Source organism: Bemisia tabaci, chromosome 9 (genome assembly GCF_918797505.1).
Source record: "Bemisia tabaci chromosome 9, PGI_BMITA_v3".
Classification (NCBI taxonomy): Eukaryota; Metazoa; Arthropoda; class Insecta; order Hemiptera; family Aleyrodidae; genus Bemisia; species Bemisia tabaci.
In genome coordinates, this window is record NC_092801.1 from 4,772,744 (window position 1) to 5,044,829 (window position 272,086).

General features: G+C 38.9%; 8 protein-coding genes across 11 annotated transcripts; 3 read left to right on the top strand and 5 right to left on the bottom strand.

Moving 5' to 3' along the window:
- The first annotated feature begins 30,960 nt into the window (after positions 1 to 30,960).
- LOC140225467 (uncharacterized) lies at positions 30,961 to 34,659 on the top strand. The gene is made up of 2 exons (XM_072304490.1): positions 30,961 to 31,114; positions 34,328 to 34,659. The coding sequence occupies exons 1-2, from the start codon at positions 31,009 to 31,011 to the stop codon at positions 34,525 to 34,527; spliced, it is 306 nt and encodes a 101-aa protein (XP_072160591.1). The 5' UTR covers positions 30,961 to 31,008; the 3' UTR covers positions 34,528 to 34,659.
- Positions 34,660 to 76,418: 41,759 nt separating this feature from the next.
- Positions 76,419 to 116,067, bottom strand: kon (chondroitin sulfate proteoglycan 4-like protein). The gene is given in 24 exon segments (XM_019051204.2): positions 76,419 to 80,464; positions 82,216 to 82,619; positions 83,858 to 84,013; positions 84,697 to 84,889; positions 85,149 to 85,397; positions 86,173 to 86,412; positions 87,600 to 87,903; positions 88,383 to 88,624; positions 89,181 to 89,423; positions 90,222 to 90,497; positions 92,008 to 92,233; positions 93,134 to 93,366; positions 94,371 to 94,529; positions 95,576 to 95,758; positions 97,114 to 97,344; positions 100,139 to 100,336; positions 101,815 to 102,075; positions 105,471 to 105,767; positions 106,471 to 106,777; positions 107,555 to 107,840; positions 107,843 to 107,859; positions 112,651 to 112,793; positions 113,380 to 113,543; positions 115,628 to 116,067. Coding segments are annotated over 24 exon segments (7,014 nt in total). The 5' UTR covers positions 115,704 to 116,067; the 3' UTR covers positions 76,419 to 78,538.
- Positions 116,068 to 118,716: 2,649 nt separating this feature from the next.
- Positions 118,717 to 133,167, bottom strand: LOC109036826 (uncharacterized). Of its 3 annotated transcripts, XR_011900580.1 has the most exons (9): positions 132,941 to 133,167; positions 131,685 to 131,797; positions 130,561 to 130,717; positions 128,157 to 128,198; positions 127,454 to 127,582; positions 125,998 to 126,173; positions 125,382 to 125,417; positions 123,743 to 124,078; positions 120,485 to 120,622 (listed from the first exon to the last, which is right to left on the bottom strand). XR_011900580.1 is itself a non-coding variant. In XM_019051202.2 (8 exons), exons 1-8 carry the CDS (start codon positions 132,953 to 132,955, stop codon positions 120,496 to 120,498), a joined length of 795 nt encoding a protein of 264 aa, XP_018906747.1. In that variant the 5' UTR covers positions 132,956 to 133,167; the 3' UTR covers positions 118,717 to 120,495. The 3 variants fall into 3 exon arrangements, 2 of the variants coding, with proteins under 2 accessions (XP_018906747.1, XP_018906748.1); XM_019051202.2 differs by lacking the exon at positions 123,743 to 124,078 and having other exon boundaries at positions 118,717 to 120,622; XM_019051203.2 differs by lacking the exons at positions 123,743 to 124,078; positions 128,157 to 128,198 and having other exon boundaries at positions 118,717 to 120,622.
- A 316-nt stretch (positions 133,168 to 133,483) lies between these two features.
- Positions 133,484 to 147,468, top strand: KLHL18 (Kelch like family member 18). The gene is made up of 10 exons (XM_019051201.2): positions 133,484 to 134,031; positions 134,702 to 134,832; positions 135,632 to 135,772; positions 136,687 to 136,885; positions 137,478 to 137,638; positions 138,385 to 138,521; positions 140,125 to 140,347; positions 140,832 to 141,048; positions 142,733 to 142,902; positions 143,730 to 147,468. The coding sequence occupies exons 1-10, from the start codon at positions 133,777 to 133,779 to the stop codon at positions 143,959 to 143,961; spliced, it is 1,866 nt and encodes a 621-aa protein (XP_018906746.1). The 5' UTR covers positions 133,484 to 133,776; the 3' UTR covers positions 143,962 to 147,468.
- A 2,902-nt stretch (positions 147,469 to 150,370) lies between these two features.
- LOC109036824 (E3 ubiquitin-protein ligase COP1) lies at positions 150,371 to 180,118 on the bottom strand. Of its 2 annotated transcripts, XM_019051200.2 has the most exons (11): positions 179,865 to 180,118; positions 177,614 to 177,726; positions 164,241 to 164,401; positions 162,972 to 163,146; positions 162,080 to 162,182; positions 160,530 to 160,710; positions 159,194 to 159,340; positions 157,573 to 157,764; positions 154,332 to 154,481; positions 153,547 to 153,623; positions 150,371 to 152,172 (listed from the first exon to the last, which is right to left on the bottom strand). In XM_019051200.2, the coding sequence occupies exons 1-11, from the start codon at positions 179,961 to 179,963 to the stop codon at positions 152,023 to 152,025; spliced, it is 1,548 nt and encodes a 515-aa protein (XP_018906745.2). In that variant the 5' UTR covers positions 179,964 to 180,118; the 3' UTR covers positions 150,371 to 152,022. The 2 variants fall into 2 exon arrangements, with proteins under 2 accessions (XP_018906745.2, XP_018906743.1); XM_019051198.2 differs by lacking the exons at positions 150,371 to 152,172; positions 153,547 to 153,623; positions 154,332 to 154,481; ... (5 more) ...; positions 164,241 to 164,401; positions 179,865 to 180,118 and adding an exon at positions 167,216 to 173,947.
- A 984-nt stretch (positions 180,119 to 181,102) lies between these two features.
- On the bottom strand, positions 181,103 to 203,532 carry smo (smoothened, frizzled class receptor). The gene is given in 16 exon segments (XM_019049806.2): positions 181,103 to 186,015; positions 187,565 to 187,736; positions 189,699 to 189,769; positions 189,772 to 189,872; positions 190,335 to 190,468; positions 191,200 to 191,379; positions 192,377 to 192,578; positions 194,340 to 194,564; positions 195,472 to 195,590; positions 196,262 to 196,434; positions 197,099 to 197,308; positions 199,242 to 199,349; positions 200,431 to 200,553; positions 201,450 to 201,585; positions 202,074 to 202,143; positions 203,394 to 203,532. Coding segments are annotated over 16 exon segments (2,235 nt in total). The 5' UTR covers positions 203,404 to 203,532; the 3' UTR covers positions 181,103 to 185,814.
- A 58-nt stretch (positions 203,533 to 203,590) lies between these two features.
- LOC109035949 (lipid droplet-regulating VLDL assembly factor AUP1) lies at positions 203,591 to 218,110 on the top strand. The gene is made up of 9 exons (XM_019049810.2): positions 203,591 to 203,819; positions 204,723 to 204,863; positions 209,948 to 210,101; positions 210,653 to 210,834; positions 212,313 to 212,474; positions 214,068 to 214,188; positions 214,649 to 214,799; positions 215,508 to 215,629; positions 216,329 to 218,110. The coding sequence occupies exons 1-9, from the start codon at positions 203,773 to 203,775 to the stop codon at positions 216,464 to 216,466; spliced, it is 1,218 nt and encodes a 405-aa protein (XP_018905355.1). The 5' UTR covers positions 203,591 to 203,772; the 3' UTR covers positions 216,467 to 218,110.
- Positions 218,111 to 219,096: 986 nt separating this feature from the next.
- On the bottom strand, positions 219,097 to 223,125 carry LOC109035971 (AN1-type zinc finger protein 1). Its single transcript, XM_019049843.2, has 4 exons — positions 222,897 to 223,125; positions 221,548 to 221,721; positions 220,603 to 220,833; positions 219,097 to 219,669 (listed from the first exon to the last, which is right to left on the bottom strand). The coding sequence occupies exons 2-4, from the start codon at positions 221,713 to 221,715 to the stop codon at positions 219,193 to 219,195; spliced, it is 876 nt and encodes a 291-aa protein (XP_018905388.2). The 5' UTR covers positions 221,716 to 221,721; positions 222,897 to 223,125; the 3' UTR covers positions 219,097 to 219,192.
- Between the last annotated feature and the right edge of the window lie 48,961 nt (positions 223,126 to 272,086).

The following is a 272,086-nucleotide window of genomic DNA, read 5'->3' on the forward strand; positions in this document are numbered from 1 at the left end:
TGCAGTTGCTTTCTCATTTTCTCGTTTTCATTTTCAAAGTTTTAGCTTTTGTTTCAGTTGAGGATGGGCATGTAATTGGTCCAAAATGTCCTGGTTGTGGTCATTCTATTTTCTTAGCCTTGTAAGAATTTAATGTGTTTTTAACGTTCAAAGGTTTTTACACTATATGAACGTCCCGAATTCAGTGTTCGAAACTCACAGGCGCCAAGGCGCCAAATGCGCCTAAAAATGAGTGCTCTGCGCCAACGTGGCCCCTAAAAATTGCCCCTTGAAATTTGGATTTTCAAAGGAAGTCACATAAAGAAAGAAAAACAAGTCTATTTGAATTGAAAAAACTCAGAATTTTCAGCACTTCAAGTGAAAACTTGCTTTTTCTATTCTTTACGATTTCAATCTCGGTGCTTTTGTCTTTCCCAAGTTACAGCTACTTACTACTTCTGATACAAAAACATCTTGCGTCTAACTTTTCACTAAAGGTGCCGTAATATATGGGCAAAAAGTCAATTTGGCTCCTAGAAAAGCTTCAATGGCGCCTAAAAATCGGGATTGATGCGCCACATGGCTCCTAAAACTCAAAGGTGAGTTTCGAACACTGATTCTGATAACATATTTCCAATCCAGAATTTTCCGTTTTGTACATGGTGTCCAGTTTTCTTGGCAAAGCTCATTCCCTGATTTTTCCCTGATTTTCAGGAGCTCATTCCCTGATGAGAAACCGAAGTTTTCTTCCACTTTCCTGGGATTTTCTTGGGGAAAAGAATACACTTTTCCAGAGTTTCAGAAATGCATATCGATTTTAATTCATCTTACAGCCATTTCTTTGGCGCACGTCAGATTAGACCGCCAAATGGACGTATTTCTACCAAACAGACCTATGTGCAAGTGATAAATATGGGGTGTGCTCGGTAGTTCTCTTTGCGAATGAGTGAATGAGAATAATAAAGCGCCAGTGACGTCACGGCAATTCGAGTCGCGGCTCGACGGGGGATCTCGTTATTGGAGGGAGTCTTTAACTCATGAGCCCTGTCCACAACGCTCTCTTGCCATGCCCGCGGCTCATGAGTTCCGCATTCAGTTGGCACATAGGTCTGTTTAATAGAATGTAATATTCCGCTTTTCCAATTCTATAGAAGGAATCACGCCCACTTTTACATTGCTTCTTATGCAGCTTTCTAGAGCACACCCCATATTTCTCACCTTCACATAGGTCTGTTGGGTAGAAATACGTCCAAATGTGAGAACGAAATGATTCCTGGGTGGTTGGAGAAGAGATTCCCGGTTTCTGGAACAGATTCCCTGATTTTCCCGGTCAATTCTCATTCCCTGATGAATCCCGGTTCTTAACAAACTAGACACCATGGTTTCATATCAACGTGGACTCCTTGGGGCCTTCCTGGATTTAAAGAGAAACACGTCTTTAAAAATAAGAAACTGGAACCTTCACGGACGTGAAGAAGGAGTGGGTCTTCTGGATGACGGAGAGGTAGTGGTTTCAAATATGAATATAGATTTGAACTAATCTTACAGCCATTTCTTTAGCGCACGTTCAAAATTTTAATTCAAAAATGTTCTTGGTGTTGATATTATCTGGTCAATGAAAGCTTCTACATTATTCCCGGTTGCTGGAACAAATTCCCTGATTTTCCCGGTTACTGGAACAAATTCTTTGATTTCCCCGGTTTCTGGAACAAATTCTTTGATTTCCCCGGTTTCTCGAACAGATTACCTGATTTTCCCGGTAAATTCTCATTCCCTGATGAATCCCGGTTCTTAACAAACTAGACACCATGGTTTCATATCAACGTGGACTCCTTGGGGCCTTCCTAGATTTCAAGAGAGACACGTCTTTAAAAATGTGAAACTCAAACCTTCAAGGAGGTGAAGAAGGAGTGGGTCTTCTGGATGACGGAGAGGTGATGGGCTGCGGAGGGGGTGCTGCGCTCTCGCTCGGCGGCGCGGGCCGTCTCCAGGCGGACGTCCCCGCGGTGGCTCAGCTCCGAGGCCGACTTGGAGAGGTGCCGCCCCATCAGCGAGGGGCTCTCCTTGATTCGACATCTTAGACCTGCACAGATCAACAAACGGCCCCGCTTGGATTATCCCACAACTCCAACATACACACTGAAAAAGAATTCTCGGCGTTTTTACCAAGGTCCGTTGGTACCTATGCCATCTCACTTTATTTTACCGATTATTGGTAATTTTACCAAGACAGACTGGTAAGCTTACCTAAAAAACGGTATTTTTACTGTTTCAAATTTTCAGGAACTTTAGATCAAAATACAAACAAGATTTTCTGAAAACTTGAAAGAAAAATATTCAAGAGTTGACAAGGGAATTCGTGTTTTATCAAAGACAATTTGGAAACGCCTGAAGGTTCATACGGCGTTTTTCTTTAGCACGACCGTCTAGTGGTCCAGTGTAGGATGACAGCGAGATAGTGCACTGAAAAAAAAATCACGGTGTATTTACTGAGAGAAGGGTAAAATAACCAAGAATTCAGGGTTGTATTTGATCCCAGTTTTTTCTTGATAAAATTACCATTTATGGAATTTGTAATTCACCGAGAAATCTTCGTGAATTCATTGAACTTTTTCGGTAATTTTACTGGACCTTGGTAAAAACGCCAATATTTATTATCGACTGTGGTGGATTACCGAAATAAAATGGAAAAGTTTTTTGAGTTTAGAAAGGATCATACGGCGTTATTCCTGAGCATGGCAGAATACACTTGAGTTTAGAAAGGCTCATACGGCGTTTTCGAGCAGGCAGAATACACTGAGTTTAAAGGAGTACGAGGATCCGGCACGTACCGTCTTGACGGGCAGGGTGTCGACCAGGATGGCAAAATGTTATGAAAAATAAAATGTTGAAATTTCACGTGAAATATTTCGTGTAAGTTCGGAGATTTTTGAAAGATATTCAGAATTACTGGTTCCTCTTCATGTTTCGCAAAATGACAGAATAGTGAATTTCTTCTTGAATGGTGTGTTAAGTGCGGGTTACGAAGTCGAGTCCCTCGAAAATTGAAAATATATCACTGAAATTTCCGATCTTTCATTTCTTGCCCCTTACGTTTCATGCCACCCTGGTCTGGTGTCGACTGCTGCCGCGACTCTCCGAAAGCTGCGGTGAGAATTAAAGAAAAATCTTGTAATAGAATGGGGCCATATCACTTACGTTTTAGGGCCACATTCCATTATGCTTTCTAGCTCATTCGGGCCGAAAGCCATCGATTTCGCAAGTGCAGGCTCAGACGAGCATTTGGATGTTTATTGTATCCGTCTCGGAGCGCCGATTTATCTCGCAATCACGTCTTCGACGTCATCGCTCGATCGGCTGCTACGAGATGTATGTTCTCGAGATTCGCGGCGGATTCATTCGTATCTTCGAGGCAGCGAGTATAGGAGCATCTAGCCAGTGCATCTTGTGTATACCGTTGTATTTTGTATCGAGATATAGATCAGCTCTACCGTTTGACTACGAGCGTTGGATTATTTCATCCCCCCCCCCCCCCATTACAATCTATCGACGACTATCTTGACAGTTTTGTGAAGATAGCAATTGGGACGAAATCAATAAATAAAGTTGACACTGTTTTAAGAGAATATCGTGTTGAATTACGAAAATGTAATACTAATTGCCCTGTGATGCTTCTCCCAGAGCGTTTGGGGCATACAGTTTCGAGAAATGGAAAAACAGCAACGCTTCTGATCTTGTGTGTTCAAAATCTGGAATAGCGCCTCTAACGTACACAACAATACCACGATTAGAGCTGCGTGGTGCTGTGCTACTAGCACAATCGATTGCAAAAGTTCGGGAAACTTTAAACGTAAAAGTCTTTAACTTAAAGGATAAAATATTCTGTTGGTCTGATTCAGTAATTGTACTCTCATGGGTTGCATCCTCAATTGAAAATAAAGACAAATATGATGCAAAAAGAGTTACTGAAATTCATTCATTATCAAAAATGCGGGATTGGCACTGCGTCCCGTCAGCAAAAAATCCAGCAGATGTGTTAACAAAGGGAAAACCTCCCACTGGGGAAAAAACTTCCTATTGGCTGATCCTGTAGTTCAACCTGCTACTCCTACGACGTCTAGCGAATCGGTTAAACGTAACGTCCACCTGTGGAGGAGGTTACTGCACCCCAGCCTGCGAGGAGAGGTAAGGTATAGTCGTACTCCGAGACACTGTTCGAGCCACCCGTCCGCTCCAGGCTACGATAGGAATGCGCGAATTGAGGGGATTAGGTACCTTTGAAGCGTGCCAGTAGGGCTCGCTTTTTGAAATCACTCGGATGTACCATAGTACAGCACACAGATCAACCAATGCTATTCAACGGGTCGTCCAAATACTTTTTTCCTCGCACCCGTTTCTTTGTCTTTGAACCATTACACTGTCAAGCCCTGATGGTCTTTTACCAAATAATCTAATGAACTGCTAATTGGAAACCCTTGAGAACATTTTTCTGTCAAAACCGTATTATTCAATTTGACAGAAACCTCATAGGAGCTCTCTTACGCTCGGAGGACTCAACTCTAGAACCTTCTTTCCCGCCAAAACTCTATAGCCAATGAGCGTCTTGCACTGTAAGTGCAATCTGTGATGAGCCTCGTGACTCATTATACTATGTACTAACCATGGCCCCTGCCGAAATCCACTAAAACCACTACAGTTATCTCGCGATATAGCTTTGGGTGTCCGGTTTCGAGCAAGGCAATAAAAGACGGCGAGGCGATTAACCGATTAACCATTCACCGTGATGCCAGGATCCACCAAATTTTCTCAAAAATTGTTTTCCGTCTATTTAGCGAGTTTTTCCTTACTTTCCGTTAAAGTACAAATAAAAAGAGACCTCATTTGTACAAATCGGCCGAATAGGAGAGAAGTTACAGTTCGAAATCCAAAGAGATTAACTGAACGCGATTTCGATGCACGGCAGTTCGCCCAAATCACGGTCGTGCGCAAATGCCGCATATCAGCTTAAAATCAAGATAATTGGACGGAATCTTTAAAATTAATTTACATTCAACGTTCATGAATCAATATTTTCTCCCAAATTTAGCAAAAAGTACCAATTGATGCAAAAAGCAAAGACGTGAAAATAAGAGGTATTTGTCCAACATTTCAGTTATTCGGCACGCTTTTCCAACATACTCATGTTGGATTTTTTCTTCTTGTTTTTTTTTAGAAGGATTGCGCGAACGACACAGAGACCGATCGGTCATCAATATTAGACTCCAATCGTGGAAGGCGCTATTGATACAACTATTTCACCACGGGGGATGTCCACACTGCAGCTTGCTAGATTGAAGGCGTTCTGCACTGTGGTGACGGCTCGGTCTCACCGCGCCTACGCGGTGCTGGCAGCGGAACAAAACTAGAACATCGCTTCGACATTCTCCACCTGCTTTCTGTTTCTATCATAGTTTACCGACAATAATGAGTCATACTTGCAAAATTTTGAATCATCGCTGATGCTTTTTTTTTTGGCAAGGATTGCGCGAATGGCAAAGACGGTATTTCTGTTAATTTTATTCATGTGGCGTCAACGCAGCAGACTCGCCCGAATATTTGAATCTCTCTTATCAGGAGCTCTTTTTTACTGTACATTCCTTATTGGCATCATTGTATTTCAGTCTGTGAGCCACGTATTTAAGTGTTTCAAAAAAAATTAAAAAAGGAAAAAGAAAAAAGAATATAAAAGAACGATTAATTTTTCAAACCCGCCCGTTTATTTTGTAAGCATGCGACGCGTTCTTCTTCCTTCGTGATGAAAGACCGCGATTACTTTCTTGCTGAGAATTATCTGAGACACTCACTTCACTCTGATTTTTGGCTGGCTATTAGGAATGTTACCACTTGTGACAGAGAAATATAAATATTTCGCACACCATTAGCGTATTCCTAATGTTACGCATTCGCGCAATCCTGTTTCACCGCCGTCCCACTCCTGCACGCTCTGGCTACATCGAAGACAGCTCTAACCAATTATCCACTCCCTATCCCGTTGTTGATTCCATCTATGTTACGATTGACACCGCAGACACAGAGAATTTCTTCACCCTCCTCCGTGAGATTTACCTTCACTGAAAAAAAAAAAAAAAACAATGGATCTAGAGTCCAGACTCTTGAAAACATTGACAAGAAGATTGACTCTTGATTCAATCAGATTTAGGCTTTAATCAAAAGGAAATCCGCTCAAATTAAGAGGCTTGGTTCTTGATTTAAGCTTAAATCTGATTGAATCAAGAGTATTTTTTCTTACCGATGTTTTTAAGAGTCTGGACTCTAGATCCAATGTGTTCCCCCCCCCCCCCCCCCAGTGTTGGTGTGTAATATCCGGACGAGCGCTATCGGGCGGTCGGCGTTATTTCAGCTGAGAATTAAGTTCTAATATGTAGATTCATTATGAAATCTCGTAGAGATCACGGCGGGGTCACCACATTTTATGAACGTAATTATACTATAAAGAAAAAGGGAAAGGATAACAGGGAAAATAAGGTGATGAATGACAGATATATGTAGGAGCGACCATAGGAGACAAATATACCGGTACAAATATATAGGTATAATATAGGAGGATAGTTGTTGGTATGATTATGCGTGTGTGGAGTTTTTTTTTTTTTAGTTTATATTGACTATGTGTGGTATTCGCACTAAAAATTTATAATACGAGATATTATAATAGTTTGTATTTCTGATATGTTGTTGCAGTTCTACTGTACAATCGTCAAACCGATCTTCTACGCCGTTGGCAACCCGATCGTCTACTGGTGCTCGTGGAGCTATCTCGCGCTCGTCTCGTCAACAAAGGATCTCTTCGAGCGGGTCCAGTACAAAAATTGAAGATCCAGAGGAAGCTCGTGATAACCCGACACCCAAGGGGTAATTTGGAAAATTATATCAGCTACCTTTTTTTTTTTTTTTTTTTCCACATTCATAATACGAAATTTTTCCCGTTTTTCGTATGTAGCGTTGTAATCGAACAGTTACGAAAATCGCCTATCATAATCGACTTAGTTGCGTATAAGCAACGCTCTCGTTTTATATTTTGCGCTATTTCGTTAGGAATGTTACAAGGGATCTGCTACGACGATCGTATATCGTAATCAACATCATTTCTTATAAGCGATGTTGCCACTTCATATTTAAATTTCCAGTGGTCGGGTAATGCAGCAATCGGGGGTCCGGATACAAGTAAAGGTCATATTAGGAGCGGTAGTAACCGACCAGTCGTGATTATAAATTTAAAATAACACTGAATTTTTTATTTTTAAATTTAATATAATGGTAAATTTAACTATTCATAGTGGGAACCGCTAATTTAAGACTGAATCCGTACTTAACTACATTAATCCACAATAATATGTTTGTGTTAATGATCATGGGATTTATTTACGCGTCAAGAGTGAGCTGTTACAAACATTCCGGGTTATTACCCGGGATCTGACAACCAACCTTCGTGCGAGTAACGTAATTAGTGAAACATAATTTTACAGTGTGGACTTCTATCTAATTATATTTAATTTCATTTTCGCGACAGGAACCTCGGACAATATTCTGCATCGTCACCCAGAGGATCGTACTCGGAAGCATTGTCCCCCAGAAATTCTAGAGAGTCATCGCCGACTGGAGACGTCGTTGAGGAGTCCTCCCATGTTGCTTCTCGGCTATCTCAGGCTGCAGGAGACCCGAATATGTAAGTTTGCAACAATTTTATTCGTGGATCGATTTGAAGTATATCTCACTTAGATACAGTAGTTCTTAGCATATAACTTAACCTGAGCTGTTGTCATTCTAATATGTGATTCTTATTCAATCGCAGCTTAACTCAGATACCCGGTTTGTCGTCGAGTGCCACAAACACAGGGGCGGATCACCTTCTGTCAGATGACTCCTCGGACGGAATTTTTGTAAATTTACAAGTATCGAGTGACAACCATCCGGTTGACGGCTCACCGGCACCCCGTCAAAACGAAAGTTCTCGCGATGCCACTGCTCCAAACGTCTCGCCTTCACCACTTCCTAATAGGTAAATAGACAACACGTTACTTCCTTACTGTTCCTTCTTTCATTTCTAATATATAGATCCACACAGTTAATTTCACAGTTAAAATCACAGATCCCCGACGCGATCGTGGTAGCCGCGGCCCCCCCTCGTTCCTCCATTCCTGTTTATTCCACATGGCGCCGTACTTTGGGCGTGTTTGCCCGCATCTTGAGATGGCGTCATAACGCGCACCCCACCCGAGAGAAGTTGAAAGGTCCGCTTTCACTGGAATAATTTGCCGCTGCTGAAATTTGGATTATTAAGATCATCCAAAATGATGCATTTTCCGAAGACATCGCTCGAGTAAAAGCGGGCGAAATCTGTGCCAAACCCCTGAGATATTTGACCCCGTTTCTAGACCCGGAAGGCGTTCTGCGCGTAGGCGGACGCTTGCAGCGCGCGGCAGCCGCCTTTGAGTTTATTCATCCCGCTGTATTGTCATCGCGTCATCCAGTGACGTCACTGATCGTGAAACATTATCATTTTTCTACTTTGCACCCAGCGCCGACCGCCTTGCATTCCTTGATAAGCCAACGATTTTGGATCGTCGCTGGGCGACGCCTGATCCGCAAAGTAGTCCACGAGTGTATCCGTTGCTTCCGTTTCAAGCCCACGAATCAAGCTCCGTTGATGGGCGATCTTCCTACCCCCGCGTCATTCCTAATCCGCCATTTTGGCACTGCGGGGTAGATTATTGCGGCCCTTTCTTGGTGAAAGAGTCTTTTATGAAATTTGCTCCCAATTTGAAGTTGTATCTGGCAATTTTTGTGTGTTTCACGACGAAAGCTGTCCATATAGAGGTCGCCGGGGATCTCTCGACTGAGGAGTTCATAGCGGCATTGCATCGTTTCACATCGCGCCGTAATGTACCCAACACAATTTATTCAGATTGCGGCACCAATTTTGTTGGCGCGGATAATTTGTTCGCAGAAAATATCGACCTGAAACACCCGAGAATTACTGAGTTTTCCCGAGAATATAATGTACGTTTTATGACTAACCCGCCAGGCGCCCCTCACATGGGCGGTCTGGGAATCAGCCGTCAAGTCCGCCAAATATCTCCTCAAGCGCGAGATCTACTTGCGTACTCTCCTGCGACCCGAATTCGAGACCCTCTGTTGCCGAGTTGAAGCGATTCTCAATTCGCGTCCCCTGTCACCCCGCTCATCCGATCCGAATGATTTGAATCCGTTAACCCCAGGGCATTTTTTGACTGGGCGACCCTTGCGTTGCATCGCTCAGCCGGCCATAGACCCCAGAGAGTTCAACCGTGTCCAACATTGGTCGTTGGTGGAACTTATGACGCAAGAATTTTGGAAACGTTGGAGGGAAGAATATCTGATTTCACTTCACTCCAGGAAAAAATGGTTCAAAGACCATCCTAACCTTGTCGTCGGAAAGATCGTAATTATCAACGATCCGGATGCCCCCCCCCCCCCCCCAAGTCTGGAAAATGGGCCGAGTCGTTGCAGTTTTCCCGGGTCAGGACGGGGTAGTGCGTTGCGCTGAAGTAAGAACTGCCAATGGCTCTGTTCTGAAACGGCCCGTCCACAAATTATTCCCGCTCCCCGAGCAGGAATAAGCGCTTCAACTCTGAGTTTTCCGTCGTGTCTCCCCCCCCCCGTTCAAAACAACCCCCCTTTTTTTTTCTTTCTTCCTTCGTGTACTTTTCCGATGTTTAGTTGCGTATTTTCCGTTAGGTAGTTGTTCGGATGTCTGTGTTTACCGCTTTTCAGGTTTTCTTTTCTCATGTTTAACGTATCTCTGTCCGTACTGTAATTTTGATCCCGTGTCCTTTATGTTTGAAATCCGTGAATTTTGCCGTCACGCCCGTAAGCCGTAACGCGGATTCTGAGTTCCTTGGATTCTTTCCTAGTTTTTTTCTGTAATCTTTGCATCGGTGTAAATGTAAACTTCAAGATCGTGCTCGGCTCACGTCCGCGTTCTCAAGTGTTTTTTTTCTTTACTTTTTACTTATTTTTGTTTAAGTCTGTTCTGTATCTTGATCGCTCATCATTTCTCCGAGGGGAATGATGATTTTTCCGAAGAAGTTGTTTCAGGCGAGGTGGTGATTCCGTTTGGTTGTTTATTTCAGATTCGTCCTAAGAAAATGGATTCTCGTGCTTCTGGCTCTCGCCCGCTGTCTCCACCCCCAGGTCTTCCGGCTATCCCGCTCCGCCCCGCTCCCCCGTATCTCCCCCCTGACCTTGGTTTAACTCTGGATTTTTCTCGGCCCCCGCCCGGATTTGCCCCTTTAGCCTCCGCCCCCGGTTTTCGCCCTGCAGCCCCCTCGTCACAGGTGTCCCTCCAGCCCTTCCCGTCGTCCGTGCGGTTTATCCCAATCTTCCTCGTTCCGGACGGCGAGGGGGACTGGCGGGTACACCAGGGCCCCCCGTTCACCTCCCCGGCGGTCCCGTCGGCGGGTCGGACGGTGTTGCCCTCGGTTGCCGTCCCTACCTTGGCCCCTTCCGTTGCTCCGTTCGCCGTCGCACTATGGTCCACAGACTGGATTTAACGGAACTTTATTCGAAAATGCACTGCACCGTTATAAAAGGTGTTGGATCATATGTTTTTTGGGTCGCTGATTTCATTTTACATCTTAGTTTAACAAAATATTAACATCCTGACCGAGAAACTTAACCTCAAATGTGATTTCTGGCGCTTTTAAGACTGAAGATTTTTTCCACCCTATTTTGACATGTATAAAAATAATAACAAAAGTGTCTCTCTGTCGAGATCAGACTATTCTCATTTATTTTTAGGCGGTAAATCCGAATATGACCTCCGTTTTGGTCCATCACCCTTAAATTTTCCGGAAAAGCCGATTTTACCCGGAAAAATGGACATTTTTGGTGTTTTTGCGACTGTTGACCTCTGCAACATGTAGGTAAAATTTTTTCCAGGTACTAAATAGTACTAGTTCGATGTATTTTGATCTACTGAGTCCGAAAATGACCTTTGTTTTTTCTTATCACCTCTCTTTTTTCCGAAAAAGCGACTTTTTCCCGGGAAAATGAGCAATTTTGACGTATTTTTGTCATAATTGCAATTCATGTTGATAAATTATACTGGACCCGTGGTAAAGCGATTCTGTCATGTATATTAAGCTGCTAAATCCGAATATGACATAGGTTTTGGTTTATCACCCTCCAGTTCTCCGATAATGCCGATTTTTCCGCGCCTTTTGAGTAAAACCTTTCCCGGACTCTTGTGTTAAAAATACGGTTTAAATTGATTTCGATGTTTGATATATCGATTCTTATGTATTTTGACTTGCTAAACCCAAATATGACCTTAGATTTTTCCTATCACCCCTCATTATCCCGGAAAATTCAATTTTCCTCGGAGAACGAGCTTTTTCGGTATTTTTGCGCCAATTTTCCTATTCTATGGAGTTGTAGCGATTTTCCAAGTTCCTCTTTAGGTCTTCTCTGACGTCTTAAGAAACATTCAACCGGAGTTCGACCTCAAATTGCCTCTTACAACCCCCCGTTTTCCTCAGAATACGGAAAATCGTCGCAAAAATACCAAAAAAGCTCGTTCTCCGAGGAAAATTGAATTTTCCGGGATAATGAGGGGTGATAGGAAAAATCTAAGGTCATATTCGGGTTTAGCAAGTCAAAATACATAAGAATCGATATATCAAACATCGAAATCAATTTTAAACCGTATTTTTAACACACTTAGAGTCCGGGAAAGGTTTTACCCAAAAGGCGCGGAAAAATCGGCATTATCGGAGAACTGGAGGGTGATTAACCAAAACCTATGTCATATTCGGATTTAGCAGCTTAATATACATGACAGAATCTCTTTATCACGGGTCCAGTATAATTTATCAACATGAATTGCAATTATGACAAAAATACGTCAAAATTGCTCATTTTCCCGGGAAAAAGTTGCTTTTTCGGAAAAGTGAGAGGTGATAAGAAAAAACAAAGGTCATTTTCGGACTCAGTAGATCAAAATACATCGGAATACTTTTATTTTGTACCTAGAAAAAATTTAACAGTCGCAAAAACGCCAAAAATGCATGGAATATTCCACATTTTGATGTACGGAGGTGCACTCCGAAAAAAATTAATTTCGACCGTTAGGCGCAAAAAGGCGCAATTTAAATTGGCATCATTTTAAAGTCAAGGATATGTTGAACAAGATTTTTCAATCCGCAAAGCATTAACTAGAATTAAAAAAAAGTTAGAGCTTCCTAAAAATTACGAATTTCACTGATTTCTAGCATTTTTTGGCGTATGTTTGGAGCGTTCAAAAGCATACAAATTTCGGTTCAAAATTAATGAAACGGGGTGAAAAGGAAGTCACTTGCCATCAGGTGGATCCATGTTGCCCAAAAATTTACATAGATGAGGCGTAACTCGGTAAAATAAACACCCTGTAACGCACCACCGAATGCGGCTCACAATCAGCTAATGAAGACCTACCGCGCGCTCTGTTGTTAGGGTCCGTCACAATCTTATAAATCATTATTAGTCGATGAAAACTTAGGTGACGATCCATGAGAGTATGTATGATAAAACTGTAGTGCCAAACTTTAATTTTTTCCACCCTCAAAATTTGACTAAAGTTCCGTTAAATAGGGTCTGTGGACCATAGTGCGTCGCCCAGCCCCCTGTGTACCCCTCAGTTGCCTCTTCCGCCGTCGCCCAGCCCCCTGTGTACCCCTCAGTTGCCTCTTCCGCCGTCGCCCAGCCCCCTGTGTACCCCTCAGTTGCCTCTTCCTCCGTTGCCCAGCCCCCCGCAGTTTCTCCGTTCGCAGTTGCCCCCCCGGTTAGATCTCAGCCCCCCGCCGGTTTCTTGTCCTCCGTTTGCCCCCCCTTCGTTTCTCAGTCCTCCGTGTGCCCCCCCTTCGTTTCTCAGTCCTCCGTGTGCCCCCCCTTCGTTTCTCAGTCCTCCGTGTGCCCCCCCTCCGTTTCTCAGTCCTCCGTGTGCCCCCCCTCCGTCTCTCAGTTCTCCGTCGCCCCCCCGTCGTATCTCAGTCTTCCACCCCCGCCGCGCCCCCTCGTTATCGTCCTCCTCGCTCCTCCCGCTCCCGTAGTTCTCAGCCCCCCGCGAACCCTCCTCCCACCCTTCGTCCGTCGCCGTGTCCTCCCGGTCCCCCGCCGTTCTCTTGGGACTTCCCCTCGTCCTCTTCCGCGGTCTGTGCGGCCGGCGAGCAGGGGCCCGTCCCGGCCCCGCCTGAGGAGTGGTCGTTGTCGCCGGTCTCGTCCGAAGAGGACTGGACCGTCGGCAACTCCAGCGCCTTCAGTGTGGGGTCGGGGGGGGACCGCTGTCCGCACGTTCCCCGGGATTCTGGTCCGAGATCCCCCGACCCTTGGCGGTGGCCAGTCGTGGTCGGACGCCCTGGTGCACCCTGTGCCGAAATGCGCACAGTGTGTTCTGTGAGGAGACGCCCAATTTTCCCAGACAATTCATCATTTCAGGGGGAAATTGGCAACGTCAGGAGGAGCACCGACTTTAGGAAAAATGCTGATGTCCGCTGGGAAATGCGCATGCGCGCCGCCGGCCGACCCGAGCGTAGGGAGCTGGGCCACTTGCTCCGACGCTCGAGGAAAGCCAGTCTTCGCAACGTGGTCGTCTTGTGCAAGTGCTCAGGGCTCCGGTCTGCACTCGTACGTCATTGACGAACCGCAAAAATCAGACGAACGACTCCGGCTCGCTTTTCAGCACCGGATATTCCTTTCCGAGTCTCTTCCCTTTTAGCTGTCCTATTTCAGTCTTGTCGGGCTCTTGTCCATCGGAATAGGATTGTTCAACTCCAAACAAAGGAATACATTTGAAAGATCGTCAAGGATAGATTTTGTCTTCTTCATTGACTTCTTCATTTTTGGGAGGGTCACCGACTGCCCCCCCCCCCCCCAAGAGCCCCCACTGTTGTGTTGCGTCGGTGGTCTGCACGAGATCTCTCTCTATAGAGAGACCACGGGCGACCGCTGTCCGACACAACAGTCCCCCCCTGGAGTCCTGCGACGTCAGCTCGAGATATCTCTCTTTAGAGACGTCCCGTCGGCTGACGTCGCGACGCTCCAGAAAACGACCCCCTTTCGACCCTAATCAGGGTCACCACAGTTCGACTGCGGCTGGCTCACCGGCTTGTCTCCCGTAGGTCGAGTAGCGTACGTCCAGGAGTTGGGGCGCTGCCTCAACTGCCTGGGCGATCACCCCGTTGTCATTTGCCAGAGCCCTCGGGACTGCCTGAAGTGCTGGGCGCTGGGGATGAGCGCGAGGCACCACACCCTCCTCCACGAGGGTCTGGGTCACCCTCCCGTCTCAGACCTGGCGCCCTTCCTGGCAGTCCCGACCCCTTCAGAGCCGTGCGAGTCCAGAGCCGTGCGCAAGCGGGCGTGCCCCGCCGAGGCCGGCGAGGGCGCGGCGCCCAAGGTGGCCCGTGCGCCCTGTGGCCGTCAGGGATTGCGGGCGGCCATGGAGCATCACGGGCGGCTACGCTTCCCGGGTTCGCCCCGGGCAAGCGAGGGGTCCGCGCCCCCGGCGGCCGAGGCGGAGCCCGTCCCTGAGCAGTTCGCGGACGCTGTGCCGCGTGCGGAGTCCCCCGGTGTCCGCCCGGAGTTGCCGTCTCCCGTCCGACCGATCAGCCCTCCCGCCGCCCTTCCGTCCCCCTCATTGCATCGGGCCGGGATGCTTTGAGATTTGGGTCCGCGCCGGGCACTTGTCGGACCCAAGACAAGAAAAGAAAAAGGCATTGTGCAGACGATTTTGTTCATCCTCCGTGTTACTTGTATCCCCTCTTATTTCTTTGTTGGAGGAGCAAATCAGAACTTTTCGCGAGTCTAATTTCTTTGTCATCAACTTAAGAGAAGAACCGTTAACGGATGAAATATTTATTCTAAGCGTAAAGCGATGTTTATTGTCGAAAAGACCGTTTGTCTTAATAACCACACCCGAAAAGTTGTTTTATGATACTGGTGTCGCGAACTTCATAGTTAATATGTTTGGCAGGGTTCGAAATTTGAACGTGATAATAGATGAAGTGCATGTAATTCCTACGTGGGGTTTGGGGTTCAGGGCTGTATACCCTATTTTCTTGCGAAAGCTAAGCTCTTTGCAGAATGTTTCATTCGTTCTGTGTTCCGCTACTTTTCCTTATTATTTTCACGCACCATTGACGCATTCTAAATATAGAAAAATTACTGGTATTTGATTTCGTAGTATTGAAACCATCTGTGACGTTTTCTTGTTTCGATTCCAACATCCTCCCTGAAACAGGAGAGTCCACGGATTTCAGTGCTATAGCTCATATTCCCGATAAATTTATCGACTTCTTTATTACGGAATTCTTGCAGAAGTACCTAAAGGATGGAGTTATTATTGTATTTCTAAATAATAGGCTAGGCGTCGAGTCATTTTGTCTTAAGTTGCAGGACAAAGGGATCGAATGCTATTTTTATCATTCGAAACTTAGTCCGGTGGTAAAGAAGGATAGGGTTCTCCGTTGGAACCCGGGGACTCCTCCAGTTATGATAGCAACATCGGCACTAAGTTTAGGAATTAACAATAAGTTGTTAACTGCTGTTATTCATGTTGGGTACTCTTCTGCCGCTTCTCTGATTGAATTTGTCCAAGAGATAGGGAGATGTTGTCGGGCTACATCCATGATCGGAGATTCTATTTTATTATCGTCCGGCAATAATGATTATTTCAATATGATGAAAAAGATTGACAATAAAGATATCGTATCCGTGATATGTAATAACGAGCTACTTATTTTATACGGATTCTGGTCCCAAAATTTTGGATGCCAACATTATTTATTATATAGTTACTTTTCCCAGAAATCGACGGAGAAAACGCTTCACGATTTTCTGACAATCAATTGTAAGAGTTGTTCTCCTTGTAAAAGAAGAAGTTACCCTTAACATATTTACACAGAAATTTATCTACGTGACGTATACTCGAGTAACATCAATATCGATGTAAGACATTATAACAGAGGGTATGCAGGTTGTTGTTACTTTCGAGTTTCATCCTAAGTTCCTCGGTTATAATTTCCTCAACTTTATCACAACATGTAAAAAGAAACAGAGAACAATCTATATATGTGTCAATAATTTTAGGAGAACCATCTACCCAATGTGTACGAGTTTCGAGTGTTACGGGACCCGCCCCCTGGATGTTCGGGCACATTTTTATATAGGTAGTATCACAAAAATGTCACGCACGATACACAACAGCATGATTGCGTACAAGCAATTTCATCTGAAGCGATCAGCAGAGATGGTGTCGGTGGTTTTCGTAGGTCCCCTGCAGTGATGAATAGATAAAATCCATCGTTCATTCGATACATACTATTGCCGGACATGCGTAAAATATATAATTCCATTTAGTTTACCATCGGTTCTCTAAATTAGAAAATGGATCCGCCCAATATTACCGACTTTTTAACTTGTACAATGGGTAGTGTTAAACATGGGCGAATATATTATAAGCGATGTACGCATTATATAACAGGTATCATGGAAGAATTATATTTTATCCGAGCCATCGTATTAAACTAATATAATGTTTACTCGGTTTTTTCCGAAACCAAAGAGCCGGAAAGAGCGTCCGTGAGCATAATATTGTAAGTAGTCGGCAAATATTGCGGCATAATATTACAGCGGTGCCACCACCTCTACCGGTTCTCTGCCGAGGTATAGTTCCTCTTGTAAGGAGACCTCTCTTATGAGGAGACCTCTCTTGTGAGGAGACCTTTCTTGTGAGGAGACCTTTCTTGTGAGGAGACCTCTCTTGTGAGGAGACCTCACCTGCTCCGACCCGTTTCCCGGACCTGGACGACCTCCTGCACTGGGACGTGGATACGGAGCGGCTGTTACTCGGCTCCCCAGAGGAGGACAACCAGTTCGACTCTGATATCTCCCTATGAGATATCAGGACGCCTTCTTGAATGATTACGCCACGCCATTGTAACGCCTTTTAAACGACATTTTAACGCCTTTCATGATGCCTTTTACACCAGCAGCCACCGGGCAGCTGCCTCAGCCGCAGCGCCGGATCAGTCGGCGGTCGACGGACCTGGACCGGCCCTCCACCAGCCCACACCAGTAACGCTTTAACGCTATACGCTATAACGCTGTATAATAGATACGTTGTTAAGTATTTTTTTCGGATTTTTAGTCTTGACAGGAAAAGCCGAGGCGAATGATCATGACAGGATGGCCGTCACAATAATAATGTCTTGGCTAGAAGTTCTCAATTTTATTTATTTCTTTTTTTACAAGTTTTTCTCACTTAACTACTCCTAATATTTTTTAAGGAAACATAAATTAAGAAAAATCATTCTTCGATTGGTTTTCCGGTGATACTATCTCTGTCTATAATAAGTAAGAATCGTTTCTTTGAATTTTGGAAGGTTACACATCCAACCGCAGAATTGCACCGAGAATCATCATAGGAACCTACGAACTTCTCGGACGATGATGGCGGTGATGGGAACCGTGTTAAATAAATTAAAGGACCGAAAAAAAGAGACCGTTCACAACCCTCTGGAAAGGCAAGCATACTGCCGACGTGGTTGTCCCGCAGACAAACTATCCCAAAATGAACGTTCAGGTGGACGAAGAAACTGTGATGATTTACTTATACAACGCAAAGCTGCGAAACGTAACTTGTGGAAGAACGCTAAGGTCCATGCTCCCGGCAGACGTATTTGACTTAATATTGCCGAAATTATCGACGAACGCAGGATACATGTTCGACGGTAAACGGTACTCCGTTCGCTCGACGGGTGCCAGATCTTCATTCGAAGAGGTGAGGTATACAATTTCATCTCGTTTTATTAAAAATGTTTCATTCTTTAAGATTTGCAGGTGAGACATGGAAAATGGAAAAAACGGTTCAACAAAACGTACAGAAAACAGAAAGGAGAGAGAGGAGCAGAGGATTATTATGAGAACATTACAGAATTATCGCCGATTAGTATCAAGAAACTGAAAAAAATGAAAACCCGATCATTCCAACGTCGGCTACGCAAAATGGAATTAAAAAGGAGAATGGTGTTCGACAGAAGACATGTACCGTCGCCACAACCGAGCACATCGATGAGAAGGACCGCCCGTAGGATCCTATCATCCTCATCTGATGAGGAGGATGATAGTCAGAAAACCGTTCCAGAAATGCAATTCAGAATATTTGAAAATATTCAGTATTTATTGTTTCCGATTTAAAAATCGTTATATGTTTTGTTGTATATATTCAATTTTTTTTTCGCAAAAAAGTTGAATACATTTAATTTTTTGCAAGAAATTGAATACTCGAATCACAGGAGATATTAAATATTTTGCCAATCTGTTTCTGTCGTATTTTTTTTATCATAATACCTCTTTTTGTGTCCTCTTGTGTTCTTTATAAATTTATTTTTGACCCAATCAGGTTAATCCGCAAACGGGACGCCTCGAGCAGGCTGAGGAAGAAGGAAGGATTTCCCCTGAGAGCGGTATACCAATATTTGATGAATATCAAGTGTCGCCTGATGATATGTTTGATGTAGGATACGTATCAGTAGAGGATCTTCTCGAGGAGTTATCGTTGGATTGTTCCCTCGCCTTCCTTTCGTCCGGCCAGTCGAAGTATTTGACTAGTTTTTTCGAGGACCTTCTAAAGGGGAAAGAATTCTTAACTTCCTCCTGAAATTCTTAACTCTTATTATGTAGAGGATTGTAATGGCCCCAGTGGAGCAATTTTATTAAACCCATTCAACGAGAATTTCGGTACTCTTAATGTTGCTCATAAACACAGGATATTTTTTTTCCGATTTAGATCCGAGGAGAGAAATCCTACGCACATCAAAAGAAGCGTTCCAACACTTAATACTTAAAACCAAAATCGTGAGGACGATTAAAAACTCTCTGCATAATTGCAAAAAATATAAAACACCTTACACCCCCCCCACCCCACACGAACCGCTAACTGTCATCCTGCCCTCTCAGCTACGTTAAAAATAAAAGTAAAAAAAAAGAAAAAAGAAAAAATCAGCCGAATATCATAACTGGACTAACTAATTCTGAAATTTTCTGTCTTTTAGTATTGCTTTGCAAATTTTTAAAACATTTTAAATTGTGTAGTTCCCTTATGGTATTAAAAGTATTGCTTTGCTTTACGCCACCCTCGTCGTCCCCATCCCTGCCGTCCCTCTCGCCTACCCCACCTGGTTCTAGTCTAAAGGCTGTTCTGCGTCTTCGTCTAGAGGCTGTTAGCACCTCCAATTACTTCCCGCTTCTTTTTCAAATTTCACACTTCCGAATCTCTCCGCGCACAGCGCCACAATCGACGTTCGCGCAGAAGCATAACAAGCGCCTCCTGCAGTGGCATTACATCAGGGAGGGGGGCGTAGTTCACATTTGCGAAAAAAGAAAAATTAAAAAATATAGAAAAAAAAGAAGTAAGAAATAAAAAAAAAAATAAAACAATACTAAATTCCAGAAATAATTTAGTAGAAGAGATGTTGTCCTTCATTTCTAAACTATAAAAATCAACCTAAAAATCATTAGGAGAGAGGAGGACCGGCCATTTCTGGGAGAAGGACATTCCTTTTCCGGAAGTTGCGTGACGCACATTGAGAGCTTCTTTTCCTCCTTTTCAAAATTCTTAGTTTTTGCTGAGTTTTATTTTGTGCACTATTTTTATTTCATTTCGATCAATATACGCAAAGTTCCACGAGACTTCTTCTTCGTTATTTTTGTTCTCTGCTCTCCAACAGCCACGGCTTCACCGAGCAGCCCACTAACCTAACAGAGGCCAGGGGCCAAATTCAACGAAGTAGTAAGACTAGCTAGGCCAAGGAGACGCGTTGTAACAGTGATAATTGCAGGGGGGAATGATGTAGACATGCAACGTAGCTCGAAAGAGATTGTGGATTCAATGGAAATCGAGGAGATTAAGGCGGAGGCAACTCGCAGGAATGGATTCGTTGTTTGGGTAGAACTGTTCCCGCAGTTCGATCAGGGGGAGGCTTTTAATAGGAAGGTTAGGGAGGTCAGCAAAAGGATGGGGAAAAAATTTATTAGGAGAAGAACCGCGGGAAGAAACGTTGCGATATTAAGAAGCAAGCACCTGGGGAGGGAAAACTTTGGCAATGATGGAATCCATCTCAACGACACACGAAAATCCAGGTTGGCAGACAAGCTGTACTGGCTGAACGACCAGTGACGAAAAATGTCAGTATTATGAATGTATTATGTTATTGTGTTTGTATTGTGTTTATTGTGTCAGTATTATGTTAGTATGTCAGTGTTCAACAACTCTGACAATGAAGTACGGAAATTTAAAATTTATTGATAGCTTAAATTTTTTCGCTGCCCCTCTCTCGAAATTACCTAAGATGATGTGCATCGATGGTGATGTTGCAAAAGGTTACTTTTCCTCATCTATTTATTTCCCCGGAACATCAGCAGTATGTAGGAAGTTTTTTTTTTTTTTTTCCTTTTTCTGGTGGGTTGCCCCATGCACTGCGACCTCTCGATCTATTGTGCCCAGTTGTTGGTTCCTGGTTAGTCCCAGAAGCCCTCCCCTTCAACAAGTTGGAGGAGAGTGCCCGCAACTAACTCAGGTGCTAGACAGTCATCCCAGGAGTTATCTCCTCGGATGTCCTGTCTTTTCTTTTCCAGAGCTTCACAGTCGAAGATGATATGCTCTGCAGTTTCCTCTTCTACCTCACACAGCCTACACTTTGGTTCATCCTTGAAGATACCCATCCTGTGCATGTGTTTCCACAGGAGATTGTGTCCTGTCAGTAATCCCGACAGTATACCTAGCTGCTCCCTGCTACGATGCAACAGGTTTGCAGTCATTTTCCTTGAGTAGCCTTCCAGCATTTGCTTGGAATGTCTCATGCCTTCGGCATTCTGCCACTCTTTGTTCGCCTCTTCCATCACCCAGTCCCTCACTGTTGTTCTGAATCCTTTTTTGGTCAGTCCAAACACTGGTTCTGGTCCGATGTAATTTTCCTCTGATGCCTCCTTAGCTAAGCGGTCAGCAGTTTCGTTCCCCCTCACACCTGTGTGCCCACGAACCCACACCAATGTGACGTGGTTGTCGTTGGCCAGTCTTGTGAGCCTCTGTATGCCCTCCATGGTCAATTTTGAATTGACCTTGAAGTTTGATACCGCTTTTAGAGTTGCTTGGCTGTCCGAGAAAAAGGTGATCCTTTTGTCTCTCCAGCCTTTGTCTATAGCGTTATTCGCTGCCATCATTATGGTGGTGATGCTAGGTCTGCCACCCCTGCACCTAGCAGTGAAGGGGGAGGCAGTAGCAGGAGCCTTTAGGCTGAAAACCAACAGCTTAGATGGCAAACTGCGGCCAAGACACCAGTCACTCTGTGCGAGTCCAAGCTTCCCTCCGGCTTTACACATGGTCTCTGATCAAATGAAAACAACGTACAACTTCGACATTCCATACAGGCTCCGCATCAGCGAAGGCGAGGGGAACCAGAAAATGGTAGACGATGCCCTGGCTGCCTCGGAAGTTAGCTACTTCACTGACGGATCTAAGTCAGGAGATAAGACAGGAGCAGCGGTGTACGGAAACAAAAACTGCAAACTGAAGGCGAGTCTTGGCAGGAGCACCACGGTGAACCAGGCGGAGCTATACGCCATAATGATGTAGGAAGTTTACCTGAAATAAAATTCTATTCACCCAATAATACTAATTCTGCTGAAAGAGAGGTTTTCATCAAGTGGTATGATGATAAGATAAAGAAAAAGGCTACTTTCTTCATCTCTTTAGTTCTCCAGAAAATCAGCAGTATGTAGGAGGGAGGTTAACCTGCATTAAAATTCTATTCACCCGACGGTATGAATTCTTCTGAAAGAGAGGTTGTCATCATGTGGTATGATGATAGGATAAAAGAAAATAATAAGTTCGACTTTCAAAGGAAATAGAGTTATATTGCAGACTCGATGTTGAAATTTTAGCTAAGGCATATCTTAAATTTGGAGAATTATTTCTCGACTAAACTGGAGTAGATCCCTTTTCTTCAATAACTGTTTCTGCAAGTTGTATGAAAACCTCTCATAAAAACTTCTGACAGACAGATTCAATAGGAATAATACCACGTGATGGTTATCGATCCTTCGACAACCATCATTAATGATCCCCAAGAACGGTACCTAACTTACTACTTGCCGCCGTGCTATTAGAGCATGATCGAAAAGGACCCTTTAGAGGGAAGTACATCTCCTCTCCGCATTCGGATACTCTCTGCTGGGAAACTTTTTTACTTATCAAATATGCGAACAAATAAAATTTCCCAGGAGAAATTAAATCATTTCCGTCTTTATTTTCAGTTTTTTCATTTCAGTCAGAATTCAAATGAATGTAAATGGTTAATTTTATATTTGACTCTTCCAGGATCCGGAAAGAGGCTGCACGCAAAAATCTTTTGTTTGTAAATGTCTTCGTCACACAAAATTCGAAGACCCAAATGGTTGCGCCAATTGAAGACGGCTTCACGCATGTAATATTCTACAACTCCATCACAATGCGAGTACCATCACTCCTGTATAACTTGGCGTCGGTAGTACCTCGGACCGTTATGAAAGACTACGCCCCGATTCTCGAGGACCCAATAACAGCAGCCAAAAAAGAAAGAGAGAGAGTAGGAAAGAGAGTATACAGGGAAAAGAAAGCAAATGCCGCTGCTGCGGCAGATGCTGATGCAAGCACGGATGCTAATGCTAGCACGGATGCTGCGACTACTAAAATGTGCAAGGTTTGCTACGCAAGTTCCCAAAATTTATCATTTTCGATGTAGGCACCATGTGCTTGAACTAGTAATGAAAAGCGCAATATTTTAATGTAGCATTTAAGGTAGCTTGAAGTGACTCAAGACTAAATGCAACTACAACAACCCATACAGATGTTCGAGAAAGGGCTATTAAAATAGCTTTAGCAGTAAGTTAGAAAAGCTACGGAAAGGTTTCCAGTGAATTTTGGTGGATCATTTGAAAATGCGGCGGGTATGTTCAACTTGGGTGCCGCTTTTACTCAGGAAAGAGCAAACGGATTTTCGCGGCGAAGTGTGCAATAAGTGGCTAAAGATGACACTGGAAGATCCTGATTTTCGGAAGAACTTTGTCAGAGAGCTGGGTGCGGCATTCCGAATTCCTTCTCCAACAAAAAAGCTCATTCGGAGACCCTGACTTTGCCAAGGAAGAAAGAAGTGCGAAAATTTTACCCTCCAAAATTCAAATATGATGACTTTTGCAACTTCTGAAAAAATTCTGCGTGTTAATGATGCATCCTCCCCATGCTTCTTTTTTTTGGTTTCTTATTTATCTTAAGTTCCCTATGATTTCATGGATAGTTTAGTTACTAGCTATGAACAATAAAGGATAACAAGAGAACAGAGTATCAGCCCAAACATAAGGAAAAACAATCTCCATTATGTCATCAGTAGCCCTCTGCTCTGGTGCTAGACAACTAGCTGCCTCTATAGTCAACCCGGTTTCTGACAACTACTTATCATGTGAGGTAGACATAGCAGCCGCCCCTGCTTTGGTGTCCAACATATTTTATCATATTGTACGATCAGATGGACAGACCGAGAAGAATTTTTTCGAAGAGTTAACGTACCTTCAAAAGTGCGCAGCAACGGTGCCCGGTATCTCGTTATCAGTAGCTAGAGTACCTGTATTGAGAGAGTATGGCCACTGGGCCCCATGGAGAGGCTTAGGACCCAAAAATGACGGTGCTTTGTTTTGGTTTTTGTGGATGGGAGGGGGGTCATTGCCAACTTTTGACGGTTATCACCAACCGCACTTGCTGCCAACCTTACTACATCTAAGATAATTTTTCTCAAAAATTGCACACGATTAGCCTAAAAATATGTAAAGTTGTCGCAATAGTGCATTTGAGTAAATTTCTCGTTAAGATAAGCAAAGAAAACTACATTTTGAGTCATTTTGCATTACATTAATTTATGGCGTCCGCCATTTTTGGGTCCTAAGGGCTCCATTTAGCCTAAGATGGCTGAGCCAATCAGAGAGGTAACCCCAGTGGCCATACTCTCTCAATATAGGTACTCTATCAGTAGCTGTAGCGATGCTGGAAACCATAGATTATAAATCATGGGAAAGAATCAGAAATGAACTCATCGCGGCAGAATCAATCATTGAAAACATATCGATTGATGATTTAGTTACATTGTTCCCTGCTTATGATGGCTTGATCGACCCCCAACACACAGCCTCCTCAGAGTGTATTGAATCGCATTACGTGTTCGGGCTGAGTTTGTACTTAACCATCATTGGCAATAATTTGTCAACAGCGAATTATCGTCACTGGATGAAGCGACGACGAAAATCCTTTGCAAACCCTTTGGGCCTTCCGGCTGATGATCCCCGACTCACGCATTTCGAGCCCACCATCCAAATCTGCCAACATTTCAACCGAGAAGTCCGGGGCATGTGGCAATTGAGAAGAGAGATCTTCTGCGAGATTTGGACGCAGTCCAAAGGAAGTTCTTTGTTGGCTCGTGGATTGCAAGTGACATTGGTGCTGCTTCGTTTCGCAGAGTTTACTAACTTCCAGTTCCCTTGGAACTGGATTGTCGTTCTGAACCCAGTTCTGCTCATGTGGGCGGAACTGAACCGGGACTTGCAATTCGAGCCCACCATCCAAATCTGCCAACATTTCAACCGAGAAGTCCGGGGCATGTGGCAATTGAGAAGAGAGATCTTCTGCGAGATTTGGACGCAGTCCAAAGGAAGTTCTTTGTTGGCTCGTGGATTGCAAGTGACATTGGTGCTGCTTCGTTTCGCAGAGTTTACTAACTTCCAGTTCCCTTGGAACTAGATTGTCGTTCTGAACCCAGTTCTGCTCATGTGGGCGGAACTGAACCGGGACTTGCAATTCGAGCCCACCATCCAAATCTGCCAACATTTCAACCGAGAAGTCCGGGGCATGTGGCAATTGAGAAGAGAGATCTTCTGCGAGATTTGGACGCAGTCCAAAGGAAGTTCTTTGTTGGCTCGTGGATTGCAAGTGACATTGGTGCTGCTTCGTTTCGCAGAGTTTACTAACTTCCAGTTCCCTTGGAACTAGATTGTCGTTCTGAACCCAGTTCTGCTCATGTGGGCGGAACTGAACCGGGACTTGCAATTCGAGCCCACCATCCAAATCTGCCAACATTTCAACCGAGAAGTCCGGGGCATGTGGCAATTGAGAAGAGAGATCTTCTGCGAGATTTGGACGCAGTCCAAAGGAAGTTCTTTGTTGGCTCGTGGATTGCAAGTGACATTGGTGCTGCTTCGTTTCGCAGAGTTTACTAACTTCCAGTTCCCTTGGAACTAGATTGTCGTTCTGAACCCAGTTCTGCTCATGTGGGCGGAACTGAACCGGGACTTGCAATTCGAGCCCACCATCCAAATCTGCCAACATTTCAACCGAGAAGTCCGGGGCATGTGGCAATTGAGAAGAGAGATCTTCTGCGAGATTTGGACGCAGTCCAAAGGAAGTTCTTTGTTGGCTCGTGGATTGCAAGTGACATTGGTGCTGCTTCGTTTCGCAGAGTTTACTAACTTCCAGTTCCCTTGGAACTAGATTGTCGTTCTGAACCCAGTTCTGCTCATGTGGGCGGAACTGAACCGGGACTTGCAATTCGAGCCCACCATCCAAATCTGCCAACATTTCAACCGAGAAGTCCGGGGCATGTGGCAATTGAGAAGAGAGATCTTCTGCGAGATTTGGACGCAGTCCAAAGGAAGTTCTTTGTTGGCTCGTGGATTGCAAGTGACATTGGTGCTGCTTCGTTTCGCAGAGTTTACTAACTTCCAGTTCCCTTGGAACTAGATTGTCGTTCTGAACCCAGTTCTGCTCATGTGGGCGGAACTGAACCGGGACTTGCAATTCGAGCCCACCATCCAAATCTGCCAACATTTCAACCGAGAAGTCCGGGGCATGTGGCAATTGAGAAGAGAGATCTTCTGCGAGATTTGGACGCAGTCCAAAGGAAGTTCTTTGTTGGCTCGTGGATTGCAAGTGACATTGGTGCTGCTTCGTTTCGCAGAGTTTACTAACTTCCAGTTCCCTTGGAACTAGATTGTCGTTCTGAACCCAGTTCTGCTCATGTGGGCGGAACTGAACCGGGACTTGCAATTCGAGCCCACCATCCAAATCTGCCAACATTTCAACCGAGAAGTCCGGGGCATGTGGCAATTGAGAAGAGAGATCTTCTGCGAGATTTGGACGCAGTCCAAAGGAAGTTCTTTGTTGGCTCGTGGATTGCAAGTGACATTGGTGCTGCTTCGTTTCGCAGAGTTTACTAACTTCCAGTTCCCTTGGAACTAGATTGTCGTTCTGAACCCAGTTCTGCTCATGTGGGCGGAACTGAACCGGGACTTGCAATTCGAGCCCACCATCCAAATCTGCCAACATTTCAACCGAGAAGTCCGGGGCATGTGGCAATTGAGAAGAGAGATCTTCTGCGAGATTTGGACGCAGTCCAAAGGAAGTTCTTTGTTGGCTCGTGGATTGCAAGTGACATTGGTGCTGCTTCGTTTCGCAGAGTTTACTAACTTCCAGTTCCCTTGGAACTAGATTGTCGTTCTGAACCCAGTTCTGCTCATGTGGGCGGAACTGAACCGGGACTTGCAATTCGAGCCCACCATCCAAATCTGCCAACATTTCAACCGAGAAGTCCGGGGCATGTGGCAATTGAGAAGAGAGATCTTCTGCGAGATTTGGACGCAGTCCAAAGGAAGTTCTTTGTTGGCTCGTGGATTGCAAGTGACATTGGTGCTGCTTCGTTTCGCAGAGTTTACTAACTTCCAGTTCCCTTGGAACTGGATTGTCGTTCTGAACCCAGTTCTGCTCATGTGGGCGGAACTGAACCGGGACTTACCATACCTCACGGCGGCCTTCGCCAAATATTACTCGTTGAAAGGAATGGGGCCATGGGCTAAACTCATTCTACCTCAGGACCAACTTGAGGAGTTCTCTGCTCCAAAATTGAACAACTTGTATCGAGTTGCAAAAGCGATTGCGGCTGAATACGGGCCGCAAAGCATCACTCAGATTGCAAGCGGAGCGCGTACCGCATACGTTCAGAACTTATGCAATAAAGCCTTAGTGCTTGTGCACGCAGCAGGGGCTGCAAGAACTGTTGATTCCTCAGCCTTGATCCGTTGGCAATATGGGAACAACGATAACAAAGAATTGATGCAAGAACTGACCACTAGCATGAGAAGTGGATCCTCTCATTGTAGTGAAATCGAGGATGACCTGTCAAAAGAGGGAGGACCAGAATTAGTTCAGCTCATCCGGGTGCCACTAATCTGTCACTTTTCCTCCTATGTACATACATTTTATCTCTACACTGGTTGCATTTATTAAAAAAAAAAAAAAAAAAAAAAAAAAAAAAAAAAAAAACCCGTTTGGGGGACTGTTGTCACAGGTATAGCAATCACCATAAAAGCGACTCATATGTATGTATTTATCTTGAACTTTTTTCGGTTTGATTTTTGGATTCTCGCCTGGGCCCGATTTTCCCCTGAGTAAGTTAATAAAATAAAATAAAAATTTAATACAGTAAGTTAATAGTGGATAATTTTTATTTGGATTTTTACGTTTATTTTATTTTAAATTATGTTTCTTTGGTGTTACCAACACTCCCCGCCCTAGGCCTCCTATGACCCATTTTCATTTCAATATGACGTGACTCAAAACTTTTTCAGAGAGAGATGTAAGTACTAAGACATATTCTTCGTGTGCTTTTTGACTGTAATGGTCTCAATTATCAGCACTTTGTTCCCGAGAAAACAACTGTTGATATTGCGTTTTATTGTGAAGTCTTGAAAGAATTAGATGCGAGTCTCCCGCTAACGACCGCAACTGAAAGCCACATGGTTGCTTCACCAGGATAACGCAAGACCCCGCACCTCAAATTTCACTGTTAATTTCATGTGCCAAAACGGAGTGGAAACAATTCGTCATCCCCCACCTACAGCCTCGATCTAGCCCTTATGATTTTTGTTTCAATTTTGGTATTTAATTTTTTCAATTTTTCAATCAAATCGGATCGAGTGAATTATCCTCGCAAAGAAATCCGGGATCAAAACGCCGAGGTGGAAAGCTTGCGGAATTTCATACAAGTGCATGCTAAAAACCATATAAAATCGTTTATGGTACATAAAGAATATGGGCTATTGATATTTTTGCTAATGTCAAAAAATCAAAGTTGGAAAAAAGAATTGATTTTAAGTAAAAAAAAGGGTTAAAATATTATTCATTATTTATTATTTATATTTTTTACGGCGTCGATATAAAAAATAGTATTAATCACCAAGGGTGCTTGAATTCCAAGTGTGCCAGCCAATTATACGATCCCAGTTACGTCCGCCCCAACTTGACAACTGAACATCCATTTTTTTGCCAACCCAACTCGAGGATTCATTCTTCGAAAATGTAAGTGTCGGTGTTTTACTAGACTTATCTTCGAATTTAAAAAAAAAAAAAAAAAAAAAAAAAAAAAAAAAAACCCTATACAGGATGAGTTCCGAACTTGTTTTACTCGAGTGTCGCGTAACGTGGGACACTTCACATCCCGAATTTCCTTCATCAATTTAAATTTAAGAAGGTGGAGAAGTGGTGCTGGGTCCACACCATTTCGCGGGGAAACAAAGCCAAGAAATTAAGTAATTAAAAATGAAAAATTAAAATTGAAATTAATTAATTAATTTAAATTTAAGTATTCGACTTTTTTAAAACTTTTTAACACGAGTGACGCGGGACGTGGGGTGATTTATCGTTGACTTCGTATCCTATTCCTTTCATTGAAGAATCATAGAACGAAGAGTCCTTGCGAGAGAAAGTTGGTGAAAGGCGATCAGTTTTTAAGCCGATCTTTTACACCCGTTGGCAAAAAAAATAAAAATTACCAACTTTCTGTGGAAAATTAACTAGTTAAACGTGCCGTGATCAGTTTTTAAGCCGATCTTTGACACCCGTTGGCAAGAAAAAAAAATCCACCAACTTTCTGTGGAAAATTAACTAGCTAAACGTGCCGTGATCAGTTTTTAAGCCGATCTTTTACACCCGTTGGCAAGAAAAAAAAAAAATCCACCAACTTTCTAAGGAAAGTTAACTAGTTAAACGTGCCGTGATCAGTTTTTAAACTGATTACTTACACTCGTTGGCTGTTCCCGCCATTAAGACTTATCAGCCGGAACGGTTTGGGCCACGGTAGAAGGGGTTGCCATGGTTGTGGATGAATAGATTTGAATTACTTTGGCGGTCGAAGCAGAGAAAAAAGTTGTTGATCGTTACAATCCCTGTTATAACCCTTTTATAAACCTTCATGATCTTTAGTGAAGAAAAGCTTTATTCCTTCAAAAAAAGTGAGTCCTTTATTGGTATTATTCATTGGCCAAAACAAAAATCCACCGACTTTCTGTGGAAAATTAACTAGTTAAACGTGCCACGAATGGGAGCGAGGAGCCATTCGTTGACTCAGGCAGCAGAAACCATACCCTTGCGATTAGAATAGTTAAAGAAAGGAACTGCCGACTGAGACAGGATGCCACAGAGCGTATCTACAAACAGATCTGTGAAAAACGACGCTTGATCCGAGCGAACACAACATCAGATACGCGTTTTTCCAGAGTGACGTCATCGGATAGACCCCTTCTACTTAATTACGTCCGATTGTTTGTCTCGACCAAATATTTAGACACCGTGCAACCAAGTGTGGTCGCCCGATGGTGTTGACGTGCTTGCAACCTGCGCATATTTAAACTAAAAGGAACTGTGTATAAATTAGTCAAAGCGAAAGGAACTATAGGCTCGGGATTCGCGTGCCTCATAGTTCCTTTTGATTCGATTAATTGGACCGAGTTAAACAGAAAGGAACCAAGCCACATTAGCTATTGCCAAATGTAATGGACCACTAGACAAGGTACGAATTTCAGCATTCTGATACATGTTTCTCAATCAAAATTTCACGTACAACACGATGCGGACAACGAAAATTACCGAAAGCAACTCCTTACGATGATATTTAATGATTCTTGATGCGTAAATTCAAACCACCCGCTCATGAAAACTCAATGCTCTACGTGATTCACATCACGCGCTAAACGTTTATCATGACAGTCTCTGCGATATAAAAATCTGGCAATCTCAATCTTGACGCTTTGGCTCAGCTATAGCAAATTGCTCATAGTTTGAACAACACATGGTGGGAAATGAACATTGCTCGATTGAGAAGCTTGCCGAAACCGTTCTAGTGCACGATTTGACTCACGTAGAGCTTTGAGTTTCTTGTGAGCGGGCAGTTCAAATTCATCGTAACCAATTTGAAATACATACATACGAGTCGCTGTTATAGCGCTCTTTGGCGCTTTGCGACACCTAATCGCCACAAAGCTCGGTCTTCCCACAGGTTATCAGGGAGTTGACACTCCCTCATCTCACTTAACACCCCCTGTCGCCAACCTCTCACTGGGCGTCCCCTACGCCTCCTCCCAGGAGGAACCCAATCAATGATAAATTGACCAATGACCAATTTGAAATAAACACGTTGATATCTTCGTTAAGAGTTGGATTCAGTAATTTTCGTTGCGTGAATCGTGTTCTACGCGAAATTCTGGTTAAGAAACATGTATCAGATTGCTTTAATTCATACCTTGTCAAGTGGTCCATTGTGCAATTTAATTTTTGACATGAGAACGGTTGTGCGGATTTTTGTGCAAATTTCAGTGAATTTTCCCCACAGTACAAAGTAAATTCCTGAAACATTTCAAAGATATCTGCACACACGTTCTCTCGCAAAAAATTAAATTTACCACTTAAATTTTGCAACAGCTGGTGTGGCTTGGTTCCTTTCTGTTAAACGCGGTCCAATTTGCGCATAATTCTTTTGGGCGTACATGCATCCACCTGGTCGTGAGCTTCGGGGAAAAAAAGCTCGCCGCGTTGAGGACCGAGGTATTAAAATGGCGTCGCAGCGCCCCGCCGAGCGCAGAGATCAAACGACGCTGTTGAACCGTGGTCGAGCCTTGCATCAGTCCAGAATGAATTTCTTCCGCCTCGGCCCCCTGGGTAATTGTGTTCAATTAATCATCCCTCTTCCCTCTTCCCTCTGCACCCCCTCAGCGGCGTTCGCGGTTGTTGTGCTGTCGTGAAGTGGCGTCGCGTGCTCAGCGATAAATCGATTGATCTGCCGTTTATACCTACGGAAAAGGATCGATAGACAGCTGGGAAAAAACAACTTGGTGCCAAGCCCTAAACGGAGAAAAATCTACATATGTCTTTAGTGGATCATATGGAACACCACAAAAAGTCGTTAATGAATAAATGATTCGTGGTCTGTGAACCATATTAAGGTATCTCGTACCATACTAAGATGTACATACATACCATGACTAAAGGAATACGTGATGTTATTATAAGTTGCCTTACTTACTATTAGTGGTGTTCACATGAACCACTAATAGCTTTTTCTCAGGGTAGGTAACTGATTAGATAAAATGGACCGCGTTAAACAGAAAGGACCCAAACTAACTTGTGCAATTTAATTTTTTTCATGAAACCGGTTGGGCGGATTTTATGTACAAATTTTAGTGAATTATCTGCATAGTGTGATCTGCATCAAAATGAACATTTTATCGAAGGAAATATGGCAACTCTTGCAGGCTTATACGGCGTTCTTCATTACACGGCAGTGCTGTCGTGCTAACTCAAGTAGCAGTGATCTCGATGAAGCGATTTCATTGGCGAATGCACCACGATTTTATCGATGTCGATGCATTGCAATATTGTCGGATGAAAAATTGCGATTTCAACTCATAGCCTCGATTAAAATCGCGATTTTAACGATGGCGATTTGACGTGATATTATCGAACAAAAATCGTGATGATTGATATCGAATTTCCATTTTATCGCACGCGATTTTATAGAGATAATATTGAGACGAGATCAAAGGAAATCGCTGGGATAATGATGATCACAGCGATTTCGCCGCCAAAAGATCGTAAAAAAATTCCCAACCTCAGTTCTGAACATCGCAATTTTACAGTTCAAAAATGCCACTTGAGGAAAACATGTATGGTAATTCGAAGATTGCCAAGTACTCCTTAATAATTTCGTATTTCTGAGGATCGTCGAGAATATTTATCCTTGAAATTTTCGGATATTTCGACAAAAACTGCAAATAAAAGATCTAAAAAATTGGAAGGATTACGTGCGTGAGTTTCCTAGAAAATCCGTGGTTAATCAAGGTAAATTTGGGAACATCCAAAGAAGGCTCATACACGGCGTTTTTCACAATCAGTGGTAAGACTATGTGTAGATGGAGAGCCTCGCGCGCTACGGGATTACCAATGCATGCGGCTTTTCTTTCCGTTTCAAACCTGGCAACTTCATTACGCGCAAAATTGCTTTTAATTATGAAGTACATAAGCTCTTCTGTCTGTCAGTTTTTCGGGGCTAGTGAAATAATGAAATTTAGAGGCATTAGCATTGAATAATACTTGGTAGAGTGTAACTGTCTCATCTCATCAACTTGATTACACGCAAAATTGCTTTTAATTATGAAATACATAAGCTTTTCTATCCGTCGGTTTTTTTGGTCTAGTGAAATAATGAAATTAAGAGGCATTAGAATTGAATAATACTTGGTAGAGTGTCACTGTCTCATCTCATCAAATTCATTACGCGAGAAATCGCTTTTAATTATGAAATAACAAAGCTTTTCTGTAACTTTCCTCAGATTAAACAGCAATAATCGAACAACGATGATGTGTAGGACGCTCCGCTAATTTCTTTTAATTTTTGTAGGCACTTCATCAGATTCTACACTATGTAATGTAGTTAACTTTCTTTTCCTATACAATATTCAATCCTACTTCAATTGCCTACTTCCGATTTACTCGCGCCGAATTTTAAGGGTAGCAACATGGTGTCAATATGCGAAATCCAAGAAGAAACATTGAAATGAAGATTAACCTTCGAATCATTCACTTGTATAAAGAAAAAATTACAGAAATCATGAAAATACATTGCTCAAGTGAAATTCGACTGAATTACAGGCGGAAAACTCCCTGAAAACTGAATAGTCGTACGTGTTTTCGAGGCTTGCAGCCAATAGTTCGTGCTACGCCGTTTGAAGCGCCTTCAACATTTAGTTACACCTCACGCACTACATCCAAGCTGGTTTAGTTGTATCATCGATTTACGTTCTACTTTCGTTGATATCTGTTTCTATCTATCTGTAACTGTTTCGTTGATATCTATTTTCTATCCCTCGTAATTTCTTGTGACTGACAATTTACGTAATTTAGCACTCTCGCAGCTTAGAGTATTTTGTCACTGCCAGACATTAAAATAACGCATATTAGGTATATACTTTTAACTCAATTTTTCTCGATGTTGAAAATTTTGAGCTCGGCTAGTATTGATCGGTTGACTCGTCGTTGGCCTGGTCTCCTGTTCATTTCATAAAAAGGATTACATTTTGCAATAAGAAACCACTATTTCTGACCCATTGTAGAAACAACAAACATGTCATTGGTTTCCCCGTGCAGATATGTGCTTTTATGAGAGAACCAGAGACATAGGTTCCTTATTGCAGAATGTAATCCACATAATCATACAACAATGGTGTACAATCACTTGCCCAACACCGGAAATTTAGAAATGTACATTACGTTGAGGTGAATTAGACAGATAGAGTAACAGTAAGTAATAAGTCGGTTATAAAGGCTACAGAAGGAGCTCTTTAAACCTTACTTTAAGGTGATTCGATGGACGCCATATTTTGAGTCAGAACGGCATGCGATATATCGCATCAATTGGTTCCATTTTTTCAGCTACTCGTCATTTTTCTCCAATTTTGAGATCGCAATTCTGTTGTCAGGAGACTAAAGCACTCACTCACCAATTTTAACAAAGAAATTCAACTTAAAAAAGGCGTGGTTTTTTAGAGAGAAATCATCGCATTCGATACTGATATCGAAACTGCACTCGAATGCGATATTTTCTCTCTAAAAAACCACGCCTTTGTTACGTTGAATTTCTTTGTCAAAATTGGTGAGTTCTTTTAGTCTCCTGACAACAGAATTGCGATCTCAAAATTGGAGGGAAATGACGAGTAGCTGAAAAATGGAACCAATTGATGCGATATATCGCATGTAGCTCTGACACAAAATATGGCGTCCATCGAATCACATCAACGTTCACCTTGCGATATTTAGCAAAACTTCAAAGTGTCATTTATCGTTATCAAGGAATGTCTGTTTCTTTGTCTGTTCAAGCCTTCGTAGTTTCGATGCTCATGATCTTGGGACTCTTCGGGATGCTGTCGGCGCAAGATCCGGGCCAGGCAGGAGGCCCGGCGGTGTCCGACCATGTGCGATCGGGCGTCGACAGCGCCGGGAAGGCGACCACGGGCACGGTCAACGCGGCCGCCCAGGGAATCAACACCGCTGTCAAAGGCGTCACCGGCAAGAAATAGGAGAGCTCACACCAATTAATCATAACCAGTTCATGAGCTTGAGGCTCAAAATGTGTATTATGATGGTGGCTTGTTAAGCGTGTCAAGCTGGAAGAGACATAAGTTTCAAATTAAACACGCGTTTTTACTTTAGTCTGTCTTCAATGTATTGTCAAATTCTGCATACGTACCTCGGTTGCTATTTTTCATGAAAAAAATCTTGAAATTTCACGTGAAATATTTCACGAAATTTCAGAAAAATATGACAAATATTTTCCGAATTCACCGGGAAGTGTCACCGGGGAAGAAATAGGAGAGCTCCAACGCTCACAGCAATTAATTATAACCAGTTCATGAGCTTGAGGCTCAAAATGTGTGATATGATGGTGACTTGTTAAGCATGTCAAGCTGGGAAAGACATACGTTTCAAATTAAACACGTGTTTTTACTTCAGTCTGTCTTCAATATATTGTGAAATTCTGCATACCTACCTCGGTTGCTATTTTTCCATGAATAGAATGTTGAAATTTCAGAAAAATATGACAAATATTTTACGAAATTAAATGCAAAATTAAATGAAAGGCGCCTGGTTTTTGCTCTTCGATATTTCTCAGGGCGTGTTACATACCCAGTCTCTGAAAATATGTTTCATATTTTTCACCGCTCAGTGAAATTTTATGAAATTTATCACGGAAATTTTCAATATTTCAGATTCTCACCCGTGCAACCCTGAACTATGTACCGTCCCCAACTTCAAACTAGATTTTAAAGTGTAAAACCCTGATTGGATCGGAGGTGTTCAAAGGGGAACGAGTCAAAAAAATAGAAAATTGACTTTCTTGCACAATGCTAATCTATTTTAAGAGGGGTGATACACCGACTGGCAAAATATCATTCTCTACACCGAAAAAACAAAGGCCTGGGAGTGTCGCAAAAGTTGCTTTACTTTCTAATGTCTTCGACAAGCTCTCCTTTGAAAATAGGACTTGTTCTATTATGGAAACTAACAATTTCGAAGTAGAAGATGCTCGTCTTTCAGATTCAAGATGATACCTGAAATCATGAGATATTTTGAATGGACAGGTGACACGGAAATTTGAAAAGAAAGCACCTCATTGTGGTGCACGGTGTTACGGTGTTATGCTGAATGAAACTGCACTGCTGAGCTGAAGGATCGACTACCTATCCGTTGTATGGCAGCATTTCTCAAAATCTATGGGTATTCGGCCAAAAAATGTTACAGACTTACACACCTCCAGCAGGCTGATTGATGAAATTGATGGACAAAGTTATGGACAAAGAAGACAAAAGGGGTATGAAGTCCTGTTGGTGGAAAAGGGTGGTTGCGATGGACAAAGGAGGTAGGTGACTACTATACTGACGGTGAACCCACGAGAGACCCTGAAGTTAGGCGATCATTTTCTCCCTTAGTCTGTAGGAACCAACCATTTCAACCAATAGAATCGTTTCATGCTCCCTATGTCTTCTTTGTCTATAGCTTAGTCTATCAATTTCAACAATCAACCCGCTGCAATTGCAAAGAGCCCCCTATGAAACTCATGGTGGTCCTAAACGCGAGCGCATATCGACGGTGAAACTACCAAACCACGTATCTCGGTTTGCGACGTCTCAGACTTCCTGTCATACTTTATTTTTTAAATGAAAAACTACTTAACGTCCAGTCTTGAAAATTTCTGCGATTTTTCCTCCTCGTGCGGAGAAAATTCTGTGAAAATTTCAAGGAATGATATTGATTTGGTCTACCTCAAAAAAATAAAATGAGAGCGTAGATTTTTAAACACCGCAAACGAGATACGTGGTTTGGTAGTTTCACCGTCGATATCCGAAGTTTTCCAACTCGACAGGCGCAATCAGTGAACTCCACCCAGGTCAAATTGTACCTATCTGCTAATTTTACCAGTTCAAATCAATAATATTTCAGCGATGCAGAAGAAACCTTTAAAAAATCCCGAGTTTCTCAAGTACGGCATTCCATTTCTTAATCTTCAGATGATAATTTCCAATATTAGGAGTAGGAATAGTGCAAGTGGCCCTTTAAGCCTCAGCCGCTAAGTGCTGAAGCCCGGTCAAATTGAGTGGAGACCGGCTTAAAAAACGCGCCACGCGAGCTGTAAGGGGTCGGTACATACGAGCCGTAGATGTAGGTTTGTAAATACATTAAAAAAAGTCAATTAAACTTGAAATTGAAAAAAAAGGAATAAAATTAGGGAACAACAGAGTCGAGACGTGATCGGGTCTAGTTTTGTAAATTAATCTCTCGAATCTAAGTGACAACTCACTGGCAGCACAGAACGGACCATTGCGCGTTCACGCCTAGCGCCATCGCGCCTTCAATTTTGTAGATTCAACGTGGACATCCATCATGTACGAATAGCTGTATCTCTGCGCCGTCATCAACGCGCCTCCTTTTACTTTGACACATGGCAAGCATGGAGCAGGCAACGAAGTCAGTTCTCAGAAGATTTCCGTTTAGAAACTTTCTTTCCAACTGGCGATCAATCGTCGCAAATCTCCCTCCTGACTGTCGAATCTCAAGCAGTTGAGATCTCCAGAATAAGACGAACTTTCTACGGAAAACGAGTCACAACTTATTTCACCTCTACTCAAGTTAAGGAAAGAAGGAGTGCACAAAAGCCATTTCATCGTGCATGCATCAATCACCAGTTGGCCGGTTGCTAGACATCTGGTTCGATTCAAGATTAATTAATTCATGAATCGAATGTCTTCCGATGCGATTAATCAGTTCTCAAAACTTCGATTAGACGTTTAATCTATTGCTTACTACCGATTTGGTGGAAAATAGAAACTTGCTATTTTAACCGACAATATATAGAAAATAAATAATAACTGTGCCAAAATTTCTTAAAATATCATAAAAAATGTTCGATACACGTAATTTTTACTTCAACTGGGAGCCAGAGATACCAATTGGAATCTCATGTAACATTCATTTCCAACAATTTTTCAGGGGCTGTCTATGCAACCAGCAATATTTATCCAAGAATTCGTTTTGGAACATAAACATTTGAATTACGATATGTTTTCTCAAACTGTAGATTTTACTGTTGGGTACCGTGAAAGTTCATGAAACATTATATTCAGTTTTATACGATGTTGAACATCTGCTGAAAACCCTTACAGGCATTATTCTTTAGTTGTTTATCTTCTTCATGGGATGTTGGAGTTTTTTAGCCAACGTGCGTAAAAAGTTCAGCTTAAAGCTGAAATCTCATTAGAGAAGAAAAAAGTTGGTGTTAATCGGAAAATTGTGCTTGTGTGTGAGAGTTTCCCCTATGAGATTTCAGCTTTAAGCTGAACTTTTTACGCACGTTGGCTAAAAACTAAAAAATTTAACCAATTTTGAGAAATTGATCAATCTCTTGCATCAGAGAAACCTGATCCGCTGCGCACAGCTCCCTACTGTCACAGAGGGAACAGCCTGGTGGCTGCTAGCCGTAGTGAAGTCGACCGATCCGTCAACGATAGCGGTCAACGAAACCGAATGTCCGAATCCTCGCAACATTCAAGGAATGGACTCCAGCTGACTGTATCATAGCTGCAATCGTACAGCGGCAGAACACTGGTGTTGAAGACATCGTATCTGGCTCACTGAAATGGGCAACCGATGATATCTTCGGCGTTCCTATCATCAGAAACGCTTTTAATGTTAGATCGTAAAACATTGTAAATAATATTAAGCATCTGACACATGTAATAATCTAGACCACTTCTTCAACTGTTCGTATTTTTTTTTAAATTTAATAAACATCCCGTCTTACGACACGTGCGTTCACCGCAATCGGTTTTATATCTTATTCATCTTATTTTGCTACATCTGACAGAGGGGCGCGTCTTTGATGCGTCAAGGGGGCGTATCTGACGATGGCAAATTGGCCTTTTGGCCAGTCTGACTCAGCTATTTGTACTAAAACGAAAATAAATTTGAATTGAATTGAAAGCAGATCCATTTAGTGACGAGGCGTGAATGATCGACTATGGGTTTTTCCCCATTTGAAGCTATGGCAAAAAATCGATTATGAAGGTGCTCCTTCACTGGAAAAAAAAACACATTGGATCTAGAGTCCAGACTCTTAGAAACATCGACAAGAAAAAATACTATTGATTCAATCGGATTTAAGCTTAAATCAAGAACCAAGCCTCTTAATTTGAGCGGATTTCCTGTTAATTTAAGCTTAAATCTGATTGAATCAAGAATCCTTTTTCTTGTCAATGTTTTCAAGAGTCTGGACTCTAGATCCAATGTGTTTTTTTTTCCAGTGTTGCAAACGCCGTCTATAGATCCTTTTCCATAGGTTCAAACGGCAGAACGATCTGTACATCGCAGAGCATGCCACGCCGCTGTTTAGAACCGATCCACCAGTGGCGTGGCGTGAATGATGGATTATCGATATTTCCCCATTCGAAGCTGTGGTAAAGAATCGATTATTAGGGTGTTCGTTGAGAACGCCCTGTATATCGATCCTTTTTCATAGGTTTGAATGACAGATCAATCGATAAATCGCAAAGCACGCCACGCCACTGCGATCCACCGTACCACCTGCGTGTAACATAAATATGTAGATGAAAATTCGATGAGCTTTCGATGCCGGCCGAGATCGCTCATTTCCGCGTTGAGCTGAGCTTTCTGACTGCTGCCTGCGGAATTCAAACCGCGAATCTCGGTTACCGCGTGTTTGCTCAGCTGCGCTAACGCGGCCACGAATCGTCGAATCAGACGTCATGTCGGAGTATTCGCTCCGGTTTCTGACGATGACTCGACGAGCTGCGATCCGGAGGGCAAAAAGGAGGGCCGACATGTAGGGAGCATTGCTTAATGGTTTGTCCGAGAAGGCAAAAGGACAGATCCAAATTAGTAGAGGATTGCATCCGACACTGGAAAAAAAAACACATTGGATCTAGAGTCCAGACTCTTGAAAACATTGACAGGAAAAAGGACTCTTGATTCAATCAGAGTTAAGCTTAAATCAAAAGGAAATCCGCTCAAATTAAGAGGCCTGCGGCCTGATTATTGAAATTGATAGACAAAGCTATAGACAAAGAAGACATAGGGAGTATGGAGCGATCCTATTGGTTGAAACGGGTGGTTCCTATAGACAAAGGGAGAAAATGATAGACTAACTGTCGGGTCTCTCGTGGGTTGCCGTTAGTTAGTCGATTACCTACCTCCTTTGTCCATTGCAACCACCCGCTTCCACCATTAGGATCTCTCCATATCTCTTTTGTCTCCTTCGTCTATGGCTTTGTCTATCAATTTCAATAATCGGCCCGCTGGTTCTTGAATTAAGCTTAAATCTGATTGAATCAAGAGTATTTTTTCTTGTCGATGATTTTAAGAGTCTGGAAACTAGATCCAATGTGTTTTTTTTTCCAGTGTTGCGTGGTTGTCTTTAAGGGTATGGATTCGGTCGACATGAATCGATCGAAACATGAAAACACGAATTGATCGACGTGAATCGATAAACAAATCATTACAAAACCGGTTTCGATTCGATCGACGCATCGATCGAAAAATGAATACGAAAATTATTCGACGTGAATCGATCGCTGGTAAATTTAAACACACCCCTGTCGATTCGATCGACATGAATCGATCGAAGAGCCAAAACGTGAACCGATCGCCGTGATTCGATCGACAAACATGTGAGTCGGTCGCATTTTGTCGATCGATTCTATTCCCTCCGTTGTCTAAGTCCTTTCCAGTGTAGGAAAAGTCAACACAATCAATCACACAAATCAACCTTTTTGTGATGATTTTGGTACAGTTTGCGGTGAATTCAGCGCAAAAAACACATTAGATCTAGATCCAATGAGTTTTTTTTTTTTCCAGTGGACGACAATCGTTAAATCACTTGCAGGAAGATTTCCACAACATCATTCTAAATTTTGGACTAGTGCCATAGTAAATTAATTATGGGACAGCGAAAAATTTCCGATTCAGATTTTAACCTGCATTGAGGGCGGAAATTTTCTCAAGAAAGATCTTATAACGCTTGCTCCTGAGCAGTGGCTCAGTGAAACGACCATCATGCTTGTTGCTAACCTCACGCCATTTCAAGCCGATTGAAATGGCATGGACCTGGTTGAAGCAGTGCGACAAAAATCGTAACTCGACCCAGAAACTGACCGACGTTAAAACTCTCTTATTAGAAACAGTCGAGCAATTCACCCAGTTTTTATTCAATAGTTTATTTGAAAATGAAAAATTAATTACGAGTGTTATTAGTTTCCAATCGCCACCACTGCGTAACAGCAGTCAGAAGTGGGATCTTGTTATTACCTCTCACTGGTAAGTCGGGATTCTTACAAGCGAAAGAACTCATGGCAAAACAAGGTTGGCCTAGTTTTCTGGCTATTTTATTGCTTATGAATTATGGCCGCGGTAGTTCGGCATTACTCCTCGGCGGATTCAATATTTTCAACGATTTTTGGAGCAATGCCATATTGAAGCATCGTTGGGTGAGGCAGCGGATCGATTCTCTGCGGGTATTTGTTGTCCAGTGTCAGCAGATACGCTAGAAATCTGCTCAAGATGCATTCTGTCTAGAAGGATTCAGCAAGTTCAATCATTCCATTACCTTTACCATCAGCTTTACCATTATATTTGCCTTTAGGCACCTTAAAGGTTTATACGCATTGTACAAACTTTACCTTAAGGTGAATCGAAATGACCAGGGGACGAGGCCTCACTACATCGTCGGTGTGTGCGAGAAATATTAACTGTCCTGATATACGTGTAATATTGTGTGTATTGACTTGTGTATTGGTACTTAAACTTAACGTTATTTTTAAGTTATATGATATGTAAGTACGTGTTGGTGAAGACGAAAACAACGATAATCCTCACGAGGAGCCGATAACAGGATATTAATGCACATGCAAATCTGGAGATTGATATACGAGCTTGCACTCGAAGGAGCTTGTTTTTCGTACCAAATAAAACTGAGTCCGTATACTGACTACACGTAAGAAGCAAGAAGTTGCAGAAGTTCCAGACAAGAAAGAAAGAAAGAAGAAAGAAGAAAGAAAGAAGCAGAGGTTAGCTAAATTTATAGTGATTTTATTTTTGGGAGCCCCGGATAGGTTCGGCCTATTCATGAAGTACACTTCGTGGTCATCATAAAAGACTCAATTAAAATGATTCAGGGGAGTTAACTGTTCTGGTTCGGATGGCACCCGTTAGGCGCGCCCATTGAGTAGCGTGTCGAAGCGCGATTTAGTTTTAGTATACTTTTCTATCTCGTGAGTGAGAAATCGAATTTTTCGTAACCAGTGCTGAATATAAACGTAAATATCTTAGTTAAAAGTTGATTTCAGTAACTTTTGGTGCGTAAGTCGTATTTTACGTGAGATTTTGCAGTAAAAACACAAATCACACGTAATAAAAGTTTAAGGGGTTATCCCATAAACTCGTGGTACTACCCCAATTGGTTGGATGATATGGACTATGTACCACTGAATAAGGTACGAAGTTGAGCTTTCTGATACATGTCCCCCGACCAAAATTTTACGTGGAACACGATTTGCGCGACGAAAATTGCTGAAATTAATTCCCAACTAAGATATTTGATGTTTCATGACGCGTGAATTCAAACATCCTGCTCATGAAAACAAAATAGCCTACGTGAGTCAAATCGCACACTAAATTAACTTTACAATGAAAATCCCTGCTATATGAAAATCCGGCGACCTCAATCTAGACGCTGTAGCTCAGCTACACCAAATTTTTCAAACTTTGAACGATAGAGGTAGGGAAAGGAACGATTCTCGGTGCATTTTGACTCACGTGGAGAATTGTGTTTGCACCACGCCAGGGTGTTTACTAAAACAGGCTGGTCAAAAATAAGTGTTTTTACAGTGCTTTTTCAGTACATTCTCGACAAATCCAGTACCTCCTCCAACAGAGAAATGCCATACTTTTTCAGTACCTCTATTTGACGAAATAAGAAAAATTTCAAAAATTTGAAATTGCGTCGAAAAACTGAAAAAAATTCCGGACCTTTCAGCGGAATTTCCGCACTTTATCAGTACTTCTAGACCGCCCTTAAAAAATCAGTATTATTTCCGGACTTTTAGTCACCCTGCTCGCCTAGAGGTCCATTCCGGTTTCTAATGGCATGCCTCATTATACAGATGAATCTTTCGTTGATTCGGGAGAATCCGCGGAGTAAATTAAAAAAAAATGCTGTACCTTTTTTGGGTGACCCTCCGACAGACTCCGGGTCGGTATAAGACGTCATCCTCTACATACTGAGTCACCTAGCTGGTGATCCTGACGTGGAGATTCATGATGAGTTCTGCGCATTCTGAGACTTCACTCCCTGAAACTTCCGGTCGAGACTCGTTGAAATACACGGAACGAAGAGACTCGTTGCAATACACGGAACGAAGAAACCGCACTCAGGGAAATGTGAATTGAATAGCATGGTCGTAGACTGAGCCTTTGGTCAGAACTAAGGACGAAATACAGAAGTCATATTTCTAGTCAGTGAGCTGATTTTCTAGGGCGAAATACAGGATTCATATTCCTGGTCAGGTCGAGACTCGTTGAAATACACGGAACTAAGAGACTCGTTGCAATACACGGAACGAAGAAACCGCACTCAGGGAAATGTGAATTGGATAGCATGGTCGTAGACTTAGCCAATGGTCAGAACTAAGGACGAAATACAGAAGTCATATTTCTAGTCAGTGAGCTGATTTTCTAGGGCGAAATACAGGATTCATATTCCTGGTCAGTGAGCTGCTTTACGGAGAAGACACAAAGGACGAAATACAGGAGTCATATTTCTGGTCAGTAAGCTGATTTTCTAGGGCGAAATACAGGATTCGTATTCCTGTTCAGTGGGCTGCTTTACGGAGAAGACACAGAAATAAGAGCGTTGTAGGTATTTAACGGCTCACCGTAGCGCTTTGGGTTTTTTGATTTCGTACAAATTTAGAAAAATATGACCCAAAGATTCGGTTAACATCGGAAGTGGAACACGAAATGACTCGAGTATTTCGGTTGATTCTCGGCTATCCCGTTCTTCCCATTGTTCTACGTACCAAATAAAACGGATTCTGTACTGAAATCAACCTAAACATTAGGTTCGACTAGGTTCCACTTCCCATATTGACCGAAAGTAACCCAAAAATTGAAATATTTATCTCGGTACGTGCCTAGCTTGCTGACCTACCCAATTAAAAAATCGAGAAGTAAGATAAATTCACATCAAACTGAAAATCTAACTCCGTTTCGAGCACTCAACTAGCTAATTGGCACGATCGAACCGGTTTACGGAGGAGACAACAGCGAGGACGTAGAGCTTCTAACCATGCCCCATCGGGCTTGCGAGATATATTCACAACATACGGAAACAGATTCGAGCACTTGACTAATTGACACGATAGCACCGCATTGCTATTGCTTTACGGAGGCGACACAACGGTGAGATCGTAGAACTAGTATGCCCGGTCTACGACTCATTCAACTTGCCAAGTCGGAAATTGAAATAAATTGACATCACACGGAAAGCGAACGAGCCGCATTTCTATTGCTTTACGAAGGAGACAAAACGTTAAGGACGTCGAACTTTCAACCATGCCTCGTCCACTAACCCACTTAATCGCAAGTTGAGAGTAGAACAAATTCACACCACGCGAGAACACTAAATTCGCTTCGACTAATTGACACGATCAAGCGGCATTGCCATTGCTTAACGGAAAGGCCCCACGACGGACGAAGAACGTTGAACTTTCAACCATGCCTCGTCCCACTTAGTCCCAAGTTGAGAGTGAAACAGATTCGAACACACGAAACACTAAGTATGCTTCGACTCATTGACACGATCGAGCTAAATTCGCTATGACTTATTGACACGATCGAACCGCATTGCTATTGCTTTACGGACGGAGACATACTGTTAAGGACGTCCAACTTTCAACCATGCCTCGTCTACTAACCCACTTAATCGCAAGGCGAGAGTAAAACAGATTCGCACCACACGAGAACACTGAATTCGCTTCGACTAATTGACACGATCAAGCGGCATTGCTATTGCTTTACGGGATTTACTGGGGAGACATACTGTTAAGGACGTCGAACTTTCAACCATGCCTCGTCTACTAACCCACTTAATCAAAAGTCGAGAGTAAAACAGATTCGCACCACACGAGAACACTAAATTCGCTTCGACTAATTGACACGATCAAATTGCTTTACCGAAAGGCCCCACGACGGACGACGAAGGAAAACAACATAACCTCAACGTATGAGGGCTTCGGGTGCGGGTTCCCGCGGAAACTCTCGGCTTGCGGGCCGTGCGACGGCACACTGAGGGAGCGAATCGGGGTTGAACGACGAGGGCTTCCCGCGACGTCGAATCGATACGGGGAGCGCGGGCACCCTCGCGCGGCGGCCGACACGAAAGCACTGGGATCGGGCGGCGCGGCGCGGCGACTCCCGAGGGCGGGCAGCGGGGATCCGCCGCGCCGGGCGCCGAGGCGGAAGCGCGTATCCGCGCCGGGCCGAGGGCGGCACTTGCGCGCTTCTGCCCGGCCGGGCGCTATCGACCCGGGAACGTGAGCCGAGCCCGCTATGCAGATACACTGACCTCACCACCCCTCGCCCGCGGGAGCGGGTCCGGAGCGCGGAATCGTCTTTTGATGGCGAATCGTGCTTCCACGCCTGTTCTAAATGAGGGATTTCGTCCGTATTCTCATGCCTCGAATGAGATCGTTGTTTTAGTTGTTCAGAAGCAGGTAAGTAGAATATTTTACTGTTGGCTTTACCATTGGCGTAAGGGGCGTGGAATCGTCTTTTGATGGCGAATCGTGCTTCCACGCCCGTTCTTAATGAGGAATTTCGTCCGTATTCTGAAATGAAGGAGATTCTCATCCTTGAAGGAGATCGTTGTTTCAGTTAGTCAGAAACAGGTAAGTACAATACTTTACTATTGGCCGCGGGAGCGTGGAATCGTTTCTGAATGGCGAATCGTGGGAGCGTTGAATCGTCTTTTGATGGTGATTCGTACTTTCACGTCCATTCTCAATGAGGAATTTGATCCGTATTCTGATGCCTCGAATGAGATCGTTGTTTTAGTTAGTCAGAAGCAGGTGAGTACAATATTTTACTATAGGCCGCGGGAGCGTTGAATCGTTTTTTAATGGCGAATCGTGGGAGCGTGGATTCGTCTTTGGATGGTGATTCGTACTTTCACGTCCAATCTCAATGAGGAATTTCATCCGTATTCTGATGCCTCGAATGAGATCGTTGTTTCAGTTAGTCAGAAGCAGGTAAGTAGAATATTTTACTTTTGGCTTTACCATTGGCGTAGGGGGCGTGGAATCGTATTTTGATGGCGAATCGTGCTTCCACGCCCATTCTTAATGAGGAATTTCATCCGTATTCTGATGCCTCGAATGAGATCGTTGTTTTAGTTAGTCAGAAGCAGGTAAGGAGAATGTTTTACTTTTGGCTTTACCATTGGCCGCGGGAGCGTGGAATCGTTTTTTAATGGCGAATCGTGGGAGCGTGGAATCGTCTTTCGATGGTGATTCGTACTTTCACGTCCGTTCTTGATGAGGCATTTGATCCGTATTCTGGTGCCTCGAATGAGATCGTTGTTTTGGTTAACGAGCAGAAAGTTAAGTGGAATGTTACACCTTTAGTTTTGATTTTGGCCGCGGCAGCGCGGAATCGTCTTTTGGTGGCGGAATCGTACCAGTGGCGTGGCGTGAATTGCGAAATATCGATTGATATGTAATTTAACTCTACGGTAGAGAATCGATTGTTAAGGTGTTCGCTGCGAACACCCGGTTTATCGTTCCTTTTCCACACTGGATAAAAAACACATTGGATCTAGAGTCCGGACTCTTAAAACCTCGACTAGAAATATACTCTTGGTTCAATCAGATTTAAGCTTAAATCAAGAACCAAGCCTCTTAATTTGAGCGGATTTCCTTTTGATTTAAGCTTAAATCTGATTGAATCAAGCATCCTTTTTCTTGTCGATGTTTTCAAGAGTCTGGACTCTACATCCAATGTGTTTTTTACTAGTGAAGGGAAATAAGGATTGGGTTATGCAAAAAATGTAGTTTAAAGTAAGCAGCAAAATTCGTGATTTAAGAAAAGATGCTTCTTGCTGGCAAATTTAAGATTCTTCCTTTATCAGTGTGCCTTGAAAAGTATTGAGGTAATCGCGCAGATGGATTTGCGAAACGGCGAAAATCAGAGACGAAAGTCGGAGATGTTTCCCGTGGATATTGGTCCACTCTCTTCGTCCAGAATTTTGGTATTCTGATTTCAGCTAAATTTTTCTTGATACAAGGAAAATAAGGCTTGGTTATGCAAAAAATGTGGTCTAAATTAAGCAGCAAAATTCGTGATTTAAGAAAAGATACTTCTTGGGGCAGATTTAAGATTCTTCCTGTATCAGTGTGTCCTGAAAAGTATTGAGGTAATCGCGCGGATGGATTTGCGAAACGGCGAAAATCAGAGACGAAAATTGGAGATGTTTCCCGTGGTTATCGGTCCACTCTCTTCGTCCGCAGACCCGCTCTATCACTGCGTGATCCCGAAGATAACGGTGGAAACATCCTCATTTCATCTTATCACCCAATTTGCACAGAGCACTCGACTCCGACCAATTGGCCGTATGCAGCCCGACAATCCTTTAATCCAGCGGGTCAGTCTTACTGGAGATGCTGGCTTAACGTGTTAAAAACCCGATTTGTCTAGTGGCTTCATTTGTTTGCCATCACAGAGGAAATTTCTGACTCTCTACTTGTTGGTTTTTACCGTACAGTTTTGCACATTTCTTACTGAAAAAGTGTCCTCTACTCCTCCTTAAAACCACCACAATTCTCCTCATACTTGAAGTTCTTCGATGACCCACATGTTTTGCATGTTAGAACTATGAATTCTGGCCCGATTTAAAAACAACGTATGTGCCATTAGTACCCCTATGCACATAAGTGTTTTTTTCAGATGAGCCAGAATTAATAAGAATGTCAATTTTCATACGTAAATGCGCCTTCAATTACATTGGATACTGTGCAATACTTTCGTGGTGGAATAGTTGTTTCGGCACCTACAAACCTAACAGGGTTACTTCACTCATTGCGCAATGCATACAGTATTCCTGTTAGGTTTGTAGGCGCCAATGCAACTATTCCAGCACGAAAGTATTGCACGGTATCAAATGTAATTGAAGGCGCACTAACGTATGAAACTTGACTGTTACCGTCATGGTGTCAGGAGGTATTTTTTAACGAGGGACTTGAATCTCAACTCAAATTTTTAAAATTCGGAAATCCAAAATGGCAGAATTGCGAAAAATGTTATCTTGAGACTTTCGAAATCTGGGACGGTTGACTGCCTGACCGGTCAGGCAGTAAGGTAACTTCACGCCGAGTAAAACATTTTACAGGGTCCAAATTTTCAAAAAAGATACTCATAGTATAATCACCGTGTTTTAGCGCACTTTTTCGATGGCTCCTGAGTTTTTTTTTTAGGTCTAGAGAGATGATATTGAAATAAGTTGACTTTTCACGATTTTGCTCAGAAAAATGGCAACGTCGCAGCGTGTCAAAATTATCAGAAGGGGAGCATTGGGAGCATCTTAGCTACTAATTTCACACTCTGATTACAATTTAGGCATCTGTAACGTTAATTTATCGAGGGGGAAAAATCATCAAAAACGGTCAAGAATCCGCTATTTTCATGCGTGAAAATGGCAACTGCGCGTCGGGTCAAAATCATGGAGGGGGTTCAAAACTTCACTAGGGTGTAGTTTATGAACTAATTTTGCCTTCTGTTTAATTTGCAGACCCCTCCGACTTTATTTTGTGCGAGCGAAAAATTACTGAAAAACAGTAAAAATTCGGTATTATCGCGGGGATGAATCACAACTGCGCGTCGGGTTTATCTTGTCCGATTGACCTCAAATTTCATTTTCCGTGTTTTGGAACATGCTGTAACCGATTCAGGGGGTTACGGCTATAAATTTCCGAAATTCATTTTTTGTAGGCCACCGTAATAGGTTATGCTGCTGAGGCCTCGGTAAACTATGACGAAGCTATGCGTAGGGCCGTGATAAGAACTTGTGCAGGGAGAAATCAGACGCCTGATTTTATCCGTCGAAAGTTAAGAGAATATAGTTTCAGGTACCATCTTCAGTGTAAGTGTTCAAAACGAGATGCATCCCGTGGGTTGCGATTTTGAAAAAGGGTGCAAGTACGGCGACGACGACGGCACCGGATGAAGAACGGAGACTCCCAGATGCAGAGAAAAAACCAACCCTGAGGTTGAACTTTCCGCTCAAAATTAAATTGTTTTGCGTTTGGTATTTTGATTTCTTGCGATATTGTGCGCTGCACAGTCTGCCGGAAACCCCGAAGCGTTTCCGACTGCTCCTAGGACGTCCCCCTGACGCCCAGGGGCACAGTGGAGTATACGCAAAGCGAAATTCGCGATGCCTGAACTGTCCGGGAGACCACGATTTAGAGCTATGTGACAGCTTTAAGGGATGGCTCAAATGCAACGCGGTGGGGAAAGTCTCCCCTGGGGTGTGACCTGTATTTTACCTTCTTTGCGAATCTTTGAGACAATAAAAACTTTATAAATGTCGAGAAACCGTGTGGATGGGAGCAATTCGCCCTTGAATTGTAGGTAATGGATAGCGACACATAAGTTTAACATTATTCTATAATAAATGACATAGGATACAATAACATGTTAGTGAATTGAGGCTATTCTTAATGTGAGAAATTTCAAAACCTGACAGAAACTACTAGGACCCCAGCTACCAGCTGGGGTCCGCAGGATTGTCTATATACCTGCGCGACAACAGTTCCCCCTGAGTTTTTGAAATTGGCGCCTCAAAACAAGTGGCGCTCTCCGGTCACGCAGCCACTAGTTGAGCGAGACATACTCGAATTCGGTTCTATTTCATTAGAACGGTGAACCGATCCAAACCTTGACAGAGCTATCAGTCATGCTCGTAAGTGTTTTCGCTTACCCCAAAGGATAAAGCCATACACTCTAGACAAACTGTTGGCAGCAGACGTAGATATATGGAATAAGTCGCCGGGGCTTCCTTGGAATCTATAGAAGAATGAAGGAAACAAACCAATTTCCAAGAACAAAAGGTCAGTGGTTGACGATCCCATAGCGTTGAACTATCTGAAACGTCAAATCTCAAAAGTAAAACACGGAGAAGCCTACCAACCACCAGATTGCCAAGCGTTCGTGCGTGCCCGCATGAGCGAAGTCAATGACACAAAGGTACGAGCCGTTTGGGGCTACCCGCTTGAAGTCATTTTAATGGAAGCACAATTAGCGGTACCATTGATTTCAGCCTACCAGAAGTTACCACCTTCCACCCCGATCGCTTACGGTTTAGAAACGGCTACCGGTGGGGCCATGAAAGTGTTGAAACGCATGACGAAACCCGACCATTGGTTTTATGGCCTGGATTTAAGTAGATTTGATAAAACCGTGCCAGCTTCGCTAATCAGATTAGCCTATGATCAAACACTGGAAAACATAGATCGTACGGCCTACGCTGACGGCAGCATTCGCAGTGCCGTCAACGACTGTTAATCTTTTTAATTTCACACGTGAATATATGATACACACGTCCATAAGGACGGCTACGGGCCAGCGATATCGTAAACACTCCGGCATCGCTAGTGGCACATATTTCACCAACTGATAGGCAGCATCTTTAACTTCATTCTCATTTCTTGGATGATCGTCTCCATAGTTCACCCAACTGATAGGCAGCATCTTTAACTTCATTCTCATTTCTTGGATGATCGTCTCCATAATCGACACACTACCCGAAGATTCGCTCGTGTTCGATGATGACTCTTTGTTCCCTCTCTCAAGGTTACTAAACCGAGCCGGGGTATAGCCGAGAATAGATCTCTGTAGAACCATTCCTCCCATAGGATATTGAATTGCAAATTCTATTGTTGAAAAGTATATGTGGTGGTTTTTAATATAATAGGGACGGGTGAAAGAGCCTGATTTTAATTTAAAATCAGAGAAGGGAACCCTCGTAATTATGTTTCTATTTACAATGATTTTTAAATATAGGATTTCCACGAAGGATTGAATGCACCAGCGCCATCTTGCGGTACAAGTATTCGCTCACCCCTAGCTATTAACAATTGAATATATTCTATTGCAAAAAATATATATATTTGCCTTTATCCGTTCATCCTAAACGTCCTGGGATAAGCGTCTTTTCGATATTTCATAAACTCGTGGAGTTTCGTGATTTTTTTCCCCCCCTTAAGTGGGCAAATTTCTTAAGTGGGGGAAAAAGTGGGGAAAGAAGTAATTGATTTTTTTTTTAATGGCGGAATCATTTCATCTAACTGAAATTCTACAATGGGGAATTTTTTGCATGCCGAAAGATCATTACCAAAGAATAAAGAATTACCTAGAACAAATGTCAGACGGCGAAATATGGTCAATCGGTGGACGGATTTACGTCAAAATTCAGAGTCTGTCAGCAAAAACACTCAAGGAGGTGAGTTTTTTTTCACTTATTAATTCAAATTGCAATTTGAATATGAATTAATTTTTCGATATGAATTGTTGGCTTGTTTAATTTTCCAGGAAGGCCCGAAGATTTTAACGAAACGAGCGTCTTTCGTTTAGACTACTTAATCGACCAGGCCACAGCTTTACGACAGTATGTATTGACCCGAGATCTAAGGCGCTTCCTCGATGCAAGGCTCGCCTTTCGAGCATTTTCAATGATCGGTATGGCGGTATGGTGGTTGGAATGCTCCTGATTTTGTTTCTTCTTCGCTACCCCCCCCCCCCCCCCAGTAGTAATGTTGCCGATGCGAAAAAAGCATCCGAAGGCCCGGCAGCGCTGCCCCCCCCCCCCCCACAAGGAAAGCCCTGTACTGCGGAGGAATTTTTACGGGCGTAATGGGCCTGTTGCATGTAAGAGATACAGCCGTGCGAATAGACTTTTTAGAGGTTAAATGACACGAAAATTACGATGGTCACATTTAAAAAGTCTGAAATACACTCCTTACTGCGCAATTTGCGTTGTTAGTAACGCGCTTTTTCAAATTTCCCGCGTCTGGGGGCAGTTTTCTGCAGTTTTGGGGGCATTTTAACATAGTGCTGCAAACCAAGAACAAAACCCGCGGCAACGCACGACGACTTCAACATGATCCATGTCGAAGAATCAGTAACGTTCTATCCGTACGTTACGGAATTTTATGAGTAATAAAACTTTCAGTTTTTAGTATTGGATTCGAGCATTAAACGAAAAATAATTAAGATTCCGCCGGGTAGCTAATTTCAAGCAGCACGGCCATGCTTATTTCAAGCTATACGTTTCTTGGCGGCAAATTTAAGATTTTTTCCAGCTTGCTTCAAGCTGATTTTGATTTGTTTCAAAAAAAAAGTATGGTAAGTAGTAGTTGTTCAAATTAGTATATGGTTTTTTCTGATGCATTTTATTTTGTATTTTCTTTGCAGGTAGATCCGTCTTTCGGTACCAACATTTATCCGAGGTTATTGGCAGTATCTTGAAGCACGGCATGGAGGGAAGATTGAATATAGTAGAGATTCTTGAACCAGTTTCTTCACCAGGATCTGCAGTTTTTTTGTGGGATATCTATTTGCAGTAGGTACTTTTGAACATCTCAGGTATAATTGTTTTATTTTCATACTTTACAGAATGAGCGTAGACGGTGCCAGCAATCAAGCCACCGGTCAGGGGACCTCACTGCCCATCATTAATTTTAGTATTTCCCCTTTGCTGGACACACCTGCCAGTGCCAGTGGCCAGTCGCCGCCCTTTCGTGTTGCAGAAGGAGAAGGAAAGGCATACTGGAGGAGTCACCTGTGTAAGTAATGTTCCATTGTTGAAGCAACGATAGCGTTCTTGAAAGAGCTACAGCCGTGTGTTTTGAAGTGGCCAACATGAAGTAGTTGCCACAGTGTATGTTTGAGGAAGAAGCCGAAAGACTCGTGTATTCGTCTTGTTCATGGGCCACGCGAAATGGAGTATTTGGAATCCCATAATGCACTCCCTGACTCCTTCGTCTGGTCAGGGGATCTCACTCCCCAACATTGACTTTACTTTTTCCCCAATGCTGGATGGGATGTGTTTACCGGCAGGAGTGAGTTTACTCGAGGCCCTATTATTTTTACGTCACTGGCCGCATATCATTCGAACCTTGGGTTTGTTTTATGGTTTTGCCATTTTCCCGACTGGTGGGACGAGGTAGCTCGGCAACGGGCTCTCGATGCCTTCGACCTTTAGGAGGTATGTATATTTTATTTTATACTCTAATTAAAATTACTGAATTTAACAAATAGAAAATATGGAGAGTCATGATTTTGCGAGAGAAGTTCTGTAAGATTATTCTGTTCTCTTAGTGTCGCTCCGCGCAACCTTATGGGGAATCCTAATTACGTTTTCGCTTTTGAGGTTCATTCGTCGATAAAAGTCGTGGTTAGTATGTTTCTGCATCTCAGTCTCAAAGGTTCTCTTCGCTCGTTTCCTTCGTTTCTCTTCGGTCATGGACGTAGTTGCCCTTTGTCAGTTGGTTAGTTTGGCTCTCCCCGGTTCTGTTGTAATGACTTGTCAAAATAGCTACATTGCTATTTTCTGTCCCCCGGGCCGTGCTGCATCAGTTCGCGAATTATTTTCCTACATGTCCGCGACCCTTCGCTTTGTGGGGGCTCTGGTGTCCACTTCTAGCGCGGTTTACGCCTCCGGAGAGGTTTTTCGTTTGATCGCTGTTCTCCAAGAACCGTTTTCTGTGTTTGTATTTTCTGTCCCGGGACATATTGACTTCCTCGTTCAAGACGACTGTTGTCGGCAATACGGCTTGTTGAGGTAAAATTTCAAATTTTTCTTGATTTTTCATTTCGTGGAACTTTTTTTTTTTTTTTTCTATTTGGCAACTGTCTCCTTTTTTCTTTCTCACGGGGGTAGTGTGTTATTTAAATGTACTGAATGAAAAACGTCTGCAGAATGTGATGATATGACGAATTGCTACAGCTGTTTGAAAATAGAATCATAGATCAATACTGCAAAAATATAGTATGGTACACATCGTCGTTCGTGTTCGGAATAAACGTCCCTTTGAAATTTAAACATGCGTTTCGACGAAATTATCGAGTTGTTAATCAATTTATTGTTTTGTTTGTTGCAGACATTCCGGAGGTTGTTGACATTTATGGCCGCTAAGAAGATGATTAATAATTTATATTATATTGATCGTGGCAATAGGGCCGAATTCCGGCCAGAAAATTTCATCTCCTTCCCGATTCAAATAGCTTATTGAGCACCAAACATTTGTGTTCTAGTGATGGTACGAATTTACGTACCACTTTTTTAGGTACCTTCTTCAGTGGGAGTTGTTCACACAAAATGCGTCCCGCGGCTTGCGGTTTGAAAAGAGAGTCCTACCTCACAAACTGAAGCTTCGGTTGCACCCATCATGCTTTCAAGAAACTTGAATGCACCGAAACCTTGCAACGGAACGAGACTATGCATGAAAGCTCTGCATGAATACCTTATCGAGGCAATTATTTTAACAGGAGGAAGAGGTGAGAGTGTACTCATTCGGCGTGTTCCGCTCATTCCGTCCAACTACCCATTTAAATTCAGCGCCTTCGATTCCCTATTACACTCTGCTACGGCATGACAATCAATAAATCGCAGGGGCAAACATTCAGTATAGCTTAAGGTCACGAATCTGTTTAAAGTCCTCCGAGGGGACTTTTTCAGAGACACCTCCTCACGCAAACATCGCCAACGACGGACCGATTTCATTGGCTCCCGTCTTCAGCCCAGACCCACACAGCGCACCATAGGCGTTTTCTTTTTTTGATCGGTAGATCTGCCTAAATCCACCGGTGGAAATCCATCGGCGCATACACTGGAAAAAAAAAGAAGTCTGCTACGGTCAAGCCGTTTCGGTATCTTGAGAAAAAATCAGCTTGATTCAAGAATTTTTATCTTAATACAGGCAATTTATTGCTAAATTCAAGATTCGAGATCCTAAATTGCAGCTACCTTATAGCTTGGATCACCTGCTAGCTTGATTTCAGCAGCACAAAAATCTTGAGTCAAACCTGCAGAGTCTTACATCAAGCCACCATGGCTGCTAATTCTAAGAAGTTGTTTCTTGATTCAAGCTAATGTATACTCGATTCAAGATTCCTGGTTTCAAGCATGACAAGAATCTTGGGAACTAGCTGAAAAAATTAGACTTAAATTAAGTTTTCAGCCAACTTCTTGAATTATGGTTCCATTGAATTGTAACCACTCCGCCTTCATTTTCGACACGGGTATTAAGTTATACATTCCCACATTTTCAAAGATCTCCAAAAGCCGCGCATTTTAACATAGTGCTGCAAACCAAGAACAAAACCCGCGGCAACGCACGACGACTTCAACATGATCCATGTCGAAGAATCAGTAACGTTCTATCCGTACGTTACGGAATTTTATGAGTAATAAAACTTTCAATTTTTAGTATTGGATTCGAGCATTAAACGAAAAATAATTAAGATTCCGCCGGGTAGCTAATTTCAAGCAGCACGGCCATGCTTATTTCAAGCTATACGTTTCTTGGCGGCAAATTTAAGATTTTTTCCAGCTTGCTTCAAGCTGATTTTGATTTGTTTCAAAAAAAAAGTATGGTGAGTAGTAGTTGTTCAAATTAGTATATGGTTTTTTCTGATGCATTTTATTTTGTATTTCCTTTGCAGGTAGATCCGTCTTTCGGTACCAACATTTATCCGAGGTTATTGGCAGTATCTTGAAGCACGGCATGGAGGGAAGATTGAATATAGTAGAGATTCTTGAACAAGTTTCTTCACCAGGATCTGCAGTTTTCTTGTGGGATATCTATTTGCAGTAGGTACTTTAGAACATCTCAGGTATAATTGTTTGATATTCATACTTTACAGAATGAGCGTAGACGGTGCCAGCAATCAAGCCACCGGTCAGGGGATCTCACTCCCCAACATTGATTTTAGCATTTCCCCACTGCTGAACACACCTGCCAGTGGCCAGTCGCCGCCCTTTCGTGTTGCAGAAGGAGCAGCAAAGGCATACTGCACTGTTAGAAATAAAAGGGGTCGGAGTGATTTGGAGTGAACCGGAGTGAAAGACTTCGGAACTTCAAAATTACCAAATGAAAAATGACGTTTGCTCGAGTGAATTCTGCAGATGTTAGTCTGAAATGGACTTATCATCAAAATTTCACTCTTATTTTAGCATAATCTTGAACTATTTTAATACACAAGCAGGACTTTTGTTGACATGACGATAAAAATCACCCTTTGGACGAGTGATTGTCAAAGTAACCTACGTTTGACTTAATTCTGTCCATGGATTGGTAAATGTTTCTCAACTTAACACGTAGAATAGAAAAACAACTATATAATTCCTGGATTATCATACCCGACTTCTGGAAATTCACCGTTAACTACGAAGAGTTTTCATACGTCCCAGAGAGCTATTTCTTTGGCAGCGTTCGGATAATTAACTTAAAATGTTGCGAATTCCACTCCATTCTGAGACTATAAATTGAAAGGCATTCAGCCGCTGTTGTAAGACTACGATAAAGGGATAACATGAAATGAGACAGAATAATAACTCCCATCGTGCGGTGAAAAAGGGACACTTTTGCCGAGCTTGGAGTGAATATTCTGGCAGCGAGAAGAAAGAGCCCGCGGGTGAGAGACTTTGCACTCTCAGCCGATCGCGAATGAGATTTTCGCGCCAAATTTCGTGACCGTTACTATCTTAGTCCTCCGCTGATCTTCTCGCGAGTCGCACGCGTGAATGAATTCAATGTGTGTGATTTTCATTTTTTTTAAAATTAAATTAAGGTTTATTTTCATTTAAATACATTGTTTCTCTGTTTACTTCTAAATGTTTTGGTATTTTTTAGATAGACTGTCTATACCTACTTCTGTCGACTTAGCGACGCAAAACGAATTCCAGAAATTTTAAAAAAGTGATTACTTATACCAAAGTTGAGGTGAGGAAACGAGCCTTCCCTCTATCTTTGTCTAATGTATTTTTCAGTTATAATGTAAAGGAATGGATTGATTTGTATGTTGATTTGATGTTGTTAGTTGTTGTTGTTTGTCTATGGGTCTTTGAACTCATGTGCTGGTAGACGACTTTATTGGTACTAACAAAAAAGGGAAATCCGGGCAACACTTACACCTGGTATCTACGTCACTTAGAGTGTTGGGGGCGTTGGTAAAGCCGGGATGATGACCCTTGGAACACTTAAATTAATTTTTACACACCCCCTACGGAGCGTTCCATCGAAGCTTGTTTATAGACAAGCGTACAGTGGTGTATGTACAAGGTGTAACTTCGGCTCCGCGTTCGACACTCGAGTGTAGCAGCAAGGATCGGGCAGTAAGAAGGATACAGGCTTTTGCTGACCCTTCAATACTTGCTACAAAGAAGACCCTCTTGGAGATCGCTAAAATGTTTCATGTGGCGGAGTCAACAGCGTGTTCCATTGTTGAAGCAACGATAGCATTCTTGAAAGAGCTACAGCCGTGTGTTTGGAAGTGGCCAACATGAAGTAGTTGCCACAGCGTATGTTTGAGGAAGAAGCCGAAAGACTCGTGTATTCGTCTTGTTCATGGGCCACGCGAAATAGAGTATTTGGAATCCCATAATGCACTCCCTGACTCCTTCGTCTGGTCAGGGGATCTCACTCCCCAACATTGACTTTACTTTTTCCCCAATGCTGAACACACCTGCAAGTGGCCAGTCGCCGCCCCCTCATGTTGCAGAAGGAGAAGGAAAGGCATACTGGAGGAGTCACCCGTGTAAATAATGTTCCATTGTTGAAGCAACGATAGCGTTCTTGAAAGAGCTACAGCCGTGTGTTTTGAAGTGGCCAACATGAAGTAGTTGCCACAGTGTATGTTTGAGGAAGAAGCCGAAAGACTCGTGTATTCGTCTTGTTCATGGGCCACGCGAAATGGAGTATTTGGAATCCCATAATGCACTCCCTGACTCCTGCGTTATTTCGAGAAATGAAAAGATTTCGTTTCACGTAATTTCTTTGCAGAAAACTTACTTTGTGAGTATGGCTGCACTTAGAAAATGCGTAACGACGTTTTTCACTTTTTGGAATCGCGCAGGGGGGCAGCCGACCCAGAGGCCAATACGGATAAATTCTTCCCCAAAGGTAAATGTATGTTGGACATTTCCGTGTATAAGAGTCGACAGAACTTCCGACTACCGTTGTGCTCTAAATTCAAAGAACCCTTGCGTCGGATGCGTTTTGTCGAGGGTGTATCTTCGCTTATAAGGCGCATCAGAGCTCTGCGTCATCCCGTCGCCGCCACAAGTGCCGACGTAACGATCACAGAACGTCAGGTGAATGAATGGGCCATCAAAAATTGTCCGGCTCCACGAATGGTTTCTGCATCAAGGGACGTTCCACCCCTCCATCAGCGTGTCCAAGTGAATGACCGCCCGCCCCAAGGAACAACATCTCGGGGGCCATCCGTGGTGGCAGGATTGAGTTGGGAGGGCACACGTGGCGCCACGGAGAGAGCCGACATCTCCGCTGCGCACCGTTCTTGTCAAATTGACCCACCCACTTATCTTCCACCTCAATGCTACCTTATAGACGATCGCAACCGTGTCGTCCAAAACGCTCCCATGCATCGATACGAGCCGACAACGTCCACTGGCCGGTCTTCGAATGTAGAGGTATCGCCAATCGGCAACGATCCTGATTTGACACGGGCCGTCTATACAGTCATTGATAGGAACCTCATCTACAAAGTGAACGCGTCTCCTTAACACGGCAATGATATGACGTTTTACGTCGAAACCGTCTCCCGAAAATGTCGGCTTGTCGGCCGACAACATACCCGCAACAACATATCATTGTCGGTGAACGTGAGGTACAGGACGATCCATCAGATTTGTCATAGTGCCGGATGTGCCGGGCGTAAAGTTTTGGTAGCGAACCTTTCCCTGGCGGACCCGGGGGGTCAACTTGGCTAGGGGCCAAAACTTATGTTTGATGCGAGAGACATGTTCCATGTTATGGAGGACATGTTGGATGAAGAGGAGATATACTAGTGGCACCTCCTTAGGATGAGAAATTCCTCTCCAATTTTGAATTGCAGGATCTCCCCCATCAATCCATCGTTTAACCAATGGTGTAATTAAATATTTCGAGGGCCCAGTCTTGTGTTCGGAGTGATACTTTTGGGCATCGGCGTGGCCTTCCGCCATTAGATGCTCCGAAATGGGATTTTCCCTAAATGTCTTTTCCCCCATAGATAATTTACAGCTCCATTTCCTGTATATACTTCAAATTTTATGTGAATCAAGCCCCCCAGTTCAACATGACTCTCGAATCAAATGACTAATATGTTATGACCTTATTGTTTCCACATATGCACTTTCCGATGGAGGTACTAATTTGACCCTCCCCCTTGCACGAAAAAATTAAATTTTTCTGTCCAAAGAAATCCTTTTGTAAAACGGAGATTTTGCAAAAAAACGATGTTTTTTCTCGGAATTTTTATTTCCCCCACCCACTTCCCGGATCACGGGTTCGCATCAAATTTTTAATATGTCGTATTGTCAGTTACTTCTAAGGCTTCGCTTAAAATTAATGTTTACAGACTCAAGCGCCTGGAAGTGATCTTCACTGTGTGATGAAGCTTGTCAAAGCGTTGGACTCGAAACTTCAAATGAGAAGCATGTTGTTGGACGTAGCAGATTTGCAAGCCAACTTCGAGAGCGGAAACGTAAAGTTCCTCGTTGCGATCCATTATTACAGGGGGTCAGAACTTTACGTTTCCCCTCTAGAAAGTGGATTGCAAAAATATATCCCCCTCCAATTTATAAGTCCCTCGGGCTTCGATGTCTTCAATCCTTACGCTAAACGCGTAGGTAATATTATAGGGGGATATGACGAATTGCTACAGCTGTTTGAAAACAGAATCATAAATCAACACTGCAAAAATATAGTATGGTACCCATCGTCGTTCGTGTTCCGAATAAACGTCCCTTTGAAATTTAAACATGCGTTTCGACGAAATTATCAAGTTGTTAATCAATTTATTGTTTTGTTTGTTGCAGACATTCCGGAGGTTGTTGACATTTATGGCCGCTAAGAAGATGACAAATAATTTATATTATATTAATTGTGGCAATAGGGCCGAATTCCGGCCGGAAAATTTCATCTCCTTCCCGATTCAAATAGCTTATTGAACGCCAAACATTAAAGTTCTAGTGATGGTACGAATTTACGTAACACTTTTTTAGGTACCTTATTCAGTGGGAGTTGTTAACACAAAATGCGTCCCGCGGCTTGCGATTTTAAGAAAGAGTCCTACCTCACAAACTGAAGCTCCAGTTGCACCCATCATGCTTTCAAGAAACTGAATGCACCGAAACCTTGCAACGGAACGAGACTATGCATCAAAGCTCTGCATGAATACCTTATCGAGGCAATTATTTTAACAGGAGGAAAAGGTGAGAGTGTACTAATTCCGCGTGTTACGGTCATTCCGTCCAACTTCCCATTTCAATTCAAGCGCCTTCGATTCCCTATTACACTCTGCTACGCCATGACAATCAATAAATCGCAGGGGCAAACATTCAGTATAGTTTAAGGTCACGAATCTGTTTAAAGTCCTCCGAGGGGACTTTTTCAGAGACACCTCCTCACGCAAACATCGCCAACGACGGACCGATTTCATTGGCTCCCGTCTTCAGCCCAGACCCACACAGCGCACCATAGGCGTTTTCTTTTTTTGATCGGTAGATCTGCCTAAATCCACCGGTGGAAATCCATCGGCCGCATACACTGGAAAAAAAAAAGTCTGCTACGGTCAAGCCGTTTCGGTATCTTGAGAAAAAATCAGCTTGATTCAAGAATTTTTATCTTAATACAGGCAATTTATTGCTAAATTCAAGATTCGAGATCCTTAATTGCAGCTACCTTATAGCTTGGATCACCTGCTAGCTTGATTTAAGCAGCACAAAAATCTTGAGTCAAACCTGCAGAGTCTTACATCAAGCCACCATGGCTGCTAATTCTAAGAAGTTGTTTCTTGATTCAAGCTAATGTATACTCGATTCAAGATTCCTGGTTTCAAGCATGACAAGAATCTTGGAACTAGCCGAAAAAATTAGACTTAAATTAAGTTTTCAGCCAACTTCTTGAATTATGTTTCCATTGAATTGTAACCACTCCGCCTTCATTTTCGACACGGGTATTAAGTTATACATTCCCACATTTTCAAAGATCTCCAAAAGCCGCGCATTTTAACATAGTGCTGCAAACCAAGAACAAAACCCGCGGCAACGCACGACGACTTCAACATGATCCATGTCGAAGAATCAGTAACGTTCTATCCGTACGTTACGGAATTTTATGAGTAATAAAACTTTCAATTTTTAGTATTGGATTCGAGCATTAAACGAAAAATAATTAAGATTCCGCCGGGTAGCTAATTTCAAGCAGCACGGCCATGCTTATTTCAAGCTATACGTTTCTTGGCGGCAAATTTAAGATTTTTTCCAGCTTGCTTCAAGCTGATTTTGATTTGTTTAAAAAAAAAGTATGGTAAGTAGTGGTTGTTCAAATTAGTATATGGTTTTTTCTGATGAATTTTATTTTGTATTTTCTTTGCAGGTAGATCCGTCTTTCGGTACCAACATCTATCCGAGGTTATCGGCAGTATCTTGAAGCACGGCATGGAGGGAAGATTGAATATAGTAGAGATTCTTGAACAAGTTTCTTCACCAGGATCTGCAGTTTTTTTGTGGGATATCTATTTGCAGTAGGTACTTTTGAACATCTCAGGTATAATTATTTTGTTTGCATACTTTACAGAATGAGCGCAGACGGTGCCAGCAATCAAGCCACCGGTCAGGGGACCTCACTGCCCATCATTAATTTTAGTATTTCCCCTTTGCTGGACACACCTGCCAGTGCCAGTGGCCAGTCGCCGCCCTGCCGTGTTGCAGAAGGAGCAGCAAAGGCATACTGGCATAATTAGCATCACAAAGTCTATAAGGTGACTTACAATTTCTTGTGATGAAGCGATTAAAAGACAAAATAATCAATTTTAAAAATTAAACTCACGGAGCAAGTATCAAACTCCGAACCTGCAGCACCATAGGCGAGCGCGCTACCGCTTGGACAACTGTCTCACATGGACGTTGCGACATTCAGATTGCATTAAAAGGTGCGCGCACAGTAGGCTCAACTTGAGCGCGTTGCTGACACGAAAAAACGGCAACTTCAAAAATTCATAACTCAAAAACGGCTGGGCATTGGCACCTAAAAAAAAATACGGGTTCTTATATTAACCTATTCTACCTCTCTGCCAAATTTGAACCCGATCTGAGGTGGACAATCGGTAGCCTCCCCTTGTCAGAAGTGCGGAAAAGACCCCTAAGAGACTCGGAGTTTCTAAAGTATGGAATTTTGCCTTGACATCACAAGATTAGAACTTTTGAGTGTCTGTTGCATGTTTCGTATAATCAGGATTTTAGAAAATGGCGCTCAAAAACGGAAGAAGAAAAGTCCTTGAAAAAAAAACGGAAAAAACAGCATCTGAGTCAAAGAATGATGATATTTGGGAGCAACTTATTCGTTCATGATTTTCTGATTCACTTTATGCAATGCTAATCTGATATCTAGGATTCTGATTACTATCGTCTTTCTTTGTAGGCCGATTTTTTATTTTGAATTTACAAAGAATCGGATGATGTCGGAATGGAAACGGTGCTTAGAATCGAGGCTGAAATTAAAAATTTAATTTCAACCGAAGTCGACAGTTTGACAGTGTCCCATGATTTGTATTCCACCATGTTCGATGGGAAAATTTGCAATGTATTACGTGGCGATAAATCCTTATTCTTATGAACCAGAAGTGCAGAAAAGACCCCTAAGAGACTCGGAATTTCTAAACTATGGAATTTTGCCCTGACATCACAAGATTAGAACCTTTGAGTGGCTGTTGCATATTTCGTATCGGTGCTGGATTTTTTTTGGTTATTTTTTTTGTTTTTCGAATGTTACAGGAAACGGCGTTGTCCGTGTTCGGATTTGTACCATAAAAAGCACCCGAATTCTCATCTAAATAATCAGGATTTTAGAAAATGGCGCTCGAAGACGGGAGAAGAAAAGTCCTTGAAAAAAACCCGGAAAAAACAGCATCTGAGTCAAAGAATGATGATATTTGGGAGCAACTTATTCGTTTATGATTTTTGGATTCGCTTTAATGTCTGCCCATTGATGAACTCATTCCCCTACAGTCAAATATAGCTGCGGTTTTTGCGATAGGTAAGAAGATTGTGCGGGGGGGGGTGTTTATTCTTAATAAAAGCATTTCTCAATTTAAGGATAAGCGAATTCATTTTCTTTTTCAATGAAAAAAAGCAAACGACACGCGCGTTAAATCTCTACCATGATCATGCTAATCTGTTTATCAAAGAGATTAAAACAGAGACTTGGCAACACAATTTTTTGGCGGGATTGTCACTATGAACCAAATGCTGAACATAATATTGGATTCCTTTTCCCAAAGAGACCGAAAATGTCAAGTTTAGAGAAGATCGGCGAAAAATTATCGTCTAATATGCGAATGTCCCGTTTTGACACCTTTTCGTCCCAGTGTGCGACGTCCCCAATGAAAGGAAGTGTCAACGGCGTCGATAGTTGTTGCTCAGAAATTAAGCGGTATGCAACATTTTAGTAGAATGAAGATGGCAGCGGAAAGTGAAATCATAGAATTGATGTCAAATTTGGATGAACTTTAACTATTCCGCACATGTGAGCTACACCCCGAAGTTGAGCAGTACACAGAGGAATTTCTTCCTCGGTGCAGTGAGAATTTTTTCTTCAGGGCTTATCGAATGAAGCCATGCATTTTTGCCAAGCTTCTGAAGAAGCTCTGCTCTAGAGGAAATTTTGAGCCACCGAATTTACGTGGACGGAAGGCAATTACCGCAGAGAGGAGGCTCTTGCTAACCCTTCGATACTTGCTACAAAGAAGACCCTCTTAGAGATCGCTAAAATGTTTGATGTGGGGGAGTCAACAGCGTGTTCCATTGTTGAAGCAACGATAGCGTTCTTGAAAGAGCTACAGCCGTGTGTTTTGAAGTGGCCAACATGAAGTAGTTGCCACAGTGTATGTTTGAGGAAGAAGCCGATCCGATATCAGCTGAATTTGAGCAAGGCAGTGGTTTTCTTGGATATTCGAGGAATTTTTTATCGAGGCTGGCAAAAATAGTCCATTTTGTGATGCTATTTGCTGGGCTTCCTTCATATAGGAAGGTAAACAAGATAGACATATTTTTGCTGGAAGGAACTTTGTGCATAAAGTTTACGTGCGACATAGTTCCTTTTAGCGTGGATACGTCCAATGGGTCCCCTGTGGAAGGGAACTGTTCATAGAACGACTGGAGATACAACCTTAAGATCTTCCTCCTTTATTAAGAGCTTATTCCCAAGGATGGTGAAAATATTTTCCCCTATGGAGGCCCGAAAATAAAGGCGGAAAGGATGCGCTACTTCGTATGGAAACGACCGAAAGTTGCGTTTTGGGGTACGAATTGTTTTACACTTTACCGAGGAAATGCCCCGGAATCTCCCCAGCGGGGGAAGGCCGCCGCCCGTCCCTTTTCGGTATTTTTAAGCGCTCAGCCGATAGGCAGCGCTTTTAGTGTATTTTCCGAAGGCGAAACGAACGCAAGTAAGAGAGTGAAGCATTGCACACACGCTGCAGCCCACTAAATTAAAAAGTGGCATGTCTACAGAATCTTTCCTTTTTCAAGCTGTCATAAAATGATGCGAAGTGACCGGAGACCGTAAACAGTCTAGACTTGTTCCCACTTTGGCCCATGCAATTAAGTCATGGAATGGTAACAGAGCCTTGTCGAAACGAAGATTCGTCCACCCGTTTTGTAGCCCACTCGATTAAAAAGTAGCATGTCTACAGAATCTTCGTATTCCAAGGTCATGTGAAACGACGCGAAACAGCCGGAGACCGTAAACAGTCTAGACTTGTTCCCACTTTGGTCCATGCAATTAAGTCATGGAATGGTAACAGAGCCTCGTCGAAACGAAGATGAGTGTCCACCCGTTGTAGATCACTCGATTAAAAAGTGGCATGTCTACACACTGGGAAAAAAACACATTGGATCGAGAGTCCAGACTCTTAAAAACATCGGCAAGAAAAGGTACTCTTGATTCAATCAGAATCTAGCTTAAATCAAGAACCAAGCCTCTTAATTTGAGCGAATTTCGTTTTGATCCAATCAAAAATGCGATTGAAACAAGAGTATTTTTTCTTGTCAATGTTTTCAAGAGTCTGGACTGTAGATCCAATGGGTTATTTTTTCCAGTGCAGAATCTCCCTATTCTAAGGTCTTATGAAACGACGCGAAATAGCCGGAGACCGTAAACAGTCTAGACTTGTTCCCACTTTGGCCCATGCAATCAAATCATGGAATGGTAACAGAGCCTTGTCGAAACGAAGATGTGTCCACCCGTTGTAGACCACTCGATTAAAAAGTAGCATGTCTACACACTGGAAAAAAAACACATTGGATCTAGAGTCCAAACTCTTAAAAACATCGACAAGAAAAAGTACTCTTGATTCAATCAGAATCTAGCTTAAATCAAGAACCAAGCCTCTTAATTTAAGCGGATTTCGTTTTGATTCGAGCAAAAATCCGATTGAATCAAGAGTATTTTTTCTTGTCAATGTTTTCAAGAGTCTGGACACTAGATGCAATAGGTTTTTTTTTTTTTCCAGTGAATGACTTGGTTCAAAATACTGGCGTAGTAAGCCCTATCATCACGTAAAGCTTGGTTTATTACTGAAAACTAGTATGAATAATCAGTGTCTTTTAACCTACCCGAAATATGACATAAGCCTTCCGTTGAGTGGTTTACCTGTGAGCCTTGCCGCAAGTTAAATGAGATAATAGTGGCGAGAGGTAGTTTACTCAGGCGTAAGCATTTGCAGCCACTTGGTACAAGATTGATCTCCTTGAAGTTGGGTTCCATCTTATGATACAAATCATTTAACTCGAGTGTGTTGCACAGTATCATGCGGAATTGAAGGCGTTTTCAATTGGTGCGGCTCATGCGACGTCTCATTCCAACTTGTCTCGCAACGTTATGTCTCACCGGGTTGAGTTGGATTTGTCTCCTCTCTAAGTTTTATTGTTTGAATGATGTGGAGGTCCATTGTTTACTCTACTTGCTTCTAATTTTAGTAAAAACATGTTCCGCCATTTAAGGAACGAGTGCTTCCATTGGAGTGGAGCTAGGTTCAATCATGTGAGACAATTATTTTAACTTGAGTGTGTTGCACAGTATCTAGTGGAATGGAAGGCGTTTTCAATTGGTGCGGCTCATGCGACGTCAAGCTGCATCAAGTGCAATGTGTTTTTTTTTTTTTTTTTTTCCAGTGCAGAATCTCCCCATTCTAAGGTCTTATGAAACGACGCGAAATAGCCGGAGACCGTAAACAGTCTAGACTCGTTCCCACTTTGGCCCATGCAATTAAGTCATTGAATGGTAACGTAGCCTTTTCGAAACGAACGCAAGTAAGAGAGTAAATAATTATACACGCAGCAGCCCACCCAACGTTTCTCATTAAAACGCTCACTCAGGATTTGTTGTTTCAGCGTCCTTCGTATCCTCATTAACAGGAGACGTCAATCATATCGGTGCCTGATTCTTTATGTAACAATGGTTTCAGATGATTCAGGATCAGAGCAAGAAAATGTTAACTCGCAATTTCTTGACCCAACCTCGAAAGTTTCCGTCGCTATACTGCAGTACGTGGATATCATTCCGTTGCCGCAATATATTATTTGCATGAGGATATATAGCAATAGCTATGTTAAATAGGATTCTTTGGGATCAAAATATCTCTGAAGAAAAAAAGAGAATGATTTGTAACACCATAATCAAAAGCATTCTGACCTACGGCAGTGAAGTGTGGCCCATGAAAGATCGTACCGAAAAGATTCTTAAGGCAACTGAGATGGAATTCTGGCGAAGATCAGCTGGAATCTCGAGGAGAGATCACGCAAGGAACGAAAAAGTCCGTGAGATCATGAACGCCGAGCAGAACATCGTGCATGATATTACGACCAAACGGCTTGTCTGGTATGGTCATGTTCAACGAACGGCAGATGATAGGTTGCCTAAGAAGGTACTAGATTGGGTTCCTCCTGGGAGAAGACGTAGGGGACGTCCAGCAAAATCGTAGATAGGTGGCATTCAAGATGAAATCACAAGATGCCATTTACCAGATGACCTCTGGATCGATAGGCAAGGATGGCGATTAGGTGTCGCAGAGCGCCCGGGCGCGTTGTAAAGCGACTCGAATGTATGCATGTATATTGCAATTTCAGTTTCGCGTAAATCTACCTTCAACGTCCGGTCTTCATTAAATGAGGAGGGGTTTTTCGCTCAATAGTTTAATTCCGTGATGTGTTCCGACGGAGATCGAACTCTCGTAGTAGATTTCCTTTCCGTCTGGTATTTTCTCCGACGAGGACCAACTTGTCATTAGCAAAGGACATGCATCACCAACAATGATTTCAGGGCCATGTAGAAACCTATGACCTACAGGAACAAGAAATAATCCCTTCTGTAAGAATTTTCTACCTAGAGGCAGAAACGGAACGTGTGCTGGTAGAAATACTTCACTCATACGTAGAAACAGTGCGTCCGGGTAAGAAGTTTCTCCTTATAGGTAGAAACTTTTAGCGTATGGGGAGAAACGTATTATCCCTTGTTAAATTCTGAAGCGTTGTTTAGCGTATTACCAACGAAATTCATGAATATTTTATTGAGAAAATGAAGTACAATAAAAAGCACTTGCTAAAAGGAATATAGCTGTCTCGTACTGAAAATTAGGTTACACTGGAAAAAAAAAAAAAAAAAAAAAAAAAAAAAAAAAAAAAAAACATAGGATCTAGAGTCCCAACTCTTAAAAACATCGACAAGAAAATTACTCTTGATTCAATCAGATTTAAGCTTAAATCAAGAACCAAGCCTCTTAATTTGAGCGGATTTCCTTTTGATTTAAGCTTTAATCTGATTGAATCAAGAGTCATTTTTCTTGTCAATGTTTTCAAAAGTCTGGACTCTAGATCCAATGTGTTCTTTTTTCCAGTGTAGCAGGTATCAGCTGATACAATTATGCTTTAACACCCCTAACCAGAATTTTTCTCGCGAAGAAGACAATGTATATTTCTAATGTACGTATGTATGTAGAAGTTCCAATGGAGGGAAAATATTTCCTTCAAAATTAGAAACTTTTAGCGCGACAATTTCAATATTTGTAAGGCGAAGCGTTATACACCTTGATAACCCCCTGCTGTATACCTTGACATTAATGTGGTTCGTGAAATGAATGCTATTTCTAGATCGGCCGTTGTTCAGTATCATTATTCTTGCAGCGCTACCCGTGACTACGTCTGTGGCAACACAATTTTTTTTAACGTTCATGTGACGTAAATTAACCAGTTTCACTTCTACGTTACGGTGCCGACGGAGGCCCGACAAGTTATTTTGTATAACTTGACAAATCTTCGATTCGTCTCTCTTCGACGCAGTCTCAACTCGACGATGCCGCGTGGTATTTACCCTACGGACCACTAGACAAGGTACGAATTTAAGCATCCTGATACATGTGTCTTAACCAGAATTTCACGTAGAACACGATTCGCGCAAAAAAAATTACTGAAACCAACTCCTAACGAAGCTATTAACATTTTTATTTCACATTGGTCACGAGGAATTTGAACTGCCCGCTCACAAGAAACTCAAAGCTCTACGTGAGTCAAATCGCGCACTACAACGGTTTCAGCAATCTTCTCGATCGAGCAATGTTCATTTCCCACCATGTGTTTTTCAAACTATAAGCAATTTTTTATAGCTGAGCCAAAGTGTCAAGATTGAGGTTGCCAGATGTTTTCATCGCAGAGACTGTCATGATAACGTTTGCGAGCAATGTGAATCACGTAGAGCATTGAGTTTTCATGAGCATTGAGTTTTCAAGAGCGGGTGGTTTGAATCCACGCACCGAGAATCAATAATATCTTCGGAAGGAGTTGATTTTGGTAATATTCGTTGTGCGCATCGTGTTTTACGGGAAATTTTCGTTGAGTAACAAATATCAGAATGCTGAAACTCATACCTCGTCTAGTGGTCCATTGAGGCTGAAGTTCTCATGAAGAGTGAAGTCTGCGACATTTACGGCGATGGAAACAGGTTCTACGCCTGCGTCGACACGAATTCCCACTCCAAATACCATGCTCCCGCCATCATTAACGTGAGTATTTATGAAAACGTTATTCTGGCGTTACGCTGTCGACGGCAATGGAGATGTTGCATGAGTGATGAATTTTCGATTTAACTATTGATTCATTTGTAAAAGTTCACGAGAAACACGATGGTAAGCCACTAGTTTTCTCTGAAATCGACTCCCAAGCTCAAAAAAAACTCTCAAGTTAAGGCCAAAATGGAGGGGATATCCCACGCTATCCTGAGAGTCCACCTCTACATCAAGACAAACTCTCTATACGAAGATAGGGAGCAAATACATTAGCAGGGTTGCCGTGTTTTCAGTTTTGGATTTGGAGTCCCCAAAGTTACCAGTTAAAATTAAATACCAGAAGTAATATTTCTGGACCTTCCTCTGAAATCAGTACTATTTTTGGACTTGCGGACATCCTGTACACATCCTGCAGCCCACTCCATTGAAGAGTGGCATGTCTACAGAATCTTCTTATTCTAAAGTATCATAAAACGACGCGAAATGACCGGAGACCGTGAACAGTCAGGACTTGTTCTCACTTTGGCCCAAGCAATCAAATCATGGAATGAGAACAGAGCCTTGCCGAAACGAGCGCAAGTAAGAGCGTAAAGATCAGTGCACGCACTACACACGCTGCAGCCCACTCAAAGAAAAAGTGACGGCATAAAGAATATTCTTATTCTTAGGTGTCTTAAACGACGCGAAATGACCAGAGACCGTAGGTAAACAGTCTAGACTTGTTTCCACTTTAATTGGCCCATGCAATTATGGAATGGAAATTTTGATAACCCCAAAAAACTGCTTGGAATCACTTACGGACATATTCATTAAAGCTGAAATTTTGGCAACTGTGAGAGTCAATAATAAAAATAAGTGGGGTAATTGGTCCTGATCGTGTGTAGAGTATATAAAATACACCGTTTTCCGGAAAAGGAAAAAAAATGTACGTACTCATCTGTGTTAGTAAAATTTCAGCTCGAGGAACCTGCTAGAGCTCTGTCGCACCTCCTTAAGGGGACAAACTTTCTACTGGCGTAATCGAAATATTTCGTTCGTAACAATATACTACGTAAAACTCCCTTGTTTTTGTCCGTGGGGTTTTACATCTAATTTAAATGTAAAATTAAATCTGAATTTAAACTTAAATCTATATTTAAGAAAGCTTCAATTCTAAATTAAGATACATTTCAACGCTCAGCCGAGAGGGAGCGCTTTTTGAATCCACCTGCCTCTAGAAATTTAGTATACTATAGTGCACAGTGATCTTGAAGCAAAACAAAAATGCGACAAAAATGTACCCAAAAACTGTTTACCGTGGGTGAGTCTATGGTACGTGTGGACTTAAAATCGCGAGAAATCAAAATCTTGGCTCGTCCTGATTTCGAAATATCGAAATTTGAAATTTTCATTGTAAATGTAAGTTTTCTAATGATCTTGATCAACTTTTTATTTATTTGTCCATTGAATCGGTGTTGATCGGTACAGGTTGTTATTTTTCGTTCGATTCATGTCGATTGAATACACACCTTCTCGTTACATCCAGACTACCTATCATTCTCTTTTTTTAAACTGAACAATGCGCCTTCTGCTGTGTCTACAGCAATTGTTGTTACGAATATGCTGTGCGTGCTGATTTCAGGTCATTACATACGTGACTCCCTGAAGGCGTTTTATGTGCGAAATCAATTCGCCTTCAACTGCGTCTGCAGTGATTGATGTTACGTATATGTTGTGCGTGCTGATTTCAGAGCATTACATACTTGAATCTTTGAAGGCGTTTTATGAGGGCAAGTAGAGCACCCTGTTGGAGAACAACAGAGGTGAGATTGAATGAATCCCTCAATCCCTACTTTGTTCGATATCCAAAAGATGGCGCTACTTGCCCACATAAAACGCCTTCAAAGATTCAAGTATGTAATGCTCTGAAATCAGCACGCACAACATATACGTAACATCAATCACTGCAGACGCAGTTGAAGGCGAATTGATTTCGCACATAAAACTCCTTAAGGGAGTCAAGTATGTAATGACCTGAAATCAGCACGCACAACATATTCGTAACAACAATTGCTGTAAACACAGCAGAAGGCGAATTGTTCAGTTAAAAAAAGGAAAAAGAGTATGATAGGTAGTCTGCATGTAGGCTGTGTATTCGATCGACATGGGTTGAACGAAAAATAAAAACGTGAGCCGATCAACGCCAATTCAATGGAAAAATAAATAAAAAAGCTTATCATGGCAACAGCAAACATGGAATGGTAACAGAGCCTCGTCGAACCGAACGCAAGATAGAGAGTAAAGAATTTCACTCTCAGGGTGTCAACTAAAACAAGCTGGCCAAAAATCAATACTTAAACTGTAATTTTTCAGTGCGTTCCCAAGCAATTCTGTACCTCATCGAGAAAATTCAATACTTTTTCAGTACCTCCAATTGACGAAATTCGAATAAAATAAAAATTTTGAATTTCTCGCAGGAATTGCGACATAACAGACGAAAAGACGAAAAAAAATTTCGGACCATCGGCGGAATTTCTGCACTTTTTCAGTCCCTCTTGACAGCCCTTAAAGCGCTATTTCCGAACTTGTAGACACCCTGCAGCTTACTCAATGAAAAAGTGGCATGTCTACAGAATATTTCCTCTTCCAAGTTGTCATAAGACGATGATGCGAAGTGACCGGAGACCGTAAACAGTCTAGACTTATTCCCACTTTGGTCCATGCAATTAAATCATGGAATGGTAACAGAGCCTCGTCGAACCGAACACAATATAGAGAGTAAAGAATTTCACTCACAGAGTGTCAACTAAAACAAGCTGGCCAAAAATCAATACTTAAACAGTAATTTTTTAGTACGTTCCCAAGCAATTCTGTACCTCATCGGGAAAATCGAATACTTTTTCAGTGCCTCCAATCGACGAAATTCGAATAATTTAAAAATTTTAAATTTCTCGCTCGAATTGTGACATAACAGACGAAAAAACGAAAAAAAATTTCGGACCTTCGGCGGAATTTCTGCACTTTTTCAGTCCCTCCTGACAGTCCTTAAAGTGCTATTTCCGAACTTGTAGACACCCTGTACACACGCTGCAGCCTACTTAATGAAAAAGTGGCATGTCTACAGAATATTTCCTCTTCTAAGTTGTCATAAAACGATGATGCGAAGTGACCGGAGACCGTAAACAGTCTAGACTTGTTCCCACTTTGGCCCATGCAATCAAATCATGGAATGGTAACAGAGCCTTGTCGAAACGAGGATGTGTCCACCCGTTGTAGATCACTCGATTAAAAAGTGGCATATCTACACACTGGAAAAAAAACACATTGGATCTAGAGTCCAGACTCTTAAAAACATCGACAAGAAAAGGTACTCTTGATTCAATTAGAATCTAGCTTAAATCAAGAACCAAGCCTCTTAATTTAAGCGGATTTCTTTTTGATTCAAGCAAAAATCCGATTGAATCAAGAGTATTTTTTCTTGTCAATGTTTTCAAGAGTCTGGACTCTAGATCCGATGTGTTTTTTTTTCCAGTGCAGAATCTCCCAACTCTAAGGTCTTATGAAACGACGCAAAATAGCCGGAGACTGTAAACAGTCTAGACTTGTCCCCACTTCGGCCCATGCAATTGAATCATGGAATGGTGACAGAGCCTTGTCGAAACGAACGCAAGTAAGAAAGGAAAGATTTGCACACACGCTGCAGCCCACTAAATTAAAAGTGGCATGTCTACAGAATCTTTCCTTTTCCAAGCTGTCATAAAATGATGCTGCGAAGTGATGATGCGAAGTGACCGGAGACCATAAACAGTCTAGACTCGTTCCCACTTTAGCCCATGCAATCAAATCATGGAATGGTAACAGAGCCTTGTCGAGACGAAGATTTGTCCACCCGTTGTAGATCACTCGATTAAAAAGGGGCATGTCTACACACTGTAAAAAAACACATAGGATCTAGAGTCCAGACTCCTAAAAACACCGACAAGAAAAAGTACTCTTGATTCAATCAGAATCTAGCTTAAATCAAGAACCAAGCCTCTTAATTTAAGCGGATTTCCTTTTGATTCAAGTAAAAATCCGATTGAATCAAGAGTATTTTTTCTTGTCAATGTTTTCAAGAGTCTGGACTGTAGATCCGATGTGTTTTTTTTTTTTTTTTTTTTTTTCCAGTGCAGAATCTCCCTACTCTAAGGTCTTATGAAACGACGCGAAATAGCCGGAGACCGTAAACAGTCTAGACTTGTCCCCACTTTGGCCCATGCAATTAAATCATGGAATGGTGACAGAGCCTCGTCGAAACGAACGCAAGCAAGAGAGTCAAGATTCGTACACACGTTGCAACCCACTCAATCGAAAAGTGGCATGTCTACAGAATCTTGCCTTTGGCACAAAATTTGGGAGTCCCCATGCCCTAGTGGGGAACTCAGATTTTCTGGGTCCAAGTCTGAATTGTACATGTATGAGGCAGAGATGGTTCCCGGAACATTCCATGCTTTTTTCCGGAGGTGCATGATCCTTATGATATTTTCCACGGAGCTGCGTACAGCGCAAGTTCAGACTACTTGCGTATACTACAGCCAAGTTTCAACGCGGATTCTTTGAAAAATGTCTTAACTGCACCTTGCATTGTATTCCGTGATATACACAAGATTAGTTCGTCAACTATAGTTCCATAACATTCCCAGAAAATAACATACAAATAACACTGAAAATAAATGCCGTACACTGAGAAAAAACTATGGTTTATAAACCTATTAGAGGTAAATATGGAACACCTATAATAGTCGTAAATAAACTAATGATTCTCGGTCTGTGAACCATACTAAGGTCTCTGTACCTAATTAAGGTACAGAGACCATAACTAGGTAATATGTGCTATTATTATATGTAGAGGTACTACTATTAGTGGTGTTCCATATTTACCACTAATAGGTTTATAAGCCATAGTTTTTTCTCAGTGTACAAACGTGAAAATACAATACAAAAAACAAAGCTGTGGAATTCTCGAGCCAACATTGAGATATTGGTCAGCGCAACAAAAAAAAAAAAAAAAAAAAAAAAAAAAAAAAAAAAAAACCCAAAAAGAAGAAAAAGAAATTTTTTTAAAAAACAAGAAATTAAAACACAGACCTAAAAATACCTGATATGATCACTTGGTCAGAAAAACAAAGATGTTTTACTTACTTAAAAATTCTGTACTTACGCGTGCAAATCCAAGAGAAATCTGCCAGGACTCCACCGATTACTTCAGAAGAAACTTGACCATGATTCTTGAGTCACTTTCGTGATATCATGTGCCTCCGACGATTAAATTCGTTGTATTGTTTTATCAATTTAAATTAGTTTATTTTATTTTGGTTTCAATGATTTTATAAAATTATTTATTTCATTAACCATGATTCTTGAGTCACTTTCGTGATATCATGTGCCTCCGGCGATTAAATTAAGTTTTTATTTCATTTAATAATTTAAATCGTTTTATTTTATTTTGGTTTCGATGATTGATTAAATTATTTATTTTATTTTTTCTTTTCATGACTTGTATTTTGATGGGACGCACAGTCAAAAAAAGACAAGTTGAAAAGATGTAGTGAAGTGAGGATTCAAAAAGGTATGCTGGAGAAAACAGGTTGAGAGGGGTAGATACATGGATTAAAGGTAATTACTCAAAGGAATATAGGGTACCAACACCATCTTCACACCTTGAGGCCCACCAAGGTGACTACCAATGCTGATTGACTGAGCCATGGAAAACATACAAAGGGACTTCAGAAGGTAATTTAGGAAAGGAAATAAAAATACAGATGGGTGGTAAAAGGTTCAGAAGGAAGAATGTGATTCAGGAAAAAGTTACTTCATTTAAAATTTAGAACTGACGAATGTGGATGAATTGGGTAAGTTTTCGTCCAGAAAGCTTTGTGGTTAATCAAATTTCAGTACAAAAATTCAGATCTCTTGTCTGACTTGGATATTAAAAATTGCTCTGTTAATGAGAGTAAAGTCCCATACTCGTTTCTTAAGAATGGAATTAGAAATCAGGCTAGAGACGATTTGTTTTGCCAGCATACGACGATTCTAGCAGAGAGCTAAGACTTTTAAAAGATGACTGGAAAAGACATGAAAACTGAAAAATCTTCGTCGTTGATAAAGCTTGTTCAGCAATTTTTCAATTCTTGCATTAAAGGAGAAGTATGGAGTGCTCTCAGTTTATGGGAATTTTCCCAGATTGTTTCAGAACGATATTAACCTACAAAAAAAAAGGGTTGAAAATGACGAAGCTTCAGCTCCAATTTTAAGGCGCGGCGCCACTTGAAAAAAAAAATAATGAATAAAAAATGGCACATTTTGCACTTGAATTCTAACATACATCGATGACGAAGCCAAGATGGCTTTGAAAAATATCCCTTTCGCTGTAGGTACACTTTTGATCACACAGTGCCCCTCTGCAATGATAAATTGTTCATGCAGTCTTGCATTGATAAAAGCTGCACGACCATGAATTGCGGTAGATTATTAATATGCTGATGATGGGACCAATTGGTACGTAAGCACAATTGCACTTCAAATTTGACGCAACTAGAGTTGCTTTAAATTCTGAACTTCAACTTGGATAACGGCATAAATTGCCCAATTTCCTCTCGAGTATTATTCATTTAACCAAAAAATGAGCAACATAGAGCCTTAAAACCTTCCATGAAATTTGCACAGAATATGCTCACAAAAATAAAAAAAAATAACACAAGCGAGGAAACACTGAGTTCTACTGAGGATATCCAATTTCTAAGAGGAGGGAAAAGTGACGGTTCTAGAAACAAGGAAAAAACTTGTTTCGTTTATTTCAGAAACAAACTGAGTCCTACTGATTACCGGGCAGATTGGTCCCACTAAAAATGTGCCGACAATGCATATGATTCTATTATGATAAGGGCAATCCATTTAAAAATCTGCCAATTTTTCCTGTCGGGCTTGAGAAAATGGTTTTGAGCAATATTAGTGCATGATGGCAAAGCAGACGACGTTAAGGTGATTCGGCATTTGCCATTTTTTGTGTCAGAGCGACGTGCGATATATTGCATCAATTCGTTCCATAATTTCAGCTACTTGGTCACTTTTTTCGAATTTTGAGATCGCACTTCTGTTGTCATAAAACTAGAGAATTCATATACCAACTTTGACAAAAAAATTCAATGTATTAAAGGCAGGGTTTTTTCAGAGGAAAAATATCGCATTCGATACTGATATCGAAACTGCACTCGAATGCGATAATTTTCCTCTAAAAAACCCCTGCCCTTAATACGTTGAATTTTGTTGTCAAATTCGGTACATGAATTCTTTAATTTCATGACAACAGAAGTGCGATCTCAAAATTCGAAAAAAATGACAAGTAGCTGAAATTATGGGACGAATCAATGCAGTATATCGCACGTCGCTCTGGCACAAAAAATGGCAACCGTCGAAACACCTACAGTCAGAGAGACTGACGCATCTCAGCACCTCTGTTCACGGAATGAAATAGATCACACATTATGTATGGAATCGGTAGACAAAATTTTATGTGCTTCGAAATTACAGACTTAAAAATTAACGACTGAAATATCTACACTGGTACATTTGAAAGAATTTTGTAATGTACAGACGAATTTTGAACATAAAATGCTCTGCGATACAAACACATAGCTATCAACATAACAAATAAAGGAGACCCTTGTGTCCAAATAAAAGACTATCAGTAGAGAAGGTGGCACTTCAGGATTGATAAGTCTAATCAGGGTATCTGTGGATGTTCCGGAAAAAAAATTCTCGTCTTCATTGGGCTTTATGAATAGAGAGATCTAAAGAAATTTTTGGACTTATTTGTCACGAAGTTTTTTAATTCTCTCCAACTGTGCAAGAAAAATAGGAAAATATCTGTATGTGTCAAATTTAGCCGCCAAGTTCCCATTCGATAATCATGAAAAATTTACAGTAAAAATTTTAATGAGATGCATGCCTTCACTTTCCTTGCGATCAGTAAAATATTAACTATGATCCTGAAAAGCCGCGATGATGAAGCCGAGATGATCCCTGCTCACACAGAGCGCTTCAGTTACGGTCTGGGTGTGTTTGATTCTCCGAACAAACCTCGTTCTAGTAAAGATGCTCAGCTTTATTAGAAAATTTGACTGGAATGATCAATAATTCTGACTGATGGTTCAAACGACTTTTCTGGAGGAAGTACAATGATAAAAGGCTAAGTAACTCTGAGCAAACTATATGCTTCAAAATTTCCGAAACATCTGAGATAGCTTAAAAAAAATCCCGCATTTACTGCGATTCTTGCTTTTGATACAACCTTTACAAGGGTCTATAATTTACAGCATCAACAATTCAATCAGAAGATAGAAATAAGCAGGCAGAGAACTCAAAGATGCACCTAACATAGTGGCCATTAGATTTCTCAGTCTTCACAGAAGACATAATATCCTTATTATAAACACACAGTCCAAAAGACTCAATCTACCAACTATGGGTGAAAATTAGTACATACAGTAACACCACATGAAAATGAAGGTAGAAAATGTTCTTATTATCCTTACTGCGGCCAATCCTTTCAACTCAGAAGAGCTTTTTTTCAGTGCAATAGATGGGTTCATGCCAAAATGTGACTTATAATTTCAGTACATTTTTACACTCACTGCATAAATTGGATGAAAATTGAATACAATTTGTGACTAGATCTGTGAAAAGGGACCATGTCTTTCCGGAGAAAATTTGTCTGAACTTTTAGCAACAACCTTATATATGTCCCAAACAAATATATTTTTGGCAAATCAAAATTGTGCTAACTTCATAAATGTTGCTACCCTTCTCACAGATCTGGTCACATCGACGTTTTGAAACAAATTTTCGTAGTTATTTCTGTCTTTGATGAAAAAAAACCTTCAGGGGAACTGAGAAAAAAAGAAGGAGTTGAAGGGAATATTCAGATGGGCGACTCTAATCAATTTGGCGTTACATCCATTAAAGTAACTTACCAAATTTTAAGTGGTAAAATATATGAAATAAGAATGTATGAAGTCAATATGAAATACGGTCATTACTAATATTCAAGTACTGACTTGGAACGTTCCTATACAAATAGAGACTTCTTCAGATTGATTACTTTTCCGAAATAAAATTTGAACACCTTGAATCCCTAATAGGAACTGATTGGCATGCTAGAGAAAAACATACCAACATTCAAATACCGCCTGATTTCAACAGAAAAGACATCATTTTTCAAGAAGACATGTGAACTAGTCTTCAAAATTTTTCAGATTTTAAAGTCAAAAATTAATTTAACATACATGAAAACGTATATGTATAAAAAAAAGAATGGGGACCTTGATATCTAAGATTGCTTGGAGAAAGTTCTGACCTACCTGACACCTGAAAAAAAGCTCACAGTGAGGAACTGTGCAAATGAAAGTGACTGAATCCTTGCACTTATTACAAGGGATCGAGTCACCTTGAAAAACAAACTAACAGTCTTAAAAAATATATATGAGCTAATTACAATTAGGTAAAAAAAATCAGTAAAAAGTTCTCAATATTTACACGATAAGAAATTAACAAAAGACAAGGAAAACCAGCCTCAAGTTAGCGTTGAAAGAGGCAGGTTTCGAGGTAATATCAAACCCAGTATTGATTTCTTCTGAGCATGGGAACGTGTTGGTTCTGAGCATAATTGGATTCCGAGGGCTCATAACTGCTCCAATCCTCATCAACGGTACCGTAAGGGTACCTGAAATTCAAATCTGCCTCCGACCGTTCCGGTTCGGAACTGGTTACAGAGTTCGGATGGCTCATGGGAATCACCCTACACCTAGTTGAGGGAGGCGCGTGTCGTTTAGGGTGCGGTGAAGAAGGCATCAAGTCATCCGGGGGTCGCGGTAAAGGTAAAGGCGCAGGGAGGTCCATTTTATCATTTTCTGGACTATCACACGGAGGCTTGGACCTACATCTAACGAGAATCACAATAAATATCGACAATGCTATCACCCCACTTATCATACACACGAATAAGAGGTAATCGTCGCTCATGTTTGGACTAGCGATCTCTACCCCAGAGTCAGGATTAATCGAAAACTTTTGTCCTGGAATTCGGGGCCAAGACGGAGAGAAAGTTGTCGTTGGAGTGCCGAGTTCTCCAATGACTTGAAAACGTAATTCTTCGATGGCTGGTTGAAAGGCAGCCACAGAAAGCATAAATTGGAAGCTGTCTTCCTGCGTATCAGGGAATTTTTTAGCAACATAATATATTACTCCGCTACGGATTTCTTCATGAGAAAATTTGCTAACTTCTTTCTCCTTACTCGAATGTTTCTCACCTGAGCTTCGAATAATTTTCTTCAATTTGCCCCATTTGGGTTTCCGTAATATTCTATAGAAAGGATCCGCGTTGGAGAGTTTTGCTAGTTGACTAGCATCTAAGAAATCAGTTGTGAGTTTGACCTTGGTCCCCGAAAAGGGAACGAATTGTCCTGCTCTGAACAATGCATCCACCGTTACATTAACATGAATATTATTAACTTTCGGAGCGTCTTCGAAAGAAAAGAAGGCACATAGCTCAAACTCATCGTTTGGAGCTGTCATATTAGTCTGAACATACATTACTCGTTTAGAAGTGAGATCAGAGTGCTTAAAAGAAAGGCTAGAAAAATTATGAACGAGAATTATTCCATTTTTAGGCAGTGTAGTAACATTAAACATGATACCCTCAAGTTTAGTGTTTGTTTCTATGGAAAAAATAGATTCAGATAATAGAACCGAACTGGAGCCTTGCTTAATGAACACGTCTTTCAGTAGAGTTATGTTTAATTTGATTGGGAGAACAGCGATGTTAAAAATGGTGTAATTCGGAGTGAACTGCCCGTCCCAAACTCGAAAATAGAAGCTGGTCGCTTGCAACGGACCGTCATGGACGTATATTACCCGTCCACAATTAACATCAGCCTGAGTGAAACGATCAACATTCGTGCTACCATTCAAAATCAAATGACCGTGGCTGGGGGCACTGACAATTTCATAGAAAATCTGATCTGGTTCAGTGTCCGAGTCTTCCGTAGCGAGGTACTCATCAGTAATAATATGACTCTGACCTTGAACGACCGAAATTTTCGGAGACGTTGTCAATAGTTTGAACGGTTGATCGTTAACGGGGAAAATTTCTAGCGCCAACGAAATATTACAAAGAAGGACATCCCCCGGGTCAAGAAGGAGCGAAAGAAGGATTTCGTCGGTTGTTGTGTCAGAATGATCATGACGGTACGTTACCATGCCTGAGTTGATTTGAGAGCGAGTGAAGACAGTGATGTTGCACTCTATACCATGCTTTGAAGCGCCCATCAGACACAGCACACCATTGCTGGGCGGAGCAAGGACGTGGATCTGAATTTCAGGGCTGATGATGCCGACGTTTTCTTTTAGAAACGAGACGAGTCCAGATGTGTTCAATTTGATAGGTATGGAGCCACCCTCTTCTGTTTTAAGTGCAATCTTCTGGTCAAGGAGTTCGTCAATACCTCCGTGAGAGACCGAAATGTCGATGTTAAAAACCTGGAAGAAAAAATCAAAACATTATGCTTCAATTAAGACTGAAAAAGAGATTTGTGTTCCGAGTGATGGTGAGCAGGAGTGCATATATATCTGATTGAAATTTTTCCGCATCTCTAACTTTAATGCTAACTCACAAACCTTGAAGTTTAGCAGGGCGTCTAGTTTTATTTCATTTCAAGAAATCCTGATTTTTGACTGTTAAATCCTGATTTCATAATTTTTCCAAATCCTAATTTGCTGTGAGGAGAAATTAAAATTTCTGCCTGAGCGTATGCGAAAGCAGAACTCTAGAATTTTGGACGGCCCACTTTTCTTAAATTCTGATTTTATGACAGATTTTCCCTCAAATCCTGATGAAATCGGGATTAAATCCTGATTGATTTTAAATCCTGATGCTAGACACCCTGTTTTGATTTCTCTTAAGAGTGTTAAATTTTTCTCAGGGTTATATTTTCCCCTCATATTCTGAGACTCAGATAAGCCAGATGAGGAATTTGTTACACCAAATTAAAACTAATGAATCTGTTACAGTTTGATACCGAAAAAAAACCTTTTTGTTATTCATTTCCTTAATATTACCTGTTGAGAAGCCAGCCTTCTTGGACTTAGAGGTAGAGTTTTGTCAAAAGATTCTTCAATAATAAAAAAAACTCCAATAGACATTCTCTCACTTCAGAAGTTTTTCTTCTTTTTTTTCCCTCTCTCTTGTAAATGGGCCTGTTGCAAACTTTTGCTAGAGCAGAATGAAGAGTTGTTTCCTATAGATAATGCCTCAAAAATCACGATGAGCGCATCGGCAAAGTCTGAAATGCACTCATAACTTCACAATCTGCGTAAGAAATTTGCGTTATTTGAGCTTCCCGCTTCAAAAACGATACTACTGCACAGGTGAACATTTTGTTAGAGGAGTCGCTCCATCGTCGGCAATATTCATCATGGCCGACGCTTGCGCAGTTCCTCGCGTAATTCGAGGAGAGTTCAAGGTCAATTAAGGCGGGCGAGGAAAATATGAACGTAAACACGCCGATTGTTATATGGTTTAATCTGTTCAAGTGTTATCTCGTCCATCACACGTGTTTTGGCGGACTGGCGTCGGCCATGATGAGTATTGTCGCCAATGGAACGACTCCTCTAACAAAATGTTCACCTGTACCGTAGTATCGTTTTCGAAGCGGGAAGCTCAAAAAAACCGCAAATTTCTTACGCAGATTGTGAAGTTATGAGTGCATTTCAGACTTTGCCGATGCGCTCATCGTGATTTTTTGAGGCATTATCTGTAGGAAACAACTCTTAGTTTTGCTCTAGCAAAAGTTTGCAACAGGCCCATTGTGGTATTAGATCAAATTGTATGCTGAGTAGATAATGGAAGCATGTTCGTACAGAACAGAGCATGGATTCTCATTTTTTCTTACAAGGGCTTTTCAAAGAGTTCCGAAAGCAATTCGAAGGACTATTCTATACACATTTAAAAAAAAGTTAAAAAGCTTGAAAAATCTACTTTATATAATTAAGTGGTAATTGCATCTTGAAACTGTGGAAAAGAAAGAGATGGTCAGGAGGCGGCATTCATGTTTGTTATTTATATCCTAAGACTTTCTTAACCATTGAAAAGTTTAGGGTTAAACGCAGCCTATAAGTTTAGGGAACAACTATGAATTACAGTCCCATGCCCTCAGACTCCTTCACGATAAGTTAATTTATACAATGTTAGATACTTAATGCATTAATTTTTTATAAGATAGCAATCGAACCTGATCACGAATCGGCTCAGCAGATGAGGAAAATACGTCAAATAGAAAAGAGTCATTGTTAGCGCTCTCGCCGAACGGTGTTTTATGCTGGTACCATATGCTGGACTGGTTCACGTCCGCCTGGGAGAAATTCGACGCTGTCAACGGAGTGGAATTGTTGACCAGTAAAATGCCTTTGGATGGAGATCGTTTTATCACAAAAATGACTGCGGCATCCTCATCTGAACAAAGAGCCAGGAGATGGCTTGCTGTGATGGGTTTTCGGAGAAGAGGGAAAACGTGAAGGCGATTCTTCTTCCGTACGATCAAGTTTGGCTGATTCCACTTTGTTCTGAAAGTGTGAGGACCAGATGATTTGACTCCATCGCTAAGCACGAAATCAAACTCTCCGTTCATTGGCTGACCTGAAAGACGATTCGTAAAATATTCTTAGTCTTTCGTCCGTCATTTATAATCAAGTAGAATTGTAAAAATTTATAATTCATTCGTTCATTACTATCCACCAAAAAACGAATTTTGGTAAATAAAAGCTGAAACTTGAGTTATTAGTAAACTGCATGATGGTAAGTGTTAGCAGTCTTTTAGGAGGAAAAACTAAAAAGTCGCATGAAAATAAAGTTTGGACAATTTGAATAGTGCAATGCAAGACACAATTTTTATAAAATCTTTTCAGAAGTTCAAATTTTCCACAATCAAGGCTCACAAATGTGGGATGCAAATTCACTCACACCTCTCTGATGGCATAAAAAAGATTGGCATTGTGATTAACTCTCTTGGATACTTCAGCATTTTCCATCGTGACCCGAATTCAGGTTTTGAACTCTTCTTGTCAAAAGTGACTCGACTAAAAAAAGTATGTTTTCACATTAAAATCCTTTCTTTTAAGAAATCTCATTCATTTTTACAGCATTGCTGGATTTTCCAATCGTTTTTCTTATTCTGTTTTACCATGGAGGATTTAATACCTGCATCTTCCTGTTAAAATTCACACAGCACTTATTGTTCTCCCAGTGATCAACTGGAGATAACTTTCCTATCACTCTGCCGTTTGATCAATGTAAAAATCTCTAAAAAATCTTCTAATATATCGAATTGTAGTGAGGTATTACCAAGTTCTTGTGGAGATTTTTATGGCTATCGAGCGATTTTTTGTATGTGTGAGTGCGCTCCCATAAGATCCCTCATGATCCGCTTTTGTATTAGTGTGTATTTTACACGGATTTTTTGAGACTATTGATAGTCGCTGTTCAATATATCGATACGTCCATTCAATTCTAGACCTACCAACCCTTTCCTACAAAATACCCTGTTCTTCCTGAGTTTCCTTAACTTTGCCTTCTTTAACTTCGTTTCTAAGTAAACTGTATTAATTATCTGAAGTTCTTTATATCTTAAAGCTTCAATTTCCAATTTGAATTTCCTAACTTTTTCACCATTTTCCTTAAAAAACAAAATCTATTTACGTACTTTTCCCCCTTGTGTTTAGATTTCATATGCTTCTGATAACTATGCTTAGATATGTATGTTTTTAATTATGTTCCTCTGGGATTGCTCCCTCTACTAATAATGTCGCCTTGTTTCTTGAAGGAATTAAGCCAATTAAAAGAGCCTTCAAGAAAAGAATCCCATTGGATTTGCGTACCTGAGTGGACAAAAACGATGGAATTGTTATTGATCTGCTCTTGAGTAAATTTGTCGACCATCTGTGAGATGCTTCCTTTAATTGCTACATGACCATTCTGAGCTGATACAATTGCAAAGGTTAAATTTTCTGGAGGCGTGTCTTTGTCAGAGGCAGCTGAAAAAGAAGAAGAAAAGTTTAAATATAAATATTATTAGTTTAACGCTTCAGAGGAAAAACCTAAGATCTTTCTGTTTATGGCTCTCTCAGTAATGATCCTTTGCACCTGAAGATGAACGAATGAAATTTGACTTTCATTAGTGCCAACTAATGAAAATGACAAAGTCAAGGCAGCAATTGATTTTTCAACACCCACGACCAAAAGGCACAAAGCTTCTAGAGAATAAAAACGCATGAATACAATTTGAAGCCTATCTTTTAAAATCGACTTGTGCTAAAATCAGAGTTTTAGAGTTAAAATGCTTATCAGCTTCCTTCTTAAACTAGCAAAAGAAATTAACTTCAAAGAATGCCTTCAAATGAAAATAAATTCAGAGTATTTGAATAAAAAAGAAAGAGAGAAAAGACAGTTCTTCTGGATGGCCAAGGACAAAAATACGAGATGACAGTTAACTATTGACTTACAGGTACATTCATTCAAATTAATTTGACTCTAAGATATGATTAAATACTTATGAAGAATTTAAAAAAAAAAAAAATCCTTCAGTTTCAATGCATCTTGAGCCCTGTTTTCCACAATTTCCAGGCAAAAGAGGGCACTTTTGGCTTCAGTATCCAGGATGCTGAGAAATGCACAACTTTTTGTCGAACAGAAAACGAGGATTTTACATGAGTCTTACCTAAAAACTGAGGGGAAATAACTTTGAATCCTCCTCGCCAGAGGGATAGAACTGTGTTGTTCACCACGTTCGGAGGCTGATCGTTAACTAGTGTTACATTCACGTGAACGTTGGCTGGCGTGCTTTCTTTGTCACCAGCTTTGGCAATCAGAGTGAAAATATCCCCTGACACTTCGCTGCCATCATGAACGTACTGTTAAAATTAAAACAAAATCCAAAAAATAATTAATCGAAAACACAGACACATGAACATATTTACATGGTAAGAGTAAGACTTAAGGATCACCTGAAATTAATTTTTTTTTCCTATCTGAAGTGCAGTTAGCTTGCATCTTAGAACATACATCTGCATATTATGCTTTGTGGAACAAAGCAAAATTAGAAATTGATAAGTCATAAATAAATAACTGATTCAATTCTTCAAAAGAAAAGAAAGGAAAAAAACAACGTACCAATATTTGCCCTGCCTGAAGCTGCTGCGCAGAGAACCGAGAGATGGAATTTTTTGAATTTGAGGAAGTCGTTGAAATGATTTTGCCGAAGCGCGGCTGTTTAGTAACATGATACTCTGAGATCAGCGGAGAATAGTATTCGCTCAGTACTGGAACTAGTAGAGGGAGCAACGTCACACTTCCGCCCTCGTCGACTCGCATCTGACCGCTTCCGAGGAAAAGAATTTCGGGTACAACGACAATATTCACCTGAAATAATTCAGAGAATGAAAATTTAATCTTATTGAGATAAAAATACATAAAGAAATAAGGAACTGGATATTTTGATTTGACATGATAATTAACAGCTTGAACGCCCTCTCAAAATCAAAGGCCCAAGAACTTTGAACTTGTTGATTAATAAGAATTAGGTCAACTTGGAGATGCGGAACATCAGTTCATCCTAAATTTTTGGGGGATCCTAAGACTGGGCCATACGATCAGTATAATCCGAATATCTTCACCGAAAGAAAGAAATCAGAACGCCTGTCAACTTTGCCATTTGTCTGGTGCCCATGAAAACCAGCATCACTCACTTGATTGACCTGCAAGGCTGAAAAATTATCCTAGCACAAACCCTTCCTGTCCCAAGTAATCAGTGGTAAAACACACGGTACAAAAATGATACCGATTCCTAGATGAAATCAGTCAATCCTCATTTCAAATAAAAAAAAAAACAAAAAAAACCTCATACACAAAAACACTGATTTATTCTAATAAGGGGCAAAAATAGATAACCTGATACTCAAGGCAGTATTTTATAAGTTCATGTTACAGCGTTTTACTGTTTTCGTACTGTTCTGAATATTTTAAACTTATTTTAAGTTCACGCAGGGAATTATACCTGGGTTTTAGGATATAGACTGTCCTGCCCCAAAAAAAAAAAAAAAAAAAAAAAAAAAAAAAAAGAGAGAGAGAAAGAAATGAAAAGGAGTGGGAAAGAGGAAAATTAAGTGATGAGAGGAGACAGATTGAAGCTACTTACAATAACACCACGGGACCAAGTGATGCCGTTGGTGATGTCCAAAACTATTCTATCCTTCGTTTGGTTGGCTGTCGCTTGAACGTAGTGAACTTTGCCGCTATCGATCATCGACTGGTCGAAAGTTGTGAGGATCCTGTCCTTCCCATCCTCCGACGAATGCTCCACTTCCAAGTACCCATGCATTGGGGATTTCCTAACGTGATAAATGATATCTGATGGAAGGACGTTCGATTGCTGCGCCTGGAAAATGTACAAAAATATGAATTAGTAACCCAAAAATGAAGTTGAGAAACGGATAGTGATCACATTGACCGCAAAAAAAATACCATCCTTTTTTCAATTAAATTATTTATGAAGATTCAATTGTTGCATATAAATAAAATAGTAAACTCTGCATTATGAATTGATGTAATTGTAAAACAACTGCTTGTTTTATTTAGAGGTGGTACTAATTTTACTTAAAGGATACGAGCAAAACTAAAATTTCTGAGTGGCTGATTCTTCATTAATAAAAATAAAAAATCAGGATATCTGAAGCCCGAGACAGGGTTTCCATCATTTCATAATTTTCCAAAACCCTGTCTTTCCCTGACTTACAGCTTTTTTTCCTGACTCAAAAATGTCAGAATTCTCTGACTTTTCCCTGACCTTCGATTGAAACTTCCTCTTAGATTTTGTAATCTTTCAATGACACTAACTTCCCTGGAGCTTTGGATGAAAATTCCACTTCATAAATATCAAACCAGGGAAAAAACCACATGGAAGTTGTGCACGCTTCCTTGAATGGCACCGTCAGAAGTTCCCAAGCCAATGCACAACTTGCCAAATTCCCTTTTTCATTTGAATTCTCCCACTTCCTAGGTTTTCAAGACTATTAGAAACCCTGTTGACGGTATAAACATTACAACTACAAAACTAGATCCATCCTCAGGTTTTTGCCAATATTGAACTATTTCTGGGAAAGAAAGAAAAGAAATTGGGAAAAAAGACATTCGTAGCTAAAATATCAAAATTAGGATGGCCCAGAGGAATGTTTGGCCAAGATTAAGCCTTGCATAACACTTAAAAAAATCACTGTTCAAAATCTGCAGTTCACATAATCGAAAAGTTATTCGAAGTATCGATCTACAGCTTCCTAAGCTTAAAATTATCACAGTCAAGGGAGCTATCCCTCACCATTTTCTCTGCACAGAAATGAACAAAGTCGCTCGCAACTTGTGTGAAAAAAAAAATTATCCTCCCGAAGCTCAAAACCTGCTTTTCGGACTCTACTTGATAAAAGTTGCTCTGCAAAAAATATTGCCTCCGTGCTTTGGGGTCCTGATAATCAGACAGAAAAAACTCACTTCCTGTAAGTCTTCATTTGACAAGAGTCGTTCTCATCACTCATGTCACAACGCAAACAAGCGCTTTAGAAGAAATCTTACCAGCAATACTTGTTGAGTGATTTTCACACTTGTTGACTCTTCGACAATGAGGGTCGACTGATTCAGGACAGATAGCGGCTCCCAGTAACTCGCAGGAAACACTCTGATGTTGAAAATGTCCTCCTGTGTCACACTTTCTGCTGCAATTCTGAATTTGAAAGCATCCTTGATCGAATCTTTATTGCCATTGTGCTGGTACAGTAGCTTAAGGTTTGTCACATTGCCTTGGTAAAACGTAGATGTAGGAGAAGACTGATTGACTAGCTGCAATCGACCATGTGATGGTCCTTCGATGATGTCATACCTGAGACAGAGAAACATTTATGATGATATTTTTTATGAATGATTTGTAACTGCTGTTCAGAAGATTAGAATTTTTGAAGAGCCTTTAAAACATTACAACATTGTGAAAAGAACTGAAATGAATCTACGTTCAACTGAACAAGACGGCAACAGGAGTTGTGAGTTACTAGGGCTCCAGTAAAAAAGAACAATCTACTAAAGATTTACATAAGCTAGAAAAAAATTGAAGCTAAAAACTGAGAATCATGACATGAATTTGGTCTTCATTCAAACTTTTTTTTTTCCCCAGTTTACCAAAACTCGTATTGTATTAACTACGTCTTTTGGTTGGACTAAATACACACAATTCAAAATAAGGCTTCAATTCATCTTCATAATTCCAGCGTCACAAAGTGTAATCTTTGACGACACATATCACTGTTAGAGCAAAGCAAAATATCTATCCCGATGGACTTTCAAAATGAAGGCTAAGACTCTCACCTCAATGAGCCCAGGGGAATGTTAACGTTGGTCTCCGAGAAGAGATTCTGACTCGAAATAAAGCTGGAGCCTCCTTGCTGTAACACCAATTTCGTGTTGTTAATGATGCGGAGATAAGGTTCAGAGGCCTCGATCTCCAAGACGCACTCTGTGTGATGGACTCCATCAGATACCCATAAACTCACGTTGGCATTTTCTTCCCCGTCATGCTGGAAGACGATTAGACCTGCATTGATTTCCGCCTGAAAGAGAGAAATTGTTTTCTTAGTGACATTATTCCTATATCCTATAAAGGAGAAAAAAGGGAGAAAAGGAAAAAAGGATTTTCTTAATGAAGAAACCAATCCTTTCAAAAAGTTGAAAGTTCATGGGAAAATAGATCCTACTATATGTTGTGATTGTTCATGTGCTTTTACGATTGAATAAAAAATCATCTTAACTACAGATCATTGTGAAGAGTTCTTGAATAATCAAAAACTTTCCGGGACTACATATGTTGTTCTTGCATGATCAAAAGTTTGCAAAAAAAAGTAGTGCTCAAGGGAAAAAAGTCATCAACTCCACTTCAGCATGGAAAAATCTAGATAAATTACTGACAAATGGGCAAAAACAAGACAGCAACCAAACTTTGTAAGCTTGTAACTGGATCTTCACCGTGTTGAGAAGAATCCATCATATCAAGGTAACTTTTAACAAGGTGGTAACTTTCGATTTGTCTCCAAGTCAGAGAAGAGGGTGGAGAAAAAACGAAACGAAAACCTCACTTAGGTAAAATTGCAAAAAAACAAATCTGTGTACCTGAGAGAAGTCGAACAGTGGCACTCCAGGGTTGAGGATGCTGAAAATATTTCCTTTCGGTAGAACGTGTCTCGTGTAATGAATATCTTTGGGAGTAGAATCAATGTCACTGTCGGTGAATTCCAGCACATCCTTCGTTATTGTGCGCTCTCCTTTCTTCACTACATGCAAACACTTGCTGGTGACGCAGATAGGCGGATTGTCATTTTTCAATGATACAGAAATGTTAAACGTGCTGACAAACTGTAAAAAATTATCACACAGCGATTTAAAGAGAAAGTCACTGAGTACTTGAATGAGAAACAATCATGACCGATTAGAACTGAAATAAGAACACATTGGTGGTGCCTACACAAAAATCAATACCTCAATTGGGGAGTTTCAGAATTAAATTTCAGCTCTTTGATTTTTTCAAATACAAGGTACAATACATCTCCAATTTTTGCAGGAAATGTTTCTTAAGGAAATTACAGGAAATAATGTGCAATGACCATGATACGTCATTCATCCAAAAAATAAAATATGATTAGAGACCTGCAATGTCACTAACCAAGATGCGTGGTTTCATATTGATAATATCAAAATGTGATAATTTTTCGAAACGCATTCTGTGGGGACAAAAACTTGATTTTCAGAGAGAATGAGTCTAAATAATCTTCCATCATTTATTTGATTGAGCTTATTTATTCTTTCTTCAGAACTTAAAATTCAAATTTCACACCCACATTTAGATTAGGTTGGACTCCATGACTCACCTAAAAGCTTCGCTAAATCACAGAGAGAGAGAGAACCTTGGTGGGAAAAAACTTTCAATGCAATTTTTTCAACATACCATCGCCTTCCTGACAAAAGGGCGTAACAACACTCAATAGTGAGCTCTGTTGTCCATAAACCTTAGTTCTTTCCCAGGCTCATCTCAAATTTTAGTTACGCCCTTCTGTCAGCCAAGTGACGATATTGATGTTTGGAACATTCTTCACTAGCGATTTTTAAATCTTTATAATTTAAGTTACATAGCACTTATATTTAAAGAAACATTACCTGAAAATCCTCCTGAGGACTGGAGAAGGCGACAAAACTAAACGTATCAGTGCGACTTTCAGAGTCATCGTGCTTATAGACGAGCCTCTCCGCTTCCAGCTCTTCAGTTGTGAAATACGAGACATTTTGTTTGACGATCGAGGAGAGAGCTGGATCTAGTATGCTGAGTTCGCCATAGAGAGGTGACTGCGTCACGTTGTAATAGAGTAGAGAGACTTCGTTGATCTCTATACTCAGCTGACTTTTTAAAATCGTTTGAAGACCGCCTTCCATCACCTGGTTAAAAACAAAGAAATTAGAGAGAATTATTGAAGCGTCCTTCTTCTTTGGGCAATGAGTCACTCAGTTCAGCAGGCTGTTCACTAAGGCACAATCATTAAAATCTTTACTTTTTCATTACCTATTTTTTGCCTTTTATGATGCTTCCCAATAAAGTATTCTTTACAGGGGTTCCCTGAAAACTTTGTTTTTTCATTGCCACCTACTCACTTCTTTTTACTTTTTTTTACCTGAAGCGCATTCTGAACACTGACAACGACTTTTTTCTACAAAACATTCAGCAATTTGGAATTGAAAAGAGGAAAAAGGGAAAATCTGCAGGAATAACCAGATAGTGTTTTAAATTACGCAGACTCTAACTTAGTAAGATTTTGCAGGAGCGTCATATAACATTATTCTCAACAGAAATGAGTCAGCAAAAGAAAAGGTGATCACTCGTCAAATTTGGAGAAATAGTGGGGTTCGAACTGCTAAAGCCAATGAGAAACATAAGAGGGCTCAAAACTTTTATCACTCCTGTAAAAGCTATTTAATTTCGGCATTTTCACTGGAGATTAACCAAATTTTATGACAGTTGATAACTTTCATTTGAAGTGAAAAGACAACCAACTTGGAAAAGACATTGAAGGCCTGTTCTTTATCTTGTTCTTTTCAGCTGTTAAAGGAATGCACAATTGGGCGAATTCTTAAGGTGATTCGCTAAGCTCAAGTGACGTCGTCAAACTAGCATGTGATAAATCACATCGATTAGGTCAAAAATCTCGGTCGATTTTGAATTTTTAGCGAAAAAAAGGACGATAACCCCTGCGCATAAGCCTAAAGAATCATTCTAAACCCAAAAATCAACAAAATTCCGAGAAATGAAAGCAGAATAGTGTTTGGGAAAAAAACTTCGCATTCGATTCAGCCATCGATTTCTGTATCGAATGCGAGATTTTTTTCCAAACACTTTTCTGCTTTCATTTTTCGGAATTTTGTTGATTTTTGGGTTTAAAATGATTCTTTAGGCTTGTGCGCAGGGGCTATCGTCCTTTTCTTTGCTAAAAATTCAAAATCTGCCGAGATTTTTGACCTAATCAATGCGATACATCGCACTCCACTTCGACCACTTCATTTGAGCTTGACGAATCACCTTACGGAGAGAGCTTAAACTTAATGAGATTTGAGGGTGAGGATTTGAGCGTCAACCAGAGCGTTAATTAACAGCTTAAAATCTCTGAGATATCCCACATCCAGTTTCATAGCAACAGATGATATGAGAGAGATTTCTGAAATTTCTTCTCAGCAAATAGAAATTTTTGTTGACCATCACTTGAATGAACTTTCAAAAGATTTTAACAATGTTTCTGCCGAACTCACTTGGAGAGCTATAGATTTCCCCTGTTAAAAACGAGCAACGGTGATAATTAAGAAAATTGGAAAAGCTGTAAAGGAATCTATATTGCAGAAGTCATTAGAAATTTCTCGAGGATTTAGAGAAGAAGTCAAACGATCACAAATTTCATACCTGAAGTCTGTCAAAGTAAGTTCGAACTTTATTCATGAGAGTTTTGTTTGGAGTGTAGTTGAATATCACACTGACTGATGTGATGGGTGAGCAGTGTTGTGCCGCCACTCGAATAGAAAATGAATCAGAGAGAGGGGAGTAGGTTGTTCGGTGAGTTTTATACTCAATGAAACCACTGTTCACATCCAGCTGAGTAAACGTCGAGCCAACTGACAAAATCTGACTTCTAGGGAGAAAAAAATGAGACAAAATAAAATTTATTTCATACATCTTGACCGGACAGTTCCAGTTATCACCAGAGATATTACAACAGAAGTAGAGAGAAAAATGGAAAAAGGAAAGTTTGACTATGATCGCACCTGCTTGTATTGAACCTGCTGAGAATTTTAAGTCCGATTAAATTGAAAATTTACAGTTGTTCAGTTGTTTCTCCTAAACTTTTGCAAAAGATGATTTATGTAGTAAAGAAACCTAATTACGACAGAATTTTCCCATCATAATTTGATTATAGAGAAGTAGTTTTCAGACTTGACTCCAACGTCTTCAAAATTTTTTTAAGTTGATTGAATCACTTGCATGAAGAAAAATTACAGGACTTGAAGATGTGAGAACAGGTTTTGTCAACAGAGAAGACATATCCTGTTTCAAGTGAATTTAAGGTAAACCTGTAATGAACATCATTTATAACAGATAATACAAAAACCAATTCCTTGTGGAACACAATGCTTATATTATGGACACATTCTGATTTAATTTTAACCCATTCAGCAATTTAAGTAGGAAAATAATGTAGCTTTGACGAAGAGTTCTTGGACAATTTGGAGGGGAATTTAGTCTTGTGCCTTTTTTAGGCTTAATTCCTGCAAACTTAAAAGCATAATAAAAGAACTATCGTTATCTTGTTCCCTGCTGAATGTTTTGGCGTTCATGTTCTCGTCATAAATAGATTGCTGCGAAGTCTCCACAATGTGTGTTTCATAAGAGATGTGCAGGAAGCATTCTTAAAACTTGGCAGTGCAATAAAAACACACCGCAGAAAATAGCAGTCACTACGACAGTTTTTAGCTGGGATATCTACCAAAAAAATGCTGCCACAACAAGCTCAGCAAAGTTGAAGAAACCTTACCTGCGCATGAGGATACCATAGAGGGGTAACTTGGTGACCTCGAAGAAAATTGAACTCGGATCAGTGTAAAGAGGATCCGTAATTAACATGAGATGATTTGCAGAAACCGGGACTTCCAAATTCGTCGTCATTTCCACAGCTTCATTATTTACCAAAACAAGGGAGAGCCTCACAAATGTCAACCGAAAATCGTAGGTTGTGGCAGCTGAGATGTCTAGCACGGACACATTGAACTAAAATAAGAGAAAAATTAAATTAAATTAGAGATGGTAGGATTGTGTAAGGCTTCAGACAGAGAAATTTCAATCATTCTTGTTAAGGTATTCAGAAAAGCACAGGATTCATTTGTAGCCCTAAGTAAAGGTGACTGACTGAAATGTCACACAATTTCAATAAAAGCCATAAGTGTACGGTCTACGCAAGAATTCCATTCAATTGTTCGTCTATTTATGAAACAATGTTTTCTTCAACGGAGGATGCTCACATGATACTACACATCAGAAACCGAAAAAAACTAAAATTTTAAAAATTAAACATTTTATAGTGTCTTTCAGAAAGTCAGAAAATGAAGTGAGAAACCGCCTTTAGTAGGCTGCTCAAATTTAAAAAAATTATCTCACTAGAGCAGGTCAATTTTTAAAAAATATTTTAAAATTCGGTCTTCAGTAAACTGCTCAATTTACTTTCACTTGGGTAAAATTTCTGGGCCATTAGAGGAACTGATTAACCGTAGTTACCATGACTAAAATTTTCCTTGAGATAAACAGGAAAACTTTAGATATTATAGAGAAAAATTAATAATGACAGGTTGAAATTTCTGACACTCCTTCTTCAAGAAGGAGTCATTTGAAAAGAGGGGATTTTGAGGATCACCTGTTCACACTGAACTTTATACTGCTTAAATGTATTAATACTCATTGCCGTGTACATGACTGACGAAAGGAGCTAGCTACACACTAATGTAAGCTCCTAATCATTTTTAATTGAAGCTTGATGACATTTCAAGGTGAATCCAGGGGATAATTCAAGATTAGAGATGGCGCCACCAGTCACCACTGAGAATTTTACTTTCCTTCGACGATTACTTAAATAATATTCCGCAAATTAAAAAAGCAGATCCACAAGATATAGATTAATTTTTGCTTGATTTTTTTAGCCAAATCGCGAAGTTCCAAGCCTGGATTCACCCTAAACTCCGGCAAAAAAAAAAAAAATGTTACCCTGGGTCATAACTTACTTTGAATTCATCATAATCTGGTGACTCAGATAGGTGATGGTACTGAATTTCATGACGCTGAAGCTGCTGATTGGTGAAATGATCCGTTTTCTGCCATATTTCTGAGTTATCCACTCGCTGTAACCTCTGCACACTGCCGTACCTTGGAGGAACTACGATCTGAAAAGGAATAGTATAAATTAAAAGAAGCTCTATGTCTTTAATTTTACATCTTCAATTGTAAAACTTCTGATGAGGACTTTGACCTTATACAAACTTGCTACAGCCGAGGAAACTCGCAACAGGGAACCCTTTTAGAGTACTGCGCCCTGTTATACAAGCATTGGTGCCTTTACTTGAATTTGCTGCTGAATTAAGTTGGGAATTCAGATGAAGTAACAAATGAGAATTTAATACATACTTAAGTACAAAGCCTGGGTAATAGTGTTTCTGCAGCTATGACTCGCAGCTGAGGAAATGTTGCATTTGTATTTCTAACTCAGCAAGGAAAAAATTTTAAAGCAGATGTGACCTGTTCTGGGTCTTGCACCAAAATTGTATTAAGTACTGAAAGCTATGGGAGAGAATCAATTTTATAAAAGCCCATTTCAAACCATTTACAATAAAAATTAAAGAGCGACTACCCATGATTCGAGCGGCTTAAAAAACAAGAATTCAAAGATCTTCAAATAGGCCTCGAAAAAGCAAATACTTAGAGAGCACGCTTTCTTGAGGGGTATCATGGAAGGAATTAAATAGCAGTTTTTGAGAGAATTCAGCCTTTTATAATTTTGATCAAAAATTACCTCAGCATATTGTAGATGGAAAAAAAAAAAATATTAAGGCTCATTATTTGCCGAGATATTAAATAAAAAGGTATTTGAATAACAAGATGTAAACTTTCGAATTTAAACAAGCTTTTATAACACCCAATGGATTACTGTAGAAAAGGAAATACAGTTATGACCAGAAATTTCAGTTATTCAAGCTGCACAGTGTGACCCAAACTCACTGCTCCTTGATGATGGCGGACTGAAGTCCATTGAAACAAAAGTACGCTCAACTCTTTCATCCTTGAAAGATGGCTTTTCATTGAAGTGTAATCGTATCAATTCAAAAGTGTACCATCAACAAAAATTGGCTGTCCCTATTATCAGGCTGATTTACGAGGGATTAAACAGAGAGTGAATCAAAATAAATTGAAGACAAAATTCAAGTCTGTGTACCTGATAGTTGATTACGATGCTTGGGTCATCAGAATTAGTAACGAAAGTCAGATTTCCTGGAGTGATCTTTGAGGCTGTTTTATGAACCAATTTCAGCCCTGTGTTATTGGCTAACTTTAGTTGAAGAGGGACGACCACGATGCGCAGATATGACGGAGCGCTCGTCTCGCTTCCATCAGACACCTGGATAGAAAAGAAAATAGAGCCTAACTTAGGATACCAGTTCTGATAAAGTTGCGAAGGGACGAAGTTAAAAATAATACTAGGTGGGAATGGATTCAATGTGAAAAATGTCCTGTATTTCTCAAAGTTTTTTCTGATTAAAAAGACAAGCATCCCTTCACTTTCATGATTAGACATTGGAAAATTTTGCCGCCGCGATTCGCCGGGAAATTTTTAAAATGTGCTTAGGAATCTGAAAACCAGACAGAAGCACCGATCATAACCTCCTGATCACAAAAATATGAAGCAAAATCGGCTATTTTCCAAATTTGTTGTGAAATCGCCACAAAATCATCCGAATAGATCCGCGAAATTGGCAAATTCCGTACATTTTCGTGAAATTCACGTAAGTATGCCTGTAAGACGAAATGCCGTGCTTTTTTTCAAAATAAGAAATTATGGAGTTATTTCAGAGCAGTGTTTGAAACTCACAGGCGCCAACGCACCTAAAAAATGAAGGCTCTGCGCCAACATGGCCCCTAAAAATCTGGATTTTAACAGGAAGTCACATAAAGAAAGAAAAACCAATCTATTTGAATTGAAAAAACTCAGAATTTTCAGCACTGCAAGTGAAAGCTTGCTTTTTCTATTCTTCACGATTTCATTCTTAGTGCTTTTGTCTTCCCCAAGTTACAGGTACTTGCTAGTTCTGTTACAAAAACATTTTGCGTCTAACATTTCACTAAATGCGCCATAATGTATAGGCAAAAAGTCAATTTGGCCCCTAAAAAATCTTCAATGGCGCCTAAAAATCGGGCTTGTGCGCCAAATGGCTCATAAAACTCAAAGGTGAGTTTCAAACACTGTTTCTGAGCATTGGTCGTCATTGGCTACTAGCTATCCTTGTTCGCCAATGGCATCAAAATACTGATGAAAGAAATGGCGGCAACTGGGGCATAAACATAACCTCAAATAATTTAAACATGTAATCATGTGAAAGCTTTATTTTCAGCTGTCAAACGCAAAAAGCGCTACAAAAATAACTGTGAAATCAGCAAAAATAACAGTGAAATTTGGGAAAAATAAAAGCAAAATTTTCAAATGTCTATTCATAATCAACGATCTCTGCTAGTTGCAGTCAGAATTTACAGTAAAAAAAAATAAGAGTTTTTTTGTGCAGAAATTGCTGCAGAACACACCTCCAAACAGTGGCACCGACACTTCTCTTTTCAGTTCTTCAGCACTCAAATCCCTAATCTTGAGGCCATTCAAATATTGGACCTGACAACAGAATGTAAATAAACTGAAACTCCACAAGTTTGCACAGCAACTTTTAACAAATTTTGTAAAAAAAGAACCATAGCCCGGCAACGAACCTGAAATCCAATCCTTGAGTTGCCGGTAGTGTTCCCTGTGTGAGCGTAGATGACTCTGCCTTGATCCACATCCTCCTGCGTGAAAGACGTCACAGAGACATTTGGAAACGAGATCTCTTCGATACGACCAACACTTTGCGGCTGATTGAACACACTGTAAACTAGGCTTGAAGGAGAAGTATCCGGATCGGAAGCTGACAGCAGATCTGCCGATAAGACTTTTCTTGTCCCCTGGAAACAAGGAAAGACCAGTTGATTAGCTGTACTACTACTGGTACAGAGAATGATTGTTGAGAGAAAACTTTGTCGTGCTGAGTTTTTGAAATGATACTTTCAAGAATTACAATTTATTCTGAATTCAAAATTTCCCGTGTTATTACAAGACTTTTTCAATTTAAAAAAAAGAGGACAACAGCTATATTGCACTAAAACTATTGGGCTTCAGATTTTTTCCGATCTTTTCTGTAAATTAATATGAAATGCCAAAATCACCTTCAATTTTTGGGTTTTTTGCCTACTCAGATCTGTTGCACCTTGAGAGATGAGGCAAGCGGAAGACTTTAAAGCAATTATAGCTAAAAGGTATCTTCTTGCTTTTTTTCAATTCTTAGGGCAACAGACAGACTATTTCTCCGTGTTTTCTATGGGTTTTTCCACCAAATTATAATTCCCAAGTTTTATAAGTTGCTAAAAATGCTAAACATGTTTTCAGTAAATGATTGATTTATTCCATGTAAATCAAAATTTCAACTGAAACAATTCTTTCACAGGCAGACAGCATAATTTTATCGATTATGTTTCAAAATCAGGTTGAACACAACAGATAAATGTGCTAATGTTCAATGATTTTCCAAAAAAAAAAAAAATCTAAAAATTGACAAGGCATATCAAACTGATTAGGTACCATCGATAAAATTTAAAGAAACTTAAGGTAGCCTCTTGCCAGTAGTTTGATCCTCACATTTGTAGTTTGAATATTGTTGTTCTTCTCCCTTGAGGAAAGAAAGGGCATTTTAAAGGAGTTACTTTCGAAACAAAAAAATTTTATTTGAAAGAAACTCTTCAAAAATTTATAAAGTATATTCTCTTGAAAAACAATTTTGCCAATATTTTTCTCTTTGTATCCATAACAACTAAATAGAAAATGGAAACGTCGAGCATTGTTATTTTGCCAATTTCAGAGAATAAAACTGCCCTATCTTAAAATACACAATTCAAAATTCAGTTAATTGATACTCACACATTAAGCGCTAGGCTCTAGTTCAGGTAAGCAGCGATATCAACCCATGCTGGTAAATTAAAAACATGCAAAAACAAAAATTAAATTGAAATGATTAATGTGGTAACAAATGAAACAGAACAAAAAAAAGGAAACTAGAACTGAGAAAATAAAAATCGGAGGGAGAAAGGGCCAAATTGAGAAAAAATTGCGCTGCTTTAAAAAAAAAACTGGCTTGGTCATAAAAGACTACAAACAGATGATTCGCATTAGGATATTGAGCTTTCAGCATACATAAAATCTTGAAGTCCTCCTTCAGAGAAAGTAAAACAAGAATGAAAGACGGTAAAGGAGATATTAGTCAGAAGAAAAACTCAATTTAAAACTGAAAAGGTAAAAATTGTGCGACTGAGATGCATTCAACTGTCTATTTATTTTTGAAACATGAGAAAAATAAAAGAAAAAATAGGAAAATAGAAAATAGAAAAAAAAAATAGCAAAGAGGAAAGAAAACGAAACTAAAATCGGAGATATTAGGCAGCTTAATCTTCAATAAGCCACAAGACAAGGTAAGAAATTAAGCACCAAAGCTCATGTTTCCTTGTTAATATTCTGTGCAGATGACGCTGAACATATCGAAAACTTTCGACAATAAAAAATAAACGCATATTGTTCACAATACAAACACTAATTTCAAAGTTCCCGCTCGCAAAAAAATCATGACCAAAGCAGTGGTTTCACTCAACTTCCTTCTTTTTCTGATACAAGGTGCTTATAATCTTTTTGTTAGAGGAAAGTTACTTTACACGGAAATTCCTCAGCCGTAAAGTAAACTGAAATAAGTGAAGTGTTTGATTTTATTGGAGTGTTCTAAAGTTTTTCACAGAGCGAAAAATTTAGGTTAACACAGACAAAAACTAATATTTTATAACTTATGAGTTGAATATGGAAAGTTTTCATGTGTCCATTGTATTCTGCATGAAATTTCAATGATGTAACATAAATTGTGGTTCTTAATTTCATACCCTGTCTAGCGATCCATTATAACTTAATTACTGTTCTCTGGTCCAGATTAGTGCTCTCGCAGCATTCGAGAGTCTTCAAAACTGTAGTAAACTTTTTGAAGATAAAAACTTCAAAATAAAAAACGTTTGACTTTGTCATATAATGGAGAGAATAATGGTAAAAATTTTAACTTGCAGGGTTGCCACATTGATTGAGAAAATGCATTTTCTAAAATGAAATTAGGAACCTTCCTTGGTAGTGCTTCCAACTCTTTTCGAACTTCATTTTAGCAGTTTTTAAGAGTTTTTCCAACATTTTTCAAGTGATGGCACATGGATAGAAAAGACAAAATTCAGCATTGAACATATTAATTTCTCTAAAAATTCAGACCAGGGCTCACCATTATTGGTAAATCCTAATATTTATAAAGTTTCTGGGATTTTATTCTTAAAATTAAGGTTTTCTCCCTTCAACTGATAGCTGGAGACTCGCTTGGAGACAGTATACACTGAAATAGATTTAATATTTAAGTTTTAGAAATGATTCAGTTGAAACAGAGCAATGCAAAAACAGCACAGCAATTACTGAAACAAGGCGCAGATGCCTCCATAAAAGTTTGCACGATTTTCAATAGTTTTTTTCAAAAATCCTTGTTTCACCTCATGAAAATATTTTACGTTACTGTGGCAACCCTGAAAACAAATTTGTTGGCTAGCAATTGGAATTAAAACTTTGCAAAGTAATTAGACAACAAGAAAACATTGATTAGACATTATATACGAGGAAAAGAAGGGTATTCACCAGGACGACTTTGAGCACTTTGCTGGAGGGAATGACCAACAGAGGAGGGTCATTGACGGCAGTGATGTTTATCAGAAGAGAAAATCTATGCCGGCCTTTCAAGTAATTCGGTAGAGTGAAACCAGCCCCTGGGGACAACTCGAGGTCAAAGGTGATACTATCTTGGTGGTTTTCTGATCCATCGTGAAGGTATCGGACCTATGAAAATAAATTGCATAGCATTTAGTAGAGAGAAATTTTCAAGGGGAAAAAAAATCCCACACTGGAGTTCAGATGGAAAGTCCACATTTCTATTTAATTATTATCATTGAAAAGAAAAAGAAATATTGAGGTATAGACCGTATTTGATAATGGTTCGATGTATCGTTTGGTTCAAAACAATAGAACATAACCTCAAACCAAACTGTTAGGATTTAAGTTGGAAAAGCTGAAAATGAGAAAATTCCTTACAATTTTACTTTGCATTGGCATTTGGTACTCAAAAGAATAAAACATCTGTTACAAAAGACCTGTTCCCTCCAATTTCTAAATTGACTTTTGAGGCTACGTTTATGTTTTGAACCAATCGATATCTATACAATCTCACCTGTTTGATGTATCGAATACGATCTATTAGGGTTCAAGTTCAATCTGTTACCCAACTGCTGAATAAATTGGTTCCACAGGTAGATTCAGAATTAGTGATGAATTTGGTAGAAGCCAGAGACTTCGAAAATCTGTGATTACACATAATACTTGTCCAATCGTCCTGAAAAATTTCCAACTGACACTCGTAGTTCACTCTGATGGGAAGAACAAAAAATTGAAGTAAAAGGGTTTCCTTATATTTTTTCGGGACTAACTACAATAGAAAAGCCAAATAAAGGGGAAAAATGAGATTACATTGTTCTTTAACACACTCTATCTAAATTATCACAAACAGAGCGAGAAACTGCTGTATGCGGCAGTCCAGAGTTGGTCACACTACTCATTTAATCTTGTACCATCATTTCCATAAGGTATTCCAGATTCAATAAAAAGGCTCAAGATTCTCTCATTCCGCAAAAAATATAACGATCCTTTGGGCAAAAAATTTAAGAAAATCCGATCAATTATGTTTCATTACAATTAACAATTCATCCAAAAAATAATCAAAAGATAATTAAATTAAGTCTCTCACAAGCTCGCCAATCACCTTGTACCATGCGCGAGCTTTCAGTCGCATAATCGGGCATATTCTACACCCCTGTATTGATGCACGGTTATATCAATTGTCAACGGCACCAAACTAAAGGAGTGATATCAGACTATTTCTAACAAGCAGGCTGATTACTGAAATCGATGGACAAGGCAATGGACAAAGAAGATAAACAGAAAGTGAGGCGATCCTATTGGTTGAAACACGTGGTTGTTAGAGACTAAGAAAGAAAATGATGACTTAACTACTCTTTTGTCCACTAAAACCACCCGCTGCCACCAATGGGATCGCCCAATTTTCTCTTTGTCCTCTTGTCCATTGCTTTGTCCATTAATTTCAACATTCAGCCTGCTGGGTTAAAGAGGACCACTTGAGCTAATCTGTTCATTTCAGTGGGTTGAAATACTCAATAAACCCTAAAAAATACTCCACATAAACGTAGTACTCAACAAAAATATTGGCAATGAACGATTTAATAATTTCTGTGATTGAAAATTACCTTATCTTGCGACAGATCCAGCAGAGTAAAAACTTGGTTTGGATTGGACCCTCTTTCCCAAACCTCGAGAAATAGCCGACCATGTTGCGGGGGTTCGACTCGATAGAACAAGATGTTGGATTCGCGAACACCATATTTCACACTATCCAACACCATGTTGATATGCGCAGGAGTTATGAGGGCATTCTCTCCTTCGGATACAAGCAGGGGCTCCAGAGTTAAAATTTCCAAGGCGACTGGAAGAGGCGTTTTCAGAAACATCTGGAAAAATAAAAAAAAGTAGGGACCATATAAGATAGAGCAATACACAGGGTTGCCACAGAATGTAGAAAATGATATTCTCTGAAATTTGCTTGATTTCCCTGATACATTTTGATGAAATTCTTTGGCATTTGAAGAAATGCCAGATGGTTAAAAAGAAAGAATTTGAAAAAGTTTTCAGGCAGAATTTGTTGTTCAATACGTCAAACCCATTCAAGAAAACGAATAAAGGTGACTTAACAAATTTTTCCCTGACACTTTCGTCATTTTCCTGAATTACTAGGTTTCCCTAACTTTTAAAAAATGCTCTGATTGGCCGATCGAGCACTTTCTACAACCCTGGAACAATAAGGAAATTGGTACAGAAGTGCAAGGACACATAATGTTTCGGAGTAATGTTTTTCATTTAACAAATAAGCCTGCTCTTCTCGAAAATCTCCCCTTTCCCAGCCAGTTTTCAAAGTTGAACCTTTGTTCTAATCTCTCTTATTTCACTGTACCTTTCTTCTATTTCTGTATCTCTCTTATTTCACTGTACCTTTCTTCTATTTCTGTAACTCTCTTATTTCACTACAGGGTGTCTACAAGATTTTCAAAATGAAATTCCCTGACAATTCCAGGTTTTCCATGACAAAAAATGACAAAATTCCCTGACTTTTTGGGTTTAGCCATACGATGAACTAGTTAGAAAATATAAAAAACTATCCTTAGGAATGACCCCGTAAAGTCATATTCTGAATTACCATGGCGTTGGAAGGAGTTGAGTAATACTTTTGAAAGGAACGAGATCCTAAATACTCAAAATAAAGCTAATTCCAAAATGGTAAACTCAGACTAAAATTCACCTTCAAAATTTAATTTCTAAGCTCTATTACGCTCTCTTTGTAACATATTGCCTCGTATACTTTTGAAAACTCAAACTATAGTTCACCCTGGTGGTTTCATATATTGTCATATTACTTAGTGGCCTGAAAAAACAAGTCTCTTTTTCTTAAAATATAAAACAAGAGTTGTAAATGTGCCTAACTCAGGTAGATTTTGCTATAATCAAGAGGAAATATGAGTCTCTTCTCGATTTTAGATAAAGAGCCGTATGCAAAAACGACATTTTTCGCCCCTCCCCCACTAAAACTTATTCAAACTTCGTCTATCAGTTACTAATACTAAAGCGCTTCTTTCCCCAAATTTTCAGACCCCTAAAAAATTTTGGGGGTGCGCTAGGGGGGGTGGAAGTCAAAACCTGTGACCCTCGATATCTTTCGAACGAAACAAGATATTGAGGCCCGGTTTTGACGAAAAATCGTCTAAAATTGCGTACTTTAAGATTCTAAAGGTCAAAATCCCAAAATTAAATTTTTAACTTAACTTATGTGCTTTTTTTCAGTTTTTGAGGAAAAACAATTTCTTTTAAACAGATTAAACTGAAATTTCACATTTTTTGATTTGAACCAAAACCAGTTTTTTAAATTGTTCGTCTTTTTCCGCATCCAACAAGTGGTCGTATAAGCTGGGGAACCGAACGGTTCCGGAGTTATGATCGATTGAAGTTTCCGCTCAACGCGCGCCGGCCGATTTTCGCGCGCCAAAAAGTCGGATTTGACTGTTATTAAATCAGATTTAATGTTCAAACTGAGCAAAATGCATTATTAGGGACTCTTGAGGGTCGCTGAGTCCAGAAATTACAGATACTTCCAAAAAATTCACGTTTTTAAAATTACAGCTCCGTAGCGCTATTTTAGAGGCCCACTGAGCGCCGCGGCGCTCAGTGGTTACAGGACCACTGGGCGCTCAGTGGGCCTCTAAAATAGCGCTACGGAGCTGTAATTTTAAAAACGTGAATTTTTTGGAAGTATCTGTAATTTCTGGACTCAGCGACCCTCAAGAGTCCCTAATAATGCATTTTGCTCAGTTTGAACATTAAATCTGATTTAATAACAGTCAAATCCGACTTTTTGGCGCGCGAAAATCGGTCGGCGCGCGTTGAGCGGAAACTTCAATCGATCATAACTCCGGAACCGTTCGGTTCCCCAGCTTATACGACCACTCGTTGGATGCGGAAAGAGACGAACAATTTAAAAAACTGGTTTTGGTTCAAATCAAAAAATGTGAAATTTCAGTTTAATCTGTTTAAAAGAAATTGTTTTTCCTCATAAACTGAAAAAAAGCACATAAGTTAAGTTAAAAATTTAATTTTGGGATTTTGACCTTTAGAATCTTAAAGTACGCAATTTTAGACGATTTTTCGTCAAAACCGGGCCTCAATATCTTGTTTCGTTCGAAAGATATCGAGGGTCACAGGTTTTGACTTCCACCCCCCCTAGCGCACCCCCAAAATTTTTTAGGGGTCTGAAAATTTGGGGAAAGAAGCGCTTTAGTATTAGTAACTGATAGACGAAGTTTGAATAAGTTTTAGTGGGGGAGGGGCGAAAAATGTCGTTTTTGCATACGGCTCTTTCCTTGATTCGGGGTTTTTTTTTTTTTTTTTTTTTTTTTTTTTTTTTTTTTTTTTTTTTAAGGTCAATTAATTCTGTGGATTCCAGAACCTATTGTTGGTATTGAATTTGTCTTATACTCAACAAGCGTTGGCTCGTTAGAATATAATCCACCAATAATATTTCTACAAGGTGGATGCACCAGTTGTGAACATGATGATTTAAGAACCAGAAAAATTTCACGCAAAATGCAGTTGACATTAAATATTTCTTTACTCAGTGAAAGAAAAACTAAAATTCTAGCACTTTCATTAAATTTCCTAACTTATTGAAAAAATTGATTAACCATCTGCTCAAAACTTAGTTTCCTATCATTATTTACTGTAATTTTCTGCTGTTAGCAAGTTAACTTCATTCAAATCTATTTAGTCTATCTTGCCATTTGGCATGAATTTAGTAGATAAATTAAATAGGGCAGATCGATTCGATTTTTAAAGTTAGCGAACACACATTAGTGAACCTAGCGGCCGTGTTGCAAACTGGTTGAACAGAGCAGTTTACCTTATCAGCCACGCGAGCGCGCTACTCGGCCAATTCGGCAGTGACGAGCAAAAATAGCCGCGAAATGTTCGAATTGCGAAAATTCCCTGACTTTCACCGGTTTTCGATCGAATTCCCTGACTTTTCCCGGTTTTCCAGACAGTGATCAAATTCCCTGATTTTTCCCGGTTTTCCCGGTTTTCCAGACCTGCAGACACCCTGCACTAACAAATTACTGAAATTTTACGAAAAACATTTTCTTTTCACAAGTGCATGATAAAAAAGCTATTCAGAGCTGTATTGACCTCGCAAAGGCCATATTCTCTTTCTCGCTTGATCTGACCCAGGAGACTTCTTGTTTTAGAAGAGTGATGATAATATTTTCTTGTCGTCTAGAATTTAAGAAACATATGATTGTAGTACCTTATCTCGGTTCACAAAGTCCGGCTTGGCGCAAGTCGATTGGTCACAGTCGCACTTGTAAGAATTGACTCCTTGATGTGAACAGGAGGCTTTGGTGAGGCAAGGATCTTGGGAGCAAGGGAATGACCAGACGCACTGAGGTATGATGCCCAGCGACGTCATCACATCGGCCACTCCTACGCGCCTACCATCTGTTTCCAAGTTCCTGACACAGCCTTTAAAACTTGCATCTGCTGTTTTCAGCCCTTGCCCGAGCGCTTTGGATCGTTTGTTCAGCTCGATTCCACCAAAGAAAAGCTGCACAACATAAAATCATGATTAGGAACCAAGAAGAGGCCAAATAAATGGGGGAATCGAAGTGTTTTCAAATGCAGGGAGCAAAATAAGCATACCATCGCGAACCGCTTGCCAAACAGTTTCAGGTGCTATTTCTTCATAAAATAAAAAAAATAGGTTTCCTGACTTGAAAATGAGGGGGGGAAGAAAACTTGAAAATTACTTGGAGGTATCCAAAAAAAACTGACTCTTCCGAATTTTCTAAGTGTGGGTGTATGTTGATCAGGAGAAAAAAGGAATGCTTCTGAAAACCCATTTGCTACAAAAATCATCAAGTACCTGCAAAACTTGAAAACTCTTAGAAAAAATTGCAATTTTATTCGAGCTCCAGAAGTGCTTAGGAATCCCTTCAAAACCACAAAAACCTTCCTGAGGAAACTTATACAACCAAGAAAAACTGCGGAAAGTCAGGACTGATTTCTTGCTGACCAAGCAATTTTACAGAATGAAATGAAAGCCTGCAAAAGTCAGCTACATAGAAAACCTTCCCACTCCTGAAATCCGCCTCTCAGGTTCAAAATCCACCCCTCAGATCCTGGGAATTTTCCGGTTCTATATGTACCTTGCACATTTTTTTGACTATCAGATAACTTGACAGTGGCAATTTTACTGAGAAAATAAGAAAATCTAAGATGATTCAACTGGTATTTAACAGAATACTCACCATATCTGAGAGATCCAAGTACTTGTTGCCTGCATGAGCGGCAATTTTGGCAGTGGAAGGCATCTGACTGTCCACAGTGATCGATGCAACAGTAGGGTTCAAATTGATTGTGACAGTATGCCACTCTCCGTCGGCTACAACGTTGTCATTGGACAGCTCGATTGGGCCATTGCCTTGATCGAACAGCAAGTGAAGCCTCCGGTTGAGGATTTCCACGCCAATGAAGTCAGCGCGGCCTCCTGCCACTGGACCGGAGCTGTACAGGAGGACACCATGGTCCAAAACAGTCTTCAAGTCGAATTGCAACCTAGAAAAAAAGAGACAATGATATGAAGGCACAGGGTAGAGAATGATAAGAAAGGAGAAACTAACCCGGAAAAGAATTTCATTAGAGATTTTAAAAATAGACCGCCCGCTTTTGGCAGAAATTGCTGTCCATCCCCCATTCTTTCGTAAGTGCTCTAGATTTTCTTTCCCGCTGAAAAGGAAATTTTGAGATATAAGACATAACTTCATGCAGAAAAATTGGAAACTTACACAGTCTATGATCCGCATGTATACAGAGAAAATTGAAAAGAATATTTGGAATTGAGATGGGTTGTTTTTTAATCAGACGGTTTGATTTGTAAGGAAGAGGTTCCTCAGTTGGTTCGATGATATCCAAGTCAGCACGTTAACATCCACCCCTTAGAAGACTCTTGACAACACTAAGAGTAACTACAGAACCATAACTACTTTCATTTTGTAATTTCTGGTTTTCTCATTTCCATATTAGTGCAAGTAATAGAGTATAATTTTAAAAAAAAAAGCCATTACCACCCAAATAATGTGAAAACTGGCTTGGAAAAAGAGTTGAGGCTTGCATGAGAGCTGAATAGGTTCCACAGCTGATACCTGGGTTATATGATTGGAGTAGAATAGAATATTTCATTCCTTGAAAATTTTCCATGAAAAATTACAAAGAGGAGTTATGTACATAAAAACTTAATTCTCATTGACAATTCCGAATTCACATATTAAACTAACATTTGAGTCGAGCCCCTCCCAAAGATCCAAGGGGTCATGAAAAAAAAATTTGACATACCTTACTCCAGTACGTAAAATTAAATTTGGTAACGATATGTAGGCACCATCTTCGATAAAGCTGATTTCACTATCATTTGGAGCGTCAAACTCAGGCGCGCAGCTCCACGTTACACCCTGGGCATCCGACTGACCCGACCGAGCACGAGCTCTCTTGAGTGCGTCCACTCCATTGTATGATATTTGTGACAGGCACCCTCGGAACCAGTCTAAGTGCCCCAAAAACAGTTCTGAGAAATCGCCCATACCACCCAGGAACAGTCCATAGTGAATGTTGAGCTCAAAAATCGGCCTGGTAACTTCTCCCTGCAACAAACATTCAGTTTGTCACAATTTTGAAAAATAATGATAGCTGAGTGTCTACTAAAACAGGCCGGCCACGAATCAGTACTTTAACAGCACTTTTCCAGTACATTCCCAAGAAATTCAGTACCTTCTTGACAGAAAAATTCAGTACTTTTACAGTACCTCCAATCAACGAAATTCGAAAAATTTCAAAAATTTGAATTTCTCGCTCAAATTGCGACAAAAATGACAAAAAAAGATGAAAAAGATTCCGGACCTTCTTACGGAACTTCCCAACTTTTTCAGTACTTCCGGACCACATATGACAAATCAGTACTATTTCCAGACTTTCTGGACACGTAGACACCCTGGATAGGTAAAACAAAAGATATTGGAGCTTCGGCAAGGTTCATGCATTTGTAATAGTAGAGAATAATTTAGCTGAAAGGGTATCCCGGGATAAGCATGTCAAAATGCCCTTGTGAACGGATTTTTATTTTAACCATTTTAAGTCATCAAGGGTGTCCTAAAACTTAGGTTTTGGGGAATTTTAGCGCCCCAACCCCCTCCGCCCCCCCTCAGACCCCCAAAAACCGCTTTTTGGGGCTATTTTTGACTATGTTAACGTCTTTTCCTCATAACTTTCGTAATTTTCGATAGAATTGAACCAAAATTTGTCAGAATCAACATCAATTAGTTTGGTTTTTGTAGAAAAAAATTCATTATCATCGGATAATATTTTAGCTTCTAAAAAAATTCGTAAAATTTTAAAAAAAAATCATTTTTTTCCTTTTTTCGCGCTAGGTGACGTATGGAAACGAGGACACAAACGAAAATTGCCTCTTTTCTTAAGTTATACATCCCATAAGATACAGAAAAAATTTCGTGTTGATCGGAGTGGTGCGCCATACTTAAAAACGCAATTTTCTAACCTCAAAACGGCCAAAATGCCACCATAGCCTCCTTTGATGACTAGGCGTGGAGAAATATGTAGAGAGAAACATCCGGTTTTATCGTCTCACCTCGTAAGTGATCCACTTAAGTACCTTGAGCCAAAATTTCGAGTTGATCACAGTGGTGCGCAACACCCAAGCACGCAATTTACTAACCTCAAAACGGTCAAATTGCCCATTTCGGCACCCATTATCACTCCGTGTTAAAAAATAAGAAGAGGGACATCCGGTTTAATCATCTCACCTCTTAAGCGATTCACTTAAGTACCTTGAGCCAAAATTTCGAGTTGATCACAGTGGTGCGCAACACCTAAGCACGCAATTTTCTAACCTCAAAACGGCCAAATTGCCCATTTCGGCTGATTTCGGCACCCATTATCACTCCGCGTCAAAAAATAAGAAGAGGGACATCCGATATTATTGTCCTACCTCATAAATTAGACACATAAGTACATTTAGTTGAAATTTCGTGTCAATCAGAGTAGTGCGCGACACCGGAACACGCCGTTTTCTAACCTGAAACCTCCCAAAATTCCCATTTTAGCATTCATTATCACTGTATGTCTGCGACGAGCCCGCTTGAAAAGTGCATGATGCACATTTCAAAGTTCATTTTGGCACCCTACCGCGTAGCAGACCCGATCACTCAGCGAAACCTCTGAACTCCCAGGAATTATGTGACAGTAGGGAGTCTCGCTCATTCCCCACGTAGAAGCGTTCCCTCCTCCTAACTTCAATAATGCGTTGTAGTGCACTGAGTACTGGTAAATTCTAGTAACTGAATTAACAAGAAAACGGCGTGTTTGGGTGCTGCGTACCACTCTGATCGACACCAAATTTTGGCTCAAGGTACTTAAGTGGATCACTTAAGAGGTGAGATGATAAAACCGGATGTCTCTCTTCTTGTTTTTTGACACGGAGTGATAATGGGTGCCGAAATCAGCCGAAATGGGCAATTTGGCCGTTTTGAAGTTAGAAAATTGCGTGCTTAGGTGTTGCGCACCACCGTGATCAACTCGAAATTTTGGCACACGGTACTTAAGTGTCTAATTTATGAGGTAGGACAATAATATCGGATGTCCCTCTTCTTATTTTTTGACGCGGAGTGATAATGGGTGCCGAAATCAGCCGAAATGGGCAATTTGGCCGTTTTGAGGTTAGAAAATTGCGTGCTTAGGTGTTGCGCACCACTGTGATCAACTCGAAATTTTGGCTCAAGGTACTTAAGTGGATCACTTAAGAGGTGAGATGATAAAACCGGATGTCCCTTTTCTTTTTTTTTGACACGGAGTGATAATGGGTGCCGAAATCAGCCGAAATGGGCAATTTGGCCGTTTTGAGGTTAGAAAATTGCGTGCTTAGGTGTTGCGCACCACTGTGATCAACTCGAAATTTTGGCTCAAGGTACTTAAGTGAATCGCTTAAGAGGTGAGATGATTAAACCGGATGTCCCTCTTCTTATTTTTTAACACGGAGTGATAATGGGTGCCGAAATGGGCAATTTGACCGTTTTGAGGTTAGTAAATTGCGTGCTTGGGTGTTGCGCACCACTGTGATCAACTCGAAATTTTGGCTCAAGGTACTTAAGTGGATCACTTACGAGGTGAGACGATAAAACCGGATGTTTCTCTCTACATATTTCTCCACGCCTAGTCATCAAAGGAGGCTATGGTGGCATTTTGGCCGTTTTGAGGTTAGAAAATTGCGTTTTTAAGTATGGCGCACCACTCCGATCAACACGAAATTTTTTCTGTATCTTATGGGATGTATAACTTAAGAAAAGAGGCAATTTTCGTTTGTGTCCTCGTTTCCATACGTCACCTAGCGCGAAAAAAGGAAAAAAATGATTTTTTTTTTTAAAATTTTACGAATTTTTTTAGAAGCTAAAATATTATCCGATGATAATGAATTTTTTTCTACAAAAACCAAACTAATTGATGTTGATTCTGACAAATTTTGGTTCAATTCTATCGAAAATTACGAAAGTTATGAGGAAAAGACGTTAACATAGTCAAAAATAGCCCCAAAAAGCGGTTTTTGGGGGTCTGAGGGGGGGCGGAGGGGGTTGGGGCGCTAAAATTCCCCAAAACCTAAGTTTTAGGACACTCTTGATGACTTAAAATGGTTAAAATAAAAATCCGTTCACAAGGGCATTTTGACATGCTTATCCCGGGATACCCTTTAAAAACTAAATGGTGCTTGTACTTTGGTTAAAAATTCACTCTATTTGGCCTGGTTACACGATCAAATTCCTGTCAAATTCCGATCAAATGGTGACTGGTGCGCACCATCTATCATCAACTTTCTGCGGCCTGCAAAAATTTGATGGTAGATGATGGAGCTGTGGGGCTCATCCTTCATCTGATTTCCACACAACCGTGCTTATTTCAGGCTTGTTTCAATCAACACGCTGTTTTAATTAATTTTACTCATCAATCTAGATAACTCTCGACCGCCATCTTGGTCATCATTTTCATCGGACTTTGACGGGAATTTGATCGTGTAACCAGGCCAATAAAGCTTCCTTCATATCCATGGATCGCAATGGATCAGATTCACTGCAGTTCGGCTTGAGGTTTTGGCTGAATGTAACTTCTCATTGACCACCTCGGAAGAGCAATCAAAGCATTCCACTGGAATGCATGTAAGGGGCTGGACCACAACAGTGTACTGTGATAAAAAAGGAACGCACTTTAAGACCATTTTCTGTGTTTAAATAGAAAAAACCCTTAACTTTAGGGAAATAGGTCTCCATGGTTCATATAAGCTTAAAAAACGTTAGTTCACAAGTTTTCAAAGATAAATTTACAGGCAGCAAGCTTTTCCTTTCCCCCAAAATCTGGAGTTTTTGGGAGCTTTTTTTTGAACCTGGGTAGAAAAAATTGGACACTTTTATTCATTTGTCTAAAATTTCTCAAATATCTCGTCTGCTCAGTCAGATCGTTCAACCAAAGGAGCAAGCAGTGTCTTTTTTCATGTTAGTAAATTCAATAATGTTTCACGTCTGAGTAGATAACCATAAATTCTTCAAACTTTCAGGCTTCATTGATTTTTCTGAAAAATATTGAAGAATTTCTGTCTTCTCTTGTAATATGTTCATGGGGAAAAAAAGTCTGGAGAAGGACTCAAGTGTTTTCAAATACTTTGAGGTATCTTCAGTAACGACACTGCATTTATAGAGGCCCAAAAAAGATCTGATCAAGGGAAAATCGACTTCGGTAATTGATCGCATTTACTGTAAAGACACATGGTTCAATACTCGAGTGAGGTTGCATTGGCCACCCTGCATGCATAGTAGGAAGCAATGGAATATTTTTAAACCCGTCAGTCACTGCAGATCTCCTGAGTACAATTTTTCTAAGTGAAGAGAATTTGTCTAGTTATGAGAGGAATTCCCTTGCTTGGAGTGAAATACTTAAGTAGCTGTAACTGTGGAGAGAGAAAAATGATTGCCTGTTGTCAATTGAATGGGATCAGACTATGGTGTATCCTGAAAATATTATCTGAGGCGTTCGGCGAAATCTGATTCAGATGAACAGAATTTAATGGAACTTTTACCAATTTGCAGTAAACAGGGTGGCCACAGAGTTTAGAAAATGAAATTCCCTGACTTTTCCCTGATACATTATGGTAAAATTCGTTGACAATTGAACATATGCTAGATGGGTAAAAAGACATAAATTGGCGATAGTTTTCACACAATTAGTTGTTTGGAGCGTCAAGCCCATTGTAGAGAGCAAATATGGGTGACTCAACAAGTTTTCTCTAACACCTGTGTCATTTTTCCTGACACATTCAAGTTTTCTCTATCCAACCCTGAATTTAGGACCCCGAAATCTTCCAATAATACAGGACTTACTTGGTAACATGGATTTTATCGATTGTCAGTGTGATGTCAGCCTCCCTCCTTGAAACTGTGACATGATGCCACAACAGATCATTCAAGCGCAACCCTTTCGGTGAAGAGATTTCAGATTCACCAGCGCCCAAATTGATTCGAACCTGAAAAAGCCGGTAAGTTTGTTACAATTAAAACAAAATCATACCGCTGTTTTTTCGGAGAGTAACACAGGGTCTGAAGGAGGACGATAAAACACTTTTATTTTAATGTCCTACGAGGAGCAAAATAAAGCCCCCACAATACTTGTTCCCAGCGGACACATTAAACTTAAGTTTCCATGTTTATTATCCAAATGAATTAGCTTTTATTTAGGATTCTCTGTTCAAATTAGACAGGAATACAGAGATTTCTAATTCTTCCTTCAAATAAACTAAGCTTCTTCATTTTAAACCAAAATGAAGATTACTGTCACACAGCTGACAGTTGCTCCATGTAACTAACGTTCAACAAAAAAAAAAAACAACTTATTGGCTATGAATTTAGGAGAATAGGACTTTAAGTGTAGAGCGTAGATGATATTTTTGGACCATCTTGTACAGTCTTTGTGAATAGAGAAAAATGAAAACATGGTGAGTAAGCATAAAATAGACAAAGTTAGGAGCAAATTGCATGCACAGCTCAAACTGAATGTTTGGGAAATTAATCTAACTGGATGAAAAAACAATGAAGTGTAGAGACGGTGCGCACCTTCAGTTTTCCGGACTCAAGAATGATTAGACAGTAATCAGTTCTACCCGCAGCTAGGAAAAGCAGAGCATCAGAGCGTTTCGTCCTAAACTTGAGGGATAGTTCTGTTGTACTTTTTGCTTCTTGCAAAGGAACAGAGACATAGCTAGCACCATAAAATGAAGCTGAAACAAAATTTGAGGAAACACAGGTAATTCATACATTCCTTGAAAATCATGGATTTTGGCGTACTCAATTAGTCTTAATAACAGAAGAACTAAAATCTTCAAGAGTAAAGCACTACATAATACTAACTGACACAGCACTGAGAATCTCACTTGTTTCAACAGCGTGCCAAAAATTGAAATGTCTACCAGCACAACAAGACAACAAGATATAATATCCTGCATGGTTTGGTTAGAACTTGGTTTTGTAATGTCAACTAAATTCCATGTTCCAGCCAAAAAAGTGATGTTCCAACTTGGGTTTAAACATTGGGAACAAATATTGAGAAAACTTGAGCAGAGAGTAGCATTGGAGAAGGTGACAAGCTGAAGATACATTTACACAGCATGCTGAGCTGCTTGTCAGACCACCTGACATCGAGTAGAGTTGTCGATACTTAACGGACACTTCCGAAGTATCAATACTTGGCATCGGTACTCATTGATCCTCAGACACCAATATCGATGAAAACGATACTTAGTCTGATTTAGCCGAGGAATGCCTCTCTTTCTTTTGAAACAACTTCTCTCTCTTCTGTTTCACCTTCACGATGCACTGTGACAAACGACGGAGTTATCAGGTTTCTCAAGATGATTACTTTCGTTAAAAGTGTTGAAAGCTCAAATCAATAACAATAGTAAAGGGCTCATATTGGTTGACTAAGCACGTGCATGGGGGCGGTTTTGAGAGAAGCGTAAATCTGGTGGAATTAATAGGCCGACAGACTTACGCACACTCCAAATGCAGCAAAGCTTAGAAATATTATCTATACCTCAAAAGTATCAATACTTCAGCTCAATGTTCTGTACCGGTATCCATGCTTAGTGTTGACACCAGTATCGATACTTCCCCGAGTATTGACATCCCGAACTGACAGCCGCTGTAGACCATTCAACAAACCCTCCATCAAAGCACTCTCTATCCTCACTGTGGAACACTGACCACCAGTGCTCCCAGATCTCCGGCAAAATTTTTTTTTCCAGAATCTCCGGCATTCTATCATAAATCTCCAGGATATTCATGAAGTTTCCAGCATTTTGATAAAAAACTCCGGCTATTTTGTCAATTGGAGCTAGAAATTTATCTGCAGATTGTTTACCCCGTGACGTAGGTCGGTGCAACATGGCGTCGATATTCCAGCAAAATCCGGAATTCAAAATACTGAAAACAGATCATTATGTCCAATTTTTTCTGCTTGAATGAACTCTTGAAATAAATTCAAACACTTTACATGGAAAGACTTTCTCCATAAATTACACCATTTCCAAGAAAATCAATGATAAAAATCGTCTGTAACGACCTACGTCATCGAAGGAATAAGATGTCCGAAATACAAACACCTCCTTTTTTAATCTCTATGATCAATACCAACATTTGATCCGTTACACTGTCAATAGGTTATTACGATTAGATGCGATGCAGTCAGCAAACACATCTATTTTCACTAGTATTTCTCAAAAACAAGGTGTTTTTTAGAATCTCTGGCGTTTTCAAAAAGTTTCTGGCATTTCGGTAAAAAACTCCGGCTGTTTTTCAGAGGGTCTCCGGCATTTCATCTGGGAACACTGCCGACCACCTTTGATGGAGGGCTCACTGAGCTGTGGCCTGACAAGCAGCTCAGCATGCTTTGTGAGCTTGTCTTGGGGAATTATTACAGATCTAGGGAAAACGTCGACAACTAGCACTAAATCAGCATCCCTCGATGTGCATGTTAAGATGAGGCTTCGTGAGAATACAGCTCATATCTGACAAGGATCATGTCACAAAGTCAGTATTCACAGTTTGAGTATCAAACCAGGAAGCAGCTCAGTATATAAATCTGCATGGATTAAATTTTGCTCAAAGCAGGTAGACGGAGGTACCATCTTGAGTTCTGAGCAACAATCAGTAAATGAAGTCTGCCATGCACATGCTTCTTGTCCTAGATACTGGCAGAATGGTATTACCTATGATGAAACTGGAAATCGAAAGCTAGACATTACAAGTATCAAAGACACAATCATGACAGGTGAATTCTGAAAAATAGGCACAGTTAGTTGCATACCTGTTTCAGCACTACAGCAGAAGTTCAGGTAAAAAGAGATGAAATGCAGGCAAATTAGGGACGCCGATGACTTCATGATATCACAAGTAGGCGAAGACGTTAAAAGTTCTGCGGAAATTCAAGGCTTTCGGCGTCCTCTTATCATCTCGAGACATGATGGCTCACATGGGAAAGAGAACCTAGAAAAATTGAGGAGGCCACTTCAGAAACGATGATAACGAAGTGCGAATCCTTCCACAGAAAATCAATCGAAAATAGTTGTGCATTTTACCAGAGTTCGAAGAGATTGGGACGTACTTTCTGTTGATTGATCAAGCGGCAAGGAGAGGTGGAGGTGGAAAGCGGAAATCGACAATCAAATGCACTTGCACTTTTCCGAACTTTCCTTCCGGAAAACAAAATGGAGGGCACAGGGCACGGAGGGAAGGAAGACAAAGCTGAAAGCACTTCTGGCGGGAAAAAGGGGGACTCGCTCACACACACTCACGCAGACTCACTGACATGTTAATTCTTGAACGCTGCGTTGTCAGATTTTACGATTCACAAGATCAGAAAGTACAAAATCAATTTTGAAATGCCTCGCTTCAATAAATCACAACCCGCCCTTAAAATTTGAATGCGTCTTCGTCTCTTCCCCTAGTAGCAAAACCGTAGAAGGAAAAGATGAAGATTATGTACGAAATTTAATTTTTTTTAATATAACGCATGCATACGAAAGTGTTAAAAGCGAACATTTTAATGTAACCATAGTATAAAAAAAAAGTCATAATTTTCGTGAGCTTTTCGCAAACGTACTAAAAATCTTCTAATTCGCGAAAAGCTCACGAAAATGATGACTTTTTTCATATAATTGTTACATAAAAATGTTCACTTTTAACACTTTCGTATGCATGCGTTATATAAAAAAATAAAAAAATTGTGTATTAAAAAAATTACCTTATCTAGCCTTTATCATTTTTCATATATTATGGCCAGGTCTGAACTTTGATTTTTTTTTTATGAAAGCGTGAAGTACACGTTTTTTATGTAAAACTACCATTTAGATAACAGATATTTTTTTTTATACTTTTTTTAGAGAAACAAAAATTTGTTCTGCTACTGGGGTCGAATAATGAAACCAGCGATGTTCAGTTAAATTGAAATTTGTTGTAAGAAAATCCATTGGGCAATACTGCACTTCACCTCAAGATGACGCGAGATACTTCCTTTCAGGTCTTTTCCCCTTGCTTTACGAAACCGCAGCCGACTCGCTATTCTCCATCTTCAGGAAGATCCTTATCGCTTTCGAACACTTGGGTCACGACGATTCGAAACCGTCTTCCCGAGGAGGGAGGGAGTGACGAAGTCTTCACTCCCTCGTAATCTATTCCGGTGATTCGAAGGATGACATATCTCTCGCGTCTTTCTTAATTTAGCATCAAAACAAGCAGTCATAGCGGTCGGACAAATATTATTTCCGGCCGCTTCGCGTCACCCCGAGAGGGCAGATGGGCGATTCCTTGCATTTATCTTGCCATCGTATTTAATTTTAACTCGGAGCATTCGAGCCACGGGGGAGCGATAAAGTGAGAGCGAAGGGGTCGAAAAGTTATACTTACTATTTCACGTGAGAGCTCAGAGACTTGCGGTATCCACGCTTTCCGGCCGGGATTCTGATGACGCTAACTGCCGGTGAGAGAATATCTATGAGAGAATATGGTGTCGCATGCCGGTACAGGCAAGAGTGTTTGCGTTTGCGAACTCTTCGTACTTCGATAGATACTTGAATCGACGGAACTACCCACAGGGGCTGGAGAGTGGGAGAATGACATTATAGAAAAAAAAAAAAGGACGTGTTTGCATCTTGAGGTTTGTTTACCCTATGACGTACAGCCTGGCCAGCGAAATACGGAATTCGAAGTATGAAAAACGGACCATAATATCCGAATTTTTTGCTTAAATCAACTCATGATATAATTTCAAACACTTTTTGTAGAACAACTTTTTACCATAAATTACACCATTTCCAAGAAAATCGACGATAAACTCGTTGTACCAGCTTGTCATTTTGCGAATGCAGTGAAGCAGTTTGTACCCATGTACGACGGTTGGTATCTTCTGAGATTGAAGGGGATTGTTCAACGGCTCAAGTATATTTTGCATTGTCATACTTCGCGTCATTGCCTCACTGCTGCGAGCTGCGACTGTACAGCTAATTTATGCTCGTAAAATAGAACACAGATCTTTATGAAAGGGAAAAAAAGTGTGGCCCGAGCTGTATATTACAAGGAGGTAGATTAGTGCTAGGCCCACAGTTTTTTTTAAAGATTATAGAGCTTAAAATTTTTGACTATAATAGAAATGTTTGATCTTTTAGGCCTTGCTTTCCCTGCAAAATAGAATGGACCCACCACTATTGGACGTATTTCTATCAAACGGAACTATGAGCATTAAGACATGAGCCCTGAGACCCATAAGAATAGGGGCATCAGGGCTCACATCATTATGCACATAGTTACGTTTGATAGAAATACGTCCTATTATACCCCCTTGTCTTCTTAAAAGTTGAGGACCTATTTCTCCTCGTCAAAGAAATAAATAAGGGTTGATTATTCACAATTTCTTTTAAAAATTAAGAAACAGTGACACGATCTTAGCGACACCGGATATGAAAAGTGCCTTTTTTTCTATCCCTATCTTCATTACATTCAAGTTTACCTAGTAGGTAGGTTTAACGTTAAAGGAATTTGGGAAACAATACACAAGTGACAAGATTTTTTTCCAGCACACTGAGGAGTAGCCTGAATTGAACAGAATGGACACAATTAACAATTTGGAAAACAAAATAAGTTGCGGGGAGTTTTGAGCTTAACCAGCCACACAAGTTCTTGAACAAAAAAATATTTTAAATGAAAAAATAGATGCTGCGCTTTACCTCTGAAATTGAGTCTTACAGAGGAATAACACTTCAAACCTACTTCTCCTCTATTTGATCCTGATCTGACACAGTTATTGAATGCTTTTAAACTCAGACCAAGTTATTACGATAAGTAGGCATTCAAGTTTAGCCCTACAAATTGAAAAGGCTACAGATGAATGAAAAGCAAGACTTTAGGGTTGTATAAAAAATTTTATTATTAATTATACAATCTGAAATCTATTGAAAAATCATTGAAATCAGTTTAATGGAACAATAAACTGATTATCTGTTCTTTTTACCAAACAATGGATCACCGAAATGAGGTTCTTACATCATGACACAAAAATTCATCCCAGCCAAACATCGAAGTGAAGAGATTGAGAAACAGTCATGTCCCTCTTACCTAACTTTTAACTAAACTAGTGAACTTAAAGCAGATATTCCATATTTATTTTAAAGATGGAAGCAAGAGGAATCAGTGGTCAACTCAACGATCGGGGTGTAAATTAAAATATTGACTCTTTAATTATGGTTTATTGGTTACACCGGAAAGAACACTGATTAAATCAATATTTTGAGAGGAAGCATACATTCATTACTAAATATTAACCAAAAGTTTTCAAAAACTAGCTGAAGGGACAGATATCCTCTAAAATTTCAGTGATTTTCTTCAAGCGATTGGTGAGAATCACAAAAATCTGTCTCCTGAGTCACAATAATTGTCAGTGGCAATTTCAAAACAAAGCAATAGACTACATAACTCTTCTGCAAGACGTCGATTTTATTGCGAGAGCCGAAAGAAAAATAAAGTCACCAGATAGCAGAAGAAACAAGAAAGAGGGAGGGAAGTCGGACAGTATACCAGGATAACTTGTGAAATGAAATGAAGTCAATATCACATTCAGAAAAAAAGTAACAAACGAAATAACTCCAGATGACTGATCCAACTTCACTGAGTCATCTTAAGGACTAAGTATACAAGGATAAAAACACAGGACTTGAGGTTACCTATGAGTTTATCAAAACAGATAATAATATCTTCCACGACCATAAAAAACCTTTTGATATTGTTTTGTTCTTTTTTTAAAGATATAAAAACTAAAAAGCAGGGGGATTGAACAAGAATACTTGTATTAAAACTAACGATTTGACGATGTCACAGAGCGAGAGATGAGAGTAAAATGTTTGCCGGGCATTGCAGAAACAGCATAAGCAACGTTACAGTTGCGGAGTCACTAACATTGGCAAGAAGTAAAAGAATACTAATTGCTCACGGCGATGAGCACAACCATCTACTTGATGAAAACCAGCCCGGGTAAATAATGATAGCTAGGAAATTCCTCTTTTCAGATATCAGGAGTTGTAGAGAAAACTATAAAAACAATGCATGCTACAGAGCATACAGCATCAAAGTGTTGAAGAGGTTGTAAAGAAAATAAACTAAAAATCTAATCTAATGTTTACATAAAAAAGGTGGGAGCCGATGAACCAAAAAATTCATGAGCTCCAGAAATACATTTTATAAAAATTGGCGAAATCAAAAGGAATTTAGATTGCAGTGCTCTGTTGAATTTCATACTAGAGCAATTAAATGTTGAATGATTGACGAGGATAGACAATTAATATTTCCTGGCTTTCAAAACCAAATTGGACACATAATGGCTAAAAAATCTTTGATGCAGATTGGGGAGGAGGAGAAAGAACATCATCGAGAATCTAGCGGAAAAGATGAATTTTAAGAATTTTATAAACCTTCAGTAGAGGAATTCCAGGGATGTTGATTGTTTCACCTTTAATTTTAGATATGGCTAGCTTCTGTGCCATCAAGTGAGTCATTTCAAAAATTCAGAGGTTTCCGTAGAGATAAAATGGCCGGTTTTGCAAACTTAAGTAAAAATGTTAAAAAAAAAGAAACTACTTTTAAATCAAACAAAACTGTGGAGAATCGGAGAGGTTGTCAACTTGGGTGCTAACGTGAGTACGAGCGAGATCTCGAGTGTCGTCGACGCCTGTCGTAATACGGAGAACGGGATCGTCTGCCTCCACCATAGCCGCCGCCGCCACCGCCATAGCGTCTTCCACCTCCGTTGTAGTAACTGCAAAGCAACCGAAATCAGATTACTTGCGGAGAGCCGTTTCACGTTTTGCCCATCACATAAGAAATTCGACTTCAGAAGAAGGTTATCACACATCCTACACGAGGAGCCTCAATGATGGAATTCCTATAAAGCTCTACAATGGACCCCTGGACAAGGTGGAAATGTAAGCATTCTTAAAGTTTCCTGACAAAAGTTTAACGTAGAAAACGATTCCTACGACAAAAATAATTGAAATCGACTCCTAACTAAGATATTGGCGTTTTTATTCAGCATTGGTTTTACATTTGGAATTCCCTGCTTCCAAGAACGAAATGGGCTACTTGAATCAAAACTCGCACTACAATGGTTGTGGCAGGCTTCTCAATCAAGCAATGTTTTTTCCTTGCCTTGTGCTGCTCAAAATGGTGACAACATGCAACAGCTGAGCAGAGGCACTGAGAAATAAGTTTCCATACTTTCATACCGCAGCGATCGTTATGGGAGTACTTAGCGAGCGATTTGACTCAAGGAGACTTTTGTTTTTTTATGAGCGGGAGGTTTGAATTTACACATCTAAAAACGTTAAGTATTTCAGTTAAGAGTTACTGTCAGTATCTTCTGTTGCACGAATTGAGTCCTACGCAAAAATTTGATGAAAACGTGTCAGAGTGCTTGAATGCACACTTTGTCCAATGGTCCATTTACATAGTAACCAATTGATTCAACATAAAATTTTACAAGAAACACAGCACTGCCTTTGATTTAATTCAAAATCTACTTTCACGCTCACTAGAAGCTCATGGTTGAATTGAGTGTAATATGAGAAATAAATAAAGTTGATTAAAATGTTTTTTTCTAATAACTTTTTGTCTAAACTCCAGCTAGGCTCAACATTTCTGATAGCGCTGTGCGAATAGTGAACTTTTCAAACAAAGCGAATAGCAAATAAATTAAGTGAATTATTCACAACTACGAATAATTTAAGTTAACTATTCACAACTACAAATAGTAATACGAATAATTTAAAATGACTTTTAAAGTGCGAAAATTAGCAAATATTACAAAAACCGACAAATAAGTGTGATAAATTGTTGAAAAAATTTTCTATTCCCTCATACACCTGCACAGAAAACAATGAAACGCTATGGTAGCAGCCTAGGCTGTTAAGAATGTGCTTGAAAATCCCTGGATGCTGGCTTGACTGTCCCTGCAGTTATTTATGCAATCCCAGGACTTAAAGTTAAGTGCGCGGGCAGTCAAGCTAACATCTAAGGATCACCAGACACATTTTTAGTATTTTATTTTTTTTTGGTGCAGATGAAAATGTGTTTATGAACATTTATGAAGGCGCGAATAATCGAAAATTTGTTATTCGCGACAGTCAAATAGTTCATGAGTCAGCCGAAGCGACTATTCGCGATTTCCAGATAATTGCACAGCCCTAATTTCTAAGCATTTCTAGGGTCAAAGTGTTCATCAAACACTTCTTCGTGCATTGGTCCCAATATTTCAGATACGAGTTTTTGGTGTTGAAGTCCCTTTTCTTGTACACAATCAAATAAACAAAACACGATGCAGTTACAGAAGAGGACTTTTCATAGTTCAACAATTAGTAGCAACTGCGACCTCGACTTTGAGAGCTTCTCATCAGCTTAGGAAAGGAGTAAAAAAATATGACCAACGGCACTATCTGATTTTTTGTAAAATGTTATGAAAAATTACTGGACTGAATCCCAAATTCCAAGACATCACCATTTCCTTGAAAAGCCTTTTTTATGCATACAGCCATAGAGGCTCCATGTGCTCCACTTATTTGAAGAGTTAAAAAGTTCAAATTGGACAAAATCAATGACTACTTTAACATTATTAGAACATTAAAATTCCAAGGAAATTGATAGGAATAAACCCCACAAAAAATATAATATTATTGACTAAATAAGACGGTCACAAACTAAAAGATATCGTACATTTCAGAAGCTTCTCAGCGAAACAAATTTATACTTTTGCTACACTGAAACTTCCAAGAGGACCAATGTAGTCATATTTCATCAGCATTTTATGCTGATTCAAAGCCACTGTCACTTCTACTAAACTAATGACGATGACCTTTCTGTAGCCACTGTTACTTAAAAGTAAAATTAAAATAAATAGAGCGACTGAGCGAGACAGGTAAAAGCAATGCATCTATTGCACGCAAGAGAAACAGCCAAATAAATATACTTTCTGCGGGTAAAATTGCATTAACATAATGTTGGGTACGTCAAAAAAGTCTGAAATCTTTTCCTCATCGTGCAATCTGCGTAGTTTGTAACACGCTTTTCCAAGTTTCCGGCATCTGCAGGCAGTTTTTCTTTGTGGCCGGCAGTCAGGTTTGCACAGGCAGAGGAGTGAGAAAAACTAATCTGAGTAAACAGACGATTTCACAAACTTTTCCTTTTGTATGATTTCAATTTTGCAAAAACAAAAGCTTTGAATCAATTGAAATTGTATACATGGAGAGGTTACAAAAGTTCATGAGACTGTTTGTTTTTTATGGGTTAGGTCTCTCTCCGGGCAAACCTGGATACAGGCCATCTAGAAAACTGCTCGCATACGTGGTAGTTTCGAAAAAGTGTGTTACAAACTACTCAGATAGTGCGCTAAGGAGTGGATTTTGGACTTTTCTGATGTGCTCAACGTTATTTTCGTCTGAGTTTACCCTAAGACAACATATTCAGTTGGCATGCAACAGACCCAATCCTTCCAATTTGATTAGGTCGTGGAGACCATATTTTTTGTTTCAACACAGAGACACCAGACTTCCTCCCCATATGACACTAGACCATATTCCCTATCTCCTGTAACGCAAGTCATAAGGTAACAACATCCCATTTGCCAAATTGCAAGTCCTATTATGATGCAAGCCTTTGCCAGTGTCTCAAAAAATTACAAAAATGTCAGGTAAAGATGACATCTACTATAGATTTGGGAGTAGGTTGGATGCTGATGCAATGGTACTGATTTCAGTTAAGGTTCCTCTATATGATACTTTAATTGTTTAACCATCAAGTTAAAGTCACCCTCTCAATAAAAAGCGCCCTTTTACGATCAGGGACATTCACAAGGAGCTGAAAAAAAGTACTCGTGTAAAAACATTACCTTCTGCTTTTCTTTCTTTCATTTATAACTTCATGACTTGGGTTATTTTAGCACTTCTATTAGGGCAACAGCCGGTTTTGAATTCTTAGAGACGAGACGAAACAACAAAGAGTTTGAAACACGCAAGTTAACTGAAACCTTCATCCCGGTAAATAACTCAACCGCTGAGCTTTGATTTTCCCCATGTCCAACAAGGCGTGCTTGACATGCACTTTAAACTTGAGGAGCCGCAAGGGAGCTTCATAAAGCTCCAAGAATTTCAACTTCTAAATACTTCTAAATCTTCAAAAATTTCAATAAATAAGTAACTGTTGTGAGACTTTAAGCCGAAACATCCTGCAAAAAAGTTCAATGTATTCAGAAAAAGTTTCCGACTCAAAATCTTTAGGTGTATTCAATCACAAAAATAAAAACATTCAGTGGATGGAATAGATATAGCATGATGCATCATATAGAACTAACTGCTGTGTCTGAGCTTCTCTCAGTTCAAATAGATTTGTCTGAATATTAATAGGATTTCATCAAGCTCTGTCGAATGAATAACCAGGCTTTAGAGAATGCTGAATAATGAACAGTGAATGGGGGATTGGTAAATGGCATCATAATTAATGATACTACCTCCAATCACCATGGTTAAGATCATAGCAAAGCCATTTCAATTCATCCAGTTTTTTGACCGAATTACCATCACCACTTACAAAATATCAACCGATAGATCAAAATTTTGTAACAGAAAAAACATGCATTCGGTCCCCGAAGATGTCGAATTAACAATGTTAAAAATTTAAGAGGGATCATGAAATGATGCATGAGGGTGAGGCAATGGTACCAATACCTGGAGGAGGAACTAAAACAGGTGACTTCTGACGAAAGGCTGGGTCTTTGTTTTAATAATGTTCCTTACATGATTAGAAGTTTTTGGGACCGAGATCGAAGAGTTTTGATGAATAGAATGAAAGGATTTCAAAAACAATTTTGGGACCTCCGGAAACTTTTTGAGGACTTTAAAACGGTTGGTAGAGGACAGAAACAGGGTGATTAGGTATCTAGGATTTTGAAAGTCTTGAGCCTCCAAGATTTCTAAATAAAAAATTTCTTGTGTGGACATGGAAACATTTTATGTCAAAATAATTTTTGGCGCCAAGTTCTTTTCGATGAAATTGTGCAAAATATACGAACGTAGAGACAGAAAGTGCTATTCATTAATGTAAGTATGATCAACGGATGAAAGATTTTAAAGAGAGAGTAATCTCAAATTCTCTGATCTTTTAATTGGCTTGTGTTCCTAATAGGAATAATTTAAATTCTGAATGTATGGCACAAACATTTTTTTTACAGTTCAAACATGAGGTTTTCTGGCTTTTGATTGCATCATAAAATTCAATTAAAGCCTTACCTAGGTCAAGAAGTGACTTCAAAATAACTATTAACCATGAATAATTTTAATAAAGATAGTATTAAACAGCCACCAACATTGAGATTAAGAATAAGTGCATAGAGTCAAACTTTAGCAGGGCTTGCTCTTTTGCCCCAGAAAATCAGAAAATTAAGTGTGCTGTGCTGGAAATCAAATAATGTTACTCACCAATTTCATGTTAGAGAGTAAAATTCACAAAAGAGAAACCATAAAATTACTTACCCATCATTGAAACCCCTTCTGCGACCAGAGCTGCGGCTGAAAGAAAATTAAAAGCATGTTAATACTGTGAGAAAAAGAATTTGATAGATGCATGATAAATAAAAGCAAATATATGAGCAGAAAAATCTGAATATTTAGCCAGCGCCAAATTTCTTTGTCTTCCGTGCAGGGTCCTTTGTGAGTAGAATAAAGCAGTTTTGAGAGAAATGAATTTTGGGGGGATTTTATCTGTTGAACTCAGGCATAATAATGTTGGATTAAACTGCAACATTTTTTACACCCTTTACAGCTATAAAAATAAACTTGACTGCTCCTAACTTATTTTTAGGGTATTAGAGTAAGTTTGAGATCAATAATTCAATTTCAAATTTTCCAATCCAAGTTGCGAATAATTGCTTTCCCCTAAAATTTTTGACCATGCAATAGGGTCTTTTATCCCTTGAACAGTCGCATTTTGATGGAAAAATATAGAGTTTAAGGATGCCGGAAACCCTACTTCACTTTATTGCCAAGACAGTTGTTGATTTTGAAAATATGAGTTGAGCGAATCTTAAAAAGATGTATCATTTTAATATGGGACACTGATTGAAAAAAAACTGAGTAGAAAAAAACTTACTATGATGGCTTGCCCATGTACATTCCGGGCGTGGGTGTATGAGCTCGTTCGGTGATCGAAAAATCTACACGAATACGACGTCCGTCAACATCCATATCAGAGCACTCCTCTTTTGCGGCTTTTGCATCCTCATAGTTTTTAAAATACACAAAACAGAAACCACGTGAGCGCCGAGTCTAGATGGAATAAAAAGAGTCAATCAACAAAAAAACTACGAAGAAAAGTGAAAGGAGGAGTATCGATAAGGGCTGTTTTTGGGCCCACCCTGAATTTCCTCGACTCAATAAGTTTTTGCTCATGGAAGGTCTATATTTTATAAAATGCACTATGATTTGGTCATTTTAGGTCCATTCATCGTTCTGATACTGGCCTTAACTTAGGTCTGAGGGCCGATTTTGGCAACAAATGCAGGTCTAGCAAGTTTGCGGTCGAATGCTGAAAAATATGCTTTTTTTCGCCAAAATCTGCTGTCAGACCCATGTTTAGGCCAGTGTTAGGCCTAAAGAGAGACCAAAAATGACTAAATTATGATACATCTCACAATATATAGACCCTCAAGGAGTAAAACATTGTGAAGTTACCATATTTGGTCCTTAAAAATTAAATTTCAATACATTTCGCTGCACAGCACAGAATCCCTGAAAATTAGAAAATATTTTGTTGTGCCTAGTGATAACATCAAATTATGCACGAAATGGCTATCAAACCGTAAGTGGCCATTGTAAAATTCAACCTAAAAAGAGTTATTATTAACTCAATCACTGCGTCTGAAGACCTCAAGAGAAAAAAAAAATATCTGACTGAAAAGTTTTCAGAGATCAAAATGGAAAAAATTAGTTAAAATTCTTAAATAACGATATGCTGACTTGCATAAGATTAAATGCAATTGTCATTGTTAATTTGAAAACTGACCTTCAGAGTGAGTTCCAGTTTTTCTTTTCGAAGTTATAATTTTTTAAAATCAATCTTCCAAATTGCGAAGGAAAAGTTAAAAATTATGTTTCCCAGGAAAAGTTCTAACACTTTCCGGTTATTGTTGATATGCACATGGCAAGTTTTTCCTTGATTTTGCTAAATTGTGTAGGTTTTTCAGCCTTACAGGGCATCTGGATGACTTTGATACCTTCTAATACTAGGTTCTTTCAACACCAATTCTAAAAACTTCAGACACAACCTGAAATTGGAGGTTTTATTTTCCTCCCTTCATTTTTTTGGCTCAAATTTAAAATTCCACGTTCAACGGAGCCTAATGAACAAGCAATTAACAAAAAATTAATAAACTATCACAGGGTAATAACTGTTGAGTAAATCTGGGTGCGTTGTTCTGTTTTGCTTGTTGCTTTTGTACAAACTTTCTTATGTCTAGTTATTGGGGTTTCTCCCATTCATACTGAAATAAAAAATAAATAAATATGCAGCAGATCAGGGTGCGCAAAGAAAGAGAGAATTAGCTAACCTGAGCATCCACAATGACCTGGACACGCTCAAGGGAGCCATACTTTGAGAAAATATCATAAATTTGATCTTCAGTAGTATGGATACTCAAACCAAACACACCAAGGCACCGGTTAGGTTTTGGACGATCCTGTAACAAAAAAGAGTCAATAATGAAATACACGGAAGGAGTTATAGATAAATGAAAGAGAAAAAAATAAATGTTCAGAGTAATTTTGGACTGGTTTGTCTTCTTTAACCGATAAAACACAACTGAAATAGGCCAGTTCAAGTACTGATTGATCACTATTCTGGGTTACTTCTTTGGTCTCAGTAAATCCCTGCATGAAGTCTAGACTTTTCTCTCTGAAAATGAGACATGATTACATGCTAGAAACAAAATATAAACAATCAAATTATGACAAAGGGAAACGTATCAACAATTAAATACCTATCAATATACCTCCATTTGTCTCTGCATTAAAGAAGCGACATTTTTGAACTAGATCGTTGGATAATTTAGTGCAGTGAAGAAATCAATTTATCCTTTTCTTAAGATTTCCTCTTAATCCTAATTTAAAACAGTATTTTTGCAGGAGATACTTGTTTCATCATCCCTCAAAACTATCTAATTTCATCTTAGTGAGACAAGAGAAAGCTCCTTGAAAGATTTAAATAAAAAAAAAAAGAGCCATTATGAAAAGACCAGAAAAATTTAGACTCACTCTGCTTCCCATGTAACGTCTTTTGTAACCGCGGTCTGGACTCTGCAAAATTTAATAGCAGGATTAATAAAAGAAGAGAAAATTTTTATTATTTAAAAATAATCTTCTGCTCTTTTCTTTCCAACTCCTAACTTGATTTGCAATTTCCAACCTGTCGATACATACTATCCATCTATAAAAAAATCCCATTATTATCATTGTCTGCTTTAATTTCTTACGCTAGATGACTTAAAGAGCAACGACTGACGTAGTACACATTTTTATTCATTCAGCAAAGCAGTTTCTTTGGTTTCATCAGGTTTACCTTCAGTTTTCTGACTATATCTATATCTCTTATCTGTATGTATAGTTCAGGGCCAAAGAAACTTAAGTATCAATTTTTGATGAATCTAGTGCGTTTAATATGAATTGTGTTATTGATACAAAAGTACCTACTCAGTCATTGATACAAGAGTATCTACTTAAGAGTGTTTCATGAACATTTTAAGGTATATAATGCCTAAAATGTCAAAGCTACCAAATGAAATGGTGATAAGAAGTTCAATCCTGAAACCGTAGTTCTGAGAAAAAGCTGTTTAAACTTATCATTAGTCATCTTCAGAGCATATAGGCACCAAATGGGTCCGTTGCACGCAAAAGATACAGCCAACTAAATACACTTCCTAAGGGGAAATTCGCTAGTATATCTTGTTAGGCACATCAAAAAAGTCTGAAATCCACTCCTCTGCGCAATCTGCATAGTAGGGAAATTTAAAATTTACCGCTTTTTCAAATTTACCGCGTGCACGGGCATCCGGTAGTTAGGTTTGCCTAGAGAGAGGCCTAACCTAAATAATCAAACAATCTTGGAGACTGTTTTTAACTCACCTTGAGTAAGATTTCAATTGAATCAAATCTTTGGTTTTCGCAGAATAAAATGGAGTCATACACTTAAAAACGATTGAAATCAAACGATAGAAAAAGTTGGTGAAATCGTTTGTTTACTCGGGTAAGTTTTATGTACTCCTCTGCCTGTGCAAACTTGGTCCGCAGTGACTGAGAAAACTGCCCGCAGACGCAGGAAACTTGGAAAAGCATGATACAAACTAAGAAGATTGTGCACTAAAGAATGGACTTCGGACTTTTCTGACGTGCCCAACGTGATTTTAGTGCAATGGAGATGTTGCATGTGTGAGGAATTTGCGATTTGACTGTTGATTCTTATGTAAAAGTTGGCGAGAAATACGATGGTGCCACTGGTTTTCTCTGAAACCAACTCCCAAGCTCAAAAAAAGCTCTCAAGTTGAGGCCAAAATGGAGGGGATATCCCCTGCTATCCTGAGAGTCCACCTCTACATCAAAGCGAACTCTCCATGCAAAGATAGGGAGCAAGTACATTAGCAGGGTTACCGTGTTATCAGTTTTAGAGTCCCCAAATAAAGTGGCAGCCCTGTCAATGTATTTGCTCCCTATCATTGCATGGAGAGTTTGTCTTGATGTAGACGTGGACTCTCAGAATAGCAAGGGATATCCCCTCCATTTTGGCCTCAACTTGAGAGCTTTTTTCGAGCTTGGGAGTTGATTTCAGAGAGAACCAGTGGCACCATCGAGTTTCTTGCGAACTTTTACGTAAGAATCAACAGTTAAATCGCAAATTCCTCACACATGCAACATCTCTATTGAAACTGTAAAGGGTATATTGATTTGGCTATACCTCTTGCAAGCGACAGGCCCATGACAATGCAATTTCACACCCTTCATTAGCACAAAAAGGTGCTAAGCTGCTCGCAAGTTATTGTTCAGGACACCTGAAAGTTTTCCATTGAAACCTCAATACTGCCGCGCTAAGTAAAAACGCCATATGGGCATTCAAATGTTGCAAAATTTCCTCTCGAAAAGTATTTATTTTTGAAGAAAGTTAGGAATATTTTTTATTGATATTTTCAGACTTTTTAGATTCAATTACGGACAAAATCCACTGAAAAATTGTGAGAGTAATGTTCACAAATTTTCCTTGAAATTCGTGATTTGTCAAAGGAAATTTGGCGACGCTTGATGGGTCATACAGCGTGTTTCCTTAGCATGGGAGAGTACTGAATATTTTGTCTCTGTGGACTGTGGTCCTTTCTCCTAGGGACAGTCACATTTAAGTGCAGATACAGGGCAATCCAAAATTCCCACACAACCTAGAGGGTTCTTGCCATTTTCTCAAGGTGGTCCCTTTAGAGTTTTAGGAGTTCCCAAAAGTCGTTTCTTGTGACCTAGGAGAACTCAAAAAATTGCAAATCCCTGTCTCAATTTGTTTTAGAGTTCTTGGGGTGATGCCTGGTACTAGTGGTGTGGAATTTTGGGATCACCCAGTGTATTGATGAAAATAGGGGAAAAAATGAATTATAAGGAATTGAAAAATTGTAACAAAACTGACCCTTCTCCTGCGTCGTGAGTGCCTTGGGCTTCTTGAATGTGACCTGGAGTCTCGTCCATAGGAACGTGACCGAGAGCGAGAGATGGAGCGTGAACGAGAGCGAGACATGCTACGCCCGTAAGATCTTCTGGAACTATTGATATGAGGAGAAGGGGATCTGAAAAAACATGGGTTGAAGTGTGTTATTAGAGCTATGAAAAGAAAGATGGCTTTCATGTGATTGTTCCAAAAATGGACATCATTTTGCAATTGGGGACTACAATTTCTGGCTCGATTTGCCAACGATGTATGTTTATTTATTTATTTTATTATTATTACAAAACAAAATTACAATATGTACCAATCGTTTTCCTACATACATATGTTTCCACGGATAGGCCAGCAATTGAAGTTCCTACTTGCAAAATGGAGACCAAATAACGGTGAGCAGGCATAGATGGAAAGTCTAAAATCCATCTTTAATCTCAAGACTTCTGAGGAAACATTACGCATTTTGGAGCTTTGAAGAACTTACCGCTTGGGGTGACACTCATCATGGAGTTTATTTGTCATGAATGCATCTTATTGTACTGTGTAGAGTATGGAAGTAAAATAAAAAAGTTTAGGATCAGGGTGTCAACCAGTTATACAAAACCAAAATTGGGGACTTTTTCCCTGAAATAGTAAGAGAGAGGGAGCTAGTTAGAGCGTTGAAATGTGTATTTTGTACGGCTAATTTGACAAGTCATGTTGAGCCAATGAAAACAGACGAAAAACCAAGCAACACTGCAGTTACTTTATTCCTGGTTACACCACACCGCCACGACTGGCAGGAAAATTTAAAAATGTAGGTGTTTAGGACAATTTTTGTCATTTTTTGGGGACCTGAACGAGAAAATTGGGGACTTTTGGGGATATCAGGGACACCATTCCAAAAACAGGGATAATCGGGGACATTGGGAACTTTTGGGGACCGGTAGACACCCTGATGATTGACTGCTGAACAGATTTAGAAATCGAGCATCATAAAACAAAATGTATTTTAATTAAATAATCGTTGAAAAGACCACACGGACACTGGATTCAACACTGGCTCTACCACAGGGGAGAAACAAGAAAACCTCAAAGATCGCACTTCTACTTACTTTGACTTAGAGTAGGCAGAACTAGGGGTGCGGCTTTTATCACGCGGAGGGGGCGAGTCTTCCCTTACTATTCTTTTCTCCTCTTCATCTTCACGTCCATAACTTCGGTTGCTCTACAACATGTAAATAAACTTAGTTAGGATGACAAAAGAGACTGAAAACAACAATCATCTACAGGCGATCAGAGCATTCTCATGATCCTTGTCCATTTCCGGCCGTATAATATGTGTTTCTTTGTTAATTCCTTAGACATTCACTTTTAGGCAAAATCCTTCTTTGTCAAAGGAGACAACTGAGACACAAAAAAGTCTGGATGCAGTAAGTGATTATTAACTATAATCCGGTCCTAAGAGTTTAGGGTGTATTTTGATTGCGACACCGCTGCTTATTTAACAATATTCACTGGAAAAAGAAATGGTGTCCTAAACTGGGCCTTAGTACAAGCAAAATGAGAGATAGCCTTTATAATTGGTTTTAAATTAATGACTGTTTTCGAACCAAATGCATCCATACCACTCAAAGGTGGGCAACTAAAAGAAAACTCTACCACTCTTACCTCTAAAGACTAAATTAAACTCTTCGAATATATTATATTCTACATAAGTAGTAGGATTCCACTGAACCTACATGGTGAGCTGGTTTCCTAGGGAACGATAGTTATTATGATGCCATTAAATCTGAGATTATTAAAGGCACATAAGTTACCAACTTCAATTCTGCCTTGGTTACGATTAGAACAGGCACAAAATCAATTGAACATTGGACATGACTCCGCATATTCAAGACAACTTGACAAACTGACGGACATCTCATGGATAGGACCAGCTAGCACATACACAAACTTAAGGACTTGGAGGTCCCTCACACAGGAGATTAATACAGTAGATAATAATGCATGCATGAAACAGTTGTGATTTCGATATTAAATTCAGACATTCAAGAGATCTGAAAATGACATGAGATGAAAAGCATGGAGGGAAATTGCTGCGACGTTCTATGATTCCCTGAGCCAGACATAGGAGAGGCCTTGAGTAAGATTAACAATCTTCAGTTGAGTCATGACTCATCGGTATTGAAGTTTCACCTCCGCTTTTCTCTCAAATTGGGATAAGGATAATACATATACTGAAAAGGCTAAGGATTAAAATGAGACTCATTGTAGTTGATGTTCCGCCGTTAACGGCAGACGGCAGATGCCGGCGTCACGTTGAACGGGGACCAAACAAAGAAATTTGGAGAGTAAATGGCGCAATTACCTCGTTATCACTCATTATTTCAAATCAGCATTAAAACACCACAAAATATTAAGCGTATGAATAAGGATGAATGCAAATCACGCTTCCCGTAGGCGAAACTATTCTCGGCACGCTGAAAAGTTCCCAAAATTTCAACTTCCGAAAATTTTAGGTTAACGAAATGAGGCATGGAGCGGAATAAATAAACACTGCTTGAGTCCAAAGCTGTTCTGTCACGCTTTATTTTCAATAATACGTACAATCAATTATAAGAGCGACCAAATAAATCGTACTTTAATTTCATGAAATAAATCAATGTATTTTAAGTCTTTTAAAAGAAGATTCAGATTTCTTTAAAGGCTTTTCACGAATGTTTCTGCTTGGAATTAAGCTTGACCTTGAATATTTTTACCGCGGTACTTTGGCATGAAATCGACGTTGCCACATATATTACCGATCAAAGTAAAGTCACGCTTATTTTAATCGTGCTTTTTTCAATTTCTTCAGTCTACGACAACCTTGCAAAAAAGCTCATAAAGTTGACGATAGTATCGATCTTGGCGACCTATCGCTTTGTGAACTTTTTTGTGTTTACGTTTCGTTCTGACGTTATCACGTCCATTCACCCACCTTTTTATGAAACTTCATTATAATGGCAGTGTTTAGTAATAATTCATCTCTTCAATACATCATCATTTGTTCAATTTCAACCTTGTATGCCAGATGACACCTCAATCACAGGTCTAACTCTCCCGTTTGTACGCTTAAGCTTTTCAACTGATTCTTTACTTTTCATGGCATACCTACATCGACAGTAACCTCCTTCAATTTTTGGAGGCTGGTCACTTAATCCAGGCATGGAATCATTTGGTCCCAGGGGAAGTAAAAAATTCCCCACAGAATTTGCTAATTGTTTTGATGAGCAAAATGAACCGATGTCCATGAAGTCCGAGTCGAAGATCCAGCCGGACAAAATCCATCAAGACTCTATCATATCAATTGATAACGATGATGAAACTCTGGTTTTCAAACAATACGACCTATTTATTCATGGGTTTTCACAGATGGAAGAAATTCGCAGGCAAGGGAAGCTCTGTGATGTCACATTGCAGGTAATCATTGTTGATCTTTGTACTTTTTTACCATAGGACACGGAACTTTTCAGCTTGAGCTTAAGTTAGATGAGTTAGCAGTTGTTTACGTTGACTGTCCCATCATTAGACGAATTTAGCATCATCTCCTCAGGAGCAGGTATTGGTTTTTAGTATCTGTGCACAACGACCGGACAGTGTCATCAATTGCTCTCGGTCAATCCTTGAACCTATTGAACAGTGGCAGAGCAGTTGCACGGAAATGGAAAGTAAACAACTGCCAATTTACGTGTTGAAAGGTTTAGAACAGAGTTGGGTGAAAAATTGACGTTTATATGTATCGACCAACATTTCAATTGACTGAATAATTCGGGTATTAAAGTTGGCAACTGATCGGGAGACAAATAATTTGATCAATTGTCCCGCGGCAATTGGCGAATAAATCAAGTATGGACATTGGCAACTAACTTGATAATAGTAAATCATCAATTTTTCATTTTTAAAATTGGCAACTAACATGGCAGCAAATTAATCGGTCAATTGTCCCAGGACAAAAATTTTTTGAAAAAAAAAAGTTAAGTACTCCTCTTATATCTATTAAAAAGTCATTGAGCAAAATGCAACCATATAAATTAGGCGTTTCGAAAGCTTTATTCCCTTGTTTTTACTTACTTTGTTCCTTTAATTTCAGGTAGAAGATCAGTTGTTCACTGCGCATCGAATAGTTTTGGCCGCTACAATACCTTATTTTCAAGGCATGTTTATGCATGATATGCTAGAGAGCAAACAGAAAATCATCACCATCAGGGAAATAGACGCTGTGTAAGTTTTCTATTTTCTTCCCATTTTGTGGCCATTATTCTAACCATAGCATTGAGCAGGGTGGTGTTTTGATACTTATACTGTCCAGGATTTAAAATTAAACGTCCCACTGAGAATGAAGCACACATCCCAAAAAATATAGCCTGAAAATACAAACACCACAGAATGAAAAAGTAAAAATCTGGTACTTAAAGCAAGGCTTAAATATCAAAACTCTAAAAAAGCAGGACGTTTTGAGCTATCTCAAGCTCGCATTTTGCTGCAAGAAACAATGAAAGAACATAAGAAAATTAAGTTTGAGGCCTGATCTCATTTAGGTATTATCCAACCACTGCAACTGAGATCAAATTGCCTTTCAATTTTTTACCGTTAATTTTCATTGTTTCTGGGGGCTGAAAATGAGCCTGTTACAGCCCAAAATGTCCTTTTTAATGTTTTAATATTTATATTTTGTCCTTTTCCAGGTTTTAACCCTCCATGGCATGAATTAATTCTAGATCCATTATTCTGGGGGACAATTATCTTTTTTGTAGCTTCCATAAATAACATTCAGTACCAAATTTGTTTTCAAAATTTTAAACTTTAGGGATTCGGTTATCCGACAAAGAAAAACTTATGAAGATTTACAAAATCCTGGCAGAGAGGAAAGATTCAATTTTTAAAAACCCCCAAAAAACGTTGTTAAAAATTCTTAATGCTATGCCATGGAGGGTTAACTTCATGAACTTCCTAATCTTCTTAATTCAAATCTAGTGAAAGCTTAAGACTTGAAAACTGTTATTATCATTTGTGTTTTCAGAGCCGTGGAAGCGTTAGTCAATTTTGCCTACACTGGACGAGTCACTATAGCTACTCACAATGTACAGTCTCTTATGGTTGGAGCTTCATTTTTTCAACTCTCTCATGTGAGGAAAGCCTGTGCTGATTTCCTAGAAAAAAGGTAATCTGTATTTTACAAATGTTCTTTGATATGATCAAGATAACTATTTGGGTCTGTTCATTTTGTTTTGCAGCTGACCACTTCTTCTTTAACCACGTCCATGCTAATTAATCATGACTTCTGTCATTTGCAAGTCATAAATCAATCAATGACTCCATAAACACTATCAATTTTGATTTGGACACATTTCATCATCATGACGCAATTATGACAAGATTGTCCATCTACATTTTGTTGCCGAATTTAGCTGGCTAAGCTGTATAAAACATAGTAATCGACTAAAAAATCAAGCTACAAGTCAAAATAAACAAGTAATATTTCAAACTACAGCCTTGGGTATACAGGTCTTCTAGCCGCCATGACCAGGGACCGGTAACATTCTTTTTAGCTTTTGTTTTTTTAGATTTTTTAATTTTTATTGTGACGGTTGATAATGACCGGGAGACCGGTCAAAACGTCCCATGATTTGTAATAATTATTGTGTTTTTTCAGCCTCGTCCCCGGTTTTTCCTGTTTATTTTTATTCTATGTTCTCGGGCTGCCATAGTGTACTTTTTTTCTATTTCAAACTACATGCAGATGAGAAAAAAAATGAGACTTACAAAAAGCAAAGCATACAAAGCTTTTTTGTATGTTTTATATTTTTTCTCATCTACATGTTGTTTGAAATATTTCTCGTTCATTTTGGCTTGTAGCTTTTAAATCAATTTCTATGTTATCTATCTACTTACATTAGAACCACCAAAATTGCAATATAAAACCATGATGTAGCTGATAAATGAGCCCATAGTGAGTTGAACTCCCAATTTATTTTTCAAACCTTGATACCTTTCTTGAAAATGAAATGCGTTTTTTTTTTTTATCTTACAAAAAACTATCAATGAACAAACAGTAATGATGGAGTTTGCTTTCAGGTTTAACCCTCACAATGTCTTAGGCATCCGCTCGTTTGCTGACACCTTAGATTGCGGCTCTCTGAAAGATGCAGCTGAAAAATATATCCAGCAGTATTTCCATGAGGTGTCATTGTCAGAAGAATTTCTTGCACTCGGTCTTCCTGAAATAATTGATCTAGTGAAAAGAGATGAGCTTTATGTATCATCTGAGGAGCAGGTATCTATTCTTTTCTGTTTTGAAAAATTATGTTAATCACCCGGAGAAGATTTTCTGTAAACTGATCCCTCTAATCATCCCTTTTTCAAAGAAACATTTTTAAAATCTCACAAAAAGAGAAACCATCCTGTTTCCTAGCAAATTTTTGAGAGAGGAATTCTTGTCATGGGGAGGAACATCTGCTAGTATCCCAAAAAAAAAAAAAAAATTTGACAAGCACTCTGGCTCATTTTGTGCCAACAGAGATCGTAATGCTGATTTTTAATCTGACGATTCTGAGACCAGAAAGTGATAGTTCCAAACTTTGAAAGTGAAGCATCCAACATTCATAGGTGTAAAACTTTCTGTAAAACAACATTTTTTAACTCCAAAATTTCAGATTATCTTTTAACTCTAGTTTTATTCGGCCTTAAATATCTTATTTTCAGTTTTTTTGGCACCAAGATTCCTTCACCCAAGTGTGGTCACAATGGACACAGACAGGATAAGAATAAATACCCGAAATGATGTGTTTTCTCTATGCATGATGTGTCTTTTCCTGTATTCTAAAGTAAGAACGAACTCTTATTTTATTTTATTTTTCATTTTGCAGGTCTTTGAGGCTGTCATGAAATGGGTGAACAGAGATAGTTTAACTCGCAGCGAGCATTTAGCCAAATTATTGACTCTAGTTCGTTTACCATTGCTCACTCCTCAGTATCTCTCTGATCGTGTGTCAAAAGAAGAGCTAATCCGATTTTCACACGAATGCCGGTAAAAGTTTGTCTTGTTAGATTATTCTCATCCATTTTAGGCGCACAGTCAGTTTTTAATCGAATTAGCTGGTACAAGCAAGTTTAGTGTCTGATGTATTTTGTCCAAATAAAACTGAAAAACAATCTTCAGAAACAATTTGATGTGATCGGTTGAGGTAGTACATTTGATGCAATGGTGCAGAAACTTCTTGACCGGCAGGCAATTGGCTGCATTTAAGAATAGAAGATCCCGGAAGTGTGTTGTCAGAAGTGGGTAAGCTGCAAAAAGAACTCCTTGAAATGAGAAAGAAAGCATGGAAATTGCAGCTATTTGTAAATGAAGAGAGAGAAAAAAGAGAAGATTAAAATACCATCACTTTGAAAAAGAGGAAAAGGGATTTTGAAAAGAGGAACTTTTTGCTTCCTTGTTAAGATAGATAAATAATGCTGTCAGTGATTGTAATCATTAAAATTTTTACCCAATGAAAATCTGTATGCAAACCCTTTTCTGTATCAGTAGAAATTTTTCTCCAAATGGGGTCTAAATCATTTTAATTATTTGGGTGTTGACAATAGGAAATCTTTCATCAAACTTCATGCACCATAACTACGCACATTACAGGGCTGCAGAATGTTTTAAGCCTTCCCCCTCAATTTAATTGAAGCATGCGTCCCCCCAATTTTGATCAGTTCTCTCTTGAGACACAAATAGGAAGAAAACCTTTGCCTGGAAAGGGACATTATCTGTGCATTTTTTCATTTCAGAGATTTATTAGACGAAGCTAGAGATTATCATTTAATGCCTGAGAGACGGCCCATGCTGCAGAGATTCCGTACTGCTGCCAGATGCTGCAACTATATAATTGGACAGATCTTCGCTGTTGGTGGACTTGGCAAAACAGGTTCGCATCTTTTAGTATCTTAAAGTCTGCCTTCCCAAGCAGAATTTTAACAGTATCAACAGATAAAGATCAGCTTACCTTTCCTTAGACTTTCTCTTTTATCATGTCGCTTTTGATGTACAAATGCAGTTGAGTCGGAGGTTGAAAAGAATTAAAAAACTTTCATTTTCATATATCTTATTTTTAGTGCTAGCAACAACAAGATACGTTTACCTTTGTTTTCTACTAAGGTTATACTATACGCAAAGCGTAATTTAAAGAAACATGAATTTCGGCTCCAGACATTTCAGATTTTTTATCAAATCTTACTAATTTAAAGCATGACCTTTCTTTATTATTGCACCAAGTAAACCCAAAATAAAACCACCAACGAATAAAATAAATACCAGTAGTAAAATTGTTGTTAGCTGGAATTTGAGGAAACTCAAATAAACATTTGTTACTCCTCTCTTAATGCTGAAGTACTGCAACGTTCATGAAGATTTCAAGTGTTGATTTTCAATTATTCACCTCTAAATATCAGCAAAATCAGGTTCTTCACTGCCCAAGTGCAAGAGACGCTAGAGTAGGTGCAAAGAGAAACCTAATTGATTGTTCTGAGTGATTCCCACATCAGAGGGTCATTATAGGTGAGTAGTAGACTACTCTAAGGGGAGAAAAATTCATGACAATCAGGTCAGAATTATTCCTCCAAAGAAGTTTTTGTGGCAGAAAACGATGAAGACACTCCGTATAGTGAAGAGAACCAACCTAGATTATTTTCCCTTGATTGAGCTCATGACACCAAACACAGGAAGTGCAAGATCTGATTTTCATAACTCCTCAAAATCGGCAAATAGAATATCCTAGTTCCCAAGAGAATTGTCTCAAAAAGATAAAGATAGTTTCAATGTGCTTTTCAGTGGTCTTTTCTCCCTTTCAACAGGAGTGCCACAGTCAGGGAATGCCGGAAAAACCGTGAATGTCACGGGAAACCCGAAACTGTCAGGGAAACTAACGAAAGTGTCAGGGAAAGATTGTTAAATCACTTTATTTGCTTTCCGGAATGGGCCGGACGATTTCGTGAGAACGATTTTTAAGTGCACAGAATATCCTCAATGGTCAGGGAACTTTACCCTCATACAAACACAATACAAGAACAAAACCCTCTCTACACCTTGCAAGAGTTTTTAAATTTGTAAGATTACTCTTTTTTGTAACTTTTTCTAATGAGACTTGTATTGAGCCTTTATGTTCAGGCTAATGTACTAATCTTTACAAATAGATAAATAAATTTACCAAAATGTGGCAGAGAAATCCGGGAATTGTGAGGGGATTTCAATATTCTAAATCTTGAGGCAAAGCTGTTTCAAAAATATTTCCTGATGCTTAAATGAAAAAATATCACATTATACTCTCTCCGAAAAATGAAATGAAAGTGAAACTTTTATAACCCAGCTGTCAAGTCACACACTTCTCTGGTTTCACCATCGATATATTTTGATAATAAAGAAGTTACCTTCTAGATTTTCATCAAAAGTGATTTTCTCTCCTCTTATCCTCAATATTACGCCAAAATCACTTTCACAAAGTTGTCTTTTGTAATATGAATTATTTCGAACAGGTGACTCCTTAAGCACTGTCGAGGTGTTTGATCCAATCAGTGGTCGGTGGCACATGGCTCAAGCAATGAAAATGCTGCGAAGTCGAGTGGGCGTGGCGGTTCTCAAAAACAGACTGTACGCTTTCGGTGGTTACAATGGTGTTGAGCGGTTATCAACCGTAGAGGTGTTCGACCCTGTCCAACGAGCATGGAACAAAGTTGCATCAATGCATTGCAAAAGAAGGTAACGTCACCTCTCTCCTCTTAGCTAAGGAGCAATAAAATTATCACTATTAATGGACCATTAGATACAGAAAGAGACTGAATAATGTAGGACATATGCTCTCGCAGAATATGGTGGGCACATCAAATTGTCCAAAATTAAACTCACCGATGAAAAATTAGTGTTTCTTGTGCTTATTGACTCAAACTTTATGCTCACCAGAAAACCAAATTCTACATGAATCAACTCAGTCACTCAATTTGTGTCAAGAGTGTCAAGAGGTAGAGGAATTTTCCCCCCTTAATTTTAAGATTATCATTTATTAAAAGATGTAAGAAAGTTCTACTCAGAATATGCGAAAAAAAGTTTCTAATTTAATTAATCGGGCACCCACAAAGTGTGAATCAAGTTGCAGTACTTAAGAGCGGTGCATCCTAAAAAGTTTAATTGCAAATGAAACCACTCATTTTTACTATATCCTTTTTTTCTTCTTTCAATCGTACAGTGCGGTTGGCGCAGCGGCCTTAGCCGATCAGTTATATGTTTGTGGAGGTTATGATGGCCTTTCGTCTCTGAACACAGTAGAATGCTACACACCGGAGAAAAATTGCTGGACAGTTGTACAAAGCATGCAGAAACACCGTAGCGCAGGAGGTGTCCTCGCTTTTGATGGCTACATTTATGCATTAGGAGGTCACGATGGACTTCAAATTTTTGATTCAGTAAGTCCTATCAATTTGAGTAACGTTATGACAATGAATGATGTTCAAAGGAACTAAAGTTTTCCGTAACTTATTTACTGAAGACAGAAGTAAACCGCAGATCGCAGCTGCTTCAAAGCATCATAAATTACGTCATCTCAATAGGTCACTAAACCTTGTGTTTTTTATTTAATATTCTGAAAGCACCAGGTGAGAAGATTACATGGTGATTTGTTGCGCAGTTTGGGAGCCAAAATCCTGGACAAGCCCCCTTTTAAAAAGTCTCCAGACTCAAAGGAATTTCAAATGCACCCGAATGGCAGGAACATGATCCCAAGTAGCATTTCTCAACGGAAAAATCGCTATATATTGCGATTTTATCGGCGTTAAAATCGCCAGGATCATCAACATTTGAGCGATTATCCTCGATCTTATTGCAATAAAATTGCGCTTTTATCGCCGGACAATTTATCGCAATATTTTCGAAATAAAAATCGCAATAAATGGCGATTTAATCTTGATTTTATCGACAAAAATTGCGATTTGTAGCGATTTAATCGCCATATATTGCGATTTTTAATGCGATAATATCTCGATATATTGCCACCGATATATTGCGATAACCAACCGATAAAATCGCTATTTATCGCAATCACTGCTACTTGGGATGGAAGTGATGTACAACATCAGTCAAATCACTATCTCCTCTTATTTTTCACTAATGTTTGTTAAAATAAAACGTATTTCAAGTCCACCGCAGACAACATGAATGAGATTAGATTCTTTGACTTTTAAGATGTAGTTTCGACTATGCTGTTGTTTTATACAAGGAGTTGAAAGACTCGGGACAGAATTCGAAGAAACCTGTGCTTGCCTCTGATTGGTGCTAGATGACATCATTCGGTTCGGCGGGTAACTGGGCATTTTAAATTTGCAGAAAATTTGCACTATTTGGACTGGGCTTTTCTCCATTTCTAAGTCTTTTCTTTGCGTTTTTAATGTGTGAATCGTATTATTCGCGTCATTTCTTTCAGGAAAATGTATTCACAAGTCAAAATTCATTCTTGGTTTAGCGACCCATTTTCTAGCCTTTAACGAAATGATCCAAACCTATCATCATGGAACCAAGATATTAGGTATAAACTAATGACCCTTGGCCCCTAGCAGGTATTTAGTGAAACGTATTCATACTATCAATTTTCAATCTCAAGATGAGGATTTGTTACAGGCGAATAGGGCATTCTGTCAAACGTTTAGGCAAATAATCAAATTTTTCACTTAGATTAAAACTTCAATTTTTTTTCCTAATTTCAGACGAAATAATTTATTGCCGAAAGAATTCTTTGTAAAAACGTGCATCATGTAAAAGAATTTTGCATGATTTTTAGTTCCTAAACGAACATTTATCTCGAAATTTGCAGCATGTCATTGCACACTGAATTTTTTAAAATTTCAACTTTTAAATATATGAACAGTACTTAAAGAGGACAAGATAAGGAGAGATTGTGGATTTAATGAATATTTTTTTCCAAAATATCTATAATTCATCAGCTCTTTGTCATAATTTCACAAAATTTCATAAGGTGTCAAAATTTGACTATCTGCCTAAAATTCCTGATTTGACCAATCGCGTGTGACATATAAGTGGATTAGTTTCATCCTGAGCAATGGTGTATCACAAATTTGATTTGATTTATTTCTTCAGGTAGAAAGGTACAGTCCAATTCTAGGAACTTGGTCGTCTGTCAAACCGATGCTTACGAAAAGATGTCGCCTTGGAGCGACAGTTCTCAATGGCAAACTGTACGTTTGTGGTGGGTATGATGGTCAGACGTTCCTCCAATCAGCAGAGGTGTATGATCCAAAAACTGATGAGTAAGTACAACTAGACCACATTATTTTCCTTTTTCATCCACAAAAGCACCTACCTACACAAGGAAACTAATAGCACGTTCGCTGTTTCTAAAATGAGCCAAAACTAGTAGTTTCTTAGTCGTCAAATTTGTAAAGGAGTATTGTGTATTGTAATTGTGTAGTCTAACTCCACCATTGTGAGAAAAGAATTCTGCATATCCATTATGGAAAATTGGCCATAGCTGGCCACTCTTGCATGGAAATTTGCTTTAATAATAGTCGGATGTGTTTATGCTGTAAAGAACCATGTACAAATGAATTGAATCAAAAGGAAATATGCACGTAGAATTTGTGTGCTTCTTAGTTCCTTTTGATTTTATTTATTTGTTCATAGCTCCTTTAACCATGAGTAGGTCTAGTTTTAATTAGTGTATTTGCTTAAATTTTATAATTGATTGGACGAAATTTGGTCATCTCAAGCAGTTGTAAAAAATTGACAAAAACCCTCCAATAAAGCGGGAAGTTTAAATATTTAGTGCTCATGACACCAGTGTAATGATTATCGAAAACCTGAGAGAGAAAATTTTCAAGAGAGGATCTTTAAAAATTGTCCTATTGTACATTAAGGTCCTTTTCCTCATTAACAGTTTAAACAAGGTGGAGAAATGGTGCTGGGTCCACACCATTTCGTGTGGAAAACAAAGCCAAGAAGTTCCAAAAAACTGCGTACAAATGAAGAAAAAAACACTAAGAAGTGGCCCGAAACCTGTATGTAACAACCGGTGTTTTTTTCTTCATTAACAGTTAAATTTTTCTATTCTTCATTTAATAAAACATTATCGTTCCAGGTGGAAGTTCATTGCTCCGATGAATGTAATGAGGAGCAGAGTAGCGCTCGTCGCAAACATAGGCAAGCTGTGGGCAGTTGGCGGCTACGATGGTATTTACAATTTGCCAACGGTGGAAGTCTACGATCCAGCGACGGATTCTTGGTCGTTTGTGGCACCTATGTGTGCTCATGAAGGAGGCGTCGGGGTTGGTGTCCTTCCTCTCTATCCAAAATGTCTTGGGGCCGATTAACGACCGTCGCACTCTAAAATGATATCCAGAGTTGCCACCGAGACAGGGTGCTTGCTGAAAATCCCGTCTCTGATGATCGCTCAGCTCAGTGCGGTTCTGCGGAGGCTGCAGAGAAAAGCTGTGCTCAGTTTGGATATGTTAGCTCTTGAGATTGGTTTGAGCAAGTAAAAACCATGGAATGAAGTCTATTCCTGAGATCCCTCGGGACCAAGCTGTTCATGGACATCCACAAGTTCATGAATCCCTTCATTGAGTTAATTCGTCCCTAAGAATTTATCAACATATCTATAGCTGTATCGAGCTTCTCAACACAGACAACCATACCAGACAAAGTGCAATTGGTTACAATCCTTAAGCGCTATAACTTTGGTTCTCTCATCAATTTCTCAAGTAGAAAACGATTTGCACAGTGAAAATTACTGAAAGTAACTCTTAACAACCTCTGTTAGTTGGCCTCCTATGGTGTAGTGGTTGTAGCGCTAGTTCTATGATCGGGAGGTCCCGGGGTCGATTTTCGGCCAGGCGTCCCGAGTTTGATGGTCCAAACAATGGTTGCCTGGGACTGGTTGCCTGGGACGGAGAGGGGACGAGACTAAAGCGCAAGGATTAGCCCTTGTGGGCTATTTGAAGTAGTAAAAAAAAAAAAAGTTTTATGATGCATAGATTTAAACTCTCTCCTCACAAGAAACACCATAATCTCCTTAAGTATTAACTCGAGTATATTCAATTAATACCTCTGTTCTCTCTACTTACTCTCTTTGCGATTTATGGAACACTAAATATTACCTTGACAGTCTTTGCAGTTTGAAAGTATTACAACCTTAATACTGGCGCTTCGGCCCAGCTATCGCACGTTGCCTACACTTAGCAAAACACATGGTAGGGTAGAACCACTGCTCGTCTGAAAAACCTGCTTAAACCGTTGTAAAGCACGATTTGACTCAAGTAGACTTATGTTTTTCTTGTGAATGAGAAATTCAAATTATTTGTAACCAATGCTAGGTAAAAACGTTGTCATCTTTGCTAGGAGTTAGTATCAGTTATTTCCATTGTGCCCATTGCGTTCTGCGTGAAATTTGGAAGAGACAGCATTTATCAAAATGCTTGAATTTGTACCTTGTTGGTGGTCCATTGTGTTTCATTGGGAGTGGCTCTTCACCTCAATTTTCAAAATATGAAGTGAAAAAAACCATTCCAAAGAAACATGCATGCGTTACTACTACTCTATTTTCTAGTAACATTACTCTATATAAAGCTGCCGTACCGGCTCACTCTCCCCCCCCCCCCCCCCCTAGAGAAAAATTGGCCGAAGCGATTTCCATTAAACTTGGTACTCGCACAGGTTCAATCCTGTCGCATGACGTCACAACATTATAGACGAAATTTCAGGTTTTAGGTGGTATTTTTCGAAGGATTTTCGTGAAAATTTGTGATGGTGGGTACTTTTCTATGGGAAAATTCTAATTTTTGGTCAGATTTTCAAAATTCCCAAAATCCAAGATTTCGGCCGTGGCCAAAAGGGCGAAGATGATATCTTCTCATTGCTATTATTATTTTAAAAGTTAATAACTATGAGGGGCGACTCGCTCTGAGCGAGTTGCAAGTTCTTCGCGAAGCGAGGGCACTCCCCGGCTAGGCATGACAGCTTGCACAGCGAGCTGAACATGGCTAGTTAAATACATAAAGCCACTGCACTGAGATTTCATCAACTTTTTACAAAAAAACTGTCAGAGCGATTTCCTTCAAACTTGGCAAGAATGAAGCTAAAAAACCACCTTTACATGCATGAAAAATTAAATTTAAAAAAAATTTATAACATAAAAATTTCAAAATCCAAGATGGCGACCGTGCCCTAAAATGCTAAGTCGGCTCCTGTTCGATCGATTCTCGTGAAACTCGGTATCTGGGGGTATTTTTGACGGGAAACTCGAATTTAAGGTCGGATTTTCAAAATTCCTAAATCCAAGATGGCGGCTGTGGCCAAAGTGGCGAAGATGTTATCTTCTCATTATTTTTATTACTTTAAAAGTTAATATCTAAGAGGGGTAGCTCGCGGAGCGAGTCGCAATTTCATCGCGAAGCGAGGAACGGGGGTCAGGGGCACTCCCTAGCTAGGTGTGACAGCTCGCACAGCGAGCTGAACACGGCTAGCACATACTATGCACTTACTACTAATCTCTTTTTTCTACTTACTAAGGTGTTTAAATGCATGCATTGCACTCTGGACAGTGCATTGGGCCCACTATCATATCAGTGCGTATTTATTTGAAATCAATTTTTATACTTTTAGGTTTGCGAGTGTTATAATGGGATGGATTCAAATGGAATCTTTTGCTTTTCTCGGTATCTAATTTTCTCTCATGTTTCATTTTATAAGAAAGGTTGAAAGGTCTGTTAACTTTTCAAGAATTTGTCTCTGATTACGAAGAATGTTTTCACAAAATTTCAAGTTTCCATGTCGCTTGTCTTTTCTGTTTAAAAAGAAAAACATCAGAGAAAATTAGGCGATGTTTGATAAAGTCAGGCTGACTACGGTTATATGGGCTCAATCATGGAATTTGTTTTCCTAATTTTTTTGGCCCATTTTTTGGTGATTAATGAATGATAGGAGAGGGGCTTGTTATAAGGGAAATTTGGACTGCATTTTGCAATTTGGACCTATAAATTCTGGCTCATCTGAATAAACACTTATGTGCCTAGGGAAACTAATGGCACGTACGTTGTTTTTAAACCGGCCCGGCATTTATAGTTCCTAATTGCAAAATGTAGTCCATTTAATGAATAAGGGACCAATATTGAGTTGCGTAAGATTACCCCCATGATTGTGATTTTCCTCCGAATCTGTATCCTGCAATTTACCTTGTTAACCAGTTGTAATAATTTTTTTATGGCTTGATTCATTTTTATTCCTATCTACCTCTCCTCTAAATATTGTTGTTACTGAACGAGGATAGCCTGTGTATACTTTCCTCTATGCTTTTTTTTCATGAAGTAGCCAAAATCATTTCACTTTGAATTTTAATGAGAAATTCTGAGGCAAAAATGTTGGTTTTATTTTAAATTTTGTTTCATCGTGATTGCTATTTAAAATGGCTCGTTGCAACAGAGTGTATGTCCATTGTCTGCCTCAAAGTTGCCGGCAATAGTTTGTTCTGTTGTTTTACTGGGATGCAAATTTGTCCGAAAATCTATATGATTTTTACGAATTGCTAAAAAATATCCCCACCGTTTTTAGACTGATTTATTTTTGGCGATAGAGTAGTGAATGTAACATTCGACGTACTTCAAGCTAAAGAATTGACTTGCACCACTCAGCAAGAAATTTATTAATTCTTAATGCCCTAAGAAAAGCCTTTCTTTTGTAGATCATGAACAACTTATTTTAAGCATCTCTTGCAAACTACTTAAGAATGGGTCACATTCTTTAATGTTCGGGAATGTAATGTTTATTGATTTCTGTATACTAGTCAGTTTAATTAAAAGAAGAGTTATAACTTGTTATGAGTATTTTTCTTAGTTCTTTCTTTTTTGTCGCATGTAAATGATCCCACCTCTCATCTATTTTGATCAAAATCTTAATATATTAATCTTCAGAAGATCATTTCAGTATTCAGTTTCAAAACTATAAGCTCTTAAACCTTCCAAGTGTGGTTCGAAAAATAGTGGTAAAAAAATGTGATTTGTTTCTCAAAAGGAGTTTGATGGCTAAATGCGAAACCACTTATCTCCATTGTTGCGTTTCAAAATCTCTGCTCCTCTTCCATTTTTTCGAACTAGCTAACACTTTAGCTTTTTAGGAACAAGCTAACTTCATAGCTTGAAATTTAGAAAAATACTCTGCTAATAGAGAAGAGAAATCAGTGAAGTTTTCAAGAAGTTAAGTTGACCAGTTTTCCAAAGAGAAATAAAAGTATGAAAGGAAGTCTGCGATGTCGCAAGCAGAAATGTGTGGTTTTGCACTTGGGCCATCAAGTCATGTCAGAGAAAATCTTATCCGTCCCACCAGTGAATTTTTACCGAAAATCATATTTTGATAAAGAGCTCATTAAAAACTGTAAAATTCGGCAATGACTGCTTTAATTTAATTGCCAAAAGCTCAGATTTGTTAATCTGTTCTTGTCTACCTTGAAAATGACGGAAGTCGTATTCTTAAAAAAAGATCAGCATGAGATTTTAGGGTCTGTCGCCAGTAAAATTAAGCCAGAGGATGTTTGAAATACAAGCATTAGTGAAATTGAAAAGAAGGAAATCCAATGGACCACTCGACAAGGTACGAATTTCAGCATTCTGATACATGTCTCTTTACTAAAATTTTACGTAAAACACGATGCGCATAACGAAAATTACCGAAATCAACTCCTTCCGAAGATATTTAATGATTCTTGGTGCGTGAATTGAAACCACCCGCTCATGAAAACTCAATGCTCTACGTGATTCACATCGCGCGCTAAACGTTATCATGAACGTCTCCGCGATAAAAAAATCTGGCAACCTCTATCTTGACACTTTGGCTCAGCCATAGCAAATTACTAATAATTTGAAAAACACATGGTGGGAAATGAGCATTGCTCGACTGAGAAGCTTGCTGAAATCGTTGTAGTGCGCGATTTGACTCACGTAGAGCTTTGAGTTTCTTGTGAGCAGTTCAAATTCCTCGTAACCAATGTGAAATAAAAATGTTAATATCTCCGTTAGGAGTTGGTTTCAGTAATTTTCGTTGCGCGAATCGTGTTCTACGTGAAATTCTGGTTAAGGAGCATGTATCAGAATGCTTAAATTCGCACCTTGTCTAGTGGTCCATTACGACTAAAATCAAAGGCTGGAAAGTCGGTCAGAAAAATTTTCCCAATTTGCAACTCCTGTCATTTCCAAGTAAATGAATGGAAAATAACATATCTGTTCTATATGACAGTTCATTTATATGGTCACTGCCAAATTTCGCATTTTCTGACTGAATTACCTTGTTTCACTGTTATTAAGGGGGAAGAAATTCTTATACGCTGCCTATTAGAGTCCAAGCCAAATAAGTTTACGCACTTCCAGACTGCGACAAAAGATCTGCGACCTTGCCTCTTGCATTTACTTTACATGTATAAAAGACATCAGACAATCCTCTGTCGCAGCCTAGAAATGCGTAAACTTATTTGGTTTGGACTCTCATTGAATCTAACAAAACTTCCAATATACTATTAAAAATAATCTTTTGAGAAGTAATTCAGTCCTGTGAATTATCAGGCTCAGTCATAAGATAATATAATTTAAAATCGGATGTACATATTTATGCTGGAAGAAGCTACATGAAAGTGAATGAAATCAAAAAGAACTGTGTGCATAGGGCTACATGGTTCCTTGTGACTTATTCATTTGTACATAGTTTCTTTTGGCATAAATTAGTCCAATTCGTCACCTTCTAGCTAAAGTATCATAAGCTTAAGCTTAGATGCTATCCTGCAGGACACAATATTTTATTAATTTTTTCTTGAAAACTTTGACGCATACTATCATCGAAATTTCAGAAATTAATAGCAATCAAAAAATAAATTTTAGGTAAAATTTTCATGCGATTCTGTTTGCCGGTTTTTCCATAAAATATTGGACAAGTTTCAGAAGTCTGACAACATAATGCCTAAGCACCAATGGCGCTTGTTTCATGTTTGATGGAAGGTGGCTGATTGAGGAACAAACCAGGGCCAAAGCACTCCTAACTTTTTTCAAAATAGTAATTGAAATACTAGAATTTTCATTTTTTACATCCGTCGGGACCACAGCATTTTAAAAACAAAAGCACTGAATCAGGATAAAAAATTCTCACCTAACACCTTTGCAACCTCGAAGACAATATTTTCCTACTATAAATGACCATAGAGTATAAAACTGGTCACTAGAAGCACCAGATGATGTCAACAAGGTACAGTCAACTCATAATAATTCGAAATTCAAGGAACCGGAGAAAATTTTACTGGCGAGAATTTCGAATAAGTCAGGTCTTTTATTTAGAGGTTCTCGAATTAGGAGGAGTGCGACTGAGCTGCAAAAATTTAAGCTAAAGAGATTGTAAATCATTTGAAATGAACTTATACTAAAAAATTTAGTTTCCTTATTTACGTAATACAGTGAATGAAAAGAGCTGGACGTTGTGCTTTTGTTACTCCAGGAAATTACACAGTTTTCGGCCGGCAGAGAGCCATGTCGGCATGTTTTTAATGTTGACCTTCTAGAATTTTTAAATTGAGGAAAGTCGATCCAGTCTTAAAAGTTAAAATTACAAAGGTAATATCTGCGCCGAAAAATCCGAATTATCAAGGGGGCAGGGAATAAATGGATTTTTTTTCGAATTATCGAGACTTTCTTAAGGGACCGGCACTAATGAGAGTTGACTGCAATGCATAATAAAAAAGAAGAGACAATCTTTGGTAGCATGGTAAAGGTTTAATCAAAAATTACAAAAATATTTTGAGAATAATTTCGAAGTCCAGTCATAGATATTTCAGTTCACTTGAAGGTTAAATTACTACGTTACATTAATAAAAAATTGGTAAAAAAGAGGTGATGCGCGAAATGATTAATGCATCCACTAGTAAGACTGATTACATAGGTATAACATCGTGGACCTACTTTCTGAAAGTCATTAGGGTGTGAGTCCGCGTGCTGACTAAGATGCTTATTTCTAGTGTTTACAAGGTCAGAATTCAAGTATGACTGCACATATCGTTGCTCCTCTGACGTAAGGGCGTACCTTGATTTCCTCGAGAGCCCTATCCTCCATATAACTCTATGTTTCCCAGGGCTCATCAATACTGCTGTGCTAAGGAAAAACACCATATAAACAATCGGATGTTGCTAAATCTCCCCCGGATAAAATATTTACTTTGGGAAAAGTTGGGAATATTCTACATCAAAATTTTCAGATAATGTATGTTAAATTGCAAATGAAATTCTTGGGAAAATCAGAGGCAAATTATTCACAAGCATCCCTGAAACTTTGTATTGTATTAATAGACATTTAGCAGCGTTTAAAGGCTCACATGATGTTCTTCTTTAGCAACGTAGCATATTTTTTTCATGAATATGTCATGCAGAACACATTGGACACATTGGAAATTTTCGACTTGTAGGAGAAATAACAACGTATCGTATCAGTGTAGATTCAAGTTCACCAAAAAAAACGGAAATCTAGCTGATAAAGTAGGGACACTCGACCAATTTCTGCATATGCAACGCTATAACTTTTTTTTTAGTGTACTCAATTTTGCTCAAAATGTATAACAGCATCAGAAAGAGTGGGAACATTTTTGTGAAGTTCAACTTTCATTATTCATCAACACTAAATTTGTTTATAATACCGAATTTGATCTGATTTTTTTCCGTTTTGGTAGTGAAAAGTTTGGATGGAAATACACATAACGGAATTAGAGTTCATTGGAGAAGAAGGAGTCTGCTCGTATTTAAGCTACCGCACTTTCGGAAATAGCGACTAAGTGCCTGCAAAAATCTTACCGGCATAACTCAAAGATTCAGCTGGAACCAGTTTTTGCATTCTTTTTGCAAAATGTAAATCATCAATAACAAAGTTAAAAAGAAATCACATGATCTGCCGATGAGTTCTCACTGACACTCACAAGCCTTTTCCCAAAACATAGTGGCTTCAAAGCCAAGACAAGACATTCTTCGACAGCAAACGAGCTGGTTATGAAGTCTGGCTTTTGATTGTCAAAAAGTTGATCACTTCTCAGCCAAACAGGAACTATTGAAGTCGAGTGACTATTAAACAAAGGAATGAGACATTTTTACCATGTCAAAGCATCGCGCATCTTACTTAAATGCTAGTGACCCTCAGAATGTTTTTGGTTAACTCTACACCTGAATTAAAAATAGATTAAAAATAGATAATTTTTGAGCAATTACACAAATGCCATTTCTTCTTAGGCTCATTCATTTTTACCCGAACATACTTTCCATGCATGATTTTTACTCTGACTTAGAATCCAAATCTGTTTACGCATAATCTTTGGAGGAAATACTTTCGAAGTCTATAATATGCTCTCCTCTTTGATATTTTGTCTACTTCTTTTGAGACAACTGAGTGATGAACTGAATCAAAGTTCTCGTTGGTCTTCCTGACATCCCTTTCTCAAGGTAAGGGCTGTCATCGAGTGGACCCATGACGCCAGCCATATCCATATGAACCCAGTCTCCATCTGGTTTGAACTCCTGAAAACATATCATTCAAATTAGATCTACTGATCAGTTATTTAACATTGATTTTATCAGACAATTAATCACCGAAAAAAGTCTCTAAAGGATGGTAATCTCTATACACAAAAACAAACAGCAGCCTGATTGTTGAAATTTTGTGTTTGTCGGTTGGACAAAGGTTAAAAGGCGGAGCGTGATTGGTCCGCTATGTCTTATCACCGCTTTATTGCGCCTTTGTCAGGTGGAATGGACGACAAACTGTCAAAAACTTAAGAGGTACCTTTAGCTTGTTGTGAGCTCCACCCGACATAGGCGCGACAAAGTAGTGATAAGACATAACCAACACTCAGTAATAACCCGGTATAGGAAGTCGCCTAGAAGTGTCTCTAGGCGTGAAAATGGTGTTGGTCTTAGGAAATAATCTAGCCATCTTATTAAATATTTCCTTATCCCCCCAGTTCTCCTAATACCCTATCCCAAGTAGCACAGATTGCAATGAGTAGCAACTGCATTGTAAAGATATTGCAATTCCACTGAGTGTTGTGTATGTTGCCTAGCTCCTATTTGAAAGGGCCCCATTTATTGAAACTTATTGCAGTGAAATTAAAATAAGTTGCAATTTTTCATTGCATTGCATATTGCCTATCTCTCTGACGTATGAGGCTCATTTTGTTAATTGTTTAAAATTGGCATAAATCGAATAAATGATGTAAAAATATTGCAATTCGATGGTAAAAAAATTACAATTTCATTGAAATCAAATAGCAATTTAATTTCAATATTTTCGTCGCACTGTGCTACTTGGGTATGTTTGAAATTTAGTCTATAGTTTGCTGTAGGTTTTGCATTTGGAATATAAGCCAGTAAACCAACAGAAGAAGAAAAGAAGAAGACATAACCGACCAATCACGCTCTGCCTTTTAACCTATGTCATCTATGCCTGCCCGACGAACACAAAATTTCAACAATCAGGCTGCTGATTAGGCTACAACTGGATGTCTAAAGGGCTCGTAAAGTTTGCAAAGTCAATGAATAGTCTGTAATCTGAAGGACCAAATGCATAATCAATGCAAAGGATTCTTCTTCAGGATAAACTTTTAAAATATATCAGTTCTTCTTCATATATTATGTTTGTTTGAAAGGGAAAAAAGTCCCTAGTTTACTCAGGTTTACCTAGGTTTTACTCACTAATCAGCAAGAGATTGGGATGCTTTCAGATTTATAAATGAAAGTTCAGTATTGATTACCATCTCCATTAACTGAGCAAAATTGGTCCGGTGGTTGAGGAAAAGTAAAAAAAATTCTTTGGAATTTGATTACAGAAATTCTGCAGATCCCATGACTGATAAGTAGTTTGAGTTTTAAAGATAAAAGAGGCTAGAAACTAACCTTAAGAAATGCAGCTGCCGTGCAAGCCCCTCCTCCTTTGCCTTTGCCTAAATTGTTGACATCTACCGCAGGAAATTCTGAAACAAAGCAACCGCAAAAATAAGAATACCTCACTTCGAAATCTGAGAGGTCAATTTTTTTCTTACATCTTGCTGTTCTGCTCCTCTCTTGAATTTAATCCCATAAGTGAATTACGTTCCGCAAAAAGGAACCAAAAGCATTCCATTGTTGATAGGATCGTGCAACTTACATTCTTTACAAAAAATTAAATTCTAAAAGGTTACTTTCGTCTTCAATTTGAAGTTAATTGTGATTGAAGATAAAACTTGATTAGACGATTAGTTTGTATTTGCAAGGTAACAAAAGTTGCACAATCTTAGCAACATTGGAATGCTCTTGCTTCCTTTTTGCAAACTGCAATCCAAGTTTAGGTATCATGTGCATTTCAGCAAGACCAGTCATTGGCTTTGAAATACGTGTAAGCATATCAATGTACCTGGCTAGCAGGTACAATGACTGCTCTTTCTATTTCTATTATATTCTTATCAAACAAACATTCAATATATACATAAAAAGTTAGCTGATTTTGATTCACTGATTCCGACAAATTAATTTTGAAAGTTGAAAAACCAAAAAAATAGGACATAGATGAAAAACTTCTCAGATACGATAAATTTGGAAAGCTTTAATACGTCCACCGAATTCTATGTAAACTTTCCGTGATGAAACATGTATAACAGTGATGAATTTCACAACCTGTCCATCGGTTTATTGCGAGTTGTTACCTGTCATTTTGGAGGTGTAATGTTTCCACAGGGGAAATCTCCACACACGATCTCCAGTGACTGTGCCGGCAGCTCTCAACTCCTCCCACACAGACGATGAATTGGTGAACACCCCTGTAGCAGCACCGCCAATTGCGACCATCATCGCTCCTATTGAGAAAATAAATAATAAATTACCAAAAGGATTCAGAACAGTTGTAAGAAATGACTACGTAAGGCCTGAAAAAAGGTGAAGGATTCATTTCCAGAAACATGGAGGAATTTATTTCATGGGTAATCTGCGTACTTCACAAAATCATACTTCTATGGTTAAATGGATTACACTTTGCAATAAAGGGCCACTATCTCTGGATCTTCCATAAAAGCACATATCTGCATAGGGAAACCAATGGCACATATGTTATTTCTAAAATGAACCAGAAATAGTGGTTCCTTATTGCAAAATGTAACCCAAATGGACTCATGACCGAATTTACACATAGGCAGTAAAGGCCGCGGTTTACATTCATGAACGTTAATAATTTGAAGAAGCAGGTAAAAAGCTAAGATTTTTATGTAATACCACATCACATACACACGCCGCAAGTCAAATAGTTGCGCGCTTGAACATCGCATGTAACGATGACATAATGACTGCATTCATAACGAACACTAACAATAAGATTATTAATCAATTTTGGACGTCAGTGATTTGATTTGAGATAGGTGAAAAGGTAAGATTTCCCTTCACTTTCGCGTGATACCACATCACATACATACTCCGCAGGTCGAAGAGTCGCGCGCTCGGTTTCCGCACTAAACGACATGAGCACAATGATTGCGTTTATACTGCCGCACTAAGGAAAAACGCCGTATGAACCGTCAGGCAATGCCAAATTTCTTTTCATGAAACACGAATTCCCTGGTAACCTTATGAATATTTTTCTTCCAACTTTCCGGATAATTTTCTTCGCAATTCCACCTGAGGTTTTTGAAAATATCAAGGAAAAATATTCCTGACATTCCTCAAAAATAAAAATTGTATCTAAGGAAACTTGGCAACTCTCGAATGTTCATACGGCGTTTTTCCTTAATTTGGCGGCATAAACTTCGGTAATTTTAATTTGAGACAGGTGAAAAGCTAAGATTTTCCTTCATTTCCGCTTGATACCACATCACGTGCTTATGACGGAGTTTGAATAGTTGCGTTATTTGGCCCTGTGTCAAATGTGATCCTTCTGCATTTTTTTTTTTATTTGAAGCAGTAGCATGTTAAACGTTAAAAAATTGCCGAATTTCGTATTGAAGCCTCCCTAAAGGAGGGGGAGGGGTGGGGATCGACGGAAAAACCGATTTCTGTTGAGCTGGAGTCATTACACAGTGCCGAAACTTTGCAGAATATAAATGATTGCATCCTATAAAATAAAGAATTGCTACCACTTCGCACTAAAGGGAATTTTACTTTACTTTAAATAGCATGTGCGGATAGATCTTTCATTTAAAACGAGTTCAACTCAATTCGATGATCTGTTAACAAATTAAGGTAAAGGTGCCTCCCTGCTCCTTTTTCATGCCTAACCCCGAAAAATCCGTCATAGTTACGAGGCCTCACATGCTAGTGTGCGACTCCTAAAATGATTGATCATATCTGAGAGGGGGCCAAATGGACTACATTTTGCAATTTGGAACTATAAATTCTAGCCCGGTTTAAAAACAACGTATGTGCCATTAGTTTCTCTATGCACATAAGTGTTTCTCCAGAAGAGCCAGAATCTATAGTTCCAAATTGCAAAATGCAGTCCAAATCTAACAGAAGCCGGGAGCTAACAAAAAAACTCAAGTAAAGGGGGGGGGGGGGATAAAAACGAAGAAAAATACAAAATTAACAACTTCGTTTTGAAGACAAAAGCTGCTATTCGTCGTTTGATTTTTTTCATTTACGCTTCCCTCATGTTCTTTTTTTTAAAGTGTATGCTTTCATTTCAGGAGCTCCGCGGTTCTTTTAGAAATTTTCTCTTTTTTGCCCCTCCCCCTTTTCCAGGTCAGCGTTTTTCTTTCGTTTTAAACTTTTATGGATGTTCCCGGATTCTTTTTACCTGTTTGAGGAAGATTACCTACCCTCTTCCATTGTTTTGTAGCCTGGAAGTTTCTTGATCAATGATCGGACCGCCAAAGAAACAAAAGCGGGGATTTCCATGTCCTACTTCCGATACTACTGAGCTAAGGAAGAACGCCGTATGAGCATTGCCAGATTTCCTTCACTAAAAATGAATTCACTGGGAAAATTGTGAATATTTTTTGTTCAAATTTTCAGACAATCTTATTCGCAATTTGATCTAAAATATCTGAAATTTTCAAGGAAAAGTGGACCACGTTTAACAGAAAGAAACCAAGCCACATCAGCTACTGCCTAATTTAACTAGGCATTTTAATTTTTTACGAGAGAACGTTTTTGCGGATTCCTTTGAAAATTTTAAGGAAAATGCTTTGTACCATGAAAATTCATAGGAAAAAGGCATGTAGCTGACTGTCAGGCGTGACCCAACAATATTTTCACCATGTTTTGGTCCGAAGTCGGGCCTGACCCGACATAAAGTTTAATGAGCTTTGGAGTTGTATACCAAGCCCAAGTCCTGACTTGACAAGTGCTGCGGCCGGCCCTAGCAGTCGCTGAGGGAACTACTTGGTATGTTGGCATCATTCCACTTGACAAGAGCTGCAGCCCTAGTGGTCTCTGAGGGATTTACTTGGTATGTTGGCATCATTGTAAGCATATTGTTGCTATGGGCAAACAGGGAAAATTAATTGCCACCACAAAGGGTTAATAAACCTCTGAGTAGTTTTTAACCTCTGCAGAGAAACTAATTAAAATGTATCATCGCAATTTTCTGTGATTTATTTAAAATGAGTGATGAAAATTTACCGACCATCATATATGTGACATTTGTGTGTGTGTGTGTGTGGGATTTTTGTAGAGTTAGGTTGAAAAAGCCGATTTGGAGATTCTCTCCTAAGCAGTGTAACATTCTTCAGGTCTACCAACAGCATGAACTTTGTTAAATAATGATCAAATCTATAAAAACCTATCGGTAGACCTCAAGAATGTAACACTGCTAAAGAGAGAATCTCCAGATCGGCTTTTTCAACCTAACTCTGCAAAAATCCCTCTACTGAAAATTTCAACTCCAAATCAGCAAATACCTCATCCCAAGAATCGAAAATTACACTGGCCTAAATCTACAAAATACTAATAAATAAATACCTGTCAAGGTAGCAATGTCCAAAGTTAATCTTGGTTGGAAAGAAGCAGCATAACACAAGGCATCTGCTAAAATCAGTCGACCTTCAGCATCTGTATTGTCCACTTGAATTGTTTTGCCATTCATTGCGGTAACAATATCCCCAGGTTTAGTAGCATGTCCACTTGGCATGTTTTCACACAGTGGTGTAAGAACTAGAGAAATACCAGGAATTATTAGGTATAAAATAAAAAAATAAATTTTAAAAAAAAAAAATTGAAAATGATTCCTAACCAAGATATCAACGTCTTTCAATGAATGAATTCAAACTTAAGTTAACTTAACTAAATCAAAATCCATAAAAAGAACCGTGTTCTACTTGAGTTTAACCGCACACTAAATGTTACCACAATATCTTTGCAGAATGAAAATCAACCTCTATTTCGGCGGTTTGGCTCAATTGATGTGCATTGTTAACACTGTGAACATCACAAGATGGGATAGGAAGACAGCTCAGTCAAGAAGCTTGCCTAAACCATTGTAGTGTGCAATTTGGTCTGTCAACACTTTCCAATATTTTTCTAACATCCATTTTTCCGTTTTACAAAAGCTCGTTTTTCGATCTCAAATCTTCTTTACACCCTATCATTCAGTTCATTTCCATTAATTTTATTACAAAACTTGCAACTGATAGCTAGATAGATTATAGCCAGCCTAACTTGTTGTTTCGCCACCTGTTAAGTCAGCAAGTCTATATAAGGGTGCGCTGCCCCTAAATCGAGGTCCTTTACCATCTTAGACCGTGTGTCTACACATCACGCCTTCTCAGCCCTTCAGGCGAATCTTCACTGAGTGTCAACCAGTGAAAGTCCATCATAATGTGGAAATTCGACGAACTTTTCAAATCACTCTCATTCTTCAAATTATTCTATTTTGTGTAATGTTCAATCATATTTCCGACTTAATACAGTGATAAACTTTATCTCAAAATTTCGTCTCTTTAATTTTCACTCCATTTCTCGTAGTTTGTTGATCCTACCTTAACAAAGATCAGCTGGTGCCGAACGGTTTTCTTTCAACTAACTCTTAATTCTAACATGGTGTGAAATCCGTGTTCGACTCATAACTCTCACAGATCCATGGTTTTCTTGGTCGATGGTCTCCTGGTTTTTCTTATGAGCAGAAAATTCAAATTTTTCGTGATCAGTTTATCTAGGTTAGGAGTTAGGTAGATGGGGTATGAGAATCTGAGGCTAACAGAGATTCCCTGGAAAATATTTGTATGAGTGTAATGTTCTTTTAAATGTTTAAATTTAAAAACAAACATGGATTTAAAATTTTATTTTCACAGGAACAAAATTCATTCACATTGCTTCCTCTGACTAGAATCAGCTTTTAATTTGCAGCCTTGTAACTACGGTCCTATGGCACTTCAGTTCCTGGATGGAAACTTCGTTTTTTGTTCATATTTTTGCAACCGTCCTTACAGTTTAGCCTTTACAGGATTTCAATTACGATTTGTTACATTGCCAATTCCCTGTTTTTATAGGAACTATATTCCCTTTGATTTCTCTGCAAGTGCCTGAAAAGATTCTTTAGCAATGTTAATTTGTTTCATATTGCACAGTGAGGGAAACACTTTACCTGTTAGATTAATTGGCAACTGGAGTTTACTTGCAGCAAGAACGGTCGAGACGACACAAGCAGCACCACCCATATCAGCTCTCATCTCGTCCATCGATGCAGACGGCTTGATGCTAATACCACCGGAGTCGAATGTAACACCCTTGCCTGAGAGAAAAATTTTAAAAGAAGCATGAATAAAATTCATTAATATAAGAGCAAAAAATATTCAGTCAGGACTTTCTTAGTCCCTGTTAACAGAGAGCAAATTTGAAGTAGGATTCTTGAAGAGCTTCATCAACAACACGGAAAAAATTTGAGCAAATAGCATTTTGCAAGCAAGCTGATTGGATTCATGCATTTTCCTTTCAAAACATTTCCGCAAATTAGCGAGAAAGTTGAACTTCTGTAACTGTGTATTTCTCGGTTTCAGAGTTACTTTTTTGCGTTTCAGTGTGCGCATCGTGTTTGACGCATTATTTACCTTCAGAAAATTGTAAAATCAATCTTACAACCGTTTACCACAAAGAATATACCACTGGGCAGGGTAAGAAATAAGTATTACAATAAAATTGCATGCGGAACACTTTTGAACATGTGAAAATTCAAAGATTTAACTCCAAGATGAGAAATCAGTGTTTCCTATTTCAAATCAAACTTCCAATCTGTCAAAAAACCAATGACCGTCTAGTCTAGTTGGCTAGTGACAACTGAACAACCAAGCAAATGTTTTCTGCACGATGGAATAACTTCCTTTGCTGAGTTTTTCTTGAAAAGTCTACAAAGATAAAGTATCAGTGTGGGAGGGATTTTTGAAGAATCCATTGTTCGTTACCTGTTAAATGGTTTATGGTGGTAATGGTTTTTGATTGCTGATCTGTCATTTAATTTTAATTTTCCTGTAGGCTAATAGTGTGAATTTCCTGATTACAGTGAAATATAAATACTAATTCCATTCTTCACTAAACAATGTTGGGCTTCTTCATCATTTTTGACACTTTCTGAGTAAAATGTTCACAAAGGAGCTTCAAATTCCACACATTTTGCGATTAGGAACTACCATTTCCAGCTCATTCGTAAAAACACATATGTCAATAGGGAAACTAATGATGCATACATTGCTTTTAAACTGAACCAGAAATTATCATTCCTAATTGCAAAATCTAGTCCAAAGGAATACTTGGTTTTCTCGACTCATACATGCTAGCATGCTACTCAGCAGAGTTTTTTTTTTTTTCAGAGAAATTTTAACTGATCAAAGGGAGAATAGATTTGGTCTTGCTTTGGAGACAAAAAATACTTAGTAATAACTAATAGACCAAACCAAACTTCAAATTTTTTAAAAAAAAATACTTACCAACTAGAACGACAGGTTTATCATTGGATGAACCTCCACTATAACTGATTTCTAGGAAAGCTGGTGGCTCATTGGAGCCTCTCGTTACACTAAGGAAGGCACCCATTTTTTTCTCTTCAGCCCATTTTTGATCATGAATACTTAGTTTGATTTTTTCTGATGTCAAATTTTCTTTGACCACCTGGGACAGAGAAACACCAGCCATTAAGTTGATTCTGAGTGATGAGTTCCGCCACTACATTGCGCTACTTCACAGTCTGTGTCTTTGAGAAGCAACAATTATCGTAATGTACGAGTCAATGCAAGAAACTGATCCATGTTTAGCAGCACTGCTAAGTAAAGCAACATCAAATTTGTGAGGATTCATTGAAAATTTATAGTTGAAACCTTCTATAGGGTTCTATAGGGTTGTGATCAACCCATCAGTTACTCACAGTCAACTCTGTTAAATTGTAAATTTCTTAATACTTTTGTAGTAGGCGAAATCTTGAATAAAACTTTAAAAAAAAACCTCCATAACGGACAGTGCTCTTTGACTGAATGTGTAAGATGGAGATAGCTTCATGGTATCTGGCAAACTGACTAGCAAACTAATCAAAGCAACTCTTTGAAAGTTTCTGCAAATTTTCCTGTACTTTACAGTAATATTAAGTAAAAATTTCAAGCGATAAAGTTATCTCCTTTTCTTTAAAAAATAAAATAGGAGCAGACATTTTATAAAGTTGCCATCAAGATGCGGGATTTGCAACTTTGGTCATCGACATATTACCCTGCAATTAACATAGGAGGTTTCCTCTCTAGCTTTTACAGTTACAAAATGGGCCTCAAGACAATGTAGGTATGAATTGAATCATGGCGCAACATGTTTTCTTTTCATAATTTCTCGGAAAAAATGAAACACACAATAAAAGGTCTGGAAATAAACACCTGAACAGAATATACCTAAGTGTTTAAAATTAACATTGGTTGAAAAGCAAAAAAAAAACAAAAAACATCATTTCGATGGTTAAAAAGCGAAACAACAGTTTTCCTGTGTGCGGATTTCCTATTATACCTTACTTCATCATTAGAAAGCTAGTTATAAATTTCTTGAAAACTTCCCGGTCTTTTTTCTCTGTAAGCGGGAAATTCTGTACAAATTTCAAGCTACAGAGTTGGGTTATTTCTCTTCAAAAAAATAAAATAAGAACACTGCAATGGAAGTAGGTCGTTTTGTACTTTAGCCATCCATTTGAATAATACAACATCAACTTGATTTGTGCTAAAAATATTTATATCTTGTTCAAGCGTTGATTTCTGAGCTTCCCATTGTACATGTTGTTTTTTAATTGACATTTCGAAAAAAGAACGTTTGATTTTGTTTCTGGGTCTGACGTGTCTCGTAGCCTGATGCAGGGGAAATTTCACAAAAAAGTAACTTTGTCCTACAACAAAAGATCTGGGGTGTTTTCCCAAAATATGTCAGTGGCTTTGAGAGGTCTACCTAGATGACCAAAATAATCTCAAAAAACGGAGACGAGAAAAAGAAATTAAAAACAGCAAATATAAACCTGAGAGAAAATGGTGGGAGTCATCAGATTGCCAGGAGTATCCATCAACATTCGCGCAAAGTTTTGCGCTTCGGCTTTGATGAGTCCTTTCTCCCATTGGTCACTAAAAAGAGGATAAATGCATAATGTCAATGAGAAGAAATTCACTATGAATACGATTGTGCAATCTTTTTGAGGCTTCTAATAAGATGGAAGGTCCCGAAATATTTTGAGCATATTTTTAAGGTAAAAACTGTAAGAAAACGACAACCAAAAAAGACTGTTAGAAATATGTTTCACAAACTTAAATTGGGATGACATAGACTTCTATCAGGAACAAAAATTACCCCTAAATTCGTAAAGATCACTGAGAATGAGTGGTAAGAGAGAACCTCAACCTTTTGCTTACACAATGACTTTAAAAGTTGAGCAGAACATGAACAACAGAAATCATGATTTCTTCCCTTTCCTAATCTCTAACCTTACAAAAGCAAAATCCAACTTATTTATACAAATTACATTAATTTGAACAATTCTTTTTCTACATGAGATGAGTCTATTATCACATTTTAGCGATTTGACTTCATCACAAAAATAACGCGTATACATAGAGCAATGGCTGTAAGTTTTTTTCATAGAAAAATGAGATGATGGAGATGAGAGAAACCAAGAGATTCACTATCTTAGACAATCATGTCATCCATCATGTTTTTCAAGGGTCAAAATATTGCTTTCAAAATTGATCTGAAAGCCTAGTGACCAAGCCTTGTTCTTTTATTCCAATAAAAACTTTAGAGATAAAATTCGTCCCATCAAAACACTAATTTTACACGTTTAGGTGACCCCTTCTACTTACAGAAAGGTTCCAATATTTTTGAGATTTTATTAAAAGCAAAACTAAAGCTCTACTAACCTATCTTCTTTCTCGTAAAATTTCACGGCTGGGGCCACCTTTCTGTTCTTCTCATTCTTGTACGCTTGAAACTGCCATAAACCTAAAGTGGCACCTTCTGCAGCTGCTTCTGAATCGCCAAAACTTTCAACATGTACTTCTACCACTCCTACGTCCTGTAAACTTTTGCATCCCGCTAAAAAAGATAAAAAAGTGAATTATTTCAAAAATTGCTTCAAAATTTTGACATACTCTTTAAAGGGTCTGCAGAAGAAGTGGATGGATGAAGAAAGGAGAAATGTGTTTCCTTGAATTTCGCAAATCAAAGTTTGAGATGGATCTATAGTGCTCACAAAAACAATTACAAGTCAAGTCGTCAACCTTTAAAACATCCCTGAGCGTCGTCTCTGTGAACGTGAACATAATCAGGCCTTCAACTAACCATCAAAAAACCCCAATACAAGACAATCTATATCATCTCATAAAACCTCATTACTATCTGTTTATCTCCTACAGAATACTAACATAAATCCATAGACCTATTATGATACCTACCCTTACCCTTTCATCCCAGCTTTAATTAAAACCTAAATTTCTTTCCAATTTCAGACCCCTTCCGAGGCCGCAGTATCCCCCGGATATAAAGCCTAAAACAAGATACAAAAAAAAAAAAAAAAAAATCCCTGAGCGTCAAATCATACTAACGTACATAAGGTATCAATGAACAAAAATTTGATGATGAAATTGTGCCTGAAACACAAACTACAACCAAAGTAAAAATAAAGGTTGCAAAAACAGAATACTTGATGTATTCACTCAGATCACCCTTTAGCAGTCATTTCAAAGTATTGCCCCATCACTAATTACTTAAACACTAATTCCATCCAGATGTAGTACAGAATAATTTTACTCTCACAAATCTTTGAAATAATTAATGTCTTGGCATTCAGAGATCATCAAGGGCTTCATGGTTCTTCAGACCAGGTTTACATCAAATCACAATTTTTTCTCTTCAATATAAAACGAATAGGTAGGACAAATCACACTGTGGAAAGTCTTAAAATCGACTTTCCCAATTGCCTATTTTGTGAATCCTTTTCTATGTAAGATTATGAAAAGAGTACGCATGACCTTTTCTTTTCTCGGCCAGACTTTGTAAAGAAGCCAAATGTCTATGTTCAGTGATGTGGAACTGCAGATCCATTTCGAGGAAATCAGAATGTTTACATTGTTTAGTTAAGTAATGGAATTAAGTGTTGGTAATATTTGGATGCAGGGCAATTTGCTTACCAGCAGACGCAACTCTGACCGCTTCCCTGCCTTCATCGCGCTCCTCAGCTTCATCATAGGATTGACCAGCTTTGCCTACATTAACGAGAGCAACAGTGCCAAATGAATCTGAAATATCGTACAGAATTCGAACTTTTCCTTTCTTGAAACTTGCTCCAAAACTGTAAAATTCACAAAATGTATAACAGTTAATAAATTAAATTTAATGATTACGGTGTATAGACCTTAACTTGCTGTGAATACACGAGTAAATTTGAATTAAAGTAAAAGAGAGCCCTGGTCATCCACGGTCCAGATGGTCAAAGGTCAAAGGTCATCCAGTCTTTTTCCTCAAGCGCAGGGCTGGATTAACGATTTTGCCGCTGTGGACACGCGGAAATTTGCCGCCCCGGAGGGCCCACTGTAAGATGCAATTTTAGCCCATTTTTTTCTTAAAAATGTCCAAAAATGAGGCTGTAATTTTTTTAGCTTTTAATCCAAGTTTTACTATGGGTTTATTGTTTAATCAAGAACTTAACTTTAGATGATTTTAAATAATAAACTCATTTGTGTAAAGGGATGTCAGGCACCACTCTACTGACACCAATTTATTGTATTGTATTGAAAATATGAAAAACAAGTAATTGAAAAAGTATAATTAGATTGCCTGACCGGGTTCCCACACGGGGTCTCACAACTGAACACGAGCAGCCATTGGCGAGGCTACACTGGAAAAAAGTGAGGTAAAATTAAGGTGATCCCACCCGCGTTCGATATCGATATCTATACATCGACGGATAAACGTCTTTTGTGACTTTGCTTTTGACTTTTTCTTTTCATTTCAAATTTTCAGGGGCAGCATTTTTTTTTTTTTTTTGTTTCTCGATTTCTGCTGCCCCCAAAAATTTGCCGCTGTGGGCAAAGGCCCATTTTGCCCCTACGGTTAATCCAGCCCTGCTCAAGCGGATAGTTTTTCTCAATTTGCCAGGCAGTCTAAACTCAGACCAGACAGTCGAAGGAGATTCGGTCTCATCCCTCAATCGACTCTTCATCCAATTATCCTGTCAGATAGTAATTTTGCCAATAATGTGCATTAGAGATCAGTTTGAAAAGTCAATATCCTGTCAGTCTAAACTCGAAAATAAAATATGTCTTGCTCAAATTTGCTGTAACTCTTCCTACTGCACTGTTTGTGAAAAAACGACTTTTTACAGTGGGTGCTTTTTCGGTCTGCGGTTCGTAAGTTCGGCTTATCCGCGGTTTTCCATTATTTACGGTACCTCCAGTCGCGAGAATGATCGATTATCGACCAAATTTAAAGCTGCGGTAAAGAATCGATCATTAAAGTGTTATTAGGTTGCAAACACCTTGTACATCGATCCTTTTCTATGCGTTTTAATGGCGGATTAATCGATATATCGCAAAGCACGCCACACCACTGGTCCCAACTACCGCGGATAACTGAGATTTAACTGTATTATTAAGTGTCCGAGAGGCTGTGGGAAGAATGACTTGGTCCGCAACGAAATGGAAGAACTAATGATGCAAATAAGGTCTCTTTTTTTTTAGGTCTATAAAATTAGGTATACAAATTGCAAAAAAATAAGAAATATTTGATCATGAATTCTGGGGCTCTTTTCAAGCATTCAAATCTACATAGGCCTCCATTGGGTGGTTATGAAGTTAGCCTAAGAGTTTTTACAAGGGGGGGGGGGGATTCAAGCAAAGGTGTATGTAGAAAAGGGGGTGAGAGATTGGCTTAGGCGGATTGTTAACAGGAGGGTGGGAGAGACCACACTACTAGCCATTACGGTGTATGAAATACGATTACTCGAACAGTGTCCAAGGAGAATTTGTTTTTCCTAAATAAATAATTTCTCAATTTACCTTTTTCCCCTAAAAATAATTCGTAATTCCTTCATCTATGATACCTACTTTCAATTTTCTTTCATACCTACTTCAATTTTTTTCTTTCATAATAAGCAGGCACTGAGAAACTCAGAAAAGCTAAGGAAATTCGTGTTAAGTTATGTTTCAACAAATTAAGATGATCAGTTTTTTTGCTTGATAAAAACAAGGAGATAACCAAAGAGTTCTTCGACATAACATACATTTTTACCACCAGAATACATTTTTCTCTAAAATCATAATAAATGTCCTACAAAATTTTGTAAACCTCCCTTCCTGCAAACAATTTTTTTGGCATTAGTCAAAGCAAAAAATAGGCAAAGGGAGAAAGAAAGTAACTCCATATTTTCACTGTTAATATATAAAACGGCATGCACAACATTGTGGTACTGCTGTCATGTGAACTGATTACAACAACTGAACATGTATTGGTTAGGGTAGATGGAGGGCTGAGCTTGAGCTATAAATTAAATTATTATTAAGTGATTAAATGGTTCACGAATAATTCATGGTGCACACTGTAATAGGAAGTCTTTTTCCCCTAATTGCAAACTTCCTCTGAGGTTTTTAAACCTTGGTTCGTCAGGGATGGCTTTGAACAAGACATGAAAGCTGAGTTTCTTAGAAGCAGTCGATTTTACAATGATTCAATTTGGTTGGAAAAAGTCTCCTTGAGAAAGGTATAAATTCTGAGTAGGTAGGTAATTTTCTAAATTACATAATTTATATGTTTTTATTTATTTTTTATGACTAAAATTTGTTTTTTTTCTCAATGAATCCAAAATTGCTTATATCATCACACACCAGATAAAACAAGAGCCCCCCCCCCCCCCTTAGTAGTCCATTCATAAAGGATTCTGTTATGAAACAAAATTAATCAAATGCTATGGAGAAATGAGTTTCACCGTCTTACAAAATTCTCAAATGATTGTACCACTCCTGCGCCAAACTATCCTATGAATGAATACCTAAGCAGTTTTCAAGAAAATTTTAGGCATTTGCTAGCATGATGATTAACCATTACCCGGCATGATCCAGTAAACGAAACAGGCATCGAGGAACAATAAGAATCCACAGAAAAAAAACCATTCCTTTCTACAATTCTTTATTACTTAACAAGAAAAACATAACATTTATGAACAAAAATAAACATACAATTGAGTGAACAAGCTGGTAAACAGGTTCTTTTTCTATGATTTTATGCTGAAAATAGAAAGAGGCAACAGTCTCATATTTTGATTGGAACATGCTTGGAGGCGCTGAGACAAATTTTCGTTCCGACCTTGATCATGAAATTATAATTCCTATTATTACTGCGATAAAACTAAGGAACGAAAAAAGGAACTTGACATTTACTGATCGGAGCAAAGATTTCAAGATTTGATGAAAAAAAAGGAGGAAAATTAAGAATCAAAAACAGTGTCGCATGCAAAAGCAACAGGCACATACACGTTAAAAAATTTGAAATCAATGTAGAGAACGACCTAACTGTTCCCAACATTCCATAAATCTTCATACTCTAAGAGTACAGTTGGCTTGCTAGGTAGTTCCTAAATATTAAAAAATGCTGGGATTTAAAATACTTTTACTTTCCTCTTCGTTCCTCAGAGGTTCAGCAAGTTTTTACATTCCTCTCATAAATGAATCAAAAGTTTTTTTTTAAAAAACTAGCATTTTGTGTTGTCACGAACAAAGAAACGAACCTGTTTACTGACTCATTCTTGACAGTTATTTACAATAAAATATTGAGAAGTTTTTTTTTTCATTAAGATAGACCAACTCTTTCAGCGAGAAGAGAGCATGACAATACCTACCATCATCAAACAAATTTTCTCATAATTTATTTCTTTCTCTCTAGCTCCGTTACGAGATATTTCTTTGACAAATTCAATAAGATTATTGACCAAACAAATTGAAAGATCCTGATTAATGAAATCCATACCACTTAGTATCCAAGACTGAAAATCTCCCTTGCTATTGAGGATTTTATTGAACATTTTTACTGAATTTCATGTCGTTATTGCTCACTGAAGACAAACGATTCTGCCAGCTGAACATAGAGCTGAACAGAAGCTGAATCTGCGAATGGAGAAATTCGTGTAGTTTCTACACAAGTGATGAAGATTGGATATCTGTTGAACAGTCTTAGCTAGCAAGTTGAGTTTTTTGTTCTGCCCCTTAAATTTTTTTACAAAAAAAATTGTGGAAGCCAGAATTATTATCAATGCTTCCTGCAAAATTATGAATATTTGGGTAAAGGAACAAATTCTACGTTTGGGGACATGCGGTCTGATTGGATTTAGACTAGTTATTTGAGCTAAAATACTCTTACTACTGAGACATCAATTACCTACATGATTGTGCGGTCAATAATCAGGGTGTCTATTAACGCTTTATTACCTAAAATCCTTACTTTTCCAGCACTTTTTCTTTACTTTTACTTTCTGTACACCCTGAATATTGTATTTCTAATTATGAGAATGGAGAAGATAATTCAGTGAATACATACTTTCAAGGCAAAGAAATATCTATGACTTAATGGGAAACATCAACATTTAGCACAGAAGGCATTGTAATAATTTAAAAGGTTTTAAAATCCTTAAGCCACAGGATAAAGAAAAAAAAAATCGGCTAGAATAAAATTCTGCAGCAAAATAATCTACAGGATGGAGTAGGGCATAAAATGCACCATCTTCACACAACAAAGCTAATCAACAAGAGTGTAAGTATAATAGCCAACAATTGGAATACAGCTGAAAAATGCCAAAAGAATGGGGAGACACAGATTCTTGCAAATTTATCTTATTACTGATTACATTGAATCAGTCTTCCTAATCACAAGATCCAAGGCCACACAAACAGATCAAACAAAATTCGAAAATCTGGTTTCTTGTAAAATACTAGAAGAGCAAATATTAAGGATGGAGAACTGACCGATAATTTTTAGCACTTGTCCCAGTATTAGTGATGTAAAAATATAAGTTTGAGGACCAACGATATGTTTTAAAAAAGGGTTCCATACTTCAAAAGCACCAAGGACGTTATCTAATGAACGATATCACAAATTAGCAGGCGAATAAACAAAAACACTTTGCCAACCTCAACCGCTCTCAACACCTCAGGAAATAGACAAATTTTCCAACTTCTGTTGCCGATGAGCCTATTATTACTAATAATGCAATACACATTAAATCTGTAGGTAGTAAAATAATAAATAAACTACTTCAGACGTGTTCTCATGGTTGTTGACAAAGTTGGATCTCCAACTTTAGTCTTTCATCCCTCTCTCAATCTTTGAAGTCTTTAGTATCCTAACATAATTTCAAAATATTCCTAGGGGAACAGCTGGGTTCTGAACTTTTGTTACTTTAGAATTGAAGTTCTCGTCATAGAATGTTGACTGTCGAACGTTGAATGTCTCTTTAATAGAATGTTGGGAGGGTCTTAAAAGCATAAATCGATGGATAAAAGAGCAGTACGTATCTCTGATTGTGACGTTATTCCTGTCATACTTTATTTTTAAGAATAGTCAACTTAATTTCTTGAAAACGTCTTTTAAATTTTTCTTTTGGAATAGCAGAATATTCTGTATACATATCAAGCTATAAAGTGGGTTCGTTTCTCTTCCAAAAAAATAAAATAGAAGCAGAGATTTTGAAACACTACAATGGGGATACATGGTTACGCACTTAGCCCATCGAAATATACAATTAAGAGACAGGTTATTCCATGTCAATTCCATGCAAAGAAGTATTGAAGATATGAAGCTGACAATTTGGGTTTTTTCTTGTTTTTGACATGGAATGATCCAGACGGAATAAACTCAATATACAAAATAATCTGTTCATTCTGAAAGTCAACGCAATCGACCTTTCAACATTCTTTTAAAATTTTCACCCAAAATGAAATACATTTTTGCTGTTCGTCTTAATGCAAAGGAAAAAAATAAAGGATTTCCAAAAAAAGAAAGAAAAAATCCAGATCCTATGACAGTTTTTCTATTAAAGAACCAATTTTCAATCCTATCACTTACGGCTTTGTTTAAAATGATCATACCATGAAATTAAATTGCTATTAGATTCTTTGAACTTAAAAATTCTTTGATAGATTCTGAAATTTGATTCCGCATTACAGGTTTACGAAACTGAAATTAGGAAATAATGAAGCTGCAACAAAAATTAAAGGAAACCAGTCGAATGAGATAAAAATAAAAAATGAATTCTCCACCACAGGAGGCACAAAATAATCAAATTTGTTCCTATTTAATAGCAGGAAACCACAGATGGAAAATACAATGATAAAAGCGATAAAGAAAAGGTTTACCACCACTTCCAGTAAATTGTATTCTTCTTCGCAACAAAACTTTTAAAGAAAAAGAGGATTTAATTAGACAACTTCGAAAATAGACCACAGAATAGCTAATTATTGCTGATATTATGCAAGCAAGATGAACTTAAAAGTACTATCACACATTTATATGTAGCAAAACAGAACTGTTATGGTGGTCGCAAGTGCTTGGTAGCAGATTTAGCAACAAATATTATAATTTTCTTGGTAAATTAAATATTCAAGACTGCTTTGGAGTAGATTTTTTTCTTTTCATTCTATATACAACATGGAACTGATATCACCCAGTATCCTGTGCAAGGATTTAGTTATTTGAGGATGGATTTTAAATTAATTTGTAGATTTTTAATGAGCCTTGGTGGTTACTTAACCCAGACAACCAGACAAGAAGGTCAAGTTCTAGAAAATCAAAGGTCAGAAAAAAGTGATACTGACTCAGAATTTCGCCCAAAAAAGGAGGTGCGTAATGAAACGCGTACCTAAAATTTTTGCCTGAAAAAAAAAGGAGAAAACTCACACTCCAAAATAACTGAATAAAAACTCGGATCAATAGCAGACTGCAATCTTCAGTCATCAATCATTTAAAAACGCTTAATTAATAATAAAATAAATCTAATATCACAATATCAGTTTAATGTACCTTCTCCATGGGTCACAAAATGAAGGGAGGAAAAGAAAATTAAAAAATTACTGAAAAACCATAACCTCACCCGGACAACCTCCCCCTCCCCTGCACAACACAAAACAAAATTAAGCTGAAAAAATCATACCGAAATTGCTGCTAATCAGCTTTCCGGATATCAAACCAACTTGCGTACTTCAATCTCTGGGGGGGAAAAAATATTTGGCACAATACTTTTCCTGATTTCATTTGAATGATGCTTTCTCCAGCAACAAGCATAAAATTTGTGATTAAAAGCTGACTAAACAACTCGGGACGTGATTTCCTAGACCCGAAAACTGTAGAATGCAATTTTCATCTCAGTGTTGCAACAAATTGTAGAATGGTGCAGACAGAAACCGTGTGTAAAAGCAAGTACAGCACCTGCATATAGATGGCTAAATTGCGAAACCACGTATCTCTGTTTGCAACTTTGGAGACTTTTTGTCATACTTCATTTATTCTTTAAAAATCTAATTGACGTAATTTCTGGAAAACTGCCTTGATGTTTTTTTCTCTTCTTCCAGAAGATTCGGTATAAATTTCGAGTTATATAGGTGGCTTGTTTCTCTTCAAAAATTAAAACACCAGCAAGAATTTTGAAACACCATGATAGAGATACGTAGTTTGGCACTTAGGTCATCGTCACTTACAAAAGCAGAAGAAGTGTGCAATAGAATTTTAAATGATTTCTACATTAAGTGCAGGGTCTAGGAAAAATGTAATTTCAGAGAGAAGACGGAAAGAGAGGAGCTTCACTTAGACTGGAATAGCATCCAGAGGAGATGCAGTGAAATTATATATAGGTCAGGCTAACTCTAAAATTTTTATGATACCCTGACTATTTGCAGCGACAACAACATTCGATAACTGCCGCCAGCAGACAGCAGAAACGAACTCATTTGCTTCGTCATCTTTTTTATCTTTCTCCAAAACACTCCGTACAGCATCAAACTTAAAACTGAACAACTGTTTGGTTAAACCCTTATAGTAAACATACAAAGCATTATTTTCCGAGCCACACGCAATGTAGTCCTCGTTTGCTGCTAGACCGACGAAATTTTTCTCATTAATGTGTCCAACTAGTGAGCGTAAGCAGTAGGATGTGTTGATGTTCCATAGTTTAAGTTGACTATCCGTTGAGGCTGAGACAATATCTTCGTTGTTCAAGAATTTTACGTAGGATACAGCTTTCCGATGACCTTCAAATAGAGCCAGGGGTGCTTTCATATTTCTAAGGTCGTAGTAGTGAACGCAGTGATCAGCTGATCCGAAGGCAAGGTGATTCGAACTCCCAGGATTAAATTGAACACAACATACATTAGCTTTGGCTTCTAGGGATGCAACGGAATGGTCAACATCCAAGGACCACAATTTCACTCTTGCATCATCTGATCCAGATGCTATTAGCCTAATATTTACTTTATTAAAATCAACACTCCAACACCTTTTTTCATGTTCTTGAAACGTTCGTGTACGTTGGCCTGTATTCACATCCCATACGGTCACTGTTCCTTCGTAATCACTGCTAGCTAACGTATTTTTATGGTATGAATTCCAACTTAGACAAGAAATTTTTGAATTTGACAGCATCTCTATGCATGGATAGTGAATATCAACAATGTCTCTGATCACTGCGCCATAATCATAAACTTTTATTCTTTTGGTAACTCCTGCTATCGCAAAGAATTCATTGTCTTTGTCGAACTCAATGCTCGAGACTATAGTCGAATTGTTAAAAATATCACTGGAATAGTTGAGAGTTGCTAAAGGACGCAACCCACTGAATCTGGAAAATTTCACGAGGTTATCACGAAATTGGTCCAGTCCAGAGGAGGGACCCGAGGAACCGAGTGGTTTGTCCTTGTCTTTTTCTGGAACTGGAGATTTGTCATTTTTACTGAATAGGAGTTCTTTAGCCCTTAAGTTAAAATAACAGCGAACAAAATCATTGAAATGAGCGTGCATACGTTTTCTCCTCATTGATAATGATCCAATAGTTAAGTTATTACTATTTTTTTGGCTACCATTGAAACTTTCCACACTATCGCAGCTCATTCCTGCATCAGACTTGGCCTTATCTGATGGAGGAAAATCTTCTTGGTCAAAACTACCTTGTTCCAAATCAATACCTTTAACATCTATTGTCGATAATATGCTTTCCACTTCGTTGATGTCTCTCTTGATTAAACTTACTTCTTTCGTCAATTGATTTAACTGTGCTTCTTTGTGTTTCAATAAATGCTTCAGAAATTCATGTAGTAATTTATTTTGAACAGCGCATGACTCAGCTTCTAAAATACTTTTACGCTGGTTTAAAACCTCTAAAATTACATTCACATCTGCTAGAGCTAAATTTTGCGACTCAGAAGCTACAAAACCTCGTAAGTTATCCGATAGAGGCGGTAGTGGATCATCACTGACTTTATCACTACCACCAACCAAGTCCTTCAGATTTCTAACTTTTGTCTTATACTTGGTGATTAACTCGTTCAGAAGGAAATTGGGAAAAATGTGTTCCCTTCCACCGATCATACTGTTGCATTTTGGACAACGGTTGTTTCCTTCAAGGCTTTTTGATATGCACTGAAAGCAGAAGGTGTGGCCGCATTTTGTAATGTGCGCTTCCTCGATCAATTCAAAGCAAATGGGACACAAATAGTCATTAGTTTTATCTTCGAACGAATTTTTCACGCCCTTCAAGACGTAGGGATGCTGTCTCTTCAGGGGCCGGGAGCGAATCGGTGTATTGGTTAATGAAGAGGACCCGCTGGCCATACCGCCAAAATTGAGTTTACTCAGTACTTACGAACTGAAACAGAGAGATTAAAAAATGCTAATGAAATTTCCATCAAGACTATGATACAACATTTTTAGAAATGCAACTGTGAAGCTCTCTCCTTCCATCTTGCTATTTTTAAATGTTCACTGCCCAAGGCAACCACTAGCAATAAAATTATTTTTTCCCTGCACTTACAATACCAAATTTCATTTTATCTAATTATAGCACACCTCCTGGCATAATTTACTCATGTTGTAGAAAAAAAATCTTATGAATAGTTGAAACAGATTGCAAATAAAAGGATTTCAAATGCTCTTGGAGTATGATTCAAAAATCGTTCTTGGTGATTCTGTTCCCACTACGAATTGAGAGCCTGATAGCAAAGTTTTAACTGTCTGCTTGATGATAAGCAAAGGTCATTTTAATTTGGAAGTTCAAATGAAAAATATTCAAATAAAGAATGAGAAAAAAGTAAACAGAAGAAAAACATAGACCTGGTTGTTACTGAACTTTACGTAGTTTGAATGTTGAAAAATTATGAGACACAAGAACGGTTTTCAATTAATGTCAATCTGTTCGAACGTCGAGGGGGGGTGTAAGTAATTTTCCATTTTGGATTATGCAAATCAAAAAACTTTCTATTCACAGGGTTTGATGGGCAACCGGAACTTGATGGATTAAAATAATTTGATTTCGTACGAAATTTACTTTACATGGAAGTACATTAGCGCAAAATTCTTCAGAAAGCAATTGATTTTTGACATAATCCTTGAAAGGTAGTTCCAAGTTTCAGTAATACAAATATTTATACAAGGGATATTGACTCACAACAAAAGAATCGTAATGAAAGGAAATATCATTAGCACCTTTCAAATCTCTATCAAAGGATATTAACACTTTTTTCCCTCTAGTTCTCTCTTTGTTTTATCCCTGAAATCTCCAAGTTTGCTCAAAGTATCCAAGTCTCACACTGAGTTTTTTCTTAATTTTGATTGCTGAATTTCTGACTCATCTCTCAATTAAGGCTAGTGTGCCAAGGTCAACCTCCATTTCAGCCAGCAATGTAGGAAATGCTCAATTTAACAACCCGCAGAAAATGTCAGGGAATTTCCAAAAGCGATGGCTTTTTCTTTCTACATAACTTTATTTTATATTTAATCGCTTAAAAAATGGGGGAATATCATCAATTGTTGAATATCAATTGATCCTCCTGGAAAAATCGGACATTTTGCTATGAAATTGGAAAATATTCTATTCAGTTAAATTCTAAATTAGAGACTTGGCAGTAAGACAAAATTCCATAAGTCACAAGAAGTAGTTGAAGTATTAGACTTTTTGTCCTTCAGATTCCAGTTTTCTCCATGGCATTCTGGGGCATTTTTAGGTAAAAGTCTTTTCCCATTTTTCCTGTTTTACAGGTTTCCCAACCCTTTAAATAATATGAGAAAAAGGTTGAAGAGGAAGAGTAAAGACTGTCCTTCAAAACACACCGTGTATTTATGCTAAAAGGAACTATGTGCTTAGGGTTTCCATTAAGTACAGTTCATTTTAGCATAAATACATCCAAATAAAGTACAGGTTGCTTTAGAGAAGCACAATATTCACAACTAAAACATTTCATCTTAATGGAACAAGGATGTAAATGAGAACGTAGCTTTGTTTTTAAATGAAGTAGTCGATGTTAGTTTCATCTGAAAAGACAAATTTTACGGGCAAAGAAAAAACTGTTTCCTAAAAAAACAAAGTATCAGATGGACGTCCAAACGGCCATTTAATAATGTTACGAGTAAGTGGAGTGAGTCAGGACCACTTTGGACAATCTAGTTCAATCTAGACATGATTCATAAATTATAGCCATGTTAGGTTTTTGCATGAAATGACCAAAAGGGGTGATTTATACATTTTTTTTTCTTTTAATGAAACAGCTTCATGAGTTTTAGTGTAGTCTTCACACAGATACGGAAAATATTAAAATTCCAAAAAAGAATTTGCCACAAAAAACCCTCATCATAGATTTATTGAACTTGTTAGGTTATAAAATTGACTAGGTAATAGAAATAGATCAAGAGATAGATCCAAAGTTTCTATCAATGAATGCCAGACCTCCTCTTCACGTTTTTACTCCTTCCTGACCAACAGAAACAGACTAATCTGTCTGCGTCAGTCAAGATACTAATTCATACTGAATGATCGTCAATAATTCCGAGGGCTTGTTTGTCGATTGCTGAATTATCAGAAAAGCCAAAAACCGAAACGCCAATCTCAAGATCAATCTTTTAAGGATGATCATCCAACAAATCAACTTTCATCTCTTCAATTATGACTTAATTTGACCTTGCTGCACTTATAGCTGGTGCTTTACTTCACTCAAAATACGGAGCACATTGTTCCTACACTGAATTAGCAGTGGAGTGCTCCTAATTTTGGACTTTCCCCAAAAAATGGGATACACATGCAATTGGTTCTTTATGGTGAATAATGAATTTGGGGGGGGGGGGGGGGGATAATTTTCAGTGTTGTCACTACCCTCGGAAGTAAACACCATCGGAGCAAAATAGTGCCGATAATCACGTTTTGTAGCAGATTAAATCTAAGTTTAGGCATGCAGTAGGCCACTGAAACTTTCGAAATTGAACACATGATGAGTGTGTTTTATTGATGTTTGCCAATATCGAATTTTCAGAGATATACACCTACAAATCAGTTAAAAAAGCAAGTTTTCGTGGATTTCTATAGTTTTTTTCCCTACCATTTCGCATCTAGGTAAGTTCAGAAATAAAGAACAGCACTCAGAAGATTAGAGTTGGAATAAAAGCACAGTTATTTGATTACTTTAGGGCCGTAAATTGGTGGTCTGTTCTTTAGTTTCTCAGAATTATCTCCAAGATTGGCCTTAAATTGGCAGAATAAGCAATTTTACTATTAAATTTATGATATTTCCCCAGCATCCATCTTAGTGCATGTGCTTGCAGATGGCTCAAATTTTGAACTTCATCATCGTTTGAATTTCTGTTGAGCTCTTTTGCAGACTTAGAGACAAGTTTTCCAGGTTTACAATAATGTTACATGCTGTTTAGCTTAAAATAAAAAAAACCTGGTTCGTCTATCTCGTGATTTTCTTAGCATACATATTCTCACTATGCTAAATATATTTATTAACTCTCATTAAACAAAATCATGGTGTTTTTATTCAGCCAAAGATTTATTGGCACCATCATGTTCAAAGGCTAGCTTATGATCAATATCCTGCAAGAGTCCTTACTCCTTCTTTCCACTGGTGTGTCAAAAATTTGAAATATTTCGGTTCTGCCTAAAATGCATTGCACAAAAGCGAAAACATTCCCCCACAGCGTTTTCAATCAACTTCTTGCCCAAGCATAACCTCAACACTTTTCAGACTGTCTACTTTGTCTAATGGTCCGTTAATTGGACAAAAAAAAAGAGATGAGACCAAAAAAAAAAATTCAAACTATTCTTTGAAAAGCAGAGCCGTACCAGGACCGCAAAGTTTACCTAGAGACTAGTTTACGATAACTATCTCCTAGAAACTTTGACTGAATCCTAAGTGCCTGATATCACGATGTTCAAAGTTAGGGATGTTATTCATTAGAACTAGTTTTATCAAGCGCTGATCTCAGACATAATTAGTAGGTAGTACCAGTTTTCCCAGTTTCAGACTTAAGAAATAAAACTTACTTTTTCAGGTGGTTGGTTAGCTTTCCATTGCAAGTTTCATTAAACCGCTCTGTTGCTTTGGTCAATTGAAAATCTTTCCCTTCCTCTCCATAAACACCTAGTACAAGTCCTTTCTGTGAAAAAAGAAGGGAAAAAGAAGAGTTAGATGCTATAGAGTGCTGCTGATATGTTGAAGAAAAAAGTCATTCTTCTCTTCTGCATAGAAAGTTGGTAGTGTAGCCAAAGTGTGATACAAATCAGCATGGAGCTGAAAATCTCAATATAGAGGGAAAAAGCTCATATGTTTTTTTAGAATGAATAAATCAAATCAAATCAAATCTAATATTGAGATTTTCAGCTTAATGGACTCGTGCTGTCAATTTGTTCATTTCTATGCCCCGTAGAAACATGCCCCTTAAGAAAGAGAGAGGATTCAGTGTTCAGGGCCATGAAACAAGTTGATGGCAACGGTGCAAAACCACTTATCTCCGTTTGACACATTGCAAACTTCTGTTATACTTAAATTTTTCTCCTTAAAACTAGTCAACATAATTTCTTGAAAACTTCCGTGATTTTTTTTTTCTGTTGGCAGAATATTCTTTGAAAATTTGAAGCTATAAAGTTTGCTTGTTTCTCTTTGAAAAATCAAATAAGAGTGGCAATTTTGAAACACCGCATCGGAGTTACCTTGTTTTGCACTTTGGCCATCGAAGTGCATGAGGGAAAGGGGGAGGCTACGCTTGCATAATGGCGATGAAGGATGGAGTCCAGCACTGCGTGACACAAAGCTTGAGTTTCTACTTATTCCTTCGCTTCATGACTGAATTTGGACTTAAACCTTCGATATATTGCAGTGATTTGAAACTTTTAAATTGTTAGAGCTGAAAGATAATGGACAGATGTCACGTTGCAAAATAGTACCATTCAACAGAAAGTTATGTTTGTACTGGCCAGTCACCAGTGGGTCGCCACTGATGATTGATGCACTTCAGGTTGATGTGACATTTGTCCATTTTTTCTTTTCCCAGTTCTAAATGTTATATGAATTTGTTCAGTTTAACCAGCAAAGGCCATCAAATATGTGCCACCATAAATTCGTTGTATCCATGAGTGCAGAAACTTCCATACGAAAATGGGGGAGCCTGTGTGAGGATGAGAAAAATGGGAGAACCCTGCGAAAAGGAGCTGTTTTCATTTTTTTTTTTTTTTTGGCAAGGCGGGGAACAAAACATTCAAGCGTCCTGTTTTGAGGAAACAAAACTGTCGACTGCATTACTAAATGTGTCAGGTAAAATTCTGCGATAACTTCAGAGAGGGGAACCTAAATTTATTATGTGGGAACCCTTAGGTGTTTCTGCACCCCTGGTAATTTCCTAACGATCAGTACTTCAATGCTTCGTGCCTCTTCTCATGGGACTGTCCCACGAGGACAGATGATCTGCTACCCCGTTTTGAGTGTATCAAATTATTTAGCTTTAACTCTACTTTAATGTGCTGGTGGGATGTTGGCACAGAAGATATCTCTCGGGGAAAGAAGGATGGAGACAAAACTTAGCTTGATTTATAGATCACGGCCAAATCAATTTGACAGTATAGACAAAACTACGCCTGCTGCAACTCTAGCTAGATAGTCGCAGCCCGAGTCCAAACTAGTCTCGAATCTTGGGTGTCATCCTCATCGAGTTGGTTGCCCGGTCCACAGGGGTTGATGCAAGATACGGATGCGCTCGCATCGAGCGTGATAGTAAAGGAGAAGGTGAAAGTGTGAGAGCGGTGATAAGACCAAACTCTGGGCAGTGTGATCGGATAGTGAAAGTGCAATGTCTAAAGCCCAATGATATAAGGAGAAGGTGAAAGAGGTGGATGACTGCTATGTGGCGCACACATAACACTATCACACTTTCTCATGAACAGAAACCTAACCTAAGTTTATCAGACCACTCATAGTAAGTAAAAGGTTGGTTAGAATTAGAGGTAACGCTAAAATATTAACTGCAGTTTGGAATACTTGAGTGCGACTGCATCCATGAAGTTCTTATTGATAATATGGATGTGGATGCTTTAAGAAGGAGAATGTAAGTGACGATACTTCGAAGACATTCTCATCATCGCAATCCCTTTGCCTAGTTGAGTAGAGGACCCTGGATAGAGGTGTTGATAGTGAGAAAATACGTATCGGAGATGAAACGGGAAACAGGAATATTAAATTACTATTTTGAGACTTGAGTGAATGAGAGAATAATCGGAGTTAGAGGATAAGTGATAGACATACCTGGTAGGAGTCAACATGGGCAGCAAAACCTCTCATGGCAGTTTGAGAGACACTCCAAAGATTGGTAGGCTTGAGTCTGACTAGAACACTATTTGCCATACCACGATTAGGCAAAGAAAAGACAGAAAATCGGAGCTTTCAGAGAATTATAATGCATAAACGATAAAAAATTATCACAACTCAAAAAGCCACTCGTAAAGCCCCGTGAATCAAACTGCTGAATCAATCTGGCTGTTGTTGCTGTAGGTTGATGTTGATTGGCCTGATCTTGATTCGTCACATCTAAAGCAACCAATAAAAACATAGAAAACTATTTTGAATTTGCCGCGTGAGCTCTCGACAAACCGTGCAAATAGGTAATTTTGAGCCATTGAAACTCATTATCCACGAGTTTCTTAGAAAAACATGTGAAAAACGTCTCCTCATGTGTATTAGGTATAATCATTATTAATTACCTATGTGACTATACGTATGAGAACCACCGCGTGCATCGTGTGAAGTTCTTCGCGGCAATCCTGATGGACTATCAAGAGAGGAATCTCGCCCCCCCCCCCCCCCCCCCTCTGCACATCTGAATGAGGCGACCGAAGACCTCTTTTGAATTTAAAAAATAATCAACAGGGGTGAGCACATGGGGTGGGGGGGGGGGGGAATAAAGTTTGAGAAAAATAAGAAATTGAAGTCGCGTAGCCTTCGGCTCCATCCTTTATTATCTTATCTGATATATTATTATGTAATTTCCATCGATTTACTCCTTCATTGGAGGGTTACAGAGATAAGTGAGCGTAGAGCCATCTCTTTCTTATTCAGTAATTACTGGCGTCTCAAATTTATTTAAATATTTCTATAAAGTATTTTGCCAGCCATAGTTGATTGAGAAAATATTATAAAAAATATTTTGCTATAGGAGGGAAGGAGATGTTCTCATACCTCCAAATCGTCTCTGAAGAAGTTAAAAAGTATACTGCATCATCGAGAGATAAGAAAATTTCTTTATTTGTAAGTTAAAGTTAACAAGTGTTGAGACTCTGGATGTATAACTTATCTTTTTCAAAGGGAGCCCCCTTGCATTGTTGGAAAAAGTACTTATGAAAAGAAAATCTTTGGTGCAGATCGGAAGTACTTATTCATCTACATTTGTGATAGCAAATGACCACATTTTAAAATGTCCAAAGGTTTTCAGGCAAATGAATAATGGAATATGAAAATGAATGGGAAAAATGAAAAACTCTGAGGAATATCAGATCTGTGTACAAATATATTACACACCACTATCACATTATTCTGAGTAAAAATTATAATTACTAACAAATCATTTCTTACCATTGAAACTTTACAAAACTTTCAGAGGAAAGGAAACGAAAAGAGAAGCCAGAGGAGGAAGAATAAGAAAATTGAGGGAGAAGGGTACACAAATAGGAGAAAATGATCATCAGAAGAGCAAGGCTCATTACAGTCCCTCTTGATAATTCAACTTCTCTAACACAAAAACCTGTATAATTTGAAAAAAAAATCCATGTGGTTTGATCCCCTCCATCATTTGAAAAGTCGAAGATAGTTTATCCCCTCTTTCATGGGGAATACAACGAAAAATCCCTTCAGTGATTTCAAATATGAATTATTATGAGTTTTTCACAAAAATTGAACATTTTTTTTTTTGTTTGTTTGTTATTTTTTGGCGCAGTTTGTTTTGGAATTATTAGGATTCACAGGGTGCTAAGACTCATTAACACTGAATATATTATTCAAAAAAGGTAACTCGAATAATTAATGCATTAATCTTTTCAAGACTTGTAGACCTTGTTTCATGCAAGTTTACCCTTTTTACCTACTTGCACAGATACCGCAACTGCAATGCACACAAGCAGATGAAGAGGGTAAATTTATTTGAAACAGGGTCTGACTATATTTGTCTGAAGAGTCATAGATTCACTTTTATCCAAACTTTCTCTGTAATTCGCGAAAAACTTATGAATTCTCTTTAAATTTTCAACAATATATTTACAAGTATTTATAACACGGACCAAGTAGAAGTTAGATCATATGGATGTGATCTGTATTTTTGCCATTTAACCATATGATTGTAACCACTTATATCATGTTTGGGAATGGATTTCCAGATTTCCCATAATATGATTCGTATTTCTCGTGAGATTTTGAAGGAAACACATGTTGGGTATCTAGCACTTTAATCTATACCTTCTCTAGAGGCTTATCATAGAGGGTGACTGTATTTTTTTCTTTCATGGTTCTTTCATTAAAATACAGCAGAGGTAATTAGATAAATCAGGGGAGCCCACAAAGGCATGGTAAATGCAACATTTTTCAAAACTACGACTCTGGTTCTTGTTTTAGTATGAGAACTGAGCAAAACTGCATAAATGCCTTGGAAATAATTTACAAATTTAAATGTAATACGCTTAAGGATTCCAAAAACAACCCAAAAAATTAAGAGGGGGGAAAAAAGGGCGCATCACACCTTTGATAACAATTGCTCTTCTTCATGCTAATGGTTCTGAAACCAAAACTGTTGATGAGGGATCACAGTCAACTGATCAGTCAAAAAAATTTATTTTAGTATTTGGACGTATTTCTATCAAATGGAACTAAGCGCCATAGGGGGAAGAAAGGAGAGGGGGCCTTGGATTGGCGAGTGTTGCGGAACACGATGCTCGTTCCGTCCTATACTCGCGATGCTTTTCCATGGCACTTAGTTCCGTTTGACAGAACATGCTATTCGGGATTCTAAAATCCTCAAAAGGAACTCAATTTGGAGCTTAGTTCCGTTTTAACAGAAATACGTCCATTTATACTTTACCAAATGATTAGAGGAAGTGAGTGAGAATCTTACAGTCTGTGCTGTTTCAAAATTTAAGTATTCCTTAAGACTGATAATTACAACGGTAAAGTATTCGATTAAGCATTTATCATTAAAGAAAATTCATTGAACCAAAAATTAATAAGTAATAAAAATGAAAATTCCAGTTTTCTATTTTTCAAAAATTGCAGTAAAGGTGGCATGAGGAGATTCATGGATAAGTACTCAGTTTTCAAAGGATGCCGATTCAGATATAGGCAAAACATGCCAATTCACAAAAAATAAATTGATATTCAGTGATTAAAGGTAGAACATGGAAATTAATACAAAACAGATCGCTAAGCGGTGGGTGAGAAAAAGTGGCCTCTTCTCTTGGACACGAATCTCTAACAGAATTTTTAAGTATCTATTACCAGAGGGAAATTTTTACAATAAATATTTTTGCGACAAAAGAATACACAAACGATAAAGATGCGGTAGATTCAACTAGAGCATCAGTCTTGCAAATACTGGAGTCAAAGTAATGTCAGTACATAAATTAGTATCATGAGTATCTATAGAGTTTAACAGTCTGAACTTGAGAATCTACAATTTTAGGAGTATTTATCAGGTTCATTTAAATATTTCTGAAAAAATCAGAGATGTTTCATGATTAACCATGAAACTTTGCCACCTTGAGCTGCACTAATGATCAATGCGCTCGTATATACAGCTAACAATAAACACTGGGATCATCCCTAATATACCTGACTCTCCAAACGAGGGTGGACGGTATTGAAGGAAGCATTACGTAAAAGTTCTGAGTAATCTTTCCCAGGTTTTTTAGTGTTTTTCTCTTTGTGCGTCTTGAAGAATCCAAAATCAAAAGAAGATTTTGGAGGCAAAAATACTTCTCCTTTAAATGCTGAAGTTTGGACCTCTTTGGGCATAAGGAAATGTAAACTAAAAGACACCTCCATACTGAAAATAAATGACAGGAAAAAATGTGTCATATCTTATACTTTGGAGGAGGTGGTCTGGATCAGCACAATGTAACTTTTAAAGGGAGCCGACACTGCTTTACAGAGCATTACAAAAAGCCGTGAATATATATCGTAAATATTTAGGGATGACCCCATACAAATTATTAAAAATATATTTACAAAATTGCACAAAAATCTTACAAAAGAAGGTAAAACTAAAGTCTTTTTTAAAACAATAATCACAGGAAGTTTGGGAGGCACTTACTTGCTTTCAGCAAAATACAATAGGAAAAGTCTGATAGACAAAAAGTAAGATTTCTTCCCCGATGATAAATGAAGATGGATGCTTTGCTTAGAGATTCTTAATTTTTTTATACAAACTAGAAAGTTAAAAGTCCAAATATCAAAGATAGAACACTTGTCATTTTTTTTTGTTTCAAATTTGCTATATTTTTAGCATTTTTTCTGGCAGCTCGAATAGAGTCTTTGGCACATTAAAAAGTCTATCAAAACAATGCTGACATCAATGATTCAGTGATAAAAATCTTTTCAGCCTGATTTGAATATCCAAAAATAGATTGCTAATATGGGGCGGATCTTCAGAAGTCTTAAATAATTGCTCAATCGATTAAAAATTTCTGGATATTAGAACATTTCTCCAAGAATCTCCAAGCATCACATCACACTGTAGTCAGGTACTTATCCACAAAATTTGAACAAGAAACACTTTGAAATAACTTTAGAAGGATGTTCTGAGTGGATGTCGCAAATCCAAAGGCAAAATAATTTGCGATATTTACTCAGGATACACTTTCAGAGATACCTCATAGTGTCTCCTTCAAATTTTATGTGCTAATACCTGACTGACTGCAGCGTGATGTGATGCTTGGAGATTTTTGAAGAAATGTCCTAAAATCCAAGTATTATTACTCAAATCAATAGACAATCGGATTGTTTTCCAAACTGGGCAAGATCCACCTAAAACAAACCACCTCCATGAAATGGGTGCCTAAGCTTTTGTGTATTTCACAAAGAAACAGGATTTAGCTTTACAACTTTTCCGTAATTAGGAACGTATTGAACATCACCAAGGAGCTACTTCTGGTGATTTTCTAAAAGCAGAAGAAAATTCTGGACGCAATTAGTAACTCAGTAAATAAAGAGTTTTTTTAAAAAAAAATAACCTTTTAAGGTTCGAGAGGAAAAACTTTGATTATACGCTTGTTACTTTGCTAGGTGATACGCAGTCTTGATTGTGGCGCAAAAAAATGTCAGTCTTACGGTTTTACTTGCTGCTTAAGCTCAAAATATCTCAAAAGGAAGGAGGATTTTACATCTACGTTAGTTCATCATGAGTATCTTTGACATAGAAGGCAGATTCCCTGAGAATAATCACTTAAATGCATCGCAGATCTTGATGCCATGAGCTAGTTTGCTGATCCTCTAGTAGAGTATGATCAATACTCTGAGTAACTACCACTTAAAAATTACATCTTAAAGTAATCAGACTTATACACTAGAGAGAAGGACATAATTTAACCGTCAAATTGAGAGAGGAGATAACTACCAAATTTTTTTAATATAAGTTTCCGACAAATTACAATCCTTGAGGGATACACATATTGGGATATCAAGCTATTTCACACAAATTGCTCCCCTCTACTCGGGTGAAAAATGGAAATAGAGAGTTTTCCACCCCTTTTATTAGAGTGTCCTTTCGAATGTCAGGCAAAATGAGTTAGCGTTGATCCATATTATTTACAGATATCACTGAAAACGAATTCTTCCCGACTGTAATAATACAGAATACGGAATAATACAATAATACAGAATTTCTCCAATCCTGCTTGAGCAACTATAGTTTTATTACAGTCAGTCTTTGGGACATTGATTAATCTTAGTGTTCCAGAATATGAAGGTCTGTCAAACAAGTAGAATTTCTTGTTTTCCTATTCTGGAAACTTGAATTTCTTATGTTACCCCCTTTTTTCAATTGAGCGGTTCCTTTACGAAATCAGACCAAGCAAAGTTCGATTGTGGAGTAACCGCAACGAATTTCCGCGGGTTGCATCCAGCATATTTGAAGGGGTTTTTTTTGTCCGCTTCGCTTCGCAGTTGCTACGCAAATTGCGGCTTCGTTTCGCTTTGAAAATCGCCGCCTCGCAGACCCCTAGTAAAAATGATCAGTGGTACTCGACTCACTGAGATCTGAGGTAATGCCTGAAGAATTGAATTCGGGCGAATTGAGCTGACTTAGTAGTTTCCCGGCGAAAGCATCGAGTGAACTATCGAGACCAGCATTTGCAGTTCTTCGTTTCAGATTGGGGGCAGATTCGGGCATTTCAGTTCCCATTGAGAGAGCAGACAAAATCTGAAACAGGACAAAAATAAGTAGATGGAATAAAACTGAAAATAATGAACTATAAAAATTTAAATCTGTAATTAAATCCGCCGAAAAATGGGATCTTTTATTCCTCTTATGGTTGTGAGGATCCTACTACTCCTGTAGAAAATTGGTGCAATGTTTGAGTAGAGGAAGTTATGAGATGGTATTATAACCTGTGTTCAACCTCTAAAAACTTGCTTTTTCTCAATGGCGGGTCTATAGCTTACAAATGATACAGCCAGGTGAATAGACTTTCATAAGATGAAATTGCATAAAAAAACATGAATTCCTCTCTTCATCACACAAATTGCATAGTTTGAAACATATTTTCTCAATTTCCTAGAATCTGCGGGCCTTTCTCCTTGGTCACCAATGATCAGGTTTGCTCGAAAAGAGATGTAATATGTAAAACCTTACCTAAATAAATAAACAATCTTGCAAACTATTTCTTGCGAATGATTTCAATAGTTTTCAATCAAGTGTTTGTTCCCTCCTTATTTCTTTGTTTTGCAAAGACAGAAGCTTCAAATTCATTGAAATTATATGTGAGGAGAGTTTGTTACATTTCGCGAGACTGTTTGTTTTTTGGGTTAAGCATTCTTGTGTCTCTTTCTAAACAAACCAGATTGCTTGCCACTGAAAAAAACTACCCATAGATAGAAGTCCTTTTTTGGCAATATGACAAAAAGTGTTACAAACTACGTAGATTGCGCACTGCGGAGAGGATTTCAGACTTTTTTTATGTATGAAATGTGGTTTTTGTGTGATTTTACCTGCGGAAAGTCTATTCATTTGAGTGTATTTCTTGTGTGGGCTAGACCTACTGTGAAATGGTAGGAAAAAGGACTTTTGTGAATGCCTGGTGGAAGAGGACCTTGATAGGCTGAGGAAAATTTGTCAAGAGAGCAATATTTGCACTTCATTTTGCGATGAGGTACATTATTTGGCTCATCAAAAAAAAACCCTCATAGGAAAACTACTGGTATGCATCAAAAGCCAAAGTGCAAAACCACATATCTCTGTTTGCAACGTTTTAGAATTTCTGTCATACTTTATTTTTCAATTGGAAAGCTAGTCAAGTTAATTTACTGAAAACTTCCTTGATTTTTCTTCTCAGTTAGAAGATTATTCCGCAGACGTTTTAAGCTTTATAGTTAACTTGTTTCTCTTCAAAAAAATAAAATGGGAGCAGAGATTTTAAAACACTGCAGTAGAGATACCTGTCTCCGCACTTTAGCCATCGATATGCTGTTTCCTAAATAAGCTAGTAATAGTAGTTCCTTGTTGCAAAATGTAGTCCATGTATAGAGTCAGATAAAAATTCAGAGGTCCAGTTTTTCAAAGGATCCCCATTCAGGATAGCAATCATTGTGCAATGAAAAGAACAGATCGACCAGCAGACTCTGTGTTAGGATGATTATATTAAACTTTTTGAGAGGGACCAATACTTCAAGCTTCTTTTGTCATTACAACTGAACGATAGACAGAAACAAAGGAGGAACGAAATTAAATAAAAAATCCATGAGAAACTTACTTGAGCCCCTAGGGTGCTTTCTTGAGATACATGCATTTGAGCGCTGCTCTCTCTTGGACGATTCTTCTTGTGTCTCATGTGTCTTTTTGTGTTGCGAACAACTCCAGTGAGTTCAACAGCTTGCACAGAAACGGTTGAATCGAGCGAGTGCCTTCTAGACTCAACGGACACTCTGTTAAAATAAAAATAAATCCATCTTAGAGGACATCGAGAGACTTTACCACCAAAGCTGTGTCCGACAACGTATTCTTTCATTGAAATCTTTCGAGTTTCAAGATAAATAGTGTTGTGTAAAGCTTTGCGTTTGTTTTGCTAAGCACATTTCAAATCAGTACTTTTCAAAAAGGCAGAGGTCCGTTTTTCTAAATCATTTTCTTCTCGCATTTTTGAACTCTTCCGTTGTACTTACGATACTTTACACAAAAGCAGCAATAGTCCCCTTCTTAGAAACGATTAACAGATGCACAGGATTGTGAATGCTATGCAAAAATAGCATTAAAAAATGGGAAAAAAGAAAAAAGATTTTGAAAAAATGGACTTCCACCCTATACAAAAGTACTAATGGGTCAGTTGCGCTGGTCACAGAATGGTGTTTTGATGCTTGATTCTAGTAGACTAGCTAAGGATATTAAGATCTGTCCAAACTGCAACTTTCTACGTTCAATATTAACCGACATATTGCCCTTTGAAAAGTTGGGTTTTTGACATCATCCACCGCGGTAGTGACACCCTTGGTTTCTTCCACATTGCTTTCATCAGCGTTACATGTAGAGTAACCAGTGCTAATGTGTGTCTCCCTGACTGATAAAACCAAGGTGGAAGAAACCAAGGGTGCCACTATCGCGGTAGATGACATAAAAAACCCGACTTTTCAAAGGGCGATCTCTCGGTTAATATTGAACGTAGAAAAATGCAGTTAGGACGGATCTTAATATTTTTAGCAAACCTACTATAATCAAGCATCAAAACACAATTCTGTGACCAGCACAACTGACCCATTCAATTAAGGCCAGCTTCATTCTTGTTTACTTTCACAAAGCAGAATTTCAAAGCAGCACTAATAATACAACTGCATTTGTAAACTATCACTCGAGGAGCGACACTAATCATACTTTTTTTGCCTGATCAAAACCATTATTCATGCTTAGCCGTGCTTTCTCTTACATTTAATATCTATTCAGAATAAAAAACTGAGCTACTCTCACCTCAAGTATCAAATGAGTCATAAGACAAAGTCTTGAGTAGAAAAAAAATGGCACGGCTGAAATCCACACAAATCATCACAAAAGGAAGGTAAGTTATACAAATGATGTCATTAGTACTTTTGCCATTAAACCAATGTCCATTAGGAGTACTTATAACTTACTTAAGAGTGTATTTTTGGACTCTCAATGATGTGATTCGTTTTCTTGTGAAATTTTCATTAGAAAACCTGTTGTGTGATGCTTAAGGTGATTTGATAGACTCCATATTTTGTGTCAAAACAACATGCGATAAATCGCATTGATTGGTTCTATTCTTTCAGCTACTCATCATTTTTCTCAAATTTCGAGATCACAATTCTGTTGTCAGGAGACTAAAGAATTCTTTTACCCATTTACACAAACAAATTCAACGTAATATAGGCATGGTGTTTATAGAGGGAAAATATTGATTCAAGTGCAGTTCCGATATTAGTATCGAATGCGATATTTTTCCTCTAAAAAGACCACGCCTTTATTAAGTTGAATTTGTTTGTCAAAATTGGTAAATGAATTATTTAGTCTCCTGACAACAGAATTGCGATCTGAAAATTCGAAAAAAATGACGAGTAGCTGAGAAAATGGAAGTAATCGATGCGATATATTACATGTCATTCCGACACAAAATATAGCGTCCATCGAATCACCTTAAATTCATACCGTATCTACTATCTAGGGACCCATTTTGATTACGCTTTCCATAGTGCAGGCCACAAATTATTCTGAAAATCTATCACTTCTAACGCAAAATATGGTACCTTGTACATCCACCCTCCTCCGAACAGGATGTTATAATTTATTTCACGAACTATTTGATTAAAGACTATCCTCAATAATATGGGTGATAGAAAATGTGAAAACATTAGAAACATAAAAATATTTGACTTGAATACCTCCGGACGGAGTAGCTCACTTCAGAGCCAAACGAGTTCCTCCGCTGTGAAGAGCTGCTTCCTCCGCCAACCCTGTGAGAGCGCCGCGTCTCAATACAAATTTTGGAAGAGCTGCAGCCCATGTGGAGCTTAGGTCGCCTTTAGTACCAACACTATCTAGTTCAAAATCAAATCCTGGGAACGACAAAAGACAGTTACTCATAAAGTAAGGGGCGTTACAGAGAAAATAAATATTTCAGCAACATTCAATTTTCAGATCCATAAAGAAACCAGGAGCATGAGAACAACTTTCTTCTGTCTCGGAAGGAAAGCTCCTCAATTAAGAGGCTTGCCAAAACTTTTGTAGCGCGCAAATTGATTCAAGCAAATCATTGCTTTTCTCATAAGCGAGGAACTCAAAATTTCTGCGACCAATGTGAACTAAAAATATTAATATCTTAGTTAGGAATTGATTTCAGTAATTTTCGTTGCACGAGTAGTCTCCTATGTCAAATTTTAAGGCGTGTGCATATACCAGAATGCTTGAATTTGTACCTCATCTAGTGGTTCATTGTTTAATTTTACAATGAAATGGACAAAACTCAATGTTACTAACTTGTGAGAATCACCACAGCCGAATGGACTGAATGGACTTACCGACTGGATCCTGTCGTGAACTTGGAAACGTTATGGAGAATCTTCCGTCGCCACTATTTATTGACTTTCTTTTTGCATATGCTGTGGCAATAATTTTATGCTTCTGTACTTTCACTTCTTTCTCTTCTTTTCGCCTGTAATTCAAAATTGAATACGTATAATTTGGCAAAAAATTAAGGAATTCTTTGTTTCTTCCTTGATTTGGTCATTATTACACGAGCAATAAACAGTATCAAAATTAATATGATTCAGGAGAGTCTGATGTCAATTTACAGAAGATATTTCAACAATATTTCTAGGTATTCTTGGCACAGGCCAGTTGTGCAATTGCACCACCAGAAGTATCATTGAGTTAACCAGAAATGTGGTTGCATCAACAACACCTCTGGCTGGTGTGATTATTATTTTGGCTGGTGTCAAAATCAGCCAGAAATATAGTTGAAATTATCAATCATTTGGTTCTGTATAGAATAATTGACCATTTTCTAAGTTTTTATGCAGTTCATTTGAAGCTGAAAACCTTCCTCCACTCAAAGTTGAAATTTCTTTCCATAATTTTGTTGATCACCTTACAATATACAAAAAGATTATCTTTCATAAAGCACTCGTGCTATTTGATAACCTCAAGTTTTGCAATACTTAAAGTTGATTTCGAGAGGGGTAAGAGAGATTGCTTGGTTCCTGCAATCAGAAAAAACCCATATTGCAACAGGCTAAATCGCAATGATAGAAAATTTTTTTAAAGACTATACCATTCAATACTCTTTTTTCTTAAATGTCTTCTGTTTAACTTTATTGATCTACAACAATAGAGAAAAACGCAAATTTTCAGGTAACAATACTCGAGATGGAGCTGAGGGCTTACTTTGAGAAAAAACGCTCCCACGTGACAAATGACGATTTATTCCAAACCCACATGGACATTAGAACACCGGTAGAAAACAGGGCTAGGACCTGTAACTGCAATATGAAAACGCTTGGGTGCTCCTTCATGCGACATTTTTCTTCCAATACATAACTGTCAAAAGATATTCCAAGCTGACATCTGCAACAGAGGATGAAAAATGTTTCTATTACTTCAGTAAAACGGAACAAACGTCATAGTTACCGTAATGCATTGAGACCCTCATCTGATAATTAAAAACAGATTACGATAGAAAAAGTGAAGAACTGCATACTTCAATTCACAAAGATGTAGACGCCTCTGCACATTTTAGTTTTTAAAGGAAAATTGATGAACATCATGTCACACAATTCACAGAGATGCAGACTCCTCTGCACATTTCAGTTTTTGAAAGGAAAACTTATAAACATCATGTCTTAAAATATCAATTGACTTTTTTCATTCTATACAAAATAATTTGTACACGGACACCACACAAAATACCGACAAAGCCGGCGCCGGCTAAATTTCGAGATTTTTTTTATAAATGTTCCTCACAATCCCTTCAGTAACATGAGTTTTTAAAATCGAACTATCTTGATGCCAATCTCAAAAAAATCAGGATTTCAGCAGTTTCACACGCCTTATCAAAGTGACAGGTGTAAAAGATCGAGGAGCAAGCTTCGCCGGCCAGGGAGATGCGTGACACAACTACAAAAGTTCAGTACAAAAGGCTCTGCATCTTCGACTCAGCGACAAGGCCACAAATCATTGTGATCGTTTGCAAGAGTCTATTTTCAAAGATATACTGTTGAATTTTACTTGACATCAGTTAAAATTGTCCATTTTATGATGTTATATTAAGGAGCTTCTTAAACCGCCCTTGATCATCACCAAATGAGGCATATACAACTTCTTAATGAAATGAGCTGTTTGAAGAACGGCCAAGAATAAGAGCATTAGTATTTACTTTAAAATTCATCTTTTTCAATTTTTCATGATAGATTGATGATTTTTGTATATTTCATGCAAACATCAGAAGTTACTGGATCCTCTGAGAGCTCAAAAATGTAGTGATACATCAAAATATACATCTGAAATCAGAAAAACAACTGTGTGAAGTTGATTTTAAATAATCAAAATTCAAGCAATTACTTACACGATATATTGACGAAAGCTTAGTTTCCAAGATTCCACGTGTTCAAACTGATACATATGACAGATCAATGTTATTGACACCAACAAAATGATGAAAATCATGAAGATCAACATTTTCACGATCACATCACGAATCTTCCGAGTGGCTCTCTCACAGATTATTTCTTTGCTACCTCTTATTAATCGAATCAATGTCAGGAGTGCTGGAAAAAACAACATGATTGAACAGTTTAGTAGAAAAAAGAGGTGACCACCAATTTTTTTGAGTTATAGACAGACTACTGTTCCTTGAGGACAGAAGCATTGTGACACTAAGCCCGCCAAGTAACAATATTTTTATTGTATTTTCCTAGGGAACATACATTATTGCGATCACCTCTGAGACTAGATCAAAGGCCTAGAAACCTTCTAAAAAGCATCAATCGAAGGCTATATATTACAAATATGATAGCTGTTTACATTCTTCTTCCCACAATATATGAAATCCTCTTTCCTTGGCCTGAGCTTGTCTCTAGTCCTTTAATATTTGAACTGTTTTAACATTTTAATTTTATATTTTCAGCAACTGAGGAAGGCATGGGGAAGCACTAAAATGTCTCGTTTTATATAATATCATATCATGTTCCTGGCCTTTTCACTGCGACCATGTCTTAATTTTATGTATGTATATGTGTCAATTTTTTTTGACTGTTAAGAACTGATAAAATGACAATGAAAAATGACATTACTTACTGACCAGTTTTCAAAAAAAAAAAGTGTATATGAGAGTTATATAATTTTTATTGCTTGTCTAACTCCTCAGATTCTGAACAAACGGCCGTACTCATATTCTTGTCAATCTCTACATGCACAACGATTGAGCTAAGATCTAAAAGCGAATATTCACTTGGCTTAAACAGGATGTCTACTGACTTTTAGTACAGAAATAAGATATTTTTGATGTGCCTTTTTTTCACAAATGAAGTAAAGGAGGCACCTCCTCTTTAAAAAAAAAAAAAAATAAGATCTTTGGAAAAAACATAAAAAATTTACCCGAAGAAAAATCCTTGATTTTTACAGAAGCAGATGTGGATAAATTTCAACCTGCAACTTGTATCAAATGGGTTCAATTCAAATTTATTTTTTTGCCCATGAATAGTGAGGTTCTTTGATGAGTACGAAACAGTAAAAACGGTTAACTTGCTCTTGGACTTTTAATAATACTTACGTGTATATTGATCCAAGAAGAATTGATAAAGGACAGAAAAGAATTAAAGATTACAATGAGCAAATGAGCAGTGAGTGTGCAAATTGAACAGGTACCGACTATTAAGGTAGGCAGGGCAAAAGAGTAAGCTGACACACGTGCACATGCCTATGATTTTAGTTCAATGTGAATATTCATTAAAAACTATGCAAGGAAATTTTGGTTGAAATAAATTAAGTATACCGAAATATCTCCGCGATGATCCCTAATTCTCATTTTTTCATAATGACTTTTTCCATGAAACATGTTGATGAAGAGAGTTTTGACTAAAGATGGATAAAATCCATAATTACTTGTTTATTTTGTCAATTTCAATCAAAACTAATATTAAGCTTGTAAAATTTTACACGATTAGGAACTGATCCCTATCTTCACTAAATTTTCTAGATGAATAACAGGAAATGGATGGTGAGATTCTCAAACCACGAAACTCGTTTGCAGTAATTTAAAATCTTCCCTCTTACTTTGTTTTTTTTAAAAGAGAACAAATCACCATCATTCCATAAAGTTTTCACAGAATTGTCTTTGCATATAGAGAAGAAATCAATCAATTTTGGGAACTGACAGGGAGTGATTTTTTACTAAAAAAATAAAGTATGAAAGGAGAACTGCAACAACAGATTTACCGTTGAAATGTTAATAATGCGATCAGACCTGAGTAGACTAAACTAACGCTGAGGAATCGGATACAAATATTTCAAATGCGAAAGAAACGTACCTTCACCCAAGTAAAATCCACCGATGAGTAGGGCGACAGCTAAAGGAACCAAAAGAAAAACAGTTCTTACGATAGGATTTTGCCCGCCCACAAAACAGATACCAAAAACACTGCTTGCATCTACTTTACTCAGAGCCATGACCGTAATGGTCAGAACGAGTGGCAGGGACCACGCTGCCAAATGAAAATAAGCCCCTTGTTTATCAATCTTCGATTGAATTTTTCCTGGAACAGAAACTGCATCGTTAATTTTTTACATTGAAAAATGTGCTCAAAGAATCAGCCAAGAACTACATAGTGCTTCTCCTTGTGATCCAAAATTTACTCTTTAACACCTGATCCAGCATTACTTGAGTCTCCAAGAGTTGACAGGATATTATAGCTACGGGTATTCTACGATCATGATTAAAAATGTTTATGGGTTGTACATTCAAGAGAACCACTCTGTACACTTTTTAGGCCTGAAAATATGATTTAGCTATCTAGTTCTGAATCATGCACTAATCACCCAATTTTCGAAGAAGACTAGGACACCAAGACCTACACCTTTTTTCTTAAAACATTAAATTTAGTTCTAAATCAAGTGAGCTAAAATACAATGGTACAAAAATACTATAGGATAACTCTAAGATGAAAATTACTAAACTCACGTTGTGTTTTTAATTTAGACAAGTTCGGAGGGTTTCAACGTTTCCCATTTGTGCAACCCATTCCAAACTTGAGTCTAATGGTATGAGACATCTCTGTCAAGACTTAAGTCCATTTTAACAGACAAGTCTTTGACAGCCATTCTTGCTCAAGGAACAGAGTGGTTTCAAGAGAAGGAAAAAATGCAGAGACACATGATTTCACTGTAATTGATTATTATTTTTTTGTGAAGAGATACTTGCAGCTCTGAAGATTCTCTGTTAAGGAGAAACCTCAATGAGCCAGTTTTGACCGGGACGCCAGGAAATTACCAACCAAAGAGGGTTGCCGACTTAAACTGTTTCCCTATTTTTCTGATCCGCAAATTCGAATTTTGCACTTTGAAGAACATGGCCTTAATTGCCTGCTGCACAATTTTTCTGATAAATACATATTAATAATTTTAGCTTATGTAATAAAAGAAACAAAGCTTTCATTCCCTTACCAAGAGCTTGGAAAGTTATATGCCAAGCATAAGTCTGGATGACAAACCATACAATACTTGCGATCAGGAAGTAATATACAAGGACAAAATTGACTATACAAGAGAGATTTTCTCCGACACTGCAAAAAGAGAAAAAGTATACAATGATTGGTATCAATTCTTTCCAAATGGATGTTGCTCTGTAGCAGCTGTAAATTCAAATGACATCAATCCGGAAAAAAGAGAGGGGAAAAAATTGAAAGGAAAATAAAATTATCTGACAACAAAGCAAGAGGCTGAGATCATGAGGGATTCATGATCTTATTTCTGCAGACTTACGTGGCCAAAAATTGGTACTAATTATACAATCAACCCCTGCTAAGTTGAGTGCTGTTAAGGACAAATTTACGTCTAAGTTGCAATTTTGCTTGATCCTGTCCAATCCCCTGATTTTATTGGAGCTAACTCGAATTGTTAGTAAAATAGCATCCTCCTACTTCAAACAAATCCTCTCCACAAGGAGTTTTATTTACTGATCTCTAACTCTTTTGGCCAAATTAATAAAAGTACAGAGGAAGGCATTCACTATTATTGTCTTATCTGAGTCTCAGACGATTTAGAGTGAATCAGATTCAGTACTGCTGGGCACCAAGAGGAGATCTATGAATATTAGTATGGACTGCATAGTGTGGCTCATTCTCTTTCATTCATTGAGTGTTAAAATTTAATGGATAGATGATAACACTGCACAAGAAAAAGTTCCATGATGGTTCGATAGAGGGCCATCAATAACAAACAAATCAAGATTTACCTTGGCTCGGAGGTCCTGAGAGTTTTGTCTTTGCGACAAATTATGTCCTTCTGAGAATTGAAAAGGACAGGGTACAACCAGCCCATGCAGACTATCAAAAAACAAAGATTAATGTAGAACACCACCAACGCAGGGTATTTATTTGATGATTTCCAATCCAGTAAAAATGTGATCTGAAAAAAGAGAGCTAAAGTAAGATGATACTCCAGGGGCAAAACAGATTAATAGATGGAATCATACAGTATAAAATTGATTTATATCATGAGGAAACCGAGTGATTTTCTTTTTCAGTGAGAATCTTGAATTTTGTTGACAAGCACTTTGTCAATTCCCCGTGAAAGAAGGTGACTATACTTCAATGTTGCCAAATTTCCCCTCGCAAATTAAATTTTTACCAGGAGAATCTTGGGCATTTCTAACAGAAAGTTTCACTAATTCTTTTTTGTTTGCATAGATAAATCATAAACATGTTGGACAAAAAATACAAGGGTACATTCTTGTACAAAAGGAAATAATTTGAGTCAATTTTTCAATCTTACAATGGAGTTATGTTGCTTCATACAGAAAATAACGACTTGTCTAAAGCTTTTTTTGTAGCAGTCCAAAATCATTGGAGAATTTTTATGGACCTGCGAGGCTTCTTTCCAGGCTTCCTCCTATCTTTCAGACTTGTAATGAAACTCTCAACTTATTCCAGACTTTCTAAATATGAGGACTTTCAGTCATAGAGATTATTCATTTTTAACAACATGAAAATAGAGCAATTAGTCTCAACATCATCGAGAGTCCCTATCAAATACAGAATTCCAAAACAATGATGGAAGAAATTTAACTCACCACAGTGAAGCCATTAAAGAGGCCCGATATGATGGCACCAACTGTTGCCCACTGACGAACCTGGCTCAACTCCTCAGGTGTAAGCATCGGCTCATCACACGGCACACCGCAGCCTTCTACTCCATCGTAGTATGAGCTGTGTTGATCAACTGGGACTAGGGGAGCTTTGCATTGACCAGTTGTGTTGAATTTTAATTCAAGCACATCATTCTGAAAGCAAAATAACTCATTAGCTGGGAGCTGAAGTAACTGAAATTTCAATTAAAATGGCCGTCATACAATTCACATCGGGAGCAAATGATTTCATTTCAGAAAAGTAGCAAAAATATTCACCTCACGTGGCAATGACATTGCGAGCACAGATACATGATCTCTTATTACAATTGCAAAGAAAATAAACAAACATGGGTAGAAAAATATGCAGCGGTAGGGTGTTCCGTTTTTAGACAACCATCTCAAAACCTTGCTCCCCGGGCTTTTTCCCATTCCTTTTGGTCCCCAAAAGACAATTCTGAAGTTTCAGCACCATAGCTGAAGTCTACACTTTCCCCCAAAGCGATGAAAGTTTTGGGAGCAATTCAATTGGTTTAAATGGGAAGAAAATTGGCCGATTCGCGGAACTACGTTTTTCCGTTGAAAAATGCGCCGAAATGGTTCCAAACCTGACCATCTCTTGAGAAGTCGTCCAGAGGCCTATTTTGAATGAGAAAATTCCACTTTTGACCCAGAGATGGGGGAGGGTGGGTCACTGCGCAGTTAGTTTGGAGTCGCTGCGCGCAGCAAAATGATAGCATTTGCCAGTTTTTGATCAACCTCAAAACAGGCCCTCTGAAGCTGAGGAGGCTAATATATCTCAAAAATTGTAATAAAATAATGTACAAGAGTTGTTTTCATCCCTTCAGAACTATTTTTGACCATTAACACTGTTGCCAAAATCACTCAAGTGCAGAACATGATATACACTAATTTCCTTCCGGTTTCGAGTAAATTTTGGCAACAGTGTTAATGGTCGAAAATAGTTCTGAAGAGATGAAAACAACTCTTGTACATTATTTTATTACAATTTTTGAGATATATTTGCCTCCTCAGCTTCGGAGGGCCTGTTTTGAGGTTGATCAAAAACTGGCAAATGCTATCATTTTGCTGCGCGCAGCGACTCCAAACTAACTGCGCAGTGACCCACCCTCCCCCATCTCTGGGTCAAAAGTGGAATTTTCTCATTCAAAATAGGCCTCTGGACGGCTTCTCAAGAGATGGTCAGGTTTGGAATCATTTCGGAGCATTTTTCAACGGAAAAACGTAGTTCCGCGAATCGGCCAATTTTTTCCCCATTTAAACCAATGGAATTCCTCCCAAAACTTTCATCGCTTTGGGGGGAAAGTGTAGACTTCAGCTACGGTGCTGAAACTTCAGAATTGTCTTTTGGGGACCAAAAGGAATGGGAAAAAGCCCGGGGAGCAAGGTTTTGAGATGGTTGTCTAAAAACGGAACAATCTAATGCAGCGGTCAATTCTTCATGTGATGCCATGGGATTTATTGTCATGATATTTCTCTCGTTGAAATATGATTGTTGTTTTTTCAGCTGAGAAAAACGTATCACACGGTGTCTACTAAAACAGGCTGGCCAAAAATCAGTACTTTTACAGTACTTTTTCAGTACATTCCCGAGAAATTCAGTACCTTCTCAGCGGGAAAATTCAATGCTTTTTTAGTACCCCCAATTGACGAAATTCGTAAAATTTAAAAAATTTGAATTTCTCGCTCAAATTGCGACAAAAATGAAAAAAAAAAATTCAGGCTTCTTCCGAAATTTCGGCACTTTTTCTGTACTTCCAGACCGCCCTTAAAAAGTCAGTACTATTTCCGGACTTTTAGACACCCTGGTCAACCAATTTCATGGAGTTCAGAGAATGGCAACTTGAAATAAGAATGTTGTTGTTGTAGTACAGGTTACAACTGGTAACAAAGCCACAGTAAATTAACTTTTAAAAACAATTATTTGCAAGCAATACAAACTATAAGTAAGAGTAATGATACACATAAGTTTATGATCATTGGCAGGAAAATTAGAAATGAAGGGAATGCATTTCTGCCTTTCCTTTCGTATCCAAAATTACAGAGTTGTCTGATTACTTATACTCACCTTGCATTTCGTTCCAAAGGTAGAATTATCGTCACACCTAAAATAAGAGGGCCACAAATCGAACTCAGCTAGAATCCGACACGCACTGGTTACACTTTTGCACATTTCCTAAAATCAAAATAGAGAAAAAATCCAAATTTGAAAATCATATTATGAGCATTCTTATTTCAACGTCACTTTTTCTACTACTAGCCCCACCTATCAATGGGAGATTGAAAAAACAGAGCCCAACTTGGGTGGGAATATGCTGTGCTCCGAGAAATCTTGTGCTTAGTAGCGTGTGCCAGAGTTTTCAATTAAACCTATCGTTGGTTCAAAAGACAGCCACTGAGACTGGTGGGTACGTGATGTGTGTCAATCTTATGAGTCAAGGGGCAAGTCCAAGTTCCAGTGGGCTAATAGAGAAGTTGCCGGTGTCTGAAATCTGATGAATTTCGTGTTTAAGTGGAAACTACTGAAAGAACTGAACACAAGGATACCCTTGGTTCACAAATTGAACAATTATTGGAGAAGATATGGCGAAATGATCTAATCTGCTAAAATACATGCTTTTAAATGGGAAATGCTGCCAGATGACGTCACAAGGCTGTGTATTTTCTCACTTTGAATCTATTTGTATACTATTTCCCATATCAGAAAAAAATTATGAAAAATACTGTGAAATCAGCTCTTTGAGCGCTTTCAGATGAAGCAACAAAAAATTTGCATGTAAATTCTCCATTACAGCAATTGATAAACAGATCAATAGGCAAAAAAACAAAAGGGAAAATGGTACGATCTTATTGGTTGGAATGGTTGGTTCTTTCCTGTAGGCTGAAGTGGGAAATGATGGACTAAATATAGGGTCTCTCATAATTTGCCGATGGTTAGTCTATTACTTACCTACTTTGTTTATTGTAACCATCCGCTTCCATCAAAAAGATCACTTTATTTACCCTTTGTCTATCGCTTTGTTTATCGATTACAATAATCAACCTGTGGGTACACATCGGCAGATGTACCTAGGCCTCTGAAGGGCACCTCTGCCGGTTAATTCAGCAACTACTGACTACAGATACTATAATAAACTACGGGGAATTAAAATTCTGATTTTAAAAGGATTGAGTGTTTTTTGAGAAAGAGTAACTTTCTAATACATTATAGTTGCAAAAAAACTACTGTAATAGGCTTGAAAGTGTGAGTCTCTTACCACGGATGGCAAAAAAACAGTTCCATTTTCACATTTAGGCATGTACAATGAACACAGAAAGGGCTGAACAACACTCCAACACTTGGGTAGACTGATAAGCCCTCTCCATTTTTCTAGATGCTCCTGAAACGAAAAGATTACACATACATTATTGCTGAGCTAAGAGAATTTTGGAGATACTGAATTTAATACTCAACGCGATTTAGCACTTACAGGAAGACAAATGATCGGTAAAAATTAGTAAGTATACAATTATTTAAGTTTATTTAACATGGAATCTGCTTTAAAATCATTTCTATTTTTTTACACGGCACTTAACTGAAGAGAATTAACTTTGTTGACGAGATTGGACCACTATACACTTTCTTGTCAGAATTTCACATGTGATTCGATAGATGCACTTCCAAACTTCTCAAATCCAAATCACTGGTGAGGATATAGCAGTGTTTTATTTTTACATCAGTTAACACCTTCCACTTCTAAAAACTTAAAGCCTACTCTAGTCAAATTAACCACTGAACTGTGTTCAGAATGTTATGCGATGGAAAAATTTTTCTGCGGGGTGACTTTTTTTGGACAAGATTTTAATGTTAATAATGTAAATTACAAATATTACCCAGTTTCTCTTTTGCATGTTGATTTTGGAAGTTTCCCGTAACGTTAAATTTTGATGAGGGAACAGGTCTTTCGAAGGTCTCTTTCGATACCTTGCCTCGTGGTTCACTTTGGAAATACAGGTGTTAATGTGGCAAATCAAATTTAATTCTATGACTAAATCATTTTGATAATTGACAGAGAAATCGCATTGCTGGGAAATATTTTTGAGGGACCTGAAGTTGATCATATAAATAAGCAGCTTGCTTGTAAGTTTGCTGACAATCCTGCTACATGATGCTGCGTACCTTAGTTTGAGAAACACTGACAAAAGAGTTTGGCAACAATTTGTTGATATATTTTTCTCTTTTTCAAAAGTGTGGAAGTAAATATTTTAAGAATAAACTGAAATTTATTAAACCAACCTGAGCTATTTCTTGAGTCATTTCTGGATCAATTAGATCCAATGTCGTAGATGAATATTTTAACTGGGCTCCCATACATAGTGTAGTGTTCAGGGGCTGACATTTTGCTGGTCTAGGACAGGGCTGAATCACACCTCTAACAGACAACAAGAGGAATATTAATTTAAGGTTTAAAAGCAAATTGTGACTTAAAGAATAGAGAACATTACAAGTGGAGGGAACTAAGCCTTTGGGAATTGTTTGAACCCCAAATCACAAAGAAACTATGTTTTAAAAAAGCCAAAAATTGGACCCATTTGAAACGATATAATTGGAGGATGCTGATGTCATAGCCAGAGGGAGGAAAAAGCACGTGCTGGATGGCTGAATTCACCTTCAGGCATCGCCTTGCTTGGTCAACTAGACTGTTGGCTTTTGATTAGCTTTTTCTACCATTAGAAATGATTAGTTTAATGTTTTAATAAACATTTGGGTTTTTCCAAAAAATTTGCATAGGCATAACTATTCTGCAATTCTGCAAAAATTCCTTGCCACTCCCCATTGGTTACCCTTGATAAGTGAACAAACGAAAGTTCGTCAGGAGCTGCTGATTGGCTCCACTGATAGATATTTCAACGGACTCACCCTGCTCTGTCCAAACTAAGGACTGCGGTAGGCAGAAGGGTGAGCAGGACCCACCGGCATAAATTATTACCTGAAACAGGAAAAATAAAATCGAAAAATGTTAAAATATTTCACTCACACAATTAAAACTTTATAATTTAAAAATTCATATTCAAAACACGTTTCAACATTTCTAGTGACATTAGTATCTGTGATTAGGCAAGTTTTTCTTTAGTTACTTTCATACGATACTACTTTCCTGCTGATGTCAGGTAGAATGAATTAAAATAGCATGTTAGAGGCGTGCGATAAATCAAAGTTGAAATTTCTATCCTTCCTTCTTTTGAGAATGAAAGCTTCTTCTCTGACATTCAGCTCTGCTTCTTTCTTAACTTCTTAATGGAGTAAGGAAAGGGTTCGTCACACAGTAGACACATTCACTCCATCACATGATTTAATGTCATCAAATTTAACTGAACTAGGAAAAGGTGAATCATGGCGGAAGAGCAAAACCTGAAAATACGGCCTACTTAGTCTTCAGTCCGAGACGAGGCATTGGCGTTCATGAAAAATAAGACTACCCACTTTAAGCTTACGGCAGAAGATCCACCATCTTGATTCTTCTATTTAGTGTCAATACGCAACTGAATACTGTTGATCTTCTGTTACACTTAGAGCGGACGCATCGTATGTTGAGACAAATGTCAATCTCTGATTAACGCCGAATCAGCACCACTAAACAGGTTAATACATGCAGTCAGATGGCACTACTGATGAGTGGTGACCTAAACAATACTTAACTTTTGTCTCAACATACGATTCGTCCGCTCTAACCATTGTGACAATTTGTTTCTCAGATTCTAGCTACCTTTCACATGCTTCGTTGGTTATTTTTTCTTTGAGGCTCCAGCTTACAGATTAAGGTATCAAAACTACATATGATAAACAGATCATTTCCTTTCAATTTAGCAATGAATACTTGATAATTTTAGTCATGAAGAGTCTTAATGAATCTTGCCTCCTGTACACAAAGGTACGCTTTCATCCCTTCACCAATAAAATAGGAGGGTATATCTGTTGTTGTATGTTCCGATTCACTAGAGGAGTCACCCAAGAAATTTAATGAGAACTCATTGCTCACGAATGGGCCGAGTCTATGTCTTCAGAAATTCTGTGCATGCTTCGACTAGTTCCAGAGAAGTCTCCTTTGCTTTCAAGCGACAGTTCATGATCCAAATTGATCCTAAGCAAAGGGAATTCTCATCTCAAATGGGCTTCAACATCATCTCATGCTGCAGCAAAGGATTAGAATATTTAGAGTAATGATGAAAAGTTACTTACAAAGAGGCATGTTCCGCCGAGTAAAAGGTGATTTGTAAATTGCAATTTATTCTATGGCCGAATGCACTTCCGAAAGTGCATTTTTGCATTCCATAAACAAAACAAAGAGCGTGGTTTCAGCCGGTTCAGACAGTGTCCGCAGGGAGCGCTTTATTGTTGTTGTTCATGGGTGACCCGAAGTGAGGTTAGTTTTCAAGTTATCAAAGATAAGGCAAGGAAAAATGTCAGAAGTGGATTGAATTTTCATCACTGGTAATCCCTCGATTTTCATTTAGTCAGTTTCACTGACGATTTGTCTAATTTCATAAACGGTTGAGAAATATCTGCTGCTCCTCAGCGGTTTCTCACTCTTGAGTGTTTGTGTGAAGCAACCGAAAATATGTCGACTGCCAGCATTTTCATTGGATCCTTATTCGACAGATCCAGGTGAGTCGGATATCCTAACAGTATTCAAATTACTAAACAAATCTATCTGTAGGAATCAAATTGGAGCAAATCCAAATTCTTCTATTAGTGATGAAAGCTTTATACATGTCCTACTTGGACATAGAGCTTCTAAACGTTGCCAAGCAATCAGGAATGGCATTGAAAATTTTTCACCGGCCACCAAGTAGAATCTTTTCAAATCGTAGTACAGAGATACAGAATGAAGACAGTTCTGGGTGCGATTGTCTTCTCAGGTTGCTTGTCGAAATTCCGCCTAAATCCTTAAACGGGACAGTCAACTAATGTGAGGGTGGTGAAGTATGTTCCAATTATTAGCTCCTCTGGTAGTTTACATTACGATCCTAAATCCACATGGTACACCAATTTATTATTCACTTTAGCACTTATGTCGTACATCACCAGTTATGCAAGATTCCGATCAGGCTCACCAGTAGAGAGTAGTGACAGGTCATATTCTTAACCATACGTGCGAAATGAGTCACTGAGTACCTCTACCATGCCTTGCTCAAGATGTATTCAAATAGGCTACCTAATCTTAAACTTGATAGAAAATGGTATCAACTGTCCAGATATTGTTCTTGTAATCTGTACTGTTCGATGAAGTAACCTACTCATATGTATTCGAAATCCCTCATCATTGAATCTTTTAGAGGTGTAAGGTAATGTAATTTTTGGTGAATTTTTTTCTAAGTACATGTTTCTTTGTATCAAAGAGGTCTTTTTTCATTGCTGGTCATGCCTAGTTCATGATTACTTGTGTTTACAGAGCTGTTGCCTAATTTTGAACTGGTTAGAATTTATTTGTAAAGCCAATAAACTTTTTTGGGCTGAAAAAATTTTCCTTTCATCTCCTTATAATCCTCTGATTTTGTTTCTCCCCAGGTTTTCGCAGAATGCTGTCCAAAACACATTACTTGGAATCTACTTTCCTTTTGGTGTTTTCTTGGCTATTGTACGAGCTTTCATCACCCTTCAAGTTTTTGTCGCTGCTTTTCTTTTACCACCCATGACTTACATCAGGAGGTTAGTTTAGAGATTCAAATAAGAGTTTGAAAAGATTGAGTTAGTTCTGACTTGCATATCATGGTGAATCTATGCATTTTTCAATTTTTACAGAACTTATTTTGATGCATAAAGAACTTTTAGTCATGCTTGCATGTGTTCAAAAAAAGGATTCTCAGTAGGTGAGCTTCATTTGTGAGAAAATTTGTTACCATTGATGGTAAATTGGACCTTAGGAATCCACAGGGGAACTTCAAATCGCATCATAGTCCACGCCAAATAAGTTTACCCACTTTTAGACTGCAAGAGAAGATCTGCCATCTTGATTCTTGAATGTACTTTCAACGCTGACGGCACGCAATCCTCTGTTGCAGTCTAAAAGTGTGTAAACTTATTAAGTGTCGACTCCAGTATGATCATTGAGTAGAATCAAATAAGTTTTGCTCTTGGAGCCATCGTTTTTTAAAAAAGTGACTTTAGTTATTTAAAAACTTCAGCATGTTTTCTGAAGTCCTCGTGCTCTTGGAAATTCGATTTTAATAGTGGTCAATCTTCGTTTTCGACAGAAAATTTTTTTTGGCCTCTTTTATCACTGGAAGTTAAATTTTTGTCCGTACCGTAGACCAACTAAACAGGCTTGTTTTCCTATCAATACGTGCGATAATAATACCGTTTTAAGTTTTTTTGCACTCATAGAGCTATATTCTTGTAGAAGAATAAGAAAAAATATCCTTCAAAGTTTTTACTTTCAAAATTTAGCCCCCAAATTGCTCTAAAGTCCGATTTCTAAAATTTTGCGCCATCATTTTTCTTCTAAAAAAGCCAGGAAATGTAATTAAACGCTTAATTTTAATTAATTTCTTTAGAACTAACTTAGAAGATGTGGTAGACAACTATTTTAGAGAATTTCTGCAGGTTTGCTCTTTTTAAAGCTACAAATTGTACAATTTTTTACTGGTCTACGGTACAGGACAATAACGTTACGGTACGGACAAACGGGTTACGGTAAGGACGAAGAGGCATTCGTAAATATTACTGTATGCAAGGGCCGAATTATAAAGAACTGAAATTCATTGGGGAATAAACTAAGTTATAGCATAGCTTATAAGTGCCACTTTTATAAATAATTACAGGCAATAAAGGTAAAAAGAGTAAGTAAATCAGTTTTTTTAAAAATAATGCACTGTTTTTATTTTAAAGTTAACGCATTAAATAATTAGGGACAAATCTTAGAAGCTGAGTTCTTAAAACAAGCTTGACAACGTTAGAACGTTTTAGGTGCACCTTTACAAAATAAGAAAGAAAACAAAAAGGTAAATTTATCGAAAATGTGGTCACAAATCACCTTAAATAAATATTTAAGGGACAATAAGAAAAAAATAAGTTAGATATTAACGAATAAATATTAAACGATTAAATTGCTATGAACTTCAGACGAAAAAGAGGACTCAAAGTTCCAAAAGAAAAAATGAAAAAAATAAAAAGATGGCGATCCTTATGCAATCATCGAAAAAAAAAGCCTCCTTCTTCTAAGTCGCGTCGTACTAAAAAAAATACGTCTCTCTTTTTTTTTTAAATTCCAAATTTTGGTGATAGATAAAATAAAGTAAAGTGGGATGATCTATCAAACAGCGCACCGATTTTTGGATGACTTTCGCATTTTGTACGTACTTACCGTAGACCCAGCCGCATCGCGCGTCAGCTACCGGACGGCTACGGGCTACGGTACGGACGGCTACGGTGCGGACAAATCGTGTGATTATTGGCAACGGTGCTCGGGCATATTCACGCATGTGGTTGAAATTCTGGATTTGAGGTTAAGATATCAGACGTATCAAAAAATACCAAAATTCAAGAGTTTGAAGTGATTTATGCATTAAAAAGGTAGGTATACGGTAAGGACATCCTAGATGGTCGTTAAACCTAGAAACTCATAAAAAACGGTCAAAATTTACTGTTTCATTGCGGTTTTTTTTTCCTCTGCTCGACATCAGCGTGTGATAGTCACGATAACGCAAAAAAAGTAAACAAAGTTCATAAGTGCTGCACTCTAACGGACGAAATGATGCTGAAAAAAGGGGGCTACGGTACAGGACGCGAATTCCGCAGACAAGGCTGCTTGACGCAAAGACGGTCAATATTTTCACTTATTTGGATGAATATAACTGAAAATAATAACTTAGGTACAAGTTGAGTGTGAATTTACAGCAGAAGTGGAAGTATTTAGATGTAAAATGATGGTTATGAAGCGTTAAAGTTGCGCACTTGAGTCGCAGACAGGCTACGGTACAGGACATTTCAGCTATTTAGGGCCAAAATTCTGATATTAAATGGCAAAAACTGCCTAAAACGATGTTGGGACCTGATTAAGCGTAAAATTTTGAACAAATTTAAGAAAAAAAAAGGTCAGATTTTTCCATTTTGAAGGGCTAAAAAGTCGGGAGACATGGTAGAGCAAAACTTATTTGATTCTACTCCATTACAAATAAGAGTGGCTCATGAATAATTTAGTAAAAAACATAAAAAAAAAAAAAAATCCAACCAAATCAGATCCATGACTTCTGCAGTTTAAATAAAGCTTCTTTTTTTTTTAGAAAAATCAATTTTAAATTTTAATCTACCTCGCTCAAGGCTTTACATTTTTTGACTGTGATAACTTCTTGCCTTTTAAAGGTCAAACCCATTAGAATCATGTTGTGATGATTTCAAATCATCTATCAACCCCAAAAAAAGAAAGAAATAAAACTATCCAAGCACCAAGTTTCCACCACACCCAATTAGTTTCATATGTGTTTTAAGTGAAGCAAACAATGCAAATGTTCGTATCACTATTTATGGTTCCAAGGTGGAAAAAACTATAGTAAGTATGCACTATTGCAATACATGATGTCGTACACTGTGTTTTTCAAAGAGCAGTATCTCCATTGATATCAGGCACAGAAATTATGTGTTAGCACTTATCTTATCATATTTTGCCAATCCTTCTATACAGGGTGTTTCAGACCACCCGTACCAGGCCTTTTTCTCGGTTGGTTTAGGTCGCACGAAGTCGGAGACGGCGGGGTTGAATAGGGAATCGACCCAAGGAATCCGAATTTCGTAGTCCCGAAACCCCCCCACCCCCCCTTGGGGGGTAAAGGGGGGGTCACGATGCTAAAAGTCACGGTTCCCGACCGAATTGCGGATGGATCGCATCAGAATTGAAAAGCACGGAAAATTTCACGTGGAATTGACCCCTAAAAATCCAAAATCAGACCATCCAAGGCCCAAAAATGACCCCCTAAAGAGGGGGACAGTACCCCCCTCCATAATTTCTCTTTGGTCTCAAAATTGACGTAAATTCTCCAGAAAAAGACGGATTCCCAGGTAATCGACCTCGAGAAATCCAAATTTCATGGTCCCGAAGCTCCTCTAGCCCCCCTTGAGGGTAAACGGGGGGGCCCAATTTTAAAAATCGGGGCTCCTTTCTGAATCGCAAATTGATTGCATCCAAATTGAGGAGCAGAACACATTTACATTTTAAGTGACTCCTAAGAGTTCTAGTAGACCCCCTGAATGGCAGAAAGTAACTCCCTGAGTAGGGGGGCTTCGCCCCCGCCAAAAATTCCTCAAGATTCCTCTTTGGTCGCAAAATTGACGTCGATTCTCCCGAAAAAGACGGTTTCCCATGTAATCGACCCCGAAGAGCTCAGGGAACATGAAATTTAGAGTCCTCGGGGTCGATTACATGGGAAACCGTCTTTTTCTGGAGAATCGACGTCAATTTTGCGACCAAAGAGGAATCTTGAGGAATTTTTGGCGGGGGCGAAGCCCCCCTACTCAGGGAGTTACTTTCTGCCCTTCAGGGGGTCTACTAGAACTCTTAGGAGTCACTTAAGATGTAAATGTGTTCTGCTCCTCAATTTGGATGCAATCAATTTGCGATTCGGAAAGGAGCCCCGATTTTAAAATTGGGCCCCCCCGTTTACCCCTCAAGGGGGGCTAGAGGAGCTTCGGGACCATGAAATTTGGATTTCTCGAGGTCGATTACCTGGGAATCCGTCTTTTTCTGGAGAATTTACGTCAATTTTGAGACCAAAGAGAAATTATGGAGGGGGGTACTGTCCCCCTCTTTAGGGGGTCATTTTTGGGCCTTGGATGGTCTGATTTTGGATTTTTAGGGGTCAATTCCACGTGAAATTTTCCGTGCTTTTCAATTCTGATGCGATTCATCCGCAATTCGGTCGGGAACCGTGACTTTTAGCATCGTGACCCCCCCTTTACCCCCCAAGGGGGGGTGGGGGGGTTTCGGGACTACGAAATTCGGATTCCTTGGGGTCGATTCCCTATTCAACCCCGCCGTCTCCGACTTCTTACGACCTAAACCAATCGAGAAAAAGGCCTGGTACGGGTGGTCTGAAACACCCTGTATATGACTGTGTGACTATCGCAATTGATCTATTGGCAGAATGAACAAATCTGCTGGGAACTCACTCTTGAGATACTAGACAACATGTTTTCCTTCAGAAACTCTAATATCCAAGATTTGTCATAACTTGATAAAATTTGTAACTTCAAAAGTTTGCTTTCAGTAACCAAGGCTCCTTATCCCATGAGCTGTCACAAATTATCAAATTTTGCAGTGAAAGTACCCAGAGATGAGAGTGTGAACCTTCATGGTTTTAACACAGAGTTGCTGAAAATGTCATTTTATTCTGAGCAAAGGTTTTTTTCAATCAAATAGTTGAGGAATGTTCTCTTCCATCAGTTTCTCCATATCCCTTATCAATCACTCTTCAGGGCTGTAATTTTATCGGCAGTTTTGCAGTCAGCAGCAAGTTGAGGCGAGAATGTTGACTTTGTCATGAGATAGCTATTTAGTAGTCAGCATCGTTGATGTAATAAGGATGGTTTGAGCCTGCTGTAAAAAAGGCTCAATTTTTGCTTAGCTTGAGTCTAGAATTAAATTTTCTTGACTTTTAGTCGAATTTAAAGGTTAAGTTTTACAACTTGCAGTCGACTATAGCCAACAAAATTTGAGCCTAGGCCCTAGGACCATAATTTAGGCATTTCAGTGTGTTTTAAATTCCTAATTTATTAATCGTGTTTTTCATTTTTTTTTCCAGCATATGTTTCCGAATATTATTTGCTGTCCTTGGTTTTTGCACCCAAAAAGACGAATCATCGGAGGAAAGAGATGAAACTGCCCCTGTCATTGTTGCCAATCATGTATCAAAATTTGATTGCATCCCTTTTCATATTTTAACTGGATGTATCTCGGTAATCCTTTCTTTATTGGTTTAGCTCTACTTAAAATGCTCATTAAAGAACTCTGCATGTCAGTAGAGGCTCACTGGCTCTTGGTACACTTGGCTCTTGGCTTTGGTTGATCTAACATCTAGAACCATTCTTCAAGTGTTAACTTATCATTTTTTTCCAAATTTCTAATTCTAAAAGCCATATCTTTCCTTGAGTTAGCAAGCTGTGATAATTTATATTTAAATGGCACAAATAAACTTTCATTTGGATTTGTGAAATAAATTTGTTTTTAATTAGCCAAGTAGAATGTTTCTGCAAATCTTAACAACTTAGTTTCTTTCTTAAAACGGAAAGCAGGGCAGAAATAGAGCATTATCCAAGGTCTGAACTAGAACTCTCTGTTGCAAGTTTTCCCTTCAAAATTTTACGTAAAATATGATTCCTACAATAAGAAATTGAAAATCCACTCCTTGACAAGCTGTAATAAGTACCTATAAAGCAACATGAGTCAATTTTTGATAGTTAAATTTTGTTTACATACAAAATCTGAAACTTGTCTTGCTTTCTTTCAGCCAAGCGTCTGGGAGCTCCCATCACCGCTGTCGTTTATTCTTGGACTGAGTCGCTCCAAATCTAAACCAAAAACCAACGGTGAAATGGTGTCTTTCTTACGATCTCACATTTCAGAAAGTAAAATTCCGGTCGTACTTTTTCCGGAAGAGGAAACGACCAACGGAAGAGCTGGTCTTCTGAAGTGAGTATGGCAAACCTCAGGGGTGCAGAATTCTGTTTTCCTTTACAAATTCAAGTAGAATGTCTGTATAGCTGAGAATCTCGCAAACCAGTGTTCAGAAATTGGGGTGTTAAAACGTCATTTGATCATGGTTGAGAATTTTGTAAAAATGAAAGAAGACTGAAACCTTTTTCTCTTGTGTCATGTTTCTCTATCTTGAATGTTTTCAGACCATCAGAACAGAAATAATACACAATTCAGTCATTCTGTTCAAAAAAAGATCGACTGCTAAATTCTTTGACATAGAGTCTCGGGTGAATCAATCCACCAGGTACAGCGAACTGATACTACCTGTAGGTAGGCCTGTTCCTGAACCGATCGAGCGAGCAAGCGATTATTTCGATCATTGTTCGAAGACCTGTTTCCGTAGAGATCTATTTCCTTAGAAAGTTACAAAACGGGTACAAGGGTTCCCGGAAAATTTTCTCGGGAATGTCTCTCTTTGGCTCTAAAAGTAAGTAGGTCTGTAATCACTGTGTAAAAATATGTGGGACCTGGTCTTGTTTTTTCCAGAATTGTTTAACTAGGAAGATGTTAGTCAGCTGGGATCCTCTCATCCTGTGAACTTTCTTCGGGAAGCGTTTTAGAGCTTTTATCAGGGGCGGATGCAACTCCCACGGGAATCCTCATGAGATTGCACTAATTGATACAACTGTAACTGATTCTGATTGAAACAGATTTCGATCGAAACGAGACAGGCTTTTGAACAGATCATTTCGAAATGAACGATAACGAAATGATCGCTCGATCGTTTCGTACGAACGAACGAGCAAAAAAACGTTTCGAGGACAGCCCTACCCGTAGGAGAAATTGCATGAAACTTTGTGCGTAGCTTTTACAGTCTGTGTCATGCATTTTCATATCCCTGCAGGCATTGTGTGAATTTGAAATTTGCCGAAGAAGAAGATTTAAGAAAACCTATTGCAGTTCAAAAACAAAGCTAAACAAAGAAGCCTACCAGCTACTATCAATCCATCCCAAGTTTAATCTCAGTCGTCTAAAAGTTTTTGTAGTTGTCTTTTTTTGAATGAATGCTTTAAAATGAGCAAAATTAAATGCAAGATTTTCTTATCTTTTTACTGTCTTTCTCATATGACCAAAAAAATTGATAGCAGCTCGCAAGTTCATTTCTTTATTTTAGTTAGGATTCCTTACCTCTCTGTCAACAAATCTAGTCACCGGCAACCAACAAAAAGTGTCGGTGGTTGTCGGAAATTTGAAAATGAGTGCTTCAAAGTGTGCTGATTGTACACTGAGTAGTGAATCTTAGACTTTTCTTGTGCGTTCAACAAGATTTTCATTGGACTCTACGTTCTAGACACCTACTTAGTTGCTTATCTTAGTTGCGTATCTCTTGTCTGTAAGAGATTTGTCATCGAAACCTTCCTGAGAGGATTTCTATCGTCAATTCAATGAGTGTTTTGTGGAATTGTTCGCAGATTTTCCGATTGGTCTATGACACTGAGCGATCGAATCCAACCGGCAGTGATTCATGCCTGGCGACCGTGGTTTGTTCAGACAAACATATCTCATCTCGGTGCTTCGTGGTACTCTGATCTCTTTTGGTTTCTGTTGACTCCTTGGACGGCATTCTCTATCAGGTACATGTTGAATATTTTCTCCAAGTTTTAGAGGATACGCAATAATATTGTAGTTCCGTCCAAATCTGTCCAGGAATAGGTGAAGAAAAACATGTATTGTTTGCAATAATTGTTTTCTGTAAAAGATTTTGTGTTATTTGCGCCTTTTTTTCACAATCATGAAGAGCGGAGAAGCTAGAAGTGAGGCTAGAAGGTAGAGGGGGAAAGCTAGAAGTAGAGGTCTTTTGCTGTAACATGCTTCAAAAGCAGTACAATTGTTCCGCAACAAAGTTGCAATAATATTGCCAGTTTATGCAAGGAATAAAACGATTAGAATAAGAAATAAAATGAAGCCACGTCCCCTCAACACAAACTAAATCCCAACAAAATATGTTTGTTACAAGCAGTTCCGAATTGTTATGGCGAAACAAAATACGTCTGCACTTAGCTGGAACTTTATGTAAAGTGAAGAGCTTCTATATTCTAGGTAATTCTAATTAGAAACAAACTTGTATGATGGAGAGAACTACAAACTACCAGGATTACCAAAGAAATCAGACCCCTCTCCCAGGAAAAGTTATTGGTATGGGAACATCCAGAAAATCAGTGAATTATTAAGAAAGCGCCATGTTATCAAGAAAATATTAGTTTATCTTTCTTCAAAAGTAAAAAAAGCCTTAAAAACTCAATATATTCCACTCAAAGCAGAAGTTTCCAAAATCTAAAAGAGTAGAATTTTCTCAAATGAGGTAAAAACAGGTATGGTAAAATTTGGAATTATTTGAAAATCTTCTTTTGAAAGCCTGAGGTATAGCGGGAAACTTGTAAACAGCTTTAATAAGTTAAGAAAACCTGGGAAATCAGAAGTTTTCCTACGGAACTAAAACTACAATGAACTTCCGAGAAATTTAATGTGCTCAAAAACAAAACCAAAAGAATGAAAAAACCTGGGAAAATTGGACTAATTATCCCTCAAAAAACAGGAGAAAGTTACAAAAACCTGCATACATTCAGGAATGTTCCGAAAAATTGGCTCAAATCAGAGTCATTTTAGAAAAATTAAATAATTTTTGCACCTGCCATAAGAAACCAACGAATGAATGGAGAATTTGCACGCAAATTTTTTATTGCTTCATCTGAAAGTGCTTAAAGAGCTGATTTCACAGTATTTTTTGTAATTTTTTTCTGACATGGGAAATGCTTTAAAAATAGATTTAAAAGAGAGAAAATGCACCGCCTAGTGACGTCATCTGGCGGCATTTCCCATTTAAACACATGTATTTTAGCAGAATCAGTTCTTTTGTCATTTCTCCTCTAATAATTGCTCAATTTATGAATGAAGGGTATCTCAGTGTTCAGTTCACTCAGTAGAATCCACTTAAACACGAAATTTGTCAAATTTCAGACCCTTGCAAATTCTCCATTGAGTCTCGGAAAGTTCCGCACCATTGACCTACACTTTTAAACAACATTCCTATTCCCCAAAATTGGGTGAAAGTAAGGGAATCCCTTTTCATCGGTGAAAGGAGGCAGGAAAATTTCTAAATTAATTTATGTGGGTAACTTAACAGTCACAGGCTTAAAAAATTTCATTTTGTCTCTTCCTGTCCTCAGGTACTTGCCAACAATCGAGCGAAACACGGACGAAACGGACGAAGCCCTGGCCAAGCGACTGCAAAAATCAATTGCAGATAGTTTGAACATCAGTGTTACCAATTACTCAGCTAAGGACAAGGTAAATATTCCAGCAACATTGCTGTAAATTCATCATTGGGTCATTTACTCTCCGTTTCTATTATTTTTCTTCTTCATTTAATTTTATTACTACTTTTTTTTCTTGGAAAGTCAGGTTTTCACACTCCTCAGAAAGTTTTTTCTATTTAGAGGGCAGGGGATTTCTGGGGTTGTGGAAATCAAAAAGATGTGCAGTTACTGACCTGCGAGAAAAAAACCCTAAGAGACATGGCCGACACTGTATGGAACAAGGTGGTAAAATAGTGCTTAGAGCTCAATATTTTCAAACTTTTTGTCCTTGTTTTCCCTGCAAAATAGTGTGGACGCAGCACTGTTTTACCACCTTGTTGCAAACCTGTATGGATTGGTCTCGTATTGGTCATTCTATCAAAATTTATCCTGATTATCTGGACTTCAGTTTGCCACAATAACGTGTTCATCAATGTTTTTTCCTTTTTTAGAGGGAGTATGAAAAAAGGTATCTGTTAGAGCTTAACGCACCGACTGTGGTACGGAATCGACCCGATGTATCAGCAGAGGTTCTTCAAAAAGCATACCAAGTTGTTCAGGTGCTACCGCACGTTCCATTAGATATTGCTGTGAAGCAACTTTGTAAGTTGTACTCATTTTCCTCACTATTCTTTTTACTTGCAGCACACTGTGAAATAATTCAGTTTGCTCAGAATGGAGTGACTTAAGGTTAGTCATTCAATAAACAAGAGGTGTTTGTGGGGAAGCAACGTGAATTGCAAAAAGATTTTTCATAGTAGATATTGCTACTTTTTCGTTTTTTCTGTATGTTAAAATTACAAACTGAAAAACAATCGTTTATCAAACTGTCCAGTAAGCCAAGAGTGAAGTTCCTTGATGGCTGTAGATTGTTTACCTATATGTTTTAAACTTTTTCCAGTCATTTTTTGCTTTTTTGGTAAAGCTCTGCTTTACTCTCGAGTTTCTCAGTTGAGGAGAGTTCACTGTGGGCTAAGGAATCAGGTCTGTTGATGGAACGCCACTGGTTTTGCTCCGATAGGAACACATCAGACGAATATAGCTGGAAAGTCTTGATTATCCAAATTGTTTAGTAATTTTTAATCTTGACACTTTGAAAAATTGAGACCTCACTTAGTTTACGGAAATTTTCTCGTACTCTTTTTTACAATGCACATTCATGAACAACAAGTACTAAGCTGCAAATTCTAAGCCTCCACATAAATGCTGTTAACTACACTATCTTTTTTTAATATTTTCAATTGATCCAAGTATGAGATGTCACTAATTTTGCTCCCATTCTTCATGATAAATTATTTCTTTCTGTTTCAGTGAAAAATCACAAAAATGTGGATATGACTATTTCTAGTATATTAGAAGATCCATCAATCGCACCCTCTGCGTCTGGGGATTCTGGAAATAACTCTGTCAATAAACAAAAAATTATTAGCAAGGTACGCACAACATTTTCAAAGCACTTGGTATCAACGGGTTGGGCCAAAGACAAGCAGCAGTATTGCGACCGTTTCAAAATTTTCATCTATATTTTAATTTTGTTGTAAGATAAGAGTTGATCTTACTTCTCAAAAAGCTCTGAGATTTAGGTATAGAGGCCGTCATGCTGTAACACTCAAAAGTGAGGTATTGGCACGATTGGTCGGAGTAATCTTTAACATACTGTTTGGTATAAAAAATAGGCACCAAACCAAACCTGCATTGAGTCGGTTTGAAGTTTACAGTTCCGAGGACATATAATTTTACAAAAAGCCATTTTCATTGTTGATCTGCTGAAAAATTCAGTGTTACCTGTATTTTTTTACCTTATATATGATACTCTTTACAATATTCTGAGCACATTAATTTTTAAACTCCGAATTTTCTATGAGCCAGTGTCGAGAAGTGCAAGTGAAAAATCTCTCTTTTTACAATTCGTACAATTATACTCTTGTAATTACATACTTCTGGAAACCATAAATTTTTAAACTTGCAAATTTTAGATTTTTTTAATAGATTCATCATAATTTTTAAGTGACATCAGGAGAAATGTAACGCTCTTATCAGCTCAAGAAAAAATCAATAACAATTCCATCATTCTGCCATGAAATCTGTAGTTGATTTCAACTTTCAAGCTGTAAGTGTCTTTTTTGTTTCAGGAGCCTCAAAACCAAAATGCCTCAATTTTCTCTAGTTCGCCACAGTCTAGGATGACAGCGTTCCAGGAAAGGAAAGCAGCCTTAATTGCAGAAGCTCGTCAAAAATATATTGAAAAACATGGTCTCAAATTAGAATGAGCGTACCATCAACTAAGTGATTCATTTAATATGCAATTTGGTTGACGCATGAAAAGTTAGGAATTAGAATCTCTGAATTTGAGGGTCTCAGTCATTGCAAGAGTGGATCAAAGACCTGAAGATGGTGCAATTGTATTTCATTTTTCTTATGTCTTCAGGGTGAATAGCTCAAACTGCAGAACCGTATTTACTAAGAGTTTATCCTGTAAATTTTTAAAATAAAAAATTGAGTCCTCTCTTGATTCTTTAAAATAATTTCAGGCGTCTCCTCTGATTTCTGGTCATTTTTGAAATGTTAATTTGGAGAAACCTCAAAGTTGTTTTTCAGGATCCTACAAAAATGTTGAAGGAAAAATTCCTATCCTTTTTATTCACCTGCTGGTTGTAATCTAAGCGTTGTGCGAATGTCCATGTGTGAGGGCTGTTCTTAAAATATGTAATGCTCTGAGAGGAGAGAGGGTCTGAGCCTGCATTACACGTACATTGTAAGAGGGGGGCGTCAAGGACTTAAAATTAGTTGTGTATTGATAGAATGGGCTTATAGTGCTGATTTTTCGGAAATCCAAGATAACAAATACATGCGAAGTAATGATTTTTCATCAAAAATTCATCTTAAGACGCTAATTTGAGGAAGGAGGGGTCAAATAATGCGTTCTGTCATACAAGTTCAAACAACACTTATTTTTAACAGAAAGTAAGCATTGTAAACAGAAAAAAATCAATTAGAACTCATAATCTTCACTTACAAAAATAATTTACCACTTTTGGGTCGATTCCTCATCATAATCAGAGATATGTGATAGTTAACCACTGAATTTTTTCTGTTTACAGGGCGTTAAATAATTTTTTTGTGTGTGTAGATGTGTGTTAGGAGAAGAGGGAGGTAAGAAAATTCAGCATCATGTATTTTATGGATAGCCTTGAAGCGCACATTACAGGAATGTTTTGGGAAAAGTCAGCTATTGACGTAAAATAATTTTACTTTGGTTGTTGCGTTTTTACTCTGCAAGAGTTGTCTTATCTGTTCAAAAATGTTGCTCCCTTAGGTTAAATCCAGTAATAAAGGACGATGCTTAAACTCAAGAAGTCCATCATTGGATAACTTTTTCTCTTTGAAAATTGTGTCTATTTTTGGCATTGAAACTTTTGTAAACGTAGATAAATGGACCAAGTTTTGTGGAGAAGCGACATATCTGCCTCTCATTTCCGTCGAATGATAGTTGCTTTTATAAATGTACTTTTCCATGTACTTTGTCTTGCTCTGCTATATCTGGCCCGAGTGTATTATAAGTCTTCCAAAACTTGTGAATCGTATCATCACTGGGAGTAAAATAATTTAAGTTTTCCTCATGCACCTATTTAGTCATTATGTTTGATAGTGTTTTCCTCAAAAATCTACCCAATTGTTATGATTCTTTTTAAGACTGCAAGTTTAGTTGAACAGAGAAAATTTATCTTATCTGGAAAGTTTCCTCATCTTTTATCAAGTAGGTATTTTTCTTTCTTCTGTGTTAAGTTTCGTAATGAAAGTTTATTCAGTATATTTTACTATTTTTATAAGCAGTAATACACTGTACTTAATTAATGAATTTGTAGATCATTGTGTAAATTTAATTTTTGTAAATAAATAATTATTGTAGACCAGTCAATTTCGTTCTAACTTCCTACAGAAACTTTTGAAGCTCTAAAATGAGGATTATTATTTCAATAGCATAAATCCATTTGAAACGGCTTCTGCTGCATCCCAAATATTGTCAAATTCTTGAGTGAGAAGCCTTTTTTGTGATGAATATCCCTTCCGATGCTAGGTTATATCCGACAAAAAGGAACTATGTTTCATATAAGTAATTGCTAAAGTTTCCTTTTTCATTTTACTACACTCCAAAAAAGCAAACTGACAGACAGAATTGTTTAAAGATGCACACAGAATATACATGTCATAAAAGGATGTATGCAATCTATTACATGTCAGAATATGCAATCTTTACTGAGAATTTTTGCCGGCTAAATTCCAGTTGTATTTTATATGATGTTCCTTATCACCTCCTGAGCTTGATGAACTTTAAAATCGAACTTTCTATGTGCCAATCTCGAGAAAAGGTGGGGTAAAAAGTGAATTTTCCGGCCTTCTTTCAAACGATTTTTACCAGAGATGGCGAACGGAACTTGTTACTATGTGTGTGTGGACAGCATATAATTTTTCGTCCGTCTTATCTTCCAGCATGAAACAAAAAATCTCTTCAATAACTGATCAGATATTGCAGCATTCCTACTACATATTGTGCGTGGAAATGCTGGAAAATTCACTTTTCAGCCCCACTTATCTTCTAACTATCTTCATTTAAATTACTTTAACTAAGTTGGTCAGGAGATGAGTATTTACTCGTATTTTCAGAGAGGAAAAACTTTGTAGCTGATAGTTATAAGCTCCTACCAAAATTTAAAGGAAAATGGTTTTTCTGCATCTTTGTGGCTAAGTTCCCTCCCAGTATGATTTAGAACAGCGACTTGCTAAAATGACTGAGAAATTTGATTGAGAAATCCACATGAATTCTCAGATTGTTTCAACTTAATTGAAAAAAAAAAAAAATTAAACAAAAAACCAGGATATGCAAATTAGACTTTTTGAGTAGAGAGAAGAAAGATTGAGAATGTATTTTAAAACTTGTCTAAACTTGAAACATAACAAAATCAAATTACAAAAGAAAAAACAGGTAGATAATATTTCACACAGTCGACCCAGTATATCTGCTTAGTGAATCAAGATCTTTCAGAGTTGGAGTATTATTGTCTAAATCCTCAACATTGACATATTCTAAGATTAAAGTATCCCCATTATACACAATATCTTTTTTCAAAAGGGAATCGATTGTTTCCTTCATGTCATGCGTAAGAATTGAGCCTGTCATGTGTTTGAATAATCTGAGTTTAGGGGCCTCTTTTTTGTGATTTTCATTTAACACTTTAAGTTTTGATGCAAAGATGTCTATGGCCTTTCCAATTGTGTAATCCTTTGCTCCGAACAACGGGGTACTTTTGCTTACGTCTGATTTTAACGGCGGATGAACTGAGAAGTACACTCTGTCACTTCCTGGTATTTTATTATCACCTAAAGATTTACTTTTTATCTTCATGAAGCGGATCTTTTGTACCATTGCTGCTTTTTCTGGTTGTTTTTCAGCAGTTTGCAATTTCATCTCCACCTAAGAAAGACAAATAATTGGATACCATTATAATATGCATCAGAGCACAGAAAAAGGGAGTTCAAAGTACAGAAACAAATTTTTCAAAGGAGCATTTTTATTCAGTTTACTTAAAATTTTGTACCTAAATTTTTAGTCATAAATGTCTTCTAGTACCCCAAAAAGTATGCGCCAAAAGATTTAGTTCATTTTCTAGCTGATAAGGGTGTAAAGTTATATTTTAATATGAAAATTTTGAGCCCTGAATGAGGTAGCTAAAAGCTATAAATAGCCGTTTCTCAAAAGAATGTTTTTTTCAGGGTGAACTCCAAACTTTCATTGAAAATATTGTTCGGTTTTTTTATTTTTAGCACTTATAATGCCAAAATGTTAAAAAACCATCCTCTTATTTGATTAGCGCCAATAACGCAACTTCCAGTTTCTTTATACTTAGGTCTTTTTTCTCCTTAACAGTCACAGGCATATCAATCCTGGTTCATACTTGGCATGGAACACAACAGAATAAATTGATACAACTATCTTATTTCATGATGTCATTTCACAACAGGGGTGGAGAAAGTTCTTAGCCTTCCCATTATTTGAATTGGACCCCCTTCCCCCCAACTTTAAAAACCCTTTTTCTCAAAATTTTCAAAGCTATGACCATCATTTTGTCCTTCAATCACAAATTCCTGCAATTTTGCAAAGAGTTTGCACATCTCATCACAATTTTCGAAAAGACACGCAATTTTAATGCTATTGCTGTCTGGCCAGTCCCAATTTTAATAGCATTTCTTTTTTTTTGGTGCAAGTTGCTACGCAACCATGACTGCGTAGTTGGGAGGTTTCTGAATTCCTTTCCGTATTCTCATCTTGTACCATCAACTAGGACAAAATTTAATAATGTGAGGAGCATTAAGTAGGAAAAGATACAATGCTAAGGACTCAACTTACCTGTTTATCAGTCTCTTCCTTGGCCGTTTTGAAATTCTCTTGAGTGACCTTCTTTTTCAAATACTCCTTTCGACGCCTGTCTTTTTGCTGCTCTTTAGAATCCATACATCCGTGGTACCGATGCGAAAGGCAAAAATGTATCCGACAATGGGGACAAATCATTGCAATTGGCGAAGAACTGGAGCATCCCTCAAAAGAGCATTTGTGATAGTTTTTCTCCGCTGACGGTAGCTGTTAAAACCAAACAAAGGACAACTGTAATACATGATTTGAAAACATCCTCAGTTTTGGGTTGGACACACTTTCGTTATAATACAGGGTTGCCACAATTTGTTCATGTTCAAATACCCTCACTTGCCTGGTTTTCAAGGCTGCCAACAACTTTATGATAATAACAACAGAAACTGAAAAATCTGAAGTAAAAAACTCTGAGTGTCAGAATTGAAGCAAAAACATCATGATGTGTATAGAACCAAATTAATAAACTCAAACGCACGAAGTAAACGGAGTAAATAAGGCCTTTCTTGTAAGTTTGAGTATTATTTCGATTCAGCTTGTTTAATGATGTTTTTGCTCACATTTTCTTAGACTGATGACTAAACTTGTTAACAGCTCCATGAGTGGTTAAGATGCGGACAAATTGAAAAACCATGGCACTTAGCATAATGTTCTCATTATTAAATAATTTTTTGGAAAAAAATGTTACTAGCCATCATTCATTGCTGGTGGAAGTTGAAGTGCAACATACCGACACAAGTGGACTAAACTTTGCAATTAGGCACTATAATATCCAGCTCAATTTAGAAACACCGTATGTACCATTAGTTTCTCTATGCTCATAAGTGTTTTAACAGTTAAGTCAGAAATTTTAGATCCTAATTGGAAAAAATAGTCCAATTGACTCATCAAAGATTTACCGCTAGAATTTATTTTGATAACAATTACCTCTTCTGGATGGACCTGGTTGCTTTCAAACTTGGTGCATCCATGGTGATCTACAAATGAATGCTCTCCACAAAAGGCCAAATGACAGTGATCGCATTCCGTTGGAAGGAAATTCAGTTGTTTGCAGGTTGGAACAGCACATTGAGCACCTAAATTAGGAAATTCCATGATTCTCTAGAACAAATAAATTGAAAATTGCCGTTAAAATTGTTATCAGCTTAATTTGGCCAAGATTCTGACCCTTCCACCTCAACTACGCTGACCCAGAACTGCGGTGTTCCACTCCAGATCATGCCTGGATTTGGTTTTTTCCATCCTGAAGCAAGTAGAATTATCTCGCCTTTTTGTACCTTTTACAAAAGTACTTCTTATCCAAGCCGTCATCTTTACAAGCTGCACGCATTTTAAGAACATCCGTCTGATACGCAGGTCACTTTCCTCATATTTTCAATTATGAAGCGTTTTTTCCAGTCAGTAATGACTGTAGAGAGACGAAAATTGTTCAGAGTAATAGTAAATTTCATGCTATTAACATGTGGTCCTTATAAATTTTGCCGAAAAATGAAGTGGAAACGAGTAATTCGCGAAAATCCGAGCGCGCAACTAATTTTTCCAAGTACGCGCAACGCCGGCTCATGCTGCGTGGGGCTCAGTCGCGAGCTCCCACCCCGCCCGCCCATTTCGGAGTCCGGCCGAAGTTGCCTCGCTCAGCTGACACGGCGGGGATAGGGAGTGCACGGTCTACTCTATTCAATGTCTTTGGTCTCTGCTTCCCTTGGCATATCTTGAAAAATGATAGCCCTTTGGAGCAATTTTTGTCAGACTATCTCACCTGCACAGCTGTTACTAAAAAAAAAAATTCTGAGATAGTTTTTTCTCCCTCCAAAATATGCTGCCCCTTGGTAATTGCCTAGAAAACCTACCTGTAAATTCGGGCATGCATCAAATTAAGTTAGTTCTTCTGAGAGAGAACTTTTCATAAAAGAGGACTTGGGCATGTACATTGCAGCATGATAAAAAAAAATAATTTACCAAAAATACGAAGTAAAAACAACTTCATCTACGGAAACCGCTAAACTGATATTCCTGTCCTTGCTCACCCCAAAAGAGTGGAAGTCCGAAAACTCCCAGCTTTTTTACATGCCAGAATATTCGATTAATTTGAGGACTTGTCACATGAAAAAAAAAAAAAAAACCGACAATACATGGTAGATATTATTCATGACATAGGCTAGGGCTGATGAGTCTTTAGACTTCTGCCTTTCATGCATGACTCGATTTCAATGGGGCATGAAAATATTGCAGGGCCGTTTCAATTCTTGACAGGATACAAAAAAATGCACACTTACAGTTGCCTCCTTGATGTTGATCACAGAGGGTGCCTAAAGCCAAATCGGACCACTTGTTCTCTTGCTCTTTCACTGTTAAGCGACTGTCACCGTTATCTGCTTCAAAATCTGGGAGTTCATCTTGCGGTACTTCTATATCCTCGTGAGGCAAAGTGTCCTCTCGCCAAGCTTTATCGACAATATCAAGAAGTCTCCCCTCTACACTGATAACGCTGTCCATACCATAGACTGTAAAAAACAAATAAAGGATGAGGAAGCGGATATGTGATGAAAATGACATAAGTAACCAAAATTCAAGGTTGCAAAACACACCGCTGTTGGCAATACTTGGAAGGCTTCTAACATCTTCCTCAGTATCCTTTCTATATTGAGAACAACCTGGTGCGGATATTTTATAAAAATACTGTCAAACTCGTTAAGTGCCAAAGGAATGCATTGTTCAGCATCAAACCAATGGATACGCTATCATCTTTGCTCTCATTCAAAAGTGTACGTGCTCAAAAAAAAGGCACTGCAAAATAATTTCTATGTACATTAATATGATGATTTCCTATATTCTGGGTAATAATCCAGAATATTTTAAGTCAATTCTCCAGAGGATTAGTGATGAGAATGATAAGAGGGCAACAAAGTCAAGGATGAGAGTGCGGAGCATCCTGACGAGTGGAATGAGTGTAAAGGTACTTGGTACTCGATGAACAAAAAGAATACTAGAATTCAGAGCTAGGAATGAGGTAATATCGATGTAAACTAATAAAACATTTGCTTACCAATGATAAAGGCAAATTTTCGTGATAACACAATTAATCATCAAATTCGGCGAACTTTTGAACATAACCTAGCTTTTATGTAAACAACAATGCCAAGTACCAACAAAGCTTAAGTTTTACCCTGAATAAGAGTAAAATCACAGTAAAATATATGACAGACACAGAAACAACAAAAACTACACGTCCAAGGAATGATATTATTTGATTTTTCAGTGATATAATAATAACTTCAAAGAACTGACATAATGTATTCCATTAAAAAGTAGTGTATTTGTAAGTTGAAAAGTTGGCGTACTGTGCAACAAATCATCTGACGTCATTGACAAACCTGACAATCTGATTGGCTGAATAAAGAAAACAACGTAAAAGTTTCGTTAGCATGCGTAAGTTGCCGGCCGAAAATATCTGCTTTTATCTTCAAAATTTCATATAAAATTAATCGTGTCGGCGTGTTTTTGTGTTCGTTTCAGAAAGTAGGATATCTGAAGAATATTTTGTAGTCTAGTGAAAGAAACGTGATAAGAAGTTAATCTTTTAATTGATGGCGGAAGAACGAAAGTCTTACATGGCGTTGTAAGCTTATCACCTATCGGGTGAAGAAATTTTGATATCAAACTTTTGCCGTCAGTTCGTCGTGTCGGTGTTTGACCGCGTGAATTTGCCAGAGGAGGCGTTTTGAAGAATATCGTAACGTTTGGTAAGCGAATTCTGTCGATAATTTCCTATCTTAATGCATGTTTTAAGAACAGGTGGTTACCCATACCTCCATGACAGAAGTACTGACCGCATTCAGCAACAGTCTAATAATGATTTGCCTGGTTACATAGTATCCCGTCTTTGATTTTTCTTTCAAAACTTCGTTTTCGACGATCGTTTTATCCAGAGCGATAGTCTGGCAATACGTTACCTATAAATTCTCAGTAGTTGCAGACACACCAGGGAACACCGCAGAAGGGTATGGGACATCCAGCATGATCACCTTAGCTGGCATTTAGTTCAGCGGTTGTTATTCTTTTATCATTTGTTTTTCTATCCCAGAGAAAGCAGGGATGACATTACCTCTATTTTGTGATTTGTGTTTGACTTTAAGAAGAATCTTATTTTTATTTTCTATGTAGATTTTCAAATTTGGGAGTCTGATTCCGATGAGGGTCAGCCTCTGATTAGAGAATGCACTTGTTAGGATAGTAAGAATGATACAATTAAATGAACATAAAGAGAAACGTTCATTAGCAGCAGTAGTCCCTAGGACCCTAGTGTTCCATGAACTCTCAACCGCAAATATATTTTGCGAACGCCAAGTTTGAGGCTGATTTCTCCACTGGTTGCAACTTACTGTGATTCATCTTGGTGTTGGTTGCGTCGTCGGTTGTTGGTGTTGCAATGGTCTTGAATGCGGTAGACTGAGGCTATACAATGCTTTACACTGACGAGGCTGAACTTCTCAGCAGATTTGATTCAAAGCCAAGAAAACAATGACAGCTCTCTCGTATGAGTCCAAATGAGAATCATTTACGATGGCCAAAATCAGAGCCGGATTTAGGGGAGGGCCAACGGTGCCATGGCACCAGGCAGCAAATTTCGGAAAACATGAGTACATCGATGATCAAAGTGCGAAACCATGAATCTCCGTTTGCGATGTTGCAGACTTCCTGTGATACTTAATTTATTCTTTGGAAAAGTAGTCAATGTATCCTCTTGAAAACTCTCTTGGAATTTTAACTCTGTACTTAAAGCAGAATATTCTGTGTGATTATGAATCTCAAGTTATAAAGTTTTTCTTCTATTTTTGTGTGTTTGAGTGCGGCTGTCATACTGTGGCCCCTGAAAAATATTTCACAGCCTCGTGAAATTTCATGAAATATCCGATCTTTCATTTTTTCCTTACGCGTCATGCTTCCCTGGCACCATCGTGTATTCTCGTAAAATTTCACACATGACACGCTCCATAATCACGATGTTTAACATTCTTCACCGTGCTTATTCCCTGGCGAGAAACCAAAGTTTTCTCTAACTTAGGGCTTTATACATAGACTTACCGTCTATTCCAGGCTCAGAGAACGAAAGTTCCGGGTGCTGGAGCCGTAACTTCGATTGCTCCAGGTGCTACGCCCGGAACTTTCGGCCTCTGAGCCCGGAACGCGGACGGAATGTCTTCGTAGCCCGTAAGTATGGCGCACAATGCGGCCCTCTGTGGACAAAAATAAAAAATTCACAACTCGACTTCTGAATAATTTTTTTTGGAGTTTGTCATCTTAAAGATATTACTGACTCACTATGATGGTTCATTTTCAAAATTTTCGCTCAAAAATACTTCAAATTTGGGTAGAAAGTGGGCGGAACTTAGGTCGAGAATCATTATGGTCCATTAGAAATACACGGGGAAAAGACGTCAACTTCAAATGAAGATTTCTCGCTTGAAACGCAAAAAGCTCTGGGTGGTCGACATTTTCTTAATCCTCAGATATCCAACTTCAATTCTACCAATAAGATCTTGCGACTTTTTACGACTATCAGAGATATTTGTAGTTAATGTTTGAGTATTATCACGTTGCTTTTACATTGTTACCGTAGAGCTAATTCGAGGTTGCCAACCTCAAATGAACTTTTCTCGAAAAATACGCAAAAAAATCCTGAGGTAACATTTTTTTATTCCTCGAGTGTTTTACTTTGAGAGTGCCAAAGAGTTTTCGTATGTCGGTGCTACTATCTTCATCCTGTAAAGTCAAGTGTCTTTTACCGATTTTTGTCCGCATCGACCATAAGGATGCCGCACTATGCGGCGTACAGCTTCCATAGTGTTGGGGATTTTTAATCGATTTTTTCAATAAAATAATCGGAAAAATTGAATCGACTTTTCTGAGTCGAATAATCGTGTAAATCGATTTTTATCAGCAAAATCGATTTGAACGAAGATAGACCGATTTAAACCGAGTTTCCACAAAAAAATATCTCCCGGCGCGCTTATTTTTTTCGATTTTCAATCGTTGTTTCAAATAATCGATTTTGCTTGGTCGATTTTAATCGAATTTATCGATTTCTTTAAAAATCTATTCGATTAATCGATTATTTTGAAAAAATCCCCAACACTAAAGCTCGGCCGAGGTTTTTTTTTCAGTGTGGTGTGTCGGCCCGGCTGCGTGCGGCGATTCTGAAGGCGCGTCTAATCGCGGTCGGCGGCCGGAAAGGCGTCAAAAAGCGCCGCACCCACGACAAGTCGGACGTTCCGACACCCGACCGAGACCATTCCATCGATTTCTCCGACGTCGCGACGGATAGTTGTTATGATATCGATCCCTGAAAACCCGCCACCCAGGCCGCGGCGGTGTTCAAAATGTCAAAGTTGTAGCATTTTCGCCCGCGGCCTTTTGACGCGACGACGTTCATGAAGAGGTCGGCGCGATGATGTACCGATGGACAGCGTGTCCGCAATAGTGCCGCTCCGTACAATGGAGAATTTGCAGGTGTCTGAAATTTGATGAATTCCGTGTTCGAACGGTCGCCACCAAGTGAGCTGAACACGAAAATACCCTTGGTTCGTAAATTGAACAATGGAGATTTTGCATGTGTAAGGTATTTGCGATTTGACCATTGATTCTTATGTAAAAGTTCGCGGGAAACACGATGGTGCCACTGGTTTTCTCTGAAATCAACTCCTAAGCTCAAACAAAGCTCTCAAGTTGAGGCCAAAATGGAGGGGATATCCCACCCTACCCTGAGAGTCCACGTCTACATCAAGACAAACTCTCCATGCAAAGATAGGGAGCAAATTCATTAGCAGGGTTGCCGTGTTTTCAGTTTTGGAGTCCCCAAATAAAGTGGCAACCCTGCTAATGTATTTGCTCCCTATCTTTGCATGGAGAGTTTGTTTTGATGTAGAGGTGGACTCTCAGGGTAGGGTGGGATATCCCCTCCATTTTGGCCTCAACTTGAGAGCTTTTTTTGAGCTTGGGAGATGATTTCAGAGGAAAGCAGTGGCACCATCGTGTTTCCCGCGAACTTTTACATAAGAATCAATGGTCAAATCGCAAATCCCTCACACATGCAATGCAACATCTCCATTAAGTATTGGAGGAGATGCGTTTATATACGAAATGCAGTCGGATGACGTCACTGGGCGGCGCATTTTCTCAATTTTTTTTTTTTTTGGTTTTTTTTAAAATCTATTTTTATACTATTTCCCATAGCCGAAAAAAATTATAAAAAATACTACAAAATCAGCTTTTTAAGCACTTTCAGATGAAGCAAAAAATAAATGTTCATGGCCACTGGAGTGTCTTAGAGTACCTCTCAATCATGGTGCCTAGGCCGGGAACAACCGGGATTCGTCAGGGAATGAAAAATGTCAGGGAAAAATCAGAGAATCTGCTCCAAAAACCGAGGATGGACCACTTCACTGAATGAAAAACGTTCGGCCGTACGAACCAAAGTTCAGTGTTCCGCATACTATCCCGACTAATGCGGTTTGTCAAACCAAATTTTCGGTTCGTCAAACCAAACTTTTGGTTCGCGTAACCGAATTTTCAACCAGTATAATAATCTGTCGAACAAAGTTAGGTCATACATTGGGGGGAAAAAAACACATTGGATCTTGAGTCCAGACTCTTAAAAACATCGACAAGAAAAAATACCCTATGGGAGCGAGAAAGTAAAAATACTCTTGATTCAATCGGATTTTTGCTTAAATCAAGAACCAAGCCTCTTAATTTGAGCGGATTTCCTTTCGATTTAAGCTTAAATCTGATTGAATCAAGAGTATTTTTTCTTGTCAATGTTTTCAAGAGTCTGGACTCTAGATCCAATGTGGTTTTTTTCCAGTGTACCTCACGGTTTTCTCATATGACTCGTTTTTAAACAGTTAAGATGAATTTTGCCGTTTTAGCTGTTTCAGTGATTTCATCTGAAAGATAGAAGACGAATTTTGAGGGGAATCCGATTTCGAAAATTTGACATTTACTGCTCTCCTCGCTATCACACTGGAAAAAAAGCACATCTTATCTAGAGTCCAGACTCTCGAAAACGTTGACAAGAAAAAATACTCTTGATTCAATTGGATTTTTGCCTAAATCAAAAGGATATCCGCTCAAACTAAGAGGCTTGGTTCTTGATTTATGCAAAAATCTGATTGAATCGAGAGTATTTGTTCTTGTCGATGTTTTTAAGACTCTGGACTCTAGATCCAATGTGTTTTTTTTTCCAGTGTATGAACCGAGGGTTCGATTTCATGAACCGAAAGTTCAGTTTGACAAGCCGAATACTTGGGATGATATTGAACTCTGAACATTCGGCTCATATGACCAAACGATTTTCCAGTGTGAACAAAGTACGAATTTAAGCATTCTGATACTTTCAAGTGTCGGTAATTTTGCCAACGTGCGGTTAAAAAGTGCAGTGCAACGAGTTCTCAGACTTGAACTGAATTTTTGGGTGTACATTGGCAGAATTATACCAAGACTTGAAATAATTCGCGCACCGCCGCTCACTCGGTTGTACTATTCTGATACACGTTTCTGAACCAAAATCTCACGTAAAACACGATTCGCCCAACTAAAATTACTGAAATCAACTCCCAACCGAGATATTTAATGTATCTTGACGCGTGGATTCAAACCTACCGCTCATGAAAACGCAATAATCATCATGAGTCAAATCGCTCACTAAATGGACTGAGTTCATCAGAAAGAAACCACGATCCATCAAGTTGAAACTGAGAAAAAGAGGTTTAAAGTTTTATGCCCGAAAATACCCTTTCCTATCCTCTTTCATCAGTTTTTAGCAGATAATTTCATCTTGCCGCATATTCGTATCGGCACACCACGCCCACGCTGCTGCGTGTTCTGCTTCATGTATTATGCAGTTACAGGAGCGCCTTCGATTTTTTCATATGCAACACGCGCGCGAGTACGATTAGTTGTTTCAAGCCGTTATTATCAACATTACCGAATGCGTTACTGCTTCATGGACTGTTCAGTGACCGGAGCGCCTTCCATTTTTTCGTAAGCAACACGTGCGTCCATAGAGTGCGAATAGTTGTATCAAGCCGTTATCATCAACATTACCGAATGCGTCGCTTATGTTAAATGAGATGCTCGCATCAGAAGCCCCGTTCATCTCGTTCTCCCGAGGCCTCGTTTTAAAAATTAAATTAAAATATGTGCTCCTTAGGAAATGCTGATATTTTGAAGTCCTTCGATTAAAAAGCAACTTTATCCTTTTTTATTTAATGGGGCACACGCTCATTAGTGATGTCACTCAGAGATGAAGACTGTTGTCGACACTCCGATCTATAGATCAGTCGTGATACAGCAGTGCAATATTTACGTAAGGTGTCCGAGAACACCCGTGCCAGGCTTTTTCCACGGTTATTGTAGGTCTGGTGATGTTTAGGACGGGGAGTTGAAAATGGAATTGACCCTATGAATCAGACTTTTATGGTTTCGAAGTTTCCTAGCTCCTCTTTGGATTCTATTTCCAATCCAACCTGAGACATCGACACCAAAAACTTCGAAATATTAGCTTTTATAACAGTACTATCTACTAACTAACAAGATCGTGAGGTGATTCTGGGTCCACATCATTTCGCGGGGAAAACAAAGCCAAAAAGTTCAAACAATTTTGAACTCTAATTAAAATTTTTGGAACTTTTTGGCTTCGTTTTCCCTGTGAAATGGTGTGGACTCGGCACCATTTCACCACCTCGTTACATACAGTGCGGGTCATTTCTTAGTGTGTTTTTTTCCCACTAACTAACTTGTCGCTCTTATAGCCCTTCTGTGCGCTCTGCGACACCCAACCGCCACTGATAGCGATCCTGTCAGAGCTCCGCCGGCAAATCGCATCGTAAAGAGTGAAACATACAAATTTTGCAGTGCGATTGCCAAAATGAGTTTCGAACTCAAACTAAAACTTTAATTGGAGAATTGTGTCATTTATACCTTGACATGTGTCAAGGTTATATCTACGTATCTATATTTGGGGCTAATATTGGATTATAGATGAATGATGGGGCCCCTAGGGAAAGCGTTTCTGGGAGAAAAATATTATACCACCAAAACGTCTTTTTTGACCAAAAGAATCGACTCCTTCAATATTCGTACTTAATCCTGGGTTACCTTGTATAATTACACTGAAAAAAAAAATCTCGGTGTATTTACTAAAAAGGGTAAAATTACCAAGAATTCAGGGTTCTATTTGATCCCAGTTTTTTCTTGGTAAAATTACCATTTATGGAATTGGTATTTTTACCGAGACGAGAAATCTCGGTAAAATTATTGACTTTCTCGGCAATTTTACTGGACCTTGGTAAAAACGCCAATATTTTTTATCGACTGCGGTAGAATTACCAAGATAAAATGGCAAAGTTACCGGGAATTGATTACCAATAAAAGTGGTATTCTTACCTGAAAAAAAACAGTAAAAATACCGGTTTTTAGGTAAGCTTACCAGTCTGTCTTGGCAAAATTACCAATAATTGGTTAAAAAAAGTGAGATGGTAAAGGTACCAACGGACCGTGGTAAAAACGCCGAGAATTTTTTTTCAGTGTAAAGGAGTTACTTTTATGTCATCGTTTTCGAGATAATAGGGGAATAACGGGGCCCCCAGGGAAAGCGGTTTTGGAAAAAAAAGTCATCCCACAAAAACGTCTTTTTTTGATCAAAAGAGTCGACTCCTCCAATATTCGTACTTAATCCTGTGACACCAGGGTGGCATGAAACGTAAGAAAGAAATGAAATATTGGAAATTTCAGTGAAATATTGGAAATTTCAGTGAAATATTGGAAATTTCAGTGAAATATTGGAACTTTCAGTGAATTGGAAATTTCAGTGAAATATTTCATGAAATTTCACGAGGCTGTGAAATATTTCATATTTTTCAGGGGTAGAGTATGCAACCCGCACTCAAACACACACAAAAAGAGGAAAGTCACGATTTTCACACTTTGCGAAACAATAAAAGGAACCGGTATTTTCAATATCTTTCATAAATTTCATGAAATATTCCACGTGAAATTTCAAGATTTTATCTTTCATGAAATTTTGCCACTCTTGTGTGACACCCTGTACAAAGAAAAGAGTTAATTTTTCGAGGCGAAGCGGCAAAACTGTGGCGGGCTATCTACTCCCGCCCCGCCCCGCCGGCCCGCTCTCCCCACTCCGCGGCTGCGTATCATTTTTTCGCTGCATCTACCGAGTTTTTATCAGTTCGCCCCTATCGAAGCTAACTCCCAAGAATGTTTACACTGCGAGCCTCAGTGGTGTTTTGACTCAACCCGTGCCGCCGCGTGCCCAATCGATCGCGCTCGCCTCCGAGTTGCCCCGCAGCGAATCGCCGCAACTTTTCCTCGTTTTTTCCGAAATCCAAAGTTGTTTTTCCGACACCGTTCGTCGTTTTTTTTTTGAAACTCGCTCACGTGGCCAGCCGACAGCGGATTCCAGCGGTTCTCCAGTTCTCCCGTGCGTCGCCTGAATTTATCATCGTGTGCTGAGGACTCCGTCAACATGTCTATCTTGTTCAAATATTCGTGACGAAAAATCTCTCTCCGAGGCACGCGAGGTTTTTGGCTGAATTAAAGTAAGTCGAGCTTTTGCTAGCCTTATCTTCCGTGTCAGTGTTACCGGAGCACGTGCTGCTTTCTTGCCGCTCCGCCGCACACCGGATCGAACCAATTAGCGAGGTTGGACATGAAATTTTTTATTATAACTGGAAATTTTGATGTTTATTACATCGCATTTTAAATTTCAATGGGTGTTTCTGGAGGAAAATTTCAGGAGGAAACCAATGAAACCACTTTTAGAACCTTAAAATTGTGTATAAACGGAGTTATAAGCTTTTAAATTTTCCTAATTTTGTCCAACCTCTCCTGTTGAATCGATCCACTGTGCGATCAGCCTAAATGCAGTTCACGTTTCACGTTGCGTAATTCGTCGTTTCTGTGACGGAACAACGTATCAGCATTTCATTTTTGCTTTTTTCCGTTTTCAAATTGGACGGTGTACCAGAATTGGAGGGTTTCTACTATCGAGGAAATCCGGGTAAACCGGGTTTTCAAAACCCAGGGAATACAATTTTACGGGAAACCCCCGGAACCTTGAATTTTTTTATTGTTTTAAATTCGTCCATGCATTGATGCTAATCAAAAGATAACAGATGTACAAATTAAACTGCGATAAGAATGGTGGTAATCGCTCAATGTTGATAATCATGGCGATTTTATCGCCAAAAATCGTATAAAAATTGCAACCTAATCTCAAAATATCGCGATTTTTCCACTGAAAAATGCTACTTTGGACGGATCGTCCTTGCAAAGTGGAACTTTTAATTCCTCCAGGTATTTAAGTACCCGGAGAGTAATTTTTGTCAAGTTGAGTTAAAAGATCGGTGTTTGAGTTTCAGACAGAAGCTACAGGATTATACGGTTAAATTATCCGATAATTTGGAGTTCCAGTCATGATTTTTGGTTGGAATGAGCCACTATTTCCGGCTCATTTTAGAAACAACGTATGTGCCCCTGTAGTTTGTCCACGCACATAATATAAAGGACCTTTCAAACAGCATATAACCGTGTCAACATCGCTAAGATTGCGCAACCCTTCCTTTTAAGAGTATCCGAAATCACTCACATTGTAAATTTCTTCGTCAAAATATTCAGAATAATATTGGGAGGAAAATTTGAGGTCAATCTCAGAACAAATCATACAGCTCTCTATCAACGAAACAGTCGTATATATGCCCAATCTTACCAACGTTGTCGTGGGTATCTGCTGTTCGGTCGGAAAGGTCCTCATCTGTAGTTATATTTTAATAGATCGTATTCGATACATCAAACGGGTGAGATTGTATCGATATCGATTGGTTCTAAACATAAACATAGCCTCAAAAGTCCATTCAGAACTCCGAGGGAACGGGTCCTTTGCAGTAGATAATTCATTCTTTTAAGTACCAAATGCCAATGCAAAGTGAAATTGTTAGGAATTTTCTCATTTCCTGCTTTTTCAAATTAAATCATATTAGTTTTGTTTGAAGTTATGTTCTATTGTTTTGAACCAAACAATACATCGAACCATTATCGAATACGGTCTATAGTTGAGCCAGAAACGGACCGATTCTAGCAGAAAGGAACCAAGCCACATCAGCTGTTGCCAAATTTAACTGGGCAATTTGATTTTTTACCAGAGAGCGTTTGTGCGAATTCCCTCAAAAATTTTATGGAATTTGGTTCTTACTATGTAGAAAATTCACTGAAATTTGCAAGAAAACCCGCACCACCGTTTTCATGTAAAATTAAGTTTCCCAATTAAATTTGGTAATAGCTCATAGGGCTTGGTTCCTATCTGTTCAACGCGGTCCAAATAGTAGTTCCTTTTTACTAAATGCAGTCCAAATAATTATCGCTCCAAACTATGTCTGCATATGCGAACTTCAAGTCGTCAAGACTCTGGTCTGGTTTGACGTTCTGTAATGTTTTTACGCCAAAATGTTCGTGGAACATTCTCCACTGTGATCAGTGGCATCTATCGTATATCTGAATCTTGAGTCTTCCACCGTTGTGGATCCTATTCTCACTGATTGTAATTTTTTTAGTCAGGGTTTTTCCTTCAATAAAAATAGCTTACACAGTGACAGTGTGATAACGACAAGGAGAAAGGAGTGCTTATTCCAGTCCAAATTCACCCCTCCAAATCGACTCCTCTCCAATGTCATAACCGGTACTTGAAATGAGTGATGGGAGTAGAATAAGTGTTCCTTGTGTGACGTAAGTTAGCACTTGAATATGATTGGCTCTTCGACCAAACAACTTTGATCGGTGACGATACTCTTAAAGACGAATCTTTTTCCTTGTAAGTATCATACTGCCCCACGAAGTTTAGCGCGAATGGAAACAGTGGCGTGGCGTGCTTTGCGATTTATCGATTGATCTATCATTTAAACCTATGGAAAAGGATCGATAAAGAGGGTGTTCGCAGTGAACACCTTAATAATCGATTATTTACCATAGGTTTTTATGGCATAACTATCGATGTATCGCAATTGACGCCACGTCACTGAATGGAAAGTATGCTGCGTTGCTGCCGTGCTAAGGAAGAACGCCGTTTGAACATTTGAGAGTTGCCAAATTTCCCCGGATAAAGCATGTATTTTGTAGAAAATTTACGCTTAGTTTCCCTTGAATTTTTCAGATATTTTAGAATGAAGTGCGTAGGTACGCAATTGTCGGAAAATTTTGAAGAAAAATACTCACAATTCTCCCAGAAAATTCCTTGTCAATTGAAGGAAATATGGCAACGTCTGAAGGCTCATATGGTGTTCTTCCTTAGCACGGAAGTTTAAGCTTTCAGAGAAAATTAGCCTTGCTCGACTACATAGCGTCTTAACGAAACGGTATCATGTTTATCGTCATTTTTTACACGTATTCAGTGTCAATTTTCCATGGTCTGGCACAATACCGTTCCTCCTAACGTGTAGAATTAGAATTAAAAATGAAATGACATATGATGAAAGTTCAAACGGTAGTATTGAACCTTGCTTGATGCTCGCCTCCCCAAAATTCGTGTGAATCGTACAATTACATTTCAAACTTACGATTGCATTTACGATTTACCTTTTTTTCTGAGAAAAAATTAGGAAAAGTCAGGGACTCGTGCCAAAATAATCATCGCCTAGAATATTTTATTGGAATTTTATTTTATTTGAAAACGTTATCTTTTTAACACAAGTTTCTAAAATCAATTATAAATGTATAAAAATATTGTAAAAAAAAATAATCCGATTCTTTTAATTATTAGGATTTTAGGAAAAGGAAGGTTTACACTTTTTACGTTAACGTGCGAGCAAATAATCTTGAAATTCATAAATCGATGAATATACTGCGCTCATGCGTAATAAAATTGTTGAAATACTGCTGACTGTGTATGCGCACAATTTTCTTTCGATTTTACCTCCAGAACGTGACCCATTAAACTGGAAGCGCACGAGCTTTCCGCATTTCTACAACTCGAAAACTATTTTCTACTAATCCGGAAATCTTGAGCGAGGATGGATTACTCAAGTGATGTGTGAAATCATCGCTGTTGGAAATTACAAGAGGGGGTGTTAGATGTGTCAACACCTGATTCGTGCAAACTTGAAAAAAAAAAAAAAAAAATCAAGTGTATTCAAGACCTTTCAAGTACTCGTTTTTAAATAGCGTATTGATATCTTTGTTTGCGAGTATTCGTAGTGTAAGCAAAACTCTCTAATCGGTCCAAAAAATTCAATGGACATTTTTCTGCCAAACGAACCATGTGCGTTAAGACATGAGCCCTGAGACCCATAAGAATATATGCATAACAGGGCTCACGTCATAATGCTCATAGTTCCGTTGGGCAGAAATACGTCCTAATGGCTCTGATGTCTGATCGTGAGCTTCATGGACGCTCGATCTGTTAACCTTCCTTAACTTCAAAGCGGATCTTCTACACTTCGGAGAACGATCAGTAGCGATTTTGCAAGTTGGCAACACTGTTTTTCCTCCCAATTCCAGGAACAGATTCCCTGATTTTCCCTAAATTTTTTAATTCCCTGATAAATATATCTTTTTCCCGGACCTAGACACCATGGTATCTGTTATCAGCTTTCTCTTTTGCATCAATGTTAGTTGTAGGGTTTTCGCGGTCAGGGAACACCGGGAAAACCGGGAAATGTCAGGGAATTTTAAAAAGTCAGGGAAAATAACGATAGTATCAGGGAAAAATTATCAAGTCACCTTTATTTGCTTTTCAGAACGGGTTTGCTATTTCAAACGACAAATTTTGCCTGAAAACTATTTTTAATTATGTCTTTTTACCATCTGTTGTTCAATTGCTAGGGAATTTCACCAAAATGTGTGAGAGGAATCAGGGGGATGTAAGGGAATTTCATTTTCTAAATTCTGTGGCAGCCCTGTAATTGACGGTTACCTTTGAATCGTGTTTGTATAACCCTTAATTATCCCCATTCATTTTTTTTCTCTTTTTTATTATTAAATATTCACACTATCGATTCCTATTTATCATGATAACTGTATTGATTTTTTCTCCAAAAGGGACCTCCGCGGTTGTGTGAGGTCACCATCTTGTTTGTTTGCATACGACCGCGCACCTCTCGAGAGACTGACAATCGAGCATATATCGCGCAACTTACCAGACAGCGTCACACAAATGACCATACTCTCTCAGAAGTAAAAGTCTAAAGAGCCGTAACTACATTTTCATTGATTCGAGAAATCAGCACTGTTAAAAATAATTTTGGTTCATAGTGTCTTGGAAATGTTCAATATCGAACCTTACGCTAAGTTGACATAATTTATTCGGGACCGGGATAATTTTCCGTGGAAATAGGTAACTTAACTCACGCGCTAACTTATTCCTGAGATGTTTTGCCGTGGAAACTGGTAACTTCACTCACGCGCTAACTTATTCCTGAGATGTTTTGCCGTGGAAACTGGTAACTTCACTCACGCGCTAACTTATTCCTGAGATGTTTTGCCGTGGAAACTGGTAACTTCACTCACGCAATGACATATTCCTTTCGGACTCCGTGTCGATCATTCGCGAGTTGAAACATTTGCTCAAACGCTAGAACTTATTCCGCTAGAAATTCATGTGTTTCATTTGTGAGCAAGGAAATCTCCCTGCCATAAAACGTGTTTAAGGTGACTTAATCTGGAATCTGAGTGATTCAAGGAAATGTTCAATGTTAGTACTGAATCTGAGTGCATTTTTTTTTACTGTGAAGGAAAAAAACACGTGACAGCTCCATTGCCTGCAAAGTATTGACTGAATTTAATTCTTCTTGAGTTTTTCTTTTGACTCAAAGCGTCGTTTCTTGTCGATAAAATTTGGTTTAATTGAGGTAAATCCGTGCCAATTCAACTTAAAGTCAGTTTTTTTTCCAGTTAGAAAAGCGTCGTTTTTGTATCGTTAAGTGTAAGGTAAAAAATCATAACAAAACAACTAACCACTTTCACACCACACAACTTTCTTTACCTAAAAAAACCAAATTTTGTCGAAAAGGGACTACGTCTTAAGACAAAATAATATCTCAAGACATTTTTTTTTTCAGTGTTCGGCAAAAAAAAAAAAAAAAAAAACTTGTGTCTTCCGCCTAGCGCAAAATACACAATTTTTTTACACTTGGATCCCTTACTAAGCAAGCATACAAAGACTGCAAACAACTCCATTCTTCCAAATTGGACTATATTTTGCCGTCAACAATTACAATCTCCGGTTCATCCGTAAAAGCACGTATGTGCATTGGGAAACTATTGGTGCATACGTTGTTTCTAAACTGAGCCAGGAATTGTAGTTCCTAATTGCATGATGAAGTAAAATTGTCGGGTGCGTTGCTTTGACTCTTAAACTACTGACATAGTCACTCAAGTGCGTCCAGTTGAATAGTGGAAAACTTTTCCTCGCGGCAATTGACTCATATTTCACTTTCTCGATACGAGGACTTTATCGAGTTAGTCAGAGCTTTTCTCTTTTTTTTTTCAATGAAATGGACGTTGGAGATAACCCTTGCTGCGAATAAATTGTAAGCAGACCGATAAGACATGCATAGCTCGGTAGTAGTGCGTATTCCTAAGTTGGCAGTACGCGGTGCAGGTATGGAGTTCTTGCATATGTCATGGAACTTGCGATTTAAATGCAAAACTCTTCACCTCTCTTAATTTAAAAATCTAAATTTTCGTATACTCCCATTTTTAAAATTATCCGTAAAGACGTTAGTAGCCTGAGACGCTGAATGCCTTAAAATTATACTAACTAACTATAACTAACTATCTCTTATGTAAAATTTCGCGAGACACATACGATTTTGCCCCTGGTTTTCTCCGCTTTCGATGCCCAAGCTCAAGTAAGCTCTCAAAACTCAGGACGTATTATAGAGGGGAAATTCCACGCCACGTAGAATCCACCTCTGTGGCCGGTTAAAACTGCAAACTCGTTTTTTTTTGTGGTTTCTTCTTTTTTTTTTAAATCGCTGTCTTGCCATGAGAGCCTTTTTTTCATCGCGTGATGACTTGGTTCCACTCATCGCCGATCAGTCGGCGACGAATCATGAAGCACAAAAACTTATTACTTAAATTATTACTTTAATTACTTAAACTTATTACTTAAATCCAAGAAACGTCTCCAAGTAATAGCTTGGTCGACGCACAGTGGATTGAGTCAAGAGGAGATGTTGGACAAAGTTAGGAAAATTTAAAAGCTTATAACTCCGTTTATACACAATTTTAAGGTTCTAAAAGTGGTTTCATTGGTTTCCTCAAGAAATTTTCTTCTCGCAGTACCCATTGAAATTCAAAATATGACGAAATAAGTATTGAAATTTCCACTTTTAGTCAAAAATTCCATGTACGACCTCTCTTGATTGACTCGATCCACTGTGCGAAGCATTGATTGGAACCTCTGGATGCACCTATTCGTAATCTGATGATGTCCTCGTTGCATGTACGAAAAATTGAAGGCGCTGTCAGATGTCAAACAGTGTAAAAAGCATGAGCATAGGTCAGAATATTCAATTTTGCTTTTTAAAAAGTATTAAGTCATCAGAATTTTTTCGTATGTATCTTAAAAATTCGACGGTTAAAGTCCATCCTTGGCAAATCGTGTTTCCGTTTGATGTAAGCTCATATGTATTTTTTCCCGATATTTTCAAGTTGATATCGTCACCTTCCGACCAAAGTATCTCAAGCGCCATGCGACGTTTCAAAATGTCCGCCACCATTTTATTTTTTTACAGAGAAATCGCGTTGGTCGAATCTGTTTGAAAAATTTAACTGAATTTTATCGGTCGCCCAAAGAAAATTCAGTAACATTTTCGGACAGCTTCCTCGAATAATTTCGCTGTAAAAAAACAAAATGACGGTGGAAATTTTGAAACGTCGCATGGAGCTTTTGATACTTAGAGCGGAAAGTGACGATATGAGGCATCAGTCTCGTTGTATTTCGTCTTTCGTACTTTCATTTTCAATCCGTGGCGCTCAGAGGTTTCGGCAGAGCCCCACCAATGGTGAACCGTTTTTGCACCCAGAAGCTCGGAAAATCACAGTATGATAACCTTTAGCCATCCAATAATCTAAATTCAAGATAAAGCTCTTTTTCTGCTTTATTTTTTGCCGATCACAAGTCGTCGTTTCTCCCACAAAGGAACGTAACTACATTTCGATGTTGCCAAATTTCCTCGCGCAACTTGCTGTTTTTCCAGGAGAGCACTGGGAATTTCTGACCGGAAATTACACTGATTTTTCCTCTGATCTCGTGCGAAAATCAGACAAATTTTCAACGAAAAATGCACAGTCATACGCTTGTAAAAAATTAAATTGTTTGCATCAATTTTACAACCTTGGAATGGAGTTACGGTTCCTCGCCCGGAAAATGACGAAGTTTGCAAGCTCAAAAAAGTGAAGTCTCAGTCAGTGTGAAGTCAGTGTGAAGTCAGTGTGTCTCATGGGTCTCTATCGTGAATTCGTAAGAGAAGCTTTTCAGCCCCGGTTGAAAACTATTTGCTTGAACTCTCAACACCATTGGCGGATCTAGCAAATTGGCAACACTGTCTTTTCTCCATTTAAACCTATGGAAATATATCGATCCTTGGAGGGGCCAGGTGTTCCGACAAGAATCGATTATTTAGCGTAGGTTTAAATGGAGGAAATCCGGTGTTCCCAAATTGCTAGATCCGCCTCTGCTCAACACTGCATCGTTAAAATACAGTGTCGTCACGATTATTCCCACGGTTGAGATATTCGGATATTCAGGGTTTCGTATACGTTTTTGCAGGTTTTAATTTCTTTTTCTTTTTCGTTTTTTTTAATAATATAACAAATTTCAATATTCCTTTCTACTGTTTACATTTCCAAATGCTCATTTAGCCAACACATGTAGGGATTATTGAAAAACTTTCCTTTCCTGCTCTACACTGAAAAAAAATTCTCAGCGTTTTTACCAAGGTCCGTTGGTACCTTTACCATCTCACTTTTTTTACCAATTATTGGTAATTTTACCAAGACAGACCGGTAAGCTTACCTAAAAACCGGTATTTTTACTGTTTTTTTCAGGTAAGAATACCAATTTTATTGGTAATCAATTCCCGGTAACTTTGCCGTTTTATCTTGGTAATTCTACCACAGTCGATAAGAAATATTGGTGTTTTTACCAAGGTCCAGTAAAATTACCAAGAAAGTTCAATAATTTTACCGAGATTTCGCGGTAAAACTACCAATTCCATAAATGGTAATTTTACCAAGAAAAAACTGGGATCAAATAGAACCCTGAATTCTTGGTAATTTTACCCTTTTCTTAGTAAATACACCGAGATTTTTTTTTCAGTGTATATGTTGCATTTTAATCACGAAAAGTCCTATCGTTGCTCCTGTCTTAAGGACCTCCTACAATCGTGAATTCGTAAGAGAGGCTTCTGAGTCCCGGTTGAAAACCATTTGCTTGATCTCTTAACACCAAATCGTAAAAACACTGCATTGTCATGGTCATTTTTGTGGTTGGGATGTTCGGATATCAAAGGTTTCGCAGGTTTTAAATTATCATTATTATTTTTTTTTTTCAATACCAGACTTTAATATCCCTTCACAATCTGCAACTTCTCAAATACTTATTCAGCCAACGCATATATCATTCCAAAAACTTTTTCCTGCCATCTGTGTTTGCGCGTTTTAATTATAAAAAGCTCTATCGTTGCTTTTTGTCGTTCGTTTGCTTTATATTTTCCATCTGAAATTTCATCCTATGTCGAACGCTATTTTGAGATTCGTGCAGAATAATGAAACCGGATCAAACTGGTTGTAACTGGATTATGATGCATCGAATTACGGCCATACCATGATACATCCTTAAGTAATAAGAGGCTCAAAAATGTGCAAATCTTTCACCCTAATCATGAGGCAAGGCAAGGCGTGAAGTATAAACTTTACGAATGCGCTTATCGTGATTTTTCACCCTTTTTCCCACGGGGAAAAATGTTGGTGCTGGCAGGGAAGCAATTCTTATGGGTAATTTGAACAGCAGAACGGGAAAAATGTTGGTGCTGGCAGGGAAGCAATTCTTATGGGTAATTTGAACAGCAGAACGGGACGACGAGTCAACTGTAAAGTTGTTGGACCGTTTGGGGAGAATGCTGTTAATGATAACGGTGATCGGCTCATCTCAATGTGTAAGTATGTATTTTCGAAAATTTTCAGACTATTTTGTACGCAATTCAATCTAAAATATCTGAAAATTTCAAGGGAAAATATGAATGAATGTCGTCAAAAATACACGTTTCATCAAGGGATTTGGCAACTCTCGAATGTTTATACGGCGTTTTTCCCTAGCACGGCAGCTCCGACGGCGGAGATACGACAAATTAGGCCAAGTGGCGACCAGAGAGCGACCTCCTTGTAGTTCCTGTCACATAGAACCAAGAAGAATTTCGTTCTTGGAACTACCAAGATGGGCACTCGTCTTGGTAGGGTCGTTCACTGCAAATCTGCAACAAATTGGCCTGCGGGTCGATTATCGAAGCGTTATCTAATGATCCTGATCGATACATCCCTATCTTATCGATGCTTTCTATCGATCAAAGTCGCTCGATATCAGTGGCGTTGCGTGCTTTGCGATATATCGATTCATCTGCATTTAAACCTATAGATAATAATCGATAGACAGGTCGTTTGTAACGAACGCCTCAATAATCGATTCTTTACTATAGCTTCAAATGGGGAAATACCGATGATCGATTCGATTCAACAATCGAACCGCCGGTATTCCTCGGATTTCAACTCACGTGCCGAGGCAACTACGAGAGCAACTCTGCCAGTTTTCTCGTCAAAACCCGAGGATTGAACAGTCATTGGACTTCATCACGCGAAAGAGAACTGCTTTTTCTAGCTCATTGATGAAACCACCTGCCTAACAATACACAGAAAAAAATAGATGGTGCTGACGACAGAACCTTTTGTTCACACGGCTCCCGCAGTTTCTTTGTTACAGTCACTGAAGCTTCCATTATGAGGACAAAATACTCTGTTCCCACGACCAAAGTTCTGTCCTCACAACAGAAAAATTCTGTAAGTGTAACAAAGAAACTGCGGGAGCCGTGTGAACAAAAGGTTCTGCCGTCAGCACCATCTATTTTTTTCTGTGTAGGGAATGGGCCATTAAAATTGTGGTTTTTATTTGGACGTATTTCTGCCAAACGGAACTTTGTGCATTAAGACATGAGCCCTGAGACCCATAAGGGCTCACGTCATAATGCACGTAGTTCCGTTTGATAAAAACACGTCCATTTCATACTCTGAAAGCACCAGACGAGAAGATCACGCGGTGATTTACGGCGTATTTTTGAATCCAAAATCCTTGCAAGCCCGCTTTTAAAAAGTTCAAAAGATCCACGGAATTTCAAGCAGTGATGTTTTCGAAAGACGATGTCGCCGGTAATATTGGACGTGGGAATTCGGTGGTTGAACAGATTTGATTAGTTTTTGGTGATCTATAATCTGAAATGATCAAAACTTGATTCTGGGACTACAGCGCAATTGACTTTGGTCGCAGAGAAAATCCTGGATTAATAAAATTGGCACCTAGCGCAGAGAGAAGATTGATTTGTAAACAGAGCTCGTACGGACGATACTTGCGCGTGAATGAATGAGCAAATGCGTTATCGCTGTAATTATGAAGAACTAATAATGTATCTTGCAGCTAGTCGAACTAGTTCGGACTAGATTTCAGCGTTTTAAGTCGCCGGCTCCACACCAAAGCTGCTTAAATTCACTTTTTATGAGAGAAATTTACATTTTTTCTTTGGAAAATAATTGAGCCCTCACTCCTTCCCGTCGGTGCGATAATTCTATATCCAACTTACCGATTGTTAAAATTTTTGCTTACAATAAGTCGATTGAGTACGATTATACTAAGCTTAAAAGCACGTGGTTGTCGATCATATCACTCTATTTCTTTGTCCTGCCTCAATCTGGTCGAACAATCGTATTGTTTTCGATTAATGAAAGGATCCACCTATACCACGAATACCGTGGGAAATATACCATGTTTGAGACTTTGAATTGTTCAACCGAAAACTTATTTTTTTTTACATCGATTTCCTTTTCATGAAATGGATAAGGCCCTTTTCAATATAAACAAAATGAAATCTCAAAAATAAAATTTGTCAAAGTCGAATAATCCGAACCATATCCAGGAGTCTTTTAGGTGAATATTGACAATAGTAGAGTGGAAATGGCGACTTTAAAACACCTGAGATGTCGAAATGTAACCTAACCTAAGTTCAGCGTTGCCGTGTGACCTAACCTAAGTACAGCGTTGCCGTGTGACCTAACCCAAGTACAGCGTTGCCGTGTGACCTAACCTAACCTAACCTAACCTAACCAAACCTAACCTAACCTAACCTAACCTAAGTCCATTTCAGTCGCGGGTTGCGTGCCTCGCCGACCTAAGGTGCAGATATGCGGGTTGCATACCTTACGGACGGGAGGCGTCCTATGTTGGTCCCTCACTTCGCCGGTGCTCAGCGATAATTTGTGAAATGCAGCCCTCACGACTCCCATGAAATGCGGGTTGCATACCTTACGGACGGGAGGCGTCCTATGTTGGTCGCTCACTTCGCAGGTGCTCAACGATGATTTGCGATGTGCATTCCTCACGAATCTCCGGAAATGCGGGTTGCATACCTTACATACTCCAGGCGTTAACATGCGGGTTGCATACCTTACGGAAGTAAGGCGCTAATACGCGGGTTGCATACCTTACGAGAGGACGGCGTTTACCTAGCCTAACCTCTACACCCCCCCCCCCCCTCAAATGAATGACGTCATCCCACCCGCTCTTTGATTTTCCCGCGCCGATTCAGGTGATCTTCTGTCAACTCCTCCTCCGGCCGCCGTTCAGGGTGCGACCAAGTTTAAAGTCCAGTGGCGTGGCGTGCTTTGCGATTTATCGATTGATCTGTCATTTAAACCTATGAAAAAAGATCGATTATCAGGGTGCTCGCAGCGAACACCTTAATAATCGATTCTTTACCATAGCTTTAAATGGCGAGATATCGACAATCGATCATTCACGCCACGCCACCGGTTTAAACCTGCATCAAAGGCGCAGAGCCGCGCTCGGATCGAACGCTGTCCGAACGAGTCTGAGCCTGCCGGGACAAGTCTGAACCTGTTCGGGTCTCTTTTCCTTCGAGCGACCGGGAACAAGTTCCGAACCTGCCCGACGTTGCCACCTCGTGACTCCTTCATCTCTGCGACGTTGCCGCTCCGTTCAGCCCCCCGGGTGTAATTTCACGGTTTTCCTAAATAAATAAAAATAAAGAAAATAAGAAATGAATAAAAAATAAATACAAATAAAAAACAAGCAGAAAAATCCAACATGAATATGTTGGAAAAGCGTGCCGAATAACTAAAATGTTGGACACAAACCTACTATTTTCACGTCTTTGTTATTTGCATCAATTGGTACTTTTTGCTAAATTTGGGAGAAAATATTGATTCATGAACGTTGAATGTAAATTGATTTTAAAGATTCCGTCCAATTATCTTGATTTTAAGCTGATATGCGGCATTTCGCACGACCGTGATTTGGGCGAACTGCCGTGCATCGAAATCGCGTTGAGTTAATCTCTTTGGATTTCGAACTGTAACTTCTCTCCTATTCGGCCGATTTTTACAAATGAGGTCTCTTTTTATTTGTACTTTAACGGAAAGTAAGGAAAAACTCGCTAAATAGACGGAAAACAATTTTTGTGAAAATTTGGTGGATCCTGGCGTCACGGTGAATGGTTAATCGGGCGTGGAAGATAATAGGTTCGACGAGGCGACCCTCTCCTCGCCGTCTTTTATTGCCTTGCTCGAAACCTGACACCCAAAGCTATATCGGGAGATAACTGCAGTGGTTTGAGTGGATTTCTGCAGGGGCCACGGTTAGTACATCGTATAAAGAGTCACGAGGCTCATCACAGATTGCACTTGCAGTGCAAGACGCTCATTGGCTAAACAGTTTTGGCGGGAAAGAAGGTTCTAGAGTTGAGTCCTCCGAGCGTAAGAAAGCTTCTATGAGGTTTTTGTCAAATGAAATAATACGGTTTTGACAGGAAAATGTTCTCAAGGGTTCCCAATTAGCAGTTCAGTCGGTTTTTTGGTAAGAGACCATCAGGGCTTGACAGTATAATGGTTCAAAAACAAGAAAACGGGTCCGAGGAAAAAAATATTTGGACGGCCCGTTGAATAGCATTGGTTGATCGGTGTGCTGTACCATGGTACATCCGAGTGATTTCAAAAAGCGAGCCCTACTGGCACGCTTAATAGATAAAATGAAAAAAAAGAGAAAATATACTTTTGTGTCTTAATGGACGAGACGCCGTTAAAATTCATGAATAAAATTTCAAAAACTTAAAGATAGACTCGCCCGTCTTAAGAATCGAACCCGGACCGTTCTGATAAGAACTCGATTAGAAATCCGGGCTTCTACCGACCGAGCAAGTCTATCTTCGGAAACGTAACGGTGAAAATAATCCTACAAATAATTTCCTACCCACCGGTGTTGGAGCTTTAGACACCACCCATAACCTTATATCGACCCAGTTGAACAGATAAATAAACGTAAAAACAAAGTGTTCCGTTTGCAATTTTTATTTCTAAAACAAAAAAGATTACATGGATTTAGCTAAAAGTAAATAATAAACATTTTAAATTCTTGAAAATTATAAACTTACATTCGTTAACGTATTGAAGTCGTGAAATTATAAACTTACATTCATTAACTCATTAAAGTCTCGAAAATTATAAATTTACATTCATTAACGTATTAAAATGATAGTCACAATTGAAGATGTTATAGGTTACACGAATCCAAATAATAGTCTTTACATCAGATCTGGGAGGGATGAGAGTGACAGAGAGAGCGGTGGAGTGGAACAGCATCGTCCTAGAGGAGGCTCGCGGTATAATTGTTCAGCAGTCGGTCAAATTTTACATGAATCGGGAAACCCAAGTTTAAAACCACTGAAACCACGTTTAAAACCACTGAAACCAGGTTTAAAACCAATGAAACCAGGTTTTAAACCACAAAACACATTTAGGAACCACCATATTTCAGTTTAAAACCCCAAAAACTGAGTCTAAAACCGATATAACCACATTCCAAACCGGAGAATCTCTGTTCAGAACCAGGAAACTCGAGGTTAAAACCATTAAACACAATTGTCATCTCCGGAACCTTGTTAAAAACCAGAATAACCACATTGAAAATAACCAAATTTGAAACCGAAGGAACCCTGTTTCAAACCAGGAAAACCACATTGAAAACCGGGAAACCCAAGTTTAAAACCACTGAAACCAATTTTAAAACCACTGAAACCAGGTTTAAAACCAATGAAACCAGGTTTTAAACCACAAAACACATTTAGGAACCACCATATTTTAGTTTAAAACCCCAAAAACTGAGTTCGTTTTGAACAAGGTTCTACCGGTTATAATTGTGGTTTTTCTGGTTTGAATCAGGGTTCCTTCGGTTTCAAATGTGGTTATATTGCCTCCTTGACCCGGTTTTTGTAGATTAAACTGGATTAAAGTGGTTCCAAAGGGGATATTCTCGGTTCTGAACTGGAGTTTGTCGGTTTCCAATGTGGTTATTCCGGTTTTTAACAAGGTTCCGGAGATGACAATTGTGTTTAATGGTTTTAACCTCGAGTTTCCTGGTTCTGAACAGAGATTCTCCGGTTTGGAATGTGGTTATATCGGTTTTAGACTCTGTTTTTGGGGTTTTAAACTGAAATATGGTGGTTCCTAAATGTGTTTTGTGGTTTAAAACCTGGTTTCATTGGTTTTAAACCTGGTTTCAGTGGTTTTAAAATTGGTTTCAGTGGTTTTAAACTTGGGTTTCCCGGTTTTCAATGTGGTTTTCCTGGTTTGAAACAGGGTTCCTTCGGTTTCAAATTTGGTTATTTTCAATGTGGTTATTCTGGTTTTTAACAAGGTTCCGGAGATGACAATTGTGTTTAATGGTTTTAACCTCGAGTTTCCTGGTTCTGAACAGAGATTCTCCGGTTTGGAATGTGGTTATATCGGTTTTAGACTCTGTTTTTGGGGTTTTAAACTGAAATATGGTGGTTCCTAAATGTGTTTTGTGGTTTAAAACCCGGTTTCATTGGTTTTAAACCTGGTTTCAGTGGTTTTAAACTTGGGTTTCCCGGTTTTCAATGTGGTTTTCCTGGTTTGAAACAGGGTTCCTTCGGTTTCAAATTTGGTTATTTTCAATGTGGTTATTCTGGTTTTTAACAAGGTTCCGGAGATGACAATTGTGTTTAATGGTTTTAACCTCGAGTTTCCTGGTTCTGAACAGAGATTCTCCGGTTTGGAATGTGGTTATATCGGTTTTAGACTCAGTTTTTGGGTTTTTAAACTGAAATATGGTGGTTCCTAAATGTGTTTTGTGGTTTAAAACCTGGTTTCATTGGTTTTAAACCTGGTTTCAGTGGTTTTAAACGTGGTTTCAGTGGTTTTAAACTTGGGTTTCCCGATTCATGTAAAATTTGACCGACTGCTGAACAATTATACCGCGAGCCTCCTCTAGGACGATGCTGTTCCACTCCACCGCTCTCTCTGTCACTCTCATCCCTCCCAGATCTGATGTAAAGACTATTATTTGGATTCGTGTAACCTATAACATCTTCAATTGTGACTATCATTTTAATACGTTAATGAATGTAAATTTATAATTTTCGAGACTTTAATGAGTTAATGAATGTAAGTTTATAATTTCACGACTTCAATACGTTAACGAATGTAAGTTTATAATTTTCAAGAATTTAAAATGTTTATTATTTACTTTTAGCTAAATCCATGTAATCTTTTTTGTTTTAGAAATAAAAATTGCAAACGGAACACTTTGTTTTTACGTTTATTTATCTGTTCAACTGGGTCGATATAAGGTTATGGGTGGTGTCTAAAGCTCCAACACCGGTGGGTAGGAAATTATTTGTAGGATTATTTTCACCGTTACGTTTCCGAAGATAGACTTGCTCGGTCGGTAGAAGCCCGGATTTCTAATCGAGTTCTTATCAGAACGGTCCGGGTTCGATTCTTAAGACGGGCGAGTCTATCTTTAAGTTTTTGAAATTTTATTCATGAATTTTAACGGCGTCTCGTCCATTAAGACACAAAAGTATATTTTCTCTTTTTTTTCATTTTATCTATTAAGCGTGCCAGTAGGGCTCGCTTTTTGAAATCACTCGGATGTACCATGGTACAGCACACCGATCAACCAATGCTATTCAACGGGCCGTCCAAATATTTTTTTCCTCGGACCCGTTTTCTTGTTTTTGAACCATTATACTGTCAAGCCCTGATGGTCTCTTACCAAAAAACCGACTGAACTGCTAATTGGGAACCCTTGAGAACATTTTCCTGTCAAAACCGTATTATTTCATTTGACAAAAACCTCATAGAAGCTTTCTTACGCTCGGAGGACTCAACTCTAGAACCTTCTTTCCCGCCAAAACTGTTTAGCCAATGAGCGTCTTGCACTGCAAGTGCAATCTGTGATGAGCCTCGTGACTCTTTATACATGTACTAACCGTGGCCCCTGCAGAAATCCACTCAAACCACTGCAGTTATCTCCCGATATAGCTTTGGGTGTCAGGTTTCGAGCAAGGCAATAAAAGACGGCGAGGAGAGGGTCGCCTCGTCGAACCTATTATCTTCCACGCCCGATTAACCATTCACCGTGACGCCAGGATCCACCAAATTTTCACAAAAATTGTTTTCCGTCTATTTAGCGAGTTTTTCCTTACTTTCCGTTAAAGTACAAATAAAAAGAGACCTCATTTGTAAAAATCGGCCGAATAGGAGAGAAGTTACAGTTCGAAATCCAAAGAGATTAACTCAACGCGATTTCGATGCACGGCAGTTCGCCCAAATCACGGTCGTGCGAAATGCCGCATATCAGCTTAAAATCAAGATAATTGGACGGAATCTTTAAAATCAATTTACATTCAACGTTCATGAATCAATATTTTCTCCCAAATTTAGCAAAAAGTACCAATTGATGCAAATAACAAAGACGTGAAAATAGTAGGTTTGTGTCCAACATTTTAGTTATTCGGCACGCTTTTCCAACATATTCATGTTGGATTTTTCTGCTTGTTTTTTATTTGTATTTATTTTTTATTCATTTCTTATTTTCTTTATTTTTATTTATTTAGGAAAACCGTGAAATTACACCCGGGGGGCTGAACGGAGCGGCAACGTCGCAGAGATGAAGGAGTCACGAGGTGGCAACGTCGGGCAGGTTCGGAACTTGTTCCCGGTCGCTCGAAGGAAAAGAGACCCGAACAGGTTCAGACTTGTCCCGGCAGGCTCAGACTCGTTCGGACAGCGTTCGATCCGAGCGCGGCTCTGCGCCTTTGATGCAGGTTTAAACCGGTGGCGTGGCGTGAATGATCGATTGTCGATATCTCGCCATTTAAAGCTATGGTAAAGAATCGATTATTAAGGTGTTCGCTGCGAGCACCCTGATAATCGATCTTTTTTCATAGGTTTAAATGACAGATCAATCGATAAATCGCAAAGCACGCCACGCCACTGGACTTTAAACTTGGTCGCACCCTGAACGGCGGCCGGAGGAGGAGTTGACAGAAGATCACCTGAATCGGCGCGGGAAAATCAAAGAGCGGGTGGGATGACGTCATTCATTTGAGGGGGGGGGGGGGTGTAGAGGTTAGGCTAGGTAAACGCCGTCCTCTCGTAAGGTATGCAACCCGCGTATTAGCGCCTTACTTCCGTAAGGTATGCAACCCGCATGTTAACGCCTGGAGTATGTAAGGTATGCAACCCGCATTTCCGGAGATTCGTGAGGAATGCACATCGCAAATCATCGTTGAGCACCTGCGAAGTGAGCGACCAACATAGGACGCCTCCCGTCCGTAAGGTATGCAACCCGCATTTCATGGGAGTCGTGAGGGCTGCATTTCACAAATTATCGCTGAGCACCGGCGAAGTGAGGGACCAACATAGGACGCCTCCCGTCCGTAAGGTATGCAACCCGCATATCTGCACCTTAGGTCGGCGAGGCACGCAACCCGCGACTGAAATGGACTTAGGTTAGGTTAGGTTAGGTTAGGTTTGGTTAGGTTAGGTTAGGTTAGGTTAGGTCACACGGCAACGCTGTACTTGGGTTAGGTCACACGGCAACGCTGTACTTAGGTTAGGTCACACGGCAACGCTGAACTTAGGTTAGGTTACATTTCGACATCTCAGGTGTTTTAAAGTCGCCATTTCCACTCTACTGACAATTTCATGATGAATTTGAGGGTTCTTTGTGTAAAATTTTCGAACGCTACTACACTGAAAAAAAAAATTCTTCAGATAGTATTTTGCCTCTAAGCGTCGTTTCTTGTCGACAAAATTTGGTTTCTCTGAGTTAAATCCGCGTGGATTCAACTTAACGTCAGTTTTTTTTTTGTTAACAAAGCGTTGTTTTGCTATTTTTTTTAAACTTAAATCTAACGATAACAGAACGACACTTTTTTAACTTAAATAACTGACTTAAAGGTTAAATTTACACGGATTAAACAAAAAAAAAAAAAAATGTCGACAAGAAACTACGCTTTCAGTCAAAATATTATCTCGGGAAAGTTTTTTTTTAGTACAAGTCCACATGACCGAATTCACCTACTTGCCGCCCATGGGCCGCCTGTATTTTGCCGCTCCCTTCTCATTCGTTTTGAAACTCGATAAAACCCATCAACTGAACGTGTCAGCGGGTGAGGGTTGCATAAGACGCATTTACTCGTGTTGAACACATTTTTTGGGAAAGCCCTGTCAACACTACTAGCAGTTGTTCACGGAACTTTGCGCGACAGTTAAGTTCCGTAAACCTATCTCTGTGTGGACAAGGCCTTCCATTCATAAGAAATGAACGAAAAAATTATAAAAGAACAAACATAAATGTGGATAAATGATTTTAACTTCCGCCGCCGCGCCGCGCAGACCGCACCGTGTTTGGCGCAATGCGTGAAGTATTCCGACAGTCTTGTAGGCGCTATGCGTTTCACGCCGACCGCTGGTGAACGCACTGTGTTGGACGCAACGCGTGAAGTATTCACGCAGTCTTGTAGGCGCTATGCGTTTCACGCTTACCGCACTGTGTTTGGCTTGGCGCAGTTTGGCGCAATGCGTGAAGTATGCATTCTTGTAGGCGCTATCCATTTCACGCTGACCGCAATGGCCGCACTGTGTTTGATGCAATGCGTGAAGTATTCGTGCAGTCTTGTAGGCGCTAATATGTGCTACATGCCGATCGCCACGCCGAGGGCTTCTCATTTTCATATCAGGTCCTCATTATCATTTCCCTCTAAGTCGCGCCGTTCCAGGCCAAATTGTGTGTTTGGTCTCTCTCTTAACTCGACTCATTGAAGGTGCTGTCTCTTGTGTCACTAAGAGACGACAAAATTAGAAATTACTATACTTTCAGGAAATGAGAGATTTTGTCGCATTTTCTCGTTTGTAATTTTGTTTTTATGAATCCGATTATTTTGTGTACCTTCACTTTAAAAAATTGCAAATTTTTGCCGTCCCTAAGATTTGCCGCCATGAGCCGCGGCCCATGTGGCCACCCCCTTAATCCGGCCCTGTAAGTCCATCTTTTGAAAAGCAACCTCATTTTTATGCAATTACTGCACCCCAGAGGCAATTCTTACATGTAAGCAACACTGTTTTTGCTCCACTTAAATGTCTGTGAAACAATCGATTCTTTACGAGGCAGTCACAATCGATATATTTAATAGATTTAAAAGGCATACTCACAGTGTTGCCAACTTGCTGGAATCGCCAGTGCTGCTCCAGTTTGTAACGCGCGGCAGTATCGAAGCGATTCCTGTAAGTTAGAAAGACTGTTTCTCCTCCATTTAAACCCATTAAAAATATCGATCGCGATTCTCAAGAATCAATTGTTTCACATCCATTTGAGTAGAGCAACAACAGTGTTGCCAGCTTTCAAGAATCGCCACTAGCTGCAGCAGAGGGCCCGTCGACACGGGACAAGATAACTGCGGGAAGTTCGACTGGATGTCACTATCAACGGGACGTATTTCTGTCAAACGGAACTATGTGCATTACGGTGTGAGCCCTGTTATGCATATATTCTTATGGGTCTCAGGGCTCATGTCTTGATGCACATAGTTCCGTTTGATAGAAATACGTCCAACTGGGCAGTGCTCCGCGCTGTTCCCGTCTGCGATCGCTTGATAACGAATCAGTTATGTTTTCGTTTTCGAGTTTCGACGGATGATGATTGGTAGGGGGAGGCCAGTCTGCCTTCTGCTATCTCGTAGCGTTTCAATTAAAGCTCATTACCAGACCCAGATGAAACAATCCACTTACACACTGCCAGCATCCCATGATGAGGAGTGAGGAGATGTAAACAACCGCTGAACTCTTTCGTGTCTCCATAGGGTCCGGGTCCTATATATCCGCGGTCGCTCCTTTACCGATCCTCTTTCTCGTCAGAAGACCGATTATTGAAATCGATAGACAATGAAAACGAAGAGGAAATGGAGGATCCTATTGAGGGAAGCACCGGACTGATTATTAAAATTTATAGACAAACTGATAGACAAAGAAAACGAAGAGAGAACGGAGCGATCCTATTGGTGGAAGCAGCGGACTGATTATTGAAATTGATGGACAAAGCGATAGACAAAGAAAACGAAGAGAAAACGGAGGGATCCTATTGAGGGAAGCAGCGGATTGATTATTGAAATTGGTAGACAAAGCGATAGACAAAGAAAACGAAGAGAAAACGGAGCGATCCTATTGGTGGAAGCAGCGGACTGATTATTGAAATTGATAGACAAAGCGATAGACAAAGAAAACGAAGAGCAAACGGAGCGATCCTATTGGTGGAAGCAGCGGACTGATTATTGAAATTGATAGACAAAGCTATAGACAAAGAAAACGAAGAGAAAACGGAGCGATTCTATTTGTGGAAGTAGCGGACTGATTATTGAAATTGATAGACAAAGCTATATACCAAGAAAATGAAGAAAATACGGAGCGATCTTATTGATGGAAGCGGGTTGTTGAAATGGACACGGAGGTAAGTTATAGACCAAAGTAACCTACGAGAGACACCATAGCTAGTCCATAAATTCCTTCCTTTGTCCACGGCAACCTTTCGTTTCAACCAATTGGATTGGATCGCTCCATTACCTTTTTGTCTATTGCCTCTGTCTATGAATAATTTCAAGTAATCAAACCGCAAACTCAGCAAAAATTGCGGCGTGCCAATCCTGAAAATTAAAGAACTTTACAGCACAGAAGAAGATCCAATGGGTGCACCCAGTTACGGCATCAATCAAAAAACGAGTAACAGCAATCTAAATGCTCTCATGAATTATTATCACGATGCAAAATTCAAAAACGTTCTCGCCTCGAAAATGGCATTAAAATATCTCAGGATTCAATGGGACTCGAATACACATATCTATTATGGCGCGCCCAAACCAAAGTTATTAGTTCCTTTTAGCGGCTCTGGTGCTTGCACTAGAGCTGCTATTCCGGACGGTCCCAGCTGGGGAGTATCATTGGACCATGTTACATTGGAGAGACCGCGCGTTGGTTAATGGGAATCGGCGCCATTTTCGGCTATGTTCCTTGTCATGACTTTATTTTATTGCATATTGTTTTATTGTTAGCCAGCCAATGCTATGTTGTGTAGTGTATTTTTGGAATCATGGTGATACAGTCAATAATTCAAAACTTGTCTGTGCTTTAATCTCGTGATGGAAAAAATGTACTTTACGTTCAAAATTTGAAAATTTGAATTTTAAAGTTTTCGCGGTTAAGGAAGCTCCAACCACTGGGTTGGAGCTTCCTAGTCATATTACTCGATATCAGCTGATAGCAAACAAAGGTTACCAAGGAAACCGTAAACGTCTAATGCCGTCTGCCCACGTAGCAAATGGGAGGCGAAAATGGAAGTCATCAGTGCATCGTTGAGTGTTGACGCCCGATCCCATTTTCAGACATTTTCACACGTTTTGCTTGCAAAGAAAAAAGGCGGCAAATCAATTTTTATTATTGGACCAATGAGTGTTCTCCAATTTGAGTTTGTAAACATCGTGGTTTCTAGGTTAGGTTTTTGGCTGTGTGATAAATGATATTATGCCGTCTTTGATTTTGTTAAAATGACTCGATATATGTTATTTGATAAACGATTGGAGTTTTGATAAAGTAAGTTGATTTGAATTAAAAATTGTGTCCTTAAAAAATGGATGAGGTGATTTGGTTAACATGGGCATTTGTGGTACTTGCGGCGTATTGGGAGTTTGTATGGAAACGACGTGGCAGTAGTCCACACTTTTTACAAGAAACTATTTTGTACAAAGTTCTGTACAAATTTTACACTATTTATACAGTAATATAATACAAAAAAATATGTACTTTATCACAACTCACATAGCTTCAAAACAAGATAGAAAATGATGGATGCTCAGCCCCGACACATCGATGATCGCGAAATTTGCGCGGCCCGCGCAATTTTCACGTTCAACACTCACCGATGCACTGATGACTTCCATTTTCGCCTCCCATTTGCTACGTGGGCAGACGGCACACAACTACCGTGGCCATCGGGGCGATTATTGAAATGACATCGACTCTATGTCGCCGCTTACGACAAGACATATAGCCCTATCTTAACCGTGTAATATATCGCAATTCGATATTCAAAACCATTACCTACAATTTCAGATATAAAAATGCAAATTTTTTGCAGCCTCGCTAAACGACTTATCAACCATGCATTCCAAAGTTTCTTATCACAGGGCTGTGAAAATATACAATCTAATAAATACAAAATAACCAAATATCTAAAAAGACAAAATTTCAGTTACAGTCAGTTTCAGTCTTATTGTTGCACAAACTAGTTATTTGACAAAAAAAGAAGATGATCACTCAATTGAAAGAAATTGGCGCCCAATCACAACGACAAGTTAAAAAAAATACTGTGGGAGAAATTTTTTAGGATGCGGACCTCCAAAGAGCCTTCAAAATTAAAAGTATACAACAAGTGATAGTGCCATGCATTCTGCATATCAAGGGCCAATACACATTTATACACCGGCTACGTAAATCTGCTAAGTTACAAAACATGAATCGACAGTTGTCGGATTGTACATCAGTGACAAAATGTGTCTAGGCCCTCATTCTTGACTACAACTACTGTCGCCAGAGCCGCTCTCCGACGCGAATGCGTTGGAGCTTCCTGCTTGTTTTAATTTGTGCTCCTAACATGGCTTTTCCTCGTATGAACAACTCAAGTATTGGACTTCTTGTTCCTTCATTTAACTTTTATATTTATACTTGTGAGGATAGGAGCTGGCACTGAGATAATACTGAAGAAAGAATATCGCAGGTTTTATAAATTTCAAAGCGGGTACGTTCATCTCTCAGCAGCAGACCGACCCTCTCTGAAAAACACACACACCTATCCCGCGAATATTAACGAAAGTGAGGCACCCAAACATTCGATAATGCGGTAATTTTCTTCTGCTATGCCCTTCGAGCGACTTTCCTGTGCCGCCAGAGCTGTGCCATTATGTTAAACTGTTGCACGCGCGCCCAGCGGAAGATCATTAGCGCTACATGCTCGGACCTGATACAACGAAATGGAAATTAAATGATATTAGTGCATTTATCCTCGTGTGAATCACCAAAATAGTACGAACTTACCGGAGAAAGAGAGATTTAAACGCATTTCTGAAAAATCTCCGCTCGAGGAGTTTCGTCGCCCCTCTGACGTAAGGGCGTATCTCGATTTTCACTTGAATCCTGTTGTCCATATAACACCATGTTTTCCAGGGCTCATGTCAGAATCGAGATACGCCCTTACGTCAGAGGAGCGACGGTTTGTGACCGGCGCGAGAAAGTCGTATTTTTGGAGTTTTCTGACCCACTGCGATTGTTTTTGTGACAATTTTTGAGATTGAAATTAATTTTTTCATCGAGGGTGATAATTAGGAGGGGCTAAGTCACGCTGGGGGGGGAGGAGGGGGGGAGGAAGATGATTTTTGATTCACCTTAAAGTCAAAGTTCGCTCGTGGTCTGAAGTCAGAAGTTTCCTCAGCCTCCTGCTGGTATCTACTCAAAATAAAAATTGAGTTCCTTCTTTTCTCCAGAGTTGATCGTTGCCAACTTTTGCACAACTAGGTCATTCTTAATCAGTAGTTGAGTGCGGAACTGTTTTCGATCTTTTTAAAATTGCATTATTAAATAGGTTTCAGTGTTATTGAAGGGGGGTTCAAAATTTGTCTTCATTTTTCTTTGTCCATGATTGTAGTGAGGTGAGTTTAATTGAATTATTCAGTCTTGTGATTTATTTTTTAAACATTTTTCTCGACAGGTCGCTAGGTTTTTATTTTTCTATCGCCCTTCTTCATAGCATTTTGTGGCTTGATATTGTTTTCATACAACGTTTTCTTCCAATAGTACCCGCAAATCAGGTTTCAGCGCGTGACGTGCTGGTGAGTGACCTCTGATGGTGGAAAACCCCGTATTTTCGCCATTGGAATAGCACCTCACCACCTAACGCCTTCAATTTCACGCGATACTTCACGCCCGACGTAGAAGATGGAATAGTTGTATCCCCTAAAATGTGTATCAATCTCGTGGTGTCTCCTCTTTTTTCCGGCGTTTGCCATTCCTTCAGTACAGGATCAAGTTTTTATTTACAGCTCTGTTCTTTCAACATCGGAGGAGTGTAAATTGAAAACCGTTAAAACAAATGGAATTAATTTCATCTTCTATCATCTTCATTCTCACTTCTGTGTGATGTTCCTGCTTTCCCCATGAGTATGGCGTAAGTAATCACCAACAGACTCTATGGTAGCAAATATTATAACTCTAACCACATTTACCAAAAGTATAGTTAACGTCACCAGTATGTCTGGTTAACTTACCCTACAGTGTTACTATAAACAAACGAAAGATCAAGTACGCTCATTATAGACCGAACCATACCCGGGTAAAATTTTCCAAACTTTTTTCCGTTTGAACTATTTTGAATATAATTTGAACACACTCTTACAGTAATATTGTCACGAAGAACATTCTGACATTTTCAGGAAGTCTAGCGACCGGGAAGATCGGGAAATGTCAGGGAATTTTTTTTGTGTCAAGGGAATCGGAGAAAGCGTCAGGGACCCCGCAAAAATTCGGCATGTCAGGGAATTTTATTTCGCAAACGATTTTCGTGTCAGGGAAACGTCAGGGTAAAGGAAAAGCACGAACATGTTTCGTGAATTTTACTCGTGCGGAGTTTCTGCCAGAATCCCTGCTGATTTAAATGAAGCAAAAATATCTCGCATAAGTTTAGGTACCATATATTTTGCTCTCTTTATCACATTATACTCCGAAAACATGAAAAAACCCTTACTTACATCTAATCAATTCAACCTTGTCGAAAAATTAGGAATATTTTTCCTTTTTGTCGGAGAAATGTCACGGAATTTTTTTTGCTGAAAGTTGCTGGACACCCTGATCTTGGCCTTATCTTAAAAATATCACTGTTTTGCAGGGATCGAAGTTGGGTTCGTTTTGCAAAAACACGTCCGTTTGAAATATGTAGGAACATTGCTGCTGTATATATTGCAGGCTCTTTTCCGTCTTTTAAATCATCGATGCAAGTATCGTCACTCCTCTGGCGTAACGGCGTATCCTGTTTTACATGAGCCCCGAAAAACATAGACTTATGGAAAGCATGGCTCACGTGGAAATCGCGTAGCCCTTACGTCAGATGTGAACGTCATGGCCTCACGTGGAAACGCGGTATGCCCTTACGTCAGAGTATGTGAACTGAGGAGACTAGTCGCGATGATGCGGGTTCGACCAAGGTGTAACCATTTATTTTCAAATTAGTGATTCGTGTGCATTCTTTCGTGGCGCCGGCGTCCGCACACCGGAACCATTCGATGCGAGAGAATGGACATGGTTCGGAAGATTTAAAAGCTCACATCTTCAGGGTGTCTACAAGTCCGGAAATAGTACTGCTTTTTTAAGAGCGGTCTGGAAGTACTGAAAAAGTGCGGAAATTCCGCAAGAAGGTCCGGAATTTTCTTCATTTTTTTCGCAATTTGAGCAAGAAATTCAAATTTTTGAAATTTTTCGAATTTCACCAGTTGAAGGTACTGAAAAAGTACCGAATTCTTCTGTTGAGGAGGTTCTGAATTTCTTAGGAATGTACTGAAAAAGTACTCGAAAATTACTGGTTTTTGGCCAGCCTGGTTTAGTAGACACCCTGATCTTCATTCATACAAAACGTAGAGGTATTGAAAAATTACTGAATTCTTCTGTTGAGGAGGCACTGAATTTCTTGGGAATGTACTGAAAAAGTACTCGAAAATTACTGGTTTTTGGCCAGCCTGGTTTAGTAGACACCCTGATCTTCATTCATACAAAACGTAGAGGTATTGAAAAAGTACTGAATTCTTCTGTTGAAGAGGTACTGAATTTCTTGGGAATGTACTGGAAAAGGACTCGAAAAGTACTGATTTTTGGTTGTGGTTTAGTATAGACACCCTGATCTCCATTCATACAAAACGTAGAGGTTCAACAGAGATACCAGATGTTTTTTTCGGAAAGTTGCGTTTTAGATGTACCCATCGATTATTTGAAATTTGAAGAAATGAGCTTCAAAATGTATCGCCAATTCGGAAATTTATTGTCCAAGTTCCCCGAAAACTCGCTTTATTGTGCGGCGAGCGTTGAATTCATTAACACCGAAAATGAGTAACATCCGCACTTACTCATGCGGCGCGGACGTGGATTTTTTACGGCGCCGCGCGTTCGTGGGTGCGGATGAGATTGCGCGTGTTTACTTTTCATGGTTTGGTTTACGATGAATTACGCAAAAAAGACCTACTTGTTCTGGCTCATTCATCGGATAGACTCGCATGTGATTCGTAGTAAGAGATTTCTCCGCTCAGGGCGCGCTATGCGCCGCTCTGCACTGAGAAAAAAATCTCGGTGTATTTACTAAGACAAGGGTAAAATTACCAAGAATTCAGGGTTCTATTTGATCCCAGTTTTCTCTTGGTAAAATTACCATTTATGGAATTGGTAATTTTACCGAGAAATCTCAGTAAAATTATTGACCTTTCTCGGTAATTTTACTGGACCTTGGTAAAAACGCCAATATTTTTTATCGACTGTGGTAGAATTACCGAGATAAAATGGCATTAAGTTACCGGGAATTGATTACCAATAAAAGTGGTATTCTTACCTGAAAAAAAACCAGTGAAAATGCCGGTTTTTAGGTAAGCTTATCAGTCTGTCTTGGTAAAATTACCAATAATTGGTGAAAAAGTGAGATGGTGAAGGTACCAAGGAACCGTGGTAAAAACACCGAGAATATATTTTCAGTGTGCCGTGATAGTGAAGAGAGCCGTAAGTGAAAAAATGAAGTTTTGAGAAAGTGGGCTCAGTTCACGGAGAGAAAAAGTTCGTGCGTGGGACCCGAAGTTGAGGTCATATGGATCCCTGAAGTTTTCGGATCACGTATCTAAACACTTGAGGTCCAACTGCCGAAGTTCGGGTCAGACATCGAGGCACTTCGGTGTGTACCGGAGTACTTCGATATGCACCGAAGGGTTCGGGTCACACATCTGAAGTACTCCGGTACACACCGAAGTGCCTCGATGTCTGACCCGAACTTCGGCAGCTCCACCTCAAGTTTACGGATGCGTGATCAGAAAACTTCAGAGCTCCATATGACCTCAACTTCGGGTCCCACGCACGAAGTTTTTTTCTCCGTGTGACCGGAAAATTTTATTGAAAGAAGCTTCCGTTCTTTGTAAAATTGCCACCAATGGGTTAGTTGCGCTGGTCACAGAATCGTGTTTTGATGCTTGTTTCTTGTAGATCAGCTACAAATATTAAGATTCGTACAAACCGCAACTTTCTACGTTCCGTATTAATCGAGGTATCGGCCTTTGAAAAGTCGGGTTTCTGACGTCATCCACCGCGGTAGTGACTCCCTCAATTTCTTCCACCAAATGGCGATATCTCGGTTAATATTCAACGTTGAAAGTTGCGGTTCGGACGGATCATAATATTTTTAGCTGATCTACAAGAATCAAGCATTAAAACACGATTCTGTGACCAGCGCAACTGACCCATTGGAAACCAGTGCAGTCGACTGAAGGGAGGGTATGGATTCGATCGAAAAATGAAAACGTGAATCGATCGACATGAATCGATCGATGGGCACCGATTCGATCGACAATTGTTAAAAAACCGGTGTCGATTCGATCGACATGAATCGATCGAAAAATGAAAACGTGAATCGATCGACGTGAATCGATCGACACCGATTCGATCGACAACCGTGAATGGATCGACAAAAGCCGTGAATCGATCGACAAACCCCGTGAATCGATCGACAAGCCCGTGAATGGATCGACAAACCCGTGAATGGATCGACAAACCCGTGAGTCGATCGACAAACCCGTGAATGGATCGACAAACCCGTGAATCGATCGACAAATCCGTGAATCGATCGACAAACCCGTGAATCGATCGACAAATCCGTGAGTCGATCGAATTTTGTCGATCGATTCACGTCGATCGATTCACGTTTTGATTTTTCGATCCATTCATGTCGATCGAATCGATCCGGGTGTTTTTGAATTAACTGTCGATCGAATTGGTGTCGATCGATTCATGTCGATCGATTCACGTTTTCATTTTTCGATCGATTCATGTCGATCTATTCTCGTTTTCATTTTTCGATCGATTCATGTCGATCGAATCGACACCGGTTTTTTAACAATTTGTCGATCGAATCGGTGTCGATCGATTCATGTCGATCGATTCACGTTTTCATTTTTCGATCGATCCATGTCGATCGAATCCATACCCTCCGACTGAAGCGGTCGGTTCGTTCAAGTCAGAGTTTTTTGCTCTTTGCAATAAACCCTAGTGAGTGACTGTCCCGCGCAGTCATGTTTTTCGGATGATGAGGGGTGTCTGTCCGAAAGAACATGAAAATCAGCGAAAACACTCTCGTAAGAAGCCGTACTCAGATTATCCAGATTAAAATGACGTCAAGTGTCTGGCGATACTCAATCTATTTCGACTGCTCTACGTGTTCGGTCCCTTTCGTTTTGTTCGCGTACTTTGAGAAAAGAACCATCGTCGATCCATGATTGGACAACATTTCGCTATTCGGAACTACAGTTTTTGTCTCATCTGTTAAAACACTTTAGTGCACGAGGAAACTAAGGGTACAGACGTTGTTTCTTAATTGAGCTAAAAATTGTAGTTTCACGGAAAAAAAATTCTCGGCGTTTTTACCAAGGTCCGTTGGTAACTTTACCATCTCACTTTTTTTTTACCAATTATTGGTAATTTTACCAAGACAGACTTGTAAACTTACCTAAAAACTGGTATTTTTACTGTTATTTTCAGGTAAGAATACCACTTTTATTGGTAATCAATTCCCGGTAACTTTGCCGTTTTATCTCGGTAATTCTACCATAGTCGATAAAAAATATTGGCGTTTTTACCAAGGTCCAGTAAAATTACCGAGAAAGTTCAATAACTTTACCGAGATTTCTTGATAAAATTATCAATTCTATAAATGGTAATTTTACCAAGAAAAAACTGGGATCAAATAGAACCCTGAATTCTTGGTAATTTTACCCTTTTCTTAGTAAATACACAGAGATTTTTTTTTCAGTGTTGTGCTTGCAAAATGAAGTCCAATTGAACCGCACTAAGCCGAAAGGATGTAAGTTACACCAGGGAGGTTCCATGAAAAGATTCTTTTTTTTTTGGGGGGGGGGGGGGAGAACGGCAGTGTAAAAGATTATTTTGAAAATTTCAACGGATTTCCTCCGTGACGTGAAGGAAATTTCGTGAAATTTTCAAATGGATCTCTACAACCGTTTTCCTGTAAAACATCAAATTGTGTGATGAAATTTGGCAATGGCGCAACCTTGGCTCCTTTCTGGTTAACACAGCCAAACTATAGCTTTAGGAATTTCGCGACTGCAGTATTTTTGAACTGTTTTCGAGGAAAAATAAAGTTTTCTCACCTATTTTACAGGTTCTTTCCGGAGTGTTCTGAAAAATTGGGAGTGTGCTGGTAAGACTACATTGTTAAAATTCGTTAAGTAAAATTCGGTGTCGAATCTATGTAGCTCCCAAAAATCTCGAGTAATGTGAATGCGAACAGAATTCACTTATTTGCCGCCCATGGGCCGCCTGCATTTTGCCGCCCCCTTCTCATTAGTTTTGAAACGTCAATAAAAACCATCCAGTGAACGTGCCGGAGGGGTAGGGGTGCATAAGACGCGTTTATTCGTGTTGGACACATTTTTTGCGAAAGCCCTATGTCAACACTACCTGCAAAATTTCACGGATTTTTGCGCGAAAGTTAAGTTCCGTAAACCTATCTCTGTGTGGACAAGGCCCTCCATTTATAAGAAATGAACGAAAAAATTATGAAAGAACAAACATAAATGTGGTTTAATAATTTTAACTTCCGCCGCAGCGCCGCGCTGACCGCACTGTGTTTAGCGCAATGCGTGAAGTATTCCGACAGTCTTGTAGGCGCTGTGCGTTTCACGTCGACTGCTGCTGATCGCACTGTTTTTGACGCAATGCGTGAAGTATTCCTACAGTCTTGTAGGCGCTTTGCGTTTCACGTCGAGCGGTGCTGAACGCACTGTGTTTGACGCGCTGCAAAATTACTGCACTCTCGGGAAATGAGAGATTTTGTCGCCTTTTCTCGTTTGTATTTTTTTCTGAATCCGATTTGCTTTATACCTTCACTTAAAAAAATCTCAAAATTTGCCGCCCCCTAAATTTGCCGCCATGGGCCGCGGCCCATGTGGCCACCCCCTTAATCCGGCCCTGAATGCGAAGTGAAACTAGCACCATAAAAGCGTATGACACTCCGCAAAAACGAATAATTCCGCTACGTAATACCGTAAGTCACTCCGTAAGGAGAATAAACTTCGCTCCGCATCCATATAACACTTGGGGTCTTAGCGCGCTCTATATACTCCGGCACAGAATTTCGCTCCAAAATACTTACTCGTCCATACTTCTACTTTCCATGACCAAACTTTAATTATTCTGAAACGTGTTTCACCGTAAACATCAATCCTTTCAGACCGTCTTCATACATTTTACAATAATGGGTCGGGGGGGGGGGGGGGGGAGGGCACAGAAAGCAGTGGCGTGGCAGGCTTTGCGATCCATCGATATTTCCCCATTTGAAGCAGTACTAAATAATCGATTATCAAGGCGCCCGCTTCGAACACCCGCTTTATCGATACTTTTCCGTGTGTTTAAATGGCCCATCAATCGATATATCGCAAAGCACGCCACGCCACTGACAGAAAGCCCTCAGCGGAAGGTGATCCCAAACGCGCGCATGCACACATCGTCGCCCAGCTGACAAAAAGGGCGTAACCTCACGATTGGGATGAACCCGGAAAAGCATTATCTTGTATGGACATCAGGGTTCATTGCAAAATGTAGTTAAGATGTCAGGCGGGCGACGATATATCTTACGCTTGAGTCGTAAGCTCACCCCCGGTTTGCTAGTGGTATTTGTAATGCTACCGTGTCACGAAAAGGCGACTGGATCCGTCGCCTCGTCGACAAAAGAGCGTAAGTACACTTTGAAATGAGGCCTGTTGTTGGTATAACTCAATGTTTTTTAAGATTCATGTTAAAGTCGAGTTACGCCCCGTCCATAGAGCGCGGTGAATTGCGTGCCGATGGCAAGATAAAGGACAGAATAAAGGTGCCACGGAAAATAAAATGGGTAACAGCTCAACCTATTTCTTTCCTTTTTCTTGATAAACCCTTGAATATGGAGCTTATACCATTCTGTGAGACCAAGAAAACGCTATTTTTTTTTAATGTTTATTTTTTTGTAGCTTTGAGAGTGTGGACATGCCGAAATATGGAGCTCTCGGGGCCCAAACGGGCAGCCAACCTTCTAACGCGAAAATTTCCGCTGCCAATCTCCAGATTCCAATATCAAAGCAAAACGGCCAGAAAGCCTTTTTAGCTTGTCCACGAAAGCACCTATCTGCAAAGGGAGACCAATGTCTTATACGTTGTATCTGAAATGAGCCAGAATTTACGGTTCCTATGTTCCGAAATGTAGTTTATTACTCCTTCTCAATGTCATCGCTTCTTTGCAAGAATTTTCGAAATTTCTCACCCGCGTTACCTTATTTTTTGTCACTGCTTGAACGCTTTTACCTGATCAAACTATCTGAAAGCTCGCCTAGGCGATCGCTCAGTAGCGATTTTGCAAGTCGGCAACGCTCCGTTATCCCTCCATTTAAATTCATGCCCTTTGATTTCACTAATTGTTCTTTGTCTATCCTCTGTTTTAGGTAAGAGAACAACCACATTATCGATTCTTCTTACTCTGAAATTTCATTGAACTTTTGGTGAGTCAATCAGAAAACAATATCATCCTCACTTATTTTTACTTTCGAATTACTCTGAATTTTAATGAATCATCCATGTCCATCGTAAAACAATGATATTTCCGATTATTCTACCTCCAAATGGACAAGTTCGACCGCATTGCCCTTTCGGAGAACCGAAAAACATAATGCCTTCAGTTTTCTAAATGACTCCTTTTTCTAGTGCCTTCCGTTTTCTTCTGAATTTCAAAGGCTCAATACTCGTATCACTGAAAAAAAAAAAAATTCGGTGTATTTACTAAGAAAAGGGTAGAATTACCAAGAATTCAGGGTTCTATTTGATCCCAGTTTTTTCTTGGTAAAATTATCATTTATGGAATTGGTAATTTTACCAAGAAATCTTGGTAAAATTATTGAACTTTCTCGGTAATTTTACTGGACCTTGGTAAAAGCGCCGATATTTTTTATCGACTGTGGTAGAATTACCGAGATAAAATGGCGAAGTTACCGGGAATTGATTACCAATAAAAGTGGTATTCTTACCTGAAAAAACAGTAAAAATACCGGTTTTTAGGTAAGTTTACCAGTCTGTCTTGGTAACATTACCAATAATTAGTAAAGAAAATGAGATGGTAAAGGCACCAACGGACCTTGGTAAAAACGCCGAGAATTTTTTTTCAGTGTAGTGACGAATCTTGAAAGTTGGCAACCCTGTTTTCCCTCCATTTAAATTCATTAAAAATATCGATCTCAGGCGAGGCAAGCTCCCTCGCCGAGAATCGATTGTTTCACATACATTTAAATGGAGGAAAATCAATGTTGCCAACTTTCTAGAATCGCCTTTGCGATCGCGACGAGATGTTCGCGTGCCGGAGGGCTTCGGATAAGCTTCAACATCGATCACGGTCATTCACTCAGCTTACATTTTTATTCACCTCTGAGTCTCTGACGCTCCTGTTCACCGTTGCCGTTCTTCACGTGAAATTCGCTTAGTTTCATGTAAACTTAGAGGAACGCTCCACAAAAATGGCAACACTGCTCGGATCTGTCGAGTTCGACCGAGGATTCCGACTTTTTCTTGAATCCGCTCCAAAAATCGTCGTCCTTCTGAAGTAAGAGCATATCGACGGTGAAACTACCAAACCACGTATCTCGGTTTGCGACGTCGCAGACTTCCTGTCATACTTTATTTTTTAAATGAAAAACTACTTAACATCCAGTCTTGAAAATTTCTGTGATTTTTCCTCTTTGTGCGGAGAAAATTCCGTGAAAATTTCAAGGAATGATATTGATTTGGTCTACTTCAAAAAAATAAAATGTGAGCGTAGATTTTTAAACACCGCAAACGAGATACGTGGTTTGGTAGTTTCTCCGTCTATATGTGTATTTCATGTTGAGCTCTGAAAAGCATACAGTTATATACTACCGTGCTAAGGAAAAACGCCGTATGAACATTCGAGCGTTGCCAAATTCCCTCCGATAAAATGATCATTTTTTAGGATATTTATGAATATTTTCTCTTGAAATTTGCAGATGATTTAGATCTGGATGCGAATGAAACTATCCGAGAAATTAGAGGGAAAATATTTACAAATTTCTCTGTAAAATCGTATTTTATTGAAAGAAATTTGGCAATGTCAGAAGGCTCATACGGTGTTCTTCCTGAGCACAGCAGTATAGAGCTCATGTGGAAAGCAAGATACGCCCTAACGTCAGTAGAGCGACGAGATGTCCATCGCCAAAGGCTCATACAGCAGTGCTAAGGAAAAACGCCGTAAGAACATTCCAGAGTTGCCAAATTTCCTTCAGTAAAATGTTTATTTTTTAAGAAAGTTATGGAAATTTTTCTTCGACATTTTCAGGAACTTTAGATGAAATCGCTTGCAAAATTATCTGAAAAATTAGAGGAAAATTATTCATAAATTTAGCAGAAAATTCGTGTTTTATCGTAGGAAATTCGGCAATGCCTGAAGGTTCATACGACGTTCTTCCTTAGCACTGCAGCATAGTTGCGATCGAATCGCAAGGAGATACAATCGCATCGGAAAAGAAAATAAACAGGATTACAAGATACAAGGTTCCAACCGGATTCTATGCTCATTAAGGGTTCGTTATTTCTATCCTTACAACTATTCGCGTTCTTATATAATTATTACGCAACGAGCTAAATGCACTTGGCCTCCGCGACCTCCTAACTGAATCAGTCGATGTTCAAACTGCACATGTCCATCATCTGATGAACCCTAGATTACAAGCTGGTATGCAAGAGGAGCTTCGGAATGGCATTGGCGGATACAGTAAATGGACCACTAGACAAGGTACGAATTTAAGCATTCTGATACATGTGTCCTAGTCAGAATTTCACGTAGAGCACGATTCGCACAATGGAAGTTACTTAAACCAACTCCTAACAAAGATATTAACGTTTTGATTTTACATTGGTTACGAGGAATGTGAACTGCCCGCTCACAAGAAACTCAAAGCTATACGTGAGTCAAATCGTGCACTACAATGGTTTCAGCAAGCTTCTCAGTCGAGCAATGTTTTTGTCTCGCCATTTGCTGTTCAAACTATAAGCAATTTGCTATAGCTGAGCCAAAGCGTCAAGATTGAGGTTGCCAGATTTGTATATCGTAGAAACCGTCATGATAACGTATAGCGCGCGATGTGAATCACGTAGAGCATTGAGTTTTCATGAGCGGGTGCGGTTTGAATTCACGCATCAAGAATTATTGAATATCTTCGTAAGGAGTTGATTTCGGTAATTTTCGTTGTGCGCATCGTGAAATTTTGGTTTCAGAATGCTGAAATTCGTACCTTGTCTAGTGGTCCATTATATTTCTGTCTATTACTTAAGAAATGTTTTAATAGATTTTTTCAAAATACAGCCCTTTGAATCTTTTCATCTGGCCAAACGCCCTAGGTTCGGATTATGTGCGGTACAGATGCGGTCATGCGGTTTCAGCCACCGCGGATAATGGAGACTACACCAGTAGATCCCTAGGAGTATGGTCTTGGTGCGAAAAAGAGGTATGCCGGAATCACACGCTGAATTTGGCGGCTGGATATGGAAGTCAACAGTCATTGAAACAGTCATAAAATTTCGCAAATTCGAGTTATTTTCATCCAGATGTGTATTATATCTATTCGAATAGTTCAGACAAATCCGACACTATCCGATGGTCGCTGAGAATCGTTGCTGAATTTTACGTGTGTAGCCCTGGATAGACGGTCAAATTCCGAACCAATTCCGATCAAAGTAGACACGCTGATGGTCACCCTCTACCATCAAATTTTGACGGGCCGCACTATTTTGTTCAAAGTAAGATCAGAATGGAGTGCCACCATTCATCATTTCCTGCCACAGGAAACATTTCTGCCAAGTTTTCACTTTAAAATTAAGCATATTAATAAGTTTAAGACTGATGACTCCCGACACTTTGATGCTACTTTGATCGGAATTGGTTCGGGAATTTGATCGTCTATCCAGGGCTTGTCGCGCAAAATTCAGGCATCGGTCCGATGACTAATGACTTCCACATTCAAGCCACATACAGCGTATGTGATTGCGTCAGTACAGGAAAAGAGGAGGAAACTGGTCAATATCTTGCCTAACCTAACCTTACGCCAGGTTGATAGGCTGGTTTCCACGTTTGCGCTATTTGACCACTACTTGTGTTAAAAATTTGCGCTTTTAGTCTGTGCATTTTTGCGCTTTTTGCGTGCCGTTTTTACGCTTTCGGTTTTTTGCGCATTTAGACAGTATCCAAATTTTCATTGTCTCGAGCGGAAGAATCCGAGGAGGATTTTTCGCCCAGTCATGAACTCGACCGCAAATCGTAGATTAATCCATTTATGCAAGCAAGCGTCGGCGGCGCACAGTGGATCGAGTCAATAGGAGAGGTCGGACAAAATTCGGAAACTTTAAACGCTTATAACTCTGTTTATACAAAAATTTGAGGTTCTTAAAGTGGTTCCATTGCAGGGTGTCCAGTATTTTTTAATTTTAAAGAATCCTGATATTTTCCTGATTTTTCCTGATACTTTATACAAAATTCCTGATATTTTCATTTTGAAAATTCCTGATATTTTCCTGATTTTTCTCGACTCCTGGGATGGTAGGCAAAAAGCAGTAAGACTTTCTCTACTGAGGAGACTCGAGTAAGAAAAATTCCTGATAAAACGTCCGATTTTTCCGGTATTTTCCGGATTTTTTCCTGATCGGCCAAAATCCGTGATATTTTTGGTTTTTCCGGTTTTTCTTGATGCTAGACACCCTGCATTGGTTTTCCCTAAATTTTCTTCTCTAAGCACCCCTCGAAATTTAGTATCTGACGAAATGAACATCAGAATTTGCAGTCTTAGTCAAAAATTTCATGTCCGACCTCTCTACTTGACTCGATCCACCGTACGGCGTCGCGACGCGTGCCTCATGAATGGGATCCGACGCGGAGCTCGCCGGTGGTGCGGTTTCGCGAGAAGAAGTCACGTGAGCGATGGGCCAACGATTGTTTAACGATTTCACCAGCGGAGTCTGCAGTCTGTAGGACACTCGTGTTTACAACGTGCGACACGCATTCGGAATCAGATCCGAACCACTCGCTGCTGGCTCCGACTCATGAGCTGTCCGAGCACCGGCAAAACAGTGACACAGCCACAACAGCCCCAGGTGAGCGAGTCCAATCGGCCGAGTCTTCCCGGTCGCGAGCGCTTCGCCGTCCGGGCGCGCAGTGGACACCTCTGACGCGCACTGTAATCGTTCGTAAAACGCTGTATGAACATTCGTGAGTTGCCAAATTTCCCTTGATGAAACATGTATTTTTGACGACATTCATTCATATTTTCCCTTGAAATTTTCAGATATTTTAGATTAAATTGCGTACAAAAAAGACTAAAAATTTTTGAAAATAATATTCAAAATTTTCCCGGTAAGCTGGGTTTTTATCGGAGGAAACCTGGCAACGTCTGAAAGCTCATACATTGTTTTTCCTTGGCACGGCGGAGAGCGTACCTGGATTCACGCGTGAGCCCCAGAGAGCATGGGTTTTTATGTAAAACCGGGCTCACGAGAAATCTGAGATAGAGAAAATAATAGAGAAAACCGTGACGTACACTGGAAAAAAAACCACATTGGATCTAGAGTCCAGACTCTCGAAAACATTGACAAGAAAAAATACTCTTGATTCAATCAGATTTTTGCTTAAATCAAAAGGAAATCCGCTCAAATTAAGAGGCTTGGTTCTTGATTTAAGCAAAAATCCGATTGAATCAAGAGTATTTTTTCTTGTCGATGTTTTTAAGAGTCTGGACTCTAGATCCAATGTGTTTTTTTTTCCCAGTGTAGTTTCAGACAAAACAGCGGTAAGTGATACATTATTCCTCCGGAGAGCCAATGAAAACAGTGCTTTCAAGTAAAACGCCGCCCTCCTCTGCCAGTTTCTAACCTGAAAATGTGATTGCTGTGTGTCCAAAACGCAACCACCAAAGCATGCAGAGGATAGCATTTACGGCTGTCTCGCCTTACACTAGCCTACCATTAAAATGAAAAATACCCTTTTGATGTAATTGAAATGAAATCGGTCGATTTGTAATCATCCAAACGATTTGTTGGAGTCTTTCGGACGACTAGTGGCAATTCGACAAATATCGGGGGCTTCTTTCAATAAAATTTTCCGGTCAGACGCTTCTAAGCCCGTTTTCTCAAAACTTCATTTTGGCACTTACTACTCTCTTCGCTATCACGGCAGCCAATGCGTGCAGTATCCATGCAGTCTTGTAGGCGCTAACAGTGCGCACCGTGGAGTACGCGTCGCGCAATGCGTGAAGTATTCACGTAGTCTTGTAGGTGCCAACATTGCCGTAATTGTAATTGATACAAAATCGGTCGATTTTTAAACATCCAAACGATTTTCTTGGAGTCTTTTCGATGGTTAGTGACAATTTGACCAAGGACGGGGGATTTTTTCAATAAAATTTTCTCAAACTTCAATTTTGCACTTACTGCTCTCTGCGATATCACGGCAGTGTAGTCGTTTCCCACCGCATTTTCTAATGGCGCACAAATCTCGGAACTTTGCGCGATTTCCGAGTCAAGAGCCGAGTGCAAGACCAGAGTAGTAAAGTTGGATGGGGCGAAAAGCGTAATACAACTATATGCCGACCCTCAAGTAGGTAAAATTGCATATCCATGAAATGAAGGAGAACGTGAACTCTTTTCGGCTGACTTAGAGACTTCAACGCAGGGTGAAAAAGTTGGATGGGGCGAAAAGCGTAATACAACTATGCCGACTTCCAAGTAGGTAAAATTGCATATCCATGAAATGGAGGAGAACGTGAACTCATTTCGGCTGACTTGGTCGAGACCTCTACGCAGGGTAGAAAAGTTGGATGGGGCGAAAAGCGTAATACAACTATGCCGACTTCCAAGAAGGTAAAATTGCATATCCATGAAATGGAGGCGAACGCAAACTCTCTTCGGCTGACTTAGAGACTTCAACGCAGGGTTAAAAAGGTTGGCTGGGCCGAAACATGTGATACAACTATTTCAACTTCCAAGTAGACAAAATTGCGTATCCGCTAAATGATGGAGAGCGTGAACTATTTTCGGCTGACTCAATTTTGACTACTAGGAACATGAAAGTGTTTATCAATAAAATGAAATCCCGTCGAAGCGGGAGAAAACTTAAGTTTCTCATTCGGAAGCTCATTATGAGCTGCTGAAAATCAGGGGAAATCAGAAAAAATCTGGGAATCAGCATGATCAAGATTTCTAGACACCATGATTTTAACCATAGCAATGAATCGATTCCTGGAGGGACTATAGGTACTTCGACCAGAATCGATTATTCAGCATACGTTTAAATGGAGGAGGGCCGAGTTGGAGCTCACCATTGTTTTTCTCTCCTTTTAAACCTATAGCAATGAATCGGTCCAGAGGGACCTAC

Excerpts from the sequence above, each read along its gene's own strand:
- LOC140225467 (XM_072304490.1), top strand. The coding sequence starts at position 31,009 with ATGGCGTCGCAGCGCCCCGCCGAGCGCAGAGATCAAACGACGCTGTTG. Across the intron at positions 31,115-34,327 it reads CTTCCGCCTCGGCCCCCTGG|CCTTCGTAGTTTCGATGCTC; the intron begins GTAATTGTGTTC and ends TGTCTGTTCAAG.
- LOC109036826 (XM_019051202.2), bottom strand. Across the intron at positions 126,174-127,453 it reads AGGTCATTGTGGATGCTCAG|ACTCGGCGCTCACGTGGTTT; the intron begins GTTAGCTAATTC and ends TATTCCATCTAG. Across the intron at positions 125,418-125,997 it reads TACATGGGCAAGCCATCATA|CCGCAGCTCTGGTCGCAGAA; the intron begins GTAAGTTTTTTT and ends ATTTTCTTTCAG.
- KLHL18 (XM_019051201.2), top strand. The coding sequence starts at position 133,777 with ATGGAATCATTTGGTCCCAGGGGAAGTAAAAAATTCCCCACAGAATTT. Across the intron at positions 134,032-134,701 it reads TCTGTGATGTCACATTGCAG|GTAGAAGATCAGTTGTTCAC; the intron begins GTAATCATTGTT and ends CTTTAATTTCAG. Across the intron at positions 140,348-140,831 it reads TCAATGCATTGCAAAAGAAG|TGCGGTTGGCGCAGCGGCCT; the intron begins GTAACGTCACCT and ends TCAATCGTACAG.
- LOC109036824 (XM_019051198.2), bottom strand. The coding sequence starts at position 173,913 with ATGGCCAGCGGGTCCTCTTCATTAACCAATACACCGATTCGCTCCCGG.
- LOC109035949 (XM_019049810.2), top strand. The coding sequence starts at position 203,773 with ATGTCGACTGCCAGCATTTTCATTGGATCCTTATTCGACAGATCCAG. Across the intron at positions 204,864-209,947 it reads CCCATGACTTACATCAGGAG|CATATGTTTCCGAATATTAT; the intron begins GTTAGTTTAGAG and ends TTTTTTTTCCAG. Across the intron at positions 214,189-214,648 it reads ATTACTCAGCTAAGGACAAG|AGGGAGTATGAAAAAAGGTA; the intron begins GTAAATATTCCA and ends TTCCTTTTTTAG.
- LOC109035971 (XM_019049843.2), bottom strand. The coding sequence starts at position 221,715 with ATGGAATTTCCTAATTTAGGTGCTCAATGTGCTGTTCCAACCTGCAAA. Across the intron at positions 220,834-221,547 it reads ACCAGGTCCATCCAGAAGAG|CTACCGTCAGCGGAGAAAAA; the intron begins GTAATTGTTATC and ends TGGTTTTAACAG. Across the intron at positions 219,670-220,602 it reads AGGAAGAGACTGATAAACAG|GTGGAGATGAAATTGCAAAC; the intron begins GTAAGTTGAGTC and ends TGTCTTTCTTAG.